Source organism: Homo sapiens, chromosome 4, assembly GCF_000001405.40.
Source record: "Homo sapiens chromosome 4, GRCh38.p14 Primary Assembly".
Classification (NCBI taxonomy): domain Eukaryota; kingdom Metazoa; phylum Chordata; class Mammalia; order Primates; family Hominidae; genus Homo; species Homo sapiens.
In genome coordinates, this window is record NC_000004.12 from 67,548,494 (window position 1) to 67,798,784 (window position 250,291).

The following is a 250,291-nucleotide window of genomic DNA, read 5'->3' on the forward strand; positions in this document are numbered from 1 at the left end:
GAGAGAAAGAGAAAATGAGAGAGACTCAAAGGCACTGTATGAAAACCAAATGCAATGTGTAAACTTTGATTAGAGTCTAGTTCAAAACAAAGTAACTGTAAAGAGCATTAAGCAATAAGTGAAAATGAAAAAATTAATTTTCAGATGATATTAGAGAATTGTAAAGTTTTCTTAGGTATTATAATGTGATTATGTCTATGTAATTTGTCCTTACTCTTAGGATATGCATATCAAAGTATTTAGAGGTAAAATGTCTTGTGATATTTGTAAGTACTTTGAAATTGTTAATCATAAAGAGATTGAGATAGTTAAATACATACGGCAAAATATTAACAATTATTGAATCTAGTTCATTGGTGTGTTTATTAACAATACTCTTTCAGTTTCTCTGTATGTTTGAAATATTTCATAGAAAAATGATGGGGAAACTTGAACTTAATAAAATTGCTTAAGTTCTAAAAACTTTTGCAAAAACATTTATTATTTATTCTGCAAAAGTCAAAAGTGAAAATATTAGCAAATGACTATCATATAATTTTGTCAGAAAAATTACACATGAAAAATGAATTTCTTCTAAAAAGTATAGCATAGTCACAATTATAACAATATTTGCTAAGATAAAATAGACTTAGTTTTATGATTTTGGTTTTTTTTTATAATGTAATTTTTTTTCTTTTACTCCTTACTGCCAAATGTTGGTCCCTCTGTTAAGGAGATTCATTTAAGTATCCTTTTCTGATAAAAAATTATCCTCCAATAGAAATGCTATCTATGCTATGTAGACCATAATGGAAAAGTTAATAAAATGTGCTTGCAATGTACAGGTAGGTGGCAGCAATGTTTACAAAATAGTTTTACCACGCTATGAGTTGTTAAGGTCTGCAATGTGTCATTAATTGTAAAGTGCTATATAAATTAACTGATCTTTACATTTCCTAAATTACCTTTGTGTCAACCATTGCTTATTAGTTATAGTTATATTCTATTATGTACACATTGTTTCTCTTAAGATCACAACAAATAACACTATTCTGTAGATCTCCATTCTGCATCCTATAAGATAGGATAGTTTACTTCTAGTCAACTTATTTTCTACTCACACAAAGGAAATTTTGTCATTGAAAACACATTAAGATTTTCAAAAGCTTAATAAAATGGTTCTGCATTGTAATTTTACTCTTGAGAGGACTTAAATTACCCTGAGTGAAAATTGGCAAGTAATGTAGGATACTGTTTTTAAATTTCAGGCAGTCATTGCTTTGCAAAGTAGTACAGGACCCTTAAAAAGACCCTGTAAGCTGAAACCATGCAAACCGATCTTTGCTTGGGAAAAATTCTGATTGTTTCATGACCTTTAAAAAAAAATTATCAGCTGGAGGCGGTGGCTAACGCCTGTAATCCTAGCACTTTGGGAGACTGAGGCTGGCGGATCACCTGAGGTCAGGAGTTCAAGATCAGCCTGGCCAACGTGGCAAAACCCCGTCTCTACTAAAAATACAAAAATTAGCTGGGCGCAGTGGCTCACGCCTGTAATCCCAGCACTTTGGGAGGCCGAGGCAGGCGGATCACGAGGTCAGGAGATCGAGACCGTCCTAGCTAACATGGTGAAACCCTGTCTCTACTAAAAAATACAAAACAATTAGCCGAGCATGGTGGCGGGTGCCTGTAGTCCCAGCTACTCGGGGGGCTGAGGCAGGAGAATGGCATGAACCCGGGAGGCGGAGCTTGCAGTGAGCCGAGATCGTGCAACTGCACTCCAGCCTGGGCAACAGAGCGAGACTCCGTCTCAAAAACAATAAAAATAAAGATACAAAAATTAGCCAGGAGTGGTGGTGTACGCCTGTAATCCCAGCTACTCGGGAGGCTGAGGCAGGAGAATTGCTTGAACCTGGGAGAGAGGCTGCAGTGAGCCGAGATCACGCCACTGTACTGCAGCCTGGGAGACAGAGCGAGACTCAGCCTCAAAAAAAAAAAAAAAAAAAAATTATCAAAATATTAACATGTCTCTTGCTGTCAGTTATAAATTTATGGGGAAATGAAAAAATAGTAAAACTAATACTTATATAGCACATTGTAACTCAAAGCATTAGAAACATTGAGCATTAAAGTGCTTTAGTTCTCAGTTTTGTTTTCTATTTTTTTATTTTTGGCTCCTGACAGGAAACATGCTTTAGTTCTTTGTAAAAAAAAAAAAAAAGAAAGCTATCAAGAATAGTTTGAACAGTGCCTGCCTCCTCAGCTGTAAGTTATGATACAGTGTGAGCATCTTTTGGTGAATTGTTATACTACTTGCTAAGCCTGGGTCATTTTAAATTAAGTATATGTGGCATAGGATATATAACATATTTGTAAATTCAAGTGTCTATGGAAACTCATAAACAATAAAATACCAAAATGGTAACTTGCAGACAGTACCTAAAAGTAAGAGTTGTTTTGTTTTGTTTTGTTTTGTTTTGTTTTGTTTTGTTTTTTTCCGGAGGCTCCATCATTCACCTAAAAGTAAGAGACAACAGGAAGATAAACTAGAAGCAAAGACACAGGGCAGAAGTGATGTGCTGTTGACCTAGAGAAAATCTGACTAATATTGAAAAGTGCGGCCAGGCACGGTGGCTCATGTCTATAATCCCAGCATTTTGAGAGGCCAAGGCAGCAGGATCACTTGAGGCCAGGAGTTCACAACCAGCCTGGGCAACATAGTGAGACCCAGTCTCAACAAAAAATCAAAAATTTAAAAATTTAGCCAGGTGTGATTGCATGTGACTAGTTTCAGCTTCTCAGGAGGCTGAGGTGGGAGGATTGCTTGCCCCATGGCCCTCTGCCTAGGCAATAGAGCAAGACTCCTTCTCTTAAACTAAAAATAAAAATTTTAAAAGTGTTCATGTTGACAGAATGGAACTAGATTATGGGGCAACTTCAATGTCAGGATAACTTTTCACTTATCCTATGGACAATGGGGAACTGTGGTATAATCAGGGTTCAATTACATAAAAGAAAATTTGTAGCCAGGCGCGGTGGCTCACGCCTGTAATCCCAGCACTTTGGGAGGCTGAGGCGGGCGGATCACCTGAGGTCCGGAGTTTGAGACCCGCCTGACCAACGTGGCGAAACGCCATCTCTACTAAAAATACAAAAACAATTAGCCGGGTGTGGTGGCACATGCCTGTAATCCCAGCTACTCGGGAGGCTGAGGCAGGAGAATTGCTTGAACCCAGGAGACGGAGGCTGCAGTAAGCCGAGATCACACCACTGCACTCCAGACGAGGCGACAGAGCGAGATTCCGTCTCAAAAAAAAAAAAAAGAACAATTTGTGATGGCTAGTTTTGGCAAAAAGGGATCTGCTACCTGCATTTAACAGCTCATAAAATTTTTGAGAGGATGAAGAAACAGTGTATTTTGGATTTTCAGGAATAATTCCCAAATGCACATTGAAGAACTAAGCCATTAAGAGGCAGCTGATGTTTCTACAGTTATAAAACAAATAGAAAAATTGGGAAGCTGACATTAATGCTTATGTCTCCAAGATCATACTGACATCATGCAATCAGGAAGCCACCACAATTACAAAGCTGCCACGTTATGGAAATCACTATAAGAATTAAAGAAAGAGGAAAGAAACACAAAAAGTGGCTTGACAGCCAAAGACAGGTTTATTTTAGAGAAAACCCAAGGGGGCTTCTGGCCAAGTTAGGTCAGAGGCACACTCTCTTACAGACTAAGAGTTTTTAAGGATTCAGGGTGGGAGAGTTTATCAGAGGCTTGTACTGCTTCTGTGTCTCTTTGCTGTGCTTATCTGGGAGGAAGACTTGTGTGTCTGTTCCCATACATCTTTCTGCGCTGCAGGCATACTCCCCCGAGTCTGCTTTTAGCTTCCCTATCTTAGTGCACCTGAAGGGAAAGGAACGTGCTTATTAAGGCCCACTGTTTTACTGGGGCCCATTGTATGAGGGTGAAGTTTGGCAGTTACCCAAGAGACTTTCCCCCCACCTCCCTCTGTGCCCAAGCTGTCTTATCTGTTTTACTCTCTGCTCTTTCTGGCTGCTTGTAGTTAGAAGAGAAGTGATTTCCTTGAAATGCATGAGGCTAAAAAGGGAGCTGGAACTTAAAGTGGCAGTATTTGAGATGATGGTGCTCCTGCTCTGTCAGTCACTACCAATAAGAATTCTCCAATGAGTCTGGGTATGGTGGCTCATGTTTAATTCCAGCACTGTGGGAGGCTAGGATAGGCAAATTTCTTGAGGCCGGGAGTTGGAGACCAGCCTGGCCAATATGGTGAAACCCCATCTCTACTAAAAATACAAAAATTAGCAAGGCCATCATTGTTACAGAAGTGATATTAGTAGCTCTGTCAGAACAGTTTAATTTGCTAACCCTTATAACTGTCAGTACAAAGAGTTGCATCTGGGATGATAAGAGCTTTTCCTATTACGTATTTTCAAACTATTTTTGTAGTGGAAAATGTCACTTTTGTTACTGAGGAGTAGTTTTTGGATGCCAGGTAGATACGGGAAACTGGTTTTCATACTAGGTAACTCACAGAATAATGGTAGCTTATTCTATACTTATACAGTAGTGGTGGCACACTACTGTAATCCCAGCTACTCAGGTGGCTGAGGCATGAGACTCGCTTGAACTCGGGAGGCGGAGGTTACAGTGAGCCAAGATGGTGCCACTGCACTCCAGCCTGGAGGACACAGCTAGACTCTGTCTCAAAAAAAAAAAAAAAAAAAAAAAAAAAAAAAGAATCCTCTCAGAGCAGAAAGCCTCCTTACTGCTTCCGGCTCCAGAGCCACACCTTACCTAAAATGATATGATGATATGCACAAGCAAACTGATGTCTGTGACTTGACTATCAACACCCATGAAGCTAGTGATCAGACATTGGGACTTCTGATAACTTTGCCACAGAAAAATTAGATGCCTACAGGCCATACATGCCTTTTTATTGGTTAGAAAAGCCAAAGGTTGCCTGGTGCAGTGGCTCACATCTGTTAATTCCAGCTACTCAGAAGGCTGAGGCAGGACGATTGCTTAAGCCCAGGAGTTTGAGACCAGCCTGGGCAACATAGCCAGACCTCCTCTCAATGAAGTTTAAAAAACAAACAAACAAACAAACAAAAACAAAGGCAGCATAAGAATGAACCCCGCCTCCCTTCTGCCTTGCCAATCATGTTGAATGCTTTTCAATCTTAGCTGCAAAGAAGTCTGAAAAATGTAGATTTTATCTTTTTAGCCTCTGCAATAAACAAAAGCACACTAGAAGGGTTTGGAATGACGGTAAGCACCAATCCACCTTATTCCCTAAGGAAGGCATGAAGGATGAGAAATAAAAGAGAAAACATAGACTTAACCTTTGTATACATTGAGTTTGAAATGGTTAAAACTGAATTCATTATCCCTCTACCACCCAAACTATCTCCCCACTCTGAATTTCTAGTTTCTATTAAAGCTACCATTATTCTGTGAGTTACCTAGTGTGAAAACCAGTGTCCTGTATCTACCTGGCATCCAAAAACTATTTCTCAGTAACAAAAGTGATATTTTCCACTGTAAAAATAGTTTGAAAATACATAACTAGGAAAAGTTTTTATCATCCCAGATGCAACTCTTTGTACTGAAAATTATAAGGGTTAGCAAATTAAACTGTTCTGACAGAGCTACTAATATCACTTCTGTAACAATGATTGCCCACCTTTTTTTTCTGTTTCAAAAGACTTAAGGGAAACATTTTCTGAGTAAAAATGGCTCACTGTATCAGTAATTCTCAGGCAAAGGAGTAGGAAGCTCCCTCCATATTGTATGTCTGATAATCTCTGGAGTTGTGGTATTACAATGTGCATTTTCTCCACTGAAAATGCTGCATGTCTGGGTGTGGTGGCTAATGCCTGTAAATCCCAGCGCTTTGGGAGGCCAAGGCGGACGGATCATTTAAGGTAAGGAGTTCAAGACCAGCCTGACCAACATGGTGAAATCTCATATCTACTAAAAATACAAAAAATTAGCCAGGTGTGGTGGTGAGCACCTGTAGTCCCAGCTACTCAGGAGGCTGAGGCGGGAGAATGGCATGAGCCTGGGAGGCAGAGGTGGAAATGAGCTGAGATCATGCCACTGCACTCCAGTCTGGGCGACATAGCAAGACTCAGTCTCAGAAAAAGAAAAGAAAAGAAAAGAAAAAGAAAATGTGGCTTAACTCTATCAATAGTAATAAAAAATTTACTCATAATAAAGATTGTATTGGATTCATACCAGCCATTGATAAGCTATAAGTATTTCACACAATGGTTAAAATTAAAGTTGTATTCTTCAGGTATGAGTTGCAAAAATAAATGTATTCAATTAAAATATCTTAGAAATATACTACCGCAAATTATAATGCATATGGCAATAAATCATCAGTAAGTATTAAGCAAAACAAAGGTCAGAAATGTGGAAGTACTGGAGCAGGGTTGGTTGATTTGATTGATTCAGTACTAATAAATGGATAGAAAAGTATTTTAGAGATCCTCAATTATTGTAAAAAATGTGGATTTTTACTCAGATGACCTTATAACATAGAGGAGTCAATACAGCACTGAGATTTTGGTTTATATGAGTTAAATCTTATACTTCACCCAAAGTTGTTAAGTTATATTTGCCATAAAACCTGATTTGTAACAATCTTCTGTGACACAGATGCTACTGATGGCTGTAATGTTGGGCTCCAATAGTTTAATAGTAACATGATTGTTCTACAAGGCAACACAAGAATCATATGTCAACCAATGGTCACATATATCAGAAAAAAGGAAACTCCTGTCACAATGGAAGCTAATAATTCTCCAAACTAGAATCATATTTTTTAGCTAGAAGCTATTCAGTAAATATATGATATTGCAATCTACTTATAACCAACCCCTACTTCAACACAATCTTTCCTTTGGAAAAACTGTTTCTTGTTGATACTCAATGTATACAAATAACTACAACAGGACAAATACTATAAGAAAGAAATCGTGCAAAGTGCTTTGGGAAAGCAGAAATGAGAGTAATAACTTTTTTTTTTGTGGGGGTGAAGAAAGCTTCAGGAAATTAGGAGATGTTCAGAATTAAGGATAGATTCAGCCTGGGTCTTGAAGGACGAGTAGGACATTACCATATAAACAAAGAGAAGGAGGGGCATCTAAGCAGAGTACAGTGACTGAAAAGGTATGAGGAGACAGGGAAGATCATAGGGTATTCAGGCAACTGAGACTAAATGAAATTACCAGAGCAAAGGGTATTTTGAGGAGTTATTATTTAAAAGGGGCCCTGCTATAAAGGACCAACGTGCCATGCTTGAGCCCATTGTTGGTATTCAATAAGTATTTAGTGTTCAATAAAAAATATTTAAAAAGGAATCTCAAAAGCAATGAGAATCCTTTAAAGTCTTTTCAGTAGGGGAATATCTTGATTAGGTTGAATATTAAATGAATCAAAGAAGAAAAAGAGTGGAAACTAGGAGACTACTTAAAAGCCTTTTGCAGCTCTTCAAACAATAAGTCATGTAGTCCATCGCCTCCTTGTATAGGTGAGGAAGCTATGATACCAGAGAAGTCAAGTGGTTTGTTCAAGGTCTCAAGAGCTGGTTAGTAGCAAAATTAGTTTATGCCCTATGTCCAAACATATTTTCTACTATATTTCCTTACCTACAAATTTATTCTTCACTGCCTAAGACTTGAGGTATCTGTAAGAGGATTTCCATTGTAATGGTGCAGTGGTGCAATGACACTAGTCATTGCAGACAGGACTAACTTGTTAATATTGTTTAAGCAAGATTTTTGCATTTTGTAGTCTTTTTCAGGGAGATATAATTTGATTCTTGGTATATTAAGAATGAATTTGACGAACAAATCAGCAGACCAAAGTAACTTACTGTGTCTGATTAGCTGTTTTTAAATTGTTGCTTATATTTTAAAGGCAAAAAAAAAACTAAGTGCTTATTTAACAACAACAAAAAATCCCCTTTACATTTTTTTAGAGGTATTATTTTCTCTCACCTATGAAACTTTCTGACCATAAAGTCAGTGCGTAATCACTGATGATTCCCAGCATTCTTTCTTTATCCTTGCTTCTTTTCATTTTTCAATTCTTAATCCCTCCTTTCACTTCCCCCCTGTATTACAACAACTAACAGCTGCCAAGAAAGTGGATTAGGTCATATATTCAATCAGGAGGTTTTCCTGTTATTCAAGTCACTTTCTTAGTATACCGAAACTAAAAAATAGTTATGGTTTTTGCCTCAAAAAATTCAGTTGGACTTATATTTTATTATTTGAAGGTTGGGTAGCAAGAAGCAGGTCTAAACTTACAAAAGCAAAGCAGTCATTTTGGATCTTCAACTCCCTATTTCTGTCTTGAGCTGTTTTCATTTTGATAATACATCTGAACACTCTTCTCTAACTTACTGATAATCAGTCCGTATTGTTCTACCTCACTTTGTAGACAATTTGTCATCCCATATCTACAGCTGCAGGATCAGTGGGACCCATACTGGTGGAGAAAACCATGCAGTCTCTCCATTAGGAAAGGAGAATCAGACTGAAGACTCCTGACTTGCTTTGATTTCTAATAATAGGCTGGTCTCACTGGGCCCAGGCTGTTCTAAATCTAGAGTAGTTCTGAAATACTGAGTGTGAAATAGGCAATGGTAGAAATTCTTAGGACCCCTGTAAGACAAATCAAAATTCCTTCTAGTATTCTTTTCTCCCATCATTTCCTGCACTGTGCTACGCCAAATCCAATCTCTTAAGGACCATTTCCTACATGCAACCATTGAGTGCACTTTGGCCCCAGTATAGCTTTATAAATCTCACTAGATAACTGTGGGAAGTCCATCCATGAATCATAGTATCAATGGTCTGCAGCTCAGAAAGCACAAAAGAACAAAATAAAAGTTTGAAAACTTACAGCTTTCTCTGCCAGATATTTTTTTGCCAAATATCTTAGACTCCTTTGTGTTGCTGTAACAGAATGCCACAGACTGGTAATTTATAATGAACAGAAATGTATTTCGCTCATGGTTCTGGAGTCTGGAAGTCAAAGAACATGGCCAGCATCTGATGAGGACCTTCATGCAGCATCATTCCATGGCAGAAGATAGAAGAGCAAGAGAGGATGATAGCATGTGAGAAAGTGCCAAACTTGATTTTATAAAAAACCCACTTCCAGGCCAGGTGCAATGGCTCACACATGTAATCCCAGCACTTTGGGAGGCCACAGCAGGAGAATCGCTTGAGCCCAAGAGTTTGAGACCAACCTGGGCAACATAGGGAGATACTGTCTATACAAAAAATGAAAAAGTTAGCTAGGAGTGGTGGCGCGTGCCTTGTAGTCCCAGCTACTTAGGAGGCTGATGTGTGAGGATTGTTTGAGCCTGAGAGGTCAAGGCTGCAGTGAGCTGTGATTGCACCAGTGTATTCCAGCCTGGGCAACAGAGCAAGACCCTGCCTCTGAAAAAAGAGAAAGAAACCCACTCCCACAGCATTAATTAATTCATTCATTCATGAGGGCAGAGGCCTCATGACTTAATCACCTTCTAAAAGTCCCATTTCTAAACACTGTTGCATTGGGGATTAAGTTTCTAACACATAAGTTTTGGAGGACACATTCAAAACATAGCACTAAATATTCATTGGGAACTCATGTACTTGGAATATCTACTGGCAAAAAAAAAAAAAAAAGAAAGAAAGAAAAAAGAAAAAAATTCCATATTCCGTGTTCCCATAATTGTGGTTTATATTTAGTGAAGCATCAAATGAGCATGAGATACAACTATTTTTTTTATTTACACAAAACTTGACCCTAAAATATTTAACCAACAGAAGTAGTACTAATAAAATTATTCTATGAAGTAATTTTTAATGAAGCTGAGTTTATTCAAGTCATGTCTTCTGCAAATAAAAATGGACACCAATAAACAAAAACAAAGATAGAAAGAATAACTGTGTTCTTGATATCTCCCCTAAAGTTCACAATCTCTACACCTGTTTCTTTCATCTTCTGGTGATGTTAATCTTCTGTTTATTTTGCGCTTTAAATCTAAGCACATGTGGATTACCCAGAGATTGCCCTCTGAAAGTCAGTCTACACCTGTTCTTTCTTACCTCACAAAAAGTAATGGAAAAAAAAGTGTGTGTGTGTGTGTGTGCGTCTGTGTGTGTGTGTGTCCTGTTGGTGGTAGTGTTGGTGGTTAAAAAGCAATTTGGGACTTCCTCTTTGAACAGTTGCCTTTTCCTCTCACAGAAGGAAGATTTCATTTTGTTTGAGACGAGAAACCAAACCACACACCAAAGAGAGGGGTATGATGGCTAAGAAGCCCCCAAAACCAGCCCCTCGCAGGATCTTCCAGGAAAGGTTAAAGATTACTGCTCTACCTTTGTACTTTGAAGGTTTTTTATTAATCAAGCGGTCAGGATACCGGGTGAGTCTATAGATGATAATGTTAAACCTAAGACTTCTGTTTTAATTTAATATTTATTTCATGGTGATGTGATGTGTTAAGACCTCCTTGTTTCTGTTGAAATTAAATCATCTTCTCTTCTTTGAGCTCAGAAAAATGATTCCAATTTTTCATAATTTAAATACAATGTCTGGCTTAAACCTGTATGTATACACATATATAATATGTATAATAACAGAGGTTGTAATATTAAGGCACTAATATAAAAAAGTCAATAAGCTAAATTTCCAAAGAATTTATTTAAATATCACAAAAGATTTTGGCTTGGGAGATAAAATGTTTCTTGTATTTTCTCCACAATTTATTGCTATGCTTCAATGATGACATGTACCATTAAGATAAAATGATATCATGATTAAAATTAAACCTGCTCCTGTTCTGAGTCATTTGAAGTTTATAATGATCAAATTATTAAAAATGGCTTTTGTAAAAATTGTTAAAATGACAAAGTTCATACTGTTTAACATTATATATAGTTATGTGTTCTAAAATACTATTCAAGATAGTGACTTTTAATTTTTGGGGTACTACTGTGGGTATTAAGTACACTAAGCTACATAAATACCTTTGCTCTAAGAAAATCCATGAAGCATTCTGTATTTTTAAATGTAATAATTAAAACTTATAGTTAGTTAAAATCATTACTTTTAAAACAGTAATTATGGATGACTTGAAATTAATTAGAGAAATAAGCCCAAAATTGCCTGTTATTAAATAAAAAAATCATTAAGTTAGGTCAAATTTTATGAAATTGTATACTGACTAAAACTAGAAAAATTTTAAGGTTTTCAGAAATTCCATCAGAAATGTTTAATGATGCTAAAATATATTTTCTGAGGATTTATGAATACTTGTGGAAAAATTATATATATGAAAAATCTATAATAGCATATTCACATTTCTTACATATATAATCAGATCATTTACTATTTGAGAGTAAAGACATGGTAATTTGTATTCTGTTATGGATGTTAAACATGCATAAATAATTACCTTTCAGTTATATTAGAATTTTTTAGATTGATCCTATATGCTTTTAATGTAAATTCAATCTTGTCACCACAGGTAAGCCACATAGTCACACTTTGCCAGGAAAGGGAAGTTGAGAAAAAAAAATTCTAATTAGTAATTTAAATCAGGTTGTTCATTGAATGTTTTCCAAGGTATTTATAATAACTGTTTATGATAGCAGTTTTTTTTAAATGCTTAAAGAAGACATGTCATTGGTATGGTTAGCAGAAAGAATAAGAATTTTAGAGTGTCCTTTATCTGATGGTTTTGCCACTTATAGCTTGTGATCTTGTGCAAGTTACTCAATCTCCTTGAGACTGTTTCAACTATAAGATAGAGAGTATACTACTTGCTACTTGCCTCCTAAGGTACATTCTAGGATTCAGTAGGTGTTCAATCAATTTATTCACTCAACATTTATTGTGTGCCTCCTATGCACCAAGCATCACTCATTTCTGGAGAATATGGAAAAAAACACAAAGATTTTATTTTCAAGAGGCTTAATATAGTAGGAATGATGTCTTCCTTACCAAATTTCTACTCTTTACCTTCTCTTAGAAAGCATTCTTTGAAGCAGAATGAATACCTATAGGCATAAATATTTCCAATGAAATTAACTTGTGTTTCTATTTGAATTTATAGTAAAGTATCTTTGTGTGTGTGGGTGTGTGTCTGTGTGTGTGTGTGTGTGTGTGACAGTGTCTCCTCTGTTGCCCAAGCTGGAGTGCAATGGTGCAATCACTAGTCATGCAGCCTTGACATCCCCGGCTCCGGTGATTCTCCTGCCTCAGCCTCCTGAGTAGCTGGGACTACAAGCGCATACCACACCCGGCTAACGTTTGTATTGTTTATAGAGACAGGGTTTCATCACGTTGTTCAGGTTGGTCTCAAACTCCTGGGCTCAAGCAACCTGCCCACCTTGGCCTCCCAATGTGCTAGAATTACAGGCATGGGCCTCTGAGTTAGACCACTAAGTACCTTTTACTTGTATGTCAGGGAGAAGAGAGCAAGAGGATGACAATAATACCTACTTATGTGGTGGTTTCAGGGATTAAAGGGATAGCATATGTAAAACACCTGGCTCACACTAAAGGTTAGATTCATTCTCTTACCCTTTCATCACTTATCATACTCTTATTCAGGTACTAAAATTAGTTTGAGGTCTGCAAGTAATATGACTCCAAGGAGAGTGAGCATGGTGATAATTAGAGTACTTGAAAATAGAAGCTATGAGAAAAATCTAAGCAAAATAAGTGGAATTTCCAAGCAATTGGCAGCAAAGTGCCAGGGAATCTTTGAACAGAAGGTGAGCCAAAGGTATATAGCCAAGTAATCTTTGGAGCTGATTGGCTAGAGGAAGGTGAGAGGCTCTGCAGAATGTAAAGTTGGGTCTCTGCCAAAGTCATTCAGAACATTTAAACTAGAAAAAATATAACTGAAGAGTAACCTGGTCTATAAAGGCATGAAATGCTGAGAGGTGCTTCTTAGCTATTTTTTGTGGGGCACTTTTAAGTATTTAAAGAGCTTTTCCCCAGGAAAATGTAACAACGTATACCATTTTGCATGCAATTCTAGAAGGTTTCTAAATCTGAGGTCAAGAACCCATGAAAAACACATAATCTTTATGGAAAAGATAATGTGGGAAGATTTATTTAAGCCACAGCACTAGGATTCTGAATTAACCAGGAAGATGTGTTTATTATCAAAGCTGTTAAATGCCACAGTGGAATACCATTGGCATCGCAGTTCTTACAAATGGGAAAATTTCTCATTTTTTCTGGGACCGTTTGAAAATAAGAGAGAGTGTGGGTGGGCCGGGAGCGGTGGCTCATGCATGTAATCCCAGCACTCTGGGAGGCCCAGGTGGGCGGATCACGAGGTCAGGAAATGGAGACCAACCTGTTCAACATGGCGAAACCCCGTCTCTACTAAAAATACAAAAATTAGCAGGGCATGGTGGCACGCACCTGTGGTCCCAGCTACTCGGGAGGCTGAGGCAGGAGAATCACTTGAACCTGGGAGTCAGAGGTTGCAGTGATCCGAGATCGCGCCACTGCACTCCAGCCTGGCAATAGAGCGAGACTCTGTCAAAAAAAAAAAAAAAAAAAAAAAGAAAGAAAGAGAGAAAGAAAGAAAAGAAAAAGAAAGAAAATAAGAGATAGTTTGGGCAACGTCTCATAATTTCTTCAATCTGTGATGTGCTAAAGTAAAAAAAAAAAACAGTGTGTGTGGGCCGGGCCCGGTCCCAGCTATTCGGAAGGCTGAGGCAGGAGAATCGCTTGAATCTGGGAGGCGGAGGTTGCAGTGAGTCAAGATCGTGCCACTGCACTCCAGCCTGGGTGACAGAGCGAAACTCCGTCTCAAAAAAAAAGGAAATTTTTTAGGGCTGTCTAAGTTGTGCTCACACACAGTTCTCTATGGCAGTAATCTCCAAATTTTAAAATAACACACTCCTTTCAGGAAAACATTTTGAGCACAGATCCCTAATATAAGAATATTAATTCAGCCGGGCGTGGTGGCTCACGCCTGTAATCCCAGCACTTTGGGAGGCCGAGGCGGGCGGATCACGAGGTCAGAAGATTGAGACCATCCTGGCTAACAAGGTGAAACCCTGTCTCTACTAAAAAAAAAAAAAAAAAAAAATTAGCCGGGCGAGGTGGTGGGCGCCTGTAGTCCCAACTACTCAGGAGGCTGAAGCAGGAGAATGGCGTGAACCCAGGAGGCGGAGCTTGCAGGGAGCGGAGATTGCGCCATTGCACTCCAACCTGGGCAACAGAGGGAGACTCCATCTCAAAAACAACAAAAAAAGAATATTAATTCATTTGGAAATTATAAATATATATATTCCCGTACTATTAATCCATGTAAATTATTTGATATATAAAAAATGAATTAAGAAATATGAAATAAAATATAATTAAATATTCTAAAATTTTCTCTCCCAATGGATCATCTTGCACACCTTTGGAATTTATGCATCCCATTTTGGAGACCACTATACAACATTCTTCCTTAGGTAAATGTACTTTACTTGCGCACAAAAACAAAGAATGAGAGCTTTTTATTGGGGACAGAGGAAGAGAAACTTAACTGGAGCTTGCATTGTAATTCATTTTTGCTAGTTAATTCATTTTTGCTAGTTGTATTAATGAGAAAAGAGCACTGGGAAGTCAAGAGATAAAAGTATCAGTCCAATTCTAGAATTTGGGCGATTCCTTCACATTTTTAAATCTGTTCTCTCCTTTCTAAAAAGAATAATTACTCTCTTGCATAGCTGAATAGGTTGCTCCAATGACTAAGTGGACTATATAATAATGAATGCAACCTTTTGAGGTATAACATATAATGGATCCCATTCTAGGCTCTTAGTGTTCTGTCACTGTGATCCTTACAGTAACTCTTCTGGGTAGAAATTATTTTATTCACTTCACAAATGAGTGAGTAGGTGAGGCATGCTGGCTCATCCCTGTAATCCCAGCACTTATGGAGGCCAAGGCAGGAGGATTGCTTGAGGCCAGGAGTTGGAGATCAGCCTAGGCAATATAGCGAAACCCCATTTCTACAAAATCAAAAAATTAGCCAGGCGTGGTGGCACACCCTGTATTCTCAGGTACTCGGGAGGCTGAAGTGGGAGGATCACTTGAACCCAGGAGTTCGAGGCTGCAGTGAGCTATGATTGCATCACTGCACCCCAGCCTGAGCAACAGAGCGAGACCCTGTCTCTCTAAAACAACAACTCCAAATAAACAAATGAGTGAGTTCTGGCCACAGAGGTTATTCAAGGTTCCTCTTCCATTAAGGAGGCTAGCTTGGATTTGATTGTGATGCACTTGACCATGCTGCTTCTCAAACTCAAATTCTACCATTTGATTGTAGGTTTCCTAGTTAAGCTAGTGATAAATTCAGAAGTCTTATTTCAGCCTCTTTTCTTACATCAATGATTTCACACAAACGATTGTTAAAAAAAAAAAAAAAGAAATTTGTGCTTCATTCCAAAGATATGTCCTTCCAAATTAATTTTTTTAATTTTTAAGTATTTCTCTAGATATGAATAGGTACCTAGATGTTGTTTATTGAGATTGATATTTATAAATGACTCAGATTCTATGTGTATTTATTACATCTTATCGAAATGAAATCAAGATTGTGACCTGTAAGTCTCTGCATACTGAATATAAGTTTGGTCTGTCCTTAGGTTTGCAGCTGTGGTTGCAGTTCACATGGTCTAATGCTATTTGTAACCTTACTTTTCCTCCAGGGCTGCCTTTGCTTTCAACTTAGTGCCTTTATACTTGCTTTTCCCCCCATTTAATAAATCCTTAATCCTTTCCACAAGTATATACGTTTGCTTACCTGTAAAACTCCCATTTTTCCCTATTTAACTTTACCCAATTCATATCATTCTTTTGAGACTGAACACCTCTACAATTTTTCTCGATAGTGCAATGGAGGTCTGCATGTACATACAGAGGGAATTCAATAAACCTTTACTGGCTATCAGTAATACTAGTTTTTATACCTTATGGCAGGGTAATACTGTAGTTATGAGGCTGATTAGGACGATGAACAGAGTGGTAGGCTTTGACTTCAGGGTTTTCTCTTGTATTTTTTTCCTCCAGGAATCATACAATCCTGGAGTTGGACTAGATCTTAGAAGCCATACTTTAGTAAAATTGCACAAATGACACTTTGGGAGCCTGAGGCGGGTGGATCACTTGAGGTCAGGAGTTCGAGACCAGCCTGGCCAACATGGTGAAACCCTGCCTCTACTAAAAATACAAAAATTAGCCAGGCATGGTGGCATGTGCCTGTAATCCCAGCTACTTGGGAGGCTGAGGTGGGAGAATGGCTTCAACCTGGGAGGCAGAGGTTTCAGTGAGCAGAGATCAAAATCACACCACTGCATTCCACCCTGGGTGACAGGAGACTCCATCTCAAAACAAACAAACAAACAAACTACACAGATGATAAAGTTCTCAGAACAATATGCATTTCTCTACATTCCCATCTCCTCCTGCACTGTTCCTCACCTGCTTCCCAGCTCCAAAAAACAGGAGAGCCTTGATTTACTCCTTTCATTGCAGAGGCTTACCATTAATGCAGGGTGGGGAAGCCTTAAAAAGAGTTGGTCGGATAAGCAAAGAAACAAAACAACTTGCAAGATAAATTTTAATTATTTTGTTATGTAATTATAGGTCAGATTGAGAAAGTACAAGTATTTTTTAACAGAGTGAAAAAAACTAGTCACTCCCATATGGTTTTTTACAGAATGGCTATCTGATCGCAGTGCTAGTATATATTAGCAACTTCTCAAGCCAGATTTCTAAATGGATTTTTAAACCTCTTTATTTAAGAAAACATGAAAGGGTGATTTTACATAGGAATGACAATGGGTTTCATTATTCTGGTTTAGAAAATATTTCCTCCTTCTCATACATATTACCATTGAAGGAGATCTATTTTAGAAATTTTTAGATACTGCTATCACACCCACACATACAAATCACCACATGGAAGAAGTATTATGTGGCTAATAAAAAATGCAAAGTTCTTGCCAATAATGTGAGTGTTGAGGCAATGCTCTTCTTTTTCTTTTCTTTTCTTTTTTTAAAGTGCCTGACATTTATGAAATACTTGCTATGTCCCAGGTCTTAGGTGCTTTACACACATACATTATTAGTCCATTCAATTATTCAACAACTCTATGGAGCAATAGCAGGAGGTGGTGTTGTGTTTATGGGGTACTCCTAGTTTTGGGTACTCCTATTTTTGGTTCCTTAAAGTAAACTCTCATATGGGAGACACAATAATAATTATTATTATTCAGTGTCTTTTGATATATTCACAAACTTATACAACCATCACCAGTATCTAATTCCACAACATTTTCATAATTTCAAAAAGAAGCTCCATGGGCAGTCATACCCACTTCTCTTCCCCCCTCAACCCAACTGCTTTTTTTTTTTTTTTTTTTTTTTTTTTTTTACGAGACAGAGTCTTTCTCTGTCGCCCAGTCTAGAGTGCAGTGGCGCGATCTCTGCTCACTGCAACCTTCGCTTCCTGGGTTCAAGAGATTCTCCTGTCTCAGCCTCCCAAGTAGCTGGGATTACAGGCGCCCGCCACTACTCCGGCTAATTTTCATATTTTTAGTAGATACAGGGTTTCACCACGTTGGCCAGACTGGCCTCGAACTCCTGACCTCAGGTGATCTTCCCGCCTCGGCCTCCCAAAGTACTGCGACGACAGGCATGAGCCACCGCGCCTGGCCCTCTTCCCTCTTTTTTACATTTTTTATATACTCTTTTATTAGAATTTTTCTTCTCCCAAGTTTGAAACCAGCCAGACACAGAAATCACACAAATGAAGATCAGTTAGTTACTTTTATTATTGACAAATTATCAATGTGCAGTTTAGATTTAAGGCCAAAACTGTGCTTATATTTTACTCCAGATTTGGGTAGCCTTGAGCTACATCAAGTCACTGACTCAGATTAAGAGCCACAAGCTGAACCTCTTGGAGGCCCTTTGCCACATGGCAGGGAACAGAGCAGTACACTCACTCTCTCCTGGTAGACTGAGCTGAGAGAGGACAGGAAGGGGCTGAGCTGAGCTTGCTGCCTCCCAAACACACCTATTAGATACTCAGTCCTACTCTCTGCAAAGGAAATAATTCACCCTGGCAGTACTGAGCAGAATAGATTCGAAAGTAGGTTGGACACGGTAGCTCATGCCTGTAATCCCCGCACTTTGGGAGGTTGAAATGGGCAGATCACTTGATGTCAGGTGTTAGAGACCAGCCTGCCCAACATGGTGAAACTCCGTCTCTACTAAAAATATAAAAATTAGCTGGGAATGATGGAACATGCCTGTAGTCCTAGCTACTGGGGAGGCTGAGGCAGGAGAATTTCTTGAACCCAGAGGGGAGCAGGTTGCAGTGAGCCAAGATCACGTCACTGCACTCTAGCCTGGGCCACAGAGTGAGTGAGACTTCCATCAAAAAATAAAATAAAATAAAAATAGAGTAGATTAATAGATTAGAAAGTATAAGAAAGTGGTAGAAAGACAGGTAAAGGGATACTGTTATAGCAATAACACTTTACATCCTATATAAAAAGAAGGAAAGAAAAGACTTTGGATGGGGTTGAAATTAAGATGTGTTTTCTTGTCATTAAACTGCTTGACTGAGACGTATCAGGTATATATTGGGCATCTGGATTTCAGACAAGAAAGAGAATCTCTTTGCCTAGTTTTATAACTACTTCTTTGAGGACCATTTATTGGCTGATCCTTCAATAATATGCCCTTTTGAATTGTTCTTTTCTATGGTAATTTGTTCCTTGGTTCAAGAGGCATCAGCAGGTTCATTGCATGTTATAACCAGTTCTCAACTGGGGGGAGGATAGAGTGAAAACACAGCAGGGCTTGAACAAAGATACCTTGTCCCAAATTCCAATGTGCCCCTGAGGTTGATTGCTGCAGTCACACTACCAATTTGTTCAAGTCTTACTGTATGTACCTCTCTTTGAAATATGACTTTTCTGCTCATCCTATAAAGAGGCTGAATCTATTTCTCTAATCTTTATTTTATGTTTCAAAATTGAACTTACAGCAAACAATAATTTTCTAGCCTTTGAATCTGGATTGGGTTATGTGACATGTGTTGGTAAATGTGACACAAGCAAAGTCTTAGAATAAGCTTGCCCATTGGGTTTTGCTCTCTCTTGTTCCTGGTAATCCTTCTGCCAGCATGTGTCAAGTCTAGGCTAGCTGACTGGATAAAAGAATGGATAGAGTGAGACTCCAGTTGTCCCTCCCTTCCCAGTCATTCCTGCCTTCCCAGCTAAGACCCTAGACAAGTAAGTGAGGCCACCTTAGACCATTCAGCCATAGCCAAGCAAGCCCAGATCAGAAAGGCCGTCAGCCAACCATAGAATGGTGAGAAATAGAAATCATTTGCTTATTTTAGTCCACTAAGTTATAGGGTGACTTGTTACATGGGAGAAGCTAACTCATATATTATCTTATTAGGCATGAAGACAAAGAAAGAAAAGAGTTCTACCAAGAGCATAAGAAAAAAATGGTGATTGTAGTTCAAAATGAATTTAATCTTGAGCTTCCTGGTAGCCAGGGAATTAAAAGCAAAATTGAGTTATAGAGTCGTCATTATTTGAGAAAATAAGCATATAAATTCTGAAGAGTCGACAAACATTTTACTGGTTAAAAAACATAAAGGATATGTTAATATTGAAGAGACACAAAATACCATAAGACAAAGTATCTTCACATGCACAATAAAAGAGAAAACCCTTTATATAACTTTCTTATATTAATCGCCAATATCATGATGGTTCAATAAGTTGTAAAACATCAGCTTATCAAACCATAAAGGAAGGAATGATTAACATGTTTATTAAAATAACAGGAATTTTTTTAAAACACACTTTTGGGAAAAGCTGCATATGAAAGTAAATCTTTAGATGTGAAAGGATTTTATTTTTAAAACTTACTTGCCATTCTTTTGTAATATAGTCACTCTTCATATTTATTTAAATAAACTTAATTGAATGAAATGGGAGTTTAACTAGGTTATTTAAATATTTTAAACTTCAAAAGTCATATTTCTGTAGAATCTAGAGTAATATGAATGTATTAATAATTAAATATTCACCACATCAATAAGATTTGGATTTTAAAGTTCAGCTTTGATGGTGTTCAATTATCAATTTCTCACATTTTCTTGATCTGTCAATAATATATACTATTTACTGAACCCCAGCTATGAGCCATGTACTCTGCTAAGTGCTTTACATGTATTAATTCATTAAATTATTTCATCTGTCCTAGAAGGTAGATATTATATGCTTTTCCTATGCTGGGCCCTTCACTGGTCCATCTGACATGCGTAGGCTTCCACTGAAATTGCATAAAAAGTCTTAAATCAATGAGGAAAGTTTTAGAAAATGAACTACTTAAACACAAATCAAATTACAGTGATGAGTCACTTAACAATGGGGATATATTCTCAGAAATGCATTGTTAGGTGATTTCATCATTGTGTGAACATCACGGAGTATACTTATGCAACCATAGATGGTATAGCCTATTACACACCTAGGCTATATGATATAGCCTATTGCTTCTTGGCTACAAACCTGTATAGCATGTTATTGTATTAAATACTGTAGGCAATTGTAACACAATGATAAGTATTTGTTTATCTAAACATATCTAAACATAGCAAAAGCAGAGTAGAAATATGGTATAAAAGAAAAAATGGTATACCTGTATAGGGCACTTACCACAAATGGAGCTTGCAGGACTGGTAGTTTCTCTGGGTAAGTCAGTGAGTGGTAAGTAAATCTGAAGGCCTAGAATATCATCAGATACTACTGTAGACTTTATGAACACTGTACACTCAGGCTACACTAAGTTTATAAAAAATGTTTTTCTTTTTCATTAACAAATTCATCTTAGCTTACTGTAACTATTTTACATTATAAACTTGTTTAATTTTTGACTCTTTTGTAATAACATTACCTTAAAACAAAAACACATTGTACAGCTCTGCAAAAATATTTTATTTCTTTATATCCTTATTCTATAAGCTTTTTCTATTTTTAAAATTCTTTATTTTATTTTTTTTTACTTTTTAAGCTTTTTGTTTAAAACTAAGACACACATACATTAGCCTAGGCCTACGCAGGGTCAAGATTATCAATATCATTATCTTCCACCTTCATATCTTATTCCATTTTGTGTGTGTGTGTGTGAGATGGAATCTCGCTCTGTCGCCCAGGCTGGAGTGCAGTTGCATGATCTTGGCTCATTGCAACCTCTGCCTCCTGGGTTCAGGTGATTCTTCTGCTACAGCCCCCTGAGTAGTTGGGATTACAGGTGCACGTCACAATGCCTGGCTAATTTTTGTATTTTTAGGTAGAGATGGGGTTTTGCCATGTTGTTCAGGCTGGTCTGGAACTCCTGGCCTCAAGGGAGTCGCCCACCTCAGCCTCCCAAAGTGTTGGGATTACAGCGTGAGCCACCAGGCCCAGCCCCAGTGGATGGCCTTTAGGGGTAATAACATGCATGGAGCTGTCATCTCTATGATAGCAATGCCCTCTTTAGAAATACCTCCTGAAGAACATGCTTGAGGCTGCTTCACTGTTAGTTATGTTTTTTCAAAGTAGAAGTAGTATACTCTAAAACAATGATTAAAAAGTATAGTATAGTAAGTACATAAACCAGTAACATAGTCATTTATTAATCATTAACAAGTATTATTTACTGTACATAATTATATGTCCTATATTTTTGTTTGACTGGAAATGCAGTAGGTTTGTTTGCCAGCATCACCACAAACACCTGAGTCATGCATTGTGCTACAACATTATTGACAGTTGATACGAATTTTTCAGCGCCATTGTATCTTATGGGACCACTATCATATAGGCGGTTTGTCATCCACCAAAAGATCTTTTTGTGGCACATGATTGTATATCCTTATCTGAAATGTTATACTAAAATAAACTTGAGAATGATTTAATCAAGTGGTGGCATGGGCCTGTAGTCCTAGCTACTCTGGAGGCTGGAGTGGGAGGATTGCTTGAGCCCAGGAGTTCAAGGCTGCAGTGAGCCATGATTGTACCACTACGCTCCAGCCTGGGTAACAGAGCAAGACTCTGAAAAAAGAAAGAAAAGAAAAGAAAAAGAGAGAAGGAAAGAAAGAAAGAAAGAGAAAGGAAGGAAGGAAGGAAGGGAGAAAGGAGGGAGGAAGAAAGGAGGGAGGGAGGAAGGAAATAAAATGTTAAGCCAGGTATGGTGGCATATGCCTGTAGTCCCAGCTACTTGGAGGGGAAGCTGAGGCAGAAGAATTGCTTGAGCCTAGGAGTTGGAGAGTCCAGCCTGGGGGACATATTGAGACCAGAGAACCTATCTCAAAAAATGAAAAGAATTAAATGTAAAATTAAGCTATAAAAATTAGAATTATCCAGGATAAAGAAGACTTCTTATATCACACAAGCAATTAAGAAAGTTACAAAGGATAATATTATTAGAAAAATAGTTGAATATACACTAATGAAATAATGTTTATGGTTTCTTTCCCACAGGAGTATGAGCATTACTGGACAGAGTTGAGAGGAACTACTCTTTTCTTTTATACCGACAAAAAGAGTATAATAGTAAGTAAATATGTTGAGCTGATTCCATTGTTTCCCAATATACCCTTGTCACATAGCATATTATTCATTTTGGATTTTCTGCCATCCAAGAATAAAGATGCTCTGGTAAAATTAATTCAAAAAATAAAGTTTAAATCTGTGGGGGCCGCCAATGATCACAGGAACGATGGTAAATTTTCCTGGGCAATTCCGAAGAAGATATTGACTCATGTTTTTTACTTTTCATTATTTTCTTTCTGATTCTGATAACTAAACTTAGTTAAAAAGTGAAAATTTTTGACAAGACATCTGCACATATATTGCTTAATACCAAGTGATAGCTTCAATTTCTCCCACTTTTTATCTTGCTGTAGCATGCAGTTATAATTGGAAAGGAACAAAATGATCTCCAGAGCATGCAAAGCCATTATTTAATTTTTCTGAAAAGACAAAAACATATTCACAAAGCAGGACTTCTAAAGGCTTAAACATGAGAATAACAATAAAGGGATTCTGAGGTTTATTTATTCATATTAATTTCAAATTTTGATTGTATGTTTCAGTTCTTCCAGGAATAAGATATAGTATTTTAGTGGCAAATGCTTACCTACCTTGGAACACTATAAGAGACTTTATGAGCCAGTAACTTGATTAAATATAAACATTCTGGATCTGGATATAGTAGCCCATCTAATAATTAGAACATCATTATTAGAAGCCAACATCTAATGAAAGAGACAGAAAAATAACCTGTGTAATGTAGAATGTTTTCAAATGCCATAATAAATTTTACAAAATTAATTTCTCTTTTGTGCATTCCAATTTCCCACTGATGTCAGTAAATGTAAAAGAGCTTTTATTCTAACCTTTTCTATTGCACAGTAAGTGAGAGAGCTAACAATTTTTGCTCACTTACTACATGGCAAGAGGCAGTAAAGCTTAATAATCGAGAGCCTGGTCTCTTCAGACAGCCTGCCTGGGTGTTTGTCCTAGCCCTGCCACTGTTAACTGCAGAATCTTGGGCCAGTTACCCCACCTCTCTGTGTCTCAGTGTTATCAGACAGGAAACTGGTAGGAAACAGAAGACATCTCAAATTGGGCAATTTGAAGAGAATTTAATAAAGTTTTAATAAATATGCAAAGCAGTGAACAGGGTGTAGGAAAATTACAAAGATAGTACAGAATCCTGAGGTTAAAACAGTGTTCATTACCATGCCTAGGACTCAGAGGAAAGAGTGGGAAAGTAGTGTGAATTGTATGGAGATGACTGCCTTAAGGAGAGTATGATCTTTGACTGAGGGAGCAACTGCTTATGGTAATAAATACCCACCCTCACTCTTCTGATCTCCTGCCACTGTTCTCCAGTGGTCCAACCCAATAGGAACTCAAAGGGTACGGAGCCCCTTGATGTTGTCCATACAGGTCTCTCTCCTGCCGCAGAGTGTTGGGTGGTGAAGGAATAAAAGTGAATCTAAAAGAGCAAACAAAAGATCTCCAACACAGTCTTCAAATCTCTAAAATCAGAATAAAAATAGTAGTCCATTTTATAAGGTTCTCAAAATAACTAAATGAGATAGTACATGTAAGGACCTAAGAGAGTAGCTGGCACATAGTAAGCATTCAGGCATTTTACATGCATTGCCTAATTTAAGTCTCACAACTCTGCAGAATGGGTGCTATTTTAATTCCGGCTTTATAGATGAGATTAGTGAAGTTTAAAGATTAAGAATTGTACAAGGTTAGATAGGTAATACGAAAGGTACAATCCAGGTCTTGCTCCTAAGCCAGCCTTCTTCATCACCATGCCATGAGGAAATTGTTCTAGTGAAATGTCTCAGAATTGCCCATCTACCAATTTTTGTTAAGAGTATACAGACCTTTTGGGAACTTTTTAAAGTGATAGTCTCAGAAGAAAGCACTGGGATAGACAAGGTGAGAAGTGTAGATTTTTGTCTTACAAAAGGGAAGAATTTAAAGCTGGCTTTAAATATTTGAAAGGCTGTCAGGAAGTCGTGTGAAAGGGTCACTGAATTTGTTTCATGTTATTCCAGAAAGAAGAGATTAGGACAATGGATGAAAATTGGAGGAAAGTTGTGGCTTAATACAAGAAAAAACTTGCTAGTAGGCAGAGGTGCTCAGGAGGCATGAGTTCCATGTTAGAGATGTTTGAACACAGACTGGATGACTAATGAAAGGATACCCTGGCAGAGATGCCATCAGATGTCAGTGAGGTTAGACAGATGACCTTTAAGCCTCTTCACAAGATACAAATAAAAACAAAAAGATATGACTTCCTTTCCTCTAATCAATGGATCAGGCTACTGCACTCTAACTAACTGCCACCTCTTCCTCTGTTGCTTCCTCCTTTGTTGCAGCAAAACTCACTGAGCTTGATCTAGACAATCCCTCAGAAAAAAGATTTCTGTTTAATTTTAGATTCTTTCTTCCTTTGAACCTCCCTTCCATATTTTTTGAATGTATTTATTTTTAAAATTGACATATAAAATTGTTTATCATGATGTTTTAAAATATATATACATTGTGGAATGGTTAAATTGAAAATAACTAGGCCAACTCGAACTTTCTCTCAAACTCATCAATATAGAAATAGCTTTGGAAAAAAATTATATACCTATTTTTATGTCCTACTTTACTCAGAAAAATAAGACTTACAGATATACAGTAAAATAAGTCATATTGGCTACAATTGAAAGAAACATAAAAGGAGATAAAAAGAACTCAAGAATGAGGCTAATTTAGTAAAAATATATATATCATAAAAACCCTACTATACTTACTACAGGTAGTTCTTTCTACTACTAGAAGGCAAGCCCGTTGCATATAGAGAGTGGAAATTGACCAATTTCTCAGAAGAAATATTTTTATTATACTTGGATAGGATAGGAATTTCTTAATAGGATTGCCATAATCAGTGGTGTGCAGTAAATGCTGAATAGCTTTCTGGAAAAAAGTATGAATATATATATACATAAACTTGTTATAAATATTACTGATATGAACAATGTATAGTACACAATTAGAAAAATACACAATAGTCTTTATTGTAATGTCCATACAGACAATTGATTCTCACAGAATGCTTTCCTTGATTTTTGCCTAACTCTTGCATTGGTAACCAACTGTCAATGTAATTCGATCATAATTTGACAAATGGAGATTTAAATGGTATTTAAATCTGCTCTTTCCATAATAAATTTATTATCATTAAATATGATATTTGACATGAATATTTTCTAATATTTTCATTTACATTAATGAGTAAAAAGAAAGTAAAATGATGTATGTCAAAACATCATGTATGTATTAAAATCAATAAATGTGAGCAATTTCTTTGCTGAATTAGATAATAGTTTTTGAATTCTGGAAGAATATTTTGTCAATTTTTGTTCTATTTAGAGTGAAACAGATTCAGACACAACAAACCTATCTCATCTGCATATTAACATTTTTTCCTTTACTTTTTAAAGCCTACACCAAGGGCCAATAATCTGGATGATGGGCCAAATCTGGCCTATGGCCTGATTTTCTTCAGTTTTTGAGCTAAGAATGTCTCTATATGTTTAAAGTGTTTCTAAAGAAAAAAACAAAAACGAAGAATGTACAACAGGCTGTATGTGTGCCTGAAGTATGGTACTGTTTGGCCTTTTGCAGAAAAAAAGTGCTGCCCCTGGACATCAACAAAATAATAAATCAAGCTTGATTTGTAAGGTTTACCAATTTGCATGGTGTAAAATACTCTCACTGTGGCTGATTTCAACCTAACAGTATGACCTCACGGAGCATGTAGTTGGGAAGAAAAGCACAGTAGCACAGTATTATATGGTATTTTCACCATCCAGAAATGAAGATGTAAATAACCTTAAGAACATAGAGAACAGTAAAATATAGAAATAGAATGTAACAAATTTTGTTTTAATTACCTTTGCTTTGAATATAATTTATTTACTGGTATGTTTATATAATTCGATTTTTAAAATAATGGCTGTGTTTAACAACTTGCTTGCAAAATTCCTGAAAATTTAACAATTGGCTTTTGCAAACCTGTGTGAGCCAGGTTCAGCACACCACCACATAATACATTTCCACATGTCCTCTGGGATTAGGAAAACCAGGATATCATACAAAGTACTAATTAGTTGAAAGGAAGATATTACTTATTTTGCTTCCTGCTAGAACTAATGTGTATTACCCATGAAATAATGTAATGTGATCTTCCTTTATCTTTGCAGTATGTTGACAAATTAGACATAGTAGACCTCACATGCCTTACTGAGCAGAATTCAACTGAAAAGAACTGTGCGAAATTCACCCTTGTTTTGCCGAAAGAGGAAGTACAACTGAAGGTGAGCGAGGAGAAACAGTAGTCTGTAAAGGGTTGTGGTTATAAATAACATTCTTCACATCCAGTGGCTGAAGTAAAGAGAAATTGTAAGACAGGCTAAGTCTTACACTTTGTTAATATTTTTGCTTGCGTCTGGCCAAGACCTAGTTTTCTGAATTGGAATTTAAAAAGACGTGTTCACTTGTTTAGCATACAAGCGCCACGAAACCAGATACTCCTGCCCTCTGACAAAGTCAAGGATCCCACCTGGTGTTTGCTAAGGTTGTTCTTGAATCAGCATTCAAAATGAGCCAATAAAAGTCACCCAGTAACCACGGTAATAACATAAAGAGAACAACTTGTATTAAATAAGATATACTCGGAGACTTTTCCTGGGAGATTACTGATTGACCTTGAAAAGCACTGGTCTGAACTTCCGTGTAATAGGAATCGCCTGTACTAAGGAGATCGGACCCCCATCCCCCAACTCAAAACCTATATTTTAAGCAAGCTCCCCGGATGATTTGCAGATATGATAGTGAAGAGCACAAGACTGGTGTCAGATACTTGGGTCTGAATTTGGGCTGTTTTATTAGTTATTCATTCATTGTGATTATAGGCAAGTTACTTACCCTTTTTGTGTCTTTGTTTCTTCACCCGGAAGTAAGTCTCCTCTCAGATGAAACCCCCTCACCAAGGCCTACCTGGAGCACTTTATTACAGTGGCAACGTTTTTCTCCTCTCCTATGCCCCTAGTTGGACTCCTAATCTCTCTTACCCTGCTGTACCTTTAATTTTTCTCATTTCTTTCTTTTCGACACTATAAAATTTACTATTATGTTTATTATTTATCATTCCTTGCTAGACTCTAAACTCCATGAGAACAAGGTTTTTTTTTCGTTCCCTAATATAAACCAGTGTGTAGAATAGTGCTTAGCACTTAAAGGTACTTAGTAAATATCTGTTAAATGAACAAATCTATAAAACAATCAAACAAGCAAAAATAATAAGACCTTTTGCCAAGTTGCCTTGAAGGTTAAATCAAGTAATACCTGTGAAGTGCTTAAAATAGTAGCTACCACTAAAAGTGCTCAAAATATGTTGGCTGCAGTCTTGACCTCCCAGGCTCAAGCAACTTTCTCACCTTAGCCTCTCAAGTAGCTGACACCACCACAACAGGCTAATTTTTTGTATTTTTTGTAGAGACATGGTTTCACCATGTTGCCCAGGCTGTCTCAAACCCCTGAGCTCAAGTGATCCTCCCACCTCAGCCTCCCAAAGTGCTGAGACTACACGCATGAGCTACCAACCCTGACCTGGTATTGTTATTATTAGTAATAACATAGTACTAGTATTTACAGCTAAGAATTGGAAGTTTCTACTATCAAATTTGGTTGTCCTGAATTTAAAGCCAGTCCATTTTAACTGCTAATGGAGAGAGTAACTGTGAATTGACATACTGCAAAAGTAAGTTTTCTAACATTTAATTTTTTTGAGTAAATTTGTACATGTTCATTTGTTTTAAGTAAGCAAACAGATTACAGCTGTATGTCTTCTGACAAAAGAAAATAGTATTGAAATATTTCATAAAAAATACACATTAGTAGTTCTAAGCCAAAAAAAGAAAATGAATTATTTTTTAGGCTCAGTCATAATTATTTATTTTATGCTCAATCACTCATGTATTTCCTTCTTTGGCTTTATCTGTTTTTGTCTTCAACTTTAGACAGAGAACACAGAAAGTGGGGAAGAATGGAGAGGCTTCATTCTTACAGTAACAGAGGTAGGAAGCTCACTGCTTTTGATTGATTCTTTTTTTTTTTCAACAAATATCTGCTGAACACCCTATGATCCATGCAGAGTGAAAGTGGCTGAAGATATAGCAATTGAAAAAGATAGACCTAAACTCTTGCACTTACTTATGAACATTATATTTTCATCAGGTGGTGGAGAGGGAGAAAGTAAACAAGTAAACAGATGATCATTTCACATTGTGACAATTGTTATGAAGAAAATAAACAAGGCAATTCGCTAGGGAGTAACGGGTGGTAAAGGAGATCTACTTTTTGGTCTTATCTGTTTGACTCAGTGGTCCTTTGTATATTCTGATATTTGTAGCTAATACAGCATGTTTGAAAATACATTCCAATTTCTTTTCTTTTCTTTCTTTCTTTCTTTTTTTTTTTTTTTTGAGATGAGGTCTCACTATGTCACCCAGGCTGGAGTGCAGTGGCATAATTTGGCTCACTGCAACCTCCACCTCCAGAGTTCAAGTGATTCTCCTGCTTCAGCCTCTCAAGTAGCTGGGATTACAGGCATGCACCATCATGCCCAGCTAATTTCTGTATTTTTAGTAGAGATGAGGTTTCATCATGTTGGCCAGGCTGGTTTGGAACTCCTGGCCTCAAGTGATCTGCCGGCCTCGGCCTCCGAAAGTGCTGGGATTACAGGTGTGAGCCACTGTGCCCGGCCTCTGATTTCTTTTTTATTTATTTAATACATATTTATAGAATACTAGCCAAGATGAATTTTATAAATAACATAGACAATGTAACAGGGAGAGACCATAAAAATGAAAACTCACCTTTAAACATTTCTTCAGTGAGTCTTAAAACAACAGGATGCTTATCTGTTCAACTCTGTGGTGTTTTATCAGAGGCAAATAGTAAGATCTACTGCTTAGAGTTAACTCTTGCAGTAAGATAATGTCCATTATTTTAGATAAAGCCACTGTAGCAATTGCCTTGGAAACATGACGTTCTTTGATAACCAGCCTCCCAAGGAGCACCATGTTCTCTAGTAATTTAAAAGGATATAAAAACTGTGTTTATTAGAGTCAGTTAAACACAGATTCTATCCAAAGCTAGTTTCTAAGTAAGCCATTGCAGTCATCTGAAATAAGCACTGCACTTTACCAAGTTGATGGATGCAGGTTCTTTATTTCAGCCAGTAACAGGTAAAAGTTAGAGGTTCAACTATTGTGTAGGGAAGTTATATGAGGCTAGAAAAGCGGACCAGTTAAAGATGTGAAGAACATGTTGACTTCTGAGAGGGAGAGGAAGGAATCCTGGGGAATTGCACTCTTTCCCTCTGTTGTGGAAAATATCTCTGAGTGGTATGGTGCTTCCAATACCGGGTATAACTATCCCAAAGGTATGTGACTAAGTATCAAGGAGTACACTAAAAACTCTGGCAAAAACTTTTTGCATCCCCCCGGTACACTAAGTATGTATAAAGTTTTGGCCAAACATTTTGTTTTTAGTTTCTTTCCTGGAGTAAAAATAAAAAGCATTATTTTTATATTAAAATACACACATAAATAAGTAACAGAATATAAAATCAAATTTATGTGAATTTTTTTTTTTTTTTTGAGACAGAGTCTCACTCTATCACCCAGGCTGGAGTGCAGTGGTGCAATCTTGGCTCACTGCAACCTCCACCTCCTGCGTTCAAGCAATTCTCCTGCCTTAGCCTCCCAAGTAGCTGGGATTAAAGGCACGTACCATCATGCCCGGCTAAGTTTTTTAAAAAATATTTTTAGTAGAGGTGGGGTTTCACCATGTTGGCCATGCTGGTCTCAAACTCCTGACCTCAAGTGATCCTCCCACCTCAAGTGATCCTCCCACCTCGGCCTCCCAAAGTGCTGGGATTACAGGTGTGAGCCACCACGCCCAGCCCATGTGAATTTTTAAGAGAAGACAAGTTGCCTCAAATTGTGTATTCTGTAAATGTTGTTTTGTGTTATGATTCCAGATCATGGTATATGAACATTTACAGTATGTTGTTATTAGGATGACTTTAGTAGAGAAGTGAGAGAAGCTCAGACTGTATGTAGTTGAAAGAGCTGAGACATTGCTTTTGAATCAAATAAACCCCAGTTTGGGTCCTGGTTCCATAACTTACTAGCTATTTGACTCTGGACTAGCTATTTAATCTTTCTGTGCTTGATTTTTTTTTCTATTTGTATTAGGCCATTCTTGCATTGCTATAAAGAAATACCTAAGACTGGGTAATTTGTAAAGAAAAGAGGTTTAATTGGCTCCTGGTTCTGCAGGCTGTACAGGAAGCATGGTGCCAGCATCTGCTCAGCTTCTGGGAAGGGCCTCAAGGAGCTTTTACTCATGGCAGAAGGTGAAGGGGGAACAGACATATCACATGGTGAGAGTAGGAAAGAGAAAGAGTGGGGAAGAGGGACCACACACTTTTAAATGACTAGATCTCACAAGAATTCACCCACTAACATGAGAAAAGCACCAAGCCATGAGAGATTCATCCCCATGACCCAAACACCTCCCACCAGGCCCCACCTCCAACACTGGGGCTAATTTAACATGAGCTTTGGTGGGAACACATATCCAAACTATGTCACCATTTGTAAATTGGGGATAACAATACCATTTTTTTTTTGAGATGGAGTCTTGCTCTGTCACCCAGGCTGGAGTGCAGTGGCTTGATCCCGGCTCACTGCAAATTCCGCCTCCCAGGTTTAAGCAATCGTCCTGCCTCAGCCTCCCAAGTATCTGGGATTACAGGCACATGCCACCCAAAATTTTTGTATTTTTATTAGAAACGGGTTTCATAATGTTAGCCAGGCTGATCTTGAACTCTTGACCTCAAGTGATCCACCCACCTTGGCCTCCCAAAGTGCTGGGATTACAGGCATGAGCCACTGCGCCCTCCCGTATAACAATACTTTCTAGCATTTCTGTGAGGAGTTGCAATAAAACATGTACAATGCTTGAGCTATAATAGTCAATTAATAAAGATATGTGTTTCATTAGGTATTTTCCCCCATTATTTCATTTTTTTCTGGTATATATGGAAATTGTTTTACTGGTTATTATCTTAGTTATCTAAAATGTCTCTAAGCCTTTTTTATTGTGTATCTGTATTAGTAAATGTTTGTGTAAATTTTATATGTACTTGTACGCATATTAAAACATATATAATAATAGAAATTAGTGAAATAGTAACTTAATAGAAAGTGAAGTTATAATGTTTTCTTCCCATACTCTAATGGACTTTCTTGTATACCTCCTGGAAAGCATGCACTCTTCTCTGAAGATAAAGGTGATAATCACACAAGGCTGCCTCCAAATAAAGACTTGCTAGGGTCACGTACAAAAAATATCTTACCATTCACACTATACCTTCTAAGAGCACAGAGCTGGTCATAATGAGGTCAAAATTGCAGGTATGAATATAAATCAGAAGGACATATATAGGTGAGTCAATCTGAAATACATCTCTAGGAAAGGTAACAACCACCACAAAACCAACTAATAAGTAGAAAAGTATCATAATTCTAACATGTGAATGAATGTTTGAAACACACCACAGACGCAAAATTTCGACCTCTGACTGCTGCTCTTCAGTCACCTAATGAACAGTTCCATCTGAATCCCATGTTGCCATATGGCTGGGGGAAATCTTTTCAGATAACTTATGAGAGAGTGAGGTACCTTGAAGGTGTTCTGGAAAATCCCTGGCATTGATGAACTAGTGAGCTCAGAATGAAAAATATGAGGTTTGTTGTTACTTGAATTAGCTTTTAGTGCAAGGCGGGGTGTTCTTTGCTTTGGGGCCAAACCAAAAGGATGATTCCTTGGCAGAAGGGTAGGCACTCTGTGCAGGTTGTAGTTGGTGCAGAGGCGGTTCTGAAACACCCAACCTAGACTAAAATCCTCTGTTTCTTATTCCCTTAGTCCCTACTCATTCACCTCTGTCAGGTAACTGTAGCCCTATAGGACCAGAACAGGGTCGTCTTTACTAAAGTTATAAGTTATTAAGCTGTTTTCTTGCCTGCCTACTCTTTTAATTGGTTTCAGCTGTCAGTTCCCCAAAACGTGTCACTCCTACCTGGGCAAGTAATTAAACTGCATGAAGTCCTAGAGAGAGAAAAGAAAAGGAGGATTGAGACAGAGCAGAGTACGTCCGTGGAAAAAGAGAAGGAACCAACTGAAGATTATGTGGATGTACTGAACCCTATGCCAGCGTAAGTGCACAATGAACTGCAGTTTATTCATTCGATTGTTAAAACTAATTTCTAATTATAAAGGAGAGTTAGTCACTTGCTCTTGTTAAGCCAGGGACAATAAGCAGTCTTGGGGATAAACTGTATATCTCTGCGTACATGCCATATTTCCTCTTCTATGTCATGATCAACAAAATGCAGATTTGAACCAACCATCTTACCACACAGGAAATCCCCTTCCACCCACATCTTTAGAACAAATAGATACTCTTTCCAGAGCTCACGCCTAAATAAAAACTCCCATGAAGAAGGCAGGAAAAGATATTTTTTCACTATGCAAACTCTATGATTGACTGATTTTCTCTCAGAAAATTATACCAATAAATTTTCAATACCTAGAATGTTCTATTCAACTGACCAATTAGTCAGTAGTCATCAAGCTTGTACTTTGACAAAGGCCTTGTGTAAAATGTTTAAGGTGTTGGAAAAATAAAGAAGTGCAGAAAATGCTAAATTCACCAACATCCTACATTTATTTTTTATATTATTGAAAAGATTCTGAGCTCTTTCCTCCTGGAATCTTGGTGGTGTTGTCAATAAAACTTGTCCTGGTACCCTGTTTGACATCAGGTTCTGTTGCATACTCTATCTGTACTACAATCACTGAAACCCGCCAACCATCATTTTTACCTGAAACCACCAGCAACTGATGGACTGATAAGTTAAAAGTCACATGGACTGCTAATTTTTCTTTTTTCTCAATAAAACAAGTAATATATGTTTATTATATATAAAAGATTAAAATCATTCCTTGTTCCACCGCTCAGAGATATTTGCTATTAACATTTTAGTTTTTTTTTTGTTTTTTTTGTTTTTTTTGAGACAGTGTCTCACTCTGTTAGCCAGGCTAGAGTGCAGCACGATCTCAGCTCACTGCAATCTCCACCTCTGGGTCTCAAACGATTCCCATGCCTTGACCTGCCGAGTAGCTGGGACCACAGGCACCTGCCACCGTGCCCAGCTAATTTTTGTATTTTTGTAGAGACAGGGTTTTGCCATGTTGCCCAGGCTGGTCTTGAACTCTTGAGCTCGAGTGATCCACCCGCCTTGGCCTACCAAAGTCCTGGGATTACAGGTGTGAGCCACCATGCCCAGGCTTCTACCAGATTTTTTCTATTAGTTTTTTTTTTTCTATGAATATGACTATATATTTTCTTGACTACGATTTACAGGTGGTCTGTATAAGTTGAACAATGGTTAAATGACTTTTTGACTTTAAGATGATGCAAATGCAATATGCATTCAGTATAAACTCTACTTTTCGAGTACCCATACAACCATTCTGTTTTTCACTTTCAGTATTCAATGCATTGCATGAGACATTCAACATTTTATTATAAATAAACTTTGTGTTAGATGATTTTGCTCATCAATAGGCTAATGTAAGTGTTCTAAGCATTTTTAAGGTAGGCTAGGCTAAGCTATGATGTTCAGTAAGTTATGCATATTAAATGCATTTTCAGCTTACGATATTTTCAACTTACAGTGGGTTTATCGGGATATAATCCCATCATAATTCAAGGAGCATCTGTATATTATAAAAATGAGAAGTGCTTTATTTTTTATTTTGCACATAAAAATAACAACAATGCCATAGAAAGACATATTACACCAAAATAAATGAGTGCAAACATATTTAAATATCAGTTGTTTAAGACATAGACCATACAAGAGAAACATTTACAGATGTTTTGTATCCCCGAAAGGAGACCCCCAATAAATATTTATCCGAGAACCTACTTATCAACTGAGACTGGGGATACATTGTTAATTCTTGTTGGTAATGATGATTATATACTGATCAGTAGATAACTTTTCAGGTTCTCTTTGTATAAAAAGGCTTTGGAAGAATTAAGGAAGGAAGACCTTAACGTTAGCATACACAGAGTGGCACAGGCTTGTAATAATAGAGCATTGTAATTACATAATTGGAATAATCAAACCGGAAGTTTTAAGAAAAGTTAGCAACTGCAGCTCTCAAAGTTATTTTGGTAGTATTTTTTTCAAGTAATGATCTTCATCAGTTAAAAAAACAATTCTGTTTTTTTATCTCACCTCTGTAGATGTTTTTATACAGTGTCCCGGAAAGAGGCAACTGAGATGCTCCAGAAGAACCCTTCTTTGGGAAATATGATCCTGAGGCCTGGTAGTGACAGTAGAAACTACTCCATCACTATTCGGCAGGAGATAGAGTATGTTTATTTTTTTTAAATGTATGGAATTTTTAAAAGCGTGGTATCACTAAATACAAGTCCAGATCAGCACCTGCTATGTGTTTCGTTGGGGCTGAAAATATGAACACAAGTGGCCGGGTGCGGTGGCTCACGCCTGTAATCTCAACACTTCGGGAGGCTGAGGCAGACGGATCACAAGGTCAGGATATCGAGACTACCCTGGCTAACACGGTGAAACCCCGTCTTTACTAAAAATACAAAAAATTAGCCAGGCGTGGTGGCACGTGCCTGTAGTCCCAGCTACTCGGGAGGCTGAGGCGGGGGAATTGCTTGAACCCAGGAGGCAGAGGTTGCAGTGAGCCGAGATCACACCACTGCACTCCAGCCTGGGTGACAGAGTGAGACTCGGTCTCGAAAAAAAAAAAAAAAAAAGAACACAAGAATAGGGAGGGAATGTCATAAAAGCAATGCTAAAGACTGAGCCAATGCTAACATTTGCAGCAGGGAAGAAGAAAGAATAACACATTATTTTGGTCCTGGATATAGTTGCATTGTTCATTCATTCAATTCAACAAATATTTATTGAGCAGCTGCTATATGCCAAGCAATACTCTAGGCACTGAGAATACGCAGTGAAAAAAACAAACATCTCTGTTTTGGTTTGAGTTGATTAGCAATAAAAGTATAAAAAGAAAAACATCCCTGGCTTCAATCTTCAATGAGTTTACATTCTTGTAGGGAGACATAGACTTAAACACATAACTAAAAATATATGTGGCCATAAGGTCTATAGAGTAAAATAAAGCAGGAAGAGAGAGATGGGAACCCTCAGAGGTGACAAAGGGAGCACATTTTTATGGTTGCTATTGTTTTAATATAGAGTGGTCAAGGAAGACCTACTTTATTGACTGATTTAAGCAGAGAGCTGAAGGAAGTGAGAAAATAAACCCTACCAATATCTGGGGCAAAAGTGCTCCAGGCAGCAAATGTGTATGCCTTGAGATAGAAGAATGCTTGACTTGTTCAAGAAAAGAAAAAGGCTGCTGTGACTGCAATGAAAAGAGCAAAGAGAAAAGTGGTAGGAGAGGAGATTCCAGAGTCAGGGTAGGGACACATCACTCAGAGCCCTACAGATCATTGTAGGGACAAGGGTTTTACTTTGAATGACATGAGAGGCCACTGAACTGTTGTCATAATCTGACTTATTTATAAAAAAGGGCCACTTAGGAGCCTCTTTGTCAAGGTTACTAATTTCTTTCTGGTAAAATGGTCTAACTTTGATAAAGTCAGTAACACTTAAATGCAAACGTTATTTTTCTGTGTAGTTGGGGTAGTTAGATCTTTTAATAGACTCCAGCTTTCAAAGTCTATGAGAACTTGCACTTCATTGGAGACTCTGGCTTAGTTAATACTTCCACAACTGATAATATAATTTAAATATCAAGGTTATGTCCTACATAAAAATGTTCAGTAAATGACTTTCTTTAATATATATGCATAAACAGAACTTTGACATTTGAATTTGCTATTCCTTATGGGGATAATATTATTTTATTAAATTTTATACTATAACATATCTATCAATAAATCTATCTACTAATCCACCCCATAAATATCTATAATTCTAAATATGAAGATATGTATGGTGAATAAAGGCAGTTAAAAAGAAACAACTTCCAGAGACAAATTTAAAACATGGCATTATGGCTACATTGCTAGTGTGTGCCACAGCCCAATAAGCTTTATTCACTTGCCAGTAAACAGATCCTTGTCTTATACACTAGTCATGGGCACTGAACAGATGGCAAGAATGTTAGATGGTAAATCAGGTCATGGTTCTTTGTGTAAGGAAATGTGTGTGTGTATATATCTCTGTGTGTATATTTCTACAATGAATGTCTGTCAACTTAAACTTGTGGTTTCATTATTTTTTGTTTATTATAAACTAACGATTGAAGTTAATGGATTTTCAATTCTATTGAAATACAGTAGAAAATAATAGATTTTTCAATTACAACCTAATTTGATGTATAATTTAATTGACTGTCTTGATACAAATCCAAAAGAAATCATTTTTCTTATTGTTATGACTGCCATTAAACATCAGTGAACTTAGAATAATTTGTAGGAGAAAAGTGGATTTTTCTCTTTACTATATCCTGGTCAAGAAGTTTGTCCTTTTTCAGGATTTACGAAATTGTGTATGACATAAACTACAGCATATCCTTAACCGTTTACTTCCACTTTTAAAGATGAGAGGATGTAACACTGAATTAAAAATTAAGAGAGAGCAGATTTTTAATAGAAACATAATCTAACTGCTTAAATGTAAAATTAGAACACCAAAGAGCGTGATTTTTTTTTCCTTAATGTCATTCCTTTCTTGGTCAGATTGAGTGGTTGATACATTTACACGTGACCCCTGTCTTACTATTCTGCATGAAATGAACAAACTCTCAAGACCTGACAGCTCCATAAAGACTGCATATTTCGGCCAGGCACGGTGGCTCACACCTGTAATCCCAGCACTTTGGGAGGCTGAAGCAGGTGGATCATGAGGTCAGGAGTTTGAGACCAGCCTGACCAACATGGTGAAACCCTATCTCTACTAAAAATACAGAAATTAGCTGGGTGTGGTGGCACGCACCTGTAATCCCAGCTACTCAGGAGGCTGAGGTAGGAGAATCGCTTCAACCTGGGAGGCGGAGGTTGCAGTGAGCTGATATTGCACCACTGCACTCCAGCATGGGCAAGAAAGCAAGACTCCATCTCAAAAACAAAACAAACAAACAAAAAAACTGCATATTTCTTGCACAATAGCAGCCTGATCCCTTTTAAGGTGGTCTAGATTAGTCCAACTCTTTCATTACATTTTCTATACAATTAACTATGAGAAATAACTGTTTTCTGTTGCAGATGTGGTGTGTGACTAAACACAATGAATTTCTGTACTTAGTGTCACAGTTTTTACTCACAATTGTATTGTATTTAAGTTATATATTAAGCTCATGAGAGTATGGAAAAGGAGTTCATATCAAAGTTGCATAATTCTAAATTTAATAAGTTCACTTTTGGTTTGAATTCATATAGAAATTCATGCTTTTGTTAGCTGATGGTCATCAAAACTTACAACATTTTATAAAACTAATCATTCTCCCCCTGCAAAAGTTCATATTTGGAAAGCAAGAAGTATATTGGTTAAACTAAAGAATTCTAACACTAGAGTCAGTATGCACTTATTTAGGCTTTGAGAAATAGTTCATACCTGGAAGTGGATACGAAAAATTCAACTGTATTGCACAAATTTTCCTTACATGCCAAATCCATCTATGATGTCAAAGTTTGTTAAATGTATTCTCTAATGCCTCAAAACAGGTGTTTCAGAGTACCTGAATTTAATATCTTCCATGTAACAGGTCACTTAAAGGATAACAGTTGTACAGAGTATTAGAATTTTAGCTTGTTATACTGTACGACTTAATGTAAAGAATTTGGTAGAAACCTCGGCTATTGGGAAGCAGTTGTATTACCCACAAAACCAATTCATTCTCTTATAGGTTATGGGAGAAATGTTCAGTCATGCAAGTTAGATGAGTGTGTCTGGTAAAACATTAGCTGAAAAGTACAAGTTAGTTTACAAAGCAGTATATGAAAATAAAATTATCTCCATCTGTTCACAGAGCAGCTGTGGGAGGGAATACTTGTTCTCAGGAATAAACAAAAGCCATTCAATGCCAAATTACCAGATGACTCTTGTCTCAATGTAGACTATCATCCACCTTTACCTAGCCCAATGGTGCGTGAATTCATAAGACATAAAGCTGTTCTTACAACAGAACTTCATGGCTTGGTTTGGTTTTCTTGAAAATGTTATGACTAGGTACCAAGCTAGCAGTATGGAAACTTTGGAAAGCCATTAGCTAAGGAAGCAGTAGGAAATATTTACCCAAACTTTATTTCTTTGCAAAAATGGAAGTCAGAAGCTAAGAACAAGTATTTATAACCACATTTAAGGGGACACCTTTTCTTTCTTTCTTTTTTTTTTTTTTTTTTGAGATGGAGTTTTGCTCTTGTTGCCCAGTCTGGAGTTCAATGGCGCGATCTCAGCTCACCACAACTTCCACCTCCCAGGTTCAAGCAATTCTCCTGCCTCAGCCTCCCGAGTAGCTGGGATTACAAGCATGTGCCACCACGCCTGGCTAATTTTTTTTGTAGTTTTAGTACAGACGGGGTTTCTCCATGTTGGTCAGGCTGGTCTCGAACTCCTGACCTCAGATGATCCGCCCATCTCGGCCTCCCAAAGTGCTGGGATTACAGGTGTGAGCCACCGCACCCGGCTGGGGACACATTTTCTTAAAAAAAAAAAAAAAAAAAAAAAAAAGACTTGCTTCTTCTGTTTTGAGGTCAGCATCAGGAAATCTTAATATAGCAAATTCTATCAATCTTGTTTTTTTCATCTCTTTTTATTTCTTTGGAAAAGCAGAACAAAACAGAATATGAAAGGAAAGCAAAATGTCTAAAAAGAGAGTCAAAACCTAAGCAACTTCAATGGATTTTTTTTCCCACCTCTTTCTGTTCCAGAATTTCATTCTGTTAGTCAAAAGTTCCAAGATACCTTGTTGACCTTTGCCACTTTTCCTCCCACAGCTTTGCCATAGACGACGACGACGATGATGATGATGATGATGATGATATGATGTCTTTTTTTTGTTGTTGTTGTTGTTTTTTGTTTTTGTTTTTTTTGAGACGGGGCCTCGCTCTGTCTCACAGGCTGGAGTACAGTGGTGCGAGCTCGGCTCACTGCCATCTCCGCCTCCCGGGTTCACGCCATTCTCCTGCCTCAGCCTCCCGAGTAGCTGGGACTACAGGTGCCCACCACCACGCCCGGCTAATTTTTTGTATTTTTAGGAGAGACGGGGTTTCACCGTGTTAGCCAGGATGGTCTCGATCTCCTGACCTCGTGATCTGCCTGCCTCAGCCTCCCAAAGTGCTGGGATTACAGGCGTGAACCACTGCGCCCGGCCAATATGATGGCTTTTAAAAACAACAACAATCGTTGTTCTCCTTATAGGTTACCATTTGTGGGTGCTATGTTGAGTACTGGCAAACATTTCCTTCAGGCGCAATAAAAACTTTGAGACAGACAGTATTTTCCATGTTTTACAAATGAAGAGGATGAGACTCACAGAAACTACTACATTAAAACAATACATTTAAGAAGTAGTAAAAATGGTTATAATTTACTGAATGCTTAAATGTGCCAGACACTGTACTAAGGGCTTTGCAAAGGTTAACTCACAGCAGCCCCTTGAGGCAAGGCACCATCTCCATTTATAGATGAAGAAAATGGAGGTTCAGAGAACCCACATGACAATCAGAATTTGAACCAAGTTTTCTATCAGTCTTCCAACGAACAGCAATCCCTTATTTAATAGGAATACAGGAATTGTAATTGAAATTGTAGAGTTTTCAAAAGTAACTGTGTGATTACAAAGATCTTATTATGATGTGATAAAGATAAAGCCAGGTATAACCACCCTGAAAAGGTGCTGTATGACCTTCTGTGTCCAAAAATGCTTCCTTCACCAACTTGTAACTGATTCCTGAAGTTTCAGCGTTAAGGAATGTTTTCTTTTAGGAAGGAAAAGGGTTGGTTGGGTTTTATCCCATGTTTTGAAAGTAGGTTATTGGAATTTATGAGCTGTTTCCATTGTGATGTCCAATTGAGAGGTGATTTGGATATAATGGTGAATGAGAAGAGTCCCCTGAATAGAAGACTTCAGTTTCAGTCCTAAATGAAAACGGAAGGAGAAGCGATTTAAAAAAAGAAGGTAGAAAGACCCTGTGCCTAGCTTAACCTGCTGAACACTTTTGTTTTAGACAGCTTCTGTACATAGGACAAATGCTTAATTAGTGTGTCATTCAAGCAAATGACAATGTAATAAATGCTGTTCATTTGTCAACACTAGAAAAAGTTTTCATCCTAACATGCTTGCCGTACAAATCAAGGGAATTCAAGACAAACATACTCTGGTTCAAAACTAACTGACAAGGATAGTGACTTCTGATCTCAGTGTAAATTTGCTTAGTTCTAGCAGATAACATTATGAGGTGGGGGATCCTAATTTTTTTTTTTTTGAGACAGGGTCTCATTCTGTTGCCCAGGCTAGAATGCAGCGGCACCATCATAGCTCACTGCAGCCTCAATCTCCTGGATGCAATGATTCGCCCACCTAACACCTGAGTAGCTGGGACCACATATGCATGCCACCATGCCTGGCTAATTTTTTGAATTTTTTTGTAGAGATGGGGTCTCATTATGTTGCCCAGTCTGGTCTCTAACTCCTGGGCTCAAGTCATCCTCATGCCTTGGCCTCTCAAAAGTTCTGGGATTACAGGCCTGAGCCATCCCACTCATCCAGCTCCTAATATTTTAAAAACTCAACTTTATAAATATTTATTCTGTGCCTAATGCTAGAATACAGTGATGAATAGGATATGCCTCTTGTTCATAAGCAGTTCATAATCAATAAAATACCCTGTATTTGAGTGGTAATAATTTTGAGTGCTATGTGACTATAGAAGAGGAAGACAATACGATTCATGTAATGTACTTACATTATCATCTATATGTTCATATAGTGCCTAAGACCCAGTATTTTCCATATCTCCAAGTCAGCCCCAAAGTTAGTGGATATCCAGGGTGGTATATGAGCTAATATGAATAACAGCTATTGAGGGGTTTCTGGTTGGATTGGTGACAATGTAGGGTAGAAAGCAATGTACTTTTAATAATTCTTTCTACTTCTCTCAATATGGAGAATATATATTTGATTTTATATACCTACATAGAATTTTATTATGTTGTTTACTTTCTAGGTTACTGACATTAAAAGAATTATTTCTGCCTGAAAGATTTTTAATTCTTGATTCCTTTTTTCCTGTTTATTCTTTCTAATTCACCCACTCAATGACCCAGATTACCTATATCCCTAGTGAGTAGCCCCCACAAAAAGACACTCTGCAAACCAGGTAAACAGAAAATAAAAAACCACGAAGGATTTTTTTTTTTTTTTTTTTTGCCAAACTATAGTCATGACAACATAGGTTGATTATACAGGTGATATTTTATATTTACTTTAGTTTGCATTTACCCAATTGTATAATAAAATGGAGACTAACCATTTGTTTCATTGTAGCATTCCAAGAATCAAGCACTACAAAGTGATGAGCGTAGGACAAAACTACACTATTGAACTGGAAAAACCTGTAAGTAACTATTTTTGTTGTTGTTGATGAACTTCCTCCCGATTCCTTATAGCCTCCTAGTGCTGGCAAAAAGCAGCCAAGTTAAGGAGCCCTGAATGTGGCAGATATACAAGGTGAAAAGTGAGATTCAGGAACAGGTGGTGAGGCAGAGTAAAATATAATTTGCTTCTAAAAATTCTTTCCACTTTTCTTTTTCTGCAAATTTCTCAAGGTTTGCAGAGAAAGAAAAGTGGAAAAAATTCAGAGAAAGAAAGATACTTTTGTTAAACATTCTCCAATTATAAATCTTCAAATATGTTTATTTCTAATGGGAAGAAATCTGTAAATGCCTAATCCTCTAATACCTGTCTTGCTGAAGTTCAGAAATCCTCTCTTAATAGCAACATAGTAGTGAAGAAAGCATTTCTTATTTGTCTTGAACTCTTCTCCCACCCAAGCTGACTTACCATGGGGCTAATGATATAGCTAAGCACTTGACATATATCATCCAATGTAATTGTTATCATTACCCTGAGGTAGATATTGTTATGCCTTTTATACAGGTGAGATAATTGGTATTTACACTGTTCTGAACCAATGAGAATGTGGTGATGTGGCCTACATTCCAGGATGCTGAAAAAGAGAATATAGCTCTGTGATTTTAGGCTGCAGTAGTGGGAAGATTGAGTCAGGAAAGTTGTCTCTGGATATCTTAAATAGAACTGGTGGGTCTTGAAGATATTTATATTTACCTAGTTCCTCTGCTTCTCCAGGTCCATTGTGTTGATCAAGTAGAAAAAGGAACAGTGTGGTTGAATTTTTTATATTTTGGTCATAATTCTTAGAGAGCAAGGTAGCTGCTGATTCATAGAGCACACTTACATCTTTGCCATAAGTGCCTCCCAAAGCTTCTCAGTTATCAGATCCATTCCTGACTAGACTTTTAAAATAAAATTCAATAAAGAAGGCAGAAAACTAGATTGCTAAAGGATAATCCAAATAACTAAGTGACTACAAGCAATGGACAAGGAAGAATAATGTGTCATCTTTGTAACTGGGTAAACTGGGGCTCATTTCTGTCATTAGCTCATACAGTCTACAGTGTAAGGAAAACTAACAGCCTGGATTATTCTTTCATTTTTCACCCTCCCCAACCATACTCCTCAACCCCTCAGTAAGGTTGTATTTTTGTGATTTTTTTTTTTAGAGACAGGGGTCTTGCTGTGTTGCCCAGGCTTGAGCACAGTGGCTGTTCACAGGCACAATCATAGTGCCAGCCTGAAACTCCTGGGCTCAAGCGATCCTCCTACTTCAGCCTCCCGAGTAGCGGGAACCACAGGTGTGTACCACTGCGCCTGGCTCAGGAATTCTTTTTCCTCTTCAAGGTTATCTGGTATATTTATTCTGATTTCATTTGTATAAAAATATTAGTTTAGGGGTAGAGACACATTTTATCTACTCCTAGACCGGCAAATTATCCTGTTACAATAAAATACTAAAATGCTTAAATTCTCTGGTTTTAAAGGTTATTTGCTTTAAAGCATAAGAAACCAACTACAGCTAACTTAAGAAAAAATAAATTTATTATAAGAACATAGAATGACTGGAAGGGTAGCAAACCTTCAGGGACTAGGACGCAGTTACTTGTGCTAAGAACCATCTGATTAGGAAACTGGATCCTTCTTTGTTCTTCTACTCAAGTTCAAATTTCAGAAAGAAAGCATTTTCTAGCTAACTTGAGTCACATTTTTTGCTCCCCTCATTTTTTAAGGGACAGGGTCTTACCCTGTCACCCAGGCTGGGGTGCAGTGGCACTATCACAACTCATGCAGCCTCGAACTCCTGGACTCAAGGAATCCTCCTGCCTTAGCCTCCTGAGCAGCTGGCACTACAGGTGTAAGCTACCACACCTAGCTAATTTTTTCAATTTTCGTAGAGACAGGATCTCGCTATGTTGCTCAGGCTGGTCTGAAACTCCTGGTCTCAAATGATCTTCCCACCTGGACTTCCCAAAGTGCTGGGATTACAGGTGTGAGCCACCACACTTGGCTTACATTCTTATGCTTTAATTGAGGGAGAGCAAGGTACCTAACTATTGTCTACCAGATTGTATTCAATGGGAAAGGTGGTAATTCCTCAACAGAGAATGGACACATGGTCAATTAAAAAGGATAAATAAGACACAGGGATAGGTAAAACTATGGTCATACAGTAAGCCATTGAAGTGAAGTAATGACAGTAATCTCCATTAGATTCCAGTTGAGCCTTCTCTTACTCTATACTTATGCAGGTGATGCTGAGTTTTCTCTCACTCTCTATTAATACAGGTAACACTCCCAAACCTTTTCAGTGTCATTGATTATTTTGTGAAGGAGACTCGAGGAAATTTAAGACCATTTATATGTTCAACTGATGAAAACACTGGTATGTTTTTCACTTCATTGCTATGTTAAGGGAAACAAAACAAAACAAAACAAAATCCCCAAAACTCTGCATATGATTGATAGTACCAGCCAGGCAGGAACTGTAGTTCAGTCTTTAAATTTATCCATTTGGAAATCATTTTGTCACTCAGTCTGTGAAAATAGGAAAGTACCAATATGTATTATGAACAGAGTATGGGTGCATTTTAGGGAATGGAAAACCCTGAGGTATGTAGTATTACTATTAACTTCATTCTATCATTCTACTCAGCTTTATCTAACAAATTCAGAGGTAAGAGGAAACCATAATCATACAAGTTAATGGAAACCAAATGGAATTTAAAGGGATAGTCTGTCAACAACGTTAGATGCGTAATACAGGATAAAATGAATGAAGATTAAGAAGAGACGATGAAAACTGGTGATTAGCCAATAGATGACTTGAGAGAGAGAAGTTGTATTCCACTATGAAGGCAGAAGTCAGATTGCAAAATAACAAGGAATGAGTGGGTGGTGAGGAATTACAGATAAAGATTGTAGCTAGGACCAGCTACAGAATTTGCCAGCCCCTTGTTCATAAATTAAGAATTTCAAAAACAGTTATAGCAAACCATCAAACCGAGCATGAGACCCTATGCAACTGCACAGTTTACACACCCTTGAAACTGGCTCTCTTTGCAATCCAACTTCTGGCAGAGCAAGCCAGGCTGAATGTAATAGTCTCTCTCTATCTTATGCAACAGTTCCTGGTACACATGGTCACTGGCAAACTGTAAGCAGGAGAGAGAAAATATCTCCAGCTTGTGTGGATTTTAGTTATCAAAACAAGTCTCTTTTTCTACAGATTATGGGGGAAAGCAACCTTATTTGGCTATCTGCATTGGGGCATATCTGGATAGTCTTATTAATTAAAAGGATAGCAAGTTTAAAAGTCCAAGTTCTTAAAACATGATTATGAATATTGTGATGCTAAATAATAAGAGTAACCAAAACCACAGACTCTCAGGATCTGAAGGAACTTTAGAAAATTATAGTATCTTATCTGTTTAGAACTCACCTGCACATTCAGTACAGGAAACATCTCTAGGATATGACCCCTTCAGCTTGTTTGTAAATTGTGAATGTAAGAGGGCTTAAATTTGATTTTTGAAGCAGCACAGTTCACTTCTGGACAGTTCTCATATTAGAGAATTCTTCCTTGATATTGAGTCTGAAGCATTCCTTCAACTTCTACATATTAATCCAATTTCTGGCTTTGAAACAATACGACTTAAAAGGCCATCAAATATTTAAAAATGTCTACAATGTCTTCCCTCAGTTTTTTACTCTCTGTCATCTAAATTATTGGTTCCTGAATTTCTCTTACTCTCATCTTTGATGTTCTTTTTACATTGTCTAATTTTTAAACTTGTCACTTAAAATATAACCCTACTGAATAATAATGTTGAGCATCTTTTTATATGTTATTTGCCATTATATATTTTATCTGGGAAAGTATCTATTTAAATCTTTTGCCCATATTTTTATTGGGTTGTTTTTTCTTTCATGCTTGTTTTGAGAGCTCTGAACCGATACAAGCTTTTTGTGTGTGTGCATGTGTGTGATTGGGAAGTATTTTCTTAGTGGGTGATTTGTCTTTTCATTTTTTTAACAGTGTCTTTAGGAGAGCAGAAGTTTTAAATTTTGCTTCTGTAGATTGTACTTTGGTGTTATACCTGAGAACTCTGCCTAACCTAAAATCACAAAGACTATTTTCCTGTTTTCTTTTAGAAGTGCTGTGATTTCATGTTTCACATTTAGATCTATGATACATTTTGAATTATTTTTAAACTGGGAGGGATGTGTCAAGGTTCATTTAGTTGCATTTAGATGGGTAATTGTTCCAGCCCCATTTGTTTAAAAAGATTATCCCACTGAACAGGGCAGCCCACACCTATAATCCCAGCACTTTGGGAGGACAAGGCAGGAGGATCACTTTGAGAGCATCCTGGGCAACATAGGGAGACTTCGTTTCTACAAAAAAAAAAAAAAAAAAAAAAAAAAAAATGCTGGGTATGGTAGCACATGCCTGTAGTCCTAGCTACTTGGGAGGGTGAGGCAGCCAGAAGTTCAAGGTTGCAGTGCACTATGACTGTGTCAATGCACAATGTGAAAGGGCAAGAGTGAGACCCTTTCTCTAAAAAGTAAAAATAAAAATAAATGCTTCTCCATTGAATTGTCTTTGCAACATTTGTAAAAATCTGTTGACCATTTTTGTACGGATTAATTTCCAATGATATATGTTCCTACCCTTTTGCCACACTTACTATTACTATAACTTCGTAGTAATTCTTGAAATTAGGAGGATTAGTTTGTTCTTTGCTCTTTTCTTTTTCAAAATCGTTTGGACTAGTCTAGTTTCTTTGCCTTTCATTCTAAATTTTAGAATCATCCTGTTGCCATCCAGAGAACAATCCTCCTGAGACTTTGACTGGATTATGTCGAATCTGTTGATTAGTTCAGGAAGAACTGACATCATAATATTGAGTCTTCCAGTTGAAGAATGCAATATATTGGTACATTTGGGCTGTCCTTGATTTCTTTCATAGTACTTTGTTTCAGCATACAGCATTGGCACACATTTTGATTTATAGGTATTTAAATTTTTGTTGCTGGTAAATGATATTCTGTAACATTTGAATTCCATTGTTCATTGGTAGTGATATGGTTTGGCTGTTTTCCCACCCGAATCTCATCTCGAATCGTAATCCCCAAATGTTGAGGTAGGGACCTGGTAGGAGGCAATTGGATCATGGGGCCGGTTTGCCCCATGCTGTTCTCCTGATACTGAGGGAGTTCTCATGAGATCTGATGGTTTTAAAGTGGCCATTTTCCCTGTGCTCTCTCTTTCCTGCCACCTTGTGAAGACGTGTCTTGCTTCCCCTTCACCTTCTGTCATGATTGTAAGTTTCCTGAGGCTTCTGTAGCCATGCACAACTGTGAGTCAGTTAAACCTCTTTCTTTGATAAATTACCTAGTCTCAGGTAGTATCTTTATAGCAGTGTGAAAATGGACTAATACAAGAATTGGTATTGGCAGAGTCGGGTCCTGCTATAAAGCAACTTTGGAACTGGGCAACGGGCAGAGGGTGGAACAGGTTGGAGGTCTCAGAAGAAGACAAAAAGATGTGGGAAAGTTTGGAACTTTCTAGAGACTTATTGAATAGTTTTGACCAAAATGCTGATAGAGATATGGACAATGAAGTCCAGGCTAGGTGGTCTCCAATAGAGATGAGGAACTTGTTGGGAACTCGAGTAAGAGTCATTCATGCTATGCTTTAGCAAAGAGACTTGTGGCATTTTGCCCCATCCTAGAGATCTGTGGAATTTTGAACGTGAGAGAGATAATTTAGGGTATCTGGCAGAAGAAACTTCTAAGCAGCACAGTGTTCAAGATGTGACCTGGCTTTTTCTAAAAGTATACAGTCATATGCATTCACAAAGAGATGGTTTGAAATTGGAACTTATGTGTAAAAAGGAAGCAGAGCATAGAGGTTTGGAAAATTTGCAGCCTGACCATGTGGTAGAAAAGAAAACCCATTTTCTGGGGACAAATTCAAGCTGGCTGCAGAAATTTGCATAAGAAACAAGAAGCCAAATGTTAATCACCAAGACAATGGGGAAAATGTCTCCAGGGCATGTCAGAAATTTTCAAGGCAGCCCCTTTTATCACAGGCCTGGAGGCCTAGGAGGGAAAAATAGTTTTGTGGGCTGGACCCAGGGCCCCACTGCTCTGTGCAGCCTCAAGACATGGTGCCCTCTGTCCCAGCTGTGCCAGCTCCAGCAGTGGCTAAAAGGGGTTGAGGTACAGCTCAGGTTGGTGCTTCAGAAGGTAGAAGCCCCAAGCCTTGATGGCTTCCATGAGGTGTTGAGCCTGCAGGTGTGCAGAAGACAAGAATTGAGGTTTGAGAACCTCTGCCTAGATTTTAGAGAATGTATGAAAATGCCTGGATGTCCAGCCAGAAGTCTGCTCTAGGGGTAGAGCCCTAATGGAGAACCTCGACTAGGGCAATGCAGAGGGGAAATGTAGGGTTAGAGCCCCCACACAGAGTTCCCACTGGCACTGCCTAGTGGAGCTGTGAGAAGAGAACCACCATCCTCCAGAACCCAGAATGGTAGATCCACCCACAGCTTGCACCATGTGTCTGGAAATGCCACAGGCACTTAATGCCAGCCCATGAAAGCAGCCGCAGGGGATGTACCCTGCAGAGTCACAGGGGTGGAGCTGTTCATGGCCCTGGGAGCCCACCCCTTGCATCAGTGTGCCCTGGATGTGAGACATGGAGTCAAAGAAGATTATTTTGGAGCTTTAAGATTTAATAATTGCCTTGTTGGCTTTCAAGCTTGCATGGATCCCGTAGCCCCTTTGTTTTGGCCAATTTCTCCCATTTTGAATGGCTGTATTTACCCAATGCCTGTACCCCCATTGTATCTTGGAAGTAACTAATCTTTGATTTTACAGGCTCACAGGCAGAAGGGACTTGCCTTGTCTCATATGAGACTTTGCTCTTGGAGTTTTGGGTTAATGCTGAAATGAGTTAAGAATTTGAGGGACTGTTGGGAAGGCATGATAGGTTTTGAAATGTGAAACGGATATGAGATTTGGGAGGGGCCAGGAGTGGAATGATATGGTTTGGCTCTGTGTCCTCACCCAAAGCTCATCTCAGATTGTAATTCCCAGGTGTTGAGGGAGGGATCTGGTGGGAGGTGATTGGATCATGGGGGCAGTTTCTCCCATGCTGTTCTTATGATAATGAGTTCTCACAAGATCTGATGGTTTAAAACTGGCAGTTTCCCTTGCACTCTCTTTTTCTCTTGGCTATTGTGAATAGTGTTGTTATAAACATAGGAGTGCAAATATCTCTTTAGTACACTGATTTCCTTTCTTTGGGGTATATACCTAGCAGTGGGATTGCTGGGTCATATGGTAGTTCTATTTTTCTTTTTTTAAGGAGCCTTCATCCTGTTCTCTATAGTTGCTCTACTAATTTACATTCCCACTAACAGTGTATGAAGGTTCCCTTTTCTCTATATCCTTGCCAGCTTGGTTATTGCCTGTCTTTTGAATATAAGCCATTTTAAATGGGGTGAGATGATATCACCTTGTAGTTTTGATCTGCATTTCTCTGATGATCAGTGATGTTGAGCATCTTTTCATATGCCTGTTTGCCATTTGTATGTCTTCTTTTGAGAAATGTCTATTCAGATATTTTGCCCATTTTTAGTTGTTTTATTAGATTTGTTTCCTATTGAGTTATTGAACTCCTTATACATCTGGTTATTAATTCCTTGTCAGATGTGTAGTTTGCAAATATTTTCTCCCATTCTGTGGGTTGTCTCTTCACTTTAATGATTGTTTCCTTTGTTGTGCAGAAGATTTTTAACTTAATGCGATCCCATTTGTTTATTTTTGCTTTGGTTGCCTGTGCTTGTGTCTTACTCAAAACATTTTTGTCTAGACCAATGTCTTGGAGAGTTTTCCCAATGTTTTCTTGGAGTAGTTCCATAGTTTCATAGTTTCAGGTAATGAAGCGATGCTGAATTTTATCAAATGCTTTTTCAGCATCAATTGAAATGATCATATAACTATTGTTCTTCATTCTATTGGTACAATGTATTACATTGATTGATTTACATATGTTGAGTCATCCTTGTATCCCAGGGATGATAAATCCCACTTGATCACGTTGGATAATCTAATATGTTGTTGAATTTTGTTTGTTAGTATTTTGTTGAGGAGTTTTACATCAATGTTCATCAGAGATATTGGCTTGTAGTTTTTAAAAATGTGTCTTTGTTAGTTTTGTTATCAAGGTAATACTAGCACTGCAGAATGACTTTGGAAGTATTTACTCCTCCTCTATTTTTTGAATCATCTTAGTAGGATTGGTATTAGTCCTTCTTTAAACATTTGATAGAATTCAGCAGTGAAGCCATTGGGTCCCAGGCTCTTCTTTGCTGGGAGACTTTTTATTATGGCTTTGAACTCATTATTTATTATTGGCCTATTCAGGTTTTGGATTTTTCATGGTTTCATCTTGGTAGGTTGTATGTGTCTAGAAATTTATCTATTTCTTCTCAATTTTCCAATTTATTGGCATATAGTTGCTCATAGTAGTCTCTAATTATCCTTTTAATTTCTGTGGTATCAGTTGTAATGTCTCCTTTTAAATCTCTGATAGTATATATTTGAGCCTTCTTTTTTTCTTAGTCTGAGTAAAGGTTTGTTGATTTTCTTTTTTCTTTTTCTTTTTTTTTTTATTTTTGAGATGGAGTCTCAGTCTGTCACCCAGACTGGAGTGCAGTGGCACAATCTCAGCTCACTGCAACCTCCACCTCCCGGGTTCAAGCGATTCTCCTGCCTCAGCCTCCCAAGTACCTGGGATTACAGGTGTGTGCCACCACGGCTGGCTCATTTTTGTATTTTTAGTAGAGACAGGGTTTCACCATGTTGGCCAGGCTGGTCTCGAACTCCTGACCTCAAGTGATCCACCTGCCTCGGACTCCCAATGTATTGGGATTACAGGTGTGAGCCACCATGCCTGGCTTATTTTTTCAAAAAACTTTTTGTTTCAATAATCTTTTGTATTTTTTTAAATTTAAATTTCATTTATTTCTGCTATGACCTTTATTGTTTCTTCTACTAATTTTGGGTTTGGTTTGTTCTTGCTTTTTTAGTTCTTTATGATGCATCATTAGGTTGTTTATTTGAAACTTTTCTACTTTTCTGATGTAGATGCTTATTGGTATAAACTTTCCTGTTAGTACTGCTTTTGCTGTATCTCATAGATTTTGGTCTCTTGAATTGCCATTTTGATTTGTTTCAAGAAATTTTTAAATTTCCTTTTTAGTTTATTCATTGACCCACTGGTCATTCAGGAGCATTTTGTTTAATTTCCATGTGTTTGTATAGTTTCCAAAGTTCCTCTTGTTACTGATTTCTAGTTTTATTCCATTGTGGTTGGAGATGATGCTTGATATTACTTCAATTTTTTTTTAATGTTTTAAAGAGTTGTTTTGTGGCCTTACATATGGTCTGTCCTTGAAAATAATCCATGTTCTGAAGGAAAAAATGTGTATTCTGTAGATGCTGAATGAAATGTTCTGTAAATTTCTATTAGGTTCATTTGGTCTATGGTGCAGATTATGTCCGATGTTTGTTGATTTTCTGTCTGGCTGAAAATGGGGTGTTGATGTTTCTAGCTATTATTGTACTGGGGTCTATCTCTCCCTTTAGCTATAATAATATTTGCTTTACATACATGGGTACCCCAGCATTGGGTGCATATATATTATATATATTTGCAATTGTACTTCTTGCTGAATTGACCCTTTCATCATTATATAATGACCTTTCTTTTTATAATTTTTGACTTGAAATCTATTTTGTCTGATATAACTACTCCTGATTTTAGATTTCTATTTGTGGAATATCTGTTTCCATCTCTTTAGTTTTAGTCTATGTCTGTCTTTATACGTGAAGTATGTTTCTTGTAGGCAACAGATCAGTGAGTCTTGTTTTTTATCCTTTCAGCCACTCTATATCTTTTGATTGATGAGTTTAGTCCATTTATATTCAATGTATTATTGATAAGGACTTACTACTGCCATTTTGTTACTTGTTTTCTCATTGTTTTGTGGTCTTCTCTTCCTTCCTACCTTCTTTCTTGTCTTTTTTGTGAAGGTGATTTTCTCTGGTGGTATCTTTAATTTCTTGCTTTTTATTTTTTGTGTATGTTGTAGGTTTTTTAAATTTGAAATACCATTAAGTTTTCAAATAACATCTTATAACCCATTATCTTAAACTGATGACAACTTAACGTTGACTGCAAAAACAAGCAAACAGAAACTAATAATAGCTCTATACTTTAACTATGTACCCACACTTTTAAATTTGTTATTTCTATCTTCTTATACTGTCTATGTCTTGAAAAGTTGTAGTTATTTTTGATTGGTTCATCTTTTAATCTTTCTATTTAAGATATAAGTAGTTTACACACCACAATTTACGGTGTTATAATATTCTGTTTTGTCTATTACCACCAGTGAGTTTTGTCCCAAAGAGATAAGATGACTTCTTATAGCTCATTAATGTCCTTTTCTATCAGATTGAAGAACTCTCTTTAGCATTTCTTTTAGGACAGGTCTGGTATTGATGAAATCCCCCAGCTTTTGTTTGTTTAGGAAAGTATGTCTCCTCCATGTTTGAAGGATATTTTCACTGGATATACTATTCTAGGAGGAAAGTATTTTGCCGTCTGCACATTAAATATGTCATGCTCCCCTGGCCTGTAAGGTTTCCACTGAGAAGTCTGCTGGCAAATGTATTGGAGCTCCTTTGTATTTTGTTTGTTGCTTTTCTCTTGCTGCTTTTAGGATAATTTCTTTATCCCATCCTTGGGAGTTAGAATATTAAGTGCCTTGAAGTAGTCTTCTTTGAGTGAAATCTGCTTGGTGTTCTATAACCTTTTGTACTTGAATATTTATATCTTTCTCTAGATTTGGAAAGTTCTCTGTTATTCCTTTGAATAAACTTTCTACATTGATATCTCTGTCTACCTTCTCTTTAAGACTAGTAACTCTTAGATTTGCTCTTTGGAGGCTTTTTTTCAAGATATTGTAGGTGTGCTTCATTCCTTTTTATTCTTTCTTCTTTTGTCTCCTCTGTGCATCTTCAAATAGCCTGTCTTCAAGCTCACTAATCCTTTCTTCTGCTTGATCAATTCTGCCCTATTGAGAGATTCTGATATATCCTTCAGAATGTCAATTTTTCAGGTCCAGAATTTCTGCTTGACTTTAAAAAATTATTTCAATCTCTTTGTTAAATTATGTGATGGGATTCTGAATTCCTTCTCTGTGTTTTCTTGATTTTCACTGAGCTTCCTAGAAATGGCTATTTTGAATTTACCGTCTGAAAGTTAACACGTTTGTCACTCCAGAATTGGTCACTGGTGCTTTATTTAGTTCATTTTGTAAGGTCATATTTACCTGTATGTTCCTAATACTTATGTTTGTTGATGTCTGGGCATTAAAGAGTTAGGTACTTAATCTAGTCTTCACAGTATGTGTTTGTTTGTACCCATCCTTCTTGGAAAGGTTTTCCCAGTCTTCAAAAAGAATTGAGTATTCTGATCTAAGTCGTTGGTCACTGCAGCCATATATACATTAGGGGGCACATGGGCCCAGGAACACTGTGACTCTTGAAGACTTGTAGAGTACTGCCTTGATGGTCTTGGGTAAGATCTAAAAGAATGTCTTGGATTACCAGGCAGAGACTCTTGTTCTCTTCCCTTACTTTCCCCCCAACAAATGGAGTCTCTCCCCACCTCCTCTCTCTCTCTCTGTGTGTGTGTGCTGAGCTGCCTGGAGCTGGGGGAGGGGTGGACATAAGCACTCCTGTGCCACAACCACCATGACTGTGCTTGCTGGGTCATACCTGGAGCCAGCACAGCACTGAGTCTTGGCCAATGCCCATGGTGACCATTGTCTGGGTACCGCTGATGTTCACTCAAGGCTCAAGGGCTCATGATTTGGCAAATGGCTAATCCAGCCAAGCTTGTGTCCTTCCCTTCAGATTGGTGAGCTCCTCCACACCAGACCAGAGTGAATCAAGAAATGCCATCCAGGAGCCAGGGCCTGGAGTTAGGAACCTCAGCAATCTATTTGGTGCTCTATTCTACTGCAGCTGAGCTGGCACCCAAGGTGTAAGGCAAAGCCCTTCCCATTCATTCCTCAGGCAGGAGTTTCTCCCCATGACTACCACCACCCTAGTCCTGTGGCAAGTACTGCCCGGCTACCACTGATGTTCACTCAAGGCCCAAGGGCTCTTCAATCAGTTTGTGGTGAATACTGCCAGGCCTGGGTCTCTCCATTTAGGGTAAGGGGCGCCCCTCTGACCCAAGGTGGGTCCAGAAATGCCATCCAGGAACCAAGGTCTAGAATTGGGAACCACAAGGCCCTGCTTGGTGTTCTACCCCACTGTGGCCAAACTGGTTCCCAAGCTGCAAGACAAAGTCTCCTTTACTCTTCCCTTTCCTTTCCTTAAGCAAAAGTCTCTCCCTATGGCCACCACAGCTAGGAATGTGCTGGGTCATACCTGAAGCCAGCACAGCTCTGGGTCTCAACCCAAGGCCCACAGCAAGTACTGCTTGGCTACTGTTGATGTTTATTCAAGGCTCAAGCATGCTTTAGTCAGTAGGTGATGAATACTGCCAGGACTGAGTCCTTCCCTTCAAAGCAGTAGATTCCCTTCTGGCCCAGGGCGTGTCTAGAAATGCCCAGAAGCTAGGGCCTGAAATGGAGGCCTCATGACTCTGCCTGATGCCCTGTTCTACTGTGGGTGAGCTGCTTTCCAACTGAGTTGCTTTCCAAGTTTATGCTCCCCTCTTCTCTACTCAAGCAGAAAGGAGGAGTCTTTCCTGGAGTTGTGCTGCCTGAGATTGGGGGAGGGGTGCCACAAGCACTCCCCTGGTCACCCCAGCTGGTGTCTCACTAGGTCATGTGCACTACATGTCCACTGGCTCCAAGCCCAGCACAGCACAGGACTTGCCCAGGACCCTCAGTGTTTGTGGCCTAAACTGCCTTTCAAATTTATTTCGAACCCTAGATCACTTTAGCCTGTGGTGTTGAGACTAGTCAGAGCTCAGATTCTGCCCACTGGGATGGATGATTTCTCTCTGGCAAGAGCTGGTCTAAATGCTCCCTTCTGTGGTCCTGGCTGAATTCTGCCCTGTGTTGCTTTCTACTGTGACAAGTAGCACTGAGTTACAATGCAAAGTGCCACAGTCACTGTCTACTTCTTTTCCTAAGCACACAGATTCTCTCTCTGCACGAGCAGCCACTGCTGGGAGATGGGGGAAGAGACCAGGTTGGCAATTCAAGACTATTTTTCCTACCCTCTTCAGTGTCTCTTTCCTTGCTATGATGTTAAAACCAAGTACTGTAATTGCTCACCGGATTTTTGGTTCTTATTAAGGTGCTTTCTAGTGTAGACAGTTGTTTAATTTGGTGTTCCTGTGGTGGTGGGGGCTGATAGCTGGAGGGTTCTATTTGGCCATCTTGCTCCACCTCCTCTCTCCATTGGGTTTTTATAGCTTTTCTTTGTTGAGAACATCTATCTTTATATTCATTTCAAGAATGTTTATGACCACCTCATGAAGCATAGCTGCTTTAAGGTCTTCATCTGATAATTTCAACATCTTGGTTATCTTAGTGTTGGCATCCATTGTCTTTTCCCTTGAAAACTGGGGAATTGGTCAAATTCCTTCTTTTGTATATCAAGTAATTCCTGGTTTTTCATATATCAAGTAATTCTGAATTGTGTCTTGGACATTTTGAATATTATGTTGTGAGCCTCTGGGTCCTGTTAAAATTCTCTGGTGCATTTTTTAAAAGCAGGCAACCATCTTGATTAGATTGAACCAGTTCTCTCTTACTTTCTGTGGGAAGCCATTCCAATATTGGTTCAGTTTTCAAAGCTTCTGTTATGCTGTTTTGGGTCTGTATTCAGCCTGGGACTTGGTTGTGGTTTATGCCTTAGTTTAGCTGTCAACGCCTTTGCCATCTGTTTTGTATCTGGTTCTGTGCATGCACAATTCAGAGGTGAGCCTGGAATTTGTGTCACTTCATACACAGAACTAGGAAATAACTCTTTTCCAGCTGTCACCTCTCTGGGATTTCTCCATACTCTCGAGCCGCCAAGGGTCCTTTTTCCTGGTGTTCTAGCTAGAATGATGGAGCTTATTAATGACACCTGTGCTGTAATTGCAGTTCTGTGAGACTGCAGTTGCCCAATCTCTCCAAGAAAGTTAGAGATAAGAAAGAGAAAAATGTAATTCCAATTCTCCCCTCTGCCCACCTTTCCTGATTTCTCTGGCTGGAAGGCTAAATTTTCTCTTGGGGTTTTAGGTGCCCATGCTGTCACTGCCAAAGTACTGCACCTTGACTAGGGGCCCCACCCTCAGGGCAGGGCCAGGGAAGAAAAAATAGACAATACAAAAAAAAAAAAAAAGCACCTTAAGGATTTTAGAAACAGACAACCAGATTGCTATTGGTATATGACTGAATGTGTTCAGTTTGCTTTGTGGTCGGGAACAAACTACTCAGCCTCCCCCTGCATTTCAGATGCCTTTGTTATAGGGACTGGGGAATGACATAAGAACAGATGGAATTAGAGGGTCCTGTGAAGAAAGACTTTAAATAATTAGAATATTATCTGTAGTGTAACGTATTTTCTTTCAAAAGCAGAAAAATGATGGAAAAGTACATGACAATGAAAATAGGACTTTTTAAGAAAAGCTACACAAAGATAAAAACTTATCTTGACAAATAATGCTGATATTTTAAGAAAACTTTGTGGAACCCTAACATTGCTTCAGGAATTTGGACTCATAGCTGGCTGTGGCACAGTGAGACTGCTAGTACATCAAACTTGGGAAATGGGAGTTGTAGAGCAGGTAAGGGTTCCAATCTGGAGATTTGGAAAAAGCTAATATGTAATAAAATATTATCTAAAAGAAAATAAGATTTTTTTGATCCCTGTTAACCCATGTCAGCATTTGGCTCTCTCTTACACCAGAAGACAAGAGCAATAATGGAACAAGAATGGTCAAAGATATTTCCCAACTCCAGAAATTAGCAGTTTAAACTAAAAGCCGCTTCAAAATATAAGGCCTATTAAGCTAAAGAGGAAGAAAAAAATTATTAGGTACAAAGTTACAGGTCCAGGATAAAATAAAATTTAAAAAAGCATCTGAATATTCAGTATTTATTTTCCTAACAATTACTAAACACACCAGCAATGTTCCACACACGAGCAGGAAAATCAACTCACTGAAAATAAAGAACCACCGTTTTCTACAATATTGGTTCGCTAATTAAGTTTTTCTACCCACAATTTCTAGGTCAAGAACCCAGTATGGAAGGGAGAAGTGAAAAGTTGAAGAAAAATCCACACATTGCATGAAATACAATGTGAAAGCTCCTTTGTATATCTTGGTAATTTATATTTTCAAAACGAAGTTCTTACTTTTAAAGAGAATTACCTATATTCTCCTGATACTGATTACCAAGTCATTCACCTGAACACCAGAATTAGAATTAAACATTGTACCATACAATTTCATTATCTTATCAGAATGAAACCAATTCACAGGGAAACTAGAGACTACGGCTGTGGTGGTAACCTGCAGATATACACATTCCCATGCACTGACATAAGTTGAAAACACATAGTACTTTCTAGATGGAATTTTTTTCTTTAGGCCTCAATGAAATACATTTCCCCTATATAATTCCAACAGCAGTTTCTCTAGTTCTAAATTTTACCAATTCCCAAAAAACCTAAGTTTTGCTGAAATCTGATTTGACCAATTTATCAAATATGTCATTTTAATTACCTAGCTGGAAGTTAGAGACATGAAATGTACTAGAGGAGCCCTTTTCCAATGGAAATATTATATACCACATTTTTTGTTAATGGAAATAAATGTCTTCATTCCCATGTTTTTCCCTGGTGTCATCTTTTTGCCACTCAAAATCAGCCCATTATTTCCTTACAAAGATGGTGAAAGGCTGTATCATCATCTTGTCGTAAGTACGATGAGCCTGATTATAAGTACCTGGAGTTCTTAAAAATATGGAACCATCAGCCCCAGACTGCATCTACTGAATCAAAATAACAGGGATATTTTTTCATAATTTTTTTCTTCAAAAGCAAACTTCTAAATTGATTTTGATGGTTATCAATTTGGGAATCACACAATCAACTAAGAATGAAAAGATATGGTCTATATTCTACAGGGGAAAGACTATGTGAGACAGAGGGAGAAAACAGCCATTGACAACTCAAGGAGAGAGGCCTCGGGGGGAAAAAAAGATCAACCTGGCCAAAACCTTGAAAATCCGGCTTCTTGACTTGTGAGAAAATAAATTTGTGTTCCTTAATCCACATGGTCTGTGGTATTTGTAATGACAATCCTACCGAACTAATTCAGTGAGCTTCCTGGGATGCCTGAAAATATGAAGAGTTCTCTCAGACTTACTGAATTATAATTTTGGGGGTGGGGGGGCGGCGCTGAGGCTGGTCCAGAAATCTGCCTTTTAAGCATACAACACAGGTAATTGCTATACATAACAAATTTGAGAACCAGTTCTTTAAGATCTACTATAATATGAAGATAAATAATCTGTGTAGCAATATATGCAAAATCAAGTCAGGCTTTCTTTTAAATGGAGAGGCAGTGACAATTAATAAGGAATCATAAATATGACAAATGAAAACATTGAGAAATGCTTTTCTCTATGTCATTTTGATCTTTTAATTTCTGGAGTGTGAAAATACTTTATTAAATTTCAAATGAGATTGTATTTTAGTTTAAACCTGACAAAAAAGTGTATAATAAATATGACCCAATGTTTACTTTTTGTCTAAAAAAAAAATTGGGACATAAAGCCTGAGCATTAATGTTAAGTATTTATTGAAATGTATTGAGTATTTATATAAATCACTGTTAATGTAAAAATTATAAAAGCAGCACATATGTATTATTCTCAAGGGTTTTACAATTGAGTTGGTCAAAATATAGGTAGATGAGACTAAAGAGCTCTAATTTCTTATCATTTCAAAGTGTTGAGTGAATTCTTGCATTCTATAAGAAATTAGAGTGCTTAATATAAAAAACTTTTAAAAAGTAGATTCCTAAAGTCGGTGACACATTGTAGTTGAATGCAATAAATGGAAAAGTAACCGACAAGAGAAACAGAAATCAAAGCCCAGGGCCTTGCCAATGTGGAGAGTCTCACAGGAGACCGACAATACATTTAGCTGGAAGAAACAACAGAAACAGGGCCACAGACATTTCAGAAACTGAAAGCAGCAAAGATCGTAAAACAGCCCTCATAGTTTCAAGAACAGACATATTAGAAAATATCTGTAGGGAATAAACAACTATAAAAGTGATCTAGCAGGTTTAAAAAAGAGAACCAAACAGAACTTTTAGGACTGAAAAATAAAACCACCACCACCACCACCACCACAACAAAATAGATGGCTGTAAGTAGACAAGAAACACATGAAGAGGTAAGTAAACTGGAATATGGGTTAAAATAAATTATACAGAATAAAGCATGACAAGAAAGAACAATTGAAAAATATAGAAGAGAGGGTGTTAAAAACTGAAGACAGAACACTGAAGGTCTATCACGTTTAATGAGAATCTCCATAGAAGAAAAGATAATGAGGAAGAGGTTATATGTGAAGTAGTATTTGAGAACTTCTCCAGAACTAGTAATCAAAGACACAAATCCAGATTTAAAGATCTCAACAAATCTTAAGCAGGATTAGTAAAAATAAATCCATACTCAGAAACATATTAATTGCATAAAACCAAAGCAGATAAAAAAAGAGATTTTTTTTTTTTTGAGACAGAGTTTCGCTCTTGTTGCCCAGGCTGGAGTGCAATGGTGCGATCTCGGCTCACTGCAACCTCTGCCTCCTGGGTTCAAGTGATTCTCCTGCCTTAGCCTTCCGAGTAGCTGGGATTACAGGTGCCTGCCAAAATGCCCAGCTAATTTTGTATTTTTAGTAGAGATGGGGTTTCTCCAAGTTGGTCATGCTGGTCACGAACTCCCGACCTCAAGTGATCCACCCAGCTTGGCCTCCCAAAGTGTTCGGATTACAGGCGTGAGCCACTGCTCCTGGCCAAAAAATAAATTTCTTTAAAGGTGTAAGTGTTAGGCTGACAGCTGACTCAAGAACAACAGAGGAAGTCATGAGAAAATGAAAAAATATCTCCAATGCCAATGTGCTGAAAGATAATAAAGGCCAAATTAGGCATCTATATTCAGCAAAAATATCTTTACAGAATGAGGAAAAAATACAGATATGTTCAGAAAACAAATCATGAGCAAGTATGCCACCAGCAGACTCTCACAAAATGAAATTCTAAAGCAAGTATTTCAGATAAAAATTTATCCCAGATGGTGTTTTAGTCCATTCAGGCCACAGTAACAAGACATGATAAACTGGCTTATAGGTGACAAAAATTTATTTTTAGGGGTTGGGAAGTCCCAGATTAAGGCACTGGTACATGCAGTGTCTCGTGAGGGTCCACATGCCGGCTCAAGGATGGCACCTTCTTGCTGTGTCCTAATATGGTAGGGGTGAGAGATCTCCAGCCTCTTTTATAAGGGCTCTGCCCCCATGACCTAATCACCCCTCAAAGGCCCCATCTCCAAATTACATCACCTTGAAGATCAGAATTTCAACACATAAATTTTGGGAAGACATAAACGTTCAGCCCATAGGAGTAAGTCTTAGATACAAAAAATAATGAAAAGCAAAGAAAGTTTTATATATATGTGTATGTATAAACACAAACACTGACTATATAAAGTCTTAGAATTAAAGAACATTAAAGTACATGACAACAGAATTAAAACACACAATACAGATAAAATATATGACAATAGTACATAACTTGGAAATTGAAGAGTTGTTCTAGTTATTATATCTGCACAATAAATAACTCTAAAACTTAGTTGCATAAACAATCCATGTTCATGGAGTCGGTAGGTTAGGGGTTTGGCATGGCACACCACAGAACAGTACCAATGGCTTGTTTCTGCTCTGTGAAATCTAGGGCCTGGAATCATTTGAAAGTCTGCCTACTCACATGTCTGACCACCTGATGCTGCCTGCAGGCTGGTAGCATGAGATTTTCTCCATGTGTGCTAGTTTGAGCTTCCTCACAACATGGCGTCTAGGTTCCAAAGGTGAGCTTTCCAAGAGAGCAAGTAAAAGAGTGAGAGAGAGCCAAAAGGAAGCCAGCTATATATCCTTTTATGACCTGACCTCAGGGGTCTTAATGGGGACTACAGTGTAGTAAGCTTCTAGAAGAGTATGTGGGATTGAAAATATTGCTGTAGCCATTTTTGAAAAATAAAATCTGCCAAAAGGTAAAGGTAATGATTAACTTTAGTCTTATATAATCTGAATATGTATGATGGAATATAATTACTAAAAGACAAACTAGTAAAGAGAAAAAATGTGTATTGCTCAAGGAAAACAAACATCATTTATTTTAAGAAAGAATTTAACAAGGAATTAGTAAACAGGTTTTGAGAAAAGTGAAAATGTCCACTAGGGACACAAATAAAGGCAAAAAGATGGGATTAATAGAGCCTAGAAGCCTTTAAGAGATACCCTCCAGAATGCCAGAGAAAAGTTGGAGTCTGGAAACAAACCACAGCTGCTAAAACAAGAGCCATTGCTGAGGTGATACTGACAATATTGGGAGGCTAATGGGAAGGGGAAAGTCTCTTCTCCATATCTTCAGCATTCTAGTCTCTTAGTACTCTTTCTTTGCAGGACCTAAAAACAAGCCAGATGGCAAAGGAGAAGCACAGTTTGCAAAAAGTGCTAGGCACAAAGTCCCAGAATACAGATAAGTGAGTCTAGAGTTGAGAGACAATCAATAACTGGCAAAAACAGAATAATATAGTAAGTCAATACTAATTTTAAAAGGCAAGAAAACAGAAAAAGAATCACAAAATAGGTTAGACCAAAAAAACCCCAAAAACAAAAACCCTAAACTCTCCCAGAACAAACTAAAATGGCAGAAACAAATCTAAATATATTGGTAATTATATTAAATGTAAATGGCACAAGTGTTCCAGTTTAAGACAAAGATTATTCTATTAGATTAAAAATAATAACGGCCAGGTGCGGTGGTGCACGTCTGTAGTCCCAGGTACTTAGGGAGCTGAGGCAGGAGGACCACTTGAGCCACTGCACTTTGACCTGGGCAACATAAGAGGACCTCTGGATCTAAAAATAAACAAAACAAAAAACTCCACTAAAATCCTAAATCTATTTTGTTTACCAGATACACATTTAAAACATAAAGATACAGAAATATTAAAATTAAATAGATGAAAGAAGTTACTCTGTGAAAATACTGACTAAAGGAAGGCTAGTATAGCTACAGAGAAAACAGACTTTAAGGCAAAACATATTACTGATACACTGCATAGCGATATAATTCATCAGAAAAATGTAACATGTTAAACTACATGCAGTCAATAATTATTCTCAAAATATATAAACCAGAAACATATACAAGGAGAAAGAGGCAAATCAAGATCATATTGGGTGATTTTTTAACATACTTCTTTCAGTAATTGACATAATACGTATATTAAAAATCAGTAAGGATATAGATTTAAATAACACAATTAACAACCCTAAAAGATACATTAGATGGCTTGTTTTTAGATCCCACAAATAACGAGTACTAGGAGACTAGAATGCTGAAGATATGGAGAAGAGACTTTTCCCCTTCCCACTCTCCCTAATTACTACAGAATATACTGGTTTCAAATGCATAAACATTGTTTAAAAATTTATCATATTCTTGGCCATAAAGCAAGTCTCAAGTAATTTCAAATAATTAAAATCAGATTTTTTTATGACAAAAATTCAATTAAACTGCAAATCAAAAAACATAATTAGAAAAGCCCATGTTTGGAAAAAAAGAAACACTCTCCTAAAAAAGGATTAAAGAGAAAATTCCAATGAAAATTAGGAAAATATTTTAACTAAATATGACCATTATATATCAAAATTTGTGGAATATGACTATAATAGTTGAGTAAATGTGACTATATTACAATAGTATAGAGATAACTTTTAAATGTGTATGTTGAAAAGGAGGACAAGTTAAAAATGAAAGAAGTAACCCATCTCAACAAGTTAGAAACAGAATAGTGAAAAAATCCCTAATAAAATAGAATAATATTGATAAAGGCAGAAATTAATGGAATAGGAAACAAACATACTATAGAAAGGATCAACAAAACCAAAATTTGGATCTTAGAAAAGATTAAACTATTTTTGTTTGGAGTTAAAGTTATGTAGAAAATTTTAAGAAATGGGCCGGGTGCAGTGGCTCACGCCTATAATCCCAGTACTTTGGGAGGCCGAGGTGGGCGGATCATGAGGTCAGGAGTTCAAAACCAGCCTGGCCAACGTAGTGCAACCCCGTCTCTACTAAAACTACAAAAATTAGCCGAGTGTTGTGGTGGGCGCCTGTAGTCCCAGCTACTTGGGAGGCTGAGGCAGGAGAATTGCTTGAACCCAGGAGGTGGAGGTTGCAGTGAGCTGAGATTATGCCACTGCACCAGCCTCAGTGACACGACGAGACTCTGTCTCAAAAAAACAAAACAAAAAAAAAGAAAATTTAAAAAAATGTGCAAATAGTTTAGAGAATCACTACAGAGTTTATTGTTTCCAGGTACAAAAACAATACAAATAAACCAACTGTATTTTACACATAATCAACAGGAAATAATGTGGGCTAAGTAATTTGGATTAACATTCTCACTTGAAAACATTTAGAAAAGCTGGATAAAATATACTTTTCAAAGATGTAGGAAGGCAGCAGGGAGCTGATAAGTTGGTGAATAATTACCATGCCAATAATATCTGAGAAAAGATAGAAATTCAGAAAAATGAACCATTCATTTGGGACCACTGTGTTAGGAGTATTTATAGATTGCAAAAGGCCACTGGGAAGTTGAGTAGATAGAGCTAAGGGGCTAAAGATTCAAAAAGAGTCCAGGGTCAGTGAAGAGGTAAGGGCCTGGTAACTCCAAACCATGCTTTGAAACCCTGAATGGTTGAACCCTAGAAATAAGGATGAACAGAAGAGCATTACCACAGTCTGTGGCTCAGCTTTCAGTCACCTAGGTGACCTGGAAAATTTCAGTATCTGAAACTGGATCAAAATAATCCTAAATTACTAATGCAGGTACCTGCCAGAAGCAAAAAACTCTGTGGAGGATAAAAATATCATTCTGAGCATCAAGTTATTTCTAGTTTTTTCAAACAATATTGGTAAATAATTAAAGGTAACCAGGCACACAAGGAGACAAGACAGTAAGAATGAAGACTAGAACAAACAAAATAAAAACAGACCCACAGGCGGGTTTTGATTCTGGAATTATTAGACAGACTAGAAAATAATTATGCTTTTCATTTTGAAGCAGATAAGAAATTGAAAATTTCAGCAAGACAATTAGAAACTGCAGGAGTGACAAATTTACATGCTTTCAATTAGAAATATGAGAACTGAAAATACAAGGGGCTGAGAATAACCAAGATACTCTAAAAGAACAATAAGTTGGGAGGATTTGTTTGGCCAGATATCAAGAATATATCAGCTACAATGATGATGATGATGGTATACTAGCACAGGGATAGAAAAAAGGGAAAAAATGTTTAGAAAGAGATGTAAGGACTAAGCTCTGATATTTTGTTATCTTGCCCAAATTCCTGTCTAAGGAGTCTGGGGAGTCATGCTCTACAAACCATAAATTCTCATCAGATGGGTTTTATTTAACCCTGTATATTGTGACTTAACTTTCCAATCTGACTCTGGCATAACAAGAAAGAAAATCAAAATATTTTACCCCGAAATATGTTTCTCTGCCATATCTTGAAATGGCCCTGCAAAGCCATCCCTTGTGGGAAAAATCTACATTCTATAAAGAATCCCCTTTCCCCTTTACCCATTTTTTTTTTGTCCTTCCTTCCTTTCCAAATCCAGGAGATAATCAACTAAGACCCAGGCATCCTTTTAGGTCCAATAAGAAACACTTTACAACCTGCTCTCTTTGAAGTCTGCTGAGAGTTTCCTCTGCACAATAAAACTTGTTCTCCACAATCTCTTATTTAACCTGAATATTTCCTTCCTATTGATCCCAGGTCTTCAGATAAACTCGACCAATTGTCAACCAGAAAATGTTTTAAATTAACCTATACCCTGGAAGCCCCCGCTTTGAGTTGTCCTGCCTTTCTGAACCAAACCAATGCATTTCTTAAACGTATTTGATGTCTCATGCCTTCTATATAAAACCAAGATGTACTCTGACCACCTGGGGCACATGTTCTCTGGACCTCCTGAGGGCTGGGTCACAGGCCATGGTCACTCATATTTGGCTCAGAATAATCTCTGAAAATATTTACAGAGTTTGACTCTTTTCATCAACAGATGTTGATGAAATCTGTATTCACATACGGGTATAATACATGACTTTGGTGGCACTATAGAAAGGAGGAATAAAACCCAGATTTTTCAATAAACGGTAGTGAGGCATCTCCTAGCATACACCAAATTAATTCCTCATGAAAAAAATTTAAATATGAAAGGCAAAACTAAAGCTTTAAGAAGACGATATATAAGACTATCTTCATGACTCCAGGGTAGGGAATGGTTTTTTAAAACAACTCACGCTCTAATTTTAAAACACTCATACTTCCTAGTACTTAACCATTAATAAATTGTTTTTATCAAAGAACATCATAAGGGAGGGAAAGGCAAGCCACAAATTGGGAGAAGATATTGGCAACTATACAGCCAACAAAGAATAAGATTTATAAAGATCCTTTATGAATCAATGAGGAAAAAGATTAGCAACACAACAAAAACGTGTGGCAGTCCTGACAAGATACTTTACAAAAACAGAAAGTCAAATTGGCCAATAAACTTATGAAAAAATACTCAACTTCACAGGTAATAGAGAAATGCAGAGTGACACTTCAATGAGATACAATTGCACATCCACCAGATTGGCAAAATTAAAAACAAAAACTGTTAACACCAGCACTGACCAAGATATGGAGAAATATGGTTTGGATATTTGTCCCCTGCAAATATCATGTTGAAATGTGATCCCCAGTGTTGGAGGTGAGGGCTGGTGGGAGGTGTTCGGGTTATGGGGATGGATATCTGGATCCCTCATAAATGGCTTGGTGCCCTCGTTGAGATGACGAGTTCTTGCTCCATGAGTTAATGTGAGATCTGATTCTTAAAAATGATCTGGGACTTCCTCTATTTCTCTCTTGCTCCTCTAGCCATGTGATACGCCAGTTCCTCCTTTGCCTTCTGCCATGATTGCAGGGATGCTGGTGCAATGTTTGTACAACCTGCTGAACCATGAGCCAAATAAACCTTTTTTCTTTATGAATTACCGAGTCTTGGATATTCCTTTATAGCAACACAAAACCAACCAACATACTAATGCTTAGAAAAAAATTTGTAATCATCTAATAAAATTTAAGATATGAATACCCTATGACCAAAAAATTCTACTCCTAAATATATACTCTTTGTACTAGGAGTTACATAAAATGATGTTCATTGTGAAACTGTAATTGCCTGAAACTAAAAACATCCCAATTGTCTACAGTAAATAAATTGTGGCATATTAACAGAAAAGTAAATTACACAGACATAATGAAGAATAAAGTACAGCTACAACCAACATGAATCAATCCCATCTTGAACAAATGCAGCTACAAAAGAATGTATGATTTTAAATAAAACTCAAAAACAAGCAAACTGTATTGTTTAAGTTTACACACATAGGTGGTAACACTATAAAAACAAAGAGACAATTATCATACAAGGTAGGATAGTGGTAATTACCAAAGGGTACGTGGCAGGGAGCTGGTTGTGACTGGGAAGGAACTACATGTGTAATTTCTGAACTGCTGTCAATATATTCTACTAAGCTGAGTGCTAGTTATATAGTTGCTTTAAAATTATTCCTTGAACTGCATATTTATATTTTATGTATTTTTGAATATATATGTGTTTTTGAAAAATATATATTTCTCAATAAAAAAACAAAGTTATGACATAGAGCAAAATGAACACATATTATCAATGGATACTTAACTCTGATCCTCAAGAGCTCAACTCTGATTTTTTTTTTTTCAGAGAAAGCATTCAGATTATATGTTTTTGAATCTATGAAAAGTAAAATCGCTAAATCCATACACAGTGATTATATAAAATTAGATATTTGCAATCACAATGAATATTCATTATAGTGGAAAGATTTAGGTCACGAGATTTTTTTTTTCCCTAAAAATTTCAAAAGAACAATTTTCTATCTTCATTTTACTAATTATAAAATAAACATAGTTGCTTTTTTAATGTTCCATGAATATCACCAGAGTGTGACATAGTAGATTAAAAAATAAAGATATACATTTATTTCCATGTCCTACCTTTGGGACAATTTATGAGGAACTTATGGACAAGTAACAGAACTGCTTTGAACTCTAAAAAGAAATGGACTTTACAAATCCCTAACCAGTAGTATGGGATTTACCAGATCCTCTAGGTTTTACATGGTCACGACTATTTCTCTCCAACTGTTTTAAAAGAATTTCCTGGAGCCATCTGAGGACATTTGAGGTAATGTCCTTCCACACCTAATAACTGCTGTATCTCCATGATTGCAAACTTGAAAATCAGGAAACACCAAAGCAACATTACTCACAAAATAAACAGCAAAATCAGAATCTCTGGAGTCAACTTATGAAACATGATTTACAAAGATATTCTTACATTTCTTAATTTATTTTTAATAAGTAAAAAATACTCATTGAAACTGTACAAAAATCAAATCATTAATTTTTGCACCTGGTATTTCAGTCATCAACAGCAATCTCATGGTACAGAAATAAAATAATGGGAATTATCATTAACTTCACCCTGGCTTTCTAGCTTAGTAGAACCAAACAGAAGAAATCATGGCAATAACCATTAACTATAGAAAAAAAGTAATGGAAAAATGGTTGCAGGTTTAATCACAAAATGAACTTAATTTTTGTTGATTTTGTTTTATCTGCTAAAACACTAATATCTATAAATATGAACTGACAGCATCGTTCTAAATTTACTTCTGAAGAGCTGTCGAGACTTCAATAAAATATAAGCAAGTTACTGGATCATATTTATGGACTGCTGAATTAACTACCCGAAAAGTATCAGTTACTTTCAAAGAACACAAAACAAAGTGAACGTGGAAAAAAGCCTTCTTTGCAAAAGTCCTTTTATTAGTCCTATCCTCTAAAATTCCAAGCCACAGAGCCTTGATATTCCTGGATTCTGTTTTAAGTAACCTTAGTTTTAAATATGACACTTGGGATATGCACAATGGGAAAGGGTAGGATATGTGAACAAAATTTAATTTCTTTTTTCCAAAGGTAGTCATTTTCTTTAAATTCATCCTATCCACTTTTGCCCACTTCCCCATGTACAGATTATCCTTTAGTCATACAAATTCACTCTCCACTTCCACATACATTTTCCCCACTTGATGGTACTTTTACAAGAGGGAAACAATACAGCTGGTTGATAAAGTAATTTAAACTATTTGTAAATGAAATAAAAAGAAAGTAGGTATAATACATAGTGTAAAAGATACCAAATTGGAGTAATATTGATGTTAATCTAGTTTTTTATTTAACAAAGTACCTACTAATGGTCTGAGCAGGAGAGTAGAAGGAAAGGAGCTAGAGGGAAATTACTTCCTATGGTTAAAAAAAAGCCAACTGCTTCAGAATGCATGACAGTCTTAGTAATAAAAGAATCATTTACTATTTTCACTGAGTTTACAGTGTTGGGTACTACTGTTTACATCATTTTAATGAAAGTATTTATAAAAACATCTGCAATAGTTCATATCAGAAAACAAAGTTTCTCTCAATAAAGACCTTAAAAAATAAATTTTTATCTTCATTAACTCCCTTTCTGGGAATGGGAATGAAATAACATGCTTCTGTTTAAAAAAAAAAAACAAAAAAAACACAAAATTTAATACCCTAATTAGGTTTCTGGAAAAAAAAAAGACTACCCTAGCAATAATTTTTAACATTCTACATTTCATCTATTTCTAAAGACACTCCCTTTACAAAATCTTTTAGTTTTATATATTAGGACAATCAGGTTTAGAGTCTCACATAAATAAAATAGCCACATTAGAAGGCATACTGAAGAATCAAATGGTTAGCCACATTTGTCTGTTCACATTCACGGATTCTCTAAGAGCGTTGTGAGAGTCCATATAATACTGTTCACGTTTAGTCTAAGTTAATATGTCTCATCTGACCTATTGCTCCTACAACACTGATGCTATCAACAAAAATCCTGATTTTGGGGACACAGTGATATAACAAACTGGTTAAACGAGCAGAGGTAATAGGACAGTAAACTGTAACTGCACAATTTAAAATATCCACCCTTCATCCACCACTACCATACTTCTTCCCAGTGGTATTAAATTCTCAAAGCCAAATCATATCAGAGGTGCAGGATGCCAAACACTATTTGCATAGAAAATCAGTCTTCAAGACTAAACAAAAAAGAAATTCATAAAATTAAACTTTTTGAATAGTTGCATTCGTTGCTTTCAATTTCTTCATCCATATCTGTTCTGGTCATACATATTTTTTCCTTCTTTTTATCCAGAGAGATTAATACACAGATTAATACACAAAACTTTTGTAAATAGCATTCCAGTTCAAAGTTGCTTGTGATCATAGCCACGTGTGAACCGTTAGACAAGTGTATGCTATGCCCCAAAATGTTTTATAATTCTTCAGTGCAGTTTCTTACTGATGTTTCCCTTAAAATTAAGGCTTAATGAAAGAGAAATCCATAGTATTATGAACTGATTTTCTTTAGCTTCTGAATTAAGTGCACTCTTTCCAAAATCAAGTGGTCCTGGAGTAACGTTAAGACAACTTGTATTAATCAGTGTCATGACTGAAGTAGTATCTTACTGGAGGTCCCGGCAAATCTTCATCTCCATCAATGTCTGGAGCAAATGACACAGTAAGATCCACATATTTCTTTTCAGTAGTAGGTTTTACAAGTTTATGCATTCTAAGAAAAATAAGCAAGAATGAATACTTTGGTAAATTCTATAAAATGAAAAAATGATTTGCTGACTAATGCCATCCAGAGAACCTGGACTTGTATCTAGACTTTAACATCTAATAATAATCTGCTTTCACATATTCATTTTTCTTTACTAAAAGGTCTGAACTCATTTATACTCAAGACACTCATTTACCTAACAGTGAATAAATTTGGACACACTGGTCATGATAAAGAATACAAACCATTTATTAAAAGACAAAAAAAGGCTCAGCGTGGTGGCTCACGCCTGTAATCCCAGCACTTTGGGAGGCTGAGGCAGGCAGATCACCTCAGGTCAGGAGTTTGAGACCAGCCTGGCCCACATGGCGAAACCCCATCTCTGCTAAAAATACAAAAACGAGACGGGAACAGTGGCACATGCCCGTAATCCCAGCTACTCGGGAGGCTGAGGCAAGAGAATTGCTTGAACCTGGGAGACAGAGGTTGCAACGATTTTAAAAAATTGATTTTCCTCCTAAACTTCCTCTTAAGTTTGGAGGCATCATAAATTCAAGCATTTCTCTGTAAACAGTAAAAAAGCAAGCTAGAATTTAAACCTTAAAATGTAAGCTAGAAATACAAAGTAAAAGACATTCTTAGCTTTTTCCCTTATGTCCAATCTTTATCCTATTTACTGAAAAATCACTCTTTGCTATAGCCACTACTGCCTTAAATGAAGTCATCATCTACACACCCCTTACATCATTGTATTGGCTTCTAGCTAGCTTTCTCTAGTCTCTTTTCTACTTCCAATCTACACTGCTCCTAGAATTCTCTTAAAATATAAATTTGATGTATTCTCCTGCCTAATAATTTTATCATACACTGTGTACCTACTTCATGCCAGGCTCTGAACTATATCGATTTAATCCTCAGTAGCTCTTTCCATTTCACAAAGATATTTTGTCCCGTACATAAACTTTTCATTCTTTCCACCATTCATGATCATCACCTCATACTTGAGTCATTCCAAAAAAAAAGTGAATTCTAAATTCCCAAATTCAGAATTTAGTAGGAATTCTAAATACTACTCTTAATTTATCCAAGATACTTAGGTATCCTAATGAAAATCAATATAAGGCAAATTAATGCCTTAGCTAATATAACAGTAGCTTTACTTTTGTATGTATGCTCTTTTTAGCTGCAAAGACTGTTGCTTTTGCCTGGAATAATCCTTCTTCAAAGGTAGCTCAAATGAAATCTACCCTGAACTAGAGGTCTGAGTTAGCACAATACTCTGTAAAAATTTTCATTATCACAGTTATTCAATTATACTTTAATGATTAACATGACCAGAGGTGAGACCTAGCCAGGTCACTGTCTCAAGAGTTACAAGCAGAGGAAACAACTAAAGCAAAGGTCCTACAATGGAGCATCATTAGAGTGAGTATTCAAGGACAAATAAGTAGGCCAGTGTAGCTGGAATATTGTGAGGGCAAAGTAGGGAAGGAACTTAGAAGGATAACTAGGAATCAATTTCCTTTAATAGACTGTGAACTGCTTGAGGGCAGGGCTTGATGACCATGTATGATAACAAAATATTAACAGGACTAACATTTATGGAATACTTCTTACATGCCATTACACTATTAGCCCTTACTATTATTTCAGTGCTCAACTATGGGCACAGTCATCCCTATTTGTGGATTTGTAGCTTTTTGAAACTAAGTTTCAAAAGCTACTCAAGGTAACAAAACTAAGCAGCTGAGCAAGAATGTGAACCCAGGTCTTTCTAAAGCCAACCTCATGCTATTAATCATAATCCCACTGACTGACTTAATGTGTTCAGTACTTAACAGGTACTCAATAAATACTTGCTAAAAGGTCAATGTAATAAAATGAAAAATATTATCATGCTGGAGGTTTCAAATATTGGCCAAATCTTAAAAGCATTTTTAAATAACCTGCCGCAAATTTTAAACTCCACTAGTCAATACACTTTATGATCACGTACAGTCCACTGCAGCATAAAATAAAGGAATTCTAAACACTAGCCTTGCTTGATCCAAAAGATACTGAGGGATCCTAATGAAAAATAATATAAGGCAAATTAATGCCTTAGCTAATAAAATAGTAGTTTTACTTTTTAAGGTACAGATAATTCAGACTAGATCATAATTTAAGAATGATTAACCTCAACTGATTATCATAGTTAAAGCCAATAGATACGTTAAACACAACCATCATGCAGAGATTCATTTACTAGTCTGACAAATATTTGTTGGTAACCTTTTATTTGCCAGGTATTGATCTAAGTGCTTGAGATACAACAGTGACAAGATCAAATAAAGATTCCCACTCTTGTGAAATATATGTTCTAGTAGCAGGTAAATAGCTAATATACAGTACATGGGCCGGGCACAGTGGCTCACGCCTGTAATCCCAGCACTTTGGGAGGCTGAGGCGGGAGAAATCACCTTAGGTCAGGAGTTCAAGACCAGCCTGGCCAACATGGTGAAATCCGTCTCTACTAAAAATACAAAAATTAGCCAGGTGTGGTGTTGGGTGCCTGTCATCCCAGCTATACTCGGGAGGCTGAGGCAGGAGAATCGCTTGAACTCAGGAGGCAGAGGTTGCAGTGAGCTGAGATCGCGCCACTGCAATCCAGCCTAGGCGACACAGTGAGACTCCGTCTCAAAAACAAACAAACAATAAATATAAGCAAAATACACAGCAGCACAGCAGTCATAGGACAGTAATAAGTGCTCTGAAAAAAAGAAAAAGTAGAGAAGAGTAAAGGGGACTAGACATACTAGACTGGGGCTGAGGACAGGTTGCAGTATTAAATGAGGCCTCTTTAGGAAGTGCAAAGACCAGGGGTGAGACTTGGCCAGGTCACTGTCTCAGAGTTACAAGCAGAGGGAACAACTAAAGCAAAGGTCCCATGCTGGAGCATGATTAGAGTGAGTATTCAAGGACAAATAAGGAGGCCAGTGTAGCTGGAATATTGTGAAGGGAAAGTAAGGAAGGAACTTAGAAGGATAACTAGGAATCTAAATTTAGAGTCTTGCAGACCACGATAAAGACTTTAGCTTTCTTTGGTTCTTTCTTCCTTTCAGTCTCTGCTCAAATTCCACCTTAACAGGTGAGACTATGATAGGCAAAGGGAAAACCTAGACTACTCAGTATAATATAGCAACTCAACACCCCCAACTCCCCATATTTCCTTTTCTCTTTATTCTTCTTTAATTTCTCCATAATACTTACTATCACCTAACATACTTGCCTTATTGTTATGCAAACTCCTTAAGTAGGAAAGAACTTTGGTTTGCTAACTGCTATCTCCCTAATGACTAGAATAGTACCTGGCACACAGCTGGCACCTTAAACAATAATTTGTTGAATAAATGAACAAAAATAGTGATTTGGCAGTTAGATTACTCATAAGCCTGGTCATTAAGTGTCTCAACATAAGAGACGGATCCACTTTTACTTAAGTGTACTGGCCAAATCAGGTTTCTAAACCTATTAACTGAAGAGCTGAATCTCTCGAGAGGTAGCCTGTTGGCCTTCACCTGGCAGATTCACTGTCTTTATTAATGTCATTAGACAAGACTAATGCTTTTATCTGAATTATAGTAACCTCTATATTTAATTTTTTAGTGTGCATCAACTTACATTTAAATTCTTGTTAATCGCTGCATATAATGTTGAATACTTACGTTAACTTCAATCTTTTTGCATGACCAGGCATTACAGGAACATAAAGCATTTTGACTCCCTGTACCACCATTGTTGGCTCAATTCCATACTTCTCCTAAAAGTGAATATCCAAAAAAGAAACAATGAAAGCCTCGCTCAAACATAAAATGCTTATTTAACATTGTTCGTAAACAATGTTTTATGACCAGTAAAAAAAGCAAATTCATGGTAAATAATTATAACTTCCAATAAAATTATAAATAAAAACAAAACAGAAACCAGACATAAAGCTACTAATGAACTAAATGAACAAAAGTATCTCACTTTGACTGCATTTATGAAATCCAAGAGGGTGAAATCTTCTTTTCCATGTACGGTCCATCGATCCCAAATTGTAAATGATATTCCATTTCTGTTACAGAAAAATATTCAGAACAGAAACATTGAAATTTTCTTCCTTTTAGTGATGACACACACACAAAAAAAACCCACTTTCAGAAGTCCATTATTTGTGATCAGGCTAGAAATTAATGTGGGGAAATAAAGGATAATATATCTTCTAAAATATTCCATAATCTTATTTCTTCATCACATCATATAGATAACCACTTTTAATCAGTACCTTGCTGATCCTTCCAGTGTATTATAAATCAGTATGTTTTAGCAAGACAGTGTTGTCTCTCTCTTTTTAAAATGGGTTTCACTGTGTGGATGTTCCAGTACCCCATTACTGGACACTTCGGTTATTCTAATCATTGGCCACGATAAATAATGCCAGAATAATTATCTTGCAAATATATAGTTTGAGACTTGTGCAAATGTATCTGAAATATAGTGCTATATATCCCTTACTGTGGATTATAGTATTTTGTACTCTCATTAGTAATGTATGAGAGTGTCTGCTTTCTCACACCCTTGTTAAGGTAGGTTTTTTTTCAAGTTTTTGGTTGTTGCCAATCTGAAAACTAAAAAGTACAGGCCCAGGAATTGTTCTGCTTTGTCTCAAGCTTGTGGAATTCTTCTAAATCTCATGACCTACAGTCAGACACCAGGGTACCTTCTAATTCATCTGGCAGACACAGATGAAACCATAATGCCAAATAATGTGGCAGATAAAGTGCTGTAAGGGTTCTTTGGCTACTTTAGTCAGAAATATTTAATGAAGATGAGGTTTGAGCTGATCTTGAAGTGATGGCAAAAATTTACACATACACAATAGAAGAAAAAAGAGGTGAAGCTAGTATTTTTCCCTTTTAAAAGGTAAAATATTTTATTTCATTCTCATTATACAAGAGAAATAGACTTTCATACATACCTGATTTTAGTTTTCCTTACTTCAGTTGTCTCTGTAAATACTACAATTGGAATGGCTAAGTTAAGAAAACAATTTTTGTAAGCTTCAAATGGATAGCCACCAGTTACTTTGATCATCTCCAAGGCAACCTAGATAAAAGAAGGTGATCTGATAATATAAACAGCCTAAAACTATCCGTGATTTTAATTGCATCTATTCAACTTTCACGTTTTCAAGCATTTCTCTGTGGATAGTAAAAGCAGCTATGGGACTATAGTAATATAAATTTCTTATTACAGGTCTGTATACTTTTAGTATATTTTATACTTTCAAACTTTCAACCTACTCTATACATGTTAACAGTTATTTAAAAAAATATTAATTCAACCATACAGTCTCCCTATTTTGAAAGCACATGCTGTAACTCAAAAAATAACAACAGTCTAAAATCACTTAATACAGGGGTAAATAACTACATAGCTTCATAGATAATTACATAGAGTAATGATGTAATATGGTATAATAACTAGGGCCGCACTTAAAGATTCTGAATCATTATGAATAAAGATTAGGGAAGTTCATTTTATTCAAGAAAAACAGAGTACCTGCTTTGTATGAATGACGTAAAGATCAGTGAAAAGATTATTGCCTATAAGAAAAATCATAATCTATCTTGAGCTTATTTTTTATTTTAAAAATGTATATTTATGTAATACTTCACAATACAGATGACTGCATTTTCAGAAAATATTTTGAAATTTTAAATTATGAGATCCAATATTTATCCTTCCCTCTCTAACATCTCTGAGTGACTGGGTTGGTATGACGGGGAAGTCAGGGAAGAGGCAATGAAAAAGGAGCATTTTTATTCAAGGAATAATAAACTTACCAAGCCAGAAACTGTAGCAGTGGTTGTTGCTATAGCAGGTATAATTTTACCAGCTATGCGCTTTGTTTTGAAACGGTCAGCTGGTTCAATGCTGTACATTTTGGCACGAAGATTTGATGCAGCTGTGATGAAATCTATGTGTCCATTATGATCATCATCTTTTTCAAATGAAAGCACTGCCATCTGAAGGTCACCTGATTATACCAACCAGATAAACAAAGTTCCACAGCAAGCAGTAAAGATTTTACTAGGTAAAAAGCAATGTGAATTTACTAACTTTCAAAGATTCCTTTTTATATTTTTTAATGACTGAGAAACATAAGAAAAATTCAGGCAACTAATGTTATTGAAGGCCACAAAAACAGCTTTTCCCATGATTAAAGAGAGCCAATTTTTTTTAATTAAAAAAAAAAAAACGATGGTTTTAATGCCACTAAACTAGAGACGTTTCTGTATTTAAAAAAACTTTTTAATAAATAGCAAAATAAGAAAGTTGTGTACTGCACATCTCCTATCAAGTGGTTTACAATAAAAAAGCCAACATTAGGTATAGTTCAAAAATTTATTCCATAAATCCGACTCTGAAACATTTTCCCTCTGGTAACTAAGAACAGGGTCAGTTGGTCAAATTAAAATAAGTAATTTCTGAAATCTTTGTAGATCAGTGGTTCCCAAGATCCTTCTAATTATTGTTATTCTGGGTTATTTTTCCTGAAATTCTACTGGTCCATGCTTAAAATCTCAAAAGTTTGGAAACCACTGATTTATAAAACTAAAAGACGGTGAGCAGGTCAAAACAGATGAGTGTATGGCTGCTTTTAAGGAATTAAAAATTCAGTTTTCCTGTATTTTTATATTTAAGTCCATCTAGCAAGGAAGTATATATAGGTCATTCTGTATTCCCTGTCAGTAATTATGAACCTAATTACTAAAGACTAAGAACCTAAGAATATTTCTGTTTATAGTTCTTTATCCTAAAGTGATTTAAATGGGTCTGTCCAAAGATTAGTTTCCACAAGGACCCCATTAAACTGAATTTTTAATTCCTTAAAAACAGAGCTTTTCATTCATGGTTTTAGACCTGCTCACCATCTAAAGAACTAAAACAATCAGAAAAACAACAACAATGCAGTTAATGTGATTTGGAGAATTAGACTTCAATCTTTGAGAGTAGGGCAATAGTGGGGAAGATGATGAATTTAGTCACAGTTAAAGATGAACACTGACTTTAATATGATCATGAAATCAATCAATATTGTCATCATTATTATTGTTGTGATTAAATTCCACAAATTCTTAGGTGTAGAGCTTAGTGAAAATAAAAACTCATCCAGTTCAAAACATTTTTATAAAGATTTTCCCTTACTTTTGGTGGCTTCATTAGATAAAATAGCCTTTTCTAGTTGGAAAATTGCATTCCTCTCATCTTCACTGCTAATAGGAACATGGTCTGGTTTCCTTGCAGTTTCATCTGTTTGAACAACCTTTGAATATATGAATATATTTTTATTAATGTTATCATTTCCTGCATCTGTTTGGTTACCATTTAACTGTTTTATCAAATTACAAAGAGAAAATATTTTCTCTATATATTTTGATCAGATTATTAATCATTGGTCCAATGTATTTTATACGTTCCTTTAGAAGGTATTATTATGTTATTCATGTATGTATTTTATTATCTATCTTCTCGCACAGGCATGTAAGCTCTATAACAACAGGGATCTTTATGTATCTTGTTCACTGACAGAACTCCAATATATCTAATTTTTAATACCCACAATGATACAGTGGGCATAAAAAATATTTACTGAGTAGCTCATACAATCTAAGTCCATACTGATCTTTTTAAAAATTCCACACTAGAATAAAATTAGTATTAATCAACACTTTGTGATTCTGACAAATCTACTTTAAACGCATGTTGCTTTGCTCTAACTAGTACAGAGCTGCTTCACATCAAGGAAACTAAAGCAATCCATAAGATATATAATATGGCCATCCTTTAAATATTCACTGACTGCTGTTAAGTTTTTTCCTTAAGAATATGCCTTCTTTCATATAGAAAGTTTGGTAGGATTAAGGGAGTACATACCACAAGTAATTTAACCTTAAGAAATTACTTATTAGATATTCCCTGAGGGCACGGAAATTAATATTCTCAAACCAAGAAATTAGCTTCATTATCATGAAGTAATATTTATTTAAAAATACACTCAAATCATCGTTTTACAAATTAAACATTATTACAAAAAATTAAGAAATATTAAGGAGTCCAGGAAGGAGAAACTTTTGTTTGTCTGAATGGCTAGTTGATATTTTTGGCTGTGACATCTGTAACCAGCAGTACCATACCTGAAACTTCGGTGTGAGCTCCTTTAGGGAGTTGTGAAAAAGCCCACAGTTCATGTTAAAACTGTAGTTAAATTGCTCAGGAGAATTTATTACCCTCAGACTTTAACACAGATAGAAGCAATGCAAGCCAGAAAACATACCGAAGCAAGAGCAATAACGGAAAGTAAAGTTAAAGCATTTTTCCTTGGCTTCTCTCTAGTTTTGCCCTTGGAAACATGGGCTGGGAACCTTCTTTGGGATTTCTGTTTATCCTCACCCTATTTTTATTCTTTATAGGCTATAAGTCATAAACATTGTGTTCTGCAAATCCATCTACCTGGGCAAAATCAACTGCCCTACAAGTCTTTTTTTTTTTTCCTAAAATAAAAACGCAGAACGAAAGACTGCACACGTCACTTCTTTCTTGAATTTTGCAGGGAGGTGGTCATTACTCCACCTTTTCTGGTATAGCTAAATTTTGTGGATGATTTTTAGAGAACATACAAGAAAGGCATATACTGAACATGTAAAAAAGAAAAAAAAGTTTTCAAACTTTTTTATTTACATTGCCTAAATTTCATGTTCCATCTTTACCAATACTCCCTATTGCTTTTTTTTTTTTTTTTCAATGTATTTGCCTGGCAAAATCCCAACCCTAGTTATATCCAATTTTCCATCCATTATACAGTATAATACCACCCAAGCAGCTAAATTCTGGCTGGAGAAAAGATCATTACCCTTTCTCCAGCCACATTTAGTAGGATACATTAAGCAGATTAACATTAAGTGGATCTTCAGTATTGTCTTGCGTTTTACTACATCTTTTAATTAAGTGACTCTTCCACTTCACTGGACAATTATTTCATACCTTCTTTTCTTTGCTCTTACTTCCTTTATCTTCTTATCCCCTTCACTCTGAGCTACTAAGCTAGCTTCTTATTTCAACTAAGAAAATATTCTTTCTTTATCATAGCCCCAACTATCTCTGTAATTTCCTCATTTAAGACTCTTCCCCTTGTATATTCTCTTCTAGACGAGTCCTGACCTTAAAAGCTTTTCAAGGCCTTTCTCTGCACTTATTTCTGCTGCCTACATTGCTCTTTCACTATTCCTTTACTTCCTTCAGGTTTCTGCTAAAATGTTACTGTTATCAGAGGTTTTCCTCACTTCCATCCCATATAAAATTATACCAGCTCCATCACTCTTTCTTTTCCCTGTTGTATTTTTCCTTCTTAGCACTTACACTCACACTGCAATATTATGTACTTATTAGCATTTTTGTTTATAGTCCCTCTCCGCCCAAAATACATTGGTCCAATGTATTTTATACATTCCTTCAGAAGGTATTATTATGTTATTCATGTATGTATTTTATTATCTATCTTCTCACAAAGGCATGTAAGCTCTATAACAACAGGGGATCTTTATGTATCTTGTTCACTGACAGAACTCCAATATATCTAATTTTTAATACCCACAATGATATAGTGGGCATAAAAAAATATTAACTGAGTAGCTCATACAATCTAAGTCTATACTGATCTTTTTTAAAATTCCACACTAGAATAAAATTAGTATTAATCAACAGTTTGTGATTCTGACAAATCTACTTCAAACTCAAGTTGCACTGACAAGAGCAAGAGCAAGAACCATTCATTGTGATATTCTCCAGGTTTAGAATGGGACTTGGTACAAGTCCAAATTCCCAAACTATTTGCTGAATGAATGATTTTTTAAACATACCTTATTGGAAGGCTTGAATTCCTGAATCTTTACTTCTGAAAGAATATTCAAGAGGGCATCTGCTGATAAGTCCTGTTTTTAAAAAAGTAATTTTACCAACAAACATATTCTTCTAAATTCTAAAGCTAAAAATATCCTACAAAAGGTCCTTAATCATATTACAATATATGAATATTTCATTATCTGAATATGTAGACATCCATTTGAGACATTTATCTTTATTTCTATAAAAATATCCCCCCATAAAGGTTATGGGGGAGGAGAAGGTAAGGGGTAAAAAAGTACTTATTAGTCAACAAACTTGAAATTTTAGTCCTTCTGCAAATTTTTTAAAAGGCATTTTTAGGACTGGTTGTAAATATAAAACTGAGTGACTTGATCAGTCAGTTTTAATTCCCTTAGCTTTATGTTTTATGTTTTTAATGTTTTACAAAGTTCCCTGAAGTAAGTTATACTCAATAAGTAAAATAAGTAAATGGAATTCATACCTTAAGAAGGAGGGAGATATTTAAATGGTTAAAGATGAACTTATATGAATTTAAAGCTATGGGTTGTATTTACATTTGTCATTGAGAAGTTGCTTGGCAAAGGCTGAGACTTAGTGCTTTTGAGGTCAATTACCACACTCACCACTAAATTACCACTGATTTTCCCAAAAAGAATATCAGACTGAATGCCACTATTTTTACCAAATATTTACAGTTTATTTGTATGAATTCCAAAAAGGATTAATCTAAAACAGATATTGTTATCTGAATCCAAAACAGCCAGTGTTAATTATGGGATCTGATTCATGTTTCTCTATTTAGCCCACCTAAAAGTACAGCAATTTACTTAGCTAGAATATGCATTTGTGAAGAAAAGAGATGCCTCTCAAAACCGTATGAGGCTCTTTAGATGTTAGTCAATGAAGATGATGTTTAAGAGAATGAGTATGATGCTAAAGTAAGAAATGTCAATATAAGGGAGCATTTTCAGATTTCCTGAAAAGCACATAAATTATCACAAAATAACAAACAAATGTTAACAAAGAAAATCTCTACGCAGTATTTCAAAATTGCGATGAAATGGTTTGCTGTGGCTTTTTAGAATAACTAGGATAACTGAAGCTGCTAAGCAGGTTATAAATATTCTTAAAACAAAGTTTAACTGCTTTTAACAAATAATGCTGTTTCACTGCTTCAATTCAGAAGGAAAAATCCGACTTCTACTTAGCAATACTGCAATGAGCTTTTAGCTTCCATTATGTTAGTATGGGTAAAAATACAATAAAAATTCTGTATCAAAAAGAGTGATTCTTATAACAAACAAACATGTTTTGATGCAATTAGTGCATCAGTCATCTAATTCTAATTTGGTTTTGCATCACTTGCTAAGGCTTAAAGAATATCTTACCTCTTCTGCAAATGGAATACAATATACTGTAGCATATAGTTTTGCAGCATTCTGAAGGAAACTGAGGTGCCTTTTGAAATTAAAAAATAAAGCAAAATTTGAATGTACAGTTTTAAAGACGATATTTAACTCATTATGAACTATAGCCTTTAAATGTAGTTTGAAGAAATATAACCACAGAATTATTATTTCAAGTTTTTTTTTTTAAGTTAGACAAAAATATTCTGGTCTACACCAAAACACTACAGAAGTTATAAAAGACAAAACATCAAACAGTTATTCTCAAAAACACTTAACATTCAGGTAGTGATCATGACTACCTTGGGAAGAGGAGTGAGTGGACAGAACCAGAAAACTCAGACCAGTGAACAATAATTCATTTTAAGTCATAAGAAATATTATACATTTGGTCTTAATGAGTATATATCAAGTTCAAACTAAGTAAATGTGTTTATTTAAAAACAAAAAAAGAAAGTCTTATAGAAGAAGCAGTCCAGCATAAGGTGACTGGAAGCCTAAAACCACCACCAGATGAGAAAATTAAGCATAGAGTTATCTGCTGAAAGGAAGGTTAGTGAATGCAAGCTAAGTGTTTAAAAATATATATACATAAGGTTGGGTGTGGTGGTATGCACCTGTAATCCCAGCTACTTGGGAAGCTGAGGTGCGAGGATTGCTTGAGCCTAGGAGTTCAAGACCAGGCTGGGCCACATATGTGAGACCTTGTCTCTTTCAAAGAATAAAAACTAAATTAAAAAAATAGAAAAAATATACATATACACACAAGTGTGAATCTAATGTGTATCTAATATAGTGTTTCCAGGTATTCACACAAAGACCAACTCCTCTGAAAATAATTTGAGATTTAGGGAGTTATTCAGTAGTAATTATTTGTTCCTCCATATAACTGAAGATTCTTATATTTGATTTCATTAAATGTAAAAACACATTGTCATTTTACTAATTTATGGATAAAGTAAAAAAGGTGATTTTGGTTTCACCTTAGATATTTATTATAAATAATGAGGTTATTTACCATGTAAATGAATGGATTCACATTTGTGTGGGAAGGGTTGTGGCTGGCTTTCTTGGTCAGAATGACTTGTTAACTCTTAAATGAACAGGGATGAAATAATTTAACATTAAAGAGCCTAAGGTTTTCACTCTGCAATGTACAGTTAAGGAATTTACAGTAAAGAAATATATAATGAAGGATACATAAAACTAAATATAAATACTTACAAAGGCTCATTTAAATCAAATTTTATTGGAGAGGGTGGCCTCTTTGGTGACTGCCAAAATAAACCTGGCAAAAAGATACAAATATCATTTTCAATGTATGTAGCCAGTAATAAATGTCATTAAAATTTATTCTCAACATTTATACTTACTGCCATCTTTTAATCGTATGTCCAGAGGGAAACAGTGAAGAAGCTGAAGAGCCTAAAGAAAAAAAATGAATTAAAGACACCCACTACTTAATATTATCTGAGGAAAAATTAAAAAATAAAATTAAAAAATGTGTGTAGTAAATATATGCACATGATTCAAAAATCAAAACACATTAAAAGAGACACAGTGAAGTCTCCCTACCACCCTTGTATTCCATCTGTCCATTCTCCTGTCAATGTCCCTCATAAATGAAAAATTCAAATATCATTTTCTATCACTATTTGTAGGTTTATTGGGAGGTGGTATCTACAGCAAACAAATGTAGATTACTTCACTCCTTTTTATATAAATGGCATATTTTACATGTCATTCTGTTCTTTTTAAAGAGCTAGTACTTAAATAACAAAACCAGAAAAAACACACAGTACTTTGTATTTTTGAAATTGATACATGTTTGAGATTTGCTTCAAAATCACCTGGGGGAAGGTAAGAATGAACGGGAATGGTGATGAAACAAGATTTATCTATGAATTGATAACTGCTAACCCTGGGTGATAGGTAATTGACAATTACATTAGGGTTCATTATACTATTTCCTCTACATTTCTATGGCTGAATATTTTTCATTATAAAAAAAGTTTAAAAAAAATGCACAGAAGATAAGAACTAAAGAGTTCCTTAGATTTTTGAAACGGGTCATTGATAACCATGTTAAGAACAATCTGAAGAGTAATGAGCAAAGAAGTCAAATTTACTGGGTAAAGAAGTGGTAACATTGAGTAGTACAGACCACTTTTCCAAGAAGTAGAGCTCTGTTGAAAGTAAAAAGAAGAAGTATAAACGAAATATTTTTTAAGTGGGGTGTGGTGGCGTGCACATGCAGCCTCAGCTACTTAAGGGCTGAGGCAGGGATCACTTGAGCCCAGGAGTTCCAGGCCAGACTGGAAAACATAGGGAAACCCTGTTTTTTTGTTTTTTTTTAAAGTTGTTTCTAAGGAAGATGAACTTAAGATCCTAAAGAGAGGGAAAGACTAAAGAGAAGGCAACACACATTCCAGCAACTATATTTAACTGGAGGTAAGAATAACAGCTAATATTTAGTAATTTTTTATGTGCCAGGCTCTGTTCTAAATGCTTTGTGTTACCTCCTTTTATCTTTACCACTACCTTATGTATTAGGTACAAATTTATTATTTCTATTTTACAGATGGGGAAACAGACATAAAATGTGATTATCAGATATGGGTGGAAATGGCAAAATCTCAGCAAAATTTCTGACTAAATGTCCCTATTTTCTCAGTTTCTTGCTTCTTCTATTCTGAACAAACTTCTTTTAGATTAGCATGTGTTCTCATTTAACTTACTACTAATTTCTGAAAAGCTTGCCAAAAGAAAGAATACACATTTCAGGTCAATGAAATTAATTTGTTAATAACTAAATAAGCCAAGATCAGACCTTTTCTTAATGTCTCACAATGCATACTTACCTTATGGTTAAAATATTTTTCAAACTTTAATCTTGCTAATTCTACACACTGGGACCAATTTCTAGGTCTTCTGCTAAGTAACTTTATAACTTGAAAACAGCCTTCTAAACTGTGTCCACTCTGTATCTTCTAGAATGGGAGAGAAAAAAAAAATCAACATACTTCCAATTACAAACATATACACATCCCTCACCAAAAGTTAGCCTAAGTTTGAAGTGTCAACTCATGTGTTTTATGCTTTTCTTTTTTCACCTCAAGCTCCTTTTCCCTTCCTTCTTCTTTAACCTTTCTTTTCTTTTCTGTTTGAGAAGGGGAATGGTAAGAGATAGCATACAAAATTTTAACTCTGATTTCTTATCTTACAAGTTATCCTCATATTTTCCTAGCTGTAAGTTATTAGTACTATAATATATGTACTCACTATAAGTGCTATGAATATTTGATACTAAAAAGTGGGCCTTGTTAGCAAAAGATTAAAAGAAAGTGAGAAAACATCTTTAAAGTTGCCTTCACTATAAGAGTAATAAGTCTTGGAGATTATTGTTCCCTCATGAAATTTTAACTAGAACTTACCTCAATTTTTTCTTTCCAAAGGGCTTAATAAAAGCCCTTTTATTATTTGTAGCCCTTCTATCATAATTATCATATCTTTATTAGCTCGCACCATACGAATTGCTGTTTTGTGAGTCGAACATGCTCAAATATCGACAATTCCATGTAGTTCAAACAACCAAAATGATAATTTGTGACCTAATTTCAAGATTCCTTATGTATCATTTCATTTTTTATATACAATCACTCTTTATGGAGGTAAAATAAATCACTTGTAGATGACTTGAAAATAAGATTACACTGACACAAAGTGTTAAGTTTGTATTAAAATTTACTGATTTTTACCTGTAAGACTTCTTCTGCAGATGAATAGGTTTGCCAAAATTTGTTAAACAATGAAGGTTTGTGGGAAAAGGAACTTTCAAACTGTAACAGAGAAAAGAAAAAAAAAATTACAAATAGAAGTCTGTTTAAAGTCAGAAATATCTTCTTTCTCACTTCAAAGAAAATAAATTTAAAAAGGAACTTTTACCTTATCTCTTGCCCACTGTATGGTATGTTCAATAGCAGCTGGAAAGGATTTTAGAGTACAAAATGGTATTTCCTCTTCTGGGGGATCCCGCTAATTTATAAAATATGACAACAGGTACTTAAGGGGAAGCAATGACCAATTTTTATTGATTTAATCTAGTTTTGAGCTTTAAGCCTATTAAAAATCCAAAAATAAATAAAATCCAACCAGACATTTTTATATCTTCTCTCTCTTAGGCAATAAGAGAAGTTAATTCTTTTGACATTTAACCTATTTGTTAATAGCTATGTAATGCCAAACATGAATCTTATTTATTATTTGTGTACTCATTTAAAGCACCATGTAGTACTCATGACACACCATCATCTATAAATCATTTTTTTCCTCATGAATCAAGGTGACATTTAAAGTTTTATAACACTGCCCCGCTTTGAAAAGTAATTCAGGAATACCCAGTATAGTGCTCAGAAAAGCATGAGTTTTTCCATGGAGAAAAACATCTGGGAGCAGAAATATGTCCTCAATGCTTGAGGTTTCTTGCAGAAAGCATGTATTAAATAAATGGTAAATACCTAAGTCGTTTTTTGTGGATAAAGTACCATTGAAGAAATCCACATTCTATTATAGAGTACATTTTGCCTAGGTTTATTGGTTTACCTAATCTAAAATGACTCACTTTGTCTCAGCAAGTGAATAAAATTTTATGTCTTTGTTGACAGTTCTAGTCTCAATCTAATAGTTTGTTCTTATCAAACAATCTTAAACTCAAAGGGTATTAGAAAACTAAGCAGCTCTGAGAAATAAATAGTAAACAGAAGAATAATGCTCCAGAAACACCAGACACAAAATTCTGATAATTAAAAAAAAGTTCAATTATATTTTAAAAAATGTACATGCACATATGTATGAACATCATTGGCAGAGCAAAATCAGAAGGATTAGGAAAGCTAAATCAAATTGTTGATTAAGACAAAAATTACAAGATATAAAAAAGACATCTATTTCAAAATATTGATTCACTTACATGACTATTGTAAGACTCAGTCAAATGCGGTACAATAACTTCAGTGTGTCCCTTAGTGCCCATTGTTCCAGAATCTAAAAGAGGCCTTAGATTTGCTAAGCAACGACTATTTGAAAAGACAGCAAGTAAAAAACAAAAAAGTGAGCAATAACAATGTAACCAAAGGACAACCTACAACTTTCTATTGACCATTTCACATACTGATCACTTCTTGAATGCAGTATTTTAGGAAAACAGATATACTACTATCAAACAGTGGATCATTCCTGTTCCCCTATTCTGCAATATACATATACATCTAGTAGTACCCTAAATCTGGGGCTTTCTTAACCTTTATCTCTAGGTTAATTCCTAACAATATTACTCCTTTTCCCTTGCTTTATATTTCTTCTTTGGTTATTTTCTAACTACAAGTTCTACCACACTATCTCTTCTCAATATTTTCTTTATCCCAAATAATATTAATCTTCTTTCTCAACACTTACAATACCTATATTCTACAAATTTTTATTTTTTAAAGTTTTATTTTCTTCCCCTCTTTGGCCCAAGATTACATACTTTTCACATTTTTCAACTGATAAATTCTCCCCTGTTAATATATCTGCTCTACACCCTAACATTGAGGAGTCATATAAAGATGTAAGGTGAACACATTTATAGTCATTCATTCATCTACTTATTTAAGGAATATTTACTAAATGACATCATATGTTGGGCACTGAGGATACAATGACGGAAAGTAAATGGTCCCTGGATGAATGATTTAGTGAGGACACAAACATTAAATAAATATGCATATCAGTAAAAATGAGTGCCATGAAGGAAAAAGTACATAGTGTTATGAAAATCACCATAGGAGGATTTAATTTAGAATTTGGGGGAAAAGAAAGTCTGTTTTGATAAAGAAATTTAGGTCCCTCTCCCTCTCCTGCTCCCGCTCCCCACGGTCTCCCTCTCCCTCTCTTTCCATGGTCTCCCTCTGATGCCGAGCCGAAGCTGGACTGTACTGCTGCCATCTCAGCTCACTGCAACCTCCCTGCCTGATTCTCCTGCCTCAGCCTGCCTAGTGCCTGCGATTGCAGGCGCGCACCGCCACGCCTGACTGGTTTTCATATTTTTTTGGTGGAGACGGGGTTTTGCAGTGTTGGCCGGGCTGGTCTCCAGCTCCTAACAGTGAGTGATCTGCCAGCCTCGGCCTCCCGAAGTGCTGGGATTGCAGACAGAGTCTCCTTCATTCAGTGCTCAATGTTGCCCAGGCTGGAGTGCAGTGGCGTGATCTCGGCTAGCTACAACCTCCACCCCCCAGCCGCCTGCCTTGGCCTCCCAAAGTGCCGAGATTGCAGCCTCTGCCCGGCCGCCACCCCGTCTGGGAAGTGAGGAGCGTCTCTGCCTGGCCGCCCATCGTCTGGGATGTGAGGAGCCCCTCTGCCCGGCTGCCCAGTCTGGGAAGTGAGGAGCGCCTCTTCCCGGCCGCCATCCCGTCTAGGAAGTGAGGAGTGTCTCTGCCCAGCAGCCCATTGTCTGAGATGTGGGGAGCGCCTCTGCCCCACCGCCCCATCTGGGATGTGAGGAGCGCCTCTGCCCGGCCGCGACCCTGTCTGGGAGGTGAGGAGCGTCTCTGCCCTGCCGCCCCGTCTGAGAAGTGAGGAGCCCCTCCGCCCAGCAGCCACCCCGTCTGGGAAGTGAGGAGCGTCTCCGCCCGGCAGCCGCCCCGTCCGGGAGGTGGGGGGGCAGCCCCCACCCGGCCAGCCGCCCCGTCCGGGAGGGAGGTGGGGGGCAGCACCCGTCTGGCCAGCCGCCCAGCCCTGGAGGGAGGTGGAGGGCAGCCCCTGCCCGGCCAGCCGCCCCGTCCGGGAGGGAGGTGGGGGCCAGCCCCCACCTGGCCAGCTGCCCCGTCCGGGAGGTGGGGGCGCCTCTGCCCAGCCACCCCTTCTGGGAAGTGAGGAGCCCCTCTGCCCGGCTGCCACCCCGTCTGGGAGGTGTACCCAACAGCTCATTGAGAACGGGCCATGATGACGATGGCGGTTTTGTAGAATAGAAAAGGGGGAAATGTGGGGAAAAGATAGAGAAATCAGATTGTTGCTGTGTCTGTGTAGAAAGAAGTAGACATACGAGACTCCATTTTGTTCTGTACTAAGAAAAATTCTTCTGCCTTGGGATGCTGTTGATCTAATCTATGACCTTAGCCCCAACCCGGTGCTCTCTGAAACGTGTGCTGTGTCCACTCAGGGTTAAATGGATTAAGGGCGGTGCAAGATGTGCTTTGTTAAACAGATGCCTGAAGGCAGCATGCTCGTCAAGAGTCATCACCACTCCCTAATCTCAAGTACCCAGGGACACAAACACTGCGGTAGGCCACAGGGTCCTCTGCCTAGGAAAACCAGAGACCTTTGTTCACTTGTTTATCTGCTGACCTTCCCTCCACTATTGTCCTATGACCCTGCCAAATCCCCCTATGCGAGAAACACCCAAGAATGATCAATATAAATAAATAAATAAATAAATAAATAAATAAAAAGAAATTTAGGCTGAAACTGAAAGGATGAAGAAAAAAAGCTAAACTAGATGAAGAGTAGATAGGTAGATTAGAGATCAGGAATGTTAAAGCAAGAAAAACAGAACTTCCTGAGGCTGAAGAATACTGTGTGCAAGTCTCTAAGGTAAAAAAGTGCTGAAGGCCTGGTAAGGAAAAGGCACAGACAGAAGGAGGGGTGGCAGGTCAGAGCTGCTGCGGGTAACCAGCATGAGCTTGCCTGGTAGAAGAACATGAAAAAACAGAAGAATATGCAAACAGTTAAGGGAAAGTGCCAAGAAGACAGACTTTCTGCTGCTGCCCACAAGCAGAGGGACCTGAAGACCATGCAGCTGAAGCAGAAAAGGGAAAACGAGAAGGAAGAACCTAAGTAGCTTTGTGGTTTGGTGTCCACCCCCGTGCCCTTCGCCTCTGTGCCTGAAGCCAGTCCCACCATGCTCACGTTTCCTCCTCTAGTACTCACAGGACCCAGGACTGATGGCATTCCCTTTGCCCTGAGTTTGCAGTGGGTCCTTTTTGTGCTTCCTTCTCAGGTAGCCTTTCTCTCCTGGGGCATTTCTGGGGGTGAAGGAGTTACTCCTTCTATGTTTTCTATTGCAGTGGGACTCACCCCAAAGTATTAAAAATAGCTTTACAATTCAGAAAAAACAAAAGACAGCCAAAAAACTGAAAGGCACATACAGCTAGAATAAGGGGAGCCAAGGAAGACTGGTAAATGTTACTCTGGCATGGTGAACAGGTGAAAAGTACTCCATGAAAAACATTTAGGTTATGTTACAGATTTTGAATTTCATTCTAAGTATAATGAGAAATCATCAAAGGGTTTGTGTTTGAGGAGTACTACAATAGGAACATAAGGAATAATCAGATAATTCCGTAACTTTTCAATAAGTAATGTGGGAAACAGAAGTGAAAACTAAAGACAATTCTGTAGGAACATGAATTTCAAGAACATACCTGTCTACGTATCTCCTGGCTTCCACATTATCTAATGCTGTAATAATTACATCTTGTTTAGTATAGAACTCATCATTGTAAATGGTCTCAGTGGTTGGACATACTTTGTTCAGGTGTGCATCTATCTTTATTTGAGAATTTATTTTCAGAGTAGCATCAGCAGCAGTGTAGCTTTTAGGTTTCTAAACAAATAATATAAGCAGAAGGAATATGTTAAACAACAAAAAAAGGACTATGATTTTTCTATATATTCCAGAGTGATAAGAATGTGTAAGTTCAGTCATAGTCCATACATATATAATGAGAGTAATGAGACCAGTTTTCATTTTTGGCTTGTAGAAATTACATTCACTGTAATCACACTACATTAATAATGCACATTAGTCCAAATAATTTACAAATTATTAATAAAAATCTAAACACCTTCTATCTTATAGTTAAGTACTTTACAGTTCTTAAAAAAAGTTAAAAATCCAATTACAATTTTTCCCTAGTAATGATGTTTGACTTGGTAAGTGCCTAGAAAAAAATGAGAACACATTCAGTAAAACATTGGAAATCAACTCTGCAGAAGATAAGTTCTTAGAGGTATGCGAGTTGAATACTTTGGTACTAACATATTTTAAAATTATTATTTCTGGATGGAAATATTTTCAGAAATTATTTGTGTTCCATTTTATAAAAAACAGTCCAGTAGTTCCTCATCTGCCTTCCACAACCCCCCAAAATGCCTAAAACTACAGACAGTACCAAACCCTATATATACTATGTATTTTCATATACACACATACCTATGATAAAGTTTAATTTATAAATTATGCATAGTAAGAGATTAATAACAATAAAACAATACAATCATAACAATATACATTAACAAAAGGCATATGAATATGGTCTCTCCCTCTCAAAATACAGTATCTTATTGTACCACACTGTACTCACCTATTTTCAGATCCTGGTTGACCATGGCTAACTGAAACTGTGGCAAGCAAAACTGGATACTGCTGTAAGGGGTACTACTGTACTCTAAATATAATTTATTCTTTCTTTTCTTAAAAAGATTTAGTGACTATTTTTAAATCATGATTGTTATTTCAGGTGCTGTCACTGTTCATCTGCATTTGCTTTGGCATTAAATATCTTTAGGCCATTCTGTTTAAATTCACACATCTAGTTTTAACGGTATTTCTGTCTCTTCTCACATTCTTAGGCTGACACATTTCACTTATTAGTGTTCTAAGTGTACAAACAAATCAAAACTTTGTTAGAACTCAGTAAAATAAGAATGAACAGGACTTTATAGTTCTTCTCTAAGTAAAATGCACCAAGTTAAGCAAATACACTTTGCAACATATTTTAGTTCACAACGGACCCTGTTACTTTGTCTATTATATTTGGATAAGCAAGGCAATTAGATTAACTATGACATCTGTTTTAGTTACTTTCTGTTCATGACATTACTAAGCTTAGTTTACTAAGACTTGCAATGAGTTGTTGAACAATAAAGAAAAAACTTCTTTTTGTTTTAATTTTTTTAAAACTTTTTTTTAGGGTAGAACTGGTTTTTCCCTAGGTTGCCCAGGCTGGTCGGGAACTCCTAACCTCAAGCAATCCTCCTGTGTTGGCCTCCCAAAGTGCTGGGATTATAGGCATGAGCTATTGTGTCTGGCTAAACATTCCTAAAGTAAAAGCAAATCTGCTTGACTTAAAATGCTTTCTTGCCTGACTTAAATATTTTGATTTATATAAAAAAGGAGAAAATTGAGAACAAGCATTATTTTACAATAAAAACGGATGTTGGTCAAACGATCAAAAGAGCACAAAAATTCTAAGTGCTAAACTTTTATCTGATTTATGACAAAGATAAAAAAAGACACTGCCAAATTTGCTACCAAAACCTCAAATTAGAAACATATTTCTATATACTTCCTTTCTAAAATTGAATGAATGTCAACATACCCTGGTGATTACAAAATGAAAAAAATACTGCCTGTTTCACAACTCAGGTTTCAATTCCAAAATCAATGCAAAAATCAATATTGTGCATTAAATAATTTAATATTTTCCCTTTTGTCATTTCCATTAATTGATAATTTGAAAGTTTCTAATAAAATAACACGATTGTTCAATCACTATTTTCTATTTATTAAAAGGAAACTCTTTTTTGTATAATACATGATTTAAATTTGAAACAGAATAGCAACATACCTGTATGTGATGAGGACGAAATAGGAACTGTCTATTTAAGTTGGATTTCTCTATCAAGTCAGGATCTGTAACTGTAATCTAATATCAAGAAAATATGGCTGAAATTACATAATGGATACCTTTTAATCTATTTTTCTTTTCTCAGTATGACTAAAAAAGTCCTGACAAATTATTCTAAATTAGTCTGGTTGGTAAAGGTCATAATGATACAAACATTCCCAAATAGTTACCAATACTACTCTTTTATGTTTTATTTAATTGTAATTAATGTTTTACATAGGAGCACATCAAACAAAATAGCTGAGGCCAATTGCAATTCCTGTTCAAAACTTTTTTCTAATTATTCATAACAAAACAAAACTTTTTAGAACTATGAAATGGATTACCTGCAGAGGAGCTAGCTCTTCTTTCTAAACTGGTATTTATTCTTAATCTCAACTAATTTGGGAAGAATGCTTATATGTATCAATTTGAAAGGAACTCTGGCTAAAGCAGAGGCATACAAACTTTGGTCTTGAACTCCTAACCCCCTAATTAGGCATGCTGCCTATTTTTGTAACTAAAGTTTTATTGAAACACTGTCATACTATTTAAGAATTGTCTACCGCAGTTTTCATGATCCTAGGGGCAGAACTGATAAGTTGTGACAGAGATCTTTGGTCTGCAAAGTTGAAATATTTGCAATCGTGTCCTTTAAGAAAAAGTCTGCAGACTCATTCTAAAGGACGCAAGATGAAAGTAAACTCAAGATCATCTGAAGAGTATTCAAAATGCATTTGCCACTTTAGCATTTTTAAACAAGATTTGCCTAGATGTAGAATGTCTCCGACTATATTCCACATTCATTTTCTTTTAGTTGTTATTTCCCTGATATTTTTAATATTTCTGTGTAATTATGTTAGGGAGTGTCTCTTTTAATGGAAAAAAAATCAAACAGAAAATATCTTTTAACAAAAAAGCTTAATCAATTCATTGTTCACTGATATTAAGGCTTTTTCTTTCTACCTCCTCCAATTCTGCTTTTCATTCCCCTGTATTTTTGCCTTGTACTGGACTGACCAAGTTTTCTTGATTCCTACTGCCCCCAACTCCCCAAACTGGTTTAGAAGCTAAGTGCCTAATGTTATGTGGTTATGCTCAAAATTTTAACATGCTTATGTGACTTAAGATCTAAAATTTATTAAAATTTCTATCTTCCTGAAAACCGAGAATATCTAAATCATTTAATTTGGAACTCTCCAGTCTGCTTTCCATGAGATCAGTTACACTTAAAACTTTTAACCATCTCACTCTAAGGTTTTAAAAAATCAATACTCATGTAAATCAAAGAATGCTGACAAATGCCTCTATATACCCTTTACACACTGCCCACACAACCTAACATCTTTCAGTAAGAACCAATAAGTGGTAGTAATCTTTCATCATTTTATTTGTCAGCTATCTTTACTTTGCTCTCCCTCTTGAACTGAGTATAGGTTAATAGTAATTTTCCATTACACTATGAAGATATGCTTCCATTATCTTCTATTTATTGCTGACGAAAAGTCTATTATGCAATCTCTTTTTTTAATCTTTGCTTTTGATTTGTTTGGTACTAGTTTATCTTTCCAATTTGAAAACACTTGTCTTTCTTTAACTCTGGGAACTTTTGTCATTATCTTTGGAATATATTGCTTCTTCTCCCTTATCTTTATCTCTGGAAATTCTACTAGACCTATGTTGGACCTTGCAAACGCACTTCTTTCATTAAAAAAGGATATCTTTCTGCACTACATTCTGGGTATTTATATTTATCTTCGATTTGTCCATTCTCACCTCAGTTATATTTAAATTTTAATATTAGCGATTATACAGAAATTCTTATTTGGCTTTATGTAAAAATTTCAGTGCCTTTTTTTCCCGTTTCTAGCTCTCTTTATCTCTGATCATTTTTAACTTTAAAGTTTGTTCTATTTTCTGTAAAATATTCTATTATTCACCAGCATGGCACAAGTATATATATGTAACTAACCTGCACATTGTGCACATGTACCCTAAAACTTAAAGTATAATAATAATAAAATAAAATTAAAAAAAATTCTATTATTGGTAGCACTTCTATCATCTATAATTCTTAGGAGACTAATTCTTTTATTTGCCATGGCTGATTCTTGTGGTGGTTCCCTTTCTAGTGAATAGTCATTTTTTAATCTGAATTGTCTTTAATGAAGGCTGACTTTTTCTGCATAGTCCTGAGTGTGTTATTATCATCATGATGCAGTTTTACATTTGCTTTAAAGGCTGTAAGTTTTAGTGGTCTTAAATTTGTTATATTCCGTTCTCTGCTTTAAGTTTTATATGATATAATTTTGGACCCCTTACCCTGGTGTGGTACATGCTCTGAGTTTCAATTTCTCATTAGTGACTTCTGTTTTTACTTAAAGTTTTGGACAAACATTCAAGATAGAAACACTTGTAAGTACCCATGGCTTTCAATTTAGGATTTTTTCTTCTCTCTTGGTTCCTGGGACCTGGGAATTTCTCTTTTCAGCTTGGCTACATTACACTTAAAAAAATGTATACAGTAAGTCTGTGTTTCCAGTAGTATAGAAGCATGTCCACATTAACTTATCTTGTTTTGTTATCTGAAGTCAGTAGGTTTCTTCATTACAGTTCTTTTCCTGACCTTTATATGCTAATGTGCATCATGAATTTCCAAGGAGTTAAAGCATTTAGGTGATTCCTAAACTGATGTAACCAAAGACTTTCTTCTTTTTAAAATCAACACAAGTAATAGTGGTTTGTGAAGCAGTATTTAGGAAATGTTAATATAAACATAGAACATCTGCCTGTTAACTATGATAGTAATGTATGATCTTTTGAATTGGAATAATAAGCTAAGTTTAATAAACTTTTATAAAAGGTGATCCATCATATAAATTTTAGCCATTTAATCAGTCTTCTGTTAGTCACCTTGATATATCTATGAAATCACTAATGGAAGACAGTTTATCTTAAAAGGCAAACAGCACCAGTGAAATAAATTTCTATTTAAATATATGACATGGCTTGCAATTAACTCACATTTAGAGTCTTAAGAATTTAAATTGTACACTGAGCTTTATATTTTTCCCACTACTTTTAATACTCTTTAATTGAAACTACATCTGAGTCCTCTGCAACTTTGTAATGTTAGCTTCAGTTATCTTAAACATTTAACAATAAACACTATCTAACAGAAATAACAACATATTTTATAGCTTGCAAAGCCCTTTCACATTTGATCATCACAATAACGTTATGAGATAGGTAGTACAAATGTCAGTTTCACAGTAGTAGAGAAGGAAACTGAGAAAAGAATTAATTTGCTACAAGGGGAAGAGAAGTAATTTGCTACAAGGTAACATAAGTTTTGAAAAGTGGTCAGAAGGGCATGACAATCTTCCAATTTTTAGTTTAATGCTCTATTTTCAAAAAACTGATACTTCAGATTTATGCAGTCAAATATAGCTGAAAAAGGGCAACAACAGAAATATAAACTTTTAACTCTCAAGAATTGATATCTTACCATTCCTTTCTCTTTGCTTGTGCCAACACCAAGTAAAGCAAAATTTTTCAACATTTCACAGCCTATGGCTCCACACCCTACCTATGGAGGAGAAAAATGGTATATATCAGATTAAAATAACCTATCTGTGAATCATTTTACTTTGAAATATTTAACAGGTTTATTTTACCACTGTTTCAACGAAAAAAAAAAGTATAAACCAAATAAGGAAAAGCATAATTGTACAATTTCTTTAAACAGAAGACATTTAAAAATTCCAAATAAAATTTAAACATTGAACTGCTTATGTAAGATAGAAATAAACACAATATAATGTTAATACAACATTTAAAAAAAAGATTCCTCCCTTTTGGACATTTCTCAAAACTCATTTACTGAATAAAACTATTCTAAGACTTCTACTATTATCTAAAATTGATAATACTAGATTCCATATGCATGTAAAAAGCTCAGTAACAGTTGATTTTCAAAACATTATTTTAAAGATGATTAATAAGAATAAGCAGTAATTTTCAGGGCTAATTTTAATAATTAAAACAATAAATGGCAGGGAGAGTTGTTTTATGTTATTGGGGAAAATTTCCCTGCCAATGCACTAAGACAATTAAGAAATACAGAATAGGCTGGGTGAGGTGGCTCACACCTGTAATCCCAGCACTTTGGGAAGCTGAGGAGAGTGGATCATGAGGTCAGGATTTCGAGACCAGCCTAGCCAATATGGTGAAACTCCGTCTCTATTGAAAATACAAAAATTACCTGGGCGTGGTGGCACGCCCCTGTAGTCCCAGCTACTCGGGAGGCTGAGGCAAGAGAATCACTTGAACCAGAGGCAGAGGTTGCAGTGAGCCGAGATCATGCCACTGCATTCCAGCCTGAGTGACAGAGCGAGACTTTGTCTCAGAAAAAAAAAAAAGAAATACAGAATACACTTCTATATTCCTTCATTTAGTGAGAAAAAAATTAAAAACCCACCAATTTTCAAACATATTTCTAGAATTTAATTTTTGAAATTATCATACTCATACTTTTACTTTAAAGATATTAATTAGACCAGAGGATGGAAAACTTTTTCTGTAAAGGGTCAGACAGTAAACAATTTCAGCTTTATAGGCTGCAAGGTCTCAGTTATTACAACTACTCACCTGTACTCTACACACTTAGACTCAAATTTGTTTTAATGAATTAAGTTGATATACGATAGCAGTTTGAACATACTATTCCCATGATTATTGATACTTACTAAGAAGATGTTTAAATTTTGCAGTTTCTGACACAAAGTGTCTCCAATGCAAGCTCTTAAGGCATCATATCTATCTCCTCTGAAAAAAATAACATATACCAAAAAGCAGAAATAAAAAACATTAAAATTAGTTTCACTGTCATTAATACCAATTTAATGTTGTACTTTAAAAGGAAATATTCTTTAAAAGTTTCCCCTAACCAATCTTAATTGAAAAAGAAAAGCCTCCATAAAGAAATCCATTTTTCCTTTTTCCACTTGGCTTAATAGTCTAAATACAAATGACTTAAGTGAAGGTGACTTTGGTTTATCTAGAAAAAAAATTTTCCTAAGCCAGAGATTTTTAAGGAAAGTTCTTAGAGGAATCTACGGATGGGCTTTGGAGCTGATAACCCACTTAAATCAAAGGCAGAAATTTGGGTTATGTGTATTTTAGGGAGAATAATTCTAAACTTTTCATTCTCAAAAAGATTTATGACCCAAAAAGGTGAAGAATTACCTATATAAATAAAGACTGCAGATAGCAGTTTTTTTCCATCTAATGTCATTATGGTATTTTAAATGCTAACCATTCTCATGGGATACAATTTAAAACTTTGCATTCACTATTTATCAAGTAGTAAAGAGATATGACATTATTATGACACTTAAAATGATTCCTAAGTAGAGAAAAAACAACTACAAAAGTGATTTGGGAGAAAAGACACATAAAACAAAGGTATGTTTAGACAAAACTTTTAAAATCTATTTGCCTGTTAGTAAAAGCAAGAGAAATTTCATTATTACCGTGGGAGAAATTCTTCACATTCAGGTTTGCCTAGTGATTCAACAATATCTGCTGCTTCAAGATATAACTTAAAGTAGAAGATTAAAAACACAATTATTATGTATAAAACAAATTACTATAAAAAGAAGCTCCTTTATAGTTATTTAATAGTCATGAAGAAAAAAATGATAAAATAAGGCAATTCAGAGTAAAATATTTAAAAATATAATTAAAAATATATAATATACATTTCTATATCTCTCATTAAAATAATGGTAAAGCCTGAAGGAACTGTTGACAGATATAATTTGATTCATGTCACTTAGCCATCACAAACATGATGTATCCTAATTTTAAACCAAAGGAAATTTCACCTCCAAATCTATTTTTCATAACTACACAAAAGCTTTAGAAGCCCCCATTCAATTTCAGCTACATTTGAATAAGCAACTTGATTACTTTTTGTTTTTTGTTTTTGATTTTTTGAGACAGAGTCTTTCTGTTGCCCAGGCTGGAGTACAGTGGTGTGATCTCTGCCTCCTGAGTTCAAGTGATTCAGCCTCCTGAGTAGCCAGGACTATAAGTGCGTGCCACCATGCCTGGCTAATTTTTTTGTATTTTTAGTAGACATGGGGTTTCACCATGTTGGCTAGGCTGGTCTTGAACTCCCGACCTCAGGTGATCTGCCCACCTCGGCCTCCCAAAGTGCTGGTATTACAGGCATGAGCCACTGCGCCCAGTCATAATTTGATTACTTTTTGAGAAGAAAGTACCTACTCTGTATTTATTTTTCAGCTTGGATATATAATCTATAATTATACATACTATGTGTATGTGTATGTCATCTATAATTTCACACACTATAGGAAAATAATCTAGGAAACCAAAATTTCAGCATTTTTAAAAATACCAAAGATAATTAATTTAAGTTAATGAAGAAAAGAACTGAGTCTTAATCTCATTTTCATTTAAGTAACTTGTGTGGCTAAATTTGAACATGAACAAATGGTTATTTATTTTATTATAACACAGAATCTATATTAACAATTAATTTCTATTATTTCTCATGGTGTTTTTTTTTTTTTTTTGAGACAGAGTCTCACTCTGTCGCCCAGGCTGGAGTGCAGTGGCACAATCTCGGCTCACTACAACCTCCGCCTCCCAGGTTCAAGCGATTCTCCTGCCTCAGCCTCCCGAGTAGCTGGGACTACAGGGGCGTGCCACCATGCCCGGCTAATTTTTTGTATTTTTAGTACAGAAGGGGTTTCACCATGTTAGCCAGGATGGTCTTGATCTCCTGACCTCGTGATCTGCCCGCCTCGGCTGCTCAAAGTGCTAGGATTACAGGCATGAGCCACTGCGCCTGCCTTAACGGTCATCTTTAAACCAGATTTTTACTAATGTACTTGTATTCTGTGTTGAAATAAATAATTCAGCAGCAAAAATAGCATTATGTGAGTACCTTTTAAAATATAAAAAAATGAGCCGGGCGCAGTGGCTCACGCCTGTAATCCCAGCACTTTGGGAGGCCGAGGCGGGTGGATCACGAAGTCAGGAGTTTGAGACCAGTCTGGCCAACATAATGAAATCCCATCTCTACTAAAAACACAAAAAGTTAGCCAAGTGTGGTGGTCTGCATCTGTAACCCCAGCTACTTGGGAGGCTGAGGCAGGAGAATCGCGTGAACCCGGCAGACAGAGGTTGCAGTGAGCTAACATCGCGCCATTGCACTCCAGCCTGGGTAACAGTGTGAGACTCTGTCTCAAAAAAAAAAAAAAATTAAAAAAAAAAGATAAATGGTATATTCAAAATGTTTATGGTGTTTCAACAGAGAGAGGGCCTGGAGGCAGTATCCTTTCACACCTTGTGCCAATTATTTCTGCTGGCAAAAGAAATGGGGATTTTTATTCCATCTTGTGATGTTCATACCCCATGTAACTCTAAAACCTGTACCACTCCCATGTTTTCCACTTTTGTAAGTTTATACCTAGAAAGGGAACCTGAACGTTCATGATAGTAAAAGATTCCATGGAACAAATTCAAGAGTCCTGAGAGCCCGAGAATGCTAAGCTTATGGTACTGGAGAACAATTACCTATAAGGATAGAACATTCATTCCCTTACTATCACAACTAAGGGAAATATATTTGAGAAGGCAACTTTGGGTTATATCTCAATAGCCCTAAAATATCATCCTGTTAATTTCAATCATAGAATCAAGTGTTGGAGGCATACTGCTTGCATCTCTTTCATGCATCAAAAAGTATTTTAAGGTCGCTTTTCTAATATATTAATACTACATTATAATATGTAACACATTCCATTTCACGAGTAAAGAATTCAACTTTAAAAACTCAGAACTAACCCACTGGCACAAAGGAGAAAATTTTCCTGTTACAGCTTTCAATACTTCTTGGCTGGCAACACCTCCTACTGCTGCAGCAAGTGGAGATAAAAAGCCTTGGGCAGTCCAAGAGAGCCAATGCACAATGTCAGCATTTACATCAGGCTAAAACAAAAGCCATAAAAGACAATAACATTAACAGCATTTACACAGTACACTTAAAATTCCAATGACTAAATGTGAGAATTAGAACTTAACTTCTAAAAAAGCTATTCAGTTCCCCTACTAAATATCTCTAAAAATGTCCCAATTTCATGATAACAGACCCATTTGCGTGTTACCTTAAGTAGTGTCTCCCTTTACTAGTATCTGCCCATTTTTGTCTTTGGATTCTATATGTCACTCTAGGGCATCATTTATAATTAACTCGAATATCTACCATTTATAGTTTTTGTCAAAGAACAGTTCTGTGATGCCAGTCAGACATATTTACAAATAAACAGATTTTTTTTAATTTAAAAAGTTTGTTAATGAAAACTACTATGAAAAAACCCTGAACTATGATAAAGGAAAATAAAATGATCTTAAAAATGATAAGCTATCAGTTTGTGTTGAAAGTTGTAAATAAAAACTGCAATTAATAATAACACAATACACTTAGAGATAATGTTTTCAATTACACTTAAAAGTTATGTATCTCAAAACAGAACATTTTAAAGGAAATATTGGAAAACTGAATTTTAGATCTATTATTTCAGCAATTTCTTATATGTGACAAAGATCTTTTCACGAGCCCTGTTTTCTTTCTCTTCTTATTCTTTAAACATTAGTAATCTTAATTTTATCACTAAACTTCAAGTTTGCCTAATTAATCTTTTGAAATCCTATGTAAAAGAAGAGTTCTTGTACACAGAGGAGAGGACAGAGAAGAGTTTTTATTACACTCTCAAAAATATTTGTGACACAAAATGGTTACTACTTACTATTCCACCCCTCCATTTCAACTTTCTATATCTCATTATTTACAACTATTGAGCACTAGCCTCAACCAAGATCAATTACAATTTAAATTCTGCAATTTTTGAATGCAGATATTGTTGGTGGTGATAATATTAAAAACAATGATGAGAATGATAATAACAGTATAAGTGGGTACTTACCATGCCAGGTTATCTATTAAGTCCTTACACAACCTTCAAAATAATCCTTATAAATATAATTTCTATTATACAAGTAAGAAAACTGAAACATTGAAAAATTAAGTAACTTATTCAATATTTTATAGCTAGTAAATGGTGAAGCCAGGATCTGGACCGAAAAAGTCCAACTTTATAGGTTTATTCTCAGCATTAGGTTATGCAACCTCCCAGGATTCCTTATTTTTTAGTACACAAACATCTAAATTTTGGGAATTTTTGGTTACCATAGGATAAAGACGGCAGCCTATAGCTAAATTTCCCCAAATAATCTCCAAAACATATGCATAATCACAAGAAGAGAAATAAAACAGTGACAGGGCTTCAGTATTACTAGAAAACAGAATATTATAAATTTCAAATTACTTGTAAGTAGAAAGACAGATTGCAAACTCCATCAGCACTCTCTCTGGATTTCACATTGTTACAATCTCGGACAGAGAGCAGAAAATACGAAGAGATCACAGAAGAGAGTGAAAGGCCTTATGGTAACAAAACACAGTCCTAAGAAAAAGAAAGACCCACACTAAGTGCAGAAAATATTGATGAGAGGTATAAAACTGGTGGCAGATATCAGCTGTCAAAGAATGTCATCCTGGGAGAGAAAGATGTAAACAAAAGAGGGGAGACATTCTTTGAGAGAGAAAGCTAAAGAGAGAGATGTTAAGAGTTTGGTAAAAATCAAAGAGACCTACAAAACACACCAATACCTCTCCACCACAAAAAGGTCATCCATTAGAAGCTCCTTTTCAGTATCCTAAGAGAAGAGAATACTACAAAAGTAGGAATCTAAAAAGCACCTAAAACCCTTATCCTGTCCAAAAAGTAAGCACAAAAAGCATTCTACTTTACAAAGCTAATGTAAGAAGAAAACAGAAAACCAGAATCAAAACATTTCAGCTACTGAAAATCCACACCCCCACAACTAACCAAAAGTCAGAGGATATTTAAGTGAATTACATATTCTTAACAAGCACTTGGCAACGTAGGGGAAAAAAACAACACAAAAAACCTTGAATCAGGAATTTAAAAACTAAGAACAGAAATGATCCATTCTACCCTTCCAGAAAAGAAAAGAAATACTTAAACAACATTTGACTCTGCATATCAAAATGGGCTTATGGTGTACGTAAGAAACTTTACTGAATAATCAACTCTGAGATATAACCTGGTAAAACTATTAGATGAAGACAAAGATTAAACACATAGGGCCTTAAAGCAAAAAGACCAGATTACTTCTAACAGTATGAAAATTCGGCTGCCATCTGATTTTTCAACAGTAAAATATAAAGCAAGATACCAGTGAACAAAGTAAGAGCCCAGAATTTTACATCTAGCCAAGCTTACAAGTATGAAAACTACAGAAAAAATATGAAACATATAAAAACTCAGGGAATACCATAATTCTGAGCTCTTTTTGAGAAACAGACTAAACCTGACTTCAAGACTTAATATAAAAGCCACAATAAGCAAGACAGGATGGAGCTGGCAAAAGGACAGAAACAACATGAAGACAATAGAGTACAGAAATAGACCTACATATATATGGTTAAAAAAAACTGTTGACAAAAATGCCATGACATTTCAATAAAGAATAGCCTTTTCAACAAATGGGCTAGAATAGCTGGACATTCATACACAAAAAAATTAACTTTCATCTATACTTTGTGCAGTATATAAAGACAAACTCATAAAACTACAAAAGAGTGCATAAAATTAGTGTAAAGTCATGTACACTGATCTGTACTTTGTATGATCATGTCTTTATCAATACTTTGCACCATATGCAAAAATGAACTTATAAAATTACAAAAATATGAATTGTCTAGAAGAAAACAGCTTTTTGACCCTGTGTTAAAAAAGCTCTTAAGACAAAAAAGCACAAACCACAAAAAGTATTCTTTTTGTGATTTGATAAATTGAATTTCAGAGACTATTGTAAAACACGTATCTGATAAAGAACTCATATCCAAATATATAAAGACATATAAAAACCCTCTCAACCAATAATTAAAAGCTATTTTAAAAACAGGCAAAGATTTCAAAAGACAGTTTATTAAAGAAGACATATGAATGGCAAATAAGCATATTAAAAGATATTCAAATTCATGGCCAGTGATATGAAAATGAAAACCAAAATGAGATACTACCACACACATAAAAATGTTTAAAATCATATAAACAGACAACACAGAGTGTAAGGAAGATGCAGCACAACTGAAATTCTCATACACTTCTGGTGAGAATACAAAACGGTACAGCTACTTTGCAAAACAGTTTGGCAGTTTCTTATAAAATTAAACATGGTCTTGGTCCTCCCAGATGGCCGAATAGGAACAGCTCGTCTGCAGCTCCCAGCGAGATCGATGCAGAAGACAGGTGATTTCAGCATTTCCAACTGAGGTATCTGGTTCATCCCACTGGAACTGGTTGGACAGTGGGTGCAGCCCATGGAGGGCGAGCCGAAGCAGGGCGGTATGTCACCTCACCCAGGAAGCACAAGGGGTCAGGGGATTTCCCTTTCCTAGCCAAGGGAAGCCATGACAGACTATCCTTGGAAAAACGGTACACTTCCGCCCAAATACTGCACTTTCCTCACCATCTTAGCAACCGGCAGACCAGGAGATTCTCTCCTGTGCCTGGCTTGGTGGATCCCACGCCCATGGAGCCTTGCTCACTGCTAGCGCAGCAGTCTGAGATCCACCTGCGAGGCTGCAGCCTGGCGGGCATACAGGTGTCCGCCATTGCTGAGGCTTGAGTAGGTAAACAAAGCAGCTGGTAAGCTTGAACTGAGTGGAGCCCACCCCAGCTCAGCAAGGCCTACTGCCTCTATAGACTCAACCTCTGTGGGCAGGGCTTAGCTAAACAAAAGGCAGCAGACAACTTCTGCAGACTTAAATGTCCCTGTCTGACAGCACTGAAGAGAGCAGTGGTTCTCATAGCATGGCGTTCAAGCTCTGAGAACAGACAGACTGCCTCCTCAATTGGGTCCCTGACCCCCATGTAGACTGACTGGGAAACACCTCCCAGTAGGGGCCGACAGACACCTCATACAGGTGGGTGCCCCTCTGGGACGAAGCTTCCAGAGGAAGGATCAGGCAGCAATATTTGCTGTTTTGCAGCCTCCGCTGGTGATACCCAGGCAAACAGGGTCTGGAGTGGACCTCCAGCAAACTCCAACAGACCTGCAGTTGAGGGGCCTGACTGTTAGAAGGAAAACTAACAAACAGAAAGGAATAGCATCAACATCAACAAAAAGGACATCCACACCAAAACGCCATCTGTAGGTCACCAACATCAAAGACCAAAAGTAGGTAAAAATACAAAGATGGGGAGAAACCAGAGCAGAAAAGCCAAAAATTCTAAAAACCAGAGTGCCTCTTCTCCTCCAAAGGATTGGAGATCCTCGCCAGCAACGGAACAAAACTGGATGGAGAATGACTTTGATGAGCTGACAGAAGTAGGCTTCAGAAGGTTGGTAATAACAAACTTCTCCGAGCTAAAGGAGCATGTTCTAACCCATTGCAAGGAAGCTAAAAACCTTGAAAAAGGGTTAGAAGAATTGCTAACTAGAATAAACAGTGTAGAGAAGACCTTAAATGACCTGATGGAGCTGAAAACCACAGCACGAGAACTTCACGATGCATGCACAAGCTTCAATAGCTGATTCGATCAAATGGAAGAAAGGATATCAGTGATTGAAGATCAGATTAATAAAATATAGCAAGAAGACAAGATTAGAGAAAAAAGAGTAAAAAGAAATGAACAAAGCCTCCAAGAAATATGGGACTATGTGAAAAGACCAAATCTGCGTTTGACTGGTGTAACTAAAAGTGACAGGGAGAATGGAACCAACTTAGAAAACACTCTTCAGGGTATTATCCAGAAGAACTTCTCCAACCTAGCAAGGCAGGCCAACATTCAAATTCAGGAAATACAGAGAACAACACAAAGATACTCCTCGAGAAGAGCAACCCCAAGACACATAATTGTCAGATTCACCAAGGATAAAATGAAGGAAAAAATGTTAAAGGCAGCCAGAGAGAGAGATTGGGTTACCCACAAAGGGAAGTCCATCAGACTAACAGCGGATCTCTTGGCAGAAACCCTCCATGCCAGAAGAGAGTGGGGGCCAATATTCAACATTGTTAAAGAAAAGAATTTTCATCCCAGAATTTCACACCCAGCCAAACTAAGCTTCATAAGTGAAGGAGAAATAAAATCCTTTACAGACAAGCAAATACTGAGAGATTTTGTCACCACCAGACCTGCCTTACAAGAGCTCTTGAAGGAGGCACAAACATGGAAAGGAATAACTGGTACCAGCCACTGCAAAAACATGCCAAATGGAAAAGACCATTGATGCTATGAAGAAATTGCATCAATTAACGGGCAAAAAAACCAGCTAACATCATAATGATGGGATCAAATTCACATATAACAATATTAACCTTAAATGTAAATGGGCTAAATACCCCAATTAAAAGACACAGACTGGCAAATTGGATAAAGAGTCAAGACCCATCAGCGTGCTGTATTCACGAGACCCATCTCACGTGCAAAGAGGCCCATAGTCTCAAAATAAAGGGATGGAGGAAGATCTACCAAGCAAATGGAAAGAAAAAAAAAAAAAAAGCAAGGGTTGCAATCCTAGTCTCTGATAAAACAGACTTTAAACCAACAAAGATCAAAAGAGACAAAGAAGGCCATTACATAATGGTAAAGGGATCAATTCAACAAGAAGAGCTAACTATTCTAAATATATATGCACCCAATACAGGTGCACCCTGATTCATAAAGCAAGTCCGTAGAGACCTACAAAGACTTAGACTCCCACACAATAATAATGGGAGACTTTAACACCCCACTGTCAACATTAGACAGGGCAACAAGACAGAAGGTTGACAAGGATATCCAGGACTTGAACTCAGCTCTGCACCAAGTGGACCTAATAGACATCTACAAACTCTCCACCCCAAATCAACAAAATATACATTCTTCTCAGCACTACATCGCACTTATTCTAAAATTGACCACATAATTGGAAGTAAAACACTCCTCAGCAAATGTAAAAGAACAGAAATCACAACAAACTGCTCTCAGACTACAGTGCAATCAAATTAGAACTCAGGATTAAGAAACTCACTCAAAACCGCACAACTACATGGAAACTGAACAACCTGCTCCTCAATGACTACTGGGTAAATAATGAAATGAAGGTAGAAATAAAGATGTTCTTTGAAACCAATGAGAACAAAGACACAACATACCAGAATCTCTGAGACACATTCAAAGCAGTGTGTAGAGGGAAATTTATAGCACTAAATGCCCACAAGAGAAAGCAGGAAAGATCTAAAATCGACACCTTAACATCACAATTAAAAGAACTAGAGAAGCAACAGCAAACAAATACAAAAGCTAGCAGAAGGCAAGAAACAACTAAGATCAGAGGAGAACTGAAGGAGATAGAGACACAAAAAACCCTTCAAAAAATCAATGAATCCAGGAGCTGGTGTTTTGAAAAGATCAACAAATTGATAGACTGCTAGCAAGACTAATAAAGAAGAAAAGAGAGAAGAATCAAATAGATGCAGTAAAAAATGATAAAGGGGATATCACCATCAATCCCACAGAAATACAAACTACCATCAGAGAATACTATAAGCCCCTCTATGCAAATAAACTAGAAAATCTACAAGAAACGGATAAATTCCTGGACACATACACCCTCCCAAGACTAAACCAGAAAAAGTTGAATCTCTGAATAGAACAATAACAGGTTCTGAAATTGGGGCAATAATTAATAGCCTACCAACCAAAAAGAGTCCAGGACCAGACGGATTCAAAGCCGAATTCTACCAGAGGTACAAGGAGGAGCTGGTACCATTCCTTCTGAAAGTATTCCAATGAACAGAAAAAGAGGGAATCCTCCCTAACTCATTTTATGAGGCCAGCATCCCCTGATACCAAAGCCTGGCAGAGATACAACAAAAAAAGGGAATTTTAGGCCAATATCCCTGGTGAACATTGATGCAAAAATAAAATACTGGCAAACTGAATCCAGCAGCACATCAAAAAGCTTATCCAACATGATCAACTCGGCTTCAGCCCTGGGATGCAAGGCTGGTTCAACATATGCAAATCAATAAATGTAATCTATCACATAAACAGAACCAACGACAAAAACCACATGATTATCTCAATAGGTGCAGAAAAGGCCTTCAAAAAATTCAACAGCCTTTCATGCTAAAAACTCTCAATGAACTAGGTATTGATGAAACGTTACCTCAAAATAATAAGAGCTATTTATGACAAACCCACAGCCAATATCATACTGAATGGGCAAAAACTGGAAGCATTCCCTTGGAAAACTGGTACAAGACAAGGATGCCCTCTCTCACCACTCCTATTCAACATAGTCTTGGAAGTTCTCGCCAGGGCAATCAGGCAAGAGAAAGAAATAAAGGGTATTCAATTAGGAAAAGAGGAAGTCAAATTGTCTCTGTTTGCAGATGACCTGATTGTATATTTAGAAAACCCCAACATCTCAGCCCAAAATCTCCTTAAGCTGATAAGCAACTTCAGCAAAGTCTCAGGATACAAAATCAATGTGCAAAAATCACAAGCATTCCTATACACCAATTATAGACAAAGAGATAGCCAAACTGTGAGTGAACTTTCATTCACAATTGCTACAAAGAGAATAAAATACCTAGGAATCCAACTTACAAGGAATGTGAAGGACCTCCTCAAGGAGAAGTACAACCCACTGCTCAACGAAATAAAAGAGGACACAAACAAATGGAAGAACATTCCATGCTCATGGATAGGAAGAATCAATATCATTAAAACGCCCATACTGCCCAAGGTAATTTATAGACTCAATGCCATCCCCATCAAGCTACCAATGACTTTCTTCACAGAAGTGGAAAAAAACTACTTTAAAGTTCATATGGAACCACAAAAGAGCCTGCATAGCCAAGACAATCCTAAGCAAAGAGAACAAAGCTGGAAGCATCATACTATCTGACTTCAAATTATACTTTAAGCCTACAGTAACCAGAACAGCATGGTACTGGTACCAGAACAGACATAGAGACCAATGGAACAGAACAGAGGCCTCAGAAATAACACCACACATCTACAACCATCTGATCTTTGAGAAACCTGACAAAAACAAGAAATGGGGAAAGGATTCCCTATTTAATAAATGGTGCTGGGATTAGCCATATGTAGAAAGCTGAAACTGGATCCCTTCCTTACACCTTATAGAAAAATTAACTCAAGATGGATTAAAGAATTAAATGTAAGATCTAAAACTATAAAAACCCTAGAAGAAAACCTAGGCAATACCATTCAGAACATAGGCATGGAGGAAGACTTCATGACTAAAACACCAAAAGCAATGGCAACAAAAGCCAAAATTGACAAATGGGATCTAATTAAACTAAAGAGCTTCTGCACAGCAAAAGAAACTATCATCAGAGTGAACAGCAACCTACAGAATGGGAGAAAATTTTTGCAATCTACCCATCTGACAAAGGGCTAATATCCAGAATCTACAAAGAACTTAAACAAATTTACAAAAAAAAAAAAAAAAAGAAAACAAAAAACAAACAACCCCATCAAAAAGTGGGCAAAGGATATGAATAGACACTTCTCAAAAGAAGACATTTATTCAGCCACCAGACACATGCAAAAATGCTCATCATCACTGGTCATCAGAGACATGCAAATCAAAACCACAATGAGATACCATCTCATGCCAGTTAGAATGGCGATCATTAAAAAGGAAACTACAGATGCTGGAGAGGATGTGGAGAAACAGGAACGCTTTTACACTGTTGGTGGGAGTGTAAATCAGTTAAACCATTGTGGAAGATAGTGTGGCAATTCCTCAAGGATCTAGAACTAGAAATACCATTTGACCCAGGAATGCCATTACTGGGTATACACCCAAAGGATTATAAATCATGCTACTATAAAGACAAATTCACACGTATGTTTATTGTGGCACTATTCACTATAGCAAACTTGGAACCAAGTAGGTAGGGTAGGTATATAAGAGAAACAAAGATATATGTCCACATCAAAATCTATATGCAAGTATTTGTAATAACTGTATTCATAATTGCTCAGACTGAAAACAGCCCATATCTTCCATCAAGTGATGTAAAAACAAACTGTAGTACATCTACACAATGAAACAGAAAACCAAATACCACGTGTTCTCACTTAGAAGTGGAAGCTAAATGATGAGAACACATGGATACACTGAGGGGAACAACACGCACTGGGGCCTACTGGAGGGTGGGAAGAGGGGGCGGAAATGACTAACAGGTACTAGGCTTAATACCTGGGTGATGAAATAATATGTATGACAAACCCCCATGATGCAAATTTACCTATATAACAAACTTGTACATGTAACCCTAAAGTTAAAAGTTAAAAAAAATGAAATGAACATGTAACAAAATGGATAAAACTCAAGTTAATTATATTTAGTGATAGAAACCAGACTCAAAAGACTACACATACTATATGATTCCATTTATATGACATTCTAGAAAAGAAAAAATCTATAGTGGATGCTAAGGTTTGGTTATGGGCTAGGGAGGTAATTATAAAAAGGCCTGAGGGAACTTTTTTGCATTACGGAATGGTTTACATTTGATTGTAGTGGTGGACCCATTACTGTACACTTTGAATTAACTGCGTACATCTGAATTGATTGTGTACAAAATTTTTTATAACTACACACCCAAAGAGTGAAAAATTTACTTTATGTAAATTTCCCATCAATAAACTTGATAAATCCCTAATCACATTCTTCTGTTTAATCACAGACTTCTACAATCTATTTCTAGCTTTTCATACATTTTATTTTCTCAAAGCACTATATATGCAATAAAAGGTCTTTCATTATGGCTAGTGAGTCACTGTTTTCAGTACATTTATTATTTCTTTCTTTGTGTAATTATAGAACATATGATATTAAAGCTTTTACCACTGATGTTAAGACTCTCACTTCCTGAGATGGTTTGGCTGTGTCACCACCCAAAATCTCATCTTGAATTGTAATCCCCATAATCACCACATGTCAAGGTGGGACCAGGTGGAAGTAACTGGATGGTGGGGGTGGTTCTCCCATGCTGTTCTGATGATAGTGAGTTTCACGAGATCTGACAGTTTTATAAGCGTCTGGTAGATCCCCTGCTTGCACTCACTCTGTCTTGCCACCCTGTGAAGAAGCTGCCTGCTTCTCCTGTGCCTTCTGCCATGATGGTATAGTTTCCTGAGGCCTCCCCAGTCATGTGAAACTGTGAGTCAATTACCTCTTTCCTATATAAAATACCCAAAACTGGGTATTTTATATAGGAATATATAAAATACATATATTTTATATAGCATATGCAGTGTGACAACAGACTAATACAGTAAATTGGTACTGTAGAGAGTGGGGTGCTGAGATAAAGATACCCAAAAGTGTGGAAGTGACTTTGGAACTGGAAAACGCAGAGGTTGGAATAGTTTGGAGGGCTCGTAAGAAAGGAAGATGTGGGAAAGTTTGGAACTTATCAGTTTTGACCAAAATGCTGATAGTGATATGGACAATGAAGTCCAGCCTGAGGCGGTCTCAGATGGAGACGAGGAACCTGTTGGGACTAGAATAAAGGTGACTCTTATTATGCTTTAGTAAAGAGACTGGTGGCATTTTGCCCCTGCCCTAGAGATCTGTGGAAAGTTGAACTTGAGAGAGATGATTTAGGGTATCTGGTAGAGAAATGTCTAAGCAGCAAAGCATTCAAGGGGTGACTTGGGTGCTCTTAAAAGCATTAAGTTTTATGCATTCACAAAAAGATGGTTTGGAATTGGAATTTATGTTTAAAAGAGAAGCAGAGCATAAAAGTTTGGAAAATTTGCAGCCTGATGATACAATAGAAAAGAAAAATCCATTTTCTGAGGAGAAATTCAAGTCAGCTGCAGAAATTTCCATAAATAACAAGCAGCCAAATGTTAATTGCCAAGACAATGGGAAAATGTCTCCAGGGAATGTCAGAGGTCTTCAAGGAAGCTGCTCCCATCACAGACCTGGAGGCCTAATAGGAAAAAATGGTTTTGTGGGGTGGGCCCAGGGCCTTGCTACTTTGTGCAGTGTCAGGACATGGTGCCCTGTGTCCCAGCTGTGGCTAAAAGGGGCCAATGTACAGCTCAGGCTGTTGCTTCAGAGGGGACAAGCCCTAAGCCTTGGTGGCTTACACATGGTGTTGGGCTGTGGGTGCACAGAAGTCAAGCGAGATTTGGGAACCTCTGCCTAGCTTTTAGAGGATGTATGAAAACACCTGGATGTCCAGGTAGAAGTTTACTGCAGGGGTGGGGCCCTCATGGAGAACTTCTTGCTAAGGCAGTGCAGAAGGATAATGTGGGGTTGGAGCCCCCACAGAGAGTCCCCATTGGCACTGCCTAGTAGAGCTGTGAGAAGAGTGCCACAGTCCTCCAGATCCCGGAATGGTAGATCCAACGAAAGCTTGGACCATGAATCCGGAAAAGCTGCAACACTCAATGCCAACTCATGAAAGCAGTCGGAAGGGGGGCTGTACCTTGCATAACCACAGGGTGAAGCTGCCCAAGACCATGGGAACCCACCTCTTGCATCAGCGTGACCTGGATGTGAGACATGGAGTCAAAGAAGATCATTTTGGAACCTTAAGATTTAATGATTGCCCTATGGGATTTTATAGTGCATGGGGCCTGAAGTCCCTTTGTTTTGTCCAATTTCTCCCATTTGGAATGGAAGCATTTATCTAATGTCTGTACCCTCACTGTATCTAGGAAGTAACTAACTTGCTTCTGATTTTACAGGCTCATAGGTGGAAGGGACTTGCCTTGCTCAGATAAGACTTTGGACATGGACTTCTGGATTAATGCTGGAATGAGCTAAGACTTTGGGGGACTGTTGGAAAGGTGTGACTGTGTTTTGAAACGTGAGTACATGAGATTCAGGGGGTACCAGGGATGAAATGATACATTTTGGCTGTGTCCCCACCCAAAATCTCATCTTGAATTGTTATCCCCATAATTGCCACATGTCAAGGGCAGGACCACGTGGAGGTAATCAGTGAGTGATAGTGAGTGAGTCTCATGAGATCTGATGGTTTTGTAAGAACCTGGCAGTTCCCCTGCTTGTACTCACACTGTCCTGCCACCCTGTGAAGAGGTGCCTGCTTCTCCTTTGTCTCCTGCCATGATTGTAAGTTTCCTGAGGCCTCCCCAACCATGAGGAACTGTGAGTCAATTAAACCTCTTTCCTTTACAAATAACCCGCCTCAGGATTTCTTCATAGCAGTGTGAGAATGGACTAATACAGTTCCCTCTCATTTTTATAAAATAAGAACAAAAATAATAGAATCTTCAAATAATTGCACAAACATCACCATGTTTATAGCTGCTCAAATAAAACTGTTGACAAGCAGGCACTGGCATCATAACACACACAAAAAAACCATTTTCTAGGTGAAATGTTTAAATCTAAATCTGATGTACGAAATGTGATAAAGAGATATGAATGTATAATATATAAAACAGGTGACTTATATAAGAAAGCTAACATATATAAGTTTAAGTTAACAAATCAAGTAAATCATAACAGAATAATAAAGAATAATAGTAACAGTTAAAAAAATAGCAGCAAATATTAATTACTATATGTCACATGGCATTTCTAAGTACTTTACAAAATTAAATTATTTAATGTTCACAATAACCCTATGAAGGTAGGTTAACTCTATTTTATAGATTTATAAATTAAAACAGAACAAACTGAAAAAAGTTGTCTAATGCCACAGAGTAGCAAAGCTGGATGTGAAGGATAAGAGAATACTAATATACAGAACACTTATGTATTAACAAACAAATATTCGGACAGCCATAAATTTCAATAGTCACCTTCTCTTCCAAGGTTTCACTTATAGATGTTGCTAGTTTCAACAGTTCTTCTGAATCTTGTTGGCATCTACAACTCAAAACAGAACACCCTAACTTTAATTTTCTCAACTGCCATAAACAGTAGGACATACTCAAAATTAAAATTTAGGAAATATATAAAAGAATGTGGGATTTTTGCCAACAGGTAGCACAAAATGTTGTACTGATTTAAAGATGATTGGCTTATAAATACATTACTTCAAAATCACACTTATATCAGTATATAAATAAGTTTAGTTTTTTTTGTTTTTTTTTTTTTGAGACAGTCTCACTGTCACCCAGGCTGGAGTGCAGTGATGCAATCTTGGCTCACTGCACCCTCTGCCTCCTGGTTCAAGCGATTCTTGTGCCTCAGCCTCCCAAGGAGCTGGGATTACCGGCATGCACCACCACGCCTGGTAATTTCTGTATTTTTAGCAGAGACAGGGTTTCGCCATGTTGGCCAGGCTGGTCTTGAACTCCTGGCCTCAAGTGATCCACCTGCTTCAGCCTCCCAAAGTCCTGGGATCATAGGCGTGAGCCACAACACCCAATCCCAAGATTTAATCCCAAATATAAAAAGCAAAAACCTTCTCCAACAGTACTCTGACTTAACAGGATATAAAGTTAAAAAAAAAATTACTATGTGTTAATAATTCAGTAATTCTCAGAATTTTTTTTGTTTTAAGAAGCTTTAATTTTTAAAGGCTTCAAAGTGGAAAAATTCACATTTAGTATGATTCCACTTTTATAAACCAAATTTCTCCACTCCCACCAGGAAAAGGACCAGAAAGTCATAATAAATGTTTGCACAGCTTGGTATATCTATTGGTATTGTAATTACAAAGGGCATAGTTACTTTTTAAATTATAATTTCTGAACTACTACTTTTATAAAAAGGAAAATACTTATTTTTAAACTTAAAACATTACCCAACATTTGGCTTGCGACTGTATTTCTCCTGAAACTGGTCCAAGGCAAGCATAGCTGTGTGAATCTCTAAAGGTGCCTATTGAGAACATTAAAAATCGGCCAACATTTACTGAGTGGTTGTATGTCCCAGGCACTGGGCTAAATACTTTTAAAACATTATTTAACCATCATAATAAACACATTAGCTTAATACTGTTATTAACTCTATTTAACAAATAAGAAACCTGAAGGTTAGAAGTTAAATGACTTAACCTCAAGGCCATGAAGGTAAATGATCTAATCCCCTTTCCTTATTAAAATTTACAAATTTGGAAACTGTTAGTTCCTTCCTTATCACATTTACTGCTACAAAATTACATCCATTTTAAAAAAAAATAGAATACATACTCAAGGCTTTTTTGGTAAGAAATATGTATTGTATAAAATGGTACGATTCAGAAAATCTTTTAATAAGATCATCTTTGTACAAGTTATTGAAATCGTCTTATAATTATCAAAGTTGGCAAATCATTATAAAAGTGAAACTTTTTCCTATTACTTTATCATTTTTTTCTATGAGACAAATTCACATTTTTAATCCTCAGAAGTCAACTTTAGATATGTGAGTATAACCTTTATTATACTCACATTATAAGGCCCGACAGCCAGATACCTACATGGTTATTCCATTTTAACTTCATAATCACTCACTAATTCTCATCTCTGATTCTGCTGCCTCTCTCAAACCTGCAAAGTGTTTATTTACCTCAGGGTTGCTAAAATCCACAATAAGGCACTTTGGATGTTTTAACTGCCTCTCCAGTGATTCCTGATAGGAAGGAAAAAGTCATTACTTCAGAGTGAGTGAGTGATTATTTGACAAAATATACTGTTACATGTCAGTGCGCTAAAAACTAGGGAACTCTCCCAAGGGTCTGAAATAAAGTAGGGTTGGGCTGGTATGTTTTAACTGAAATATAAACTAGCTACCATTATTATGACCATACTTAAAAAAAAAAGTTAAATGCAATAAAACAACCTGCTCTACATAATAAATTTGGGAACAATTAGTAAAAACATTTGCATACTTTAAAAAATTTATTATTTTAATCTAAAAGCTACCATATTTTTATAATACCAGGTTGTCAAGACTTATTAAATTCTGTGTGAAGAACTCAAAGGTAAAACAAATGAAACCCCCCCTAAAAAAAACCCAAAACACCCACCCAATCTAAAATTGAGACATATCCAATTAAAAATTGGAGACAAAACATAAGGAGATATGCAGGAGCACATCTGACTAGATATAGTATTTTAATTTTTTTTTTTAATTCTAACTTTGGGTTGAACAAAGCCTTGTAAACGACTGGAGTTGTTAATAGTTCTGGAAAAGAAAAGACAATTATGTTAAAACCTTGAGAACTTGTAAGAAAAAACAGAGATGTGCTAGCTTATCCTGAGAAGGAGCCCAAGGATTTTAGTAGCACAAGATCCCTTAGTTCCCTGACACCACATTCTCTATATTCAGCTATTTACATTTTGCTTTCAATGCCAGTCGTTTTTAGAAATTATTTTACATTTCCAACATATATACTGTTTTTTGAAATTTATAAAATTAAATTAAAATTTAAAAACCAGGATTAACAAGTATAATTTGAATATCTTCATTTTAGAAAATTAAATAATAATAAAGCAAAACAACTCTTGCTAAATCTTGAAAATACATTAGTTTTATTTCTTGTCTTAGAAAGTAAATTGTAATAAGTATGATAAACTCTTTGATAATTCACAAAGATACAGTTCCTTTCGGGTATACCCATTTAGCTCAACTATATGTATATGGTATTCTGGCTATAAAAGATGTGTAAGTTTTTTGTTAATATCCATTTTATTCATTTATTTCATTAGATTAATTCCATTTCCCTCAAAGTGGGTACAAACAAAAAAATAAAAATAAAAACAAATTCTGTTCCACATTTAATCTGTTTGGTTAACTGAGTAGTTATTTGTCTCTTCTGCCTTTCTTTTTCTGTAAAAAAATGTTTTTTAAGCCGAAAAAAAAATACTTACAAAAAAAACTGTTTTAGGAGTCTTAACTTGGACAGCTATGCCTCCATGTAAATATGGTTCCAGTTCTGTGGTGTCACCAATACTAAAAGAAAATGGCGATATCACTAGAAGACAAAAAATTTAAAAAATCATTACACAGGGATATAGATATTTAAATTTCAACTCTTATTGTCATAAGAGGTTAATTATCCCTAATTTACAAAATTAAAGAATTCCAGCATAGTGTTTTTTTTTGTTTGTTTGTTTTTTTTTTTTTTTAATGAAGAGCTGGGAGGAGTGTGGGGAACTAGGCAGAGTATTTTTTCCAATGTGAAACTCCAGGACTTAAAAATAACCAAGGAAACTTACAGAAAAAGAGTAATGAGGGCTACTCATTATTAGATATTAAAATATATCATAAAGCCTCAATAATATAATAATAACTACCTATCATAATAATATAATATGGTACTGGTTAATAAACAGACAACTGGAAAAGATTAGAGAATTCAGAAACAGTCTCAAGTACACAAAGGACAAAATCAAGGTGGCACCTCAATCAGTAATGAAAAGATAAGATTATTCAATAAATCTTATAGAGAAAAAAGACAACTGGGAGAATACCTATTGCAAATGGATAAAAGTTTTAGGTTTCAAAAAAGATGCTCATAATTTCTCAGATAAAAGCATGGGAGAAAAATTCCTTTAAAACCATGTAGTAAGGAAGGCTTTTCTAAGTAACACTAAATAACAACCATAAAAGAAAATATTTAAAATTTGACTATAAAAACATAAAAAAGAAAACCTCATGACAAAAACCCATCATAAGCAACATCAAAAGATAAATGGCAAACCAGGAAAATATTATGCTCTGTCTGGGCATGGTGGCATGTGCCTGTAGTCCCATCTATTCAGGAGGCCAAGGCAGCAGGATCACTTGAACCCAGGAGGCTATAGTGTGCTAAACTGCACCTGTGAATAGCCACTGTACTCCAGCCTGGATAACACAGTGAGACCCTCATTTCTTAAAAAGAAAAAACATGGTCCGATAACATTTTCATCTATATTATGACATATTAGGTAGCTATAAAAGAAAATGTTTCTCATTTCTAAACCATTTGCTTATTCAAAAAATTAAGTTAAAAAACCAAGTAAGCCCCCCCTTTACTTAATATATTATATAATACAGGCATATATACTATATAATATGTAATATATACTATATATGTGTATATATAGTAAACATATAAAGTAGACAGAATGGTCAGCAGAGTGAACACCAAACTCAGCTGCTGTTACCTCTGGAGAGGAAAGGAAGTCTGAAGTAGGATTCATTTTTAACCCTATTTAAACATATACACACATATATATATCTAGAATAAGTATGTATTATTTTAGCTATTTAACAATGTTTTTTGGCTGGTCATGAGGTTTTTTTATCTTCATACCTGTAATGCCAACACTTTGGGCAGCCAAGGCGAGAGGATCACCTAAGCCCTGGAGTTCGAGACCAGCTTGGGCAAAATAGAGAGATCTTGTCTCTACAAAAATAAAAAAGTTAGCCAGGTGTGGTGGCACACACCCGTGGTCCCAGTTACTTGGGAGGCTGAGGTGGGAGGATCACTTGGGCCCAGGAGGCTGAGGCTGCAGTGAGCCATGATCATGTCGCTGCACTTCAGCCTGGGCAACAGAGCAAGATGCTATCTCAAAAAAAGAAGCAAAAAACAAACGAAAAAACAAAAAAACAAAACAACATTTTTTCATGCTAGCAGAATATTACTTTAGATCAGTAAGTAGCAATTTATAAATGTTAAGGAAAAAAAAGCTTCATAACAGCCACTCTATTTAAACTTATTCATCTCTCCCTCCAAAGAATTTTTGGCACAAAATGTGGGTTTTCTTTCTCTTTATTTCTTTACATGCTGTGGCTCCTCTTTATACAAGCAGCCTCATAATGTGAACTATCACCACAATTCACCACAACATGGACCCCGAAATTACAAATAATAATCCTAAATGATTAATTTTAATAAAAAACAGATATATTATTTAATATCTATGATATGAACCTGTATTCAAAATAATTAGATATAGTCAGGAAACAAAATTAAACAGTTTTGTTATACAACATGCATGCTAAAATTACAAATAGTAATCCTAAATGATTAATTTTAATAAAAACATATTCTTTAGTATCTATGATCTGAACCTGTATTTAAAATAATTAGATGTAGCTGGCAAACAAAATCAAATAGTTTTGTTACCAAAAATACTTAAATATAGATTCAAAGTTATCTATAAACAGTTTGTAATAAGAATTGATTTTTCCCTCTCCTGAGGATATATTTTGCCGTCATTAAAAAAAAAGTAATTCCATTTACTGTCTATAAACTAAATACAGTTATATTTTCAAATGCCCTAAAGATAAAACTGAATCAATTTCCCCTAAATAGGTGTAAGCATGCCATATAGTTATGCGTTGTCCAGTACTTTGACTCTTTTAAACATGGCTGAAGGAAAAACACAAACTACACAGATTAACGCTGCTATAAATTCATTATATTAAACTTCAAATGGGCCCTATATGATGCCTGACATCTTTCCATTTTTAAGAATGTCTACTTTCCTCCTGGTTTCGGCACCTTTCATTTCCTTTTGGCAATGACTTCGCATTAGTCCAGTAAAAAAACAGACCCCTTCAACTTCTTGCGAACAAACCTACAAACTTGCCTGCAGACACGACATTCATCCCTTTTATTCAAGCCACTGAAAAAGAACATATATCCCAACCAACATCTAGACATCTTCCTTTAAATACTTCATTGCCACCTCATTTTACAAAGCTAAACTATACTCTTTATCTTATCTCCAAAACCTACTCCCTTTCTTGCATTCCTTAAGTGAATATGTTGACTGACCATGTAGAAATCTTCACTCACCTATAGTATGTGATCAAGTTTCCTCCTAAATATCTTAAGACTTGTGAGCTTAATTCTCCCTGCCAGCCCTGCTGTATTAAATTTCTTGTAGTTCCTTTAGTTCTGTCTTGCATCTGCGCCTTTTCTGTTTGTCTCTGCATAAATGATCTTTTTTCAATACCTTCCTAAGCCAATGCAACCTTCACATTTTAATCAAGACACCCTGTCCCACTGCTGCTGTCCCAAAACTGGGTAGGTTTCCCTGCTAAGTTCAGTGTCCCCAGAATGAGTATACTCTCTTAATATCATCAGTGTTTAACAATGTCTTCACTTGGATCGAATATTTTGAGGCCAAGGGCTTTGGATCATGTCTCTCTGAGTTGACATTCTGTTCCCAACACTTAGTGTCTGAACTATAAATTTGCTGAATAAGTATAAATGAATTAATAAAACACATTGACTTACCCGTTATTTGTTGTATAGATCCATTTAAACCTGTCATTCCATTAATTTCTCGAAATGTTAGGAATTGTCCTGTCTCCAGTTTGTGAGGATGATTTTCAAGGCAAGTAACAATGCCAGGATTTGCCTAAAAATAAGAGTAATCTATTAAAAAAGAACTTCTTTTTTGTATTCTTTGTGTACAAATTCAAATCTTAAGCAAAAATGACAAAGTTACCATAAAATTCTCAAAACCGAAATTCTAAGCTATTCTTCTGTTAGTAAAAGCAAGCCTTTAAAAAGCTATCACAAAATAATGATCAAATTATTACTATTTTTTAAATGAATGCTGAAAATATAATTTCTATGTTTGGTAGGAGATGTTCAAAAATTCCACAGAAAGGATCAAATATTTAATAGATTCAAAAATTCATGTAACTTGTAAAAAACATTCCAAGTTACCTAATAGTTTTAAATGTGAGAAAAAACCATGGGCATAAATGATAAAAGCCTAACACTGAAGATCAAAGAACAGTAAAGAAGGAGGATAGAAATTTTAAAGATGGGAATCTGGTAGCTTACAGCTTGCTCAACACTTTAAAGAAATATTGTGTAGCTTATCAGCTATATTTCCTATAGTATTCAATAAAAGATAACACCAATGCAATAAGAATCCATACCATATTTTGGAATTTATTCTCTGTGTTTTTCTCAGGGACAAACTAAAATCAACTAGAGAAGGTAAAAGGTTAAGTCTTAATATGCCTGAAAGAATAACTCAGGTAGATAATAATCACTCTTTGAGCAGAAAGATATACAGATTGACTTTTTGATAAATTTTTCCTAAAAGGCATGACAGAGACAGTACTGGGTCTCCATCACCATGAGATTAAACTGGGTTTAAAAATAAAGTGTAAAGACAGAAGTACAAATTACAAATACTATTATGTTAAAGTATATTATCATTCCCTTATTTTGTCTTCTTTTGGACTTCAATGTAAGTTGATTACAAAGAGTACAAATAAAGTAAATTATTTAGGTAAAATAATATTAAAAGGGGATCATAATGATTTCTCCAGTTCTTTTATGCAAAAAAAAATTGAGCTTATGCATGATCAAGAGTGCGGTTAGAAAATTTAGACTTTTGAATCTGAAGGTTAATCAAAACTTTCTACACCTTCTAAATAATGCTTTAGAAATATAACAAATTAGAAATGCTTTTCTCTAATATGATTTAAGTGTGCCTTTTTAGAGTATTAGGCTAGGTGACTTACAACATACTTAGTGCATCCACTATCTAACACAATAAACAATTCAGTAAACACTGAATCACAATTCATGACCCACAGGAGATAACATAGAATAAAATTAAAATTAAAATTTATGACAAGCAAATGTTGCTCTATCAAGTATTATTATTATTTTTCTTTCTTTATTTTTGAGATGTGGTCTCACTGGGTCACCCAGGCTGGAGTGCAGTAGCGTGATCTTGGCTTACTGCAACTTCCGCCTCCCGGGTTCAAGTCATCCTTCCATCTCAGCCTCCTTAGTAGCTGGGACCACACACCACCAGGCCCGGTTAATTTTTTGTATTTTTGGTAGACATGGGGTTTCACCATGTTGCCCAGGTTGGTCTCAAACTCCTGAGCTAAAGTGATCCACCCCTGTCAGCCTCCAAAAGTGCTGGGATTGTAGGCGTGAGCCACCATGCCTGGCCCTATCAAGTATTATTTGTTAGAGAAAATCCAGAATATTTTTAACAATAATGTTCCAGTTTTAATACAATGCAGTCAAGAAATTAGCTACATATTCCCTCATTATCTTAAAACACTGTAAAATAAATTTTGCACACTGCAATACTTTGCTGATACCACCTTTCTGAAAACAGCATTCACATCAACTTTAACAAAATTTATTTTAAAAGTTCATTAATATAATCATACTTGCGTTATGTTTGAAATGAAAATTTCTTTTGGTTCTTCTCCTGTTGTATCTAAAACTTCAAATTCATCACCGAAATCACAAAATAACCTTGACCAAATTCCATGTACATCTGCACTGATAAACTGTAAAATGGCAAAAACAAGTTCAATCTTATTTATATAAAGAAAAAAACACTCTAGTATCTTAGGCCATTTCATAACAATTTAATTTATAATTAAGTATACCTTACACAACCTATAGAATACAAAGTAAATCATAAACAGGATAAACTGATGCAGAATAGTTTAGGAATCAAAGATTTTCAGTACTTTTAGTAAATGGATGTCCAGTATAACAAAATTAGAATATCAGCATATCATCTTTATAAATTTTTAAATAACAAAAATTCTGTGACTTTAAAATTTTGTGCTTGTCACAAAATTCAAGCACAACATAAAAGAAATAGATAACTCTGGCTTAATAGTCCAGCAGTGAATTCTTACTTGTTATTTTAGGAAAGAGGAATGAAGTGCTCATTTACCAAAAGCAGCAGAGTTAATGGAAAATAGAATAGAGCTAAAAGCTGAGAGCAGAGTCTACAGAAAAAAAAGGCTGAAAAACTGACATCACAAATCAAAGCCATGAAAGGTAAAACATTAAGTTCTTAAACAAATCATAAATGTTTTATTAAAAGCAATTTTTCTAACACATGCATTGTCTCCATTCTGAGAATTTGTAAAGAAATTATTTTTGGGCTTAAAGCTATTTTTAGAGCTACTGCTAATAAAGAGAAATCCTCATTCTGTAATGCACCCAATCTTGCATAAAATAATGTTTTTCTAACATAATTAAGTATATTGATATTACGGTATAAGAACATATTAAAATAATTTATAATCCCAATTACATGAAGTAGTGATATGGATAACAGAAGACCACCTCCCACTTGATCATATATTGACTTTACTGATCAAAATGGATACATATAGCTTTTTTTTTTTTACAAGACATAAAACTGGGCAGAAACTTAGAAGCTTTTTTTTTAAAGTTTAACTCTAAAGAGCATATAAATTACGTAAACAAAGGTTTTAATTTATAACCTTGTGTAGTTATTTTGTAATACTGCTGTGCCCTATTGTAAGTTCAGTGGCTATTCTGTCTTAATCACATGCTTAAATTGTAAACCACAACACGAATGCTCTAGAGCATAAATATGCTATATAAATACAACAATCCAAAAATTTTCAACACACCTACATCATAAATTATGATTTTGCCTTGGTGCCTAACTCAAAGAAACAAGTAGCTTTTTCCTTTTTCCAGTGGAACAACCCCAAAAACAAACGAGATGAGGTTAGTAATGAATTCAATTACAAGCGAAGAACTGTGATTTTTCCCATCTAAACCTCTTCCCAATGTCACTGTGCACCTAATTATGCTGGAGGTTTAAAAATCTATGAGTAATTCTTGATCACTCACTCTTTCCTTTACAACTCACACTCATCTATCTACAAGTTCTGTTAGGCCCCCACCCCACCCCACCTTTTTTTTAAACAAAAGATACCTCAAATTCAATGACTTCTGACTATCTCTCTTCCCAACTCTTTTGTCTAAGATACCAGCATCTCTCAGCTGAACTACTGCAGTAACTGCTAACTAGTCTAGCTGCCTCTACTCTACTCTTATAATCCAACAGTTCTATTTCTTTTGGTTATCTTTCATGACTTCTTCATACTCTTTTGAATTATTGAGGACCCAAAGAGCTTTTATGTAAGTTACACCTATCAATATTTACTGTGTTAGAAATTAAAACTGAGAGAAATTTAAATCACAAGAATATACATATTCCATTGTCAGAGCAAGGATATCACCACACATCATATAGACTCTGGAAAACTCCACTCTGCCGCCTAAGATAATCAGAATGAAAAAGGCAAATAACATCTTAGTAATATGAAAATAAAAAGTTCGAGTGTGCAGAACCACTGAAAGGGTCTGAGGGATTCTTAGTGTCCCTGGACCACACTTTGAAAACTACAATTATAGTCTTCTCTCCATACAGCAAGCCATAGTGATCCTTTAAAAATATAAAACAGATTAAAACTCACAGGCCTAAAAACTCAAATGTCTTCGAAGATCTTGTAACGTATGGCCCCCAACCTACTTCTCCCAAACTAATCTTCTGGTATATTTTATTCCTACTATCCTCTCCTCTTTACCACTCTATTTTGGTCCTGTTTGCCTCTTATTGTTCCTCAAAACCGCCAACCTAATTTTTACACTTGCAAATGTTTACATTTGCTGATTCCCCTGCTTTGAATGCCTTCCCCCAGATCTTTATATAGCCTGTTCTTTCTCATTACTCGGAGCCCTACTCAAACATCATCTCCTTAGTGAAGACTTCTCTAACCTTCTAATCTAAGAGAACCAGAACTGTCCTTCTCCCTACATCATGCAGATATCATTCTCTATTTTTCTTTACTCAGATTTTTCTTCTTCATAGGACTTGAAACTATTTAAAAACGCATGATGTATTTATTTTCTTGTTTACTGTACATCTTCCCTAGCAGAAGGTAATTTTCATGAGTAAAAAAATTTGTCTCTATTCACTAATGTATTTCTAGTGGCTATAACTGTCTCCAATACATAGATAGTCAATGAATATTCATTGAATGAACCACTGAACCTCTAGAAAATCACCATCATAACGACATTTAAAATTAGAGGCTGGGCGCAGTGGCTCACCTGAGGTCAGGAGTTCAAGACCAGCCTGGCCAACATGGTAAAACCCCGTCTCTACTAAAAATACAAAAAATTAGCTGGGCTTGGTGGCGGGTGCCTGTAAGATCCCAGCTACTCAGGGGACTGAGACAGGAGAATAGCTTGAACCCGGGAGGCGGAGGTTGGGGTGAGCCAAGATTGTGTCACTGCACTCCAGCCTGGGCGATAGAATGAGACTCTGTCTCGGGAAAAAAAAAAAAAAAAAAAAATTAGATGATGATTTCAATGTTTATCATCCTTTCCATTCCTAACATTAATTCTTCCTTAGTTTTGGCAATCTGTCTATAAACCAAACTTAGATCCTAGTTTTAAAAACAGGAAATGAATATATCAAAATTAATGAAAAAAATGATTGTGATTAATATGTAAAAAGTTTCTTATATAACCCATCAATGAGTTAAAAATTCTACTAGTGAAAGTGTTCTTCCTTGGTTAACTACATGTCATTACTAAATGATACAATTACCTTAATTGGAGGGCACTGAGAACGGCAAAAGTCATTGATCTTCTTCTGCAATGGAAGTTTCATCTCAGTCAATACTACACACTGTTGAGAAAACAACAAATTAAAAACTAGAAAATACATAATTATTTTTTGTAGTATACAATAATCAGAAGCATGTCAGTTTGCGTTGTGCTAAAGACACATCGCTAATCTCATTGAAAAGTTATAATCCTACGGAATTCCATTCCAAGGTTAATACCTTCACAAAGTATAGGTAACAGAAGTAAAAATAACATATACAGGGGAAAACCTGCACACATAAAACTTGATAACCATCACACGCTTTATGATTAGAAGCAAACCTTAATATCCTATGCAGTATTTATGGACTCTAAGTGATTAGATTTGTTTCATCTATTACTATCACACAAATATTAACCTAGCTACCAGAGTATTACTTTCATGCTAGCTTAAAAACCTGACAACATTTTTAAGAGACACATTAGTTGGCTACTAGAACATGTCCATCTGTGGATTTAGTTTTTTTAAATCTAGCTTGCAATATGGTTTGCTTCCTGTAGGGAGACATTCCTCCATGGGCCTCTCAGTCTATACAGTCTCACAAGGTATGCCATGAATGCAAGGCCCTTACCGCTCTTTACTTGAGGTCATTTCTCAGAATTGTATTTGCTGTGTAAAAACTTGAGGGATGAGGTAAGGTCTTCCTCAGGGACAAAGAGACGTCTTAGCTTGCTTTAAAACAGCCAGTTCCCCAAGCTCAGTGTTCTTCTCTAAAGCAACCTACTGCATGTGCATTCACTGAGCCCTCTGCCTTGAACTAGAGGGACTTGGGGGACGGGGGCGAGGAAGAAAATGCAATATATGCTCATATTTTTTATTATGCACTGAGTAATAAACTTCTTAGTCTCTGACCCAGGAATCTCATATTTCCTGCATCTGTGAAACAGTAACAGGATAGTTTGCAAATAATAAAAAAATCAAAGACTCGACCCATCACATATTGAATCTGATTTGTGTTTGATCAATGTTAGAAAATTCTCAGCCACAATTTCTTTGAATATTGCTCTTTTCTATTGCTTTCTATCTAGAAATCCAATTTCATAAATTGGACCTTTTCATTCAAGCTCTCATTTATTTTAACTTGTCCATAATATTTTCTCTTATTTCTGTTTTGGGTTTTTTTTTTGAGACACAGTCTCACTCTGTTGCCCAGGCTGGCGTGCAGTGGTGCGATCTGGGCTCACTGCAAAACAACCTCTGCCTCCCAGGTTCAAGCGATTCTCCTGCCTCAGCCTCCCCAGTAGCTGGGATTACAGGCACATGCCACCATGCCCAGCTAATTTTTGTATTTTTAGTAGAGACGGGGTTTCGCCATGCTGGCCAGGCTGGTCTCGAACTCCTGACCTCAGGTTTTCTGCCTGCCTTGACTTCCAAAGTGCTGGGATATTTTCTTTATTTCTATGTGCTATAGCTTTGGTAATTTCCTCAGGTCTATCTTTCAATTCACTAATGTTTATTCCAGCTATATCTATTCACTGTTTAATCTATCCACTGAATTTTAATTTTTAAGACTTCATGTTCATTTCCATAAGTTGTACCTGGTTCTTTATCACATCTGCCTGGTCTTTTTCAATAGTGTCTTATTTGTATATTATATATTTAATCCCTTCTTTTACGATTTACTAGTTTTGAACATCTGTATTTTATAATCTTTCTCAAATAATTCTATTCTCCTAAATTCTTGGAGGTTTAGGCTGGGCACGGTGGCTCACACCTATAATCCCAGCACTTTGGGAGGCCAATGCGGGAGGATCACCTGAGGTCAGAAGTTCGAGACCAGCCTGGCCAACATGGTGAAGCCCCATCTCTACTAAAAATATAAAAATTAGCAGGGCGTGGTGGCACGTGCCTGTGATCCCAGCTACTTGGGAGGCTGAAGTAGGAGAATCACTTGAACCCAGGAGGCAGAGGTTGCAGTGAGCCCAGACTATGCCACTGCACTCCAGCCTGGGAGACAGAGCAAGACTCCATCAGAAAGGAAAGAGAAAGAGGAAAGAGGAAAGAAGAAAGGAAAGGAAAAGAAAGGAAAAGAAGAGAAAGAAAGAAAAATAAATAAAAATTCTTTGAGGTTTAATAGTTTGTTGACTCTTGGTCATATTGAGCTGCTTTTTCCCATCTTGTTATTTTGTACTGTGAACTCAAAGGGACTTTATATACTGGAATACCCTGTAACTTAGTTGAGGGTATATTTCTCTAGATTTGTTTAATTTTGTTTTTGTCTGGCACTTTAGGGTATGGCCATTATGGCCATTATAGTACTACCTTTTTTTTTTTTTTTTTTTTTGAGATGGAGTTTTGTTCTTGTTGCCCAGGCTGGAGTGCAGTGGCTCAATTTTGGCTCACTGCAACTTCCGCCTCCCGGGTTCAAGCGATTCTCCTGCCTCAGCCTCCCGAGTAGCTGGGATTACAGGCATGCACCACCACGCCCGGCTAATTTTTGTATTATTAGTAGAGACAGGGTTTCTCCATGTTGGTCAGGCTGGTCTCGAACTCCTGACCTTAGGTGATCCGCCCACCTCGGCCTCCCAAAGTGCTGGGATTATAGGCGTGAGCCACCGCGCCCAGCCTATAGTACTACTTTTTACATTAAGTTCTCAGTTTAGGAATTTCCAGATCACAAAAGATAATAAAGTTTAATCTCTAAACCTATGTGACAGCACGCCTAATGGTTATGAATTCCCCAGGAAAACCTTTACTTTTCATCCAGAGCTTAAGAGAAAACAAAACAGACAAGATTGGTAAAGATTGTTCTTGTCCACCCTTTCACTGAGGGCATAGCTCTCTGAGGCTCCAGCTTTATGAAGAAGGGGAGGTCTCAATTCAATTTCTCTAGTTTATGTAGTTCTAGGTCTGAATCTTCTGTTTCTATGTGAACATCAATTCCCAAGAACTTTGGTTACTGTGACAGGCAACTCCTGTCGCTAAGAGTACCTACAGATAACAGTTCACTAGTCTTTTAGCTAACTGTTCATTTGTGGCCTCTGAGCATTTTCCTTACATTATTTTGAGCTCGGATAGTCATTTAAAAGAAAGTCTGTTTAGAAATTCTAGGTGCTTTGTAGCAGGATGAATTTTAAGTTATCTACTCCAGAACAGAAGTCTATACCCATTTTTAAATGGATCACAGCATAATTTACTCACAGAAAAAAAAAAAAAAATCAGGGTCAACCTAGTCACTTTTACAATATCCAAGGTCCTGGGAATTTTGTTGTTGTTATTTAAGGAATTGTTACCTATAATAGATTGAACTACTGATCCATGTATTTTTACTCCCCTGTAATTGTACTGCTTGCCCATGGCTTTAGGAAGAGTACTTTTCTGCTTCTTGACTTTAGGCTTGATAACATTGACTTGCTTTGGCCGACAGGATGTTAATGGACACAACAAAAACAGAAGCTTGAAATGTGCATGTGTGGCTGGACTTGACCTTCTGTTTCTCCTACTACCATGAGAACATGACCTAGGTAGCCTCCTGGTCCCAGAAGAGAGACACATGGGGGAGAACCCAAACTCTGGAGTTTAATCCAGGCTGAGTTCAGCCTAGAAACCCCAACTGACATATTCAGGTACACAGGAAAGAAATAAATGCATGTTGCTATAAACCAGAGTTTTGAGTAGTTTTTAATGGATATTACTGAGAAAAAAGCCAACTGATATAACTACTTTGTCAGTAGTTCTTAGGTCCCTTCCTTAAAATGGAGAATTTGAAAGGTTTTATTCTAATATGTCTTCTACCTTGAAATTTTTTTGTTCTGTTTCTCAATACACTAGGTTAAATTAGTTAAACATATTAATATTTAACAATTTTGCCCTGGAACCTGTCAATAACATTTAATACAAAATGGAGTACTAACCTGGTATTTATCTAAAAAGGAGAGATCTGTGGTCTCATTGAAAGGAACAGAAGATGATGTGACATGAACGTATGGATTTAGTTCTGCAATATGTTTAAGTACAGCTTCAGCCCTAAAAAAATAAAATAAATTTTTACTGTTCTTTAATTCAATATACTCAAATCTCTTCAAGTTGGACACTGTAATGACATCAGAGGAACCTGACATGTTACAAAATTTCAATGGAAACTTACCTTGTAGAAGAAAGAAACCAAAACTTACTTGTCTTTACAGGTAACCATACAATCTTGAAATGATATACTATCATATTCTACAATAAACCACACAATCTCAAAGTGTACCCTAATAGTTCCAAGCTCCAGGCTCCTTAACTTTCTTAATAATTTAGCAACACTAAAGTCCTTCTTTAATAAATTCAAGGAAATACATTTCTAGGTAGCAGTGTAATATATATATATCTTTTATATATATAATATATATAAAAGATATATTATATGTAATATATATTATATAATACATATTATGTAAATATATAAAAAATTTGACAAATACAAATAATTAAGTATATATCAATATTTATTTAGCCACAGTAGTAGGAATTTATGGTGATCAATTAAATAACTATGACTGATTGGTGTTCTAGATAAAGGAAATATTCTAAGTAAATGAGTTAAAAAAAAACTCATAATACATAAAAATATCTTTACCTGTATAAAGTAGAGCACTTTATATTTAAACAACTATGACTGATTGGTGTTCTAGATAAAGGAAATATTTTAAGTAAATAAATTTAAAAAAACTCATGATAATACATCAAAATATCTTTACCTGTTTCTCTTATTAACAACATCATCTTCACTGAGAAAGAAGTTGGTTCCTAGATCCCATGCTTGGCATTTTTCTGTATCATGAATTGTAACTGCCTTCAAAAAAGAAAAAAGTATTGGTTGAAGTCAGGAGTTCAAGGATATGCACTCTCTCCAGTATTACTGACAATGTACTAGAACTATTATTTTGTGTAATTAGACAATGAAAAGTAAACAAAGGCATAAGAATTAAAATATGTAAAGATGTTCAACCTTGCCCAGAAATGAAATAACTTTTCTCACTTGTTAGATTGGCATAAATCCACAGTTTGACAACATAGTCTATTGGTGATGGTGAGGTGAATGAGCGACTCTCATTATTACTGATTAACAAGGTAAACTGGCTCAACCTCAACGGAAAGGAATTTGGCAATCTCTAGCAAAAAGACATATGCATTTATCCTGTGATGCAGCAATCCCACTTTTAGGACTCCATCTCAAAGACACACTGGGAGAAATACAAAAAGCTATATATACAAGAGTATTAAATATAGCACACTATTTGTAAGAGCAAAAGACTGGAAATAATCAAAATGCCCACCAATGGGGAACTGGCTTTAAGATGATACATCCGTACAATGTATAATCATGCAACTATTAAAAAAAGAATGAAAGATGTATTTATAAATATGGAGTAATCTCCAGGATATGCTATAAAGAGATAGCAAGGTAAAGAAAAGTAGAGCACTTTATATGAGAAAGGTGGGAGGAGATAAACATATATACCCACACATAAACAGATACACATGTATGTGTGTATGCATTTACCTATCTACAAAAACAAATGAAGAATAAACCAAATATAAAAAGACAGTAACCTAATAAGTGAAGGAGGAAACAAGGTAACAAGAAGCTAGACTTACCTGAAAATACTTTGTTTAAAAAATCTGACTTTGAATCATAAATCTCACATAATAGTAAAACTAAATTTTTTAAAAAGCAATCTCTAAAAATCCAAAGCAAAACAAATACATGGACTAAACTGTTTATGGAGTCTGCTACACACAGAGATTTATTTAAAGTGACTTTTAAAAGCAGTTAATTTGCCTGCCAAATCCAGGTAGGATCAAAAAACTCTAAATTTTTTTCAATAATACATTATTATTAACAATATTGGAATTGGTATTCTGAAACTATGCCATACAAGTAAAATATAATAGGATAAAGAATATATAGCATATATAGGATAAAGCACGTAATGGATCATTAGAAACCAAAATCCTAATAAGATACAAATATAAAATCACAGAAATAAATATCCTATAATCCAAAGTAAAAATTAGAAATTTTAGTAATACTTTATAAGCCTAAACCTGAAAATCAGAAATTTCAGTATTTACTCATTACGAACGTTCTAGCTCTGCCCACTGAAAAGACTTTGTAAACAGCGACAAAGACTACTGGGGGCTGTGTCTCAAAGCCTCAAAAAACAGGAAGAGAACCACAATAACCAAAGATGGAACAATCTGAGCATCAATGAAAATAACTATAATAGATCAAAACACATCAAATTATGTTTAAATCCATGAGTTTATCATAATGTACACATACATATAAATTCACTGGTCAATACTACGAAATGATGACAGGAAACCACTGATTTTGAAAACTGGTAAGTTAATGGGGAAAAATGTAGTATTTATCCTGCATTTTGTAAATGTACAATCCATACTTTCGTGAAACCAAGAAAGTCATGACTGGAATTTTTTTCTAAAATATAATTCCAGCTAATAAATGAGAAAAGAATGATAAAACATCATCACTGCCCCTAATGAAATAATGAATCTAGGCAATAATAATTAACAGCTAATAATAATCACAAAAAGAGAGACAACAGAATATTACTGTCTCCTGATGGGAGAACAGCTATGAAACAGTCTTGCCAAAAAGAATCAAATCTGAACTGGATTCTCTGGCTATAACTACCAGTTTACAGGAAATACACATGTAGAAATACCTGTGACAAATGACTAGTTTCTTCAACAAATAAATTGCAAGAAAAAACCTAGGCAAGGAAGGGAAATCTATAGATTAAAATAAACCAAGTTCAGTATACGAATTTTACTTGGATCCTGATTAGAATGATACAAGCTTTCAATAAAATGTCTTAAGACATTTGGGAAAATTTGAACTCTAACTAGACATTTGATGACTGTGGTAGACAGGCTTTTAAGATGGCCACAATGTTTCCTGCTTCATAGTATTTAGGCTTTCGTGTGATCTCCCACCTTGAGTGTGGCCTGGACCCACTTCTGAGATTAGGTTACAAAAGACTGACTTGTCTTGTTAACACACTCTCTTCTCCTGTCTTACTTGTTTACTCTGATGAAGCAAACTGCCACACTGTGAACTGCCCTATGGAGAAAGCCATACAAGCAAGGAATTGAGGGTGACCTTTGGTCAAGAGCCAGCAGGAACTGAGGTCCTCAGTTTAACAATACATGAAGAACTAAATCCTACCAAGAACCACATGAGCCAGCTTGGGAAGCAGATCCTTCCCCAGTCTAGCCTCAAGATGACTGCAGGCCCTGCTAATACCTTGACTGCAGCCTTGTAAGAGACTCCCAGAGAAACCCCAACCAGAGTCATGCCCGAATCCTGACTCACAGAAACTATGAGACAACAAATGTTGCTTAAGCTACAAATTTTGGGGTAAACTGTTTTATAGCAACATGTAAACTAATACAATGGTATTAAGAGCTTGTTACATTTTAGGTGTGAAAATTATATTGCTGCTTCAAAAGATATTCTTATCTTTTAAAGATACTACTAAAATATTTAAGGATGATATAATACAATGTCTGAAATTTACATCAAAATAATTTGGCAGTTGGGGGCAATAAGGAATGGGAAGAAGATATATGAAACAAATGTCCCCAAGAGTTGGTAACTGATGCTTTCTGATGGGTATGTGGGGTTTTGTTACACAATTCTTTCTTTGTATATTTTTTAAATTTCCATGATTTTTTTTAAAAAGTAGAGCATTAAAGACAATAATTAAAACAAAGTATAAACAATATTACCATAACAAATGAGCCAAAAAAAAAGGCTCATAACAATTTTTCTTACAGAGGACATTTACTTACCTTAATCCCTGCAAGAACAAGATTCTTTGCTAGAAAGGCAAAAGAAAAAGGAATAGCTCAATATTGGGAATACACACTAGATATGTCTTCACAGAGCTTAGTCACATATCTGACTGCATACTTTTAACTTCTTTTTTTACTACTTAATACAAGTTCCTTGTCTTAAAAAAGTTACAAAATACAGGTTAAAAGTGAAAAAATTAAAATGTGCATAATCACAACACCCAGAGATAATCACTCCTAAAATTTCAACGTATTCTTCCAGATATGTTTTTATGAATACAGTATATGTATGTGTGCTTATAATGAATTAATGGATATAGAGAATGATAATTAATGGCTATTAACATCACAAAAAGAAGCAATGAGTCATTATTGGTTCTTTGTGGAAGAATATAACATCACGAAATAGTCTTGACAAAGATTAAAAACTCAATCTGATCAACATTTTGGATCTAACTTCCTTTATAGGAAATATAAGGGGATGAAGTTAAGTTATTTAAACTATCTTCATTGCTCAAAAGTGTCAAAAATTAGGAATATAAATATTGCTTACCAATTTCCAAACCAAGACCACCCATCCCACTTAAGAAAACATGGGACTTGGCCATCTTCTGCATTGCTGTGTCTCCAAGAACGTACCTCTGTCGACTACACGGAAAACACAATAAAAAACAAAAAATTATTTCACTGAAATTATAATATCTCTTAAAGTTGTTTGCAAACTAAAAGCCTAGGAACTCAATCCGGCCCACAGACTTGTTATGAATGATTTGCACAGTGTTTAAACATTTCTGAATTAAATGCCAAATATATGACATATTTTGAAAAATCAGATAATTTGGCACCACAATCCATATTCCCTCAAGGCAATAGACAGATGGAGGTGAGTAAGAGTTGCCCTGTTTAGGCAGGAGGATTATGTGCTCCAGATTTGCCACAATCAATTCCTTCCTGTTCCTCTCATTTATTACCTCAGTGGCCACTATAAGCATTTGAGTTTGCCATTTCCACCTTAAAACTTTCACTATCAACAGGATTTCTGAGGCAACAACAACAAAAAAAATTTGGTTCTCTTCTTGGAGTTCAGATGTTATATAAAGGACCTTGTTAAGTTATGCATCCTAATAGCCACAAGGTAGTAACAGGATGGGAATTTCAAAAAATATACGTTAGTAATTTAAAAGTCTGATATAGTAATAAAGTCAATTGTAAGTGTTTATCTGAAAGAACAATGAGAAACTTGATGCTATCTTTGGAGATAATATAAATTCCAATGAATTCTTATGAGAAACATTTTAAAGATTAGTTCGATATAAATAAATAATTTCAGAACCCCTTGGGTTATAAGTATTTACTTTCAGAATTAACACATACATGTTTAATGCACATTTGTTTTAAAAATAAATATTTAATTTCCATTATTTCAGCTTTTCATATTCAACATAAAAGCCTGAAAAGGGATTTCTTATCTAGAGAGACAAAACTTTATAAACACAAGCTATCTTTATTTCCTTCCCTGTTTCATACAAAATATAATAAAACCTAAACTTTTCTTTTTAAATTGGTACTCAAGACTTTTGTTTTAGAAAGTAAAAACTATCCATTTACACATCAAATATTTATTGAAAATCTACTATAGTATGTACGAAAGTTCTTATATAGTCTTACCACCCTTATGCGTACCCAGAAATAATATACTTAGGTTTTACCTGATTTTAGACTTTGTATAGATGGAATCACTTTGAGTGTCTTTTATCTTGTTTCTTTTGAATGAAATTATTTATGAGATGGACTTATACTGATGTCTGCAACTGGTCATTAATATTCATTTATATTGTATTCTGACCATTCTTATAAACATCTCCTGGTACACACTTAAGAGTTGTTTCTCTGATACAAGCTTGTCCAACCCACGGTCCACAGGCTGCATGCGGCCCAGGACAGCTTTGAATGCGGCCCAATACAAATTCGTAAACTTTCTTAAAACATTATGAGATTTTTTTGCAATTTTTTTTTTTTTTTAGTTCATCAGCTATCATTACTGTTAGTGGATTCTATGTGTGGTCCAAGACAATTATTCTTCTTCCAATGTGGCCCAGGGAAGCAAAAAGATTGGACACCCCTGCTCTAATGTATATCCCCAGAGAGGAAATGCAGGATTTAAGAATATGTATACTTCAACTTCATTAGACAGTGCCAAACTGTTTTCCAAAATGGACGTACCAGGACAGTTGTGGTGGCTCACGCCTATAATCCCAGCACTTTGGGAGGCCTACATGGGTGGATTACTTGAGCTCAGGAGTTCAAGACCAGCCTGGGCAACACAGCAAAACCCCATCTCTATAAAAACTACAAAAATTAGCAGGATGAGGTGGTGGGTGCCTGCAGTTAAGTCCCAGCTACTCGGATGGCTGAGGCAGGAGAATTGCTTGAGCCAGGAGGTGGAGGTTGCAGTGAGCCAAGATCATGCCACTGCACTCCAGCTTGGGCGACGGGAATGAAATCCTGTTTCAAACAAAACAAAACAACCCCCTGCCCCCAGCCCAAAATCAAAGTGGATGCAGCAAGTTACCCTTCTTTTGGCAGTGTATCAAAGTCTCTGCAATTTCACAACCTGGCTGTGCAGGCTTGGTCTTTAGAAGGGCATGCTTACAGGGCTGGCCCTTGGTTGGCACTTGTAAACTTGGCTCTTGAAATATTTCCTACACTAATAAATCTAATTTTCTTTTTTTTCTAGTTACCTGAAATAAAACCCATTAATATTTAGATTTTAGTTTCTCAACTACTAATGTAAAATGTAACATTAAGAGCATCTCAAGTTTTGATAAGAGCACTTCATTATTTTCCCATTTTAATTATGATTCTTTTTTTATGTGTTAATCCAAAGTATATTTTGAAATTTCTAATTTTATGGGACATTTTTAAGTTATCGTTTGTATTAATTTCCCGCTTAAATGCAATGTGAATAGATATCACAATCTGTGTAACTCTTTAATATTTGAGAATTTCTTTGGTCAATTTTACAGTTGCATGTGTTCCTGAAAAGAATGTGGATTCTACAGCTGTTAAAGACACAAGATATGCATTAGGTTAATTTTAATAATCATGTTGATGAAATCTATACCTGTTTGGGTTTTTTGTCTGCTTGTTTTCTTGATTACTAAAAGCAACATTTCAAAAATCTTCCACTACAACCATAAATTTGTCTACTGTCTTTGTATCTCAGTACCTGAACTGTGCCTGGCATGTAATAATAACTGAGTTTTTACTATGCACCACATGTTGTTTTAAGTGTTTTACTTGTATTAACTCATTTATTCCTCACAAAAATACTATGAGATAATTTCTATTATTATTCTCATTTTTACAGATAGGAATACATAAGCACCTAGAATTAAGTAAGTAGTGGAGGTTAAGAGTCAATCCAGGCAGTCTAGCCTTAGCATCCATACTCTTAACTATTATGCCACAATGCATACAGATTAAGAAAGCCAAATCATTCCTCAAGGTTTATGAGAGAGAGAAAAAAACAACCATCAGTTCCCTGACCTAATTCTTTCCTACCCTGATTCCCACTCCCCAAAGATAACTAGTCTCAATTTTTTAGTCATTTCTCTTAATATTTACTCCCATATTTCTAAATAACACGTGTATACTTTTATTTCTTGATTTTTTGAGTTTTATATATTACCTATTAACTTCCTACTAAGAAAGATAAATGATCTTTCTGAAACAGATCTAGTCAAACCATTTTCTTGCTTAAAAAACCCCAGTGGTTTTCTATTTCCTTTACAATAAAGTCTAAATTCTTTAGTCACAAGGCATTCATGAACTAGTCCCTGCTTAGTTCTCTAGTGTCATCTTTTGCCTCAGGATGAATCATACCCAATTTAGATGAGACTGGACTTTTTTGAGTTGATGTTTGAACAAGTTCAGATTTTTTTTACTACTGGGAGGTAATAAAAGTATTTTGCATTATGAGGACAAAAATTTGGGGGGCCAGGAGCAAATGCTACACTTTGAATGTGTTTCCCGGAGTTTGTGTGTTGGAAACTTAAACCCCGTTACGTAGGACCTAATGGGAGGTGTTGCCTAGTGGGAGGTGTTTAGGTCATGAGGGCTCTACCCTCGTGAATTGATTAATACCATTATTGTAGGAGTGGTTTCATTATTGTGGGAGTGGGTTATATCTAAAAGTAGGTTCAGCCCCCTATTGCCCTCTCTTACTCTTGCCCTTCTGCCTTCCACCATGGGACGATGCAGTAATAAGCCCCTCACCAGATATGACCCCTTGATCTTACACTTCCTAGCCTCCATAACTGTGAGCCAAATAAATTTCTGTTTAGTCACCAAAGGGAAAGGTACTAATTAAGTGCCTTCTTTGTACCAAGTAATATGTCAGGTACTTTGCAGTTAAATGACACTTAAATGCTGTGAAGTTCATAATGTTAACAGGTAGTAAAGATGGGATTAAAGAGCTGAGAGTATAACTGCAAGTCCAGCATTGTTACATTACAGCTGACTCATACTAAGTGACCATATAGCAGTGAATGTAGCAGAAATCCCTATCGATTAAAAATTCACCCTTTTATGAAAGAACAACATCTCCCTATAGTTTTTACCCACTAGTCTTAGTTTTATTCCCTTGGGGCCATAGAGAACTTGTCTAAATCCTTCTTTGATGTAACACCCCTCCAAACATTTGAAGATGGCATTCAGGTTCTAGAGTTTTCTTTCTCTAAGCTAAACATCTCCAGTTCCTTAAACAATTCCAAGCATAACATCATTTTGAGTCCCCCTCAACATTAATCACTTTCTTCTGGACACACTTCATTATCTTCATCATGCACGCATATATTTATTAACATACCGATTTCAAGCCAGTCACTCGCTTGGGGTTCACTGTGCAGAGATCATAATAACAACAACTTCGTATGGCTGCTACGAGGATTACATATTAAATAAAATATGTAAACTACTAGAATCCCTGTGACATGGTACTGGGAGAGACAGATAGACAAAAGATGAGTGGTTGCCTGAAGAAATGAAAGTTGGAGTGAGAAGAAAAGAATTATAAACGGGCATAAATAAAATGTTTGGGTGTAGTAGGGTGCGATGGCTCACACCTGTAATCCCAGCAATTTGGGAGGCTGAAGCGGGAGGATCACTTGAGACCAGGAGTTTGAGACCAGCCTGGGCAATACGGTGAGACACCCACCTCTACATAAAAATGTGAAAATTAGCCAGGTGTGGTGGCACACACCTGTGGTCCTACCTTCTCAGGAGGCTGAGGTGGGAGGATTGCTTGAGCCTAACAGTTTGAGGTTACAGAGAGCTATGATCACGCCACTGCCCCCAAGCCTGGGCAACAGCAAGATCCTGTCTCTAAAAAAAAAAAAAAAAAAAAAAAAAAAAAAAAAAAAAATCAAAAACAACCTACCGTTTTTACATAAAATCTTTAAGACTATGTTTTTTTTTTTTTTTTTTTGAGACAGAGTCTCACTTTGTCGCCCAGGCTGGACTGCAGTGGTGCGATCTTGGCTCCCTGCAACCTCTGCCTCCCGGGTTCAAGTGATTCTCCTGTCTCAGCCTCCCGAGTAGCTGGGATTACAGGTGCGTGCCACCATGCCTGGCTAATTTTTGTATTTTTAGTAGAGAGGGGGTTTCACCATGTTGGTCAGGCTGGTCTCAAACTCCTGACCTTGTCATCCGCCTGCCTCAGCCTCCCAAAGTGCTGGGATTACAGGCGTCAGCCACTGCACCCGACCAATATTATCCTTAAGATATAAAATATTATTATTCCTATTTACACATGAGAAACTGTGTAAAAGAAAGATTAAGCAACTAGCTCCAGTTCATATAAAAGTCAGGATTGGGATATGAACTCTTACATCTGTCTCCAAAGGCCATGTTAATTCTACTGTACCAATGTTTCTCTAACAAGTAGATATTTGCTGAACATCTACTCATTTTACATTTAAAGTATGTAGTTGTATGCAGTTAAAAATGAAGGTCTTGAACTTGGAAGGAAAAATCTGAAGAGAGACTCAAATATCACTAACATAAAGAGATACCTAAAATCATGGGAATAAATGATGTGAACTAGAATATGAACTAAGAAAAATCCTCATAATTTAGCTCCCAGTCATAAGTTAGAATATGTGGTATTTGGTTTTCTGTTCCTACATTAGTTTGCTAAGGATAATCGCTTCCAGCTCCAACCACGTCCCTGCAAAGGACATGATCTCATTCTTTTAAATAATCAGTACCACAAACCCACATGACGCAAGTTTACATATGTAGCAACCCTGCATTTGTACCCCTGAATTTAACAGTTAAAAAAGAAAAAGAAAAATCCTAAAGTTGGAACCTGGCATTTATGATGCAGGAAAAAAGAATTTAAGAAAAATATCTGAGAAAGAAGAGTCATAGTAGTAAAAGCAAATTCAAAAAGACTGGTATTCCGGAAGCTAGAGGAAAGCGTTTCCTCTAGGATTACACTGGAATAAAAGGTTTAGATGCTTAAAGTAGTATTACATCTAAAGACCTAGGAATGTCCTGATTCTGCTTTGATATTAACCCTTTCTTCATATAGTGATCTCTACAAAGGAAATTATATGCAAGGAAGAACAGAATAGATAAAAATACCATGTTATTATCATCTGAATCAGCCTTAATCACATTCAATGGAGGGTACTTTCATAAAAGCAGCTAGAAAACCAAGCCTGGAGTCCTAAATTGGGACTCATTCATTTCTTCAGATACATCTTGTGATCAGCAGACTCACGCACATCTTCAGAGAAAAAGAAAGAAATGGCCAGAGAATAGGCTCAAGTCTAATTCACCTAACAATAAAGACCAAAAATAGAGAGAACTCAGAATACCATCAGAGGTAGTAAAAAAATAAAACCCCTCTGAGAGAGACAGAATGCAGAATACTATCAGAGGCAGTCCAAAATAAAACCCCTTTGAGAGAGAGAACTCAGAATACCATCAGAGTCAGTCCAAAATAAAACCCCTCTGAGATTCTAAGAAAAAGTTTAGAATCTGTTGATCAGTAAACTATGAGGTGGCTTAAGATTCAGTAGTAATAAGAAAAATAAAATTTTTCTCCAGAAAGATGCTTTGTTCAACTGGGTACTAAAATTGCTCTAAAAGATATTTCCTAGTTAAATATATATGTACAAATATTAAAAACATCTTAGTTGATATTTAAGATTTGTAGATTTTTTGAAAGGTTTCGTTTTATAGGGAAATCTAATTGTTTAGAAGGAAAATTATAACCTAAGATGCAGTTATTTATGCCTGTAAAAAACCTGTGTATCTAGTAAATACTAACTAAATTTCAATAATAGCATCCAGGAAAACAAAAACAATACTGGATATTTACTAGATTTCAATTACACAGAGTTCCTGACTTATGATGGTCTAACGTACTGATTTTTCAACTCTACAATGGTGCAGAAGTGACACACCTTCAGTAGAAACCATACTTTGGGTACCCATACAACCGTTCTGATTTTTACTTTCAGTACAGTATTCTCAATAAATTCTATGAGATATTCAACACTTTATTATAAAATAGTCTTTGTGTTAGATGATTTTGCCTAACTATAGGCTAATGTAAGTGTTCCAAGAATATCTAAGATACGCTAGGCTAAGATGTAATGTTCAGGTTAGGTGTACTATATGCATTTTCAACTTAATAATATTTTCAACTTATGGGTTTATCAGGACATAACTCCATTTTAAATCAAGAAGCATCTGTATAGTATACAAGTATCTAGGAGGAAATAAACAACATTTGAAGTATCAACCTTACATATCTCAACATATAAGATGCCAGAAAGTTACACTCTTTAATTTTCAGGAAAAATGAATTTACATGTATCTGGGCTGTTATAAAGACACTCATTTGCTCAAAATGCCCCAAATGCCCCAATTCCTGAGAAAAGAGAAATGTTTGTTTCTCTATCTAACTTTTTTGGCTGTCAGAATTTTCCAGATATAAAGGATGGTCTTATTGTAGCAGCTTCATGTCAGAATTCAGAAGTCAGGGAATGTGGTACCTGGCCAGTAATACTGGTTTTTGCTTAAGGATGGAATGTGTAAGTGCCTTCTTAGTATCATCACTTCTTCTATTGTTAGTACCATCTGCACCTTTTTCAGACTTTTTTGTCATATCCTTAGTTTTGGTTCCTGCCAACTACTTAGGCAACGTACCTAGTCTTAGGTTCCAGACTACAAGCCAATCTGAACCCACTGTCTTCCCTAATCATTCAATAATCATTTAATGAGTATCTTCTAAGACTCAGACACTGTCACAGTCTACGACTTAGAAAAGCTCATGGTCTGACAGAGTTGACATACATGTGAACAAATACTATGTGATAATGTGCTTATTTAATAGCAATAAAAATAAGATGCTTTAGGGCTAAGCAGAAAGGAGGAGAAGTAACTCAGGCAAGATATCACAGAGCAGACATAGGAGTGAGTTCTTAAAGGATCACTGGAAGGTATTTTTGAGGCACAAAAGAGCATTACAGGAACAGACAGTTGAGGTAAAAAGGTATAAACTGCAATTACCTATCTTATCTTTGATAAAAAAGTAGTCTAGTATGGCCAGTGTATTCAGAGGAAAAGGTGGTTGGGGCCTTCAATAAATGGTGCTGGGAAAACTAGATTTCCAAATGCAAAAGAATGAAACTGGACCCTTATACCATACAAAATAATCAAATCAAAATGAATCAAAGACTTAAATGTAAGATCTGCAACTATAAAACTCCCAGAAGAAAACAGGAAAGAGGCCTCATAACACTGGTGTTGGCACAGATTTCCTGGATAACACCAAAGGCACACACAACAAAAGCAAAAATTGTCAAGTGGGACTATATGAAACTAAAAACCAGTAAAGGAAACAGTCAACAAAATCAAAAGACAACCTACAGAATGAGAGAAAGTATTTATAAACCATGTATGTGATAAGGGGTTAATAATATCCAAAGGAATGCCTATAACTCAATACCAAAAAACCCCTGAACTGACCCAATTTTTAAAAATGGACAAAGAGTTTGAATAGATCTTTCTCCAAAAACATGCACATAGCCAACAAGTATATGAAAAGGTGCTCAACATTCACTAATCATCAAATACAAACCAAAACCACAATGAGAGATCACCTCACACCTGTATGGATGACCATTATAAAACAAAACAAAACAAAACAAAACATAACAAGTATTGGCAACAATGTGGAGAAATTGGAACTTTTGTGCACTGTTGGAAATGTAGAATGGTGCAGCTGCCATGGAAAACAGTATGAAGCTTCCTCAAAAATTAAAAAATAGAATTACCACATAATCCAGCAATTCCATTTTGGGTTATTTCTCCAAAAGAATTAGAAACAAGATCTTGAAGAAATATTTGCTACACAGATCTGCTATATGACAATGTACACAGAGTTAAAAATATAGTTGTCCCGTGAACAACATGGGTTTCAAACACACAGGTCCATTTATATGCAGATTTTTTTCAATAAATATACTGAAAATTTTTTTGGACATTTGTGACAACTTGAAAAAAACTCACGGATGAACTTTGTAGCCTAGAAATACCCAAAAATTAAGAAAATGTCATGAATGCATGAAATCTATGTACATATTAGTCTATTTTATCATTTACTACCATAAAATATACACAAATTATAAAAAGTTAAAATTTATCAAAACTATGCGTACACTTACAGACCATAGATGTCGCCATTTGCAGTTAAGAGGAATGTAAACAGATGTAAAGATGCAGTATTCAGTCATAAGTGCATAAAAGTCACTGTAGTACATACTGCACTACTGTAATAATTTTGTAGCTACTTCCAGTTGCTATTGTGGTGAGCTTAAGTGATGTATCTGGTTAAAGCACATGTGACTCTATTCATCTTTGCCTGAGCAGTTCCTCTCTCCAGTAAATTGAATATTGCAGGAAAAAGTGATGTCTTGAGATTCTTGCATATTTTTTCATCATGTTTAATGTGCAATACTGTAAACCTTGAATGACATCATGGGACCCATACAAAGTGCCACCAGTAATGTTGCAAGTGCTCCCAAGAAGCTGAGAAAAGTCATGACATTACAATAAAAAGTTGAATTGCTTGATTATGTACTGTAGACTGAGGTCTGCAGCTATGGTTGCCTGACATTTCAAGATAAAATGAATCCAGTGGAAGGACCATTGTAAAAAAAAAAAAGAAAAGCCATCATTGTAACTACACCAGCAAGTATGAAAACCTTACACTTTTTGTGAAAGATTTTTTTATCTTATATTGAAAATGCAGCACTGATATGGGTGCAGGATTGCTGAAAGAAAGTCATAGACTCTAACATGATTTGAGAAAAAGCGAAGTCATTATAAGACCACTTAAAGCAAAAAGAAGGTAAAGGATATAAAGCTGTAGAATTCTTTTTTTTCCATAGGTTACTGGGGTACACAGGTGGTGTTTGGTTACTTAAGTTCTTTAGTGGTGATTTGTGCGATTTTGGTGCACCCATCACCCAAGCAGTAAAGCTGTAGAATTTAATGCCAGCAAAGGATAGTTTGATAACTTTAGAAAGAGGTTTGTCTTAAAAAAAAGTCAGACACAACATGAGAAGCAGCTTCTGCCGATCAAGAGGCAGCAATGAGTTTCTAGACGCCATAAGGAAAATCACTGAAGAGAAAGGATATCTACCTGAATAGGTTTTTAATGTAGAAGAAAGTGCTCTATTTTGAAAAAAATTGCCACAAAGGACATTTATTAGTAAGGAAGAGAAGCAAGCACCAGGATTTAAGGCAGAAATGGATAGTTAACTCTACTGTTTTCTGCAAATGCTTTCAGGTTTATGATCAGGACTGCCCTTACATATAAAGCTGCTAACCCCTGAGCATTGGAGGGAAAAGATAAACACCAGCGGCCAGTCCTCCGGCTACATAACAAGCAGGCCTGGACAAGAACCCTTTTTCTGGATTGGTTCCATTGATGCTTTGATTCTGAGGTCAGGAAGTACCTTGCCAGCAAGAACTTTTAAAGTTCTTTTGCTATTGGACAATACACCTGGCCACCCAGAACCCCAAAGTTCAACAATGAAGGTGCTGAAGTGGTTTACTTGCTTCAAAACACAACATCTCAAATTCAGCTTCTAGATCAGGGCATCATAAAGGACCTTTAAGGCTCATTACACAAGGTACTCTATAGAAAGGATTGTCAATGCTATGGAAGAGAACCCCAAGAAAGAGAACATCATTAAAGTCTGGAAGATTATACCATTGAAGATGCTATCGTTGTTACTGACATCAGACAATCTGGCAGAAGGGTTCCGACGATTCAAGATTGCATTGATTTCTTTAATGACATGGACCCTTCTACAACAGGGGCACCAAAAAGAAACTAAAGAAAATGACAGGAGGATCAGTATTGTATAGAAACATTTTTCCAGAAATGAGAAAGCAAAAAAAGTCACATAGTAGTTACATATTTCCATAGTTACACTGTGTGTGCCTGCCTCTCTTTCCCTACCCTTCTGCCTCCACCTCTTTTGATTCTGCCACCCCTAAGACAACAAAACCAACTCCTCCCCTTCCTCCTCCTCAGCCTACTCAACATGAAGACAACAAAGATGAAGACCTTTATGATAATCCAGTTCCATCTAATGAACAATAAATATATTTTCTCTTTCTTACATGATTTTCTTAACATTTTATTTTCTCTAGCTTACTTTATTCTAAGAATACTGTGTATATATATATATACAGTATATAATACATATAATATTAAAAATGTGTGTTAATTGATTATTTACATTATCAGTAAAATTTCCAGTCAATAGTAAGGCTATTAGCATTTAAGCTTTGGGAGAGTCAAAAGTCATATGTGGATTTTCGACTGCACAAGAGGTAGGGTGGTAGGGGAGTTGGCACTCCTAACTCCTTCATTGTTCAAGTGTCAACTATACTATACTACACACTTAAAAACTTGTTAGTAGGGTAGAGTTCATGTTATGTGTTTTTACTACAATAATAACTTTTTAGAAGGTAAGTTGGAGTTATGTTCAAAATAACTCGGTAAGCTATAGTATTTGGACTTGTACTATGAGACAAAATGGTCGGAACTGTGGCTGTGTGAAAGAGAACGGAGAGAAAAGAGAACTTCTGGAATTTATCTTTATCTTACCCTACCTTCATCAAGCTTACTGATGAAATCTATCTCCCTGAGATATTAAGAGGCTAAGGATCCTCATTTCATGCCTTGTCCCTAAAATAAATCATTGTCCAAAGTCCTAGGTCTTATACTAGTCCCCATAAGCAACAGATACAGATTTTTAAAAAGAGAAAATACAGCTGGGCACGGTGGCTCGCGCCTGTAATCCCAGCACTTTGGGAAGCCAAGGTGGGCAGATCATGAGGTCAAGAGACTGAGATCATCCTGGCCAACATGGTGAAACCCCGCCTCTACTAAAAAAAATACAAAAATTAGCTGGGTGTGGTGGTGCATGCCTGTAGTCCCAGCTACTCAGGAGGCTGAGGCAGGAGAATTGCTTGAACCCAAGAGGCGGAGGTTGCCATGAGCCGAGATCGCGCCACTGCACTCCAGCCTGGATGACAGAGCAAGACTCCATCTCAAAAAAAAAAAAAAAAAAAAAAAAAAAAAGAAAAAATACAAAACTACCAAATCTTCAGATTCAGTCACTATAAAAAAAAAAACCCTCAAACATTTAAGTTAATTTTTAAAATCTAAGAAAATAAGAGCTGGTTATTGTGTGAAAATCTCACATTTTGGCATTTTGGTCTTTGTATTTCTTTTTTTTTTTTTCTTGACATGGAGTTTTGCTCTGTAGCCCAGGCTGGAACACAGTGGTGCCATCTCAGCTCACTGCAAGCTCTGCCTCCCCGGTTCATGCCATTCTCCTGCCTCAGCCTCCCGACTAGCTGGGATTACAGGCGCCCGCCACCGCCACCACACCCGGCTAATTTTTTGTATTTTTAGTAGAGACGGGGTTTCACTGTGTTAGCCAGGATGGTCTCGATCTCCTGACCTCGTGATCCACCCGCCTCGGCCTCCCAAAGTGCTGGGATTACAGGCATGAGCCACTGTGCCTGGCCACATCTTTGTATTTCTACTAAGAAAACCTATATGTAGTCAGTAACTCTTTTAGTATTCCCTAATAATTCACTCTTTTAGTACCCACATAAATTTCTGGCTTCCTGCCCTCACTATGACAAATTCTTAAGGAAGATATTAAAACTCAAATATGCACATTGGTAAACAACTAGATGTTTGCAATAAGACACGCATACCAAGTGCTAACAGCTACACCAAAAGATACTCTCCGTCAAACAAAAGAAAATGGCTTACCTCTAATAATAACAGCTAAACTGCTATATTCTATAACTCTCAGTAAAGCAAACTGCAGCCTACTTACGTAGCATTGTAAATGGAAAGTTTAGTCACTGGCCTACTGAAAATTATGTTTATCAGCATTATAGGGTTGGAGGGACATTAAAAAAGTTTCACAAGGATTAAACTAAAAAATGAATAAAATTAGTCAATACTATCTCAAAGAGGTGCCATTTGTTAAACCAAGAAAAACATGACCAAAAGGACATTAAGAATATAATTATAGATTAAGAATCCCAACGTAAGAGTCCCACTCTCCCTTTTTGCTTATTATCTTCAAGCCACACTGACCTGCTTGCTGTTTTGCAAGAAGGCAAGCTTGCTCTCATTTCAGAGATTTTACACTATTTCTTCTGCTTAGAATGTTCTTTCTTAAAAATCTTGAAATAGTTGACTTCTTATCACTTAAGCCTCTATTAAAATATTGTATTACAAATATCACACACATCATTTCTGATCACCCTATCAATAAAATGGCTACTCTTATCCTTAGGTCACTGCCTAACTCATTAACCTGTCATAGTTTCTTCAAATCACTTACCATTAACTGTTTGTCTGCCACTCCTATCAAAAAAATGTATGGTCTTAAAAACTCACTACTGTAATCCAAATACCTAAAACAGTACCAGGCATTTAATAATAATAGATAACCCTGTGCTACACACTGTTTTAAGTGCTTTAAATGTACTAATTCAGTTAACCCTTATACAACAACTTAAGGTGACTTCTAAACCATATTTTATAATCAAGAAATCATCTTTAAAATAATTTTCACATGAGCAAGATTGTTAGTCTTCTATCTCTTTTCCCAAGCATAGAGTACAAAACAGGATTTGGACTCAACATGCCAGATGGTATGTATTAGCTCCTAATAAAGTGCCCATTATTGACTCTGCATCTTTTTCTTTACTTTAAAAAGTATTCAAATTTCATGAAAAAGTATAGTTTAAAAAGTCTCATCAAATTTCATTCAAATCACAACTATTCAATCATACAATACTTTAATTACTAAAAAAGTATTCCAATTTCCTGAAAAAGCATAGTTTTAAAAGTCCCATCAAATTCCATTCAAATTACAACTCTTCAATCACACAGTATTTCTCCACTGTCTATAAATTACAGAACAGGAAATATTTTAATGAGATTACAATGAAGTAATATTCTCTAGATGTTATTGTATGACTAAAGTGAAATATTATTCTTCATCAACTCCTGCACTATCAAGAACTTAAATACGTATTATTGTCCAAAAATGAAAGGGTTATTTTGCAAGGGCAGCAAAATCCTTCTTAGTCCTATCACCTAAACCTAAAACAACTGAGATTTAAATATTATCCGAATGTAGATAAAAAAAATCACAGAAACCCTAATTTTAACTTGAGAGGAACTCTTTATATATATGTGTGTATATATACACACACATATACATATATACACACATATATATACACATATACACATATATATACATATACATATATACACATATATACACACACATATATATACACACATACATATATACATACACACACACACACACACACACACATATAATTCTGCATAGGCTGAATGGTATCTTCAAAGAGACTACTTGATTATTTGAGAACAATTAATGGGGAAAATAAGTTTCAGTTTCTATGAGATTCTTACCTATACAATGCATCATCGATTTCCACAGATGCTGTTGACATAATGGGCAAATTTTTATTTGTGCTGGAAAAAAAAACATGGTTATTAAATATTCACATTTTATAATGTAATATTTGATTACTTGTGTGATCAGATTCACCAGTTACTAAAGGTTTTCACAAACCAAACATATATTTTATTAACAACCACTTTACTTATATTTTTTAAATGGCCTGAAATTAAATTATCGGATTGCTTGTTCTATCCTGTGTAAATTTTAAGATTACAGAGCTCATCATCTTTTATTCTCAGATCTCAGGTGTTGTTTTATCACTGGTACATAAATACATATATATATATTTTGTTGTTGTTGTTGTTTGTTTGTTTGTTTTCTTTTTTGAGATGGGAGTCTCACTCTGTTACCGAGACTGGAGTGCAGAGGCACGATCTTGGCTTACTGCAACGTCCACCTCCTGGTTTCAGACGATTTTCATGCCTCAGCCTCCCAAGTGGCTGGGACTACAAGTGCACACCACCACATCCAATTAATTTTGTAATTTTAGTAGAGATGGGGTTTTACCATGTTGGCCAGGCTGGTCTTGAACTACTGACCTCAAGAGATCCACCCGCCTCAGCGTCCCAAAGTGCTAGGATTACAGGCGTGGGCCACTGTGCCCGCCTGTTTGGTACATATATTCTAATGGATCTGTATTTCAGCAATTCTGTACCATGAACTTTCTCTATATATACAGTCTTCCCAGATAAACTCATTCAATCCTATTGATGAATATATATTGATTATATTGAAACTTATTTCTCCACGTGTGATCTTTCCTCTGACCTCCAGATTGTATACAACTGCCAAAACAATAACTATTCTGATGTCTTAACTGGTATCACAAACATAACAAACTCCAAAGAGAATTCAATTACCCCTGCTTAATCTATTCTTCCTGTCTTTCCTAACTCATTTTCCGCTACCATCATTTACTGGGTTGGGCCTGAAATCTAGGGATCTTCTTGCTTAAATCATTCCCCAGTTTTCTCCATCTGAGACCTGTTAGCTCTACCTTCATAAGATATCTCAAACCTGATCATTTCTTACTATTTCAATCAGTACAATCTCAAGCCAAACCATCATCACATTTCACCTGGGCTATTTCAAAGACCTAGCTAGTCTCCTTATTTCCAGTATTGCCCTTCCCCTTTATTCTCCATAAAACAGTCTAAATATCTTAAAATGCAGTCAGAAATTATTCCCTGAATTTGGACTACCCTTCAGTGGATTTCCTTTACTCTTAAAACAAAATTCAAACACCTCACTATGCTTGAGAGGGCCAATGTGTCCTGTCTCCCAATTATCTCTCCAATTTCAACTCCCACCAGTCTCCGTTTTCGCTTACTATCTTCAAGCCACACTGACTTGTTTGCTGTTTCGCAAGAAGGCAAGCTTGCTCTCATTTCAGAGTTTTTACCTATTTCTTCTGCTTAGAATGTTCTTTCTTAAAATCTCGGAATAGCTGACTTCTTGTCACTTAAGCCTCTATTAAAATATTGTGTCACAAATACCACACACCTCATTCCTGATCACCCTATCAATAAAATGGCTACTCTTATCCTTAGGTTGCTGCCTAACTCATTAACCTGTCAGTTTCTTCAAATCACTTACCGTTAACTGTCTGCCACTACTACCAAAAAAATGTATGGTCTGTTAAAAACTCACTACTGTATTCCAAATACCTAAAACAGTACCAGGCATTTAATAATAATAGATAACCCTGTGCTACATATTTAAGTGCTTTAGATGTACTTATTCAGTTAACCCTTACAACAACCTTGTCCAAACAGTGGGCAAGCACTATTGCTATCTCCAACGAACAGATGGAAAAAAGAGGCTGAGGGAGGTTAACTTAAAATTTGCCCAAAGTCACAGAGCAGGCAAATGGCACTGCCAGGATCTGAACCCAGGCAGTCTAGCTCTTGACTACCACACATACTGCCTACTGTTTCTGATATTAGACATAAAGGAAACACTTAAAAAAACCTGTTAAATGGGATGGGCGCGGTGGCTCATGCTTGTAATCCCAGCACTTTGGGAGGCCAAGGCAGGCGGACCACCTGAAGTCAGGAGTTCGAGACCAGCCTGACCAACGTGGTGAAACCCTGTCTCTACTAAAAATACAAAAATTAGCCAGATGTAGTAGCAGGCGCCTGTATTCCCAGCTACTTGGGAGGCTGAGGTGGGAGAATCGCTTGAACCCGGGAGGAGGAGGCTGCAGTGAGCCAAGATCCCACCACTGTACTCCAGCCTGGGTGACAAGAGCAAGACTCTGTCAAAAAACAAACAAACAAAACAAAACAAAAAAACCCTGTTAAATGAATAAATTTTAAAGGAAAAAAACTAATCTAAATATGCAAATCTGACAAAGTATACTTATTATAGTAACATATTATTTATAGCAGTGCTCGTCCCATTTTCACAGCATGGCCTTCAAAAAACGTATCTGTACTAAACACTGGCAAGCAGAGATAATTCCCAGGTACAGGGAACCAGTCTGGAGCATTTGGAGCTGAACCACTGTGAGAGCTGAGATCAATATACTGGCAGAAGTGGAGGCCATTCCTAGTTCTGAGAAGCTCTAGTTGTCAATTAAAAGATTCTAAAAACAATGCGATGGCATCAAATTCAGGCTTGGAATCCAACTTTCTAGTCCTAGCATTGATAAATAAGCCAAAGAATTTGTAAACAAAGGTAATTAAAATGTTATCATTTATCTCACCAAACACTGGCACATATCAAATGATACCAGCTTCTAGCTAATTAAACGGATAGCTATTAAAAAAACTGATTCCAATTACCAAGGCAAATCAGAAGATAGCTGTGTTCTAAGAGATCACCTACCTAATAAAAAACACACACATACACAATATACCCTGTTTGGGCATTGTAACAAAATATAAAAATTAACAAAATTTGTTTCTTTTCTTTTTTTTTGAGACAGGGTCTCTCTCTGTCACCCAGACTGGAGTGCAGTGGCACGATCTCGGCTCACTGCAGCCTCGATCTCTCTAGACTCAAGCGATCCTCTCATCTTAGCCTCCCGAGTAGCTGGGACTACAGGCGTGCATCACCTACGCCCAGCTAATTTTTTTGTATTTTGTAGAGACGCGGTTTCGCCATGTTGCCCAGGCTAGTCTAAGAACTCCTGAGCTCAAGCGACCCGCCTGCTTCGACCTCCCAAAGCGCTGGGATTGCAAGCGTTTGAGCCACTGCGCCCGGCCAAAGTTTTTTATTATCTACTTTCCTATCATTTTATCCCTAGTACACTTTCACTTGCTGTTTTCCTTGCATGGCGGGGGCAATAGGCCTGGTGGGTAAATCTGAATAAAAACGAGAACAGCTGCAGTCTAACTAGCTCTGCCACTTAATGGCGTGACTGGCCCTTTTCAGAAAGTTGTGCCTCACTGGAATGTTTCAAAAATATGTAAAAATAATATGATCTATAAGACAATCAAAAACGCTTCAAATAAGGCGCGGGTTATATTACATAATATCCCTCCACTCTGGCAGTGTTGGCAATGGCAGACAACACCATGAAACTGAAAGCATCCCTTCAGTCTGAAACTGGCGAAAAGGCTACAGGTTTACAAAGTCTCACATCAGCTGAAAATAATACATCCATCAATTCTATCTTTGGCATGGTGTATTCTGACAGTGGTGGATAGAATGTAACCACTTGCTTTATTAATTATGAGATGATTGAAAGAGGAACTACTAACCAAGAAATTGGTAAAGGCCTAGCACAAATATTTTCCCCCTAATTTTACAGGGGCGGGAAAGACCTGAAGAACTTCAAAACCAAGTGGGAAATAAGAATGGGTAACTTGTGTATTTTTTTTTCCTGGCTTTTTTTTTTTCCTTCTTCCGAAGTCAACAAAGGCCTCAGGGTGTCCAGATTGCTACTGATTCATTCTTACCAAGTTCCTTCTGGTAATAGTTTTCAAAAGAGGATCTCAGTGGAGGTGCACAGTGGCGCTCCTAGCTTTCTTTTTACGGAAAGGAGGAAAGGTGCTTGGCACCAGTCGGGGAAGCTCACGCCAAGTGACCGAGACCAGAACTCGCTCTCGACCGGAGCCCCCCAAGTCTGGTGACTTGGAGGAAGGAGGATCCCGAATCCCAGCCAGAACTGAGAAAGCCCTCAAAGGTGCGGAAAGGGGACTTTTCCCTCAGGAAAGCCGGCAACAGCAGAGGCCCTAGCCCACGTCGCCACACCCACTCCGCGCGCGCCCCTCGCCTCCCAGGGCCGGCTCTGCTCGGCCCCGCGGCCTCTCGGGCGCCCCCAGCCCGCCGGAAAGAAAGAAGCAGAAACCCGGAGCCTGGGTCCCACCCGCGACCCCTCACCTTCGCCCTTCTCGTCCTCTCACCTGCCAGTCCCCCAGGAAGAACAGGACGCCTCTTCCCCCTGATGGGCGGCCACAGGCTCGGATCCTTCCATTGCCGCCTGAGACACCGCCGCCGGCTACTGGAAGGTAGGAAGGGGCGGGACCGTGGGGGGGTCAAGGGGCGGGCGGAGACGTCATCAGAGGGGGCGGGCCTGGGGAAGCTAGGAGCCCGGCAGCGCCTTCCCGTCAACCCTAGGGGCGTCCTGGTTTCCGGTTTGGGTGTGGCCGCATGGCGTGCTGTGGTGCAGGTGGCCGAAGGGGGCGTTACTGTTGCGACTGGCATCCGCATCCGGCAGATGTAGATGGAACCAAAGTCCAGAAGTTACGCGTCACCCTTGCTCTACAGCCAAACATGCAGGACTCTAGTAACCCGCGAAATGATGGGATAGCGTTGCAAATCCTTAAAAGAGTCTTAACGGTAAGAAGAGGAAACAGCTTTATTTTATAAATAAACTGAAGGCTGCTAATAGCTCCAGATTGTCAGTGAGGGGATACCACTTAAAGATGTTATACATTTAATAAATAATTTTGGGAGTCCACTACATGTGAGGCGCTGCCTCAGATTTAATAGAATCATGTGACTTTTAGTGCCATAGATGTCGTTAGATCATCCAGTTTGGTCCCTTAAATTTGTGGGTAAGGGAAAGGAACTTCCGGTCAGTGCAAGTGACTTGGTCAAGGTTATAGAGCTAGTCACTGTTAGATTACCAGAACACATATCTAAAAAGTTCTCATATAATTCTTTTTCATTTACTTCCGTGTCACCTTTCTTAGAAAGCAAAAATGAGTTGGACACAATAACATTAGGATTTGTCTTTCACTAAATAACACTGTATATTTGAATAAACATCTGCAGGATTTTTAAAATTAGCATATACTTTGGGTATTATGTAATTTTCTGTGATGTATCATATTTTTAATTAGAAATTTTTCCTCTCATATGGAGATGAGGGTCCAGGCAAAACTGTATTATCCTTCGTGCCCTCTATTCTCTTCAAAATTGCACATCTTAAAATACCTGGAAGCTTTATGTTGCTCACCTATAGCATTATCCGTGTTCCTCAATCCAGTTGTGAACCTTTTCCACATTAAAATGTTCTTGATCTGTGTTCTATTCTTTCAAGGCTCTGCTCTAGCACTAAGATAATGCTACAGGACTGAAGATAATGAAAAAGATTGAAGAAAGCAGAAACAGAACAAAAATCAGATTATTTCAAAGTTTCTTTCCTTGTAAAGGTTAAAACAGAGCATACTTCCTTATTATGCCCACTAGGTTAACTAGAATCTCCTGTTTTTTTAAAAAAAACTGGCTCATTTTTTCAAAATCCACTTTAATTACATGGTGCTTAGCACAAGCAACTCCATTCTGGTTTGATCTGATGGGGCCTAGTGTAGAAGGCTAGGCCAAAACAATGGCCTGCCATTACCCACGCTTCTTCATATTTTAACATCCATGAATAGAGGATGAATTTTTAAAAAATAAATACAGAAAACGATGCATCTTAAAATTGAGGGCATGTTAGATTTGATAAAATATGGTGTGAATTATTTCAGGCATGTAACAAGCAACCAGATTTAACAGATTTTAATGTTTTGTCACATATGTAAAATGGGAAAGAAAACTAGGCGATCACAGCTTTTTGACAGTGAGGCTTTATGTCATAAGAAAGTAGAATGACATATTGAGGAAACTTAAGGGAAAAATATGTAGGCCAAAGATTTTACATTCAGCAAAACTAATATACAAAAGGTACAAACTGTTATCAACAATTGATATATCAATTTGGTGAGACTAGTGTTTTCATGAGCCCCTCCTTAATAATTAATTGGAGAAAGTGTCTGACAATCAGAATTATTACAGAAACATTGATCTAAGGATTGACTCGGTTTCTTTACAGCAAATCATAATCTGTTGCATTTATTAGCTTTTGTGTTTCTTGTAGTTTATTCTTTATTACTAATTCTCCTGAGTTCTGTCACCTCATTTCTGAGGTTTTTCTAATTCAGAATCAAGTTCTTCCATATCTTTTATCATTTCTCTAATGTCATTTAGCTAGTTTCAAAATAATAAATTGTTTTGTAGTGCATCTTTCAGGCATGTTTTTATTATCTTTGATGATGATGTTATATTCCTTATTCTCTTCACATAATAACTGCATGGATTTGAACTTGATGCTTTTTTTGTTGCTCTTTTTTTTTTTTTTTTTTTTTTTTTTTTGAGACAGAGCCTTGCTCTGTTGCCCAGGTTGGAGTGCAGTGGCGGGATCTTGGCTCACTGCAAGTTCTGCCTCCCGGATTCACGCCATTCTCCTGCCTCAGCCTCCCGAGTAGCTGGAACTACAGGCACCTGCCACCACGCCCGGCTAATTTTTTGTATTTTTAGTAGAGACGGGGTTTCACCGTGTTAGCCAGGATGGTCTCGATCTCCTGACCTCGTGATCCACCCCTTGGCCTCCCAAAGTGCTGGGATTACAGGCGTGAGTTATTGCTCATTTTTATGTGAAATTGGTGTTCCTGAACTAATATGAGACAGGCTTCTTAGCCCAATAAGCCTAAGTTTATCAGGAACAAAACTGTATTCCAAGAAAGTCAGGTATATTAGTCTGTTTTCACACTGCTATAAAGAAATACCCGAGACTGGGTAATTTATAAAGGAAAGAGATTTAGTTGACTCACAGTTCCACATGGCTGGGGAGTCCTCAGGAAACTTAAATCATAGCAGAAGGTGAAGGAGAAGCAAGACATATCTTACACGGTGGCAGGAGAGAAGTGAGATCGTGGGAAAACTGCCACTTTTAAAACCATCAGATCTCATGAGAACTCCCTCATTATCACAAGAATAGCATGGGGGAACTGCCCCCATAATCTAATCACCTCCCACCAGGTCTCTCCTTGCACACATGGGAATTAAAATTTGAAGTGAGATTTGGGTGGGGACACAGAGCAGACCATATCATCAGGTTTACTGGCTCATTGCAAGGAGGGAGCCCACATTCCAGAAGAACCATGGGGTACCTCACCAACAGAGGAAGAGATAGATTTATTGTAGGAATTTGGGGAAGTATGGAGTTTAGAAGGAATTGAAATGAAGTAGTGCTTTGATAGACTCAAAAGAAAGCAAGGCTGTTTGTAAAGAATTCTACACTACATCTAAACTATTACTAATGGCAAAAACTGCAATTACTTTTGCACCAACGTAATACAAGATGGACCCAGGGTTCTGTTTTTTGGAAATTGCAAAGTTCTGCCTCTCAGAAGTAGAAACTATTTCTCTGTGTCAATGTGACTTTAGATATTCTAGCCAAGAGTGAGATATTTCAATCTTAATAATAGGATTTAAACAGCAGAGTTTTTGACAATCTTTTGATATTGTCATAAATGTTCTATGATTTTAGAGAAAAGGGCATTGTGTGAGTAAAAAATCAGTTACTCTAAGGGTGTGTGTGTGTGTGTGTGTGTGTGTGTGTGTGTGTGTGTGTTTGAGACATTTTAAAGCATCTTCCAGAGAGAAATAGTATTTTCTGTTAATTTCACAGCTGGCTTTATTTATGCCTGTTATCCCATAGCTGATGAATGGCAAAGCAGATTTTTACTTTCTTATTCTATGCTTATTTGCTTTCTCACAGGTTTTGGGAAAACTTTTCTAATTTCAGAGAATTCCCTTTTCTGTTGCTTTTGTGTAATGTTCAGCAATATTATGGTTTTATTTCCTTTTTAAATTAATACATACATAATAAGCATATATTTATGGGGTATTTTGATATTTGCGTACAAGGTATAATGATAAAACCAAGGTAATTGTGATATCCATCACCTCAAACATTGTTTATTTCTTTGTGTTAGGAACATTTCACATCTTGCCTTCTAGCTATTTTGAAATATATGATAAATTATTGTTAACTATAGTCACCCTCTAGTGCTATCGAACACTAGAAATTGTTTCCTCTATCTAATTGTATTTTTGTACCCATTACGCAACCTTTTTCATCCTCCTTACCCCCAACCTTCCCAGCCTCTGGTAACCATCATTCTACTCTCTACTGCCATGAGATCCACTTTTTTAGCTCTCACTTATGAGTGAGAATATGTGCTATTTGTCTTTCTATGCCTGGCATTTCACTTAACATAATGACCTCCAGTTCCATCTATGGTGCTTCAAACTACATGATTTCATGTTTTTGTGTAGATGACACATTTTTAAAATCCATTCATCTGTTGATGGACACTTAGATTGATTCCATATCTTGGCTATTGTGAATAGTACTGTAATAAACATGGGCATGCAGATACCTTTTAAATTTATTGAATTCCGTTTTTGGATGTATACTCAGGAATGGGATTGTTGGATCATGTGGTAGATCTATTTTTAGATTTTTGAGAAACTTCCATACTGTTTTTCATAGTTTCTGTACTAATTTACGTTCCCACCAGCAATGCACTAGTGTTCTCCTTTTGCCACATCCTCACCAGCATCTGTTATTTTCTGCCTTTTTGGTAATAGTAATCTTAACTGAGGTGAGATGATGTCTTATTGTGGTTTTGATTTGCATTTCCCTGGTGACTGGTGATGTTGAGCATTTTTTCATATGTCTGTTGGCCATTTATATGTCTTCTTTTGATAAATGCCTGTTTAGATCATTTGCCCATTTTAAAATTGGATTATTTGGGGGTTTTTGCTATGGAGTTGTTTGAGTTCCTTATATATTCTGATTATTAATCTCTTGTATGAGTAGTTTTCAAATATTTTCTTCCATTCACTGGGTTGTCTGTTCTCTGTATTGATTGTTTACTTTGCTCTACGGAAGGATTTTAGCTTGATGTAATTCCGTTTGTCTATTTTTGCTTTGGTTGCCTGTACCTTTGAGGTCTTACCCCAAAAATTTTTGCTCAGACCAGTGTCCTAAAGTATGTCCTCAATGTTTTCTTCTAGGAGTGTCATAGGTTCAGGTCTTACAAGTAAGGCTTTAATGCATTTTGATTTGATTTTTGCCTATGATGAGATATAGCAATCTAATTTCATTTTTCTGCATATGGATATTCAGTTTTTCCCAGCACCATTTATTGAAAAGACTGTCCTTTCCCCACTGAATGTCTTTAACACCTTTGTTGAAAATAAGTTGAACTTTACTGAATTTGTTTATCAACTTCAAGAGTACTTTGATGAAGCTTTTAGGACTTTTTAAAAAGTGTAATATCATGTTTTCTGCAAATAGGTACAATTTCACTTTCTCCTTTACAGTTTGAATGCCTTTTGTTTCTCTATTCTCTACATGTTCTCTCCTGTTTCATTGCTCTATGTGTATGTTTTTATACCAATACCATAATCCTTTGTAGTATATTTTGAAGTCTACTGTGATGCCTCCAGCTTTGTTCTTTTTGCTCAGGATTGCTATGGCTATTCATGGTCTTTTGTGGTTCCATATGAACGCTAGGAGTTTTTTTTCTATTTCTGTGAAGAATGTCATTGGAATTTTGATAGTAATTGCATTGAATCTGTGGATGACTTTTGGCATTGTGGTCATTTAAAAAATATCAATTCTTCCAGTCTGTGAGCATGTGATACCTTTTCATTTTTTGTGTGTGACCTCTTCAATTTCCTTAATCAGTGTTTCATAATTTTCCTTATAAGAATTTTTCATCTCCTTGGTTACATTTATTTCTAGGGTGTATTACTCCATTTTCACACTGCTGATAAAGACGTACCTGAGACTGGGCAATTTACAAAAGAAAGGTTTATTGGACTTACCGTTCCGCATGGCTGGGGAGGCCTCACAATCATGGTGGAAGGTGAAAGGCACATCTTACATGGTAGCAGACAAGAGAAGAGAACTTGTGCAGGGAAACTCCCCTTTTAAAAACCATCAGATCTCATGAGACTCATTCACTATCACTGGACAGTACAGGAAAGACCTGCTCCCATAATTCAATCACCTACCACTGGCTTGCTCCCATGACAAGTGGGAATTGTGGGAGTTACAATTCAAGATGAGATTTGGGTGAGGACACAGCCAAACCATATCATAGGGTTTCTTTTTTTGTAACTTATTGTAAATAAGATTGCTTTCTTGATTTCTGTTTTCACTAGTTTCTTGTAGATATATAAAAACACTACTCATTTTTGTATGTTAATTTTGTATCCTGCACTTTACTGAGTTTTTTTAAATCAATTCTAAGAGTATTTTGATAAATCTTTAAAAGCTTTCTTTATATAAGATTATGTTGTCTGCAAACAGGGACAATTTGACTTTCTTCTTTACAATTTGAATGCCTTTTATTCTTTCTCTTTCCTAATTGCTCTGGTTAGAACTTCCAGTACTACACTGAATAAGTGTGGTGAAAATGAATATCCATGTCTTATTTTAGTTCTTAGAGGAAAAGCTTTCAGCTTTTCCCCATTTAGCATAATCTTAGCCTTGGGTTTATCATATATGGCCTTTATTGTGTTATGTTCTTTTAAACCTAGTCTATACCTAGAAGATTTTTATTATGAAGGGTGTTGCATTTTATTAATACTTTTCCAACAACTATTGAAATGATTAAGTCATGGTTTTTTTTATTTTTTGGGGGGGGTGGGGTAGGTTGGGATGGAGTCTCGCTCTGTTGCCCAGGCTGGAGTGCAATGGCATGATCTCGGCTCACTGCAAGCTCCTCCTCCCGGGTTCCAGCAATTCTCCTGCCTCAGCCTCCCAAGTAGCTGGGACTACAGGCATGTGTCACCGCGTCTGGCTAATTTTTGTACTTTTAGTAGAGATGGGGTTTCACCATGTTGGCCAGGCTGGTCTCGAACTCCTGACCTCAGGTGATCTGCCTGCCTTGGCCTCCCAAAGTGCTGGGATTACAGGCATGAGCCACTGCACCCAGTCAATTAAGTGGTTTTTGTCCTTCGTTTTGTTGATGTGATGTATCATGTTTATTGATTTTCATATGTTAATCCATCCTTGCATCCCTAGGGTAAATTCCACTTGATCATGGTGAATAATCTTTTTAATGTGCTGCTGGATTCAGTTCGCTGGTATTTTGTTGAGGATTTTTGCATCTATGTTCATCATAGGTTTTGTCCTATAGTTTTGTTTTTTTGTTGTGTCCTTGTCTGGTTTTGGTATTAGGGTATGCTGGTCTCAGAATAAGTTGAAAGAATCCTCTCCTCTTTAATTTGAAGAGTTTGAGAAGAATTGATATTAGTTCCTTAAATGTTTGATAGTATTCAACAGTGAAGCCACCAGGTCCTAGGCTTTTCTTTGATGGGACACTTTTTGTTACTAATTCAATTTAATTACTTGTAGTTGGTCTGTTTGGGTTTCCTATTTGTTCTTGGTTCAAACTTGGTAGGTGTAAATGTCCAGGAATTTATCCATTTTCATTAGGCTTGCCAATTTATTGGCATATAGTTATTCATAATAGTCTCTAATGATCCTTTGTAGTTCTGTGGTATCAGTGGTAATGTCTCCTTTTTCATTTCTGATTTTTAAAATTTGGGTCTTTTTTTTTTTCTTGGTTAGCCTACGTAATTGTTTTTTAATCTCAATTTGCTTTATTTCTGCTCTGGTTTTATTTATTTTCTTCTACTAGTTTTGAGGTTGTTTTGTTCTTGCTTTTCTAGTTCCTTGAAATGCATTGTTAGGTTTATTTGAAGTCTTTCTATTTTTTTGATGCAGGTGTTTATTGCTATAAATAGCAATATATTGCTTTTTTTCAATATTCTTTTGCTGTATTCCATTGGTTTTGGTATCATATGTTTTTATTTTCATTTGATTCAAGAAATTTTTAGATTTCCTTTCTAATATCTACATTGATCCATTGATCATTCAGGAGTATGTTGTTTAACTTCCATGCATTTGTATAGTTTTGAAAGATTTTCTTGTTATTGATTTATAGTTTTCATTGTGGACAGAAAAGATACTTGATATGATTTCAATTTTTTTATATTTTTTGAGACTTGTTTTGTGGCCTAACGTGGTCTATTCTGGAAAATTTTCCATGTGCTGATGAAAAGAATGTGCATTTTCTGACTGTTGGATGAAATGTGCTATAAATGTCTATTAGGTCCATTTGATCTGAAGTGCAGTTTAAATTAAATATTTCTTTGTTAATTTTTGTGTAGATGATCTGTCAAATGCTAAGAGCAAGGTGTTGATATCCCCAACTTTTATTGTATTGGAGCCTATCTCTTCCTTTATATGTAATAATATTTGCTTTAAATATCAGGGTGCTCCAATGTTGGATGCATATATATTTACAATTGTTATGTCTTCTTTCTAAATTGATCCCTTTATCATTATATAATAACCTTGTCTCTTTTTGTTGCTTTTGACTTAAAGACTGCTTTATTATATAAAAGTATAGCTATTCCTGGTCACATTTGGTTTCCATTTGCATGTGGATTAGTCAATTTTCTTACTGCTATGAAGAAATACCCAAGATTGGGTAATTTATAAAGAAATAGAGGTTTAATGGACTCACAGTTCCACATGGTTGGGGAGGCCTCACAATCATGGCAGAAGTTGAAGGAGGAGCAAGGGCATATCTTACATGGCAGCAGGTAGGAGCACATATGCAGGGGAACTGCCCTTTATATAACCATCAGATTTCATGAGATGTATTCACTATCATGAGAACAGCATGGGAAAAATCTATCCAATGATTCAGTTATCTCCCACCAGGTCCCTCCTGTGATACATGGGGATTACGGAAGCTACAATTCAAGATGAGATTTGGGTGGGGACATAACCAAACCATATCATTCCAACTCTGGCCCCTCCCAAACTTCATGTCCTCACATTCCAAAACCAATCAGGCCTTCCCAGCAGTTCCCCCAAAGTCTTAACTTATTTCAGCATTAACTCAAAAGTCCACAGTCCAAAGTCTCATCTGAGACAAGGTAAGTCCCTTCTGCCTATGAGCCTGTAAAGTCAAAAGCCAGTTAGTTACTTCCTAGATACAATGGAGGTACAGGCATTGGGTAAATACACCCATTTCAAATGGAAGAAATTGGCCGAAATGACAGGGCTACAGGCCTCGTGCAAGTCCGAAATCCAGCGGGGCCATATGGGTCTGCAGCAACCTCAATTCTTGCCTCTTCAGAAAAAAGAATTTGACTGAGGGGCATAAGGCAGAAAAAGAGACCAAGGTAAGTTTCAGAGCAGGAATAAAAGTTTATTAAAAAGCTTTAGAGCAGGAAAGAAAGCAAAGTATGCTTGGAAGAGACCCAAGTGGGCACTGAGAAGGTCAAATGCAGTGTTTAACCTTGATTCTAGGACCTTATAGGCTGGCCCTCCTTCCCATGTCTTGCACCCCTTTCCCATAATTCTTCCCTTAAGGTGAAATGCCTGGATGTGCAGTGCCCTCGTTACACTTGGGAGGTGAGCACAAGCAGTGTGTTTAGAAAGTTGTTTGTATGCCCATTTGAGGCTTTCTTCCCTTTTCTGGTGTTGTGCCCCCGGAAGCTCATGTTCTACCATTTTGTCTCTTAATGCACATGCCCGGGAAGTTGCTTCTCACTGGCATCTGCATTCAATGAACACTTTAGTGCAATAGGTGTGGACCATCAGGAAATGGCCTCTCCCTGGTGTCGGATGCCAATGTTTTATAGTTACAGAACATTTTAAAATGTATTATTTTTACTCCATACTCCTGAATTATTGAGTATTAGCACAGAAAGGATGCTTGACCATCATCTAAATGTTCAACTCCTTTGTTTCACAGAGGATGACCCAAAGACATTAAATGGCTTGAATAAATTCACATAATTGTAGATGCAGAGTCAAGACTAGAACCTAGTTTTCTTCCTAATCTAGTGTTTTTCTAGTATATTATGCCAGACATATTATGTTCAAAAACTGGAACATCTGTTTTGTGGCTATCAAAAAGATTAGGAAATACTGAGTCCTGAGATCAGGCCTTCATGAACACAGTTGGAGAGTAGCTGACCTTTCGCATTTGAAGACTGGCTTCTTTGCCCAAAGGTATTGTAGTAACATTTGAATGAGTTGGAGGCAACTAATTAGAACCCAGAGGGAATTCCATCGTAAAGAAAATAACCCTTTCAATAAATGTGAATAATTATCTACTTAAATTATCTATAAATTAGAATATGTGTGCCATACACAATGTTTATATCCCCACCAAATTCATATGTTCAAACCTAATTCCCAGTGTCATGTGAGGCCTCTGGGACATGAGAGCTTAGAGAACTCCCTTGCCTTTTTAGCCATGGGCAGGTGAGAAGACAGCTGTCTGTAAATTAGGATGTGCACCCTCATTAGACACCGAATCTGCCAGTGCCTTAACCTTTAACTTCCGAAACTCCAAAACTGTGAGAAATAAGTTTCTGTCATTTATAAGCCACCCAGTCTATGGTAGTTTTTTTTTTAATAAAATAGCTCTTTTTTTATTCACTTTGATTTGGATCATTGGAAATATTCAACAATAAATAAAACAGAGCAGGGGATGAGGAAAACAGGATCTTGCTAACATCATTCAGATGCATCCCAACCAGTGCTCAGCTTCACAACAACACGGAGAGAGGTAAGGGAGAATAGAGAGCAAATTTTAAAACACCAACAGCCAAACACACAAGACTGCACAGAAGAAAAAGTGCTCAAGAAACTTTGGTTTTGAAGGGAATTCAGTGGAGGGAAACGACTGTGTAGGAGGAAGGGAATAAACCCATAATCACCCTAAGAGGCAGGGGCTTGGACGGGGAGGCCCTGATGCAGGCTATGGTTAAATCTGACATCCCGGAGCTCAGAACATGCAACCGATGGCAGTTTTGTACTAGGAAGAAGCTGAGTGATGAGGCTGGGTGATGGTATCACCTGATAGGCTGGGAGGGAGAACAGGAGGTGCAAAGGCGGCTCACTGTCAGTAGGAAATTCAGTGCTCTTTTGATAAGAAAAAAAATCGGTAATATCCTAATCCTGACAAGCTGAGATGCTGCTTTGCCTGTCTCTGCCTTTTCTTCTAAGTCTTCCTCCTTTTCTTTGCACAGGTGTCAGGTAGCACCCCAGGGGTGCAGGAGCTGGTGTTTTCATGGCAAACAAGAAGAGGGAGGTTGACTCTATATCAAAACTAGCTAGCCCAGTCCATGGGGCAGGATGATCCTGGTGGCATGCAGTCACATTTGCTGCAAACCAGATGTTCATGATGGATATAATGATACCCCCAGGGCTTTTCATAGGGGCGAGGACAGGTGCTGGTTCCTGATGACACATGCCTGGCATCCAGTGATCTTTAGCTGGACGGTGGCCCCTCAGGGCGTGGGCTTCCCTGCATAAAGTAGTTTTGATCCTAACCAGGTGAGGGAGAGTGAGTTCTTTTGGTTTCTCTGTTACTTGTTTTCAGATTACCTCAAAGCAAACATCCCTGTTCTAAATGTTCTCTGTGGTTTTATTCTACCTTTGCCAAGAAGCCAGAGTCACATCCAGGTGGGACTGGCCTCTAGCATGGCTTTCTGGCCACATCAGAGAATGGGATTCCATCAAAACCTCTCAACAAGCCCTTTCCCTAAAGAATCACCCAGATCTTAACTGCCCTCTCCCCCTTCTTGACTTTTTTTTTCTATTTTACATTCTATTTTCTCATATCTGGCTTTTCTCTCTAAGCCTAGCCAAATGCTTTGCTGAATGATGCTAGGACTAGCCAGAGTTTTAAAAGGCATTCATCCATTTATGAACTTTCTTCCAGCCCAGGATCCCTGCAGAGCACCGGAGGTTACAAATCTGCCCTCCTTTCTCCCCTAAAAGGTGACTGAGGGGAGGGGAGGGGCATGTAGCTCAGCTATAGCAAATCAGTACCCTGACTCACTGGGGAGACCCAGGGGGCTGGGATGTTGCTGACACTTCATGGGCCACCTTGTCAGCCTATCTTTGTGGCTTCAGGTTCAGCTCTGGGTGCTGCAGGCAGGGACCCGTCTACTCCCTGCCTGAGCCCAGGGCCGGTCTCCAAGGAGCTCTCTGCCTGCAGAGTAGAAAGAGCCCTAGGCTGGGATTCAGGGGCCTGAGGGAGCCCCTGCCACTGCCTGCCCAGCAAGAGTGCTCCTCATTCTCCTGCTGACAGCATGCATGGTGCCCTTTGGCTAACACTCTTGTCTAATTCCCAGCCACCTTCACCCCAGGGTTGCATTTGGTTTAAGCCAAACTGGTGCATTTAGTTCTGGCCACAACAATTGGCTTTTATTCTGTTAAGTGCCCATTGCTAAGCCAATGAGACATAAGAGATGTCTGCTGGGCTTCTTTTATGTCTCATAAGAGAAATGCCATCTCCTGCACTGGAGGGTGTGAGAAGGCAGAGACAAGAGCTTGCCTAGGGCCATGCAGGCAGCCTGCGGACACAGCTCAGTGCTGAGAGAGCAGAGGAGAGTCAGACACCTCCATTCTGGTTACACTTTTTCCAGATGCTGAATAGAGACTCGCTGGGAAAGCCCGCCTCCAGACAATTTAAACATGGTGCCAGGAACACCCCGTTGTTGCTGAAACTCTGACTTGTGCTATCTGTCCCAGCCAGTTCCTGATTGCCAGTCACTTCCCTCCTTCGTACTCCACCAGGAAAAGGCCACGCCTCCCCATGCAGCAGTGGCCTTTTAGGAAACGTGCTTAACAGGATAGGTGGTTTTTCTGATTAAACATCAGTAACTAGAGTCAACAATCACTGTCCTCCCATGCCTGGCACTCTCCACTCCCCACCCAACTGCAATGTGGCCTTGCTTTTCTTATCAGTAAAATGGGAGAGCTGGATTTGGGGGCTGGAAGATATCTCACAGCTTGACCATCCTAGTGGAACGGAGGGAGACCAGACAGAGAGCAGACGACCGACCCAGGCAGCATCCGGCTCAGACACAGACATATCTTCATTTCAAGGGACCTATTCTTACTCAAAGAAAACCCAGAGAAGTCGATTGCTCAGCCTGAGCCGGTCATCCCTAAATGGAGTCAGCTTTTAGGAGAAGAGGAAGAGTTCAGGAGACAGCATCGCTCTTTGTATCAGTGTTTGACTAGCCAATCAAGAAACGTTTGCTGAATTCTTCATGTCATACATGTCTGTGAGCTCTGCCCTTCGAGGATGTCTGTTGTGAATGATGACTCAGTGATTACCAGCCTTTATCAGAAAAAAAAAAAAGTCTTAAAGTTTTGGAGGATGTTAAAGCTGAAACAGGTTTTTTGTTTGTTTGTTTAACACTTTCCACATTCTGAACCCTTGAGAATCTAATAAAAGCTATGGAACCTCTCTCCAGAAAAATGCTCATATGCAGAGATTCAGAGAAAAAAACAAACTTAGCATGCAACTTCCAGGGACTCTTGTGAATGGCCTGAAGCGACCTTTACCCATGACTGGTGTCCCCAAGCTCCTCCCTCCCAGTGTGCAGAGGGGGTTTCCCTGAGCCTGGGAGCACAGGCCCCATGCCTCCTTCACACTCCACCAGGAAAAGGTCACACCTCCTCAAGGCAGCAGTGGCCTTTTAAGAGATTTTTTTTTTTTTAAAGAAAAGTGGTTTTTCTGCTTAAACATTAGTAACTGGAGCCAACAATCACTGTCCCCACCATGCCTGTCACTCTTCACTCCCCACCCAGCAGCAATAAGGTTTCATAGAGTTTTGGAGACTCCTAGCCTGAGAATGAATTCCAGTCCACAGTGAGGAAGAAGGAAGGTTGGGTTGGAATGGGAGGATGCTGTGGACATTCCACAAACCATCCAAGCCCTAGATACCCCCAATATCCCAAGTCCAAGGACTCCTACAAACCTTCCTTAAGCCTCCCTATTTCCCAGCTGCTGGGTGAGGCAAGCTTCATTAAAACACCAGGACCACCAACACACCAGGACCACCAACAGAGCCACAGTGCAAACAATGTCAATTGAATTTTTAAAAAATCAATCAATAATCAGGAAGCCTAACGAGGAAAAGAGAGTAGTTGGGGAGCGAGAAGATGAGGTATGTGCCAGTCGCCATTCCTGGGATGTCCCTGGCCCAGCCCCCCAGTGACAGCCCCAAGGTGGCCAGCAGGGACTTGACCCTGAGCTCAGGCCCTTGGGGAAAATGCTGCTGGAAGCCTCCTGTGTGGCCTTGGTGGTTAAGGGCACCATATTGAGTAGTCTGAGAAAGAATGTATGGTCCCATTCTGACGCACTGCTAGGGGGCGCTGAATATCCTCAGAGCTTTGTTCTAATTCAGGTGCCAGCTCAGGAAACCAGAAAAGATGTTTCCAGCTACGGAGCAAGTGGGGCCACTGGTGGGGATCCCTTTCCCCAAGTAGGGGCTTTTGCCTTATTTCAGCCAATACGTGCTTTTCTTCCCCAAATGCAAAGGCATATGGAAGCGGTCAGATCTGCTCTTGCCACGATTAGAGCCATGAGACTGATTATCCAAAGGAATAGCTGCTTGGGAAGAGGCATCTTCAGGAGTTAGAAACATGGTGCCAAGTTTTTTGTTTTTTTTTCCTTTTTTCTTTCTTTCTTTTAGAGACAGGGTCTCACTCTGGGCTGGAGTGCATTGGTGAGATCACAGCTCACTGCAGCCTTGAACTCCTGGGTACAAGAGATCCTCCCACCTCAGCCTCCCTAGTAGCTGGGGCTACAAGTGTGTGCCACCATGCCTGGCTAATTTTAAAAAAATATTTTATTTTTGTAGAGATAGGAGTCTCACTATGTTGTCCAGGCTGGTCTTGAACTCCTGGGCTCAAGGGATCCTCCTGCCTTGGCCTCCCAAGTTGTTGGGATTACAGGTGTGAGCCACGGCACCTGGCCTCAAGTTTCTGTGAAAATCTTTGGGGTAGAAGCCTCTGGTGGCACTTAAATGAGCTTTGGGAAGAAGGGGATGACAGGGTTATCACGCCAAGGGAGAGGCCAGGCTTCATGCAAAGAAGGGCAGCATCTCACCCCCAGCGCGGATACCGCCCAGCGTTTCTCTGTGCTGGAGGTAATCACCACTCAAGTTTCTCTGCCAGTCTTCCTTGGGAAACCATGCTGTCTCTCAGAATATGGGCGTCTTCCACATTTGTTCCCCAATCCCACCCCAGGAGCCAAAATGATTTTAATATGTGGAGGTTGAACCTTTTCCAGCGTCTCCCCAGCCCTGGGGCAGCAGTCGGGGGACGTTGTCCCCACCCAAGACAGGTTTTGAGACATGCTCCGCCATGATAGGTAGTGACCTTGCTGAGTAGATGCTGCCAACGGCTGGGTGCAAGAGGCTGCAAGTGGCACTTGGGCACACACCTGAGGCTGACCCTCCAAGATCCCGGATGGACTGGCTCTGGCAAGATGCTGGGGCTGGAAACGCAGAGGCATGATGGTGCATCCATCCTCAACCCTTCACTGTGTCATCTCCCCTTGAAGATCCGGATTTTATTCATGAAGCCAAGGTGGCCGTCACGTTAGACTCAAAGCCTGCATCGTGCACCCCCGTCTTGTGAAAAGACCCCGCAGACAGGTTGTTCTCCCAGTAGTGGTGTCAGTTCCCTTTGCTATCTGCTCAGAAGCTATACAAGTCTACCTAATCGCAGACATGCATTGAGAAGATGACCGAGAGGATGCTGGTGAGTGGGTACCGCCTGTGGCTCTGCAGCCAGTTGTCGAAGACATACTTGATGAAGGCTGGGTGGTAGATCAGGATCTTATCCTGTTTCACTCTGATCTTCACGAGGACCGGGGTGTAGGTGTGGGAAATGGCACCCGTGGTGGTGGTGCTCACCACCCACTCCAAGTTCATGGTCTTTAAGGGCACCAGGACCATGCTGACATTGTCCCCCAGCTCCCGGAAGCTCTCAGGGTACACCAGATGGTGGGCGGTTTTGCTCCCGGCAGCAGCTTCAAACCCTGCCGTGGGTGCCTTGTTCATCCTGAGCATAAAATTGTGACTCTATCGCAGGCCTATATGACAATTGCCTCAGGTTGCCCGAGTTGCCCACGACAGCACAGTGCCAGCAGCCCACCGACCTCTTCTCCAGCATTGGGTCCACATTCCCAGGTACTGCTCTGAATTCCTTGATGGTATTGTTGATGATATTGGGCTTCTTCTCCTGCTGGAGCCTCAGCCACCATTGGTAGGTGTTGTCCTCCAAGAGCGCGTTCTGGGCAGTCAGCAGCAGCTGCACTATCTGGTTGAACCTCTCATCGAACCAGGCTGAGAGCCCATGCTGCCTGATGCAGTGGGTGCAAGTGCAGGGCCTGTGCTTGATCAGTCTCTTCAGGTTCTCCAAGAGCTCCAGGACCATCTTCTTGGGGAACCAGGTGGTGGCCACCATGGCGTGGGAGTAGTTCAGGAAGGAGGTGAGGAAGATGAAGAGCACGAGGAAGGTGAGCACTTTCAGGGTCCTCTTCCGCAGGGTCACCATCTTCACTGTCCTGATGGCGACCTCCCTGCAATGGGTGGCAGGAACTCCCTCCTTTTCAGAAAATAAAGTAGCCTATTCTTCTGCAATCCTTAAAGAGCTGATAACGTCTCTTGATAAAGCTTTAACCAGTGATTTCCATTCCCATCCGAAGAAGCTAAGAGGTAATTAACCTCTGTGACAGTCCAGGCTCTCTGAGGAGTGAGGACCTTGAAGGAAGGGTCTTGGTATAGCAGGGAGGGAAGCTGTCTCTGCCGCCCTCCTCCGAGTGTGGTTTCTGATGATCCTTAATTAGGGCTTTGTCTTTCATGCTGTCACCAGAGACATGGTGGGTTATATGACAAGCTTGATGAAGGCCACAGAAGGTTGGCTGTCATTGGCTGTGTGACTTTAGTGGAGTCTCTTAACCTCTCTGAGCCTCAGTTTCTTCATCTCCATAGGCTGAGTGACTGTCCATCTCAGGTCCCCAAATGGAATTGTCCTGGCCCAAGCTCAAAGCATTTGCTCACTGCAGCTCTTGCAGATGTTAATTTCCTCTCATTGACATTTCCAGTTAAAGAAGGTAAAATCTGAAAATGGTACCAGCATGGCTGGAGACACGCTGGAGTTTCTGGGATTTGGGCATGAGGGAGTTTGGAGTAGATAAAAGGGTGTGAGTGTCCCGGATACTCGCCCCCTTCCCAGCTCACATCGCTTCTTCCTTCTCTCTCCGCTCCTCTTCCTCCTCCTCCTCCCTCCAGTTTAGGGGTCTTTGTCTTTGCAAAGCATTGAAACTGTCTGGCACAGTGGGCTCCACTGGCAGAGACTGGAGCCGGGGAAGTGGGGAGGCAGGGTGAGGGTGGGAGAGGGCTCAGGAATACCTTCTCCTGGTTGTAGTGGGAGTGAAAGGTGGGGTGACTGGGGAGGGGCCGCCTTCCCTGGCCAGGGGCTGGGAGCAGGGTGTAGTTTGTTATAGCAGCCTAAATAGACTAAGACTATGTGCATATCACATTTTCTAGGAATATTTTTGAAAACTTGCATGTAGAACAGTAAGAGAAATTATCATAGACTAACAATTGAAATATAATTCTCCAAGACTTAAAAAAAATAAATATTTTAAATTAAATCTTTAAACAATAAAGCATAATTATTAATATTTGATTGTTGGAAAGTATACACAACATTTTCCCCTTTGTATTAACATAAATATTAGCTTATGATAACAATACTCACTTAAAGTCCTTTAGGCACTTGGGTATAGAAAATAAAATATAATTTTACTTTACTGCTACTTATAAGAGAGTAAGCAAAATTAGATCTGGTTACTCTATTTTCAACACTGTTAGCATTACTGACCTAAGAAAAAAAATACTCTTAATGTATATGTCTATATAACTTTTTAAGTTCCATGATAGTTAAAATGGGAAAAACTTTATTGATTGTTAAGATTTCAAACTCCTTTTAGTCTGTTCACTGAGATATTAAATTTCAGGAGACAGAAACCAAAGAAAGATGAAATTTCTTTTTAGGAGGCTTAAAGGACACAAATTCTGGTCCAGGTTAGAATGAGTGTTTGGTGTCTGTTCCCACCCCTAGCCATCACACTGAATGCTCCCAGCCCAGAATGCTGGTCACTGTGTGGCCAGCAAGGCCTGCATGTGCTACAGATGCTGCTCCCAGCCAATGCAGAGTGCTGCTTGTAGATGACAGCATCAGTCTCCCTCATCAGATCTGAGGATAGGATGCCGCCATCTTAAAGGACCTCTAAAATTGCTTCCTGGATGGCGCTCTCTGAATCATCAAGATGAACAAGGAGTTCCTTATACAGATATTGAATGTTGTTTTGATGATAAGACTATCTATCAGTGCTTTTGATGCATTTCAGCCAGGTGATTAAGGTGGATGCAGCTGCTATTATTATGTTGTTGAAAATGTCATCTAGATGTTTTTAGAGTTCAGGGTAAATCTCAATGAATTTATCTGCATTAATCACATCACCAGAGGTTTTAAAAAATATATGTATTAATTTTAAATCCTATAAAATTAATACAGAAAATATAAATGATTGGGTCATTTAACTATATTTTTTTAAATAAACTGAAAGATAAAGAACACAACACTTCACACATTTTATATTTCTCTTACATACTCTGGAATCATACACAGTTCTTTTCTTTTTAAAGCACAACATTAAAACCTTTAAAAGGCATTTAAGGGTTTGGTCAAGTGAATATGATAAAACATACTTGTCTGTATAAAGAGAAAATGAAATTGTAGTCACTGTTATGTACTGACATTAGTTACAACCTAGTTTTAATTCTTAAAACAATTTTGATTAGCAAAGCTAAAAAAAATGGATGTTTCAGTTAAATGTTTTAAAGAGGTACAGATTTTTACAAGGACATAATATAAGTTATTGTTCTGTAGAAATATCCTATTAAATATTGTATGTCCCTCCCTCTGTACACTTTGTAAAGAAAGTAAAATACATAAAAAGAAAATCATATAGGGATGTGTGACATTATTGTAATTGTGTACTTGAGAATAACGTGCAAAAATAAAAATCAGAATATTTTCCTGTTAAAAAAATAATAATAATAATAATTTTGCATGGAATTAACTAAGTCAGTTGAGAATATTCTTCCAGGGTGGTCAGAATTTGAGGTATCAGTATTCCCTACTACACTTCCTGTATCTGTTTGACCAACAGGACCTTGCAGCTAGGGAGCACCCAGAGGCAGGACACAATGGCTGTCCTCCCACATGCCTTTGCAGATGTCCTTTATCACTGTCTCAGGGTAGCTGTGAAACTGCCTTTGGGAGGTGATGGTGTCCTTTGGCCTCAGCAGCACTTTGGACAGGATGGAAAAAAGTTTTAGACACATCTGCAGGTCTCTGGCTGGCTGGAGATAGGCATTGGGTGTGGGGACCAAGTGTTGTGGCACTTCTTTTACAACAGAGCCTGAGTGACAAGTACGTTGAGCTGCATAAGTTCTGCAGAGTACATAGTCCAGTCGTTGTGTGATGTGGTTGACCACATCTGTGTATTTCCCACAGAAATCCTGGCTGACATTGACTTCTCCACTGCAACCATCGAGTTCATTGTCTCCTAAACCTTGCCATGGAGGCCTGTGGCACCTGAGCCAGCCATTATCATCACCAGCACTTCCATGAGCTACAAGCTGGACCCACTGCAGTCCTCCTGACACACTGAAATCAGAGCCTGCACACAGAGCAGCAGATGCTTCAATGTAAAGGTCATTTCCAGGTCCTTGACAGGCGTGCATCTGGGCCAGATCCATGGCAATAACCTTCAGGTTGAGGCTAGAGGGCTTCAGATGGGCAGCTTCGAATGACAGGAGCAAGGCACAAGAGGCCGGAAAGGGAGGGTGACATTTTCAGCATCTATAAGATCAACTTTAGAAACATTTGGGGGTTGACAAATTCCCATCAAGCTCTGTGGATCTTGTACAACTGCTCACCACCGGCTTCTCATCAGCACATGATTGGTGCAGGGTTCTGAGGATGATTTTGAGATGTTCCCTGATGTGGTCTTGTGAGGAGATTTCATGACAGATGGCAGGAAGCTTCGTGGAGAGATTTCTGAAGACACTCCTGAGCTCCCAACACCGGGCAACTCTCTTCCAGAGGATAGTGGGGTGGAGGGTAGAAGAGAGGCAAAGTCAGGTTTGTCCTTCGGATCCCCTTCATTCTCCTTTTGCCACCGTAAACCAACTTTTGCTTACAGTTAGACACCAGTTTTCGGCAGATGAAATCCCTCTGATTTCAGGCATTTTGTCAATTAAGCTGCTCAGCAACAATAGGATAAACTTATGAAAAGAAAGGAGTAGCAGTCCCACAGACAAAGCATCCAGCCCCTGCACTGAGACAGTATAGGGAAGGGACTTGGTCCTGGCAGACAGGACAGATAATCAACATCCTAGTGGGCCTTACACATGTGGGCATATTCTTTTCCATACCTTCTTGTCTGTTTTAACAAGCTAACCCCAGTCACAGTAGCAGAGAGAGGGTCCATCCTAACTTAGCTGACCAGGCTGGATTCCTAATCATAAAACCAAAAAAGGAAGAACCTAACCATTTCTCTCTTTCAGCTATGTGTTCCAAGATTACTGAAGCAGGATTCTGGCCTTCCTGATAAGAACATGACCAGATCCAGCTGGTTTGCAACAAGATGAACTTCAGTGCTGAGCTTTCACCAAGTTTTTCTCACTACAATCTCATTGTAATACTAAAATCTCCACCCAAGATGGAGGTTATCTGCCATTTTCTGTACATGTGTTACCAGAAAGGGGTCCTGATCCAGACCCCAAAAGAGGGTTCTTGGATCTCACGCAACAAAGAGTTCGGGGCGAGTCCATAGAGTAAAGTGAAAGCAAGTTCATCAAGAAAGCAAAGGAATAAAGAATGCCTACTCCATAGGCAGAGCAGTGGCTTTGGCTGCTCAGCTGCTTGTACTTGTTACTTCTTGAGTATATGCTAAACAAGGGATTGATTACTCCTTGTTTAGCAGTTTTCTGGGAAAGGAGTGGGCAATTCCCAGAACTGAGGGTTCCTCCCCTTTTTAGACCATATAGGGTGACTTCCTGATGTTGCCATGGCATTTGTAAACTGTCATGGCGCTAGTGGGAGTGTCTTTTAGCATGCTAATGCATGAGCAGTGAGGATGACCCGAGGTCATTTTTGTTACCATCTTGGTTTTGGTGGGTTTTGGCTGGTTTTGGCCGGCTTCTTTACCACTTCTTTTTATCAGCAAGGTCTTTGTGACCTGTACTTAGTGCCGACTTCCTGTCTCATCCTGTGAGTAAGAATGCCTAATCTCTCAGGAATGCAGCCCAGTAGGTCTCAACCTTATTTTACCCAGCCCCCATTCAAGATGGAGTGACTCTGGTTCAAATGCCTCTGACACATGTGCCTCATGTTTGGGCATGAGACCTCACTGTGTAGGTGCAGAGAAGACCCTGCCTAAACATTGCCTACACGTTGCTCCTTTTTCCTGCCTCAACTTCCTTAAAATGACAAGAGCAGAGCCCTTTTGGGAGCTAACATCAGGACTCCTTTTCTGTACTCTGCTCCGTTGTGCTGCTAGAGCCACAAGCCTATTAAACTTTGCCTGAAATAAATTCCTATTTGCGCTGGTGTTAATTTTTACTTATGAGTGAGCCAAGAACTCAGGCCAGAGTTGCGGTAACACCACCAGAAGAGGTCTCCGCTTGTCAGACTTGAGGGATATCATCAATGAGCCTCTGAGCTAATGGTGTAAACCAAAAATAAAATTCTAAGCCCCCCGCCAGCCAAACCATCTGAATGGACTTCCTCCTCAGCCAGGGTGCTCTTAAAATTTAACCTGAGAGACTGGTTCAGGTCATGATGGGAAGTAGGGGTTGGACATGCCTCATTATACCTCTCCAGCATTAACATCAACATAAACCCTAAGTCTAAGAAATTTTTACAACCTATTCTCTCTGAAGCTGACTACCTTGGAGGCTTCATCTGTTTCATAAAATTTTGGTCTCCACAACCTCTTACTTCAACCCAGATATTTCCTTTCTATTGATCCCAGGTCTTTAGATAAACTTAACCAATTGTCAACCAAAAAATTTTTAAATCTGCCTATAAACTGGAAGCTCCGCACTCCGCTCCCCTCCCCTCCCCGCCCTTCGAGTTGTCCTGCCTTTCTGGACAGAACCAATGTATTTCTTAAATGTACTTGAAGTCTCATGTCTCCCTAAAATGTATAAAACCCAGCTGCTCCCTGACCACCTTGGGTACATGTTTTCAGGGTCTCCTGAGGGCTGTGTCATGGGTTATAGTCACTCAAATTTGGCTTAGAATAAATCTCTCCAAATATTTTACAAAGTTTGACTCTTTTCTTCGATAACGGAAACACATGATGCCTAGATAGGGAGTGAACTAAGTGTCTCCTAAGGTCACTGCCAGGTGGGACAGCTGCAGAGTGTCCTGCACAGCACCTTGCAGACCTCCCATGGCTGCCTGCTCTGTAGGGCCTCAGGAGGGCTGCATGGCATGCTGCAGGCCTAGGCCCAGCAGGTGTGCAGCCAGAGTGCTGCACTCTCTGCTGGTGACAAAGAAGAAATTACTTAGGCCAATAGTAAGGGTATGGGAGTCCTCAGTAAGGCTTTTCTTTTAACGAAAAGCAGCCGCAAATCATTTTCTAACAAAGGGCAGCCTGTAAAGTTGAACTGCAGACACAGACAAGCAAGTTGGGAGCTTGCAGGGGTGAATGCTGGCAGGAACTAGGGACTAGATACGTTCAAGATGGCGGTTCCATCTTCCCTTCTCTGCCAGCCAGTGTACAGTAAGGAACAGACAAGATGGCGCTGGGATCAACTGGAAAGTCCATTTGCATAATAAGATTAGGGTGGGGAAACCAGCCTTTCTCACTCGCAATGTAAAAGTCATACCTGATCGAACCAATCTGTGAGCCCTATGTAAATCAGACACTGCCTCCTCAAACCTGACTGAAAAATCAGGTGCGTTGGCCAACCAGCCAGCCCTTTCAGCTCAGAGACCCCTCTCTCTATAAAGAGAGCTGTTTCTCTTTCTTTTCTCTTCTGCCTATTAAACCTCCTCTCCAAACTTCCTGGTGTGTGTCCGTGTTCTAAATTTTCCTGGCATGCAATGACGAGCTCCAGGATATATATCCCAGACAATGTAGCTGCTTTACTGGGTCAGCCAGGCAGAGCAGCAGGCAGGGCAGCTGCAGGCGTGCCCAGGGGCACTGGGTGGCGCTCTGGCCTCACTGCCTCTCCCAGCGAGTGATAGCAGCCCAGCTTGCAGATGGCCTCCAGCTGAGGCATCCAGCACTTGGGGCGTCACTCAGCTCTGCGGCCTCCGCTGCTTGGGACCAGCCTGCGGCCGACACCACTATCTTCCTACTTTATTGTTTGACTTAACTACTTAAGCAACAGTGACTGGAGACAAAATATAATAACTTCAAAATATAATAATAAATGTGTATAAAATAAAATGACTTTCTAGGCTTTATGGTATAAATGCATCAGGATCTGCCTGCTAATGCAGCTAGACTGTAGTATGTAAGAGGAAGAGTGTTCAAAATAAAACTAGAGAGGAGCCTAAATAAAACTAGAGAGTTCAAAATAAAACTAGAGAGGAGCCAAAATAAAAAGAGTGTTCAAAATAAAACTAGAGAGGAGCCGAGTTACTTGGGAATTTGTAAATACAACAGGTATTTCAGGTTCAAGTTCAGGGATGATAGCCTTTCCTTCTTAAGCCTATTCTTTTTTTTTTTTTTTTTTTTTTAGACGGAATCTCACTCTGTTGCCCAGGCTGGAGTGCAGTGGTGAGATCTTGGCTCGCTGCAACCTCTGCCTCCAAGATTCAATTGATTCTCCTGCCTCAGCTTCCTGAGTAGCTGGGATTACAGGTGCCCTCCATGGATCTCAGATAATTTTTGTACTTTTAGTATAGGGGGGTTTCACCATGTTCGCTAGGCTGGCTTGAACTCCTGATCAAGTGATCCACCTGTCTGGGCCTCCCCAAGTGCTGGGATTACAGGTGTGAGCCACCACACTGAGCCTTAAGCTTATTCTTTCTGTCATCTCTCTCCATACACACTCATGCATACACACATCTATATGTCATTCTGTTTGTTAAAGCCTTTACTTTCATGGATGAAAATAGAAAAAAATTTGTAGGTACACAAGAGTTATGCAGGAGCAATCACATTTGAAAGTAAAGACAATCTAATCAGACACTGATGACTTAAGTTAAAGATAAACTGTGCTAAGATGTGGCAAGTTAAAGGGAATAGACAACTTATATTTCTCTCCTTCTTTCCCTGATCCTCTGAAATCCACATTGCCTTATAATCTTTCCCTAGGCCATCCATGCTTCTGAATACTCCCCTTCTTTCATCTCTTCACCCTTATACACAGTGAACAAAGGCACTCTTGGCATGACCAACTTGCGGTCTAGGCAAGTCCAGGCTTCAGCTATGACTGCAGTATTGCTCCATGAGCACACAACTGCATTTACTTTGGCAGTCTCTACTAGAACTGCAGTGGGACACTGATAATTGATTCCAACCTTGAAGCCAGAGAGGCACAGATCTGCAAATTTGTCTTGATGGTGGCAATGCAGCCTTCATATTTGTGGAAACCATATTACACTGATATAGTAATAATGTATTATTACCATAATACTATACAATAGGTAGTGAGCCATACATTTATCATTTCAAGTGTCACATATCATCTGGTTGGCTAGCTCAGAGCAAGCATTAGTTATCTCTGCTACAGAAAATGTTTGTGGTAGGTTTTCCCAGCAGAGATAGCTGGATATATACACGGAGGGAAGTAGACATAAAGATAGAGAATAAGTATAAAATTTTGATATATTGACATTCAAGGCACCATGAAATCTGAGAGAAACAATGATGGAGAATACACACTGGTTGAAAATGTGCTTAAGGTTATTGTGTATTGGGTGCTCAATATTAAGGTTTCTACATAAATATTATAGATGGCCTCATTATCTAATATGAAGACACAATCAAAGTGCTAAAGAGTTGATGGAATTGAAGACCTCAGCTTCAGCTAAGGAAAGCTAAGGAGCTGGGTAAATGGAGAATTTTGCTCCTATAATCAACTGATAGAGATTCTATCAACAGAAAGGCAAATAAAAACTGTAGTTACCACCAACCAGCAAAAATTCAAGAAAGCCTGAAGACCTGTACTTAAGTCAGCTAGCTTCTGAATCCAATCCAACACTTAGTCAATGCTTTCCTTTTCAACGGTGTAGTGACTAGAGGCAAAGCTATTTGATGCATCTTCTTTGCTAGTGATCGCTTCCTAAGGCAAACTTCATCACCACGTATTGGCTCTAGGTCCACAAACAATTTTGTGGAGCCATGCTTGACCACAATAGTCCCGTTGAAGAAGGTATTAAAGGAGTCATCTTCTCTCAGAATGCTCTTATTGTTTGGCATTGGATTTGGGCTAAATTTTGTATTCCAGGCATTAGAGCTCCTACCAGTTATTTACATTATTTACAATCTGGATAATACCCTCACTGATGTAATTAGGGATGCTTTAATGCATAGTGGCAGGGATAGGAAGTAAAGATGTGAGAGCAAATATTAAGTCCAGGTTATCATCTCCGACTAACTGAGAATCAAAGTATCTATTTTTATGAAGCAGTGAAATGACAGTTTTAGTATGCCAAGAGGTAAACACTACTCAGAAAAGTTTTCCTACATGTTCTTTATTATCAAATAAAGATAATAATAATAATAATAATAATAATAATTTAAAAATTACCTGCATGAATTCTTAGCCCTCTGCTGGTGAGATTCTGTCGTTATTTCTATGTCTTGGGAAATTGAAGATGAAGGAAATAGGTAATAAATAGATTTTACACCATAAAGTTTTGTGGATAGATCTGATGAATGCTTTAAATGCCAGATGGTCCCATTACTTTTATTACTTCCACTGGACAGAAATGATGGACATTGATGACACCTAATTGCAAACTCTATTTAGTTGCTGAAAGTGTGACAGACACCATACACCTTGTTTCTTAATAGATCTCCTTTCTTCTTGCTAACGGGACCCCACTTTTGTTCAGATATAGTGCTGCCATGAGCTTCATGGCAGGCTGTTTTTCCCTAGCTCTGCACACTGAGTTATGACTGTGAAACTGTCCCTATCAACTGCATAAAATTAGCCAGGGAAGAAGGGAAGGAGAGAAACAAAAACGAACCAAGCTTGTAGCACATTCAGCATTAATCATTAGGTCAGCTTGCTGTCTGACCTGCTTCCTCATGGTTGTTTCCTGCCTATTGCCCCAGAATCACGTAGACCCTGTCACAAGATTATAGTTCCCCTAGATAACATCTTAAGCATTGTGAAGCTTTTATCCATTTGAGATATTCTTTCAAGTCCCGCATACCGGTGAAACTACTGATGTGAAACTACTGATGCCAGCAGGTCTGAAGGACCCCATGAGGTGCTGACTCAGCAAAGAATGCAGTTTCCACATCCTGATGATTTCATCTCTCTTCTCCTGACCCATCAGCAACCTCAATTTTCCAGCCCCTGGCTGTCCACAACCCCTTAAAAACGTCAGCCCAGAACTCTCATGGAGATGGATTTGAGGGTTTTTCCCATGTCCTTGCTCAGCTGCCCTGTAATCATTAAACTCTCTGCTGCTAACTCTGCTGTCTCAGTGTATTGGTCTGTTATTGCATAGCAGGCATATGAACCTGGTGGTCCTGTAACAATTGGTCTAAAATAATCATAATCTCAATCCACTCAAAAGTGGATTGGCTTAGACATTGACATATGAGACAATTCTGAGTAATAGAATTACTCAGTGAGGGATAGTCTTTCAGATGGGTGACTAAAGAAGATTCTTCCTTTTGATAAGAACAGACACATTAAGGAAATATTCTTTTTTGTGTCTTTGGGCTTGTTCTATGAGGGAGTGACACTTGCAGCTGTTACAGGTTTCTCCTGAACATTATGGAGAAGCCTGAGATCAAAAGCTGACAGAGTGAATATGCTGAAGTCCTAAATTCACTGGAGTTCTGAATCAACTCACCCTGGGATTGACTGTTACGTGAAATAGTAAATGTCATTTTGCTTAAGTCATTTTTAGTTGTGTTTTCAGTTACTTGTAGCTTAAAGCATTCTAACTGATAAAGGTAGTATTTTTCTCTATTATCTAATAAAAACATTGAGATAGCAAACGTATCATTTCCACACAAAGATATCACAAAGAATTTTGCAGGGCTTTGCATATTTTATTTCTCTTAGTATGTATATATATTTACAAAATTACAAATATGTATAATCTATATGCATTATAAATGATATATAAATTATATTTATAATTATATTACATATAAATTATATGTTATACAGGTATATGTACTATATATTTTGTGTATGTATTACACATGTATATATGTGTACATATGTCTATACATGTATATATTCATGTGTATATATGTGTATATACAGATACACATATAGCTATTAAATTAAGTATAGATATATCTATAAAATATATATTACATATGCACATATATATTTCCCTGGAGTATAGGGTAGGCCTTGCTGTGTTATTCTTTAAGAACAATGATGACATTTTATTAATTCTATCTTTTCCTAGGAGAAGGGAAAATGTTACATTGTCAAAGTCCCAAAGCCTTTCAGCCTGAAGCCAGGAACAATTGTTCAAAGTTTCTTTGGAACATCAAGGAAGGAAATCCAGATTTTACTTTAAGTGCAATGGGGAGTCATTAAGGATTTTGTGTAGGTGAGTTACATTTCGATTATATTTTGAAAAGAGCATTCTAGCTGCATAGTGGAGAATTGGTTATAGGAGAACAAGAGGGAATCGATGAGAAGAATGTGGCTCTAATCAGGTGACAGAAGTGATGACAGATTGGACTAGATCAGTAACAATGAAGATATAAATTTGTGAAATGGAGATAGAGATTTGGGAAATATTTTGCAGACTGAATCAATTAGACTTGTTGACGGGCTGGATATAAGATACCAGTGAAAGATGAATAAAGGATGAATCCCAGGTTTTGGCTTGAAAAAACTGGGCAGTGTTGATGCCTTCATTGAGATGGGAAGAATAGATGAGAAAGTGATTTAGGGGAGAGAGAGAGAGTTCATTATAACATCACAGATTTATTTAGTTTAAGATGTCTAATGGCTGTGCATTTGGAGAAACCAAGTAGGAATTTGGATCTATGATTCCATAGCACATGAGAGATATCTGAGCTAAATATATAAATTTAATTATATATATTTAATTTAATTATATATTTAATATATATATAAATTTATATGTAATATATAATATATAAATATATAAATTTAATTTTATATAATATACAATATATAAATATATAAATTTAATTATATATATATGCATGCACATTTTTGTGCACATACACGTATGTACAAACACACATACATATATAGGATTGGGTGATATTCCCAAGGGGGAGAGAATGAACAAACAAACCAAGAATCCCTAAATATGAGCCCACATAAATGTTAGGTAGAAGAGGAAAAGGAAAAACACAGAAAAAACTGCTAGTGAGGTAGGAGGAAAACCAGGAGGAGATGGTTTCACAGAGCTAAGAGTGTCTGTATAGGTTTCACAGAGCTAAGAGTGAACTGATATAGGAATTTATCACTGTCCAGTTCCACTCAAGTATTGATACTGGGCTTTCTTTTCCACACCACCACCACTCCTCACGGTATAGACTGATGAAAATAGGGATTTTCACACAGGGTATCATTCACATGGGGGCTCAACACTGTTTTAGGATGATGACTGTTTTCATGAATGATAAATGGATGATATGCAGGTATCTGAAAATGGAAGGACGTCACTAGACAGAAGAAAAACAGCAATGGGATATCTTAGTCAGAGATGAGATTTACTTACTTGAAGAGGGAGGGATGGCTTTCAGACACTGTATGGATGGAATACTTGTGTCTCCCCAGATTAATCTGTTGAAGCCCTAACCTCTAATGTGATGGTATTATAGGAGGTGGGGCCTTTGGGAGGTAGTTTCAGATATGGTTGTGATGGCAGGCCCCTCATGATGGGATTAGCATCCTTATAAAAAGAGACAAGAGTGTGCTCTCTCTCTCTCTCTCCCCTCCCTTCCCATGTGAAGATACAGCAAAAAGACAACAATCTTCAAGCCACAATGGCCCTCACCAGAACCCAGCCATGTGGTCAGCCTGATCTCGGACTTCACAGCCAGCAGAACTGTGAGAATTAAATCTTATGTTTAAATCACCTAGCCTATGGTATTTTAATTATTTATTTATTTTTATTATGCTTTAAGTTCTAGGGTACATGTGCACAACGTGCAGGTTTGTTACATATGTATACATGTGCTGTGTTGGTTTGCTGCACCTGTTAACTCGTCATTTACGTTAGGTATTTCACCTAATGCTATCCCTCCTCCATGACCCCACCCCACAACGGGCCCCGGTGTGTGATGTTCCCCAACCTATGTCCACGTGTTCTCATTGTTCAATTTCCACCTATGAGTGAGAACATGCGGTGTTTGGTTTTCTGTCCTTGCAATAGTTTACTCAGAATGATGGTTTCCAGCTTCATCCATGTCCCTACCAAGGACATGAACTCATCGTTTTTTATGGCTGCATAGTATTCCATGGCGTATATGTGCCACATTTTCTTAATCCAGTCTATCATTGATGGACATTTGGGTTGGTTCCAAGTCTTTGCTATTGTGAATAGTGCCGCAATAAACATGTGCATGCATGTTTCTTTATAGTAGCATGATTCATAATCCTTTGGGTATATACTCAGTAATGGGATGGCTGGGTCAAGTGGTATTTCTAGTTCTAGATCCTTGAGGAATCACCACACTGTCTTCTACAATGGTTGAACTAGTTTACAGTCCCACCAACAGTGTAAAAGCATTCCTATTTCTCCACATCCTCTCCAGCACCTGTTGTTTCCTGACTTTTTAATGATTGCCATTCTAACTGGTGTGAGATGGTGTCTCATTGTGGTTTTGATTTGCATTTCTCTGATGACCAGTGATCATGAGCATCTTTTCATGTGTCTGTTGGCTGCATAAATGTCTTCTTTTGAAAAGTGTCTGTTCATATCCTTTGCCCACTTTTTGATGGGGTTGTTTGATTTTTTTCTTCTAAATTCGTTTAAGTTCTTTGTAGATTCTTGATATTAGCCTTTTGTCAGATGGGTAGATTGCAAAAATTTTCTTCCATTCTGTAGGTCACCTGTTCACTCTGATGGTAGTTTCTTTTGCTGTGCAGAAGCTCTTTAGTTTAATTAGATCCCATTTGTCTATTTTGGCTTTTGTTGCCATTGCTTTTGGTGTTTTAGTCATGAAATCCTTGCCCATGCCTATGTCCTGAATGGTATTGCCTAGGTTTTCTTCTAGGGTTTTTATGGTTTTAGGTCTAACATGTCTTTAATCCATCTTGAACTAATTTTTGTATAAGGTGTAAGGAAGGGATCCAGTTTCAGCTTTCTACATATGGCTAGCCAGTTTTCCCAGCACCATTTATTAAATAGGGAATCCTTTCCCCATTTCTTGTTTTTGTCAGGTTTGTCAAAGATCAGATGGTTTCCTTAAGCTGATAAGCAACTTCAACAAAGTCTCAGGATACAAAATCAATGTGCAAAAATCATAAGCATTCTTATACACCAATAACAGACAAACAGCCAAATCATGAGTGAACTTCCATTCATAATTGCACAAAGAGAATCAAATACCTAGGAATCCAGCTTACAAGGGATGTGAAGGACCTCTTCAAGGAGAACTACAAACCACTGCTCAATGAAATAAAAGGGGACACAAACAAATGGAAGAACATTCCATGCTCATGGTTAGGAAGAATCAATATCGTGAAAATGGCCATACTGCCCAAGATAATTTATAGATTCAATGCCATCCCCATCAAGCTACCAATGACTTTCTTCACAGAATTGGAAGAAACTACGTTAAAGTTCATATGGAACCAGAAAAGAGCCTGCACTGCCAAGACAACCCTAAGCAAAAAGAACAAAGCTGGAGGCATCATGCCACCTGACTTCAAACTATACTACAAGGCTACAGTAACCAAAGCAGCATGGTACTGGTACCAAAACAGAGATATAGACCAACGGAACAGAACAGAGGCCTCAGAAATAACACCACGCATCTACAGTCTATGGTATTTTACTATGGAAGCCCACCCTAAGATTTCAATTTAGCTTCCATGTAGTTCCCTGGTGCTTGGCAATCTCCTGACTCACTACCTTGTCACATGGTCTATCCCAAGTCAGTCCTTCTCCTCTTCCCATATCCCCCTACTCCAATATTCACCCATATGTGGCCAAGTCTTCCTCCACCTGAGCTCCTTGCAGAGGAATGAACAATTGTTTGAACATTAATGAATATTAAAGTAAGTAAAGAAGAGACAAATCTCCACTTGTTTTGATAGTAGGGTGATCTTTGGTGAGCTTAGGAAAAGTTTCAACCAAGTAGTCATAGCATGATCCAAGTTAACATGCATTGAGCCAGGCGTGATGGTTCATGCCTGTAATCCCAGCACTTTGGGAGGCTCATGGGGGCAGATCACTTGTGGTCAGGAGTTCACGACCAGCCTGGCCAACATGGTGAAACCTCGTCTATACTAAAAGTACAAAAATTAGCCAGGCATGGTGGTGCATGCCTGTAATCCCAGCTACTTGGGAGGCTGAGGCAGGAGAATTGCTTGAACTTGGGAGGTGGAGGTTGAAGTGAGCCGAGATCGTGCCACTGCACTTCAGCCTGGGCAACAGAGTGAGACTCTGTCTAAAAAAAAAAAAAAAAAAATCAAGGCAAGTTAACAGGCATTGAAGATTAAAAGGGGAGTAAAGAAGGGGAGTTATCTGGTGTTAACAACTCTAGAAATTTTCTGTGAAGGTGAGTTTAGAAATGGTAGGACACGAAGCTGAAATTGAATATATGGTTGAAAAGGATTTTTTTGAAGACTTAGGATAAGAAAGCACTGTTACATGCCAGTGAGAATTTGGTAAAAAGGGGGAGATCTATGGTGTAAGAGAGAGAAAGAGGGAATAGTTGAAGAAATTATGTCCTCAAAGTGTAAGAGGGTATGATAGCTACAGCATAAGTAGAGGGGTTCAGCTTTAAGAGGAGCAGGGACAAGTCTTCCATCATGATATGAAAATAGAAAAAAATGTAGTTTAAGAAGATTTAAAATTTAGTAGTGGGAATTTGAGATGCTCTCCTCTGATGGATCTGTCAATTTTTGCATATTTATTTCTTTGGAATCTGTTTTCTATTGAATTTGAGGGTGCTAATCTGATGATGGTTTTATTTTGTCAATTAGCTGGTCATCAAATAGTTATCTGATAGCAATGGACTTGGGAAGACTTTGGGGAGTTGGTTTCTGGAACTACATCTATTGGGATAGGCAGCTGTGGTAGAGGAACCAGCTGTTAATAATGATAGAAGGTACCTCCTAGGAAGTAGAACACAATTGGCACATTTAGTGATAGATAATGGAAAGTTCAGGAGAGAAACTAGTGATGAAGGAATGGATTAGAGCATAGCAAGATACATTCTATCAGGTGGGTTGAACATAGTAATTAGCAATCTATAATTAGCAATTTTGGTACATAGACTGGCATATAGTTTGTAGCAGGAAAGCCTGCCATCAGTTAGCCTGTTCTCCCCAATTAACATTGGTTTAAGAGCACACTTCAGGCCAGGCACGGTGGCTCACACCTGTAATGCCAGCACTTTGGGAGGCCAAAGCTGGTGGAGGTCAAAAGTTTGAGACCATCTTGGACAACATGGTGAAAACCCGTCTCTACTAAAAATACAAAAATTAGCTGGGCTTGGTGGTGAGCGCCTGTAATTCCAGCTACTAGGGAAGCTGAGGCATGAGAATCACTTGAACCTGGGAGACAGAGGTTGCGGTGAGCCGAGATAGTGGCCATTGCACTCCTGCCTAGGAGACAAGAGCGAAACTCCATCTCAAAAAAACAAAACAAAACAACAACAAAAAAACAGACTTCAGTTCCAAGAATTTTAGAGAGAAGGCATTAAAGGCATTAGAATGGCAAGAGTAAGGCAGGCCTTATCCTAGCTTTCTGGGGAGATCACTGAGATAGTAAATTCGGCATAGAAAATAAGATGTGAATCACTTTACCAGGACTGGCATGTTAATTTGGGAGGTGGTCTTACAAATAATGCAGGGGTTTAGTTCCTACTATAAGGATCCATGTTTTCTGAGGTCTGAAGTTTTTACATATGGGTAGGCTTTCTATAAGTGGGTATGAAAGGAAATATTTTGCTAGACGAGGTGGCCCATGCCTGTAATCCCAGTACTTTGGGAGGCTGAGGTGGGAGGATCACTTGAGGCCAGGAGTTTTGAGACCAGCCTGGGCAACATAATGAGACCCTTTCTCTACAAGAATAAAAATAAAAAAATTAGCCAGGCATAGGAGTGCACGCCTGCAGTCCCAGTTACTTAGGAGGCTAAGGCAGAAGGATTGCTTGAGCTTAGGAGTTGGAGGTTGCAGTGAGCTATTATCACACCTCTCCAACCTGGGTGAAAGAGCGAGACCCTATCTCTGACAACAACAAAAAACTAAAACATTATACTAACGAATACCACAAACATCATTAAATCTATAAAAAATAATGTAATATTTTCTTATTAACTGCTTGACATAACTCTAAAGTACTTTTTTTCTTCTAAAATATTTTGGCTGCATGCTACTTGATTATATTTTAGTATAGCAATATTTTATAATACCATTTTTTATACATTGATAGCTTCGAAAGGTTTCTTTCAGTTTTACAACTATTTATTACTAATGACATCCTAGCATGAAATCTGACACATTGCAATGCATAAAAAATATGTATTTGCTGTTTCTAGTACTGCTATGGTTTTGTGCCCTAGAAGCACAGGAATTCTCATAAATTGGATCTTGTACATTTCCAATCAAAAGAAAAAAATGTAGGGGGGTTTATAGTTGTATACGCTGCTGCATTGTTCAGTGTACTTCTGAAAAGAGAGAATTTCCATTTTGACTAGGATTTGATAAGGACCAAATCTATTCCTTATGCTTTTCCTGCTAAGTATATTAATTTTCTATTGTTGCAAAACAAATCACCACAAACTTAGTGTCTTAAAACAATACATGTTTATCTCATAGCTTGTATGGGTAGGGAGTCCAGGTACAAACTGAATCTTTTGCTCAGGGTTTCACTGGGCTATAATCAAGGTGCTTGCAGACTGCGTGCTTATCTGGAGGTTTGACAAAGGAAGAATCCACTTCTAGGCTTTTTCAGGATGCTGGAAGAATTCATTTCTCTGTCTGACTGAAGGCCCTAGCTTCTTACTGGCTGTCCACTGGGGGCTACTCTCAGGTCCTAGAGGCTGTCCACAATTCTCTGCCACATAGCTCTCTGCAAAGGCATTTTACAATATGACTGTTTGCTTAAGGGTGAATTTCTCACTTCAGTTTGCTAAGATAGTCTTATATAATGTAATGTAATCACAGGGCTGATATCCTAGCACCTTTTCTTGATAATGTAACCTGATTAAGGAATGACATCATTAATTTGCCATAGGCAAAGTATGATTGAAAGCAAGTCACAGGTTCCAATCATGCTCAAAGAAAGGGGATTATATAAGGGCATACCTTATTGGGAATCACCTTTGGGTGTACATGTACAATAATTTTCCATGGAGAAGCTTCTGTACATTTTGTGTCTTGTTTTCTTCTCACCACTTACATGGTTCTGCTGCCATAGGTCTAGACACATTGATATCATGATATGACCTCTGGCCCTACACTTTCCTGTCACTATGCCAGGTAAGTCACTATAGTAGGTATTTTTTCTAGTATTATGCCTGGAAGTTTCTTGCAATGGTTAGCAACGACTTAGCTCAACATGAAAGCGACCAGGAACCACATGCTATCCCTCTAGAGTCAATCTAAAGATATTCTTAATTCAAATTCCCCTTGGCTGGGTCCCAAAAGTACACATGGCCATCTCAATACCACTTCATCTGAGGGGAAGGGTGACAGAGGGAAAGCAAGAGTGGAAAGAGACAGTCTTAACCAATTGCAATTAAAATACTTTTTTTGGTGTGGGTTTTATAAAAACATGTGACCACGTGAAAACATATTTTCCAGGGCCCCAAGAGTGGACTGAAATAAGTGAGGAATTTGGAAATTAAGTTTCATTAGCTTTATAGGAAATCCATTTCAATTTGCCATTTATTTATTAACTTACTCGATAATTGTTCTCTGAATCTGAAGTGATGGCCAGAATTTTTAAAAAGTGTGAACATTTCTTATCCAATGAACTAGTTATAAAATCAAACAAATAAATGAAGAAAAAAACAGGAGCCAAGAGTTCCCAAGAAAGTAAGTAATTAGGCAGAACCTATCCGCTATACATCAGATAAAGATTCTAACCACTAGAGTTTAAAATATTTGGATTTAATTCATGAAAAACAATGAAAATCCTTTCCTTTCCCTTAGAGCTACATTTATTGTGCAATCATTGTGCTTCAGGGCTTCATTTAGTTTTTATGCATTGTATTTAAATTATGTGCTACTTAAATTTGTGGCATATGTAGTTTAAATTTTGTTTTGAAAAGTTAATTGGTGATTATTGCAAGGACTGCAGTTTTCTGACCCAAAAGGTCTATTTTTCTCTCTTCCTCCTCCCCACCCCAAAAATAAAAAATAAAAAAAGCCTTCAATTTTTTTTAGTTATCAGATTGCTGAGTGTTCAGGGAAACTGAACACTGTCCCACAAGACAAATTATTCCTTTAAAGTATTCGAGATAATCTTTGCTAGTGATTTGTTTAGGGTCAGTCATGTGTCCCAGTTCTAGCCAATTTAAGGGGAAGTACTGAGAGTTATGGGAAAGAGAGATCCATAATGAGAAGTGACCCTTTCTTTCTGCCTTTGACCCCTAGAATGGTGACAGCCAACTTCTAGTCAGGAAAAAAAAAAAAAGCCTAGTATAATCAGAGAAGCTGACTCAAAGCTCTGACTTAACTGATTCTGCATGTCTACCTCTGCACATCCTATAACATGAGATGGAAAAATGCCACTTCTAGTTTGACATTTTTATTCCTTACAACAGAACACCTTCTAATAGAAACAATGATGTATAAAATAAAAGTCAGACAAACACACACACATATAACATTTATTATGTTTTCTCTTAATACACATGCAATATGAGTTCATTTTGGGAATTTGGAATTACAGGAATTCACAAGGAAGAAATTTTTAAGAAATCATGCAGATAACTATATTAACAGTTTTCATATATGTTTATCTATTGCTGCTATGCATACATTTTATATAACTTTTAAAGTTAGACTAATTGTTTTAAACTTGATTCCTAATAATCATAAAAATGATAAGCAAGATTATATTGAATCTGATTTTTTTTCTTTTAAAATTTCTTTTATTCATATGAGCACAATGTATAGTAATTAGAGAAGCCCAAGGCATTGGTTCAATGTAGGAAAGTGGACCACAGGTAAAATAGATGGAGTTCTAGAAGTATTTTAACTGCCTAAAAACATTATCTCTTCATGACTACCACCTAAGTTCTAAGACAAAGTCACTCTCAGGAAATTTCAGACTAATTTATGCTATGTTCCCTGGTAGATAATGTTTGTGGTACCTTCCCCAGAGTATTTTTTTAGCTACTATATTTCTATATTTCTGTTGAATAGGCTTAAATTGAACTAATGTAGGCTTTGTTTAATTTATTGTCATTAGTTAATGTCACTCCTGTACTAAACTGAATTGCTAAAAGAAATTCCATTTTTAACTAGTTTTATAGGCTAAGTAAAGGAAGAGAAACCAAGATAGAATCTCCAATATCTGATATATTAGATTGACTCTGTGGAACATTTCCTTTTTTACAAGGAGTCCTCACCTTTTATTATAATAGGACATAAAATAAATGATTGTAATATCAAATATGAAATATTGTCTGTTGAGTGGAATATCTTTAATTTCAAAGCCATATTTATCTTTTGTGCCATAAATTTTAGTTTATATATTACATTATAATGTATAGATTATACATTATAATTTATGAACCATAATATTCATATAGAATAATTATTTGTGTTATGTTTTTTATTACATATTGAACCTTAAGAGAGTTTGTTGGTTTGAAAACAATAAGCATATTGAAGCAATCTTGTTTCAATATTTACATTTTTATGTTTGCATATAAATAGATGAATAGATTATGTTATATTTTTATTGTAATAGATTTCTTTATATATATACAAAGTCAACTAGGACTTCTTAACCTTTTTTTGTGCTATGAGCTGCTGTGGCAGTCTGGTCCATCCCTCTCAGGACTGTGTTTTTAAATGCATAAAATAATACAAATAGGACTAAAATAAAAAATACATTGAAATATATATATTTTTTGCATGAAATGTAGGTTAAGAACCCCTGAGTCAAGATTTCGAATAGCCCTTTAGTTAATGTGTAAAAAAAAAAAATGCCTGAGGCAATTCCTAAGACAGAGAGATCCATAATGAGCACACAAGAAGAACCAAGCTGAGATACATTCGTTAACACGTGTGTGATAAAGCCCTTAGATTGTATCTGTACAAGTGTGTTATTTTTGATTTTAAATCCAGAAGTAAGAATTATCAGTTTAGGAATAAGTATATGATAGAGACTTAGAGGACACTGGTTTTGTTTCAACTTATCTACATCCCTGTGTTATCTACAAGAACTATAAAATCTTGGAATGGGTTTATGTGCCAACTTGAGCATTTTAGCACACTACAGAATTTTAGCCTTGTCCAATTCAACTGTAGAACTGGGCCATGAATTGGTTAATTAAAGGTATGAGTTTAATGGAAAAGAAGCTATGAATGAAAGAGTGAGTAGACAGAGGGAGTTCAATTGAGACAGAATTGGAAAGTAAGGTAGGATATGAAAAAAACAACAACACAACACTATAAAACTGAAGTATGAGAGGAGAAAATCAAAGAAAGAAAGGACGTGCCATTAGTTGGCAATTTGCTTTCCATAATACCACACACCTGGAGTATTTAGAAATTACATTTCATCTTTTTTTGTGGCAGTACATAGCTCATATAAATATAATGGTATCTTACCTATTTAAAAAATGTTAAATGGCTTAATTTCTTTTAAGACTCTTATGTTTTTCACATTAAATGGGTATTATACTCCCATTATTTTCATCCCTTTCCATTTTTCATGGAAGAGGTAGACACAAGCCTGAATTACATAAAGAGGTCTTGTTGTGCAGACATATTTTGGAAACCATACTATTTAATGTGAATATCAGTAGGTGTTAGTTGTGCCATGGGCTGCTGTGGCAGTCTAGTCTATCCCCTTAAGATTGTGTTTTTTAAATGCACAAAATAATACAAATAGGGCTGAAATAAAAACATTACATGGAAATATAGTGTTGTGCATAGACTGCAGGTTAAGAAACCCTGCATCAAGATCTTTCCCTCCTTCCCCTGACATGTTCTGTCTTCTTTGATCTGTACAGACTGAAGCTGTAGTTTTCTCTCCAGAGTTCCTTTTGTGTATCAAGCATCTTTTTGCTTGTGCATTTGCTTAATTTTGTTTTAATTATTCTCAGTTATTTATGAAATATGGATTTAGTAAGATCAGGAGAGAGACAAAAAATTCTTCACATTAAAATAGAAGTCATACTATGCATAGAGCGTACTCACTATGAGTATTTTCTTAGTTGCATTTGGAAACATTGTTATTTTATGGCAATTAATTGCCACAAACTCCACAGACTAGATAGCTTAGAGGAATGTTCTAAACCCCTGTCCAAATCCTAACCCCTCTAAAATTTCCCTTTATATAGAGATACTTCACAACCTGTACCACATAAATAGGATGAAGGAGAACTACTCATAGTCTTGTCAGGTTGCTGGAGTGGTTGGTGGGATTGGTTACTGACTCCTCCAAATGTCAGAATGCTTTTGAAGCCAAAGAGAAAAATAGATTCATTTTTTTTCTTTTTAACTATAGGAGGGAAAGTTGATATTATGGGCAAAGGGCTCTGTGCTCTATGTATTATATAGCATACAACTCTAATTGCTAATATGCCCCTTTTGGAGAAAAACTCACCAAAGCATGCTGAGTTTAGACCTGTGTTGTGGTTTCTCACCTTTGTTTTTTTGGCATCCTTGTGCCTTAGGCTGAAGGTATTTTAAATATTAGTACATTATTATGCAAAGAGAAAGTGATAAGAAACCTACATAATGTGTTATATGAGGTCAGAAAAGGCAGAGATTAATTTAGAAGCTTATGAGGAAGAGAAAATATTTTAGTATTTTTCCTGAAGACTTTTCCTTAATAATTGAGGCTCTGAAGACTGAGTTTCTAAAAGAATGATAACTTAAGTGTAAATCCTACTTTGTTTGTATGTAAACATGCTCCAACATTTGTGTTAATCATTCCCAGATGGAGAGATTCATTACCTTACCCTTCTTCATATGACTTCTTGTGTAGTCTATCAATCACAGAGAAAAATATCCATAGATAAGTGGATCAAAGCATGGGTTTAAAAAGGCAAAGAGAAAGAAGAAGTGATTTACTGGGTCTGACAACCTGTTTAACATTTCAGGATCAAACCAATACCAAATTCCTAGGACATAGTAGGGAGTCCAGCAGACAGTAAATGAAGTGGCAAATGCAACCGTCATTTTTAGAGTCTTCAGCCGTGCTCTTGGTATATTGTTCTTGGACTGATTCAGTTGTAGTTCTGTTGGATAGAGAAAAGAGCAGGTGTTTAAAGATCAGTTTTCTTACAAAACCAAAGTGGACAAAAAGGAAGACAGCATCACTAATTCAACTTAATCAATGGGAGAAAATTTCCATTATTTTAAATAATAATAATTTGTTTGAAAAGCATGTTTTAATAAGAGTTTTCCACTATGTCACATAATGAATAGAAAAGTTTGAAGATGATAGTGCTCTTATTTCTGCCAAAGTAATCTGGATTTGAAATATGGGGTACTCAAACTCTTAACATATAAATTTAAAAGAGTAGATGAGGTTGAGCTCAGTTGAATTCTTTCTTAAAAAAATTATTTTTTTATTTTAATAGGTTTTTTTGGGGACTGATGGTGTTTGGCTATATGAATAAGTTCTTTGGTGGTGAGTTCTGAGATCTCGGTGGACCCATCACCTGAGCAGTGTACGCTGTACCAAATGTGTAGTCTTTTATCCCTTGCCACCCCCAACCCTTTCCCCTGAGTTTCCAAAGTCCAGTGTATCATTGTTATGCCTTTGCATCATCATAGCTTAGCTCCCACATATGAATGAGAACATATGATGTTTGGTTTTCTATTCCTGAGTTACTTCACTTAGAATAATAGTCTCCAATTCTATCCAGGTTGCTGCAAATGCCATTATTTTGTTCCTTTTTTATGGCTGAGCAGTATTCTATAGTACATATATACCACATTTTTTTATTCACTCATTGATTGATGGGCATTTGGGCTGGTTCTGTGTTTTTGCAATTGCAAACTGTGCTGCTATGAACATTCCTGTGCAAGTATCTTTTTCATATAATGCCTTTTTTCCCTCCTGGGTAGATACCTAGTAGTGGGATTGCTGGATCAAACGATGGTTCTACTTTTAGTTCTTTAAGGAATCTCCACACTGTTTTCCATGGTGGTTGTACTAGTTAACATTCCCACCAACAGTGTAAAAGTGTTCCCTTTTCACTGCATCCCTGCCAACATCTATTATTTTTTGATTTTTTGATTATGGCCATTCTTGCAGGAGTGAGGTGGTATCACATTGTGGTTTTGATTTGCATTTCCCTGATCATTAGTGATGTTGAGCATTTTCCCCTATGCTTCTTGGCCATTTGTATATCTTCTTTTGAGAATTGTCTATTCATGTCCTTAGCCCACTTTTCGATGGGATTGTTTGTTTTCTTCTTGCTGATTTGTTTGAGTTCTTTGTAGATTCTGGGTATTAGTCCTTTGTCAGATGGACAGATTGTGAAGATTTTCTCCCACTCTGTGGGCCGTCTGTTAACTCTGCTGATTATTTCTTTTGCTGTGCAGAAGCTTTTTAGTTTAATGAAGTCCCATCTATTTATCTTTGTTTTTGTTGCATTTGGTTTTGGGCTCTTGGTCAGGAAGTCTTTGCCTAAGCCAGTGTCTTAAAGGGTTTTTCCAATGTTATCTTCTAGAATCTTTATGGTTTCAGGTCTTAGATTTCAGTCTTTGATCCATCTTGAGTTGATTTTTGTGTAGGATGAGAGATGAGGATCCAGTTTCATTCTTCTACACATGGCTAGCCAATTATCCCAGCACCATTTGTTGAATAGGATGTCCTTTCCCCACTGTATGTTTTTGTTTGCTTTGTGAATTCTGACTTCAAAACAAAATTATGTTCACTGAGTATCTCTGCCACTAAGGATAGTAAGTATCATATGTGGATGAAAGTGTACTACCCCAAATTATCTATCTCAACTGTGTGCTTCTTTCTATGATATCTGAAATAATTTCACTTTTCATATTAATACAGCCATTAAAGTTCATAGGTTACACTTGTGAAGAAATTTGCTGGAAATTAATGGAATTGCTGACTTTTTACAGTCAGGCTGCCTACCTGAAATTTTGGACTTAGTTCTTAAAGGTAAAAAGGTGCAATTTTGAAGTGCTCAAAATCTGTTCTTGTATTTCATAATCGAGAACTTCTGTGTCAAGTAAGAAATACTCTTCACACACTATATTTTTTTTGAGGGAAACAGATAGTGCTATTCAGAAATAGTCATTCTGAAATTTCTTATTAATTGGTCACCAAAGGGTGGACATATAGAGGAGAACATTTACATGCATGGTGTTTTAATTATAAAATTAATTTTTATCTAGAAATATTAAAGTAATTTATTAAATACAGACTGATTATGGATTTTTAGCAGACAAAACCAATTACTGTTTACTCTGTGCCTTGAGGCCTTGCTCTTTTCACATACTATTCTTTTTTTTTTTCCTGAGTTTCGCTCTTGCTGCCCAGGCTGGAGTGCAATGGTACAATCTTGGCTCACTGCAGCCTTTGCCTCCTGGGTTCAAGTGATTCTCTTGCCTCAGCCTCCTGAGTAGCTGGGACTACAGGCATGTGCCACCACACCCGGCTAATTTTTGTATTTTTGGTAGAGACAGGTTTCATCGTCTTGGTCAGGCTGGCCTCGAACTCCTGACTGCAGGTGGTCCACCTGCTTCGGCCTCCCAAAGTGCTGGGATCACAGGCATGAGCCACCGCACCTGGCCTTCACACACTATCGTTTAATCCTCAATATCTGTAAACTTTGGTGACACATCCATTTAAAATTCAAAAAACCATCTTGGCTTAGCACATGACTGAAAATGAAAAAATATCAAGGCAACCACAACATGTCATGCTTTTTCTTCTTTTGAAACATCATCACAGTTGATAATTGGTTTACTGTTTATGACTTTTCTGCTAGACTGTAGTCTCCATGAAAGCAGGATACTTACTAGGTTTTTCTTATTCACCATGGTATCCCCACCTAGCACAGTTTCCAGCAACATTGAGTAGTCAGTATGTATTAATCAAATAAATAAAATAATAAATAAATAAATGTGTTCATAATATTTATTGCTTCCTGCCTCTGCTTTTTTGTTTTTCTGCTTATGTACTGCTCATATTTCTTCAGATTAACTCCTATTTGAGATCCACCTTCTTATTTTCCCTCTACCCTTCTTAGATATCGCTTATAAAATGGAATCTCTCGAGATAAGATTTTGAAGGCAAATTGTTCTTGCAGTATACTTTTTTGGAAATATTAAATACCATTTTGTGCTGGCAGGTGGAAACTGCCCAATTCCCTATTAGAGAGCATCACCATGAATATTTTCTTTTGAAAATATCTACTGAGACTATTCATGCTATAATAATTAAGATGATTTCCCTGATAAGTTGTACCAGATATAACTTATGCACTATGTCATTGATAACACGTCTTTTGGATGTCATGCCAACATAACAATGTTTATTTCATGAATTTATAAATTTTAGTTTTTGGGAATGCACCATTTTACTAAAGCAAAAAAGGTACAAACACATGTGTGAAGTTTTGAATGAAATAATCATTTACATAGTCAATATTTCGCATATTAACATACACACAAATGTGCATAGTTTATGTCGTGTAAATATATGGGATTTGAATATAAAATGAAACAGCTTACTTTAGCTAATTTATTGGATAGCATTTAACAAGTTGTACTTTGCTATAGTCTAGATATCACAATTTGTACTTGCTGCCCAGCAGAAACCATTTGCCAATTCTTATCCTGGGTTTTAATGGAATAATCATTCTTTCTTATTTAATTTCATGGTGCAAATGTAGAACAGCAGAAGATATTAAGTAACCTTATCTGTAAATTGATTATGATAAAACCATAATAAAAATATTACCTTATGGGGTGATTGTGAATATTAAATGAGCTAATATATGCAAACTGCTTAGAACAGTATCTGTCACATAGTTCATGCCACTCTGTTTTGAGCATTGCTATTTAAAAACTGCCCACAAATGACACTAACTCTAAGGAATACATACCGTGGGGGTCCTGATGAAGGACCCGTGTCAGGGTGAAGATGATTTTTGCATTGCAGATCAGCATGATGAAAAGAGGGATGATGAAGAGGCAGCTGAAGGTGAAAAAGTTATAAAATGCTTGATGCCACCATTGTGAAAAACTGCAGTGTGTTACACATTGAGAGAAAACTTTTGTCTGTCCAGAGCTGTCTGCTAGATGAATCATCCTGAAGATGTATAACTGTATGAGACAATAAAAAGCTATGTTACTTTTTTCCATATGGTATTTGAAAGTTTTCTCTTTGGTACTCTGCTAGCCTTCTAACATGTTACCTAAAGCAATTTCTAAGCTCCTTAGTGTTATACTTCTGACGTTTCTATGAAAAGTCATGTGAATATTTACTTAAAATATGTTTGGGTAAGTGTCAATAGATCTGTAAGATTTTGGATTTTTTAGAAATTATTTCAACCTTGAAGAATAATCATCCCTCAAGGATTTAAACGTTGTTTGTATTTCAGTTTCCAGTACAATTATGCTGAGTAAACTTTTTGCAAGTGATTTTGCTCATAAGTTATATCTGCAGTAACTACAACTGTGTCTGGCACTTAAAATGTACCCCCCAAAATACATATTTAAATTTTATTTTAGAGACAGAAGCCCTATTAAAATGACATTTTAAAAAATGGTCAAAAGACATGAAGAGACAGTTGCTCAAAGAATGATGGAATATGTCAAAACAAAACAAAAAAAAACAAACAAAACAACCCAGGAACCAGCTGAAAAGAGCTTCCACTGGCCAAATCTGGGGCAGTTTAAGCATTAAAATACAAAAAAGAAACTGATCTAAAAGAATGAGAAACTATTGAATAAAGTATGAGCCCATACTTATAAAAATTACAAGATAACAAAAACAACAAATAAATGGGGGGAGAAAAACCTCTTCCATAATGTAGAATGCCAACTAATAAATGAAAAGGAATAAACGGAATTAGTGATTACCAAATGTTAATCACTATAATAAGTGATTACAGCAAGAATCATCAATAGCTGGTAAAAATAGTGGGTGGAAGTTTGAGGAGAACAGGATGTTTACAAAATCTCAAAGTATCAGTCTGCAGGTTACTTATTCATTGTAAGGAATACAATAATAACTTTACAGAAGAGAAATAGCTAGATAAGTATGTTAACATTGCCAATAATAGGACCTATTGACAATGTCTGTCTCCTTATGTAATGCATTGAGAACTTAGCATCACTAATTTGGTATTTTTGCTTAAAGTGTATAACCTGAATCTAACCTTGAGAGGACAAATCCCAACTGAGAGACATTTTACAAAATGACTGGTCTGCACTCTCCAAAAATGTCAATATCATGAAACACAAAGAAAGACTGAGAAATGGTTCCAGCTAAAAGAATACTAAAGAGGTATGCAACTGAATCCACCACATAATCTTGGATTTTCTTTTGTTAAAAGGGCAAAAATTAAACCGGGATAACTTATGAGCTCTGAATAGAACATATAAATTAAATAGTGGTATTGTATCAATGTTAAATTTCTTATTTTGACAATCATTACTGTGGCTGTGTGTGAGAGGCCTTAAACACACATTGAAGTATTGAGGGGTAAAGAAAAATCATGTCTACAGCTTACTTTTAAGCAATTGGGAAAAAGTAGATAAGATAAAATAAATAAGCAAATGTAAAATATTAATATTTGAGAAAATCTGGGTGAAGGTATCCAGAAATATGTATGATTCTTGTAACCATTCTCTGAGTGTCAAATTATTTTTAAAAAGCCTTTATCCTACAACTTTTAAAAACACAAACTGAATCAACAATTAAGAAAATGTTGCAAGTAATTTTCAAAAATAAATTCTAGTGGACATTTATTCATTATTCCTCTATTCATTAAACACTTCTTACCTACTTATTTATAAGCTTTTCCCCTGAGAAGTTTCATTTTACTGTGAAACATTATTAAAATGAAATGATGAGAGTTTAAGCATTTTTAAATTGATAGCAAGTAAATTCAAACAAAAGTGTTACAATATTTTTTATTTTAAGCAAATGAGGGATTCCATTTTTTTAAAGTTTTTGATTGAATTAGAAAATTTTAATTACAATATTAAGAAACATGATTCTTTTCTACCCTACCAACAAAAAACACTATTAAATATTTTAAAAATACTTCATTTTTTTTTAAAAGGCATACTCCACTCCCACTCCCATCACCTCAAAAGGGAAAGAAACCTTGGCCCTGTTAAATAAGTTAAAAAGTTGATTTTCAGTTTCAGAGCTTTTTTCATTTTCAAGGGGAAAAAATGATTTTAAATTCATCCACTAGAGGGCGTCTAATAATTTTACTATCACTCCAGTCAAGAAACCCCAACAAGTGCATTCAGCTAATTTTATCTTATGATTCAGACTTTTTTCCCACATTACAAAGTGAGACTTTTAGTTTTCTGTAATTCTTTGCAACCTGACCTTATTTAAAGTTCAGCTTTGAATTAGATCCAACAGAGGCTGTGAGTTAAAGTCTTTGGAAGGCTTACTTCACGTAGAACCTGAGAATCTTATATTTCTTTAAGGTTTTAGCTACTTCCCTCTGCACCATCCCAGCTGGACTTGGAACCATATGACCTGAGTTTTACTTTCTGCTCTGCCCTGGGCCACATTTTCGTCTTAATATTTCATGTTTTAAAGGCATAATGATGTCACTGACTGGCTGATGAAATCCCAAGCGTAGGTAGTATGCTACATGAGGGGTGAGTTTTTTGCTAACACCACAAAGGTCTCTGGCCCAATGAGTGGAGTTTGATAGGAGTTCTTGTGACAAGTCTAATGTTATTGCATGCCAGTTTTGAGGAGAGATGAAAACATTTGAAAAGCAGTGTGTTTTTTTTCTACGTTTGTCTGTATTTCTTACTCAGGCCTCTCAGGCATTACTTGGCCTTTCTGTTTTCACACCAACTTGGTGAGTTCTACTATAAGATTCTAAAAAGATGGGTAGTGCGTGGTTCAAATTGGTTCATTTGTAACTGGAAAAAATTTATAATTAAAAAAATAAAATATGTTTAAAAAAGCCATAATGATGAAACTTTCAATTAGCAATGACTTTGAAACATAGTACTATGATTGAGTTAATGGCTATCTTATTTAACACATGCTTATTTTTTAAGCAACTCTTTGGTAAAATAAACTATAGCTGGCATTCTCTGTCATAAAAGATAAAGCAGTTATATCCTTCAATCAGGGAATTTAATATTTGGTAGTGCAGATTTAAAATGTATGTGACCCAGGTAATACAAGATAGACCAATAAATTTTAAGAAAGGTATAATAAAGTGTACACAAATTCAGAATCTTACTTGCCCATAAATTAACTTGCTATTGTCTTAGTTCCGTTTATTTTGTGCTCCAAGGCCATGTTCATTTGAATGATTTATGTAGAGATCCACTTTGCTTTTAGTTGTTCATTTGTCCTTGGATTATATTTCTTTAATTTTGGTATATTTCTCCTCTCTTGCCCCTGGCCCTGGTTCTTATCAGTGTTTGCTTTATTTTGCCATAAACAAGAACATTCTGTTTTTGTTTTTCACAGTCAATTGCAGTTGTTCATTTCTTCTTAGAATATTATCTTTAACACTCACCTTACCCACACTAATTACACCCTTACCTAGTGTTGTCCACAGGTAATTATCTTCAGATGTGTGCTTCAGTTTCCTCATCTACATACATGGAGAAAATAGTAATATCTACCTCTAAGGCCTATCATGACAATAAATGAGTTAATACATGCAAAGCACCTGGAATAGTGCCTGGAACACAGCACTTTATAAATCTTTACCATTATTATAATTAAAACTTGAGGCACACAATTTTTATATGTATCCATATGCGTTTATATGTTTATAAATGTGTATCATATATATTTTTTTCTTGATGTGTTTTAAGCATCAGTTTTCACTTCAAGCTTTTTCTGCCTTTTTCTTCCCCAGCCTCCTACAGGTAAAAAGGAAATAGACAATATTGCAGTGTTCACTGGGCAGAGTTGGGTAGAGTGTAGTAGTTAAAAGAGCTGGCTGCACCCATTAACTCGCATGGCACATGTATACATATGTAACAAACCTGCACGTTGTGCACGTGTACCCTAAAACTTAAAGTATAATAATAATAATAAAATAAATAAATAAATAAATAAATGGGAAGCCTCTGACTGTTAAAAAAAAAAGAGCTGGCTATGGATATGGCCATATATAGATAACTAAATATACTGATATACTGAGATTTCCACTTAGTAAACAGTAATTTTGGGCATGTTATATAATATTGGAGGTTTAGTTTCTTCATGTGTAAAATAAAGATAATGATTGTGCATAATTTATGTGATTGTTGGAAGCATTATATGAAATATTGCATGTAAAAGCTTATTTATTTAATATTTATTCACTGCCTGTTCTGTGAACCTAGCATGTAAAAGCTTTTAGCCAAATTCCTGGCACATATTTATGTCTTCAAGCATTATTTATCATCATCAACATTATTGCTATTGTTATTTCTGCTAGTAGCACAGTACTATGTTGTAGCACAATGTTAGGCATATTGTACCTGTGTGATAATATTTATTGAATTTAAACCGTTGGCCAATGTCAGTAGTGCATTCTACACCAGTAAATTCTCTGTGTGTTAAGGCAAGCCTCCACACATCTTCAGACAACATATCTTTACACTAAGGACTAAGGAGTGGCCCACATTTCTTGCCGGCAGGCCTGGGTTAACCATAGAATTTAAAAGCTGTCAATATGTAATACTCTGTATTAGTACAGATAAACTAGTGATAAGCTTAACACAGATAAGCTATGAACTCTTTCTGCAAATAACCTGCTACTCTGGAATTCTTGTGGTATTAAATGACTCTTATTAGAAACCATGTGATTTTAAATTAGATACGGGCACATCTAATTTAGGAAATGTCTTCTCTTCAATTTATATTTACCACCCTAACCACAGATGGTCTTAAACCAAAGCTATCCCAGGGTGTTTGCTGCTTTTTCTTTTCCTCCTTCCCTCCTTCGTTTTTCTTTTCTACCTTTCCTCCTTTTTCCTCCCCTTCCCTCCTTTCCCTCCCTCCCTGCCTCCTTTCCTTCGTTCCTTCCTTCTTTCCTTCCTTCCTTCCTTCCGTCTTTCCCCACTTTTATATACGATACCTCCAAGACTTGAATTACTGTGCTCTGACATGTATAATTAGCAGAGTGAGTATGATAGCTTTGTGACCAGGGAGTAGTTTACTAATCAGTCAGAATGCATGCTATAATTTTGAAAAATTTGAAATAATCCACTTTTATATAAGCATTTCTTTTTGCTGTTTCTTAAAGAACCAACAATTCCATACTCATATTTCTGTACTTTTTCTTTCCTGACTTCAAAACCTCTTTTATGAAGGTAAGAAGAAAGGATGGTCTTAGGAAGAAAGGAAAAGAAGAAAAATAAATATTAAATTAGTATTTAAAATTAAGGTGTAAAGTCTTAGATGATTTTATAAATTGTATGACTTATTCTTTACAATTACTCTTTTAAATGTAAGTAATTTGCTCAGAGTCACATAGCTGGTAGGCAGTATTACTGAGATTTGAGCCCAACTCCATTTGAATCTCACACTCATGCCACTTTTACTATCCCATTGGCTTTTGAACTTTGCTGCAAGGAGATAGGAAGTCTTTAGTAACTGTGACTGAGAGCTAGTGAATAACCAAGTGGAGGACTGGTCCTCCTTTCCCTCTATTTTAACCAGAGCAGCTCCACTTATATCTGTTTCATTCATTATGGCTTTTTGTACAGGATTTTTTGTACTGTATTTTATTTAAAAATTTTTAACAGACACATAATAATTGTACATATTTATGGGGTACATTGTGATATAGAATTTTTTAAAAAGAATTCTATTACTAGCATAAAGTTTGAAAGTTTCTATGCCACACTATGCTAAAACTTCTGAGAATGCACTGCCGAATTATCACAGAACATAGCTTCTGAGGTTAATAATGAGGAAAGTGGAAAATCTAGGAGGCCAATTTGAAATTTGGTCATTCTGAGCTGAGGCAAAATGTCATAAATTCCCAGATCCCCAGCCCTGAGTGGTGAAAACATGTTTGTTAAGTGTTTTTTTTTCAACTGAGGTATGAATTACTCAAATAATAGAAAATCGGTATGTGCACCAAAGGATGAAAATTAAAGTTACCCTTTTAATGTAAATTAGGCACAATAGGACGTGCCTTTGTCAATTACATTTTTTATAATTGACCACAGAGCATGGTGAAGCATGAGACACACTCATCATGCATCACAGTCTAGAAATAAAAAGCCCTCTTTCTCTCTCATGTTCCTCATCAAATATATGTAACATTAGTTATGGGATTGAAATTTCTTTTATTCAGAGAAATTGAAGAGAGCCATAATAAAAGGAAAGAATAAGACAACACGAGTCCAACAGAGCACGTGACACTGGGAATGCTAATGAATCCTTTTAAATCAGTGCTTTTTGAACTGCAGGATATGCTCAGCAATGAGTTGTAATCAACAGTAAAAAATAAAATGTAACAGAATAGAATATTTATTTCATCAAAATTTTTTCTCAGTTATATGTGTGAGAGAAAGAGACAGAGACACAAACAAGGTTTCAGTGTAGTGTGTATTTCTTACTTTGGATTATTGCAAAAGGATTTGAATGCCATTGTCTTCATAGGTTTAGACCTTAGCTCTCTTATATATGAAATAGGGATAATAACACAGCTCCTATTTACCTTATAGAGTTAACGTAAATATCAGCATTACTTATGTGAGGTTATTCAGGAAACTTCAGCAAAGTGCTTTAAAGTGTTGTTGAAAGTAAGGATGAGTCATGTGTTTTACAAAATAAAATAACACCATTTTCTGTGGCTCACATTCACATAAATCTCTCTAGTAATGTATTTGAGGTCAGACTATTACATGAAATTCCTAAACAATTCAAAGTTAAGTTCCTATTTTCTTTTTGCTACATCAAGTTAGATAAATATTTGGCATTATCTTTCTATTATTGCTGTTAATACTTAGATGAAAATAATTGGATTGATAAAGCAATATTTTATTTATAGCTTCTAGGAGACTTCTTCTAAGAAGAATCAAATCGTGAGTTTGCCCTTCAGTTATTATTGCAGATAGGATTATTTCTACTTTGGTTTGGATTTTAATCTACATCAGCACCTCAAATTACCAACTACTTTACACATAGTTGTAATTACACAGATCTTATATTGCCAACAGTCATGTCCTAAAGCAAATGATTTTACTTCTCATAGCCTGCCTTCCCTCTCCCTTCTACAAACAAACAGGCAGACAAACAAACACTCCCCTTCCCACCGGATCATTTCAATGGTTTTACTATTTTAATTCCTAGGCTAAAAAAATTGGAACTTTATTTCCCCCTGCTCTATTATTAACTCTCTCAATCCAATTTGTTGTCAGGTTTTGTATTTTATTTGAAATGTCTCTTTTACTATCTATTCTCTTTGATACCACCCTAGCCCCCTGATCACCTCATTGCCAGATGATTTTTAAAAAAGTCTTTGTTTTATTCCACTCCATTTGGGCCATTTGGGCCTACATAAATTTTCCCAAAGCCTTTTTTTTTTCTTTTTTGAGACAGGTTCTCATTCTGTCACCGAGATTGCAGTGCAGTTGCAGTGATGCATCATGGCTCTCTGCAACCTCTGCCTCCCAGGCTCAAGCGATTCTCCCACCTCAGCCTCCCAAGTAGCTGGGACCACAGGTGCGGGTCATCATGACCAGCATTTAAGCAATTTTTTTTTTAATAATTTGTTGATATGGGGCCTCCCTATATTGCCCAGTCTGGTCTCGAACTCCTGGGCTCAAGTGATCCTCCCACCACAACCTCCCTCCCAACCTCCCAGGTAACTTGGACCATAGGTGCAAAAGTGGAAAGAAAGAATGTGGAAAATTTTAAGAGCATAAGCCTTAGCTAAATCACCTCATTTCAGGTGATATATTTGCTAAACTTATTCTTATGTATTGCATCACTGTGAAATAAATCATATATTTTTCTTCAGAAAATGAAAACATTTTAGTTTTTCCCATTATTCTTATTATGAAACACACACATATTCAAAAGAAATATTAAAGTGAGAAATTGATGGGATAAAACAGTTATCCAGCTTTCTAGTGTCTTGTGCTATATAGTGAGTTCTGCATGGCAGTTTTTTTTTGTTGTTGTTGTTTTTTAACCATCTGGTCAGTAAAAAAAAGTCTAGATAAATTTCCATTTTCAGAGGCAAGTTTTGGAGGATCCTAGTTAATTCTGATTTATTTCTTGACACATCCTTGTATCCTGGGTTTATCATGTAGTACATTTAAATGCAAGAGAAAACTTGTTCATCTGCTATTAACATTCTTTGTTATTTTCAAGAATTTGTCCTTTTCTTCGGGGATCTGATTGTTAAAATGGCAGGTTCAGCAGGTCAGTTAACTAGGCTGCTTCTGGTGAAGGCAACCTGGAAAGATAATTGCCCTCTGTGGGGAGGGCCTGTGCCTACTCTGTCAGTCATATGGCTTTCTCAATAAGCTGCCTCCAGCAAAACTCAAGCTAACTTTAGGGAAATATTTGGATTTCCAAACATCCAAGATGTCTTACTTTTCTTCTATATTCAGTCCCACTTAGCTGCAAACTGCAGAGCAACATACTAACAAAGAATAATTCTCTCTAAGCTGCAGTGACAGAATTCTTAAAATTTCCACTGAAGAAACCCTAAATAAGAAACATTATAAATATTTTCTACCTAGGCAAATTTCATAATTCCTAAAAATTATCTCAACTAAACATTAAAGCCATGTCAACCAAAACAAAAAGAAAAACAGATAAAAGAATAGGATGGAGATAAGGTCAAGTTTGAGAATCGCATTTTTTTTGGGGAAGCATTTGCTACATAATAGAGATTATGTGAGCTACTTTATTTATTTATTCATCACAAAAGCAGTATTAAGTAAGCATTAACCCCCATGTTACATTTTATCGGTAAAGGAACTGAAACCAGAGAGGTTAAGAAGTTTGCCCAAGGTAACAGAACAGAGCCAGAATTAAACTTCACTCTCTGACTTCCAGAACCCAAGCTCTTAAAGGTAATACAGTACTTCCTTTGATAAGACCTTATATCAAATTTAGATAGGAAATCTATGATCACCATATCCAAATAAGTTTGTGTATAATGGCTTACCTGTGGTCCTGCAAAGACACTACTGAGGATCCAGGCCAGGCCAACCATGGACTGTCCGACTTTGCTGTTGCTTTTCAAAGCTAGGGGCCTCGTGATAGCCAGGGAGCGGTCCAGGCTGATCACCACCATCATGAAGGCTGGGGCATACATGGAGAAAAGCTTTAGATAACTGAGAACTTTGCAGAGTAACTCTCCAGCATACCATTGGACTGTAATGTTCCACATCCCATCCAGTGGCATGACAATCAGAGTCTCCAACAGGTTGGCTAAGGTCAGATGTTTTAAGAGCAGCTTCATTCTTGAGAGCTTTTTCCCTTTCTCTTTCTTCTGTGTCCACTTCTGAAGTTTCAACAAGAAAGAAGCATTAAAGGTCGCAGAGAGCAGAAAAAGGAAGAAAGTAACCGTCACTCGGATCTTTCCAGACAAGGTCAGAGTGGGGAGGTTGCCCTGCATCAGTGGGATGCTGTTGTTGATGGCTGAACAGTGATTTTGATTCTGTTCAGGAGAGGCACTGTTTGCCATATTTTCCCAGGACAGAGCTTCAAGCCTTGTGTCTCTGGTGCATCTGATATTTTATTGTAACCGAATCTAAAGTCCTGTTTTATTTCTGCCTTCTTTAGATGGAAACGTCACAGGTTTAGACGTATGTCAAATTTTGTCCCTGAGATACTTAATGTGAAAGATCAAGGTTAACTTGTTTTGTGTATTGGTAATCCAACAGAGTGCTAAAACAGAGCAGGCCAAATGCATTCTGAGGGCCACATGTAACTGTAGCACCTCAGCAGATGGTCTGGCTTTCACAACACTCTTCCTAAGTGAAGAAGGATAGTCACAGCCTAATTTTGAATTTAAAAGTCAGTCATGATATTATGATTTAAATAACTTTAAAAAATTTTTCTAAAAACTATTTAGTGTTAGTGTTCTGTCCAACATACAGATGTATAATGATAATGAAGAAAAATGAAAACAACTAGATCCAATTAAAATCCATTGTCTTAAGGAATTAACACATTTCTCAAAAACATTTCTTTGTTTTCCTTTTCAAACACACTGTTGAGCACTCGAACACTGGACAAATATATTCACTTAAAATTATTCTACAACAAATTAAAACTTTAAATTAGAATCAATCCAACTGACTGCATTCAAATTTATTAATCAATCTTACTGATCCAATCCATGCTTAAGTTAGAGTAAAACGGTTAATCAGTTTTTAAATTATTGCCTTGGTTTTTATAATTATCTAAATATTGTAGTTGCTGTTATTACACATTAATGCATAAGGAAACTAGTTATTGAAGAGAATACTGTGTAACTGCTGTAAGTGCATTTATATGTGTTTATGTTAGTATAATATGAATATGTTCTTTTATAGGTTATCTGATCATTTCAAATTGGGACCACTTAGGAACTTTTTCTGTGTTGTTTCTTTAACTTTCATGGTGAGTGCTGGATAGTTATTCATCAATACTGGTAAGACTTACATTGGAATTTATTAAATCACCAGCTTGATTTGTCTAATGCCAACAAGTTTGCTTCTGCAGCAGCCAAAGCAGGTACAATGTTAAGGATAAAAGTGGCTATTTTGACTTAGATGGTGCATTCTTATTGGTTCATTTATTATACTTGTTTATTCTGTCTTAAATATTTATTTATTTAATAAATAGTTACTAAATATTTACTATATACATTATCTTAGCCTTTGCTGGTGATAAAAAGTGAACACAACATCATCCAGCCCCTTTAAGGAGCTTGTTACCACAGAAGGTTAGATAAATGTTTTAGATATATCTTATGTATCTCCTCAGCTTCTCTGTGTACTGGCTGTCTCCTGAATCTTGAGCAGCTTAGACCAGTCCTGTACCTGAGCTCCTTTTTGACTGTCACTATATGTCCAGAATTACCAGCTTCTCTCACTACTTCCAGACTTGAAATATTTATATCCTCTATTTATATAGAGTATCAAGGAAAGAGATTTTCTCACACCTGAGATTTGTGACCATAAAATTTTTACCTACGTCAAAACTAAGTTCTGACTCATCTAGGAGAATTACAAAAAAAAAATTGTGCCTACTATATTAGCTATAATAAGTTCCTTATAAGCAATCAGTCTTGAATAAGATAATTTATTTTTCTGAAGAACTCAAAAGGCTTTGCATATACATCATGTCAGTTAATCTGATCAGGGCCATATGCCTGAAATGAACAAAACAGGATAACCATTGGAAAGACATACAAATATGAAAAGTGTTTGTAAGTGGACCAGCAACCAAAAAACAAAGGAAAGAACATTTATGTAAAAATCCAATTTTAGTGAAGTATATTTTGCTCTTTGTCTTCTATATCTAGGGGAAAAAGATTAGAGCATATCATTCATTATTTGTCCCTTTTCCTCCCATTCCTTCCCTTCCCCTTCCTTCCCTTCCCTTCCCTTCCCCTTCCCTTCCCCTTCCCTTCCCCTTCCTTCCCTTTTCCTCCTTTCATTCCTCTCTTCCTCCCTCCCTCCCTCCCTTTCTTTGTTAATGATGGACTGATTCATTAGGGAAGAGGTTGCAACCGAGCTGAATGGGACTACAGCATATAGCGTAATAAGTGGCTGGGGAATGGGGTATGAGGACAGGGAGGGCATGCTTAGAAGCTGGAGCAGCACATGCAAACACGAAGACAATGTGAGAAAGTTCAAAGGGTATGTGAAAGCAAAAGTGTAAATAATTAGGCAGACTTCAGATCTGGAGAGCCTATATTCCAAGAAAAGGAGTTTAGGCTTTACCTATATAAAGAATGGAGTAATATACTCCTTTCTTTATATATACTTAGTGTATTGTGTAGCATACAGAGAATGCCTTGAAGGGATTTGGGAAATAGTGGGCAATCAAAATTCAGGGAGGTTAATCTATTTGGAAAACCCTTGCTATCAACACAACATGAAAGGTATAAAGCCCTCAAGTGCAGGGTGTGGCTATGAAAGTCGGTAGAGGAAGTAGAGGGCGAATGATGTTTGACGCATTTGAGGAGCTCTAAGTTGTTGAATCTAAGTTGTTGGATGAGTCAACTATATAGATTTTGAAGGTGCTGTCAATACTGATAATATTACTCATAGTTAATATTTATTGGGTACTTACTTTGTGTCGAGCACTTTTCTAAGCATGTTACACGTATTAACACATTTAGACCTTACAACAACCCTAGAAGTCAGTACTATTATTTTCGTCTTATGGTTGAGGAAGGTGAAGCAGAGACATTTACATACCTGATCCATATTAGAGTTTGTCATGGGGGAGCGGTGGCTATCTAGGCCCGAGGTGCAGGGACAAAAGGGTTTACCGTTGTAGGTAAAAGAAAGGCAAATTTGTTAGAGAAGGGAGGAAAATACGTTGCCAGGGAGACAATGGGCAGGATCAGCGGAAGGGAAGCTGACTGCAAAGAAACAAAGGCTTGCTGGAGATTTTATAGGATAGTGTTTATGCTGTATGCTGAAGAGGGCTTTGTGCAGTACTGATAATGCCAAGGTTGCAGTGAGCTAACTTGCAGGTGTCTGGTGATAGTTGGGCATAGGAAGATTGAGAGTTATTTGCACAGGAGGGCTATGTGTCCTTGTAGCTTATCTGCTTTTTCTTTTTGCTTTCCCCTGCTCCCACCAGCCTGACTCCTTTTCCCTAATTAGGACACCACAGAATTGTGTTACATCTCATGCAGTCTGCCTTCAGAGCTCCTGTCTTTAACTACTATGCAATGCTACTTTCTGGTAGCAGTTGGGGTGGAAAGGTCTATGAGCCAGGTGCCATAGTCCTTAGTGAATGAAGGGCCGTGTTAACAGGCCCTTTTAGTTGCAGGAAAGGGAGACTGTTTTAGATAATGGAGTTATCTTTCATGATACACAAGACCTAGAAAGCCAACAGGAGCCCAGGCAGCTCTAAGGATGAGCAACTCCTGCTGATTCATCACCTGAGTTGGTTTTCAATTATAGTATCTTTTTTTTCTTCATAGTGTTTTTCCCATCATCTTCTTGAACCTAACTAGCCAGTTTTTTTTTTTTTTTTTTTGAATTACAAGTCCAACTTCTGAAGGGAAAGAGTGATGATGGTTTAGAAGTGACCCAGGGGAGCAAGAAATATTTTTCATACCTCTTTACTCATGAGAATAAAATAATAGAGGAAGGCAGCTCTTTCAAATAAGAAGAATGTGTATGAAAATGTATTTGGGAAAAAATTTTGTTTCCTGTAAGGAGAGAAGATGGAAGTAGCACAATATCAGAAAAAAAAGAATTTTTTTTTTTTTAGTTTTTGAAAACATGACTTACTTTGTTGAGCAAAGAATGATAGTGTCTACGACAACTGTGAAATGAGTAAAAGGGGAACTTTTAAAATTTAAGTTTAAATGGAAGCATTTGAGGAAGGACTGTGGATGAAGTAGTATGAGGAAATATATACACAAAATTGTTGTGAAGGAGAGCAACAAATTCTAAAAGCCATACAAATTTTTCTAAGCCATGTTAAATTATGCATAGCATTTAACATGGCAGATTCACTTTCATTATTCCAAGAGTGCTCATTATTTGGAGAATCACACTGTAAAACATTGTTGCAATTTTTATTTCAGTATAGATGTGTTAGAGGTAAATGATGGGAAATTATGGTTAAATATGTACGATTTTGGAGATCAGATTAAGGAAATGCATATATAATATAAATCACCAACATATGAAATGAACAGAAAAGCAGAAGCATAATAAGTATGTTTACTTATCAAAATTTATGTTCACTAAATACTAAAAGTAGTAATCTTTTACTTTTAAGTATAATTAACAATATATAAAAAGATTTAAACCAGGAATATAAGAATTATATTTATTTCAACAATTCAATTAACCACTTATTAAGCATTATGTACTACACACTATACTTGTGGATACCAAAAATAAGGCTAGCCAAAGCTCGTATTTGATATTTCCAAACATATTTTATAATTATATTGTATTGTTATGAATTTTTTTTTTCAATCAAGAGTCTTGCTCTGTCGCCCAGGCTGGAGTGCAGTGGCACGATCTCGGCTCACTGCAACCTTCGCCTCCTGGGTTCAAGTGGTTCTTCGGCCTCAGCCTCCCAAGTAGCTGGGACTACAGGTGTGCACCACCATGCACAGCTAATTTTTGTATTTTTAGTAGAGACAGGGTTTCACCATATTGCCCAGGCTGGCTCGAACTCCTGACCTCGTGATCCACCCACCTCGGCCTCCCAAAGTGCTGGGATTACAGGCAGGAGCCACCGCGTGAGGCCGAGATATTCTTATTTACATAAACTTTATGTAGTTTGCTTGTATTAAAAAGAGTATAATTTCAATTTTGTTCTTTTGCTGATAATCTTCTGTTGACACACAGCATTTCCATTTCATGATGCAATTCAATTTTAAAATACAATGTATCTTATTTCCACCTTCTTCAGAATTGGAAATTTGAAAGCTAGATCCCCAATAATTGTATTAATTAAGAATTTATGCCGGGCACGGTGGCTCGCACCTGTAATCCCAGCACTTTGGGAGGCCAAGCTGGGTGGATCACAGGGTGAGCAGTTCAAGATCAGCCTGGCCAACATGGTGAAACCCCGCCTCTACTAAAAATATAAAAATTAGCTGGGCATGGTGGCATGCACCTGTAATCCCAGCTATTCAGGAGGCTGAGGCAGGAGAATCACTTGAACCCAGGAGGTGGAGGTTGCAGTGAGTTGAGATCACACCACTGCACTCCATCCTGGGTGACAGAGTGAGACTCTGTCTCAAAAACAAACAAAAACAGAATTTATGATGCAAATGCATAATAATATAAATAAGATTTTAAAATACAATTTAGAAAAATATGATTATTAGTATTGGTTTCTCTTTAAGTTTCAGTAAGACTGGGCACACATGAAATTGACATCCTGTTAATTTCTATATAACATATTCACTTTTATTATTATTTCTTCTTTTCTTATTTTAGGACTTTTAAAATAAAATAGCTTTTTAAAAATTGAATTTTATAAAAATAAATATTGTATTTTTAAAATATTTAAGGATCAAGATTAAAACAAAGATGAAGCTTGGGCAATATAGGGAGAGCCTATCTCTACAAAAAAATTATTTAAAAATTAGTCAAGCATGGTGGCACCCACCTGTAGTCCAGGTACTCTGGAGGCTAAGGTGGGAGGATCCCTTGAACCCAGGAGGCGAATGTTGCAGCGAGCTGAGATTGAGCCACTCCAGTCTGAGACAGAGCAAGATCCTGTCTCACAAAACAAAAAAATACCGTTGAAGCCTAGAGATGCTGTAGTTATTTAATAAAATCTTTGAAAAATAGTTTTATTCAGGTAAATCACTCACTTCCTTTATAGTTACTTTTATCTGAAATTTTTCCACTAATTGATTTGCTAGGTTGTATAATTTGGAAATTTATTAGCATTATTTTTCAAAGGTAGAAATGATAACAGGAACGGGAAGAATAAAAACCCCTTTCTTCTGCTTATTTCTCTTTATCTATGATGCAGATATCACATACACAAGGCCTTTGTTTTAAGGTGTAATTTCGTAGATAGGGGTGTATATCTATGATATAGTATTACTTGCATAGAATTTTTTCTTTACAAACATCCATAAAAACAAAGAAAAATCTTTTAAAGCAAGAGTCTTCGAATAGTTAAACTTGATTAACTGGCGTTCTACTAACCAGGGTTATGGTTAGTTACCTGAAAATTCACTTGCATTCTGCTGTGAGAAACAGACAAATAAAAAGGAAAAAAAAGTGTAACAAGTGTTTTGTCAAATGTAAGAATATGTCCTAAACTTAGTATAGTGTTTTTTTTTAAATGCTTTTTTGTTTTTGTTTAAATGCTTAAACCACCTGCATTTAACTTTACCATACAATACAAGGAAACTTCCTCATTGGAAAGATGAACTTTAGACAAGATATTCTGGAACAATAATGATTCAATTGGGTTTACTGTATTGGATTTATTGAATTAGAAAAATACACACATGTATTTTAGGGAAAGTATAAGAAAAATGTTTCCCTTAACAGTTCAAGTCAGTGGAAAACTAAATCAACTCATGTATTAAGTTGAATTCCGTAGAGCAGAGCTGGAGATGGGGATTCTTGTGCAAGCGACTTGAGAGTGTGCTTTAAGGTGAAACCTCTAAGAGAGTGAGGAAAGCAAGACAGGGCAGAGGAAGAATCGAAGCAAATGTGTGTTCAGCTGAAGTCTAACCTTCCTTAGCCTGATCCCACATGGGACACTGGGTATAAATGGAACCACAGACTTGCCCCACCATTAGGAAAGGAGGCTGAGCTTTGGCACTCCTTTATCAGTTACCATCTGGCTGGGGCCTATTGTTTATGTGGGGAGAAGTATAACTTCTCAGGTGTTTTTGGATGGTGGCTCCCATAAACTGATGGCATTTCTCAGAAGAGGGTAGCTATGAGCTCTTGGCAGCCAATACTCTCAACAGCTGATGGAAGAGTCTTGATGTCTGAGAAAGGGCCCCTGGTGGGACACCACCAATGTCCATTACAACCAGTATAATCTATTCAAAGAACACTGAGAAATCAATGTTCGAGGGAAACAGCTTTTCTTATAATGGAATTTAAACTATATTTTCATAATGAATATAGTATAGAAGAAAGAACACTTTATCGGGAATTAGGAGTTCCCAGTTCTCTTGTGTAATCCTCATCTCCTAGCTCTCACAGCTATTATCTGTAAAATTTGTAACATAATCTTTAAGTTCTCTTTAGCTTAAAAGTCATTTTCTATTATTCTCTTTTATTATACACAGTTTTCTGCTCATTAACATGATCTATTTTCATTTGTTGGATATATCTTATTTAAAAGAGTCATAAGAACTATCATTTCCAAATTTCACTCATTTATTTAACAAATATTTATTCGAGTTTTGGGCAATGAGAAATAGAATAAGACAGAGCTCATAATCTCATGAAGTTTATGTTTTTTTAATAAGCAAATTTTAAGAAATGTTGTTTAAAATATATGGGAAGGCAAGAAGTTTTCATCTTAGAAAAATAATTAATTTGAGTTTATATTAAAATCTCTACACAGCAAAGAGTTAAAAGGAATATAATAAGGATATCGTTTTTCTGACATTTGAAAATGTATGTAGAGTGGATTTTTTTTAAGTAAGAGGATTCTTGAAAATAAAGAAAGAATAAACTCTTTAGAAAGGTTTTTTTGGTCTTGCATTGTTTACTTGTTGAAAATTCTTTTTGGTTAAAATTATTAAAGAAGCCAGCCTCTTCCACTTAAACTGTGAGATCTTCTGAGAGGATGTAAACAAATATGCCAAAAAGACTCTGAGCAATCTTAAGTGCGTTTTCTAGCAGCATGAACAAAGGCAGTCTGCTCAGCAAAAGAACCCTGAAAAGCAGCCAAAGCAGCAGTCTAAGTAAAAGGGAGAGAACTCAGAGGTCAAAGTGAAAGTGTTAGTGAAAGTAGCAAATCTCTTACTAGATATTGAATTACCCGGTGAGGGAGTCTATAAGCCACAGCTGAGTGCAATCACAAAGATGCCAAAAGAGATGCCAGATAGTTCATGTTAGTAGTCACAAATGCATGTAGTTTAAAAGGCGAAAAGAAACCAGCTGAGAAGTGAAACTTAAGTTTATTAAAATTTTACTAGCATATTGTCAGGATGTATTGATAGAGAAAGTATATTGTCTATTTTGTTTCAACATGCAGCACGTGTAGTGATATTTGTATTCTATTTAACGGACCTATTTAATAAACTTGGTAATAATTAATTTATATTCAGCATATTCAGTTTTCACTATTATTTCAAGGTTTTTAAATTTTAAAATATTTAATTGACAAATAAGGATTTTATGTATTCTGTTTACAACATGATGATTTGATATACCTATACATTGTGTAACGATTACAATCTAATTAATTAACACATTCATCAGAACTCGAGCTGTACATTAGATCCCCAGAACTAGTCATCTTATAACTGTACTCTTTGATTAACATCTCCCTATTTCCCCCAAACCCCAGCCCCTGGCACCGCTTGTTATATTTTTTGAATGAGGTTGACTTTTTTTCAATCATGAAATATTTGTCATTCTGTGTCTAGGTTATTTTACTTAGCATAATGCCCTCCAGGTTTATCTATGTTGACACAAATGGTGGGATTTACTTCTTTTCTATGGCTGAATAATGCTTCGTCTGTGTGTGTGTGTGTGTGTGTGTGTGTGTGTATCACATTTAAAAAAATTCATTCATCCATTAACGGACACTCAGGTTGTTTCCATGTTTTAATTATTGTGAATAAATGCTGTAATCAACACTGGGATGGAGATATCTCATTGAGATACTGATTTCACTCCCTTGGATATATACCCAGAAGTAGGATTGCTAGATCTTATAGTAGATCTGTTTTTAATTTTTTGAGGAATCTCCATACTGTTTTCCATAATGACTGTACCAATTTACCCTCCTACCAACAGTGTACAAGGGTTCCCTTTTCTCCACACACTCACCAATACTTGTCTTTTTTATAAAAGCCATCCTAACAGGTGTGAGGCATTAGCTCATTGAGGTGTTATTTAATTGTGGTTTTAATTTGCACTCTCTGGTGATTAGTGATGTTGAGCATCTTTTCGTGTACGTGTACTTGTTGGCTATTTCCATGTCTTCTTTGGAAAAATATCTATTTAGGTCATTTGCCCATTGTTAAATTGGGTTATTGGGTTTTTTTGGTATTAAATTGTGTGAGTTCCATATATATTTTGGACATATGATTATAATACCCTTAGCAGGTATATGGTTTGGCAATATTTTCTCCCATTTCATAGGTTGTCTTTTCATTTGTTCATTGTTTCTTTTGCTGTGCAGAAGTTTTTCAGTTTGATGCGGTACCACTTGTTTTTGTTTGTTTGTTTGTTTTTGCTTTTGTTGCCTATTCTTTTGGTGTCATATCCAAAAAATCATCTCCAAAACCAATATCAAGGAGCTTTTCCCCCTACATTTTCTTCTAAGAGTTTTGCAGTTTCAGATTTTACGTTTAAGTCTTTAATCCATTTTAAGTTAGTTTTTGCATATGACGTAAGATCAGGATCCAATTTCATTCTTTTGTGTGTGTTTTCATCATGAATTCTTGCCAGATACTTTTTATAGCATAAATGCTGAGATTTGAAGAGTTATGATGCAGGTGCCCAGGTGGGGAGACATTATTAATAGTAATAATGGTGTCTCCCCACTGTTACTGTCTTGGCTTGGAGAGAGGAAAAGGGAATCCATTATTATACAGCACGTCATCATGCAGGTAACTTACAGCCAACTTATGTGGAGGCACATTCTTAAAATGTATTAACGTATCTGTCTTTGTGTTAAATTATTTTCTAAATTAAAAATAAAATATTTTGTATGCTAGATAAAAATAATACTTACCAATTACCCAATGAAAAATGTGCTACATTCTCAATCAATACACTGTTATTCAAAATAATATAATTACACAACAAACAAAGATTTTATATTTTCATGTGTTTTTAACTTGTAAGTAACAGATTTTCAGATTTTGCATACTATGCATATTCTGTTATCTTGGAAAAAACCAACATAGCCTAGTGATTTAAGCTACCAGTACTCCTCTTTACCTATTTTTTTGTGTGCATGTAAACCATATACAATTCCTACAGGAAAAAGAAGCATTTTATTTTTCTGGAAATGTCCCTCCCTTATCCAAAGAGATATCAATCAAAAGTCCATCACAGGAGTGATATCCTGATCCAAACTTGTAATCAGAGGCATCCTCGGGACTTTTTAATTTTTATTTTTACTGTAGCCAGTGGGCAAGATTACTGTATTTTTGTCTGAGACTGGTAGCTTAGCACTAACGATAATCTAAGTCTAGAATCAGTGAACATGTCTTCACCACCTCATAGGGAAGTGTCTGCCTATGAATGAAGACTAAGGAGAGGAGAGTTAAGATGTGACTAGAGAGGAAGAGAGAGACACTGTTTGAGCTCCTGGATCCAGTCTCAGCTATGTCAAAGGATGTAGATCTCTAAATTTATTAGTTAGATGAGCCAATAAATGTCTTCTTTTTACTTAGGCTAGTGTTGATTGAGTTTCTGTCACTTGCAACCCAAGAATCCTGGACATTATGCCTACAGTTTTATTTTGTTTATGCTTAATTTCTAAAACATCAAAAAATAAAAAGTTAAACATCAAAAAGTATCTTATAAGTGTATGATGATATGTCAAATATTTTAAAAGCAATTAAATAATAAAGCTACTGTAATGAGTCATCCATAAAGTTTATGACAAATGTTCCATTTTAGAAGACTATGGAAGGTAGAGCTTTGGTTATAATCATGTCACATAACATAGTATAGATGCTAAAACTGTGAGCTCTGGAATCCAATTGTCTGATTTTGAATCCCAGCTCAGTTCATTATAAATTCTCTGTTTTTTGGCAAGTTACTTGACTTCTTTACCTCAGTTTCCCCAAGGTGACCGTCATCACAGCGCTGGGGGGACAGTTCAACGTAATAATACATGTAAAGTGTGCCTGGCACATAGTAAGGAATCAGCAAATATTATCTGCTATAAGTGCAATTTTGAGGGGGTTTATGAAAAAATTTACATCAAAACGAAGGCAATTGGTGGTAGCTGTAGGATTGTCAGCAATGAAGAAGAGGAGGATAAACTACTGAAGAGACACTTGTGGACTACAATCTGGGAAAGCACTCTGATGAGATCATTTTTAGTTAAATGCCAACTGACTTGCTAATTTGGCATAACAGTGCCTTTATAAACATCCGTACCCTCAGCTAGGATTTCTGTATGGGGAATAAAGTGAGTGAAGTGGAAGCAAAATTTTCTATTATTTATTCTGGTTGATAATTTGTATGATTGAGAAACTTTAGTAGTTTGGAGAAATACAGTACAGTAGTGTTTGCATGGTCTATTCAAGGCACTTATTGAAACATAGCCCATGTGTCTGAGGATTATTTTACTATTAAGTGTGTGTATATTTGAGAACCATTTTCTGGCTTCACTTTCATGCTTGAAGTAGAATGAGAACAAATCAGCAAGCATTGTGACCTATTCAGTGTACTTCAGGGGATTATCATGTTGTTTTGTGTCACTCAAGGTTAGGAAGTCATAAATAGATCAGGGATTAGTGTTGGCACAAGAACCAGAAAGAAAACAGGTAGATACATTTTCCTGGGTAACTTTTATAGGCAATATTATTGCAACTCACTAGACTACAACCTACTAATATGTTGATCCTATGGAATCCATGTGCTTGTCATCAGGGGATGACTCAGAAGGGAGTATGTTGCTAATAGCTACTCTATGATTCTCCAAGAGTCCCGGATCTGCAAATTGGTACAGAAAACTTCCTTAATAAACTGTAATCCATGTTTACTCATATAATTACCATTGATCTGAAAAGGTAAAAGGGAAAATTGTATGTCCTAGTCCATTAGTCTCATTAAACTTTTGTCAAATTATAATAAACAGAAAGTTTTCATAGTTCTAAAATAGTATGTGTTTAAATGCAACATTAAATGTTCATAAGGAGAGGTGACATCTAAGTTAAATATGGTTTGGGAATTACAAACATGTAACAAGCATATAACATTTGAGCTTTAATCTACAGAGAAATTTTGCACTAAAGACCAGTTTTGGATAGGATCCAGTCTCAATAGTATGTCACTTGAGTGTAGACACTAGGCTTGTTTGGAAGAGCACGTTCATTTCTCCAGCTTTCAATACCAGCAGGGAACCTTTAGCAAGGATGCCTTTAGAATCTGTACCAACCAGTGGTCCACCAGAGTCACCCTAGAGAGAACACACACACACACACACACACACACACACACACACACACACATATATATACTTATTATTTTCATCTACTGATCTTTAGGCCATTTTCCCAGAATGATGGAACACCTCGGCATCTGGATTTCCCTTTGCTGTAATTCTTCCTATCATCCTGGATAATTTTCAACATCTGTTGATGACACATGTAATACTTTAGCTCACAGTCTCTTGGCTTCCTTGACTCTGATCATTTTATTGAATCTTTCCATGTTACTCCTTGTTATCACCTGGAACTGCTCCACTTCTGAAACACCATTATTCAGTATTACGATTGAGTGCATCTACCCCTTAAGTTTTTTTGTTCCACTTATTCCACTTTTTACTTTGTGTCTGCTCTTCAGTCTCACTAAGAATGTGAATCCCTGGACTCCTCTATGAATGTATTAGCTCATGTCCTCCTGCTCTTCTTTCTTTATGCCAGCTATATTTCATAATGCACCATACCACTATTCTGTCAACAGCTTCTCAGCTCCCTATCTTTCTCCCCATCATAGCCTGGGCCAAACCAGACACTGTGAAGCCATGTTACAAATTTACATCCTCAAACCAACACCTCTAAGCAATATTTACGTGTCTTTAGCCAGCTTCTTTTCTTTTCTTTTTTTTTTTCCAGATGACTGTTAGCATTTTTTTTTAACAATGAAGTATTTTTTAAAAACTTTTAGGTTGAGGGGCACACATGCACATTTGTTATATAGGTGAATTGCGTGTCATGGGGGTTTGGGGTCTAGGTTCTTTCATCACCCAGGTAACTAGCATAGTACCTGACATGCAGTTTTTCAATCCTTACCTTCCTCCCACCTTTCACCCTCAAGTAGGCTCTGGTGTCTGTTGTTCCTTTCTTTGTGTCCATATGCACTCAATGTCAGCTCCCACTTATAAGTGAGAACATGCGTTATTTGGTTTTCTGCTCCTGTATTAGTTTGCTTAGGATGATTAACCAGCTCCCTTTCTAATTTTTCAGGGCGGCCATTCCAAACTCTTGTGATTTCACAATTTTTGAAAATCCCGTTCCCTCATTCTGAATCTAGTGTATTACTTTTAAATTCTCAGAGTAAGTGGAGAGTAACAGTTGAGAATCCCTTCATTCCTTGTCTTGCCTTTTTGGCTTCTCAGATCACTTAAGTCAATCCACATCTGTGTCTACTTTTCTTCTTCTCAGACAGATAAATGTATTTCATCTTTTAAAAAATTGAGATCTGATCTACAAATAAACATTGTATAGATTTAAGGTGTACAATGTGATGTTTTGATATACATATTCATTGTGAAATGATTCCCCCAATCAAGGTAATTAACCTATTCATAACCTCACATATTTACTTTTTTTTGGTGAGAACACTTAAGATCTCTTTGAGAAAATTTTAAGTATACAATACATTATTATTAATGGTAATCACCATGCTGTACATTAGATATCTAGAACTTATAACTGAAAGTTTGTACTCCTTGATCAACATCCCTTTACTTTCCCCAACAACTCCCCAAGGCTCCATCCGTGGCAACTATTGTTATACTATGTTTCAATGAGTTTGATTTTTTTTTAGATTCTAGGTATAAGTGAATGTATGGATTATTTTTCTTTCTGTGTCTGGCTTATTTTACTTAGCATAGTGTCCTCTAAGTTTATCATTGTTGTTGAAAATGACAGGATTTTTTTTTCTTTTATATGGCTGAATAATGCTCGTGTGTGTGTGTGTATCACAATTTTTTAATCTACTCATTCGTAGATGGACACTTAGTTTCCATATCTTGGCTATTGAGGATAAAGCTAGAATGAACATAGGAGTGTAAATATTTCTTTAAAATCCTGTTTACAATTCTTTTGGATAAATACTTAGAAGTGTGATTGCTGGATGCCATAAAAATATGATAATTCTATTTTTAGTGTTTTTGAAGACAATTCATACTTTTTTCCATAATGGCTGTACCAATTTACATTCCCACCAATGGTGTACTCTTACCAGAACTTTTTGTTAATAGTCATCCTAACATGTGCAAGGTATAACCTCATTATGGTTTTAATTTATGCTTTCCTAGTGCTTAGTGATGTTGAGCATCTTTTCATGTACCTGTCAGCCATTTGCATGTCTTCATTGGAAAAATGTCTACTCAGTTTATTTGTTCATTTTAAAATTAGGCTATTTTGTGTTTTCTTTTTAGCATTGAGTTGTGTGAGTACCCAAGAGTTCCTACAAAGAGGCTTGATGGAAGAGACTTAATAATGTTTACAGAATGTACCAAGAGGTCCATCAGGGTGGGTCAGTTTGGAAAATACAGAAGAAAACTCACATTAATAGAAAGTTCAAATACCTATGTAGTAGGAAGGAGACTGAGTGAAAAACACATGCAAGAGATTAGTTTTGAATAGTGAAAGAAACTTGTTTATCCCAAGCCCAGAGGGTGAGAATGAGTACAAACATAAATGTATCAAGGAGAAAGGAAATTAAAGGACTTCTCATATGATTGCTTCCATTTTTTCTCTGGTTAGTAGGAGAAAATATAATATGCTAAAGAAGATAAGGACATGGTGAGGTACGTAGGTAAAGAATATAATGAAAGTCCGGCATAGCACTATAAAAATGCATTAATAATTGTACAGTGTGTTAAGGACCCACATGTGATTATGTAACTCCAGTTTACAAGAAGGCATGATTTCTTCTAGCTGTTCTCAGCAGCTTGCATATAACAGCAAATACAGTTGATAGATCGTTCTGTGGTTGATGATTATTTGAATGGGTGTCGGGTAAGTCAAGGATGAAGTCACCGAGAGTGCTGTCAATAGAGTGGCTGAAATAATAAAACAAGGGTCCTAGGCTGTTTAAGGTTAGGAGAGAGTCATGAGGGTGGGGGGTTGATGGACTGAGAAGAAATTAAGAGGAACAGAGTTTTAAGCTCTTCATGATACTGAAGAATGGGTTTAGTGGGACAGTTGCAAAGCTAGAAATTTGTAATTAGAGATGATGATTATGTATTGCAAATACTTGTTTGCATGTCTGCTAGCTCCTAGAGTACAGGAATATGCTGTGTTCATTTTAACTTCCCTGAACATAGCACCGTATCTGGCACATAGGTAGTAGTCAATAAATAATCACTACATGAAAGATTGCATGAATAAAATAAAGGTTTTCTTGGATTTATCACTGATTCTACCTGCTTAGAAACTTTTGTTAGCTCTGGGACTATTGTTCATAAACAGCAACAATTGTTAAAAGCACATTAAGCATAAGGAAAAACATCTTAGTGTAGAGTTCAGAGCATAGGCCCTAGAGCCCAATTTCCTGCGTTTAAATCTCAGTTCTTTTGCCGCTTAATAGCTCTGTGAGTTTAGACAAATTACTTGATCTTTTTGTCTCAATTTCCTCATCTAGAAATAGGGCTTACAATAGCACAAATATACTGCAGAGGACTGAGGTAACTATAATAAATTAATATTTGTAAAGTGCTGAAAACAGTGCTTGGCACATGGGAATACTATATAAGAGTTGTTAAATCAATAAAATATTTAGGATGTTGGAATCACATTGTGAAAGCTCCATGATTGTTAATTTTGCTATTAGACACAGCTGAATGTTTCTCAGTGAAATGACAATCATACTAAAGTCACCAGTAAACCATCTCATCTCTTCATTGCTTATTCTAAATTGAGTTTCTTTCCCACTCCTGCTCACAGCTTTATACAGCAAGGTAATTTAGCACTTTAGGACTTTAATGAGACCTATTTGATATCATTGTAATTCTAATTAGATACTTTGGCTAGGAAACATACTTAAGCCTTTAAAAATTGTCAATCCCTTGAGAAAACTGAACTGATTATTTGGAAATTTAAAACTACAAGAATAAAGTTCTTGAAATTAGAATAAACAGACTTACCTGGCAGGCATCCACACGTGGCTCCAGGAACCCGGCACACAACATTCCAGATGTGATGACTCTGCCATCTGCCTCCCCATTGTTGCAGGTCCTATTATCTATAATCTTCACTAATCCCTTGTGGAGTACATTAGAAGTTGTTCGTAAAGGAAGAAAATTGTATAATTTTTATTGATGTCACTATTAATCTTTCTGGCTAGGCTATTAGTATCTAACTTTAACACTATGTACAATTTCTAAATCAAATCAGTGTAAAGTATAATTAAGCTTTTAGCTGTAGTAACAAAAAAGCAAGTAATGTTTATAAACATACCAAGCTGTTGCTGAAAAATGACCATTTTTAGAAATATTTAGTGTGTACATCTATATGTAATAAGATTTTTTCTTTTGAATTGTTTTGAAATTTTATATGTATTACATGTATTAATATGTAATAATATGTTTATTAATGTATTAATATGTTGTATATAAGTAAAAAAATAACATGAGCATATTTTGAATAACTCAATAAGCTATGTTTTAGAAGATAACTCATGGAAACTACATCTTATTTCTTATTCTGTACAGAAAAGATGTCTTAGAAAACAAAATGAATCAGGTGCTGTGGCTCACGCCTGTAATCCCAGCACTTTGGGAGGCCGAGGTGGGCGGATCACCTGAGATCAGGAGTTCGAGATCAGCCTGACCAACATGGTGAAACCCTGTCTCTATTAAAAACACAAAAATTAGCCAAGTGTTGTGGTTCATGCCTGCAGTTCCAGCTACTTGGTAGGCTGAGGCAGGAGAATCACTTGAACCTGAGAGGCGGAGGTTGCAGGGAGCCGAGATCATGCCATTGCACTCCAGCCTGGGCAACAGAGTGAGACTCTGTCTCGAAAAAAACAAAAACAAAACAAAAACAAAAAAAAAAACCAACCAACCAAACAAACAAAAACAAAAGAAAACAAAATGAAAAACTCATATTGCAGGAGCATACATTTTATGATTATTTAAAAATTTTTAAGCTAAATTTTTACTGTAATTCTGAATCTTGAAATTAATTTTAGGTTTATTTTTCTGCTTTCAAACTGCATTTACAGACATTAATAGCCACTAAGTGTTCACATTATTAGGGTCATGGGGATGCATATATTTAAATCTTTGCTCAAGTATCACCTTGTCACCTCATTAAAAATGCTGAATCCCCTACAGTCCCTATTTTTTTCTATGGCACTTAACTGCATAAAATTTGCTATAACTTACTTATTTCTTTTAATATACTTACATCCTTCATTTCATGAAATTGTCCATTTTCCTTTGTTAAGGATGAAAGCTTTTTCCTTTTTTTTTTTTTAACTAAGAAAATAGGCAGGAATTATCTGCCCATTTCATTCATTAACGTATCCAAACCACCTAGAACAATCCCTGAACAAAGGTGGTAATTATTTTCCATTAGTAAATGAATAAATGAATGAAGGAAATGAATTACTTATTCAAATAATATATTTCTTGAAAAACTGCCATCTTAAGAGGAATTATAGTAAGCAGCTCTATGAAGTTATAGTTTCTGCATGAATGTTGTTGAGGATAATTTTCAATCCATTCCACATTGTACTCTTAAAAATGATCCAGAGAAAGTATTTTTCAGTTTAGGTGTAATTCTGAGTATTTTACTTTTTAACTCCTGAAATTCAAGCCATATAACGGAGTCAGGTGAGGAACTCACCATCAGACTTTAAATGATCCCCATGCAGTAACCACTGCTTCTGAATTGTATAGGAATATATAATTAACATCTGGAAGACATGCTTTTTGGATGTTGCTTGTATATAACACTGGTGAAGATAGATGCACAACAGCAATGTCATTATCGTGTGCAGGGTAATGGTAGTTTTCTTGAATTATAACATTCTTGATATTTCACTGTGTTTGTGGGTTACTTAAAATAACATTCCATTCTTTGGGATCATGGACCCTAAAAAATAGATTTATTAATTAAAAGTCCTGTGTATTGTACTTGTAGGAATTAATGTCTTACAATTTTAAAAACAATTACGTATGTTTTGAGTTCCCATGATACTTGTAAGCATACAAAAATAAAGTTGTGTATAAGAGAAAAATAAAAATAATGATAACATGAGCAGATTTTGAATAATGCAATGTTATGTTTAGAAGATAACCCATGAAAACTACATTTTATTTCTTATTCTGTATAGAAAAGACTGAAGGGGATTTAGAAAAATAAATGATGACAATATAGGATAATAAGATTAAACAAAAAGTGGGCAAGGGTATGGGAAAGTGAACTAAGGGAAATTATGGAAATAGTCTAAATCTTCTTTTTGACCATTAAAATCTATAAAAAGAAATGTATTTCTGACTTATTATTATTTGTTAATCCAGGATTTTTATATTAAGTGCTGAAAAATAGTGCTGCTGAAACATTTTCAAACTCTCTACTAAAGCAACATAAGAAGCAAGCATGATTTTGAAGAGAGCTGAGCAGGTTTGGGAGAGATTTTTTTGCTTAAAAAAGACCCAATGAGGGCTATATAAAATCAATGGAAGTTAATGAAAAATATCATCAAACAAAAGGGTAAACAAGTCTTAGTGAAAAAGGGCAAACTATTGGTGCAATAATATACCCTTTAAAGACATCATCATTTCAAATAGGGCTGTACAAATATAGAAAGATGTAGGATGAATTCAAAACCTATGACTAAATAATTTAAACCAAACGCAATAATGATGAGAAAGAAAGAAGATCCATGTTCAATTGGGGATTTATAGTTTCTTTATAAAGATGAAGTACAGTGACTCTAGTGTAGTGGTTCTCAATGGGGGACAATTTCATCCCCCACATTTAGCAATGTCTGGAGACATTTTGGTTGTCAATACTGAGGGGTGCTACTAATGTTAGGAGTCAGGTATGCCACTAAATATCCTCCAATGCACAGGACAACTTTAACAAAGAATTACTTATACAGTCTAAACTGTCTATACTGCCATTTTTGACAAATCCTGCTTCAGCCTATGTCTGTCATTATGTTGATAATTAACTGAGTAATTTTGAGGCCATACCTCACAGTATTAAACAGTTGGATGTGTAGTTGTGTGGGTGTATTATTGAAAGACAGTAGGCTTTTAAGGACTTGAGTGACTTTGAGGCCTTACCTTATGAAGCAGTGAGCAGCAGTGATAAGCCAGCTGTTACTAAGCCATGTGGCTCCGCGTCGGTAGACATTGTTCTGTGGAAGGCTAGCTTGCCAGGGCCATTCTCCTTCCTCAGCATCCAGACCCTCTGCTATTCTGTTGCCAGAGGGAGTTATTGTGCATTGTCCACAACCTGCTCAAAATACAGTTCTGCTTATGCACGTATATTGGTATAGTAGAACCTACCACAGAGAATCTATCCCATAAAAGGAACTCAAGAAATATTTGTAGAAATGAAGTCCATATTGGGCCAGGTGCGGTGGCTCCCGCCTGTGTAATGCCAGCATTTTGGGAGGCCAAGGTGGGCAGATCACAAGGTTAGGAGATCGAGACCATCCTGGTCAACATGGTGAAAGCCAGTCTCTACTAAAAATACAAAAATTAGCTGGGTGTGGTGGTGTGTGCTTGTAATCCCAGCTACTCAGGAGGCTGAGGCAAGAGAATCACTTGAACCAGGGAGTCAGAGGTTGCAGTGAGCCGAGATTACACCACTGCACTCCAGCCTGGCAACAGAGCAAGACTCTGTCTCAAAAAAAAAAAAAAAAAAAAAAAAGAAAAAAGAAATGAAGTCCATATTGTATTATCCATGAGCTAGCTTTTGTTTTTGTATTTCTTTAAGCTTTTGCTTTTCTATTTCTTTAAGAAAATATCAGGAAGATATTTTGAAATAAAAATGATCACTTGATTACAAAGCCCTTTTCTGTAATGGGTATATTGCAAAGCATTTGTACAAATTTGTATAATTTGTATAATAAAAATATTTGCCATAATCAATGCGTGGGCATAAATTAATGCAGTGGCTTTCAATCAGGACAATTTTGTACACCACCTCTCCAGGAGAGATATATTTGGCAATTCCTGTGTTAGAGCAGGTAGTTAGGTAGACATGAACAGAGCAGGAGAGCACCCCCGCAACCAGGAATGTCAGGTGACCATCAGGTGATGGTGAGGTGGTTGTTAAACTGTCTCTCTAAAGTAATAATTGGTCACAGCCAGTGCCAGGGAAAGGCAGTCACCCAATAGGTAGAAGACACCTGATGTGGGTGATCAGCAGCTTCCCAATAAGATCTCAGGAGTTGGGTAATTGGGCTCAAGCATGAGCACTAAGAGGGAAAACGGTGGAGTTTAACTGGTATATGATCTTCCTTTAGGAAATCTCAACTGGTAAAAGAAAAACGCCTCAAATGAGCATGCATACAACTTTTGTAAACACACTGTGCATGCAGCCCATCCCAAGTGCTGGCAGGCCACTGTACCTGTGGACAGCTCACCCCAAGGGAAGAATCAGGGGATAAGTAAAGCAGATCCCGGAAGCATGTCAACATGAAAAATCCCAAGTCAAATGTCAAACTGTGCACTTGATCTCTCAAGTCACTTGTTTAGCCCTCTTCCAAGTATACTTTACTTCCTTTTGTTCCTGCTCTAAAACTTTTAAATCAACTTTCAGTTCAGCTCTAAAATAATTTCTCTGGTCTCTCATTCTGCCTTATGCCCCTTCAGTTGAATTCTTTTTTCTGAGGAGGCAAGAATTGAGGTTGCTGCAGACCCATACAGATTGGTTGCTGGTAACACTTGGAGACAATTTTGATTGTCACAATTGTGGAGTGAGAAGCCTACTGGTATCTAGTGGGTAAAGGCCAGGGATACTGTTAAGTATTTTGTAATACACAGGACAGCCTCTGAAACAATTATCTGGCCCCACATGTCAATAGTGTTAAAGTTGAGAAACCGTGGGTTAGGTAAAAGTACTTGTTACTGAGAATGAGAATATTTAAATAAATTGGAAAGGTTAGATGGTCAATTGCTTCATAGGGATGTTAATTATATGTGGCTAGATGTACACTGAGATACTCTTTCCTGAGGGTGAAAGGGCATTAGAAGATAAGGGAGAATAATGTATATTTTTACAATTTTTTATTAAAATTTTTTTCATGTAAACTTTAAAAAAGGCAACTGGTCCTCTGAAGTCCTTGAGTTTGTATATTGCTTCTAATTCTAGGTTATTCTCTTGTTGCAAACCAAACTTCATGTTGTGAAGACATCCTTTTCATAAAAATCACTTGGCTAAACTGTGGCCTTTGTGGTTGCTTTTTCTAAATGAGCCAGCATTCACACTAACTTGTTGAATGTAACTCCCTTTTCCTTTTCTTCCCACTCCTTTATCATAGACAACCATGATATAATGGTTGTCCCTTACCATGGACAACCAGAGGTATAATGGTTTCTTCTTATCCTCTCTTCTGTCTGGACAACTCCTAAAGGAAGTTGGCTTTTACTCAGCTTCCTTCGGAAAAATATAAAAACAAAGATGATCCTCTGTGGGTGAGGAGAACCTCGCCTCTGTGACTCTGCTTCCATGTTTCTCCTCTTACTCAGAACTCTAATCTAATTTGTATTCATGCATTAACTTTCATTCTAAATTCTCATTTAATCATATAATTGCATGTTAGTCTTTCAGCTGCCACCTCTGCAGTTATTACCTTATTACCTCTGCTGAAGTCTTACATGTCATCTAATAGCTTTGTTATGTCAAAAGAGATCATATGAAAAATTTCAAGGACTTAAGGACTATAATGAAGATTGCTGGCTGATACTTTCAGAAACATAGGCAAATCTACTGGTTTTGTACAGCCTTCCAACTCTTGTAACTTCTACTCGTTTATTACTGCATTTTAATGCACTTTATGTTGCATGTCAAGGCTCTGTTTTTAATGCTGTTTGATTTTCTTTACCCCTCCTTTTTAAATTTAAAGTATAAAGAAGCTAAATAGGCCAAGTCAAATTCAGAATACTGGTATGGATGGTTGTTTAGTATTCCAGCTCTATCCAGCTGGAAAGAGCTGATCTCTTTCTTACCACTGCTTTTATTCCTGTCTTGACTATCTCTCTTCTATGAACCTGACAAATCTCAATTGTGGATTTGGATCATATTGGTACTGAAGTTTTTCATTAGAATAATTGACTTTAAGATATCTTATTTTATTGAGGATTGTTTGCTCATACACTGTAAGAGAGAAAAATAATCCAGTACAGGTTTCCATTTAAGTTTTGCCCAGGTTTCTCAGAAATAGCTATACTGTGACTGAGGGATAGTAAGAGCAGTCAGGGTCAGTGTCACCTGGTTCCAGAGGGTAAGTCCTCTAATCCAGCTGTCTCAGTCCGTCTCAGTCCCCAGATAACAGCAGTGCCTCTTCTGACAGCCTGCTCTAGGTTCCTGCAACCCAGAGGATCATATTTCCTAGGCAGGTAGTGGAAGAATGGAGGCAGAATGCCTTGGCCAGCCAGGAAGAAGCTGCTTGTATGTAAGGCAGCTTACTCTTTGCACACCAAATATAGGTTCCAGGATCAGAATTCTACAGTGAGTTTCTAGGCCTGGAGTTCTCATAAGCAAAATAGAAAATACTAATAGATGAAATTTACTGAGTTCATAATATGAGCCATGTACTCTGATAAGTACTTTACTTGTGTTATTTTATCTTCAAAATAATTTGGAACTGGGGCATTGATAATTTAAATAACTGTAAAAATTCATCCAGTTAGTAAGTGACAGAGCTGGGACTCAAAATTCATATGTAGCTGGTTTTAGATTCTAATTTCTTAATTACCATTGCTTGTCCCTATATCCCCTCTGCCATATGGCATGTGATAATGTATTCCTCACTTTAATCAATTATATCAGTCAATTTAAGGCCAACTCTGGCCTTAAAGCAGAGTTTCTAAAAGCAGCTTTTCTATTATTACACATTTATGGATATCATAATGACTCTCAAGAAGAGGTCTCTTTTGGCATCCAAAGAATTAATTTTCCCTTGAAAACAACTTATTACTGATGAACTAACTTGAGAAGATTTTCGGCTGCCGGCATTGCAATGTCTAAAAGTCAAGGGAAAAGAAAATGAAAATATTTACATTTATGAACACATTTTATTTTCATATTAATGTTAATTGTTTTCTTTTTGGAAACATTATTCTGTAGGCATAATCATCTTATTCAATCTTGACTATATAATTTATATGTTCATAAGTTAGTATAGAGAGTAATAACATCTTTGCATTCATTCTTCAGTTTCTAAAGAGACTCTCAAGTTCTTCATTATAAGTTATCTGAAAAAGAGGTCTGGATCCTGGAAAGCACTAAAATATATGAAAAATTGTGATCTTCTATCACATTCTGAATGTACAACACCAGAAAACAATGTATTTGACACCTTTTATGGACCACTTTAAATTCTTTTTGACTTATCTCTTATTTCTTTATTTTTATTGTATTGTATTTTATTTATTTATTTTTTTTTTGAGATGGAGTTTCACTCTTGTTGCCCAGGCTGGAGTGCAATGGTGTGATCTCGGCTCACTGCAGCCTCTGCCTCCCGGGTAGCTGGGATTACAGGCGTGCACAACGAAGCCCAGCTAATTTTGTATTTTCAGTAGCGATAGGGTTTCGCCATGTTGGTCAGGCTGGTCTCGAACTCCTGACCTCAGGTGATCCTCCTGCCTCGGCCTCCCAAAGTATTGGGATTACAGGCATGAGCGTCTGGCCCTTATCTCTTATTTCAACTGCAGTTGTGGTGACCACATAAATTTGGATCCGCTGTGCTCAAAGGTAACTTGACAAGTACCCTGCTAAAGTCAGCATCTAAGACTTCTCACTTTCTTTTCTTTTCTTTTCTTTTTTTGAGATGGCGTCTCGCTCTGTCGCCCAGGCTGGAGTGCAGTGGCGCCATCTTGGCTCACCGCAAGCTCCACCTCCCGGGTTCACGCCATTATCCTGCCTCAGCCTCCTGAGTAACTGGGACTACAGGCACCCGCCACCACGCCCGGCTAATTTTTTTTTTTTTTTTGTATTTTTAGTAGAAACGGGGTTTCACCATGTTATCCAGGATGGTCTTGATCTCCTGACCTCGTGATTCGCCCACCTCGGCCTCCCAAAGTGCTGGGATTACAGGCGTGAGCCACTGGGCCTGGCCAGATTTCTCACTTTCTGCCAGAAGAAACCTGCTGGACACTCCCAGATGGACAATTTGGAAATGCAGGAGTTGATGCCAGGATAGCCAGTGACCAATGTAAAATGGGAGCTGATGGACAAAAGCTTCCCTCTTTAGTCATAGCGGGTACAGTTCTGAAATACAACTAATTAGGTCCCAGAGGGTGGAGCTAGAGTTGCCCCTAGTGATGGCCAGCTCACTTTCAAGTCAACTACTGCATGCAAGCTTTTGTTTCAAGATCTGTTTTTTGAGAAACCAAGCTAAGACACTCAAATAATTATGTATCTTAACAAATAACATTAATAACGAGGAGTACATACATTGTTGTATTTAATGTGTTTTATTGTGTCAAGTGTATTTTACAATATTTTAACTCTTTAAAAATTAATACTCTTTGTTAAGTTTCAGTTATTCAAAACATTTGGTTAAGCATGCCATCCCATTTTCCATTCATTTTGGGTCAAAAGAAATTTAATTCAGTAATGAAGCAAACTTTAACATTGTCTGCTAATCCTTGGATAGACAAATTATTTCAGGGAATATTACAGAATGGAATTGTTTACTGGAGTAACTATTTCCTGAAATAATTTGTCTATCCATTGATAGTAGACAATGTTAAAGTTTCCTTCATTACTGAATTAAATTTAAATTAGTAGATCCCTGATAGACAAATTATTAGATCCCATATCTCTGCAGAATTTCAAACCTGTTCTAATCCCATATGAGGGATGAGTAGAATCTGCAGAATTGCAAACCTGTTCATTTCATGTGATAAATGTGCGAGGAGAGGGTGAACAAATGAGTGATGCTTCAAATTTCAAATCCAGAAGACCATAAACCTGCTTACCATATCTACTTAAGAGTTCCTCTTCAAAAATAAATCGCCAGCTGTTGCATGAATTAAATACTATGTCACTGTAGGTTCATTTTTATTAGGTTCCTGGATTTCTATAAATCCAAGAAAGAAAAGAATATTCAGTTCTACATGCCAATTACAATAACACACTCTTATTAGGTTGCACAACAAATCAGGGAGACAAAAGAACCATTTACCAGAAAGTCGACTTGTCTGAACAAAAAAGCCAAAGTAATTTAGCAGTGAGGGCTAAGTAGTCATCAGGGTTGTGAGTTGATATGAGTCACGCCTACTTAAATTGAAAGCTGGCATCTTTTCATCTAATCTTTCACAGGTGCCTTCCAAAGGCTGTTTCTTATTTGATATGATACTTCTAGGGCTCAGTTTTTAGTTTTGTGGCTTGGTAAATATATCAAACCATATTAAGAATAATTAAACTTTTATCTGGACTGGAAAAAAATGTTAATTCCTATAGCTTTGGAACTAATTATTTAGAAACCCTATAATGTTCATGGAAGTTTCTTCTTACTTTGAGATTTTCTTTATTGATGTATGTCTTGCTAAAGAGAAGAAATGACTTATAATTTACTTTTTTTTTTTTTCGTTTTGAGATGGAGACTCACTCTGTCACCCAGGCTGGAGTGCAATGGTGCAATCTCTGCTCACTGCAACCTCTGCCTCCTGGGTTCAAGTGATTCTCCTGCCTCAGTCTCCTGAGTAGCTGGGATTACAGGCGTGTGCCACTATGTTTGGCTACTTTTTGCATTTTTAGTAGAGATGGGGTTTCACCATGTTGGCCAGGCTGGTCTCGAACTCCTGACTCCGTGATCCACCCACCTTGGCCTCCCAAAGTGCTGGGATTACAGGTGTGAGCCACTGCCCCCAGCCATAATTTACTTTTAATAGTTGTATTATCCCAGATCCCTTGGGTAGGTGGAAGACAGGTTATAATGAGTGGGGAAGTGACTTAAGCCATCACCCCTTTTGGCTAAGTCGCTGCTGTGGCTGTTTTTGTTTCCTTCCTTTTAAGCCCCTTGGCACACCCTCAGAGTCTGGATATTCCTGTAGATTTACCTCTGAGTTAAGGAGTCAACATTGTAACCTAAGATACTCTGTTTACAATGTCCTATATAAAGGAAGTGACAAAAAACAATGGCACATGCCTACCAAGAGGAAATTCCATCAAAGGATAATAAGACGAAGCAGTTTTGAAAAACAGCTCAGCAAATGTGCATTGGTCTTCTCCTGTGGGGCAGGAATCAAAGAATAGATATTCTTCATGGACCATTGGTGGACCCAGCCCTCAGTGAACTTGGAGTCTAATGGAAGAGATTTAAAAAAATGTGTATAAGTTAAAATCAATGTAAAAGTGCTGTAAACCAAAAATAAAATTCTAAGTCCCCCTAACCATCTGAATGGACCCCTCCTCTCAGGCAAGATCATTCGAAAATTAACCTGAAAAACTAGTTCAAGGCCATGATTGGAAGTGGGGGTCAGATGTGTCTCATTGTACCCTCCTCCCTTTTGGAATTCCAGAAAAGCCAACCAGCATTAGGATCAACACAGACCTTAAGTCTAATAAGAAACAATCTTTTCTCTCTGAAGTCTGCTGTTTGGAGGCTTCATCTCCATGATAATGCCTTGGTTTCCCCTTATCGTAACCCAGATATTCCTTTCTATTGATAATAACTCTTTAAACCAATTGCCAATCAGAAAAATTTTAAATCTACTTGTGACCTGGAAGCCCTGCTTCAAGTTGTCCTGCCCTTCCTGATCAAACCAATGTAAGTCTTACATGTACTGATTGATGTGTTATGTCTTCCTAAAATGTATAAAAGCAAACTGTACTCTGACCACCTTTAACACATGTTATCAGGACCTCCTGAAGCTGTTTAACCTTGGCGAAATAAACTTTCTAAATTGATTGAGACCTGTTTCAGATACTTTTGGGCTCACAATAATACGGAAGAAGTATGCATAGACAGTTGAAAACACCAAGAAAAGTCACTTAGCATAGAGGAGTGACAGGGGGAATTGACATAGCTGATAACAAAAATTCTTTTGGAAGGGCAGAAGGGAGTCAAGATTTCTCTTAGGGGTAAAATAGGCAAAATTCACTGGCTGTTGAACATTAGATTAGAAAAAATCTTAGATACTTTCTAAGTGGGCCTTTTGGATCTTTAGTATAGCAGGTCCATGACCACTGTTAATATTTGCCAAGGTTAGGAAGTGAAAAATGCAACTTTGGATGCACTGGTAAGAAGGAGGGCTCATCAAAAAGTCTGATTTCCAGTGAATATTTCCCACCTTAAAAGAAGAAATCTGAAACAGATAAGGATAATCAAATCTAAACTGTGTAATTTTAAAGTATAAGGAAAGATTTTCCAGTAGCTATAGATTAAATTACACTATAAATTCTATCTAGACCACAGGCTTTAACTCTACTTAGGTGAAGTAATGACTTCACCTTCATTACTTTACATGGGTCCAAATGCTAAATTAGTGGATGAGTTTTATTTTTTACATAGTTTTGCTTTGAGCCTACCAATACAAATTTAGAAGAATTGAGCTATATTCTCTTATTGAATGCGCTTTATGTGATATTAAAAATGTTCATATGGTAGATTTCTGAAAATGTTGAAACTTACCTACATGGACTTACTGAACAAGGTAACAACTGTAAATTGTTTTATAACACAGAAAACATCTTCCACCATGGCAGTTTATTTATAATACTTTGTCCAAAAAAGCTCTAATAGGACTGGTCTACATTAAAAATAAATGAGCAGAGCATAGACCTGGATTGTGGTTGAACAAAATTTGAATTCTTTACTTACTGCAGGTTGTTTGTTTGTTTGTTTTTGTAGAGATGGGGTTTCGCTATGATGCCCTGGCTGGTCTTGAACTCCTGGCTTCAAGAGATCTTCCTGTCTTGGCCTCCCACAGTGCTGGGATTATAGGCATGAAACACCATACCTGGCCTCACTGCAGGTTTTGATTAGTCCCCCTGGCTGCATATTTGGGCTCAAAAAAATGCTTTTCTTCATGTTACTAAGTAGACTGAAATTTATCTTTGTGGTTACACATTATATATCATTTGTTATTTCTTAAAGTCATGTAGGTTAGTCTTTCACAGTACATACCTTCGATGTTTACCATTTTGACTGAAGATATAATGCTAAAGATTTTATTAAATAAAATTAAACCTTTATAAATTAATTAAAGTTAACTTATAATGAGTTGTATACACAGACAGTAGTTCTTAAGGTAGACCTGTACTTCAATTTTTTTAAACCTTTATACAGATTTCAAGAAATATGAAAAATCAGGACTATCTATTTTTATTTGGATATTATATATGCTTCTCCTATAACACAAGACTTTTTTTATTTTAAGCTTTGGAAGCAGTACAAAAGACTGTTGTGATGAAGAGAGAAGAAGACATGTAGCAAATCGTATATTTAGGCAATCATGTTGATATAGTGAGGAATGGATAATGTATGTTATAACATGTCTTATGTTTTTGATGTGCCATCCATGTGTTTCTAATGGGCCCTTTTGAACACACACTAACAGGGGTTTAATATTTAGGATTAGCACTTTCAGTTTGGAAAGTTTCCAGCTTGGTTCTTCCAGGCCCTTAGATACCTTCTAAGGGTCTGCAATTTGATGGCACAGCTCTGATGTTTCATTCAGCAGAGAAGACTGTGGGTTCCTTCAAGTTCATGCCCATTGCTTTTTTTAAGACCTATCTTAAGAGGCCTCTTTTCCAGTAAGCTTTCCTTCTTATCTCCCTCTTTTCAGATTATCACTTAGCTTCATATTTCCTTGCCAGTTTGCACATAGTAGTTTCTGATACAAATTACCCATCACCTAATAATATTAACTCATTCATTCTTAATGAATTCACTTTTTTCTCCTGGAATTTATTTCAAGTTTCTTGTTTTTACAATAAATGTATCTTTCCTATAGTTAAAAAAGCATTTCTTCTAGAAACTATATATGATGGGAAAATATAGAAAAATAAATATTTAGGTGGTAGTTAATAGACCCAATAACAACCACAACAGAATTTATAGACTTATTTTCTGCAACACTTATATGGCACTTGTATATGGCAATTACATGGTTTTTGAATTTGCACAATTTAGCTTTCATTAAACACAAACTGTAACTATTATTTTCTTCCTCAGAACATGTAGCATTCTTTCATTTCTTCAGAAATTCTACACAAGAGACAAGTATGTTGAAGGTACAAAAACGAAAAAAAAATTGAAACTTTTTTTGAAATCCTTAAGCTTAAATTTTAAATAGAAATGAGACTGGCACACTTGGTAACTATCTCTCTGTCTTTTTTTAAAAAAGAGCTATTAATATTTTGAATGCCTCTTCCTGTTCCTTATTAATTTTTTTGCCACATTATGAGCTTCAATAAAATCTCATAGGCTGGGCGCAGTGGCCCAGGCCGGTAATCTCAGCACTGTGGGAGGCCAAGGCAGTTGGATCAGTTAAGGTCAAGAGTTTGAGACAAGCCTGGCCAACATGGTGAAACCTTGTCTCCACTAAAAATACAAAATTTAGCTGGGCCTGGTGGCGGGTGCCTGTAATCCCAGCTACTCTGTAGGCGAGGCAGGAGAATCACTTGAACCCAGGAGGCGGAGGTTGCAGTGACCCAGGATTGTGCCACTGTTTTAAGAGTTCTTAGGCCGGGCGCGGTGGCTCACGCCTGAATCCCAGCACTTTGGGAGGCCGAGGCGGGGCGGATCACGAGGTCAGGAGATCAAGACCATCCCTGGTTAACATGGTGAAACCCAGTCTCTACAAAAAATACAAAAAATTAGCCGGGCGCGGTGGCGGGCGCCTGTAGTCCCAGCTACTCGGGAGGCTGAGGCAGGAGAATGGCATGAACCTGGGAGGCGGAGCTTGCAGTGAGCCGAGATTGTGCCACTGCAGTCCAGCCTGGGCAACACAGCGAGACTCCGTCTCAAAAAAAAAAAAAAAAAAAAAAGAGTTCTTTATATAATCTAGACACTAGTGCTTTGTTATATGATGTGCAAATATTTTTCCCAAGTCTGTGGCTTGTCTTTTCATCCTCTTAACAGGGTATTTCACAGAGCAGAAGTTTTTAATTTTGTTGGAGTATAAGTGTTGTGCAGTTTTCAGCATACAAATCCTGTACATAATTTGTTAGAGGCTAGAAAGGGTGAAAATATAGGGTTCCAACTCAGCCTTTGCCAGCTTGGGTGCTGGTGAGGCAATAGTTTTTCTATGGTGTCTTGGCTGGAGTAGAGCTGTAATTGTCTAAAAGAATTTTATCTTGCTAGGCTGATACTTTCCTGGTCTTTTGGCCAGAAGGAGGGGACTTTTTCTGGGGCTTCTTTTTTCTTCCTGTACCCTTGGGAGTTTTGGGGGTGCTGTCTTCTTTAGCTCCAATTTTGGAATATATGAAGCAAAAAGAAAACTCATGGAACTCAACTACCATGTTATTAAACTCTGAAGTCACTAGCCAGACTGGCTGCTTCTGTTTGTTTTGTAATTAATGGCTAGGGTTCTTAGTTGTATTTAGTGGGAGGAATAAGGAAAAACACATTTATCCCATTTTCCTGGAATGAGAAATCATGCTTCCTTACTGAATGTTTATAAAACTATTTTTATTTATCTTTTTTTGTTTTATCATCTGAAATTCTGACTCCTTTTTCTTTTTAATAAGTGAAAATATTCCATGACATTCTGCCTTTGACCCTCTGTCTTCTCATTTTCATGTATTCTTTGTAATCATATCCTTTTTCAGGATTTCATTAACAGCCTTTGGGAATGAACACTGTTTTTAGGGTTTTAGATGTCAGCTTTCTCCAGATGACCAATTCTTTATTTCTCAGTGCTTGCTAAATAATCATCTTCTGTCGTACACACCTTCTCCATTGTCTCCTTTTCTTTAAGAGGTTATCATCCCTCTAGTTACTCAGACTTAGATGTTGTATTTGATTCCTCTCACAGTTGTGACTCACATCCAAGTAGATAAGTTCTGTCAATTCTATAAATATAATCTCTGACATATGGCCACTCTTTCTAATATTATTTTCTCTACGACAGTGCAGGTTTTCAGTTCCTCACACTTGGACTATTGTAATTGCTTCCTAACTGATTCCTCTACCTGAAGACTGTCTCCCTTCTGGTTCATTTTACACAGTACTATCAGACACATTTTAGGAAACAAAACTATGATTATGTGTCTCTCATAAAGACCCTTTATACTACGAAAGCACAAACTGTTTAACCCAAAACTTTTCACTCTTAATTTTGATTATAACTCACTCAAGCCAGGAATGAGTAATACTGTGGCTTCAGGACCTCAAGTTCCTGGGAAATGAAAGGAAGCTGAGACACATTTGAAAGGAGATAGGAAAATTGGTCAAGTTGTATGTGCAATTGGCCTCCTAGGAATATATGAGGCCAAAGGGGTTTCTGAAAGGCCATAACAAATTTGGGCTTGATGGTTACTGGCAGTCCATTTCAGCAGTTTGTATTAATTAGTGTTCCCTAGAGAAATAGAACCAGCCAGGGCATAGTGTCTCATGCCTGTGATTCCAGCACTTTGGGAGGCTGAGGTGGGAGGATTGTTTGCATCCAGGAGTTCCAGACCAGCTTGGGCAACATAGTGCGACCCCATCTCTACAAAAAATAAAAAATTAGCCAGGTGTGGTGGCACATGTTTTCCTTGCTACTCAGGAAGCTGAGGCAGGAGGATCACTGGAGCCTGGGAGGTTGATTGAGGCTTCAGTGAGCCATGATTGCACCACTGCACTCAGTGTGGGCAACAGAGCAAGGCCCTGTCTCCAAAAGAAAAAAAGAAAGAAACAAAGCCAATAGTGTATGTGCATATGTATAAATATATGTGAAATATATATATTTATACATATATATATTTATTTTGAGACAGAGTCTTGCTCTGTCACCAGGCTGAAGTACAGTGGCACAATCTCTGCTCACTGCAACCTCCACCTCCCCCGGTTCAAGTGATTCTTGTGCCTCAGCCTTCTGAGTAGCTGGGACTCTAGGCACCCGCCACCACACCTGGCTAATTTTTGTTTTTTTTTTAAGGTGGAGACAGGGTTTTTTCATGTTGGCCAGGCTGGTCTCAAACTCCTGGCCTCAAATGATCCACCTGTCCTGGTCTCCCAAAGTGTAAAATGTATATTTTATGAGGAATTTGCTCACAGGATTATGGAGGCTGCGAAGTCCTGTGATTTGCTGATCTGCCACCTGCAAGCTGGAGACCTGGTGTAGTTCCAGCCTGAGTCCAAAGACTTGAGAACAGGAGAGGTGATGATGTAAGTCCCAGACTGGGGGCAGAAGAAAACCAATGTCCCAACCCAAATAGGCAGAGAGATAATTTCACCTTCTTTGGCCCTTTGGTTCTACTCAGATCCTCAATAGATTGGATGACACATGACCATGTTGGGGAGGACAATCAGCTTTGCCGAGTCTACCCGTTCAAATGTTAATCTGTTTTGCAAGCGGCCTCACAAATATACCCAGAAATAATGTTTAACAAGATATCTAGGCATTCATTCCAATGGGCAGGCAAGTTGATGCATGAAATTAACCATCACACAGGTGTATTCCAACCTCAGAACTGGTCATCAATCAACACAGTAGTGTTTGATTCCAGGTGCTCAATCCCATGGGCTTAAAGACCCCAATCATTTAATGGAGGAGGCGGCAAGAACTAGCTTAGTTATTGGTAGCCCAGTCAAAAGGGCTAAGTTTCTATGAAGAGCTTCCATTTTAGCAGAGGACAAGAATGCAAAACTACAAATTAGCTAAAGTGGAAATAGCTGTACAAAACTATCTAAAGTGGAGAAACAGACTGGGAATTCATTCAAGTAGTGTCAAAGAAAGGATGTGATGCAGAGAGCACACAGCTGAAGTTCAGGACTCATACTGGGTATATTTGATTAAAATTGGCAACATGAATTTAGAACTACACTAAATAAAGTCTATTTGGGTCTAGAGTACCAATAGCCCGCCTACTTTGATCTGAAGTTTCAAAGACATTTTCCATGTCTAGAACTGAATCAATCCTGATGGACTCCCCAAGTAGTCCAGGCTATTAACTGCATTGGCCAACAAGATGGAATATTTTAGCACTAATGATTTAAAATTAGTGCCCAACTATAAAAAATAACTGTTAGAAAATTATAATGATTTTTCCTCTGACAGAGATTAGAACATAAGAACAATTAGGCTGGGCAGGTAGGTGGCTCATGCCTGTAATCCCAGCACGTTGGGAGGCCGAGGCAGGCGGATTACTTGAGGTCAAGAGTTCAAAGCCAGCATGGCCAACATGGTGAAACCCCATCTCTACTAAAAATACAAAAAATGAGCCAGGCATAGTGGCATACACCTGTAATCCCAGCTACTCAGGAGGCTGAGGCAGGAGAATCGGTTGAGCTTGGGAGGTAGAGGTTGCAGTGAGCCAAGATTGCACCACTGTACTCTAGCCTGGGTGACAGAGTGAGACTCTGTCTCTGTCTCTCTCTCAAAAAAAAAAAGAAGAACAATCAGTCCATGGATATTTTTGTGGAAGTTTATCTCATGTGCCTTATTGGTAGTGGATTTCTTTAATTTGCTAATAATTAAACTCTCCTAAAGTATTCAGACAGTGTCTAACATATAGTTGTATTATTTAATAAAGATTTCTAACTTTAAGCATAAGACTGAATTTGAAAAATACTTTTAAAAAATCCTTTTAGTATATTCCTGGTTTTATAGAAACACATTTTGAAATACCAACAGGTACAGTTCTCCACATCGTTCAGGAGACTTGGCAACATTTTCTGTATGAATATTCTTTCTCTAAGAATAAAGCCAAGAATCAGGAAACAAGGGCATCTGTGTAGCCAAAAGATATATATATATATATATATATATATATAAAATCAATACACTGAAACTTACATAATTAAATAAGAAGGCCCAACATATTCTCATTCAAAGGCTATTAATTTTTCTAATTTATTTTTTAATTTTTTAATTTTTAGAGACAGTGTCTCACTCTGTTGCTCAGGCTGGAGTGCAATGTCGTGATTATACCTCACTGAGGTCCTAAACTCCTGGACTCTAGCAATCCTCCTCCCTTAGCCTCCTGAGTAGACTACAGGTGCATGCCACTGTACCTGACTAATTTTTATTTTTATTTTTTTATAGAGATTGGGTCTCACTTCGTTGCCTAGGCTGGTCTTAAACTCCTGGCTTCAAGTGACCCTCCAACTTCAGCCTTTCAAAATATTGGGATTGCAGGCATGAGCCACTGCACCCAGCCAGTTTTTCTAATTTATACATATAAATTACTGCAAAATATTTCAAATGAACTAGAAGAAGATAGAAGAAAGACCATAGAAAGGATCATTGAACTGACTGATACTGAGGAATGACAAATAAATAAAATATAAGGAATAAATATGAGAACTCAAATATTGGGGTCATTTGGTGATGGTGGCAATAACCGTACGTTTTCCAAAATGCCTGAAGGTCACCACAATATCCACTATATACCCTTAGTAATGTCAGAAAAGTCAGTGGTAAATTTGAGAAAGATTTTTGTAAAAATATAATTGTATTAGTTTGCTCTCACACTGCTATAAAGAACTACATGAGACTGGGTAATGTATGAAGAAAAGAGGTTTTGTTGATTCACAGTTCTGCAGGCTTAATAGGGAGCATGACTGGGAGGCCTCAGGGAACTTACGATCATGGCAGAAGGTGAAGAGGAAGCAAGCACCTTCTTCCCAAGGCGACAGGAGACAAAGAGAACAAAGAGGGATGTCCACACACTTTTAAACCATCAGATCTTGTAAGAACTCACTCACTATCGTGAGAACAGCAAGGGGAAACCACCCCCATGATCCAATGGCCTCCTACCAGGTCCCTCCCCAAACACTGGAGATTACAATTCAACATGATATTTGAGTGGAGACACAGAGCCAAACCATACCAATAATTTTAAAAAGAACTTTTATATTTTATTTAAAAGATAAACTACTCAGAAAATTTGCCAATTTAGAAAATGCTTATTTTCAGAGAATTGTGGGTGGTCAAAGTCTTACACTCTTTGGAATAATTTAAGAAAGAGATAATATAACACAGGTTTATAGAACTGAAGATTGGTTCTTGATTAAGAAAGCACACTCTGGGCAATAATATGCTTTAAAAAATGTCCTTTGGAATTTAGCAAATAATGATTCGTTAGTTCAGTTGCTTAAAGCATGATATAAATGAAGCCATGCATTGTCTCAGGATTAAGTTGCATGAAAAAGGTGTGCTCGATAACAATCTATACCTCTGTGTAGGCTAGCCACTCACAAATGAGTACTAGGCCAAGCTTCATTTTTCTTGTAGAACTCTTTGTAGTGGGTCAGGGCCATCGTCCTTGTATACTAATGTATTTGCTATTATTTTTTCTATTACTTCTATATAATTCAAATTTTTACTTTAACCAATCATGGTTTTGAGTAAGTATGTTTTTAAAAATGTTTTTCATACCTATTCCATTCATGAGATGGAGTTTGCCAGGATAGACAAGACATTTTATTTGGAAAATGATGACTATATTTTAAAATAAATGGTAGTCATACCCTTAAGTATGCCTACCAAAGTTCTGAGTAGTCAACTTTATGAGGCATTTCATTAAAAACCCTCACTTTAACGTATAAGGCATTTCTTTGCTTTTTCAAAGACTGATTTGAATTTTTCCTTCCAGAGCTTTCAGGAGAGATCTACTATGTGGTCATTTTTGCAGTTTTATAGTTGGTTCAGCTAATCTAGTGTTGTGCTCTTTCCTTTAGCTCTTGGGTTGATAGCTTATGGCAGTGATAGTCAAGTGTATCACGCCGTGAAGTCAACTGTTTGGTAAGTGAGATATCACTTGCATTTCTCTACTTGTTCTTTTCTTTCTTTTTTTTTGCATTGAAGTTTGAATTATACAAACATTAAATATCATATGTATATTCTGTTTTGATTGTTAAACTATAGAATAGCCTAATGAGATCGTATAAGAAGTCATAAATTACTTAATAAAAGAAAAATTGTTTTAACTAATTTTAACTATGTAATCATCTCTTTGTTACAGGAATGTGATATTGTTCAAGCATAAATGAATATAAATTTGAGGGCTTGGGGATGCTTAAAATCTTTTCCCATTGAAATCAATAGAATTAGGTCAAGGAATTTACCCTAGGAGAGATTTTTCAGGAAATAATTCTTTCATAGGCAGAGGAAAACTATGCTATCAATGGTTTTTCTAGGTTTTATGCTAAATAGGCAATTTTAAAGTCTTCTGATTTAGAAAGTTTAGAATTGATAGAGAAAACTTTGATCTCTCACTAAATAATACACTCCAGAAATACTGATTTTATTAATTTCTCAGAAAGTAGTAGCATTGCTACTTTTCATGAGATTCAGGAGTAATTGGAAAATAAAATTATACATTATATTTATGGATCTTAATAATTGAAGTACTTTTTACATCCTAAATCTGGGGGTAGCAATGTCTACTAGTAGCACACCTCTGCCATACTTGTCATCATCCCTCCTAAATTGAGATTCTGGAAGAAAATTAAACTCTACTGTCTATGGCAACAGTTATATGAGACGAATAAACCTCTCTCTTATGCAACTGGAATGGTATTAACTATGTATCATCTTTGGAAGAACTGAAAACACACTCACCCATGTCGTGTTTTTAGGGCTTAATTCTTTTGTGTAACATGAGTTGAGAAGGGGTACATATGTTCTCTCTTGCTATCCTGGTTGTTAGTTGCAGCTTTTATATTATGAAATATTAATTCATCCAATAAATATTTACTGCCATGTGTCTGGCCCTGTGCTAGGCTCTGACAATATAATGCTGGGCAAAAATGAACATGGCCTCTGCAAGAGGTTTGAACTATGCATTTACTAAAGTGATTATTTGACTACTGACTGTATTTCCCATCAAACTATAATCTAAAGGTGGGAAAGACAGTAACCTAGAGATTCATATCTACTGTAATCTGGAGATTCATATCTTATACAGAAATCAACTCAAAATTGATAAAAGACTTCAACATAAGACCTGAAACTGTAAAACTACTAGAAGAAAATGTAGAAGAAAAGCTCTAAGACATTGGCCTTGGCAATAATTTTTGGATATGAAACAGCACAGACAACAGAAAGGAAAATAAACAAATGGGATTACATGAAACTAAAAAGCTCCTGCAGAGTAAAGGAAAAAATCAACAAAATGAAGAGACAACCTATGGAATGGGAGAATATATTTGCAAGACACATGTCTGATAAGGGATTAATATCCAAAATATACGGAACTCAAACAATAACAAGAGAACAAATAACCCAATTAAAAATGGGGCAAAGGAAAAGCCAAAAGATAACAAGTGTTGGAGAGGGTGTGAAGAAAAGTGAACTCTTGCACACTGTTGATGGGAATGTAAATTAGTGTAGCCATTAAGAAAAACAACATGGGCCGGGCGCGGTGGCTCACGCCTGTAATCCCAGCACTTTGGGAGGCCGAGGCGGGTGGATCATGAGGTCAGGAGATCGAGACCATCCTGGCTAACAAGGTGAAACCCCGTCTCTACTAAAAATACAAAAAATTAGCCGGGCGCGGTGGCGGGCGCCTGTAGTCCCAGCTACTGGGGAGGCTGAGGCAGGAGAATGGCGTGAACCCGGGAAGCGGAGCTTGCAGTGAGCCGAGATTGCGCCACTGCAGTCCGCAGTCCGGCCTGGGCGACAGAGCGAGACTCCGTCTCAAAAAAAAAAAAAAAGAAAAACAACATGGATGTTTCTCAAAACACTAAAAACAAAACTACCATATGATCCAGCAATTCCACTGCTGGTATGTATTCAAAGGAAATACAATCAGTATGCTGAAGAGATATCTGCACTCCCATGTTCATTGCATCATTTTTCGTAATAGCCAAGATATGGAAACAACCAAAATGTCCATCAATGGATGAATGATTAAAAAAAGTGTGCTATGTATCCATAGAGGAATACTATTCTGTCATAAGAAAGAAGGAAGTCCTGTCATTTGAAACAACATGGTTGAACCTGGAGGAAATTATAAGTGAAATAAACCAGGCACAGAAAGACAAATAATGCATGATCTCACATGCCAAAACTAAAAAAATTGAACTCACAGAAGTAGAGAGTAGAATGGTGGTTACTACGGAATAGAAATTGGGTTGGGGATTTATTGGCCAAAGGATACAAGATTTCAGTCAGATGGAATAAATTCAAAAGCCGTATTGTATAACATGGTAACTGTAATTAATAACAATGTCTTGTATTCTTGAAAATTGCTAAACGAGTAGATTTTAGAATTTTGACCATGAAAATGATAAATATCTGAGGGTAATACATATGTTAACTAGATTGATATAGCCATTCTACAATGTGTATGTATTTCAAAGCATCATATTTTACATGATAAATATGTATAATTTTTCCCTGTCAATTAAAATCTATCAATAAATATGAAAAAATAAACCTTGAGAGGAAGTGCTCTGAAAAAAAGAACACCTTCTATAAGAGATGTCACAAAGGATCTTGGCCCTGGCTGGGACTGTTGGCCAAAATGGTGACAAAGGATGTACAGGCCAGTGGACTGAAAAATATGGGGCTCCGGGCATCTTGTTGACAAGAGTTTTCAACTCTTCTCATTGAGCAGCTTTCAGTCACTGTTGATTTTATCAACTAACCACAGCATTAGGTCCCATCCACACCACACAGCTTATACTGAACAAGCTTAAAATACATTTGTGAAACGATCATACTAATTGTGCCTTTCATCTCATATATACTAACTCTTTGTTTAAGCTTAAGTGTAAGTAAGCTTTTTGCTGAGAGAGACAATATTCTCTTTGAATTCCCCATAGCACCTAACAAGGCATTGTATAAATACTTAATAATTGTTCATTAAATTTAATATTTTATAATATTTATTTTATCCCCCTCAGCATTTTTTGTTAAGTTTAGATATAGATTTATAGCCTTCCTTCTTTGATGCTAAAAATGAGAACAGAGTTTTAAACATTTAGACTTGGAATGATTGGATACAAATTTAGAAAAAGAAGGGAGTTTGGGAGGCTGAGGCAGGTGGATCACCTGAGGTCAGGAGTTCAAGACCAGCGTGACCAACATGGTGAAACCCCATCTCTACTAAAAATACAAAAAAATTATCTGGGCATGGTGGTGGGCACCTGTAATCCCAGATTCTTGGGAAGCTGAGGCAGGAGAATCACTTGAACCTGGGAGACAGAGGTTTCCGTGAGCTGAGATGATGCCATTCCATTCCAGCCTGGGTGACAGAGCAAGACTCCATCTCAAAAAAAAAAGGCAGATTTTTTTTTCCACTAGGAACTTAAAAACAGATTTTTAGCATAGCCATCAGTTCTAAACTAATTCATAAAAGTAGTGTAGAGAACATACAGACCATAGAGTAAGAATTCACGGTTCAAGTCTTGGGTATGTCCATGATTTGCTTTATGACTTAGGATGAATCACTTTACTTCATTAAATTTCATTTTCTTGTCTGTAAATGTGGCAACCAGACTGGGGATTTCTAAGGATTTTTCTATCCACAAAGTCTTTTAAATGTCTACATTTCCATGCATTTACTTCAAACTAGAAATCAATAACCTATTTTCACTATTCCTGATGTTGCCGCCACTGATCTAAGATAAATGACTTAACAGGCATTAACAGCTATAGCAAATATAAATGTTAAATAGAAATTATGTAATTATGTGAGATTTTGACGTGTAGGTTTTTTGTTTGTTTGTTTGTTTGTTTTTGAGACAGAGTCTCACTGTTTCACCCAGGCTGGAGTGCAGTGGTGCGATCTGTAATCTTGGCTCTTTGTAACCTCTACCTCCTATGTAACCTCTACCTCCTAGGTTCAAGCAATTCTCGTGCCTCAGCCTCCAGAGTAGTTGAGACTACAGGCACCCGCTACCATGCCCAGATAATTTCTGTATTTTTCGTAGAGACAGGGTTTCACCATGTTGGTCAGGCTGGTTTCGAACTCTTGACCTCAGATGATCCACCCGCCTTGGCCTCCCAAATTGCTGGGATTATAGGCGTGAGCCACCGTGCCTGGCCTGATTTCTAGATTTGATCATCTATGGCAACTTTTTAAAAAATCATCAAAAAATGCTTTTTATACAGTCATTCCAGTATCATTTGGTATGTTCATAGGAAAAGAAAATAAATTTAGTATTAGCATAAACAAATAATTTGTGAATTAGAATTTTATTCCAATTTTGTGGGTCATAGTCAGTGTTCAATCAGTGAATCAACAAAATAAATCAATAATAGATTATTAAATTTTTTTCCCTAGCTTGGTTTAGTATTATAACGAATAATTATATCATTTTCCTGGGGTAGGTATTAAGTGCAGATTTTTTTTTTTTTTTTTGAGATAGGGTTTTGTGCAGTGTTGTGATCATGGCTCACTGCAGCCTCCACCTTCTGGGCTCAAGTGATCCTCCTATCTCAGTCTCCCAAATAGCTGGGACCACAGATGCATGCCATCATGCCTGACTAATTTTTTAATTTTTTTTTTTTGTAGAGATGGGGGTCTCACTGTGTTGCCCAGACTGGTTTCAAACCCCTGGTCTCAAGAGATCCACCCACCTTGGCTTCTCAAAGTATTGGGATTACAGGTGTGAGCCACCACACTCAGTCCTTAAATGTTAAGGAACACTTTGCTTGCTTATCTGTTTTTACACCTGTAAAAGCAATAATTTTCATTCCTGATTTACTTCATTCCTGTGGCTTGTAAAACCTTTTTAAATGGGCTTATTGCCTTGCTTTAAATCCATATAGAAAAATCATATATGTATGTTCCCCAAACTCAGTTGGCTCTGTAGTGAGCATCCAAGTGTAGTTACTCAGAATAAATGCAATGGCTAGGAAAATAGTCCTTTGTAAAGGATATGCTAGATAGATAGATAGATAGATGGATAGATAGATAGATAGATAGATAGATAGATATAAATAGATCTTGGCTAGTATTTATTGAGGACTGATGCTATGACAGGCACTGTCTGAAATACTTTTGATGTATTTCTTCATTTATTCTCAGAAAAAACACTGTGAAGTGGTTCGATATGGATATGATGTCATAATCTTCTTTTTGAAGATAAAGAAACTAAGACTATATCATAATGTTCTTCTTGAAGATGAAGAAATGAAGACTCTGTGAGATATAGCGATTTGTTTTTGGTGGGGGCTTGGAGGAGGAGAGGCAGAGTTGTCTCTACTGTACTAGTGCTTTGGGAGGTCATTCTTGCTTAGGAATGTCTCCACTTCCTTTCCCCTCACCCCTAGCACAGCCTGAGTTTGGAGGGAGGGTAGAAGCAGGACTATAAGTAAAAATAATAACTTATTTACTTATCAATCATCTATCTGTGTGTGTATGTGTATATGTATATATGTGTGTGTATGTGTGTGCGTGTGTAAATAGCAGGCATACCTAACTTTTCAGTAAAATTCTGTTGAGAAGAGGAATAGGTAAATGATGCTAAGGGTAAACACAGAGTCAAGAGAGAAGGTTTAGGAAAATGATAGTGTGTGAGCTAGTTATTGATATCTCTGAAGAAAAGACCATGAATACTGTAGTGCATTCTAGGAGAGCAATAGTATTATGTTATCTTATATCCTGTAAGAAAGAGCATCCTATGGAAAAGATAGAATAATGTAGTTACTTTTATGCTCAGAATAATTCACATGTTCTTAGGTGAATTCTAGGTCCCAGAGATATTTCTGCTGATTCTGTAAACCTACCGTTTTCTCTTTAAGCGGTTAAAAAAATTTCTCCCTCTTAATCCCCCACTTCTCATTTATGTCTTCTTTTTATTTGTGCAAATATTATTTGAATCATTATTTCTACCCTTTTTCTTGTTTTAGGTTTGTTTTGCCCTTCTTTTACTAGGTTCTTGCAGCAGGAGCTTAAATTACTGATTTAAGATTTTTTTCTCTGTTCTAATGCATGCTTTTGGTGTATAAAATTCCATTTTCAGCACTATTTTGACTCTGCCTTGCAAATTTGATATGTTTTATTTTCTGTTTTTATTCAGTTCAATGTATTTTCAAGATTTTCCTTAAGAATGACTCCTTGAGCCATGGATTATTTATAAATATGTTGTTTCATTTCTAAGTGTTTTGAGATATGCTAACAAGGATATTGGTCTTTTTAAAATTGATCTCTTGCATGATTTCATTGTGGTTGGAAAATGTACTATGTATGGTTTCAATTCTAAATTTTTTGAGGTTTGTTTTATGGCTCTGGATATAATCTATCTTGGTATATGTTCTGTGAGCACTTAAATAGAATGTGTTTGCTGTTGTTGGGTGGGGTTTTCTGTAAATGTTGATTAGATCCTTTTGGTTAATGGTGTTGTTGAATTCTTTCACATTCTTGTTGTTTTTCTGTGTAGTTCCAACAATTATTGAGAAAAGAATGTTGAAATCTACAATTATAATTCTAAATTTTTCTATTTGTCCTTTCAGTTCTATCAAATTTTATTTTACATATTTTGCTGCTCTGTTTTTTGGTTCATACATTTTTATGATTGGTGTGTCTTCACATGGATTGATCCTTTTATCGTTGTACAATGTGCCTCTCTGTCTCTGGTGATTTTCTTTGCTCTAAAGTCTATTTGATATTAATATAGCTATTCCTGTTTTCTTTTGATTAATGTTATATGATAGGTCTTTTTCTGTTCTTTCACTTTTAACTAACTTATATTATTGTATTTCAAGTGAGTTTTTATAGACAACATATGATTGGTGGTATTTTTTAATCTACTCTGTCAATATCTTTCAATTAGGTATTTAGATTATTTACATTTAGAGTAATTATTGATATTAGGATTCAAGTCTGCTATTTTAATGCCTTAATTAAAGCAGCCTTCAGGTGCTCCAGGGGTCTATTCATCACTACTTACAGATTTATAGGACTGTTATCTGTATTAAGTTCTATGTACAACTTGGAAATAGTAATTGGACAGAGGAAGAGGATAATAATGTTAAACACTTTTAGAATAAATTGTCTGCCATATTATTTATGAATTGGGTGACAACTTTGTCCCAATATATTTATGTTTTAATATTGTTAAATAATGTTTTACTTTGGCCTACACAGATTTGGAAGAAATGTCTCTTAAGAAGCTAATTAAATAATTTATTGTACTCACGTTTGTTGAACATTTTCTATGTGCAAACTATTATTCCAGTGAAGGGGAGTACAATGATGAACAAGATTACTAATAAATGTAAAAATGCAAAAACTATAAAAAATTAATTTTGTTTTATATGCTTTATACTATATTGCATTTTATATTAGCTTCCTAGGGCTTCCATAACAAAGTACATGGACTGAGTGGCTTTAACAACAGAAATTTATTTTCTCACAGTTCTAGAGGATAGAAGTCTGAAGTTAAAGTGTTAGCAGGTTTGGTTTTGTTCTAAGGCTTCTCTCCTTGGCTTTTAGATAGTCTTTTCCCTGTATTTTCACATGATCTTTCCTCTGCACATATGTGTGTCCTAGTTTCCTCCTCTTTTAAGGACAACAGTCATATTGGATTATGGCTTACCCTAATAACCATATTTTAACTTACTTCTATTTACTTATCTTCAAATAAAGTTACATTCTGAGGTACTAGGAATTAGGATTTCAATATAAGAATTTGAGAAAACACAATTCAGCCCATAAAAATATTTTTATATTTTATTTATATATTTTATATTAATATAATAAAACACATTTTAATATTTTATATACTAAATACCCATCTGTAATACTTTGTATATGCTTATATGTATGTATGTGTGTGTATGTTTCTAATATATAAAGAAAAATCAACATACATTGAAATGACTGTACTAATTATTAATTTGAGAGACCTATATTAATGCCTATATTATTTTTACCTGCAAACAATCAAATATTTACCAGAAAATTTGTTTTTTTAGTTTTCTAGCAATCAGTGTCTGACCAGATGATATTCTCTGAACAGATAGTATTAACTAGATCTCCAATGCAGGTAAAGTCTTATTTTTTTGGGAAACTTAATTTTACTTAAAAAGCACTCCCAACATTGTAAAGTATTTTGTTCAAA

General features: G+C 36.8%; 3 protein-coding genes, 2 long non-coding RNA genes, 1 other non-coding gene and 5 pseudogenes across 10 annotated transcripts, besides 13 other annotated features; 5 read left to right on the forward strand and 6 right to left on the reverse strand.

Annotated features, from left to right (window-relative positions):
• Window positions 1,896-1,985: an enhancer, noted in NCBI's record as "active region_21595". NCBI's record gives its function as "activates an Ori minimal core promoter by ATAC-STARR-seq in GM12878 lymphoblastoid cells {active_cell/tissue: GM12878}" and the evidence as "EXISTENCE:reporter gene assay evidence [ECO:0000049][PMID:35858748]".
• Window positions 2,491-2,610: an enhancer, noted in NCBI's record as "active region_21596". NCBI's record gives its function as "activates an Ori minimal core promoter by ATAC-STARR-seq in GM12878 lymphoblastoid cells {active_cell/tissue: GM12878}" and the evidence as "EXISTENCE:reporter gene assay evidence [ECO:0000049][PMID:35858748]".
• Window positions 10,234-58,844, forward strand: STAP1 (signal transducing adaptor family member 1). 2 transcript variants are annotated; one of them, NM_001317769.2, is made up of 10 exons: window positions 10,234-10,436; window positions 22,591-22,662; window positions 26,892-27,005; window positions 28,710-28,766; window positions 32,812-32,978; window positions 35,081-35,209; window positions 42,391-42,460; window positions 44,767-44,863; window positions 57,803-57,896; window positions 58,701-58,844. In NM_001317769.2, the coding sequence occupies exons 1-9, from the start codon at window positions 10,317-10,319 to the stop codon at window positions 57,862-57,864; spliced, it is 888 nt and encodes a 295-aa protein (NP_001304698.1). In that variant the 5' UTR covers window positions 10,234-10,316; the 3' UTR covers window positions 57,865-57,896; window positions 58,701-58,844. The 2 variants fall into 2 exon arrangements, with proteins under 2 accessions (NP_001304698.1, NP_036240.1); NM_012108.4 differs by having other exon boundaries at window positions 57,803-58,844.
• Window positions 26,818-27,112: a silencer, noted in NCBI's record as "tiled region #12077; HepG2 Repressive non-DNase unmatched - State 24:Quies". NCBI's record gives its function as "represses a minimal TATA promoter and a strong SV40 promoter by Sharpr-MPRA in HepG2 cells {active_cell/tissue: HepG2}" and the evidence as "EXISTENCE:reporter gene assay evidence [ECO:0000049][PMID:27701403]".
• Window positions 27,116-27,195: an enhancer, noted in NCBI's record as "active region_21597". NCBI's record gives its function as "activates an Ori minimal core promoter by ATAC-STARR-seq in GM12878 lymphoblastoid cells {active_cell/tissue: GM12878}" and the evidence as "EXISTENCE:reporter gene assay evidence [ECO:0000049][PMID:35858748]".
• Window positions 28,270-28,329: a silencer, noted in NCBI's record as "silent region_15462". NCBI's record gives its function as "represses an Ori minimal core promoter by ATAC-STARR-seq in GM12878 lymphoblastoid cells {active_cell/tissue: GM12878}" and the evidence as "EXISTENCE:reporter gene assay evidence [ECO:0000049][PMID:35858748]".
• On the reverse strand, window positions 64,159-152,662 carry UBA6 (ubiquitin like modifier activating enzyme 6). Of its 3 annotated transcripts, none has more exons than NM_018227.6 (33): window positions 152,556-152,662; window positions 148,152-148,214; window positions 133,626-133,720; window positions 133,070-133,098; window positions 129,946-130,040; window positions 129,118-129,229; window positions 125,204-125,284; window positions 121,977-122,099; window positions 120,058-120,181; window positions 116,696-116,799; window positions 115,392-115,454; window positions 114,646-114,722; window positions 113,696-113,762; window positions 100,575-100,718; window positions 98,231-98,298; window positions 97,445-97,523; window positions 96,205-96,285; window positions 92,658-92,735; window positions 90,450-90,631; window positions 86,960-87,065; window positions 85,936-86,025; window positions 85,749-85,829; window positions 84,852-84,980; window positions 83,364-83,415; window positions 83,215-83,278; window positions 81,973-82,042; window positions 80,578-80,649; window positions 77,867-77,984; window positions 76,501-76,694; window positions 75,633-75,760; window positions 74,642-74,729; window positions 74,338-74,432; window positions 64,159-70,639 (listed from the first exon to the last, which is right to left on the reverse strand). In NM_018227.6, the coding sequence occupies exons 1-33, from the start codon at window positions 152,624-152,626 to the stop codon at window positions 70,504-70,506; spliced, it is 3,159 nt and encodes a 1,052-aa protein (NP_060697.4). In that variant the 5' UTR covers window positions 152,627-152,662; the 3' UTR covers window positions 64,159-70,503. The 3 variants fall into 3 exon arrangements, with proteins under 3 accessions (NP_060697.4, XP_016863848.1, XP_047271849.1); XM_017008359.3 differs by having other exon boundaries at window positions 68,311-70,571; XM_047415893.1 differs by lacking the exons at window positions 64,159-70,639; window positions 74,338-74,432; window positions 74,642-74,729; window positions 75,633-75,760; window positions 76,501-76,694 and having other exon boundaries at window positions 77,927-77,984; window positions 80,578-80,612.
• LOC107986207 (small EDRK-rich factor 2-like) lies at window positions 89,525-89,866 on the forward strand (annotated as a pseudogene).
• Window positions 89,882-89,931: a silencer, noted in NCBI's record as "silent region_15463". NCBI's record gives its function as "represses an Ori minimal core promoter by ATAC-STARR-seq in GM12878 lymphoblastoid cells {active_cell/tissue: GM12878}" and the evidence as "EXISTENCE:reporter gene assay evidence [ECO:0000049][PMID:35858748]".
• Window positions 152,386-152,555: a silencer, noted in NCBI's record as "silent region_15464". NCBI's record gives its function as "represses an Ori minimal core promoter by ATAC-STARR-seq in GM12878 lymphoblastoid cells {active_cell/tissue: GM12878}" and the evidence as "EXISTENCE:reporter gene assay evidence [ECO:0000049][PMID:35858748]".
• Window positions 152,686-152,755: a silencer, noted in NCBI's record as "silent region_15465". NCBI's record gives its function as "represses an Ori minimal core promoter by ATAC-STARR-seq in GM12878 lymphoblastoid cells {active_cell/tissue: GM12878}" and the evidence as "EXISTENCE:reporter gene assay evidence [ECO:0000049][PMID:35858748]".
• On the forward strand, window positions 152,785-174,012 carry UBA6-DT (UBA6 divergent transcript). Its single transcript, NR_015439.1, has 2 exons — window positions 152,785-152,991; window positions 171,929-174,012. It is a non-coding gene; the product is annotated as a UBA6 divergent transcript (long non-coding RNA).
• Window positions 165,853-165,902: an enhancer, noted in NCBI's record as "active region_21598". NCBI's record gives its function as "activates an Ori minimal core promoter by ATAC-STARR-seq in GM12878 lymphoblastoid cells {active_cell/tissue: GM12878}" and the evidence as "EXISTENCE:reporter gene assay evidence [ECO:0000049][PMID:35858748]".
• Window positions 167,685-169,094, reverse strand: ST3GAL1P1 (ST3GAL1 pseudogene 1; annotated as a pseudogene).
• LOC100419862 (dynein, axonemal, assembly factor 5 pseudodgene) lies at window positions 170,506-172,748 on the reverse strand (annotated as a pseudogene).
• Window positions 172,818-173,112: a silencer, noted in NCBI's record as "tiled region #4539; HepG2 Repressive non-DNase unmatched - State 15:Elon". NCBI's record gives its function as "represses a minimal TATA promoter and a strong SV40 promoter by Sharpr-MPRA in HepG2 cells {active_cell/tissue: HepG2}" and the evidence as "EXISTENCE:reporter gene assay evidence [ECO:0000049][PMID:27701403]".
• Window positions 172,818-174,205: a biological region, named in NCBI's record as "BRD4-independent group 4 enhancer GRCh37_chr4:68587217-68588416".
• Window positions 173,006-174,205: an enhancer, noted in NCBI's record as "BRD4-independent group 4 enhancer chr4:68587217-68588416 (GRCh37/hg19 assembly coordinates)". NCBI's record gives its function as "activates an origin of replication core promoter dependent on BRD2, P300/CBP, MED14 and CDK7 cofactors, and independent of BRD4, by STARR-seq in HCT116 cells {active_cell/tissue: HCT116}" and the evidence as "EXISTENCE:reporter gene assay evidence [ECO:0000049][PMID:35650434]".
• Window positions 174,526-175,314: an enhancer, noted in NCBI's record as "H3K27ac-H3K4me1 hESC enhancer chr4:68588737-68589525 (GRCh37/hg19 assembly coordinates)". NCBI's record gives its function as "activates a minimal SCP1, AML or CMV promoter by ChIP-STARR-seq in naive H9 embryonic stem cells {active_cell/tissue: H9 hESC(naive)}" and the evidence as "EXISTENCE:reporter gene assay evidence [ECO:0000049][PMID:30033119]".
• Window positions 176,733-177,906, reverse strand: LOC100419046 (tubulin alpha 4a pseudogene; annotated as a pseudogene).
• On the reverse strand, window positions 188,625-205,895 carry GNRHR (gonadotropin releasing hormone receptor). Of its 2 annotated transcripts, none has more exons than NM_000406.3 (3): window positions 205,321-205,895; window positions 196,075-196,294; window positions 188,625-192,231 (listed from the first exon to the last, which is right to left on the reverse strand). In NM_000406.3, the coding sequence occupies exons 1-3, from the start codon at window positions 205,840-205,842 to the stop codon at window positions 191,987-191,989; spliced, it is 987 nt and encodes a 328-aa protein (NP_000397.1). In that variant the 5' UTR covers window positions 205,843-205,895; the 3' UTR covers window positions 188,625-191,986. The 2 variants fall into 2 exon arrangements, with proteins under 2 accessions (NP_000397.1, NP_001012781.1); NM_001012763.2 differs by having other exon boundaries at window positions 188,882-192,231; window positions 196,075-196,166.
• LOC124900175 (small nucleolar RNA SNORA62/SNORA6 family) lies at window positions 198,743-198,893 on the forward strand. Its single transcript, XR_007058523.1, has one exon. It is a non-coding gene; the product is annotated as a small nucleolar RNA SNORA62/SNORA6 family (small nucleolar RNA).
• Window positions 217,421-225,961, reverse strand: TMPRSS11CP (transmembrane serine protease 11C, pseudogene; annotated as a pseudogene).
• On the forward strand, window positions 240,409-249,470 carry LOC102724780 (uncharacterized). The gene is made up of 2 exons (XR_001741713.3): window positions 240,409-242,018; window positions 247,255-249,470. It is a non-coding gene; the product is annotated as an uncharacterized LOC102724780 (long non-coding RNA).
• Window positions 249,471-250,291: the final 821 nt, after the last annotated feature.

Coding starts and splice junctions, on each gene's coding strand:
- STAP1 (NM_012108.4), top strand. CDS start 10,317: ATGATGGCTAAGAAGCCCCCAAAACCAGCCCCTCGCAGGATCTTCCAG. Junction 28,767..32,811: donor TCATTCTTACAGTAACAGAG/GTAGGAAGCTCA, acceptor AATTGGTTTCAG/CTGTCAGTTCCCCAAAACGT. Junction 35,210..42,390: donor ACTATTCGGCAGGAGATAGA/GTATGTTTATTT, acceptor GTTTCATTGTAG/CATTCCAAGAATCAAGCACT.
- UBA6 (NM_018227.6), bottom strand. CDS start 152,626: ATGGAAGGATCCGAGCCTGTGGCCGCCCATCAGGGGGAAGAGGCGTCC. Junction 114,723..115,391: donor TGGATTTTAGCAACCCTGAG/GTAAATAAACAC, acceptor TGTTCTCAATAG/GCACCTTTAGAGATTCACAC. Junction 82,043..83,214: donor TTTGATTTAAATGAGCCTTT/GTAAGTATTTAT, acceptor TAATTTCAAAAG/GCACCTCAGTTTCCTTCAGA.
- GNRHR (NM_000406.3), bottom strand. CDS start 205,842: ATGGCAAACAGTGCCTCTCCTGAACAGAATCAAAATCACTGTTCAGCC. Junction 196,295..205,320: donor GTGTCTTTGCAGGACCACAG/GTAAGCCATTAT, acceptor TGTCTCATACAG/TTATACATCTTCAGGATGAT. Junction 192,232..196,074: donor CCTTCATCAGGACCCCCACG/GTATGTATTCCT, acceptor TCTATCCAACAG/AACTACAACTGAATCAGTCC.